Raw genomic sequence first — 288,358 nt, forward strand, 5'->3', positions numbered from 1 at the left:
TGAAACTTTTTAAAAACGGACATGAAACCTCATCCTGCCAGTGTTATTGTACAAGATAGGAGCTCATGGTATTGGCATGGATTGAAGATTGGTTAACACACAGAAGACAGAGAGTTGGGGTTAATGGGTCTTTTTCAGGTTGGAAAGATGTAACTGGTGGAGTGCCACAAGGATCAGTCCTAGGGCCTCAATTATTTACTATCTATATTAATGACTTGGAGGAAGGGGCAGAGTGTAATAGATGTGATAGACAGATTTTTAATTAGTAGCGGGTTGAAAGGTTATGGGGAGAGGGCGGGAAATTGGAGTTGAGGCCAAAATGAGATCAGTCATGATCGTATTGAATGGCGGGGCAGGCTCGAGGGGCTGAATTGCCTCCTCCTGCTCCTAGTTCTTATGTTCTTATGTAATGTATCCAAATTTGCTGATGATATAAAAATAGGTGGGAGGGCATGTTGTGATGAGGACATAAGGAATCTGCAAGGGGATATATATACAGGTTGAGTGAGTGGACAAAAACTTGGCAGATGGAGTTTAATGTAGGAAAGTGTGAGGTCATGCACTTTGGTGGGAAGAATCAAAAGGCAGACTATTATTTAAATGGAGAGAGATTCCAAAAAAGTGTAGCCCAGAGGGATCTGGGTGTTCTTGTGCATGAAACACAAAAACGTTAGCATGCAGGTGCAGCAAGTACTTAAGAAGGCAAATGGAATTTTGGCCTGTATTGCTAGGGGGTTGGAGTTTAAAAATAGGGAAGTCTTGTTACACCTGTACAGGGTGTTGATGAGGCTGCACCTGGAGTACTGTGTACAGTTTTGGCCCCCGTATTTAAGAAAGGGTATACTGGCATTGGAGGCAGTTCAAAAGAGATTCACTAGGCTGATTCCTGAGATGAAGGGGTTGGTTTATCAAGAACAGCTAAACAGCTTAGGCCTTTATTCATTAGAGTTTAGAAGAATGAGGGATGATCTTATTGAAACGTACAAGATTCTGAGGGGGGCTTGACAGGGTAGATGTTGAGAAGGTGTTTCCACTAGTGGGGAATTTCGAACTAGAGACATAGTTACAGAATAAGGGGACACTTATTTAAAACTGAGATGCGAAGGAATTTCTTCTCTCAGAGGGTAGTGAATGTTTGGAATTCTCTACCCCAGAGCGTTTTGGAGGCTAGATTCACTGAAAATGTTTAAAGAGGAGGTATATAGATTTTTGAAATATTGGGAAGTTGAAGGCTATGAGGAGCTGACACGAAAGAGGAGTTGAGGCCTGGGGCAGATCAGCCATGATCTTATTGAATGGCAGGGCAGGCTTGAGGAGCCGAATGGCCTACTCCCCCTCCTATTTCTTATGTTCTTATGGTGGTGGAGAGAGTGAATGTTTAAGGTGGTGGGTAGGGTGCCGATCAATTGGGCTGCTTTGACTTGGATGGTGTCGAGCTCCTTGAGTTTTGTTGGAACTGCGCTCATCCAGGCATGTGGAGAGTATTGCTTCACACTTATGACTTGTGCCTTGTAGATAGTGGAACAACTTTGGGAAGTTACTCATCACAGATTTACCAGCCTCTGATCTGCTCTTGTAGCCCAGTATTTATATGGCTGGCTCAATTCAGGTTCTGGTTAATGGTAACCGCCAAGATGTTGATGGGTAGGGTGAGTTTTACTCTAAATTCTATCCCTGGTTTTAGAGTGTTCAATGTGGACCCAGAATAAAACCACTCACACCCCCTTAATTCAATGAATGCAAACATTTACCTTTTTTCAATCCTAAACATAAAATTAATAAATGGGCCGTGTAGCCTCTGCAAATGTGTTTGATAAATATCTATAGATCACTCATGACTTGTGCCTCCAAGTTATCTTGTCAATCTTACATGTACTGCACACAGTGACATATATTACTGGGGCAGTCTGTTCCTAATGAACTGTTTCTGTCATGGTATTAAGAAGTTAATAAATTGAGAAGTTAAGATGTGAAGCTAATAATTGCCTCTTTGATCATAGAGACCTTGTGGATAGATGACAGTTTGACAACCCAGTTGGCAGGATCTGTTGACACAATAATCTATTACTGTTCAATGCTAGGAAAATTATAAGTAGAAGCACAGTGAGGGAGACAGCTGGCCATCATGGGTTTACACACATTGTTTATCTTGAATTCATTGTCAGCCTATTTCCGTAGACTTGTTAGAAGTCAGCTGACAGACATGATGAAAAATACCATTTCTGTCTCTCTGCCAGCATCACAGTCAAATGTCACTGTACTTTTCCCCTGGTCAGTACAATCTCGTTGGCATATTTTAATGTGAAACATTCATGTAGTAAATGTCAAGTTGCCTTGAGAAATACAGGACCAGACCTGTCGCGGGTACACACACACACAATGATTCCAGTTACACAGCAAAGGATCAGCGCTTTTAAATTGGATGATAATGTACCTGAGTCCCTCTGGTAAGAAATCTTCCTTTCCTCACGTAAATGCTTCCTATCATTGATTTGAGTCATTGTGGGAGTGGGTTTGGATACTCACTCAGAGGGTGACAGTAGTAAGGAGAAGGTTCAGGTATAATGTGTTGCATTAATAAAATGACCCCTAATACATTGTGTCATACTACACTGCAGACATTTTTCAACAGTAACTTAACGATAACTACTATATATAAATTAACTTGTATATAGCACACAGTTCCATCTTTACATGCTTTTAAAAGTGTGGCCTATATGTGATGTAATACTTTATGGTCTATTCTGTGTCATGCTATAAAATCTGAGACCAGTAGTGGCTGTTCATTTAGGCTGTAAACATTTGAATCTTCAACTCTAGTACTTGAGAATGTAGCCATTGCAGTGAAGACATTGCCAACAAGTCTATGGCAGCATTTAAAGGTTGAAGACACATTAGCTCAGATTTCTGGATGTTTCTCTTCATAGATTCCTGGAGAGTGATCCAAATAATCAATGTCTATTCCAGTAATAGGTGTTTACAGCTTACCTTGGTAACCTGAAATCATTCCATGTGCTCAAAAGATTGCATTATCCAATAACTTGAATTAAACAACATAAACAATGCAGCAAAATGAAAAGTTAATGCCAAAATTCAAATTAAAAGACTTTGAATTGAAAGTAGACTATATAAAAATCAAATCTCAAATATCTCAAAAACGTTCACAGATCTGTCTAAAATCCTGGGCATGCCACTGTTTGAAAGTCATGAACACATTACCCTCATTCATCACTGTACTGAAGAAATCCTACAGACAAAAAAATCTGTATCCAATACAATTTGTTGTTAGTACTTTTTTTTAAAGCAAAAGTTCTCTTTTCATATATATGTTATATTCAGAAACTAAATTCAATATCACTTCCTATATTATCCCTCGTGACTGCAGTATGTCCTATATGCAGGGCACACTACAGCAACTCAACAAACTTACCGTGAAAGAACTTCCCAGCCCTGAGGACTCTATCACTGACAAAGAAAAAAGCAGCAATATTGTGGCAACACAACTTTCTCCCCAATTCACACACCAACCTGACCTCAACATAGGTAATTTCTTCATTATTACTGGGTCAAGATCATGGAATTCCCTACCTAACACTAGAAATAAAGTGGTTCCAGAAGAAGGGTTCCCACCACCTTCTTAGGGTAACTAGGTCTTTCTGGGCACTGATCGACCTTAGCAGTCACCTATGTACCCACCGGAACCCTACTAAACACACAGATGATGACCATTTTCACCTTGAAGGATAAACAATAGGGTAACCAGGACTGGACAAAGGATGGACACCTGCTGAAGTTACCCGCATCCAAAGAAAAAACAAACAGGAGGCCTTTATATTATCCACAGTATGATTTATTCAGGGAAATACATTTCCGCAATCCTGCATGTAGCTTTAGAGAGCTCCTGACACTAAGACTCAAAGGAGATAATCAAGATCTATAAATCGATAATGCCTGATGGCAAACTTGTCAGCAATTGAATAAATGAGCATTTTAGCCTTGAAAGTAGGAACTTGAGATGGGCTTCATAGAGGGATATGGAGTAGTAAATGTAACAAAAAGATAAATGCAGAACATAATTCAAATTAAGAGCATGGTAGCTGGACAATGGTTCACAGATCCAAACTAGTGAAAGGCAAATTTAAGGCTAATTTAGGATTCCTTCACATAAAGTGTGATCAAAATATACAATAGATTTGTGGTTAGGTTATTAGGACAACAACTTGGAATAATTTGAGAAAAAATTGTTTTTTCTCTCTCTCTGGTATTTAAGGTAGCTGGTCTTGCACATCTATATCTATCTTGCACTAAAATCATTTTCAGAAGATAGATTTGCAACCCATGTTTAACTCATAAAGGAATTTAAGTACATCACTAGTTGAATCCTGCTTCTCCCTGCTACTTAGGGAATCTGTTCTCTCATTTCATCTTCGACAAGACTTGGGAGCTGGGGGCTTACTGCATCTGCAGACCAATTGACTCAACTCAGACTGCAGATAGGTATTGCTTTATCCACTTTCCTTTGCACTTTAATTATTCTTTCATTTTCTGCCCCCACCCCTGCTCCCGCAGTTTTAGATGCACCCCAGGGTTCTCCTGCCTGCTCTGCTTCACTGCCTGGCCACAAAAATAAAGTAGATTCATACATGCACAGAGTTTTGCTCCACAGCATCCAAATTCTTGCTACATTTTTTAATGTCAGAAGTGGCGTAACTTGTAAAAATGAATGATTGCATTTTAAAAATTCCCCAAGATCTACTTGCTATTATAAGCTACAGCTGATGTGGAGCCAAACGCATGTGAGGTTATCTCTCCCAGATGATCTTGCACTGCTTGACAAGAATCAATTTTGATTATCTTAAACACGTTATACCATACATTCTGGGATAATCTTGAGTTTGTGTTGCTGGCAGGAAGCATTTTGCGCTCATGTAAATCAATGAACAGAAAACATAACTGCATTGTTGCAAAGTTAACTTTTCCACTGATGTAGAAATTCATTTTCAAGGGATAATTCGATGGGCAGCCGCTCAGTTGCAAGTCCTCCTTACCATCAGCATGCACTCAGAAAATTACCTCTTCTCTCTTGATCCAAAGCCAAAACACTTCACATTGATGAAAATATGTGGTATAACTTGTCTCCTTTACATGTGAAATTGCTGTGTTCTCGCACGTTATGCTGCATATTAATCTCCGTCAGACCATGACCAGTGATTATTGGAATTGCAGTGTCTTAACCATTATCAGTGTGTAGAGACCCTTATTTGGGCTGTGTAATCTACTTCCCTTGATCTAGTCACTATGTGTTACAATAATATCTAACACTTATATAGCATCTCCATAAAATGTCCCAATGTGTTTTATAGGAGTGTAATTAGACAAATATCCACATTGAGTCAAAGGAGGAGACATTAGAATGGGTAACTAAAAGCTTGGGCAAATGTATAGGTTTTAAAAGAGTGTCTTGAAAAAGGAAGTTCAGGTAAGGTATTCCAAAGCTTTTAGGGCCTAGACAGCTGAAGGAACAGTTGCCAACTGGACAAAATGTACGCAGGGTGCACAAAAGTAGGGGAGTGGGATTAATTGGATAGCTCTGCCGAAGAGCCAACACTGTGCCAAACGGTGTCCTTTTGTGCTATAACATTCTATGATTCTAAGAAGCTAAAGCTTAAGAAATGACAGATTCTGGAGGTTTACATAAAAACATAAGAATTAGGAGTTAGAGGGCCATATGGCCCTAGCGCTTTCTCCACTATTCAACAAGATATCGGCAGATCTTCTATCCCAGCTCCACCTTCGCACCAATTCCTAAATCCCTTAATATTCAAAACATCTATTGATCTGTCATGAATATACTCAACAACTGATCATCCACAGTTCCCTGGGAAGGAGAATCCCAAAGATTCACAACCATTTGAGCGAAGAAGCCATTTAACATATGTTGTGTCAAACCCTTATTTTGAGAGTGTGACCCCATGGTCTAGATTTCCCAGCCGGGGACATTTTTTCAGTATCTACCCTGCAAGTCTCTTTAGAATTTTATATGTTTCAACTGGATCATCTATCATTTTTTCTAAACTCCAGGAATAAATGCCTAGTCTACTCAACCTCTCCTCAGAGGACAATCCCCTCAATTTAGGAACCAACCATTGAGCCTTCATTGCACTCCCTTTAGGCAAGTATATCCTTCCTCGGGTAAGGAGATCAAAACTGTGCACAGTGTGACCTCACTAATATCCATGTATAATTTTAGTAAGCCTTTACTCTTATACTCCGACCCCTTTGTAACCGAAGCTAACATACCAGGATTGTAGGACTTGAGATTACAGAAATAGCAAGGGATGAGGTTATGGGGGAATCTGAACACAGGGATCAGAATTTTAAAATAATAAAGCACTAAATTTCTAGAATACTTGCATACCTTAATTCCAATAATTTGGATAATTTTCTTTAAGTGGAAAAATTGAATGGATTATCAGGAGTGGCTTCTATATCAGGCTCATGAATATGAACATTCCTGGCCTTGTTTCCCAACTCATCCCACTAGGCTAAACAAATCATTTGCTATCATGTCCCAATTTTAATAAACAAATCTTTCAGAATGAACAATTGATTAACAGATGTATTGTACTGGTATAAACGATGCCTCAAAATAAACGAGATCTTGAAACAGTTGTTGAATTAAAAGGAATATGTATTTACATATGTCTTGTGTAAATTCCACATGAATGCCATTTTCACATCATTTTTTGAATTTACTATTTGTAGTTTGGAACAAGACATGCCATTTAACATACTTTGTGTCAGCTCCTAATTACAAAAGTTGAATAATTTAGACAAATCATTTTGTGCCTAAAGTGTAATTTTTCATAGTAATGCTATGCAACAAATCTGGGCAACTGGTAATTACATTTTACCAATGTTAATAAATTAATAGTTGACGATATTAACAACATATGGTTGGAGAGTGGAGTGACAACCTGATACATTCAAAATGACACAGTTGAAACTAGTTAGTAACATCTTTAATTTTCAACAATTTGATACTATATTCTTCTTATCTTACATTACATAATACACTTGAAGGCACATACACTAGAATCTAGTGCCTGATAATGCATCTCTAAAATATTCGGCCTCTTAGGAAAAGTAACTTCACCAAAGTCACATAGTGGCCAAGTGGTTAGGGACTTGCCCGTCCTTTCATGAGATGCTCTACACCCCTGGAATCTCGGCCACTCGCCCAGAGAACTGCATTGCTCGACATGAGCTGCTTTGACCCCAGGATTTCCAACGGATGATACAGCCTTCTGAAATTAAAAAAAACCCTGAAGCAGATCCTCTTTTAAAATTGCATTTGTCTCCTTTCAAAAGTCTGAGATAAGTTTGTCCTTGCACTTTAAGAGAATCTTCAAACATCAGTTTAGTCCTGCTACCCTTGGAAATGTCGGAGAATTAAGACGAGATTTACAAACTCCAGTGCCTGGTCCCAATATATCCGGGAGTGTCTACTTATATGAATAAAAGGTGAAACTTCTGTTGGGAGGACGAGGGCATTCAAGCCCGGGGTGATCCAATGCTGAATGATTCCCACTCTCTGTCTCTTGCACACCCACCTCCTCCCTTCCCCTCCCAACCTCCCAAAGTTCAGTCCAAACGAGCCTCACGCCGATGAGTTAATGTTTCCTGAGGACATCAGGGTCTCGGGGGTGCCGCACTCGTCCTTGTGCTGATGGGATGAGTTGTCTGACTTGCTGCGGCTGAACTCGTGGGTGGCCATGAGCGGCGGCTTGTGCTGCCGGAGCCTGTGGGCCGGCCCCCGGCGGCATAGGCAGCAGAGCAGGCGGAAGAAGGCCCGCCTCATCTCCCGGCTGGTCAGCGTGTAGATGACGGGGTTCATGGCCGAGTTGAGGACGGCCAAGGCCAGGAACCACTGGGCCTTGTAGAGGACGGGGCAGCCCCGCACCTGGCAGGCCACGTCGAGCAGCAGCAGGATGAAGAGCGGCGACCAGCAGGCGATGAAGGCGCTCAGCACGATCATCACCGTCTTGAGCAGCGCCAGCGACTTCTCGCAGCTCTTGCTGGAGCGGACCGAGTACTTGCGGAAGGTGAGGCGGCGGCTGCGGGAGCGGACCAGCACGTAGATGCGGGCGTAGAGCAGCACGATGGCCAGCAGGATGAAGCTGAAGGCGGTGGTGCAGAAGAGGATGTAGTGCTTGTGGTAGAGGGGCAGCACGGTGGAGCAGTGTGGGAAGCGCCGCAGGCAGTTCCAGCCCATGATGGGCAGGCCGCCCAGCAGCACGGACAGCAGCCAGCAGCCGCTGATGAGCAGGAAGACGCGGGAGCTGCCGCCCGAGCTGTGGGGTTTCATCTTCAGCATGGTCAGGTAGCGCTCGATGGCGATGGCCAGCAGGCTGAGCACCGAGGCGGCGAGCGCCACGAACATGCTGCCCTCCCGCAGGAACCACTGCGCCGGGGTCAGGCTGTAGGTGTTGGAGCCCGACAGCAGGATGTTGGCGGTGTAGGCGGCGCCGGCCAGCAGGTCGGACAGCGCCAGGTTGCCAATGAAGTAGTACATGGCGCGGTGGAACTTCTTGGTCTGCCAGATGGCCAGCAGCACCATCAGGTTCTCCAGGATGATGCAGCAGCAGACCACGATGAAGATGATGGAGGCCACGGTCAGGTCGGTGCCCGGGCCGCCGGCGCTGACCTTCAGCTTCCCGGTGTAGTTGTAATGCTGCCAGATGATCTCCGAGCCGCTGTCGGGCACGTGCGGCCGTCCTCCCGCCTCCATCGCTCGCTACACTTTTCCCGCGCCTTTTCTCTGTTATTTTTTCCTCTCTCCTCCTCCTCTTCCTCCTTTCCCCGGCAGAGGGCGCAGCGATCCCGGGGGCGGTGTCGAGTCAATGAGCAGCCGCGAGGACACAGCCAGACAGGGTCATCCTGCAAAGACAAGCCAACAACAACTTCAGCAAACACACAAACCAATACCCCTGCCCTTCAAAAAGCTGCCTTATCAACTGAACTGCCCATTTAAGATTTTTAAAAGAATAAACTGACGCATTTTCTTCTCCTTTTGGAAATAAATGATTTATTTTTGGTTATCTGAAAAAAATGACTTAATTGGCTGTGGTCGAGAAGGACGCTATATAAATGTACGTCCTTCTACTTTTGACTAAATTAATTTAACGTTCAAAACAACACGGGCAAAATTAAGAGATTCCCAAAACGGAATGTGAAATCCGATTTTGCTTAAAGACGTTTCAAACTTCTAGAAATTAAACTGAGACTGAATGAAAGTCGAGAATAAAACTAACACATTGCAACTTATTTTGTTAATAGTTTTAAACGTTTTTGTCGGTGGAATATTACCTTTATTTGTTGAAAACGCAACCAAACAGCTAAACCGTGAGAACCAGGATACTCTCCTCGGTTAGAAACAATGGGAAGCGGCGGTCTCTGCACAATACTGTACAATATGGGGAAAGGGACGCACTTCTGTCCCAGACTGATGTCTGTCGCCAACCCAGCAACATCAAAATAAACTGAATCGTGAGACTGGGTGGCAATAAATAGAAGATGCACACAGCTGATAAAAGTGCAAAACAGGAAAAAGGTTGACGCAAAGGATCCAGGCCAGGAGTAGCCAGACAACAGAAGTTCACACTGAACAGTTAGAACCGCCCCACCACATACTTAACACAAAGAGTGTCTGCAATTTCTGATTTCCTTTTTTTCTTGCAAAAAAAGGGACTGTCAAATTGCTGTCCTGAGTTTCAGGTTTTGCATTTAAGGTTCTAATAAATAAAACACCCGACAGCAGCTCAGACTCAGGACATTATATAATTCAGGAATGAATAAGTGACATCTATAAAAGATTGATTTAAAAAAAAACAAAAAGTTGTCATTTTTAAGTATTAGATATACAATATTTGTCCATAGAAGGCATTGATTTTCCTCGTTTCCAACAGTTTGAATAAGACAGTGAGCTGAAATGTATTTGCAGTCCTTACCCAGTGCAGGCTATCGGATGTTTGCTGTGCAGTTTTAAGCGTGTTGCCAGGCTAAGCTCTAAGTTGTCACTGAAACACTGAAGAATCGAACGGGCTTTTTCACCGCTAGTTGACAGAGGCGGCCCCCTTTTTCCTATTTGCTTCAGCGGTCTGCACTAAGCCAGAGAGAGGTGGATTCACTTGGCAGCGACAGTGTTTTGTTACTGCAAGTCACCGAGAACAGCGGGACACACAAAGTTATTTCTAGTGCATACTTGAAACGCATTCAATTCATTCCGCTTTTTTCAATAAAGCGAATGGACATAAAGTGAATTGAAACACGGGATTTAAAACATGCCATAAATTTCCAGGGCATCTAGACATTGCAGGCACTTTATAAACACAGACATGCCACAGACAGGTCTTTTCAAGCCCTGTACTCTTTGAGTTTTCAGGAGTTAATAATCTTAGACACGGGGCTGTTTTCTGTACTGCTAGTTGTATGTTATTTATGTTAAAAAAAAACTTTATGCAAATTGCCTGCCACTCCCTTTACAAACCAAACTGCATAGCTTTTGAGTGCGGTGCAAATGTTTTGCATGTAGCATTGCTTATATCGTTGCATGGGTATAACAACACGGCAAGTCTATATCTAAAACCTCAAGGACTGTCTCGTGTATTTGCAACTGATATAAAGACACGGGAGAACCAGCAAGAGAGAGAGAAATAAAAACATCCTCCTGATTTACAGCACTGAATGCCACAGTCAGGGGCGCTATTGAAAGGCAGTGAATCAGTCTCCCCCTGTGTATTTAGCTGCTGGCTGCAATTCCGACCAGTCGATTTGCAGTTACAAGTGTCTTTCAGTGGAATGCTCTTGGGGGGGTGGAACGGCGACGAATGACCTCCAACTGTCTGGTGAGAGCCTGATCCTCACTCACTCACTGCCCAGAGCAGCTTTGTTCTCAGTGGAACTTGGTGTGTGAGGGAACTGCGGCTTTGCCCCTTCACTATGGTCTGGACAGTCCGCTGTGGTGCAGGAAGTGGCTGCCGGAATCATTTGTGGTGAATGTAAGGCCAAGCGGGAGGGGTGCGAGAGAGGGGGGGAGGGGGGAGGGGGAGGGGGTGTGAGGAGAGATGGTGGGGGAGGGGGAGAGTTGGGGAGGGGGGCAGATTCCGACTTGCAGCATGTTAAAGGCGGTGGTTAATAGCGCTGGGATCTCGCAGGGAGCACCAGCTGGCTGTTTCAGCTTCCCTGGCGCTTCTCAGCTCATTCCCGGCCTCTCTCCACCTAAAAAACGGACTAACTCACGTTATTAGGGGAAGAGCTAATTAAAGCCGTTTGGTGCTTGTTTTAAAGGCCAACCATGGGAAACTGGTGCACACTCGCCTGCCATTGGAGACACCTGGAGAGCAGAATATTTAACCCAAGGTCAGAGCTGGCGCCCAGCAGGCTCAGGAGGAGAATACTCTCAAGGATCAGTAAAGCAGCCAGTGGAGTGCATTGTAAAGAGAACTTTGCAGGCCCACAGCATGGGTGCAGCAGCCATTGCTGGGTTCCTCCTTGCAGAGGAGGAGGAGGAGGAGGAAGAGGAGCAGCAACAGCAGCAGAGGCGGGCAGCCCAGGAACGCAGAGGGCACAGACGGATAACCACACGCCGAACAAACTACCCCAGGCACAGGGTGTTTCGGAACAGGGTCAGTTACTTAGGCTTGACAGAAGAGCAGTGCCTAAAGAGGCTCCGGCTCAGCAGGGAGGCTGTGACTGAGGTCTGCCGCTTGGTCCAAGGTGACCTGCATGGAGAATCGATCATTCGTACTGCGCTACCTGTGGCGGTGAAGGTCACTGCTGCCCTTAACTTCTATGCCACGGGGACTTTCCAAGCACCCACAGCAAACATCACCGGGATCAGCCAGTTTGCTGTGTACCGTTCCATAAAGGAGGTCACTGATGCACTGGTTCGACATGCACCCACCTACCTAAACTTCAGGAGTGATGAAGAACAGCAGCGACAACAGTACTTTTTCGCCATTGCTGGCTTCCCCAAGGTGCAGGGCATCATTGATTGTATGCAAGTAGCCATTTGTGCACCTAATAACAATCCTATGGCCTACCTAAATGCAGAAGGCTATTATTCCCTCAATGTCCAAATTATATGTGATCATCGCCAGAAAATAATGAATGTCAATGCATGCTTCCCAGGGGGCATGCATGATTTCTACATTCTGAAGCAATCTGAGGTTCCCTTGATCTTTGAAGGGGAGGGAAAGCTAAGTGGATGGCTCCTTGGAGATCTAGGCTATGTGCTGCAACCATGGCTGATGACACCACTGCGTAACCCTTTCACTGCAGCAGAGAACAGATACAATGTTGTACACGCACAAACCAGAGTAATCATAAAACAGACATTTGGACTGCTGAAGAAACGCTTCAGGTGTTTGGATCGATCAGGGGGAGCCCTGCGATACGCCCCAGAAAAAGTCAGCAAGATTGTAACGGTATGCTGCATGCTACACAATATTGCCATGGACAGTGGCCTTTCCCTGGATTTAGATGAGCTCCAACCCATTGAAGATGAGGAGGATCATGGTCCACAACAGCCACCAGCACTGGATCAGCCACTACAGGGAGCAAGACAGATGCGTGAGGAAATCATCGCTCAGTTCTTCAGCAGTTGAGGACTAATGCTGTTCTTCGGGCAGACTTATAATCGGACTTGGCTCTTGCTTTACTTTTGCATTTTTGACGTACAACAGTTTTTGATATCTTTGCTACTTTTGTCACTTCTGTTCTGCACAATAAAACAATGGAACTATCATAAAAGTGTGCACTTTATTAAATAAATGTGTTTTTATTGTGAGTTAGTGGACTTACCCCTCCCTGACCTATGAATCTTAGTATGCTGCCGTTCCAAAGGTCTCCACCTCTACACACTCCCTGGATAGGGAAAATAACAATAAAGGATGGCTGAGCCCAAAAATGACAGTAACTGCTCTTGAGAAAGCGATGGTAAGCTGCCTTCTTGAACTGCCACAGTCCATGTGGTCCAGCTACACCTATTTTGCTAATAGGGAAGGAGTTTCAGGATTTTGATACAGCAACAGTGAAAGAACAGTATATGGTTCCAAGTCGGGATGGTCTATGACTTGGAAAACTTGGAGGTAGTAGCGTTCCCAAGCCTGTGCTGTCCTTGTTTTTCTAGGTGGTAGAGGTCATGGGTTTGGAAGGTGCTGTCGAAGGAGGCTTGGCAAGTTCCTGCAGTACATCTTGTGGAAGGTATACACTGCTGCCAGTGTGCCCCAGTAGTGGAGAGTGAATGTTTAAGGTGATGGATGGGGTGCCAATCAAGCTTTGTTCTGGATGGTGTTGAGCTTCTTGAGTGTTGCTGGAGCTGCATTCATCCAGGCAAGTGGAAAGTATTTCATCACACTCCTGACTTGTGCCTTGTAGCTGGTGGACAGGCTTTGGAAAGTCAGGGGGTGAGGTACTACCACAGAATTCCCAGCCTCTGACCAGTTCTTGTAGCCACGGTATTTGTATGGCTGGTCCAGTTAAGTTTCTGGTCAATAATAGTAATGTCATTGAATGTCAAGGAGAGATGGTTAGATTCTCTCATTGCAGATGATCAATATCTGGTACTTGTGTGGCATGGATGTTACTTGCTCCTTATCAACCTAAGCCTGAATTACCAAGGTCTTGCTTCTTGTGAGTACAGACTGCTTCATTATTTGAGGAGTTGCAAATGGTACTGAACATTGTGCAATCATCAGTGAACATCCTTCTGACCTTCTGATGGAGGGAAGGTCATTGATGAAGCAGCTGAAGATGGTATGGCCAAAGGCACTAGCCTGAGGAATTGCTGCAGCAATATCCTGTTGATTGACCTCCAAAAACCACAATCATCTTCCTTTGTGCTAGGTATGACTCCAATCACTGAAGAGATTGATTCTCAATTTTGATAAGGCTCCTTGATGCCACACTTGGTCAAATTCTGCCTTGTTATTAATGGCAATCACTCTCACCTCACTACTGGAATTCAACAACTACTTATACTTCTAGAGCACTTTTAACGTAATGAAACGTCCGTTCATAGGAGTATTATAAAACAAAGTATGACACTGAGCCGCATAAGGAGATTTTAGGTCTGATGGCCAAAAGCTTGGTTAAAGCAATAAGTTTTAAGAAGTGTTCTAAATGAGGTAGAGGGAGCAAATTCCAGAGGTTGAGGCCTAAGCAACTTAAGGTACAGCCACCCATGGTGGAGCAATTATAATTGGGAATGCATGAGAGGCAAGAATTAGATGAGGGCAGATATCTTGGAGGGTATGGGGTTGGGGAAGATTACAGAGATAGGAGAAAGGCCAGGAAGAGATTTGAAAACAAGAATGAGAATTTGAAAAATAAGATGTTGCTTGACCTGGAGCCAGTGCAGTTCACCAAGGATAGGGGTGATAGGGGAACAGGACATGCTGTAAGTTAAGACATGGGCAGCAGAGCTTTGGATGACCTCAAGTTTGCAAAGGGTAGAATGTGGGAGACCAGCCTGGAGTTTATTGGAATTTGATTCTAGAGGTAATGAAGGCACGAGTGAAGGTTTCAGAGCTAAGAGAGGGGTGAAGTTGAGTGTTGTTATGAAGGTGGAAATAGTGCATCCTAAAGATGGCATAATTGAGGTCAGAAGCTGGCCTCGGGATCAAATGTGACATCAAGGCTGGGAACAGACTGGCTTAACCTCAGACAGTTGCCAGGGAGAAGGATGGAGTCAGTTGTTAGGGAATGGAGTTCGGCGCAGAGAGCAAAAGCAATGGTTTCAGAACTCCCAGTGTTTAATTGGAGGAAATTTTTGCTCATCCAAGTCAGATAAACAGTTTGATATTTAGCAACAGTGGAAGAGTCAATTAGCTCATTTGTTCATGTTTGGACAAAGGCTGCAATGAGGTCTGGAGCCAAGTGGTCCTGGTGGAACCCAAACTGAACACCAATGAGCTGGTTATTGGTGACTAAGTGTCAGTTGATACACTTTTTGACACTTTCCATCACTTTTTGGATGTTTGATAGTAGACGGATGGGCCAGTTATTGGCCAGATTAGATTTATCCTGCTTTTTGTGGACTGGACATTATGGGCAATTTTACATTTTGTTGGGTACATGCCAGTGATATTGCTGTACTGGAGCAGCTTGGCTAGAGATACAGTAAGTTCTGGAACACAAGTCTTCATCACCATAGCCAAATGTTGTCAGGATCTCGTGCCTTAAGTCAATTCTTGATATCAGGTGGATTGAATAGAATTGGTTGAAGGCTAGCAGACGTGAAGCTGGGGACCTCAGGCGAAGGTCAAAATGGATCATCCACTGACCACTTTGGGCTGAAGACGGTTACAGATGCTTCAGCCTTGTCTTTTGCGCTGACGTGCTGGGCTCTGCCATCGGTGAAGACGGAGATATTGTGGAGTTTCGTCCTCCATTAGTTGTTTAATTGTCCACTAATATTCGCGACCAGATTTTTACAAATTCATTTATGGAATGTGGGTGTCGCTGGCAATCCCTAATTGCCCTTGAGAAGGTGGTGGTGAGCTGCCTTTTTGAAACGCTGCAGCCCATGTGGTGTAGATACAACCACAGTGCTGTTAGGGAGCCAGTTCCGGGATTTTTACCCAGCGACAGTGAAGGAACGGTGATATATTTCCAAGTCAGGATGGTGAGTGACTTGAAGGGAAACTTCCAGGTGATGTTGTTTCCATGTGTCTGCTGCCCATGTCTTTCTTGATGGTAGCGATCATGGGTTTGGAAGGTTCTGTCTAGGAAGCCTTGGTGAATTCCTGCAGTGCATCTTGTAGATGGTACACACTGCTGCCACTGTGCATCAGTGGTGGAGGGAGTGAATGTTTGTGGATGTGGTGCCAATCAAGCGGCCTGCTTTGTCCTGGATGGTGTCAAGCTTTGAATGTTGTTAGAGCTGCACTCATCCAGGCAAGTGGAGAGTATTCCAACACACTCCTGATTTGTGCCTTGTGGTCAGGCTTTGGGGAGTCAGCAGGTGAGTTACCACAGGATTCCTAGCCTCTGACCTGCTCTTGTAGCCAGTGTATTTATATGGCTAGTTTAGTTCAGTTTCTGGACAATAATAACATCCAGGATATTGATAGTGGGGGATTTAGCAATGGTGATGCCATTGAATGTCAAGCAGCGATGTTAGATTCTCTCTTGTTGGAGATGGTCATTGCCTGGCACTTGTGTGGCGCGACTGTTACTTGCCAATTGTCAGTCCAAGCCTGGATATTGTCCAGGTCTTGCTGCATTTGGACATGGACTGCTTCAGTATCTGAGGAGTCACGAATGGAGTTGAACACTGTGCAATCATCAGCGAACATCCCCACTTCTGACCTTATGATGGAAGGAAGGTCATTGATGAAGCAGCTGAAGATGGTTGGGTCTAGGACACTACCCTGAGGAACTCCTGCAGTGATGTCCTGGAGCTGAGATGACTGACCTCCAACAATCACAACCATCTTCCTTTGTGCTATGTATGACTCCAACCAGCAGAGAGCTATTCCCCTAATTCCCACTGACTCCAGTTTTGCTAGGGCTCCTTGTTGCCACACTCGGTCAAATGCTGCCTTGCTGTCATGGGCAGTCACTCTCACCTCACTTCAGGAGCTCAGCTCTTTTGTCCACGTTTAACCAAGACTGTAATGAGGTCAGGAGCTGAGTGGCCCTGGTGGAACCCAAAGACCGTGCCAGTAAACAGGTTATTGCTAAGTAAGTGTCACTTGATAGCACTGTTGATGACCCCTTCCATTACTTTACTGATGATGGAGAGCAGACTGATGGGGCAGTAATTGGCTAGGATGGATTTGTCCTGCTTTTTGTCTACAAGACATACCTGGGCAATTTTTCACATTTCTGAGTAGATGCCTGTGTTAAAGTTGTACTGGAGCAGCTTGGCTAAGGGTGGAGCACAACTTTTCAAGTGACTCGCAGCAAACTCTCTTTAGCGTTAAATTAGAAATATAGTTTATACACAATCACATCCAGAGAATGGTCAAAACCTCATACACACATACAAGCACATAATAAGAAAATAGGAAAGAGGAGTTTTTGCAACTATGAATAACTTAAAAGAAAAAGCACCACAGATATGGATATCAGTTCATGCGATTGCCCGAGTGTGGAAAGTCAGAATCCAGTGAGGGTTCCTTCATGGAGGAACTACAGTTCAGCTGGCTGAAGTAGGGTTTTTGCAGAATTCTTTTAAAGTTGATGGTGGCGTAGTGAGACGAGGTTGGTATAGAGAGACTTGATCTGCTTGGCAGGTGACAGCAGGAATCCTCCAGAGAAACAGGCTCCAAAGAGGCTCAGACTTGACACACATCTCACACCATCTCAGGCTTGTGGTCAGCCTAGAGTTCTGCTTTGATGTTTGCAGGCTGGAGTTTAAACAGCAGACTGAGCTGTGAGTCTGGAAAGGTAATGTTAAAACTTTACAAAGGCCAGATGCTTAGGTCATGTGATGTTGCCCATTAATGAGTTAGTTGTACGCTAACAAGCAATTTCTATGCCTCTGGTCAAAATCCATCGTTCACCTTAGAAGATAATACCATAATAAGCCATAAAACCATAGGATATAGGAGCAGAAGTAGGTCATTCAGCCCATTGAGTCTGCTCTGCCACTCAGTGAGATCATGGTTGATCTGATAGTCCTCAACTCCACTTTCCTGACTTTTCCCCATAACCCTTGATTCCATTACTGATAAAAAAAAATCTATCTATAAATGGTGGCTTTTAGCACCTCTGCAGGTATAACAAGTTCCAATGGCTTCCCCTTTGTTTTAGGACCGGGCTGTGGAGATGGATTGTCTGTTGGTCCCTGGTTTCATTGTTTGTAACGTGTTCTCACAGTGAGAGGTGTGACATTCCACAAGGATGCGGGTTGAGCTTTTGTCCTGTTCTTGTTATTGAAAATTTCCAGAAACTGTAGCCAACTTGCGAATCATGTGATGTGTAGTAGCCATCTTTTGGTTCAGCGAAGTCCACTTCTTAAATAAGCAAAAAGGTAAGGTTTGATTTAAAACAAAAACATAATTACCTGGAAAAACTCAGCAGGTCTGGCAGCATCGGTGGAGAAGAAGAAGAAAAGAGTTGACGTTTCGAGTCCTCATGACCCTTCAACAGAACAGAACATCTCTGTTTTTATCTAAGGTTTGATTTAAACTGTTTATGATCTCTTCATTGTCTTAGAGGCATGACAGAGTGCTGCTTCTGCTGTTTAGCATGCACAGAGCTTGTAGCTTCACCTGGTTGGAGCCTCAGTTTTAGGTAAGCCAGGTGCTGCTCCTGGCATGCTCTTCTGCACTCTTCATTAAATCAGGGTTGGTCCCCTGGCTTCGTGGTAATGGTAGAATGAAAGATATCCTGGACAATGTGGTTACAGATTTGCAGGCGGGTGGTGGGGTGGTGGTGGTCAGTTAGCTCAGTTGGCTAGTGTGATGCAGAATGAAGCCAACAGCATGGATTCAATCCCCACGCCAGCTGTGGTAGCTCACGGAGGCCTGCCTCCTCACCTTGCCCCCTGCTCGCGGAATGGTGCCTCTCAAGCTATACATAACCAATTGTCTCTTCTAATGGGGAGAGATACATATAGTCCTTTGTGGGCTATGGCTAATTACAAGGTTACAGATTGTAGTTAAATAAATTCTGCTGTTGTTGATGGCCCACAGCATCACATGGATGCCCAGTTTTGAGCTGCTAGATCTGTTCTGAATCTATCCTATTTAGTATGGTGGTAATGCCACACAGCACTGTCCTCAGTGTAAAAATGTGACGTCATCTACACAAGGACTGTATTGGTCACTCCTACCAATACTGTCATCGACAGTGTATCTGTGACAGCTATATTGGTGAGGGTGAGGTCCAAAAGATTTTTCATACGAACATACATATGAATTAGGAGCAAATGATTCCCTCACCATTTGCCACAGGCCCAGTCTGATAGATGCATCCTTCAGAACTCAACCAGCTCAGTCAGGAGTGGTGCTTCCCAGCCACTCTTGGTGATGGATATTGAAGTCTCCCACCCAGAGTACATTCTGCACCCTTGCTACCCTCAGTGCTTCTTACAAGTGGTGTTCAATATGGAGGAGCACTGATTGATCAACTGAGGGAGGACAGTAGGTGTAATCACCAGAAGGTTTCCTTGCCCATGTTTGATCTGATGTTATGAGACTTCATAGGGCCTGGAGTCAATGTTGAGGACTCCCGGTGCCACTTGCCTCTGATTGTATACCACAATGCCACCATCTCTGCTGGGTCTTTCCTGCCTGTGAGGCAGACATACCCAAGGATGGTGATGGGGAGGAGTTTGGAACATTAGCTATAAGGTATGATTGGGTGAGTATGACTATGCCAGACTGTGTCTTGACTCATCTGTGGGTAGCTGTCTCAGTTTTGACATGAGTCCCCAGTTAGTGAGAAGAGCTTGTCAAAAGGGAAGGGTGTGTCTTTGTTGTTTCCTGTGTTTAGGCCAATGCGGGGTGGTTAATTCAGCTTTATTCTTATTACATTTTTCTGTAGCAGTATGATTCTACTGAGTGGTTTGCTAGGCCATTTTGGAGGGCAGTTAAAAGACAACCACATTGCTGTGGGTCTGGAGTCACATGTAGGCCAGACTGGGTAAGGACATTAGTTTTGTGAGCTAGATAAGTTTTTACAACAATCTGGTAGTTTCATGATCATTGTAACTGATACTAGCTTTCTGTTCTAGATTTTTAATTAATTAATTGAATTTAAATTTCCCACTTGCCATGGTTTGATTTGAACTCATGTCTCCAGGCCATTGGCTCAGACCTCTGGATCACTAGTCCACTAACATTACCGCCATCCTGTCAAGCATAGCTGACCCAAGGACCTAGGCATCATCTATGGCTCAGTGGGTAACATTGTCAGAAGTTTGTGTGCTCAAGTCCCACACCAAAAACTTGAGCATTTAAGCCATGAGGTGCCATTTTCAGATGCCCTCGAAAATGGATGTAAAAGATCCCATGTCACTATTTGAACAAGAGCTGGAAGTTCTCCTGGCATATTGACCAATATTTATTTTCCAGCCAACATCACAATCAGGTTTTCTGGTCGTTAATTGTTGTACTTGGGATCTATCTGTGTGCAAATTGGCTACCATATTTCCTATTATAACAGTGACTACACCTCTACTTAATTGACTGCAAAATATTTTGGGATAACCTGTGGCCATGAAAGGCACTATATAAATGTTTTTCTAATACTACTTCCTGTGACGGGCCTTGGTGCATCAACATTTATATCAGGCCTGTGCTTCTGTGTTTATAGAATATTTGCTTGTGCAGCTGAGGGCATAGAGCTGCTCTTGCTGACATTAGGGCTCTCCAGCTAATGTTGGATTGCGTCACTTCTGGATCACCCAATGAACACCAGGAAGAATAAGAATTTGTATTTACATAGCATCTTTCACATCCTCAGGATACCCCAAAGTGCTTCACTGCCAATTAACTACTTTTGATGTGCAGTCACTGTGAGTGGAGATAATATGGCAGTCAATTTATACACAGCAAGATCCCACAAACAGCAAAGAAATGGGCAGTCAATCTATAATTTGGAATGGTCTTGATTGAAGGATAAATATGCCCAGGACACTGGGACAATTAACTTTCCTGCTAATCTTTTAAAAGATCTTATATGTTGAGCTGAAAAGAGAAAAAAGCCTCTGTCTAGCGTTGCTTCCAAAAGACAGATTTATGTGCAAGCAGGTGGGCTTAAAAGAAGTTCCTAAATTCCTCCTTAATGATTGCCTGCGTAATGGACTGGAACTGTTATCACTTCTTAGATGTTATAAAGCCTCCATTGCAACAGTGAAAGAATTAACATGCAATGTTCAAGTCGTATCAAGGTCTGAAAAAGAGTCAGATGGACTCGAAACGTTAACTCTGTTTCCCTCTCCACAGATGCTGCCAGACTGGCTGAGTTTTCCCCGCCATTTTCTGTTTTTATTTCAGATTTCCAGCATCTGCAAGCCATATCTACGGTTTGTATAACTGTGATCCCCATGACAGACTGGCATTGCAAACAAATAGTCATCCATTACATCACTTGTGTGGGAGATAACACCCTTGATCCAGCTGCTGGATTTGCAATGACTTAGCGTCAATTGTCCTACTTCACTGCTTAATACAATCTGTCGTACCAGCTTAATCTTCAAGCCAGAGTCATTGAGGTGATTGTGCCAGATTTGGGCTCTATAATGTGTCCTGTTATAAAGTATATCTATATTGTTAGCTTCCTCTATCTTAAATTCTGACTAGATCAAGTATGTCAGTTTTTAATGTGGTTTTGTTAATCGCACTCTGGAGGTGTTTCTTTTTTCTTTAAATTGATGTGGGAGGAGTAAAGAAAATTCTACTTTTTGCCCCAGTAGGTTTTGAACGATAGATATCAACATATTGTATCACTTGAAGCTGAAAAAGCCAGCCTGTTGCTCCAGGACCACACAGGGCCACTGATCTCTGGCACCTGGCCCTCAACACTCAGAGAACTCAGCCCGATTTGATTTTATGTTTATTTACTCATCTGCCCAATTAGAGTTTTGAGTGGCAGAAGGCTGCCTTTAACCTCTTGTTATCAGAACTTCAAGATCAGCTGCAATTAGCAACTTGAGATATACGGTTTACAAAGAAAAATCTTGCACACCTTTGCCATGAATAACAATGGTGACTTCCTTTGTAGATTCTGTCAGACAAATGTGAGTTTACATATGTAGTCATCGCAAATGAACGAAGTTTGACCAAAGCAAAATACTGCGGATGCTGGAAATCTGAAACAAAAACTAAAATAGCTGGAAAAACTCAGCAGGTCTGACAGCATCTGCGGGGAGGAACACAGCTGACGTTTCAAGTCCGTACGACTCTTCATCAGAACTAAGGAAATAGAGAAATGAGGTGAAATATAAGCTGGTTGAGGGGGTGGGACAGGTAGAGCTGGATAGAGGGCCAATGATAGGTGGAGGCAAAGAAGAGATTGCCAAAGATGTCAAAGACAAAAGGACAAAGGGGTGTTGACGGTGGTGATTTTATCTAAGGAATGTGCTAATGGTGACATTAAGGGTAGCAAGCAGGAAAGCAAGTGGCAGATGGCCCTAGTGGGGTGGGGTGGGAGGAAGGGATCAAAATGGGCTAAAAGGTGGAGATAAAACAATAGATGGAAATAAATTTAAAAATAGGTGGGAAAAGAAAAATATATATTTTTTAAATTATAAATTATTGGAAAAAGGGGGATCGGAAAGGGGGTGGGGATGGGGGAGAGAGTTCATGATCTGAAGTTGTTGAACTCAATATTCAGTCCAGAAGGCTGTAAAGTGCCTAGTCGGAAGATGAGGTGCTGTTCCTCCAGTTTGCATTGAGCTTCACTGGAACGTTGCAGCACACCAAGGACAGACATGTGGGCATGAGAGCAGGGTGGAGTGTTGAAATGGCAAGCGACAGGGAAGTCTGGGTCATGCTTACGGACAGACCGAAGGTGTTCCGCAAAGCGGTCACCCAGTCTGCGTTTGGTCTCTCCAATGTAGAAGAAACCGCATTGGGAGCAGCGAATGCAGTAGACTAAATTGAGGGAAGTGCAAGTGAAGCGCTGCTTTACTTGGAAGGAGTGTTTGGGCCCTTGGACGGTGAGGAGGGGGGAAGTAAAGGGGCAGGTGTTGCACCTTCTGCGGTTGCATGGGAAGGTGCCGTGGGAGGGGGTTGAGGTGTAGGGGGTGAAGGAGGAATGGACCAGGGTGTCACGGAGGGAACCATCCCTGTGGAAAGCTGCCGGGGGGGGATGATGGGAAGATGTGTTTGGTGGTGGCATCATGCTGGAGTTGGCGGAAATGGCGGAGGATGATCCTTTGAATGCGGAGGCTGGTGGGGTGATAAGTGAGGACAAGGGGGACTCTATCATGGTTCTGGGAGGGAGAGGAAGATGTGAGGGCGGATGCGCGGGAGATGGGCCGGACACGGTTGAGGGCCCTGTCAACCATCGTGGGTAGAAAACCTCGGTTAAGGAAGAAGGAAGACATGTCAGAAGAACTGTTTTGGAAAGTTGCATCATCAGAACAGATGTGACGGAGCCAAAGGAACTGAGAGAGTGGGATGGAGTCCTTACAGGAAGCAGGGTGTGAGGAGCTGTAGTCAAGGTAGCTGTGGGAGTCGATAGGCTTGTAATGAATATTGGTGGACAGTCTATCACCAGAAATTGAGACAGAAAGGTCAAGGAAAGGAAGGGAAGTGTGAGTGATGGACCACGTGAAAATGATGGAGGGGTGGAAATTGGAAGCAAAATTAAGAAATTTTTCCAGATCCAGATGAGAGCATGAAGTGGCACCAAAGCAATCATCGATGTACCGGAGAAAGAGTTGTGGGAGGGGGCCTGAGTAGGACTGGAACAAGGAATGTTCCACATACCCCATAAAGAGACAGGCATAGCTGGGGCCCATGCAGGTACCCATAGCCACACCTTTTATTTGGAAGAAGTGAGACGAGTTTAAGGAGAAATTGTTCAGTGAGAGAACAGGTTCAGCCAGACGGAGGAGAGTAGTGGTGGATGGGGATTGTTGGGGCCTCTGTTCAAGGAAGAAGCGGAGAGCCCTCAGACCATCCCGGTGGGGGATGGAGGTGTAGAGGTATTGGATGTCCATGGTGAAGAGGAGGCAGTTGGGGCCAGGGAACTGGAAATTGTTGATATGATGTAGGGCGTGAGAGGTATCGCGAACGTAGGTGGGAAGAGACTGGACAAGGGGAGAAAGAATGGAGTTAAGATAGCAAGAAATGAGTTCCGTGGGGCAGGAACAGGCTGACATGATCGGTCTACCGGGACAGTCCTGTTTGTTGATTTTGGGTAGGAGGTAGAAGCGGGCCGTCCGAAGTTGGGAGACTATGAGGTTGGAAGCTATGGAGGGAAGATCTCCAGAGGAGATGAGGTCAGTGACAGTCCTGGAAACAATGGCTTGATCTTTTCATTGAGAACTGTTGGCGTGACATCAGTCATCTCAATTTCTCTGCTCCTCTCACCCACTCTAACCTGTCTCTTTCTGAACTTGCTGCACTCCGTTCTCTCAGGTCCAACCCTGACTTTGTCATCAAACCTGCTGACAGGGGTGGTGCTGTTGTTGCCTGGCACACTGATCTCTACCTCGCAGAGGCTGAGCGTCAACTCGCAGACACTTCCTCCTACCTCCCCCTTGACCATGACCCCACCACTGAACATCAAGCCATTGATTCCAGGACTGTCACTGACCTCATCTCCTCTGGCTTCCAACCTCATAGTCTCCCAGCCTCGGACGGCCCGCTTCTACCTCCCTCCCAAAATCCACAAACAGGACTATCCCAGCAGACTGATCGTGTCAGCCTGTTCCTGCCCCACGGAACTCATTTCTCGCTATCTTGACTCCATTCGCTCTCCCCTTGTCCAGTTTCTTCCCACCTCCATCCGTGATTCCTCTCATGCCCTACATCATATCAACAATTTCCAGTTCCCTGGCCCCAACCGTCTCCTCTTCACCATGGACGTCCAATCCCTCTACACCTCCATCTACACCAGGATGGTCTAAGGGCTTTCCGCTTCTTCCTCAAACAGAGGCTTGAACAATCCCCATCCACCACTACTCTCCTCCGTCTGGCTGAACTTGTTCTCTCACTGAACAATTTCTCCTTAAATTCGTCTCACTTCCTCCAAATAAAAGGTGTGGCTATGGGTACCCGCATGGGCCCCAGTTATGTCTGTCTCTTTATGGGGTATGTGGAACATTCCTTGTTCCAGTCCTACACCGGCCCCCTCCCACAACTCTTTCTTCGGTACATCGTTGATTACTTTGGTGCTGCTTCATGCTCTCATCTGGATCTGGAAAAATTTATTAATTTTGCTTCCAATTTCCACCCTTCCATCATTTTCACTTGGTCTATCACTGACACTTCCCTTCCCTTCCTTGACTTCTCTGGTGATAGACTGTCCACCAATATTCATTACAAGCCTACTGACTCCCCACAGCTACCTCGACTACAGCTCCTCACACCCCGCTTCCTGTAAGGACTCCATCCCATTCTCTCAGTTCCTTCGCCTCCGTCGCATCTGTTCTGATGATGCTACCTTCAAAAACAGTTCCTTTGACATGTCCTCCTTCTTCCTTAACCGAGGTTTTCCACCCACGGTGCTTGACAGGGCCCTCAACCGTGTCCGGCCCATCTCCCGCGCATCCACCCTCACTCTTTCCTCTCCCTCCCAGAACCATGATAGGGTCCCCCTTGTTCTCACTTATCACCCCACCAGCCTCCGCATTCAAAGGATCATTTTCCGCCAACTCCAGCACGATGCCACCACGAAACACATCTTCCCTTCAATCCCCCTGGCAGCTTTCCACAGGGATCGTTCCCTCCGGGACACCCTGGTCCACTCCTCCATCACCCTCTACACCTCAACCCCCCCACCATGGCACCTTCCCATGCAGCCACAGAAGGTGTTACACCTGCCCCTTTACTTCCCCCCTCCTCACTGTCCATGGGCCCAAACACTCCTTTCAAGTGAAGCAGCACTTCACTTGCACTTCCCTCAATTTAGTTACTGCATTCGCTGCTCCCAATGCGGTCTCCTCTACACTGGAGACACCAAACACAGACTGGGTGACCGATTTGTGGAACACCTTCGGTCTGTCCACAAGCATGACCCAGACCTCCCTGTCGCTTGCCATTTCAACACACCACCCTGATCTCATGCCCACATGTCCGTCCTTGGCCTGCTGCAATGTTCCAGTGAAGCTCAACGCAAACTGGAGGAACAGCACCTCATCTTCTGACTAGGCACTTTACAGCCTTCCGGACTGAATATTGAGTTCAACAACTTCAGATCATGAACTCTCTCCTCCATCCCCACCCCCTTTTTCCAATAATTTATAATTTTAAAAAAATATATTTTTCTTTTTCCTCCTATTTTTAAATTTATTTCCATCTATTGTTTTATCTCCACCTTTTAGCCCATTTCGATCCCTTCCCCCCCACCCCACCCCCACTAGGGCCATCTGCCACTTGCTTGTCCTGCTTGCTACTCTTAATGTCACCATTAGCACATTCCTTAGATAATATCACCACCGTCTGCACCCCTTTGTCCTTTTGTCTATGATATCTTTGGCAATCTCTTCTTTGCCTCCACCTATCATTGGCCCTCTATCCAGCTCTACCTGTTCCCCCCCCCCCCTCACTCAACCTGGTTATATTTCACCTCATTTCTCCAATTCCTTACTTCTGATGAAGAGTCATACGGACTCGAAACGTCAACTGTGTTCCTCTCCGCAGATGCTTTCAGACCTGCTGAGTTTCTCCAGCTATTTTTGTTTTTATTTAAGTTTGACAGAAACTGGCTGGGTTAATTGTCAATAGTGTTAGCAACTCGGGATGTCTGTGCTCATTAACGTGGAACATGAACATTTCTCAATATTACTTTTTGACCTGAGATGTAAGAAATTGCCTGGATCAGGTATATTTTTGCCGTATCCGTAGTCCATATTTGAATATATTTCCACATCACTGCAATGAGACAGTCTTTTTCAAGCGAAAATATGACCTCCAATTAGAATTACTAAGCCAGCATTTAAAGATTTTGAAAAGGACTCTTTGAAAACATATCAAATATCTTTGTTATTTTGGTTCCAGAAAATGTTCAAGTATCGCTGAAAGCTATGTAGAATCTAATGATTGATTTTGCTTCTGCATAGATCTATACCTTGGAATAAATATAATTTGTAGTTTAGCCTGCTACTTGGTCTGTTGGTGTATTACATTTCTGCTCAGTAGGTAACAATTGAGATACAGTGGAGCATTCTGCACATCTTTCTGTTGTGTGATTTAAGAAAAGAGCAATTTTTTATTAAATCACTCCAAACCATTTAAAAGAAAGAGTTTTTGGGTTATGGGCATCATTGGTAAGGCCAGCATTTATTGTCCACTCCCCAGGTCTCTTTGAGAAGATGGTGATGAGTTGTAGCTCATGTGGTGAAGATATTCTGACAGTTCTGTTAGGGAGGGAGTTCCAGGAAGTTTCACCCATGATGATGAAGGGATGGCAATATACTGTACATTCAAGTCAGGATGATGTGTGACTGGAGGAGAATCTGAAGGTGATGGTGTTTCCCATGCACCCTCTGGTCTCATTCTTCTAAGTGGTGGAGGTCACAGATGTGGGAGGTGCTTGGTGGTTGGGCTGCTGATCAAGCAAACTGCTTTGTCCTGGGTAGTCGAACCTCAGACTCAGGGAGAACAATGCGGACTCCACCCTGGCCACAGAACAGTGGACCAGCTCTTTGCCCTCTCACGGATATTTGAGGGTTCATGGGAGTTTGTTAATTCGGCCTACCTCTGTTTTGTAGACCTGGAGAAGACATACGACTGCATTCTTCGGGATATCTTGTGGGAGGTGCTGCAGGAATATGAGGTGCCGGTGCCACTTCTGCATGCTTTCAAAACTTTTTCGCGGACAGAGAGTTGTGTCCGCATTCTCGGCATTAAGTCACATTCGTTCGAAGTGGGCTTTGCACTGCGCCAAGGATGTGACTTGTTTCCACTTCTGTTCATGATTTTCATGGACAGGATATCAAGGCATAGCCAAGGTATGGGGAGTAAGGATGTCTTGCTGCAATTATACAGGGCCTTGGTGAGACCACACCTGGAATATCGTGTGCAGCTTTTGTCTCCTAATCTGAGGAAGGATGTTCTTGCTATAGAGGGAGTGCAGCGAAGGTTTACCAGACTGATTCCTGGGATGGCGAGACTGACATATGAGGAGAGATTGAGTCGGTTAGGATTATATTCGCTGGAGTTCAGAAGAATGAGGGGGCATCTCATAGAAACCTATAAAATTCTAACAGGACTAGACAGGGTAGATACAGGAAGGATGTTCCCGATGGTGGGGGAGTCCAGAACCAGGGGTCACAGTCTGAGGATATGGGGTAGACCATTTAGGACTGAGATGAGGAGAAATTTCTTCACCCAGAGAGTGGTGAGCCTGTGGAATTCACTACCACAGAAAGTAGTTGAGGCCAAAACATTGTATGTTTTCAAGAAGGAGTTAGATAGCTCTTGGGGTGAAAGGGATCAAAGGATATGGGGAGAAAGCAGGAGCAGGCTATTGAGTTGGATGATCAGCCATGATCATAATGAATGGCAGAGCAGGCTCAAAGGGCCGAATGGCCTACTCCTGCTCCTATTTTCTATGAGTATCCAGTTTGGGGGCTTGAGGGTGGCATCTCTGCTGTTTGCAGATAATGTTGTGTTTCTTGCCACATCTGGCTGTGATCTCCAGCACGCATTCAAACGTTTCGCCGTCCAATGTGACATGGCTGTGATGCGGACCAGCATCTCCAAACCTGAGGTCATGGTTCTCTCCCGGAAAAGAGTGGGTTGCTCTCTTCAGGTGAGGGGGGAACAGCTTCCCTTGCTGGAGGAGTTCAAGTATCTCGGGATCTTGTTCGCGAATGATGGCGGGGGAAACGTGAGATTGATCGCAGTTCTGCGAGCACTCTTCTACCGGTCCGTGGTGGTGAAGCGGGAGCTGAGATTTAGGATGAATCTCTCTGTTTACCGGTCGATCTATGTCCCCATCCTCACCTATGGTTATGAACTGTGGGTAAAGGAAAAGATTGCGGGTACAAGTGGTGGAAATGAGGTTTCTGCACAGGGTTGCTGGGCATACTCTCTGGGACAGGGGGCAGAGTTCAGAAATCCGGAAGAGTCTTGGAGTAGAGTCACTGCTCCTCTGGACCGAGAGGTGCCAGCTGAGGCGGTTTGGAATTCTGATAAGGATGCCCCCTGGTAGGCTCCTACTGGAGCTGTACCAGGCATGGCCCATTGGGTGGAGACTTCGAGGCTGACCCAGAACACACTGGAGGGATTACATCTCTCGGCTGGCCTGGGAACTCCTGGGAATCCCCCAGGAGGAGCTGGAATCTGTGGCTGAGGAAAGGGAAGCCTGGTCGGCCCAGCTCACCTTACTGCCACTGTAACCCTCACCAGGAGAAGCGGTGTGAAAATGGATGGATGGATTGTGGGGTTCTATTTCCACTTCAACCAGCTCCCATCCCACCAATCACCACTCTCACATCCATTTCACACTCCACAGCACAACATTCCCTTGCCCAACAGTCAGCAATAAAAGCCACCAATAAATACCTTCACAAAACGTTTTTAAGCAAAAACACAGATAACAATACAAACAATAAACTTCCCTTCGTGTCTGTTTCGGGATGCCTTTGTCTGGCCTCGTGCTCCCATGCAGTGCCACCTCAGAGGCTGCAGCAAGGCTGGCAGAAGACTGCTGACTTTCACCGCAGGCGACATCAAATGGCCTTGCAGGACGACCTTGAGCAGCTCTGAGCCAAAAAGGCCCTACTTTGATCTGCGTCACTTTGGTATGGGTAGTAGCAGTCTGGGCTGGCTGGCTGAGAGGCACCAGCAAGGACACTGGCAGTAGTGGGAGAAAGGACAGCAGATTTGTGCTCCATGGAGCCGCCGGCATTCCTCGGGATGACACCTCTGCAATCCTAGTAATCTGCAGAAGGACAGATTCCTGGACTGCTATGAGAGCCTACATGACCTGTCAAGCACTGATATCCGCACCCATGATAGCAACAGTCTGAACCTCCATGGCAGTAGCCAAGGATCTCATGACATCTGTCTGAGTTTTCACGACAGCATTTGAGAGGTTGGACGGCATCTGCCTGTGTTGCAGTGGAAGTTGAGACAGCAGCCATCAGGTGCTCCATCATGGGTCGGTCCAGCAATACCTCATGGGGCTGGCCAGCACTTTTGCAATGGAAGGAATGGATTGCGTAGGCTGTGCAGTAAGTTCTGCCATGTTGGAGTCAGTCTCCTCCATGGTCCTAGAACATAATTGGAGGTTACCTGGGAGGCCTGCCAATGCACCAAGTGCCTCGGTGTGCTCTCTCATCACCGTTCCCCGATCAAAGTCCTCATCTGAGTTTGCAGTGGCAGAATTTGTCTATAATCTTGTGCTCCAGGATGCTGACGAATGAACGACTCTCCCCCTGGCCTTGCTACAGCCCACTCATGCTTGGTGACTCACCAAATGCTATTTGTGACTCTATACTACCCTCGAAATACCAGTATCAAAGTGCCAGTATCTGAGCTGATGACTGCTAAGATCAAGTGATGTTGCCTCCTCATCACTTTCGTAGGGTAGCGCTCTCTTCACCTCTCTCTCTCTCTCCCCCTCCTACATCTGCTGAGGCTGACCAGATAGCAGTTCTTCTCTATCTGAAAGCAGAAGGGGAAAGTTGGGGCGAGGGAAGGGGATGGGAAGGAAAGCAGATTTCTTTGGTCACACAAGCTGAAGTTTCCATTTGATGCCACATCTGAGGATGAGAATGAGGAGGGAGTTGAAAGATGATAAGGTTGTTGTTTACCGTTTACCTGGGCAGTCTCTCCTGCATCAGATGTCATGGGCTGTCTTGCCTCCATCCCCATGATACAAAACAACATTTCCTCTAGGGAGCTCAGGAGATGGAGCTGCGGAGTACCCCCCTACCCCCACCCAGCCTCTACTGCTTCCTGGTGTTATGGGCAACCTTTGCCTGAAAGAGTGTAGAGTGTCAGTGATTGTGTGGTACTGTACTTAGGTGATGCGCCTGCCGTAGCTGACTAGTTAGAGGTGTGCGGGGGCAGGGAGAGGTGGGTGTGATGTTAGCAGTGTTTGTAGATGTGTGTGGGTGAGTTGGAGTTTGTGAATGTTAGGCACGAGTCCTGAGTGCCAGGGAATGCAGCTGGGTGAGTAATGGGGTGTGATGCAAAGTGAGAGGTTGTTGATGTGGTGGGCATGAGATGTACTGTGAGGATGCATTCACTCATCTATGCCACCCATGTGAAGTCATTGTCCTTTTTGCTGCATTGCTTCCACATTCATGGTGCAAGACTCCTGGGAATTCGTCCCCCGAGCGACAGGCTTCTTGTTTTTTTGATGACTTCTTTTCCTGGAGTACACTTCGGTGACCAGAGATTTTAGTATGGTGTCGCTAAAGTGGGGAGCCCTCTCCTTTGCCAACTGAGGCATCCTTATAATCTTGTGAAATGATTTTTCATCACTTGTGATTTCAGGTGTGTAGTCTCCTTTAATTGGCAATGAGCCTTTAAAAGGAGCAGGCAGTCTGGAGCACATGGTTGCCAAACATTGCTGCTGGGCCCCCCCCTACTCAGTGCAGAGGCTGCAGGCAGCATGGAGAGCAACAAAGCAGCATGGGAGCCACTCGGCCCAACGCTACTATCAGTCAAATGAGGTGGGTAGATGAAAATTGATCTGATGTAGGCAGGTCGCAAATCATGAGTCCTGCGTCCAAAAATCAGGGCAACACAATTTTTTGCTGCACATACCTTCCAAAATCCCTGCAAAGATTCAGTGATTTCCTCCGTGTATATTAGCAGAACTTTTGGGGTTTGAGATTCACCAGTTGTTGCTCCTTGTACATTAAACTTTTCAAATGTAAGAAAAGGGGAAATTGAAGTGGGCAGGCGATTGACCTCATCTTGAGAAATTCCTACAAAATATTTCTCCCTCCTGTCATAACTCTTATACTCTGATGTGTTTGATGTTTTAAATTACACCATGTTTGCCACATTCTGATGAACATCTATCCATTAACAATGCACTTTTGCGTTTTTATTAACAATGTAACATTTATCCTGTTCTAAATTACAGGAATATTCATGCATTGCCTTGATGGTTTTTCCCAGGAACCCCTTACTTGATTCGCTCGAGTCAGGTTCTTGCCCAAGACTGAAACGGCTTTTATCAAAGTCATGAATGACTTCCTATGTAACTTTGACAAAGGTAAACTATTCCTCCTCATCTTTTTTGAACACTGATGATACTCAGCTCTATGTCACCACCGCCTCTCTCAACTCCTTCACCGTCTCTAAATTATCAGCATGTTTACCTGATATCCAGTACTGTGTGAGCAGACATTTCCTCCAGCTAAATATTGGGAAGACCAAAACCACTCTCTTTGGTCTCTGCTACAAATTCCATTCTCTAGCTACTGGCTTCATCCTTCACCCTGGAAACTGGCTGAAGTTGAACCAGAATGTTCACAATCCTGGTGACATATTTGACCCCAAGGTGAGCTTCTGACCACATACTGGCGCAATCTCTAAGAATGCTTATTTCCAACTTCTGCAACATTACTCGACTCTGGTCTGCTGCTGAAACCCTCATCCATGCCTTTGTTACCTCTACACTTGATTATCCCAATACGTTCTTGGCTGGCTTCCCACATTCTACTCTCGGTAAACTTGAGGTCATCCAAAACTCTGCTGCTGTGTCCTTATTTGTATCAAGTCCTGTTCACCCATTACCCTCATGCTCACTGTCCTACACTGGCTCCCGGTTAAGCAATGCTTCGATTTTAAAATTCTCACCCTTGGTTTCGAATCCCTCCATGGCCTTGCCCCTCCCTATCTCTGTAATCTATGCCAGCCCCACAGCCTTCCAAGATATCTGCAATCCTCTAATCCTGGCCTCCTGAGCATTCCCGATTTTAATTGCTGCACCATTGGTGGCGATGCCTTCAGCTACCTAGGCCCTAAGCTCTTCCCTCCCTAAACCTCTCCAACTCCATCTCTCTTCCTATAAGGTGCTCCTTAAAATCTACCTCTTTGACCAAACTTCCTTAATATCTCCTTATGTGGCTTGCTGTCAAATTTTGCTTTATAGTGCTCCTGTGAAGTGCCTTGGGACATTTTATATTAAAAGTGCTATATAAATACAAGTTGTGGTTGGTCTTTGCAGCGTGTACAGTCATTCCCTTCATTTCCTGCCAAATCCTTTGCATTCTTGGAATTGTAATCATCCTTGCAGAAGGGTGACCCCTTGTAAACTGCTTCCTGTAGTACATTTCATTCTGACTTCTATACTTTTATGTTTCTATACACGCCTCATTCTCTGCCTCGCATAGTCTTACATATGCCTCATTCTCTGGTTATTTGGAGCTTTTATGAATATAAAAGCTATCTTCTGATACTCCATTACAGCAATGACGAGAACTATACAGCCATTATCTCCTCTGATTGTAGATTCACTCCACAGCTGCATTAGTGAATGTGGAGAGATTTATGCTAGTTAAGTGACTCACTGGTTGCCTGTAAAATGTCAATGGGTCATTACTGTAGGTGGGTCCTGATTGTTCAGACAATACTGCCAGCATATATGTGCATTTCCAAAACAATTATACATGCATTCCACTATTCCATTGTGTATTCATTAGTATTTTGTACTTAAGCATAAAAAGAGGTCTCCTCCATTTAATGCTAAGTAAGTTTCAGCCCTTGGTTGTTCTGCACAGGGTGAGGCTACAGGCTTCTCAGCATCAACATCAATTTATATTTATATAGTACCTTTAATATAATGAAATGTTCCAAGGAGCATTATAAAATAAAATGTGATCCTGAGCCATAAAAGGAAATATTAGGTCAGATGAAGTAAAGTGGTGGAGAGTCTTAAGGGAGTGTATTCCAAGAGTTTAGGGTTTAGGCAACTGAATGTGTGGCCACTGATGGTGGAACTGTTAAAATTGAGGATGTTCGCAGGAGGCCAGAATTAGAGCAGCATAGATATCTTGGAGGGTTGCGGGCTGAAGGATATTACAGAGACAGGGAGGGGGAAAAGTTTCAGATGGATTTAAGAATAAGGTTGAGAATTTTAAAATTGAGGTGTTGCTTGACTGGAAGCAGATGTAGGTAGATGTGAGCACAGGGGTGACAGGAGAATTTGACCTGATGCAATTTAAGACAGGGGCAGCGGAGTTTAGGATGACTTCAAGTTTATCAAGGGTAGAATATGGGAGACCAGCAGTGATAAAAGGTACCTTCTCTGCCTTTATAGAAGGCTAAATATTAAAGTTAACTGCAACACATGGTTGCAACTAAGAATAATGACTAACCATTAAATTAAAAAAAGCTTTGAATGTGGGCAATGATTTACAAATTTGATGAGGAAAAGAGAGTGGGAGAGATCCTGCCAAGTACCACAGGGCCAGCCCAGCCTCATGGGATGCATTGTTCTTCCCTTTTCTTATATATAAAGTAATATAAAAAATGAGGCAGTCCAGAAATAACCTAAAGATAACCTTTTCAGTTCAATGTAGAAAACCCCAGAGGAGTTGCAAATGAGGAGCTCAGTAGCACCACTGAGCACTCATTAGAAGGCTGCCAACTGCACTAAGCCAATCACGTGGTGCTGACTGTCAAATGCACTGTATGATGTGTATAGGACCAACTATGCCAATTGTTTTACTGCAATAACAATTTTTTATTGCATTTTTAATAAACATCCTCACGCTTTTCACAGTGGAGAAACAGATAATGATTTAACGAGTAGAAGGTGAATGAAAGCATAGTTTAAATAATAGGTTTCCAAAGGCAGAGAGGTTTAGGTGGGTCAATTAACCTCTGTCACCATTAGTGGAATAAGAAGCACTGGAGGCCAGAGGCTAAAAGCCATAAGTAAAGATGTAGGATTGGAGAGATAGGATGGGGTCCACCCATGCAAGAAATGGGCCAGCAGGATTTGGTGCAACGGTGGAGTTTTGAACACATTGGTGTTTGAGTAGAGGAAAGTTTAGGTGGCTGCTGAGGAGGGCATTGGGGATATCAAATTTGGGAGTGACAAAAGCCTGGATGAGTTTCAGGAGTGGTAAATAAGAACATAAGAAATAGGAACAGGGATAGACCATTTGGCCCCTCGAGCCTGCTCCGCCATTCAACGAGATCATGGATGATCATGTGCTTCAATTTCCACATTCCCATCTAACCCTAATAACCTTCGATTCCCTTGCCTAACAAGAATCTATCCACCTCTGCCTTAAAAATATTCTATGACCCCACCTCCACCACCTTCTGAGGCAGAGAATTCCAAAGTCACACAACCCTCAGAGAAAAAATTTCTCCACGTCTGTCCTAAAAGGGCGACCCCTAATTTTAAAACAGTGCCCCCTAGTTCTGGACTCACCCACAAGAGGAAACATCCTTTCCACGTCCACCTTGTCAAGGCCATTCAGGATCTTGTATACTTCAATCAAATCACCCCTCACTCTTCTAAACTCCAGTGGAAACAAGCCCAGTCTGTGCAACCTTTCCTCATAAGACAACCCACTCATTCCAAGTATCAATCTAATAAACCTCCTTTGAACCGCCTCCAATGCATTTACATCCTTCCTTAAATAAGGAGACCAAAGCTGCTCACAGTATTTGAGGTGCGGCCTCACCAATGCCCTGTATAACTGAAGCGTAACATCCTTACTTTTATGTTCAAACCCTCTCGTAATAAAGGATAGCATTCCATTACTTCCTGTAACTTTTTGTGACTCATGCACTAGAACACCTGGATCCCTCTGCACCTCAGAATTATTCAGCTGTTCTCCATTTAAGTAATACCCTGCTTTTTGTTCTTCCTGCCAAAGTGAACAACTTCACATTTTCCCACATTAAACTCCATTTGCCAGATCTTTGCCCACTCAACCTATGTTCATCTGCAACCTCCTCAGAACATACTTTCCTACCTTTGTGTCATCTGCAAATTTAGCTACCATGTCTTCACTCCGCTCATCAAAATCATTGACGTAAATCGTAAAAAGTTGAGGCCCCAGTACAGACCCCTGTGGGACTCCACTTGTCACATCCTGTCAATCAGAAAAAGACCCATTTATACGTACTCTCTGTTTTCTGCCAGCCAGCCAATCTTCTATCCATGCTACCCCCTACACCATGCACTTTTACTTTCCGTAATAATCTTATAAGGTAATGGAAGAGGCTTAATGATGTTATAAAGACATATGACAGATAGGATATGGGATTTAAAACTCAGCTCAGGATTGAACAGAATATTGAGGTCATGGGCTTGACGAGCAAGCAGCTGGGGTGTGATGAAGTCAGAGACTCGGGTACAGAATTTTGACTAGGAGCTAAATAAGATGGCTTCAGTTTACACAATCTACAATTGGAGAAAGTTCCGATTCTTCCATAACGATGGACTAAATATGCTATTTCATCTGTGCCAGCAACAATGTAGCAACAACATAACTGAATGCTTTGGCTCTATTGGGATAAAAATGCAGCCCTTGCAATTATATTATATAGAACAGGCACCAAGTTCAGTAGACTAAGCATGCAACATTGCAAAGGCCAGCTACAATGTAGAACCAACTAAGCTAAGTGCATCACGAGAGCAAATTTTCAGGGCTGGTAATGCCAGTCATTTCAAAGTTTTGCAAGTGTCTGATCAGCTGACTATTAACATAGTTCCAAAGCCCCAGTGTCCTAAGTTTCAAATAATAGTATGGCTACACAAATTAAGCCTTAATAAGTATCAGCTAATACCACATAAACACTTATATGGCATCAGCTAATACCACACAAGCAGTAATATAGTACTGTACCAGCTAATAATACAAAAATATTAGATAATACTGTGAAGCACTAATATCAGCTAATATCGCGCAGGCACTAACACATCAGCCCCTTGTTGGACAATTATATAATCGTGGCAAATTAATTCATCCAATGAAACAGAAGCTTAAACTTTGGAACTGAATTGGTCTCATATGTTTTAAAAATATACCTTAAATCAGCTAATACTTAATACTGGAATTAGGGAGGGAGATTCAAAACTGGGCCTTCCCCTTGCTTCATGCCTATTTACTTATTTTTTCACTGCCAATTTGCTCTTTTTCTGTCCTCCCCTTGGATTCATTATCTCGTTAGGCACCTTGCAGTACCTTGTTCAATGAGTCCACAGAGTGAGTGCTGGCAAGCACCACAGCTGAAACCAACCTTGTTCTTACTTGCCATCTAAACATGAGCCTTTCCAGCAGGATATGTTGGATTCTAATCAGAAACGGAAACCCTGGTCAACTTTCCTCTCCCTAATTTGGGGGTCTTGAGGCCAATTACAGGAGCTTTACTACCTCTAGCTGAGATCAGTTAACTCAACACTGATAGGTGATTGAACCTCAAACTATCCTGATCCATACAGCTCCAAATATTGGGGAATCTAGTAAAACAACTGATTTGATTCAGCTCTAATACTTTTTGCGATAATTCTTATGCTGCATATCAACACAAATTAACAAATAGATAACTAGTGCTCATTTCACCACAGTAAGTTTATTAAGTAATTCCCACCGTTCTTCTTAAACCCAGCTCTCGGCTAGCAACATCACATATATAAACCGAGTTAAATGTACCCTTTAGGGAGGTCTTCAGTCAGCACCAAAGCATCAAATTTGTTGTCTGGTGTCAGAGATTTCCTTCTAATAATTCTCAGACTTACTGAACTGTAATGATGAGAAGCCACTTGCCAATTTTGCCAATTGCACCTGCTGTGCCAGCTTCCTGTGAACATGTTATTGAACAACACGTCACCTATTAGTACCTGAAAGAGGAAGTTCTGGAGGGACCAATAACTGAAGTTTCTCAGTTTCCATATCAATTACAGAATGCAAAAATGTTTCATGCTTAAATTAGTGCCTCACAAAATGCTTCAATACATTCTGTGAGAGGAAGACAGAAGTCATGCCTTATATTTCTGCATATGTTGCTATTAGTGAAGCCTGACTTTCTACAATGGTGTATCACCATTCATTGAAGGGTCTCCCCCTTTAAAATCCTTTCCTTCAAATTTTGTTTTATAATTGAATCAATGCATTTAAATGACCATGTGATGAACTACAGTTGAAGGGAATTCAAGGGAGGCTACAGTCAGAATTGCAGAGGATGCTCACAGGCACAAAGAACTAGAGGTGGTTGCAAAGGGGGCGAATTCAAATTGGAGAGACTTATGAACAAGAACAAGGATTTTGAATTCAATCAATTGTGGGATGGGGAGCCAGTGGGTGTTAGTAAGGATGAGGTGATAGGGAAATGAAACTTAGTGAGGAGGAGGAGGATGCGAATTTTGGACAAGTTGTAGTTTGTGTAAAATAAAATTTAGGAAGCCAGCCAAAAGATTGAAAAGTCAATCCTAGATGGATGAAAGTTCTCAAATTGGACAGGGAAACCAGTGGATAGTGTATGGGATACTGTGGCAGTCCTGCTGGATTCCGTTTTATGGGCAATCCCACAACATTCTTCTGTGGGTTATTTCCTTTGTAATGATGTAAGTAATAGGTCCAAGTAAAAGGCGCTGGAGGGTGCATTGTTATTCTGAAGAAAACAAGTGAGAATTCATTGAAATTTGGATTTGGATTTGGATTCATTTCTTAAAAAATTCTCGTTTCTGTCTCTTGAACTTGCGCAGTTTGTTTTTTTTGAGATAATGGCAAAGGTGCCATTCCTGCATGTGTCCTATCAAGTGTTAAAAATAGCAATTTGGTGATGTATTGGAAGAAAGACACAATGTAACTTTAATAAAGGTCTGCAGTTACAAGATGAGATAGAAGCATTAATTTTATTCCCATTAAATATTTTCATGTCAGTCGCAGTACCTTTATCAAGCACCTCAAATCAAGAATAGCAAGAGTTCGAAGCACAGTAAAGCTCCTTATTCTATACCCAACAATGCAATTTAACCTGAAATTCGGAAGTGCACCTCTGCCAAAAAATTGTGTTGTACCAACAAATTTTCACTTCCTGTATCAAACGCTGGATCCTGGCATTAGAAGGGGTAAATTTTCTAATACCCACCCACTTACAATTATCATAGTGATCCCTGAAATACACAGTTGTGTGTATGGAATTCAAGTTTAGGTGAGCGCAGATAAACACAGCGTTTGCAGTGAGCAATATTCAAACACACCTGGAAGAGTAGAGCTGATTTTCAGACCGCTAGCTGTGGATTCTTCAGTTTCAGGTATTGAAACTGCATGTTACACATTCAGCACCGCTTTACTTTCTAACACATTTATATTTACCACAGTTACAAATGCAGTCCATTCATCTACAGTCCAAAGATCAGGGAAAAATAATCACTTATAGGGAGTTTGATTAGTGATTCTACACAAAATGTGAGACCATCAATTTGAGATTACAGACGAGCTACAGTGGATGTATGAGGATGGCGCAAGATAGATGAACGTGACATACCATAACAGCAGACCTCCTGGTAGGAGTAACTACAAGCAGCAGCAATTTCAGGTGCTGACTGACCAGCTACGCAGTTGCAGTGTTTTTTAGTTTTTATCCCTAATTCTCGAATCTTTATGTAACTCATTCTAGTGCTATGTAAAAATGGTGATTAACTCTGCAAAGAAAGTGTGGGAAGCAATGTTTGAGCATTCAGTAATCAGCAGGACACCATTTTCAGGGTCATGAGCCTGTAACTCTGTTAAACAGCTTTGCTGATTAGCATTATTTGACTGCTGCTATTTCGATGGGTAGGTGCTTGGCACTGACTTGTCACCTTCCCTGGATGCGTCAACTGAGAGCAGGATTCCAGCATAAAGGTCGTGTGGGCATCGGCCCCACAATCTATCATGATCTGGCACTGTGTGTTGATTCTGTCATAGGAGAGGCAGCTAGCAAAGAAATAAAAAGAATCTCACGTTATTTACTGTAAGAATAGCATTCTTTGAATCCAGGTGTCGAGGCTATTTGTCATTGCAGGATACAGATGTCATTTAGACCTATGCTTTGCTGTTGTATTTTAGTATCACATGAAATTAAGGCTGTCAAATTTCTAAAATTCAAACCTAACGAAAGTCTGGTTTTTAAAACAGAAGTCTATTTTTTTCCCCATTTATTTAGTGATGTGATCTCATGGTGTGGATGCACTAGTAAGATTTCTAATGAATTTCAATAGCAAGAGAAGTCATCAAAATGCAAGCTAAACTCCCAGCCCTATTCTATTCCTCAGTATGTTTTGGACTTTGGGAAAGGTGACTATCTGAATTGCTCAATGGCTTTGTCATCATGCCAAGGTGTTCATTAAAAATTTGGTATAAACCATTTTTAATAGATGCAACTATTCTACAATTTGATTAAATACACAAACATTTTAATTAAATATAGACACTTGCAATTCAAGTAATCAGTCCAGGATATTGTTACAGGCACACAGGTTTTTTTTTACATGATTTGCTGGTTACATTAAATACTAATCAGGAGTTAATCTCAGGCTTATCTCAGAACCATGCCCCAGAAATTCCTATGAAAAAATTACAAATAATAACAAATTTGGGTTTGTTACACTTAAACATTCTGTGCCCTGTTGCATAATTCAGCTCAGAACGCCAGGTTAACCATAAGTTTAAAATGATCATGCGTCTCTTATTTCACTTTTAATTCCTCGATGGCCAATCTACACATTGGGATAAATGCAGCAATTATTCTTTGCTTGTATCTGTAAATGGCAGCATGGGTTTTGCATTAGTAGCTAAAAATAAGATGAAAAGAAATGGAAAATATAAACAAATCAGCCACTGATATTGCACTGAGTGCCTGAAATAGAATAATTTTCAATTCTCAATGCTAAAAAGTAAAATAAAAGATGTGGATTAATTAAGATTCAAGGTTAAATTAGAATTTGCTTGACATTAGGATGCAACTATTCTACAATTTGAGGGCACAAACTTGACTCACATAAGGCTTTCCTGGAGTGCTCCTTTAATGGAAAAGATAAAATTAAACAACTGGGGCATTGAACTGCAACAAAGAAAATAAAAATCCTCAATAAATGTGTCAATTTTGTTATACAACACATTGTAGGCATAGACAAAAACCGTCTCAACACATTTAGTGGACAATAGTTGGTTCTGATTGGAATTCCTGTTCCTTCCATAAAGGGTAATTCAGCGTAATCAGCTTTTTGGTATTCTTCAGTGAGTTCAGAAATATCATGTCTTCTTTGCTGAGTGAAAAATCAAAGACCTGTAAAACAAATCACAGTCATCTGTCCCAGTGTATCACGAAAATACAGTCGCCACCCTGGAGGTTCGAAAAATAGCATTGTGTGGGGCAGATGCAATTATTCTTACAAAGGCAACTGTTATAATTTAGCCAAGATTATTGCACTGTTCAGCTTTCTCATGTAATGCAAGGAAAGACAATTAAACTTAAAACTCATAAAATTATAGCTCGACATTTATACTATAGATTTTTGTAGATCCACAAAATCAGAGCATTAAAAAAATAGAAAACCATTCACTTCACACAAGCTTTGGGTCAGTTGTCCTTTAAACACTACTCTCTATGCATGTCACCCTCTGCTGACGATTTTTTCCATATTACCCTCTGAATATTATTCCCTGCAGATGTCTCTCTACATCCCAGGGTACTAAAGGAGGTGGCTGTGGAAATAATGGATATGTTGGTTGTCATCTTCCAAAATTTGGTAGACTCTGGAACAGTCCTGGCACATTGGAGGGAGGCAAATGTAACTCCACTATTTAAAAAAGGAGGGAGGGAGAAAACAGCGAATTACAGACCCGTTAGCCTAACCTCAGTAGTAGGGAAAATGTTAGAGTATTATAAAGGATGTGATAACATGACATTTAGAAAATATCAATGGAATTCAAAGTCAACATGGATTTATGAAAGGGAAATCATGTTTGACAAACCTACAAGCATTCTTTGAGGACGTAACTAGCGGAATAGATAAGGGAGAACCATGGATGTGGTGTATTTGGATTTTCAGAAAGTTTTTGATAAAGTCCCACATAAGAGATTAGTGTGTAAAATTAAAGCACATGGGATTGGGGGTAATATATTGGGGAGAAGTCGCCGCAGACACCGCGACTCAGGAGGGAATCGAGGAGGACCCACTGTCAAAGAACGGAATAGCCCCAAACATTACATTGCTGTAGTGTTTCCTTCCATTCCTCCTCCTCAAACCTAAAAGAGAGGAAGAGGCAATGCTTTCAGGAGTGCACCAGACCTGTGAGGGGTACTCTTCTGAAAGTGGATTTTAAAGAAAAAGCAGCTGATTGGTGAGTAAATCCTGGGAGCAGACTCGGAGGGAGGAGCACCGGAGCGGTGAGTATAAATCTAGCTTACTTCGGGGATTTGCGGCCTTGTCTCCATGGAGCAGACTCGGAGAGAGGAGCACCGGAGTGGTGACCTAGGGGCGCAGAGTAACTGAAGCCAAAACCGAAAAAGTGATATCACAGGAAAGCTGTGACCTGACTGGTTGGTAGGAAACCTGCACCAAATTTGAAAAAAAAAACACTGCAAGCTAATTAATAAATTAACTAACTAAGTAGAGATGGCTGGGCAGGCAATGTGCTGTAGCTGTATGATGTGGGAGCTGGCAGATCCCATTGCAAGCCGCAGTGACCACATCTGCAGCAAGTGTAGGTTGCTGGAGGAACTCCAGCTCAGAATTGATGAACTGGAATCCGAGCTCCGGACGCTGCGGCACATCCGGGAGGGGGAGAGTTACCTGGACGCTTTGTTTCAGGAGGCGGTCACACCTGGTGGATTAAGTACCTCAAATTCGGTCAGTGGTCAGGGTCAACAGGGTATGACTGCAAGTGAGGCAGGTAGAGGGATCCTGTGTTCAGGAACAGAGGAGCCTCAGCTCTTGACCTTGTCCAACAGGTACGAGGTACTTGCTCCCTTTGCGGATGAGGAACAGGGCTGTAGGGAGGATGAGCCAGCTGACCACGGCACCGTGGCACAGGAGGCCATTCAAGAGGGGGGAGCAAAAAGACAAGTGGTAGTTGTAGGGGATTCTATAATTAGGGGAATTGATAGCATCCTTTGTAAGCAGGATCGAGAGTCCCGCATGGTATGCTGCCTGCCCGATGCTAGGGTGAGGGACATCTCTGACCGGCTTGAAAGGATATTGGAGAGGGAAGGGGAGGATCCAGTTCTTGTGGTCCATGTCGGGACAAATAACATAGGTAATACTAGGAAAGAGGACCTGTTTGGGGATTATCAGGAACTAGGAACTAAATTAAAGAACAGGTCCTCAAGGGTTATAATCTCCGGATTACTACCTGAGCCACGTGCAAATTAGCATAGGGACGCGAGAATAAGGGAAGTGAGAATAAGGGAAGTAAACACATGGCTAAAGGAGTGGTGCGGGAAAGAGGGGTTCCATTTCGTGGGGCACTGGCATCAGTATTGGAACAGGAGGGATCTGTACCGTTGGGATGGTCTCCACCTGAACCGATCTGGGACCAATGTTCTAGCGAAAAGGGTAAATAGGGTGGTCAACAGGACTTTAAACTAGAAAGTGGGGGGGAAGGGAAGGGTAAATCTCCAAGAAGTATGACTAATGGGAAACAAAGCAGCAGGTTAGCGTGTGGGGGGGTGGATTCAACTTCATGGAAAATTATGAAAAAACTGAAAATAAAGGAGAGCCCAGGAGAGGCTATTAAAGTCTCCAGAACACAAAATAGGACAGAGTGTTTGGAAAGGGCTCGGAATCTAACTTCAAGCACATCAGATAAAGGGACGACAATGAGAAAGGAGACGGGAAATACAGGACTGAAGGTGTTGTATCTGAATGCACGCAGTATACAAAATAAGGTAAATGAGCTTGTGGCGCAGATTGAAATTAGCAGGTATGATGTGGTGGGCATCACGGAGACATGGCTGCAAGGGGATCAGGACTGGGAGCTAAATATCCAAGGATATACATCCTATCGAAAAGATAGGCAGGTTGGCAGAGGGGGTGGGGTTGCTTTGTTAGTAAGAAATGAAATTAAATCGATAGCAAGAAATGATGTAGGGTCAGATGATGTAGAATTTGCGTGGGTAGAGTTGAGGAATCGCAAAGGTTAAAAAAACCATAATGAGAGTTATGTTCAGACCTCCGAACAGTAGTCAGGATGTGGGGCATAAGATACACCAGGAGATAGAAAAGGCATGTAAGAAAGGCAAGGTTACAGTGATCATGGGGGATTTCAATATGCAGGTAGACTGGGAAAATAAGGTTGGTAGTGGATCACAAGAAAAGGAATTTGTGGAATGTCTACGAGATGGCTTTTTGGAGCAGCTTGTGGTGGAACCCACTAGGGAACAGGCAATTCTAGATTTAGTGATATGTAATGAGGCAGATTTGATAAGGGAGCTTAAGGTGAAGGAACCCTTAGGTGGAAGTGACCATAATATGATAGAATTTACCCTGCAATTTGAGAGGAAAAAGCTGGAATCAGATGTAACAGTATTACAGTTGAATAAAGGCAACTACAGAGGCATGAGGGAGGAGCTGGTCAGAATTGACTGGGAGATGACCCTAGCAGGAAAGACAGTGGAACAACAATGCCAGGAGTTTCTGGGAGTAATTTGGGAGACACAGCAAAAGTTCATCCCTAGAGAGAAGAAGCATACTAAAGGGAGGACGAGGCAACCATGGCTGACAAGAGAAGTCAGGGACAGCATAAAAGCTAAAGAGAAAGCATACAATGTGGCGAAGAGCAGTGGGAAACCAGGGGATTGGGAAGCCTACAAAGACCAACAAAGGACAACTAAAAAAGAAATAAGAAGGGAGAAGGTTAAATATGAGGGTAAACTAGCCAGTAATATAAAAGAAGATTGCAAGAGTTTTTTTTAGATATATAAAGGGTAAGAGAGAGGCAAAGTGGACATTGGGCCGCTGGAAAATGACACTGGAGAAGTAGTAGTGGGGAACAAAGAAATGGCGGAGGAACTGAATAGGTACTTTGCGTCAGTCTTCACGGTGGAAGACACGAGTAACATCCCCAAAGTTCAAGAGAATCGGGGCGTAGAAGTGAGTATGGTGGCCATTACCAAGGAGAAGGTGCTAGGAAAACTGAAAGGTCTGAAGGTGGATAAATCACCTGGACCAGATGGATTACACCCCAGAGTTCTGAAGGAGATAACTGAAGAGATAGTGGAGGCGTTAGTGGTGATCTTTCAGGAATCACTGGAGTCAGGGAAGGTCCCAGAGGACTGGAAAATCGCTAATGTAACCCCCCTGTTTAAGAAGGGAGTGAGGCAAAAGACAGGAAATTACAGGCCGATTAGCCTGACCTCGGTTGTTGGTAAGATTTTAGAGTCCATTATTAAGGATGAGATTTCAGAATATTTGGAAGTCCATTGTAAAATAGGGCAAAGTCAGCATGGTTTCATCAAGAGGAGGTCATGCCTGACAAATCTGTTAGAATTCTTTGAGGAGGTAACGAGTAGGTTAGATAAAGAAGAGCCAATGGACGTTATCTACTTGGACTTCCAGAAGGCTTTTGACAAGGTGCCGCACAGGAAACTGCTCAGTAAGCTAAGAGTCCATGGTGTTAGAGGCAAGGTACGAGCATGGATAGAAGATTGGCTGTCTGGCAGGAGGCAGAGAGTGGGGATAAGGGGGTCCTTCTCAGGATGGCGGCCGGTGACTAGTGGAGTTCCGCAGGGGTCAGTGTTGGGACCACAACTTTTCACTTTATACATTAATGATCTAGATGAAGGAACCAAGGGCATTCTGGCTAAGTTTGCAGATGATACAAAGATAGGTGGAGGGACAGGTATTATTGAGGAGGCTGGGAGGCTGCATAAGGATTTGGACAGGTTAGGAGAATGGGCAAAGAAGTGGCAGATGGAATACAACGTGGGGAAGTGTGAGGTCATGCACTTTGGTAGGAAAAATAGAGGCATAGACTATTTTCTAAATGGGGAGAGAATTCAGAAATCTGGAGTGCAAAGGGACTTAAGAGAATCCTGGACTAGGACTCCCAAGGTTAACTTGCAGGTTGAGTCGGTAGTTAGGAAGGCAAATGCAATGTTGGCATTTATTTCGAGAAGATTAGAATATGGATGTGCTGCTGAGGCTTTATAAGGCTCTGGTCAGACCACATTTAGAATATTGTGAGCAATTTTGGGCCCCATATCTCAGGAAGGATGTGCTGGCCCTGGAGAGGGTCTAGAGGAGGTTCACAAGAACGATCCCAGGAATGAAAGGCTTAACAAAAGAGGAACGTTTGAGGACTCTGGGTCTATACTTGATAGAGTTTAGAAGGATGAGGGGGGATCTGATTGAAACTTACAGAATACTGAAAGGCCTGGATAGAGTGGACGTGGGGAAGATGTTTCCATTAGTAGGAGAGACTAGGACCCGAGGGCACAGCCTCAGAGTAAAGGGAAGACCTTTTAGAACAGAGATGAGAAGAAACTTCTTTAGCCAGAGAGTGGTGAATCTATGGAATTCATTGCCACAGAGGGCTGTGGAGGCCAGGTCATTGAGTGTATTTAAGACCGAGATAGATAGGTTCTCGATTGGTAAGGGGATCAAAGGTTACGGGGAGAAGGCGGGAGAATGGGGTTGAGAAACTTATCAGCCTTGATTGAATGGCGGAGCAGACTCGATGGGCCGAATGGCCTAATTTCTGCTTCTATGTCTTATGGTCTTATCGGCATGGATTGAGAATTGGTTAGCAGACAGGAAACAGACAGTAGGAATAAATGGGTCTTTTTCAGAGTGGCAGGTGGTAGGTTACTGTAGGGTACCGCAGGGATCAGTGCTTGGGCCCTCGCTATTCACAATATATATCAATAATTTGGATGAGGGAACCAAATGTAATATTTCCAAGTTTGCTGACGACATGAAAATTGGTGGGAATGTGAGCGATGAAGAGGGTGTTAAGAGGCTTCAAGGCGACTTAGACAGGTAAAGTGAATGGACAAATACATGGCAGACACAGTGTAACATGGATAAGTGTTTGGCATGAAAAACAGAATGGCAGAGTATTATTTAAATAGTGATAGATTGGGAAATGTTGATGTACAAAGGGACCTGGGTGTCTTTGTACACCAATCACTGAAAGCAAGCATGCAGGTGCAGCTTAAGAAGGCAAAAGGTGTGTTGGCCTTCATTGCAAGAGGACTTGAGTACAGGAGCAAGGATGTCGTACTGCAGCTGTACAGGGCCTTGGTGAGACCACACCTGGAGTAGTGTGTGCAGTTTTGGTCTCCTTACCTAAGAAAGGATATACTTGCCACAGAGGGAGTGCAGGGAAGGTTCACCAGATTAATTCTTGGGATGGCAGGATTGCTGTATGAGGAGAGATTGGGCCGACTAGGCCTGTATTCACTGGAGTTTAGAAGAATGAGAGGAGATCTCATTGAAACATATAAAATTCTGACAGGGCTGGACAGACTGGATGCAGGGATGATATTTCCTCTGGCTAGGGGGTCTAGAACAAGGGCTCACAGTATCCAAATACGGGGTAGACCATTTAGGACTAAGATGCAGAGAAACGTCTTCACTCAGAGGGTGGTGAGCCTATGGAATTCTTTACCACAGAAGGCTGTGGAGGCCAAGTCACTGAATGTATTTAAGGAGGTAACAGATAGATTTCTGGACTCTAAAGGCATCAAGGGATATGGGGAGAGTGCAAGAGTACGGCGTTGAAATAGAGGATCAATCACAATCATATTGAATGGAGGAGCAGACTCGAAGGGCCGAATGACCTACTCCTGCTTCTATTTTCTATGTTTCTATAAAAACGATTCCATGAAGATTGGTTGAAATGGTTAAATTAATTCTGCAGTATCTGTAGTGGCTCTTCAGATCATCATTGTTTTTTCAGTGTCATTTGCTGCAAATATGGTCTGCATGAGGAATCCTTAGCTTCACAGAAGTTACTGGTGGAAGAAAGAGTTTAGACCAACTTTAAAGTCACACAGGACATCAGCAATCAGATCTGGCATAGTTCAATCTAGATTAGGAAGAATGGAACTGTAATTGTAGCTAAAGTTGAATTAGCCCAAGTAATAAAAACAGGGCAACTGAATAAACCACGAGTAAATGCAGTATCTGTGGAGTCTGATGTGCAGACAGCATACTCAAGTTATAAAACAAAAATAAAAATATTTGGAAAAACTCAGCAGGTCTGGCAGCATCTGCAGAGAGGAACACATTTTACTCAAATTACAACTCCAGCTGCTCCAAGTCCTCCTGTCTCAACTTAGATTTACACATTAAGAATTAAGACCCTGGTCCACTCCTCCATCACCCCCTACTCCTCAACCCCCACCTATGGCACCTCCCCATGCCCACGCAGAAGATGCAACACCTGCCCCTTCACTTCCTCTCTCCTCACCGTCCAAGGGCCCAAACACTCCTTTCAAGTGAAGCAGCATTTCACTTGCATTTCCCCTAACTTAGTCTACTGCATTCGTTGCTCCCAATGCGGTCTCCTCTACATGGGAGAGACCAAACGCAAACTGGGCGACCGCTTTGCAGAACACCTGCGGTCTGTCCGCAAGAAAGACCCAAACCTCCCTGTCGCTTGCCATTTTAACACTCCACCCTGCTCTCTTGCCCACATGTCTGTTCTTGGCTTGCTGCATTGTTCCAGTGAAGCCCAACGCAAACTGGAGGAACAGCACCTCATCTTCCGACTAGGCACTTTACAGCCTTCCGGACTGAATATTGAATTCAACAACTTTAGATCTTAAACTCCCTCCCTCCATCCCCACCCCGTTTCTTCCCCCTCCCTTTTGTTTTTTTCAATAATTTATATAGATTTTTCTTTTCCCACCTATTTCCATTATTTTTAAATCTACAACTGTAATACCTTGTCAGCTTTTCCACCCCACCTCCACTAGAGCTGTACCTTGAGTGTCCTGCCATCCATTCTTAATTAGCACATTTTCTTAGATAATATCACCACCTTCAACACCCCTTTGTTCCTTTTGTCTGTGACATCTTTTGATTATCTGCTCCTATCACTGCTTGCTTGTCCCTATAACCAAACCCCCACCCCCCCCCAACTTCTCTCCCCCCCACCGCCCCTCCACCTTAAACCAGCTTATATGTCACCCCTCTCCTAACTATACTCAGTTCTGCTGAAGGGTCATGAGGACTCGAAACGTCAACTCTTTTCTTCTCCGCCGATGCTGCCAGACCTGCTGAGATTTTCCAGGTAATTCTGTTTTTGTTTTGGATTTCCAGCATCCGCAGTAGTTTTTTGTTTTTATAAGAATTGTCACTTGGGTGATGTCTTTGAAATGGTAGGAGAGTTGAGAGAAAATTGCAAGCTTAACCTGGAGGTTGAGAACCAAGTGCTTAATTGTTTAAGTTACCACAATATCTTCATTTATTGTTTAAAACGTATTAATGCATAGCTTTTTGAGCAATCATCAATATATTTTATGTAGGTATAGTATTCCTTTTCCATGCAGTCTTTCCTTGTTAACTTCAGATTATCTTTGTACGGTGTCAATAACCAGTGATCTCAATTTTCTTACGCTAAACAAGATCAGTAAATATAACAATGGCAGATTGTATTTAAGATTCGCATGAGTATTGCCATTTGGCTATCCACAGGGTACAATAAATATATTAAACAATAAATGAATATATTGTGGTAACTTAAACAATTAAGCACTTGGTTCTCAACCTCCAGGTTAAGCTTGCAATTTTCTCTCAACTCTCCTACCATTTCAAAAACATCACCCAAGTGACAATTCTTAATGTGCAAATCTAGGCTGAGACAGACCAAGATCTCTGGTTATTGAATTTATGTGGGGAATCATGGAGTTAACAAATAGACTGTTTTGGTAAAGGGATCCTGCAGTTTTATTTAGCAATTTATTCACTGTAGTTTTACAATACCTTCTTTACTGCAGTCAGATTTTTAAATTGTAATTTAACAACCTGGATATGGATGATTGCTGTACTTTTGCTATGTATTTTTTTATTCACTCATGGGATGTTGGCGTTGCTAGCTGGTCCAGCATTTATTGCCCATCACTAATTGCCCTTGAGAACTGAATGGCTGGCTAGGCCATTTAAGGGGGCATTTAAGAGTCAACCACATTGCTGTGGGTCTGGAGTCACATGTAGGCCAAACCAGGTAAGGACAGCAAATTTCGTCCTTAAACGACACAAGTGAACCAGATGGGTTTTTACAACAATCGACAATGGTTTCATGGTCATCATTAGGCTTTTAATTCCAAATTTTTTTAATTGAATTCAATGGTGGGATTGATAGATTTTTTTTATTTTTAAAGATTAGCTGATAGTTAAATCCTTTGGTTTAGTTAATTTTCATTAAACAAAAGTGTTGATGATGGTTTAAAATAAAACTGTTATAGAGTTTAAATGTTCCTGCTTTAATCTGTTCATAAAATGAAGTACCGTAGGTAAATTAATGTAATGCAAATCGATGACGTGTCTAATTTGAAAGAAGTATCTGGAAAGGGACTGGTATTATGTGAAAGATGTACTTTGGGCAATTGTCTATGTCAGAGTAAGAGGAATTAATACATTGTTTTCAAAATAAGTTGAATTTATTTCTTGAGTGGTGTTTACTAATATAAGTCTGAAGCTTAAATTTGTCTGAAAACACATCAAATATGCCTGCCTGAAATGAGAAAAGGTAGATTAATATTTCAGGTTGAGAATTTTCATCAGAATATCAGAGTGTCAATTTTAAACACAGACAGTCAATGATGCAAAAAGTCTATTCACAAAGACAATCTGTTCAAGGTCAACCCACTAATACACTAATGCTTCCATCTTTGCATTTAGCCGCATTTTGGGTATTCTCAATGCTTTTGGGCGGAATTTTACAGCAGCGGGATTTTATGTTCCCACCAAAGTCAATGGAGTTTAGAGTGGCTCGCCACATTTTACAGCCCCGGCCCCGCCCCAACGGGGCTGTAAACCTCCGGCCCTTGTCTCTACTACGTTGTTATCACAGGAGATGGATGTGCGTGTAAATAATTTACATCTTCTCAGGTCAAAAAGAAATGTAGCTTTGCCAACACCACACATATCCTGACAACCAAATCTAATATAAATCAAATATGAATTACTCTTGAGAAAATAAATTCTTGATTCAATCCATTTTAAATTTACTGTTCACCAACTTCAATCTTTTGTCCTACTTTCTTGGCTTACTTGGAAATCATGGATATAAAGGGAGTTCTCCTGGTGTCCTGGTCAGCATTTATCCCTCAATCAAAGTCACCTTAGGCTGAATTTTCCCCCCATCGGGTGGTGGGGGCGAAGTTGATGGGCGGGTGCGTGCAGGCGCGCTTCCGATCGGCGCCCCCAATCAGAGGCACGGCGCCATTTTATGTGGGCGGGATAATTAAGGCCCACGCAGCATGACATCCACAGAGAAGCGCTATGCGCTCGCTGTGCGGGCGGGGGGGAATGCCTATATCGAGAGTGCGTTCTTTCGCGCATGCGCACGAAAGAGCACATTCATCTCCCTGAGGCTAAGTGCTGGCTCAGGGAGATCAGCTCTACTTTCAACAATATTAAAAATAGAAAAAAAAATTCCCTTACATGTCCCCTCAGGTGACAATGTCACATGAGCTGGGACATGTTCATAATTTCCATAACAACTTCATTAAAATTTTTAATACCCTACATGAAACCTCATCCCACCGGTGGATGAGGTTTCATGTTTTTTCTAGTTGCCGCCGGAGCTCCTGGCCTGCCCTAATTGCTTAATTGATCCTGTCAATGGCTTCAATTGGCCATTGACAGGTCGGCGGGCGCACAGCTGATTTTGCTGTGCCCCCACCTACCTGAAAATTTAAATGGGGCACGGTGACATCGAGAGTTCGGCCCGACGTCATCCCGTGTCATTTTACGCGTCGGTGAGCGGACCCCGCCCCCACTCGCTGACGGTTAAATCCTGCCCCTTAAATAAATTTTCTGCTCATTTACTTCGTCACTGCTTGTGGTATCTTGCTGTGTGAAAATTTACTACTCTATTTCTCTACAATACGACAACAATTATACTTCAAAAGTAATTAAACGGTTCTGAAGTGTTTTGGGATCTGCTGAGGTTGTTAGATGTACTACATAAATGCAAATTCTTTATTTGCATTCTGCAATTGTATCAGACTTTAGTGAGATCACACCTGGAATCTTGTGTACAGTTTTGGTCTCTTAACCTAAAGAAGGATATAGTTGCCTTAGAGGGCGTGCAATGAAGATTCACGAGACTGACTTCTGGGATAAGCGGGCTGTCCTATGAGGAGCAATTGAGTGGACTAGGCCTATACTAGGCCGACATTCTCTGGAGTGTAGAAGAAATGAAAGGTGTTTTCATTGAAACATACATCATTCTTAGCAGATGTAACAGGGTAAATGCTGAAAGGTTGTTTCCCCTGGCTGGAGAGTCTAGAACTAGGGGCCGAAGCCTCAGAGTAAGGGGTTGGCCATTTAGCATGGAGATGAGGAGAAATTTCTTCACTTTGGGGTTGTGAATCTTTGGAATTCTCTGCACCAGATGCTGTGCATGTTCTGTCAATGAATATATTCAAGACTGAGATGGATAGGCGCTTGTGCACCAAGAGAATGAAAGGATAAAGGTGTAAGACAGGTAAGTGGAGTTGATGAAAAAGTACATGATCTTACTGAATTGTGGGGCAGGCACAATAGGTCGTATGGTCTACTCCTATTTCTTATGTTCTTATGCAAGAAATGTGCTATGGTGTCCTCCTGGACTGGTTAATTTGTTAGGCAGATGTAAATGGGAATAGATTCCCTCCTAACATTATGAAGTGCCTAGGATGGGGCTAATGACCAGTACAAACGGCATAGGGTGGAATTTTCCAGATGGCCCCTCTCCCACGGCGGCAGGTTTAATGGTGGATGGGGGGGGGAACAATTCAATGGGAGCTGAAAAAATCTATTTCCCGCTGACGTTAAATGATGGCGGGAATGTTTGCTTCTGCCCGTCATGGCAGGTCGCCATTCTTGCCAGAGGCTGGCATCAAACCATTTTGCATCCTGTTAATGGGGTGCCGATGAAGACCTGACTGGATTTCCCCCACCCCGCCCAATCATCTGTGCTGCCAGTAGGATTTCACGCCAGTCCAGAACATGTCTGGACCAACGTGGCATCCGCACTTTGGGATTTACCAGGAAGGAGGCCTGGGAGAATGGAAGATGAAGGTCTCCAGCAACCGCAGACCCTGCAACACCAGGTGCAGCAGTGGGTGGGTGGAGCATCAACCACGTGGATCTTCTAGCTCAGCAGCTTCCACAAGGTGGATCACTGACTACAGCAGCTTCCAGGAGCTGATCTTCTAGCTGCATGAGGTACTGTTGGGTAGTGATGGTCTGTGCTGGGGGTGGGAGGTATTCGACAGGGACGAGAGGAATGAAGAGGTGGGGTGGGGGAGGTTGGGGGTGGTAGGGGAAAAGAGAGATGCTTGAGGGGGTTGTAGAATGGGTGAGGTGGAATGGAGCAGCAGGGTGGGAAGGGCTGTGGTGGAGTGTCAAGATGAGGGGGCGTGCAGGTGTGAACGGGTATGGGTGGGGAAGAGTAGCAGGGTTCAGAGAAAGGGGTCTGTGGTGTCAACTGATAAGTCCTAGGGGGAATTGGGGAAGGTATGGTGAGGGTTAAAGGGCGCAGTGGGAGCCGGTAGGGTGGGAGGGTGAGGGTTCGGCTACGATGGGTGAAGGGACGCTGACGGCTGGTGAAGGGGATACGGAAGGAGAAGCAGATTCTGAGGTTCAGCAGAATGGGGCGGGGGGCAGGTCTACTGTCACGGAGGTGGGCTCCTCAGGAACGTAGGCGATGTGAACATTCACCTGCACGATGTGGAGGGTGACGGGGGCAGGTTGAAGGGTAACCATGGGAAGGCCAAATATTATACCTGGTTGGGGGGGGGTCAATGGTTATGGGGGGGAGAGAGCGAGGGTCACGGTGAGGAGGGGTAAAGGTATTGGACTGGACATCGAAGGTTATACACACGATGGCCGATTCCAACTATCCAGAGCCTCGTGATCGAGATCTCAAGATGCCACATGGGAGTTAGGTCATCAGGGGTGGGCAGAGCAGCACGTCATCCCAACTGGAGAACTGAAGGGGAACCCCAGCATGTAGTACTTACAATGCTAGGGCATTGGAACAGATGTCTGATGGGCAAAGGCTCAGCGTGCGCAGGAGGCTTCTTGCACATGACTCGCAAGGGCCCTGGCAAATACTTCTGCCTCCCTGCACATGCATGATTCCAGGGGACATAGGTCCAACCTGGGATGTCCCCCAAAGATGGTGTGGGGTTGGGGGGGGGGGGGGGAAGGGGGCTTAAGGACTACGAATCACAAATAAACCACATTAGACTTCATTAAAGTGCACGTGTACTCTAATTACAGAAGTGTCATAACATTAACAATCATAGTCCCCTGTGCAACCACATGTGAAATCGAAACTTCTAATCTTGTGTTCCCTACCACTTCTTCTAGGTGCTCCACCGACACACGCAGCAGGGGTGGAGGCAGCCTGCTGACCAGTTGGCCCTGTTTCCTTGGATGGCCTTGACAGCCATCCTCTGGAGGCCTGGAGGGCCCCGGCTTACTTCGGCCGTCTTGCTGTGGGCAGCTGCTCCCTCTGTGGTCACAGAGGACGAGGCTGAAGGGGTCACAGGCAAATGGAATTCTGAAGGGCCGGACATCCTCAGAAAGTCCTGGAGTGGAGGTTCCAGGGGTGTCCAACAACCGCTCCTCCTCCCTTTGGGTGCCCGAGGGCCTCTGCCTGTACCCTTGAGGGGCCGGGACACCTGGAAGGAGGTCAAGGTGCCCACCCACCTCTCACATAACCATTACAAAAGATCACCCATGGCTATAGTGATGGAGTGCAGGTCTGCGCACATCTCTGGCAGAAACTGGACGTTCTGCTGGACCAGGTTCTCCATGGCGTCTGCCACCCTCCCCATGGAGACCTTGATGTGCACACGTCAGCACCACTTCATCAGAAAGCAGGTGGATGGACTCTTCCACCTCATGTGCCACTCTGTTGAGGGCCTCTTCCTGATGTTCTCCCGCCTCTTACAGCATCCCTAACATCTCATGCAGGACTGATCCCAGAAGCTCGTCATCCAACTTGGATGTCACTGGTGCCTCTTCCCCAGCAGTTCTCTGAGTGCCGGTGAGCTTGGCTGACCCTGCCTCCTCCTGCTGTGGACACGTGTCTGGGCGGTGACCACCAGAATGTCAGACACTGCCTGAATTACATCTAGCACCCAAGTGAGGTGCGTGTCTTTGTGCTGGAGGGTGCAGGTGACTGCTGTGATGCTTCTACTGGTGGGCTTCCTTCCTCCACCCCAATGTCCTCTGTGAGCTGGAGGAACTGCTGGACAGGGCTTCCTCTTCTTCCCTCGCCCTCTTCCTGCTGGCACCTATAAGTGAGAGAGGAGAGAGTGAATGACTGCATGAGCGGCCTCCAACATGGAGGAACGCATGGCCCTTAGGTTTCTTTGTGACATGTAGAGGATGGGGTTGAGAGCAGTTGGGTTTCGGAGACACCCATACAAATGACCCATAGGATTGTGTGCCACCTGATTGATGTACTGCAGGTTGTCCAGAAGGGTTCTTGGCCAATACCCTCCAGAGCGGTGAGTCCATGCAAATAGAAGGATAAGGCTCATAGAGGCATTTCATTAGCACGGCTTGCTGGTGCCCTCAATGCTTAACTCCCTTCCCCCCCACAACTCCCAGGCAGCATCTGAGCTCTCTGTGTGGAAGGGTCAGGGACCTGCAGTGGCCTCTCCACCTGCAAACTACATGGTCTGCAGTGAGGCTATTAGGCATCATGTTATCATGCTGAGTAGCTCTTTTATGCATGGGCCACACAGATGGTGCCCTTGCCACCAAGGTCCACGTCCCCATTACCATTCAGTGAGATGAGTGTGAGCAGGTGAGGGTTCACTTACCCTGGTGGAGCACTGCAGGGCAGTCCCTCTGGTGGAGGCCCTAGGCACTGAGCACTCTGGAGACTCCCTCCCATGCAGGGTTGGTCACATGGCTCGGCCTCCTCCTTCCATCCTCTGGGTACAGGACACCCGCTCCTGGCTTCCACTGCATTGAACAGAACTTCCGAGGAAGCATCACTGAATCTGGGAACTGGAGGTCCCTGTGGTCGGCGGGCTATTTCCTCCTTCAACGGTGGGTAAGTTGATGTCCTGCCTTTTAAATATAGCACCAGGATATGACAGCGGGTCCTGCCCCGCCGCGTGAAATGTCGTGAAACTCCTGACTGCGTAATTAATTTGGCCATCATTGAGCAGTTTGGTGTGAATTCCCAACGGCCTCCGTGGCTGGAATCACTTCTGTTGCCCGCCCTCACTACGGGACTTAGTCCTGGAATGGAATATTCCGCCCATAGAATGACAGCATACAAACACAAAAGGCATAGTAATGCCAACATGAGGGGCCATCAAATGGTAGCAAACAAAGTATTGCAGAATGGCACTACACCAATCTAAAGGGGAGAAAATGACAACTCACAAAAATAAGTGGTATAATGTGGCTTTACCCCAATAGAGGGGGCAAAAGGTATCAGCACAGAATCATAGGAAGGACAGAGAGAACAAACCAATACACTTACACCAAGTGGCTGCACAGTACAGAACGCGGCACGATAATCTCACCAACTGTACAAAGATACAGTGGCACAGAGCAGAAAGCACACCAGTACACTGTGGTGCAGAGTGGCATTTCACTAATATTCAAAGTGAAAACTGACCATAGCATCTTTATCATTCAGGATTAAACTTCACTGATTCCAACCTTAAACTCCAGATGTGGCTCTGATACAAATGAAATTTGGTATTTCTTTGCAACATATTTTGGTACAAAAAATACAAAAGGCCTGATAGAGACCTCAATTCCTGTGGTGAAACTATTATTTACTTTGCAGCAAACATTAAAGTACTATTCCAGTTATGCCCCATACTGGGAGGTACACATATTTTCAAAATAGGTCTCTCTCTTATTTGTACATTTACTTAATCCACTTTCTTCTTTTTCAATGCCACAAGTCACCACAGGCAAAATAGCAGTGACACGATCAGCTCTCAACTCTCACTGGAGCTGGTCTGAATCTGTCCCTGGGAAGTGTGGATCCCCATCGACTTTCCATGTGAGATTATGTCTAGCCTCTGGACATGAGCCCCTGTGACGGTTTGGCTGAGGAGACCGGGCATCCACTTATGTGGTGCGATGGATAATGGATTCACATCCTAATGCTCTACTAGAGAGCAATGAGCAATGGTGCTGATGCCGTGCTGCTATACCATGAGTCTTCTACTCTGCACTGATGTAATATGCACAATTAGAAGCAATACATCCCATTTTCTAAAACAAAAACAGAATTACCTGGAAAAACCCAGGTCTGGCAGCATCGGCGGAGAAGAAAAGAGTTGACGTTTCGAGTCCTCGTGACCCTTCAGCAGAACTGAGTAAAGTTAGGAGAGGGGTGAAATATAAGCTAGTTTAAGGTGGGGGGAGAGAAGTTGGGGCGGGGGGGGGGGGGGGGGTGGTAGTAGGGACAAGCAAGCAGTGATAGGAGCAGATAATCAAAAGATGTCACAGGCAAAGGAACAAAGACGTGTTAAAGGTGGTGATATTATCTAAGAGAATGTGTTAATTAAGAATGGATGGCAGGACACTCAAGGTACAGCTCTAGTGGGGGTGGGGTGGAAAGACTGACAGGGCATTACACGTATAGATTTAAAAATAATGGAAATAGGTGGGAAAAGAAAAATCTATATAAATTATTGGAAAAAACAAAAGGGAGGGGGAAGAAATGGAAAGGGGGTGGGGATGGGGGAGGGAGTTCAAGATCTAAAGTTGTTGAATTCAATGTTCAGTCCGGAAGGCTGTAAAATGCCTAGTCGGAAGATGAGGTGCTGTTCCTCCAGTTTGCGTTGGGCTTCACTGGAACAATGCAGCAAGCCAAGGACAGACATGTGGGCAAGACAGCAGGGTGGAGTGTTAAAATGGCAAGCAACAGGAAGGTTTGGGTCTTTCTTGCGGACAGACCGCAGGTGTTCTGCAAAGCGGTCGCCCAGTTTACGTTTGGTCTCTCCAATGTAGAGGAGACCGCATTGGGAGCAACGAATGCAGTAGACTAAGTTAGGGGAAATGCAAGTGAAATGCTGCTTCACTTGAAAGGAGTGTTTGGGCCCTTGGATGGTGAGGAGAGAGGAAGTGAAGGGGCAGGTGTTGCATCTTCTGCGTGGGCATGGGGAGGTGCCATAGGTGGGGGTTGAGGAGTAGGGGGTGATGGAGGAGTGGACCAGGGTGTCCCGGAGGGAACGATCCCTACGGAATGCTGCCAGGGGGGTGAAGGGAAGATGTGTTTGGTGGTGGCATCATGCTGGAGTTGGCGGAAATGGCGGAGGATTATCCTTCGAATGCGGAGGCTGGTGGGGTGATAAGTGAGGACAAGGGGGACCCTATCATGTTTCTGGGAGGGAGGAGAAGGCGTGAGAGCGGATGCGCGGGAGATGGGCCGGACACGGTTGAGGGCCCTGTCAACAACCGTGGGTGGAAAACCTCGGTTAAGGAAGAAGGAGGACATGTCAGAGGAAGTGTTTTTGAAGGTAGCATCATCAGAACAGATGCGACGGAGGCGAAGGAACTGAGAGAATGGGATGGAGTCCTTACAGGAAGCGGGGTGTGAGGAGCTGTAGTCGAGATAGCTGTGGGAGTCGGTAGGCTTGTAATGGATATTGGTGGACAGTCTATCACCAGAAATTGAGACAGAGAGGTCAAGGAAGGGAAGGGAAGCGTCAGAGATGGACCATGTGAAAATGATGGAGGGGTGGAGATTGGAAGCAAAATTAATAAATTTTTCCAGGTCCCGACGAAAGCATGAAGCAGCACCGAAGTAATCATCGATGTACCGGAGAAAGAGTTGTGGGAGGGGGCCGGAATAGGACTGGAACAAGGAATGTTCCACATACCCCATAAAGAGACAGGCATAGCTGGGGCCCATGCGGGTACCCATAGCCACACCTTTTATTTGGAGGAAGTGAGAGGAGTTAAAGGAGAAATTGTTCAGTGTGAGAACAAGTTCAGCCAGACGGAGGAGAGTAGTGGTGGATGGGGATTGTTCGGGCCTCTGTTCAAGGATGAAGCTAAGGGCCCTCAGACCATCCTGGTGGGGGATGGAGGTGTAGAGGGATTGGACATCCATGGTGAAGAGGAAGCGGTTGGGGCCAGGGAACTGGAAATTGTTGATGTGACGTAAGGTGTCAGAGAAATCACGGATGTAGGTGGGAAGGGACTGGACAAGGGGAGAGAGAAGGGAGTCAAGATAACGAGAAATGAGTTCCGTGGGGCAGGAACAGGCTGACATGATCGGTCTGCTGGGACAGTTCTGTTTGTGGATTTTGGGTAGGAGGTAGAAGCGGGCCGTCCGAGGTTAGGCGACTATCAGGTTGGAAGCTGTGGGAGGAAGATCTCCAGAGGAGATGAGGTCAGTGACAGTCCTGGAAACAATGCCTTTTATGTTTTTATCTCTTTGTTTTTTTGTTTTTTTTGTTTTTATCTCTGTTTTGTTTTTGTTTTTACATCCCATTTTCTCCTCCCTGCACTGCAAAACTTCTGTGGGAGAAGTTGTCTGTCTCTGCTGCAATTGTTTTGGTGGCCTATGCTTCAGGAGGTGTGTGAACTTTGTTTTCTTTTGTTACACTCTAGGTGTGGCTTCTTTCGCTATTGTCTTGGTCATGACACAGGATACCAGTAGTCATCCGAGCATTTGCATATTTTATTCTGCACAATGGAATAAACAGTGAATCAAGACAAGACATACTTGAAAAACAGTTATATCTTTAGGGGTGTGATTTACATGTGCATTTTGCTTCACTGTTATCCTAACAAAGGTACGATAAAGAGCATAACAAGCCAGTGTCAGTTTCTATAGATTTGAAAAGTTATTACATGCAGATTACTGAATAAGGAAGTAGCATCTATAGATGCATGAATAAAATATGCAATTTATATGAAAAGAGCAGTGGCTTAAATGTGAAGCCCACTTCAGAGATCCTATATATCTAGAGAGCTTTTGGAGAAGGACTCACATAAAAAGCAACAGAGATGATTTCCATGTTTAATTTCTTAATAATATTCAAAATTAGAAAAAAATCTTTAAGTTATATCATCTTCAAATAGTTTCAGGGTGTTTCTGGTATAGACCGTTGACTGTTTGAAAGATATTACTGCGTGTTTGAAAGATATTACTGTGTGTTTGAAAGATATTACTATGCTTTCAGTCTCACTCAGCTGCAATCTTTTTTTACCATCTGCTATTTGATTATATGATTAATCAGCAGAAGCAAGTAAAAGTCAGTTGGAAATCTGACTGAAGAAAAATGATAATCCCAAGTAATTCCTAGGGTATCACACAAGGAAAAGGGTGTAATGAAAGAAATTTGTAAATCACAGAGTAGGAAGATCTGAGAAGTTCCAGAACATCAGTAAGCAAAGCTGACTCTTCTGAGAAAAATAAGGGACTTGGTCTGTTTTAAAGTGATGTGCCTGTACGAGTGTAAAATTCCCCCAGTTGTGCTCTTTCTTCCTGCACAGTTCTCACTGGGATATGCACTTTCTGCTGCTGAGAAGACAAATGGAGGGATTTGCCCAGGGCATTTGGTAATACTGATCTTCAGCTGACTGCTTGGAATATTGCAATAGCCCCATCAATGAGCTTCCCTTTGATATTCTTGCTCTCACTGCATCTGGTAAGCTAAAACAGAATGTTCCTCCATCAAGCTAATCTGAATACGTTCCCAGTCTAGCACAGCTTCATATCAAAGAATCATAGAGGTCTACATCACAGATGTCATTTTGGCTATTTGCTAGAGCAACTCAAAACAAACCTATTGACCTTGTCTTTCTCCTTGGCTCTGTATCTCCTTCTGCTTTAAATGTTTATTCCCTTTCCTCTTAAAAGATATAATGATCTCTGCCTCAATCATTCCCTTGTGGCAAAGCATCCCATGCTACAACTGTCCCTTGTGTAAAGAAATGTCTCCTAACCTCTCTTCTCACTGAGTGACCATTTTAAATTTATGAATTTAAAATTTTAATTTTAATCTGCCGTCTTTACCCATCTTGCCTATATATGACAGCAATGTGGTTACTCTAACTTCCCTCCAAAATGGCCTAGCAAGCCACCTAGCTGCACCAAACTGCTACCGGAAAGTCGAATAAGAATAAAACCAAACGAATCATCTGGCATCAACCATGGCACAGGAAGTGACATAGGCCCCCCCCTCCTCACTAGCATCTGGGGGGGCTTGTGTCAAAACTGGGAGAGCTTCCCCACAGATTAGTCAAGGAACAGCCATATCACCAGATCATACCTGATAGCCATAGTCCCAAACTCCTCCATCACCATTGCTGGGCATGTCCTATCCCACTGGCAGGACAGACCCACTAGAGGTGGTAACAGAGTGGTACAACTGGGTGGCTTGCCAGGCCATTTCAGAGAAAGTTAGAGTCAACCACATTGCTGTCACATGAAGGCCAGACCAGGTAAAGATGGCAAATTTCCTTCCCTAAAGAACATTAGATGGGTTTTTACGACAATCTGCTGGTTTCATAATCACCATTACTGAGACTAACTTTTTAAGTTGTGATTTATTAATTAATTGAATTGAAATTTCCCCCATCTGCTGTGGTGGGATTTGAACTCATGTCTCTAGGGCGTTCATCCAGGCCTCTGGATTACTAGGCCAATAACATTACCACTATGCTACCATCCCTGTTGAAAATTCTCTCAACTTTCCTTTCGTGTTGGTCAAAGGTGATGATGCCATCACATCCTTTCCTCCTTGTCCTTTCCTTGGTCTTTCTTCTTTGTGGCCCAGGTGAAGTCAGGGTCTCAATGGTACATTTATCATGGTATATTCCATTTTCTGGCACTGTTTCATGCCAGAGATAGAAACCTAGTTGTGAGGAAAGACTTGAGACTGGGAACTATTTCCACTAAAGCAGAGAAGGCTAAGAAGAGATTTAATAAAAGTTTTTTAAAGTTAACAAATGATTTAAAAGACTGAATAGAGCAAGTCTATTTTCACAGTCAGGAGGGACTGGCTCTATCAGCCCTCAACATTGAGTCTGGGTCCCATGAAGTCTCTTGACATCAGATCAGACATGGACAAGGAAACCCCCTGCTGATTACCAACTCCCACCCTCCCTCTCAGCACCACAAACATCCCCAACCTCAATGATTCCAATGCAAAAGACAAGGCTGAAGAATTTACAACCATCTTTAGCCAGAATTGCCAAGCAAATAACTCATCTCGGCTTCCATCCAAAGACCCCAGCATTGCAGATGCAAGTCTTCAGTCAATTCAATTCACTCCAAGTTATATCAATAAACAGCTGCAGGCCCTGGTTACGGCACAGGGTATAGGCCCTGACAGCAGCCTGGCTGTAGTGCTGATGAATTGTGCTCTAGGATGAGCTGTGCTCTAGCCAAGCTGTTCAGTGCACCTATAACACTGGCGTCTACCCAACATTATGGAAAATTACCCAGTTATATCCTGTCCATAAAAATTGGACAGATCTAATCTGGCCAATCACTGGCCCATTAGTCTACTCTCAATCGGTAAAGTGATGGAAGGTATCATTGACAGTGCTATCAAGTGGCACCTAGTTAGCCATAACCTGCTCACCAATGCACAGTTTGGATTCCAGACCTCATTACAGTCTTGGTCCTAACAAGGACGAAAGAGCTGAATTCCAAAGGTGAAGTGAGAGTCACTGCCCTTGACATCAAGGCAGCATTTAACTGAGTGTGGCATTAAGGAGCCCTATCAAGACTGTAGTCAATGGAAATCAGGGAAAACTCTCCACTGGGTGGAGTTTTACCTAGCACAAAGGAAAACGTTGTGGTTGTTGGAGGTCAATCATCTCAGTTCCAGGACATCACTGCAGGTGTCCCACAGGGTGGTGTCTTAGACCCAACCAGGTTCAGCGGCTTCATCAATGACGCTCCCTCCAACTTAAGGTCAGAAATAGGAATGTTTACTGATTGCAGTGTCCAATACCATTTGCAATTCCTCAGATTCTGAACCAGTCTGTGTCTGCATGCTGCAAGGCCTGGGCAAATTTCAGGTTTGGGCCAATAAATGGCAAGTAAGGTTTATGCCACATAATGCTAGGCAATGACCATCACCATCGCCAAACCCACCACTTTCAACATCAGTGAGTTACCATTGACCAGAAACTTAACTGGACTAGCCATATAAATACTGTAGCTACAAGGCAGGTCAGAGTTTTGGAATTCTCCTGACTCTCCAAAGACCATCTACAAGGCACAGTCAGGGGTGTGATGCAAATACTTGCCTGGAAGAGTGCAGCTCCAGCAACACTCGTGAAGCTTGCCACCGTCCAGAACAAAGCAGCCTGCTTGATCAGCATCCTATTTACCACCTTAAACATTCACTCTCTCCACCACTGGCTAAGATCTATTTAAATATGCCACAGTACCACAAGAAATCAAAAGTCCTCACTTATGATGACTAGTCCCAAAATTTGCATTTGACGTTTCTGAGGTGTTACTTCCTGATGTTATATTTGCAGAAAGTTGCTCAATGCATTTTCACAAAATCAACCGTTATAAACTTAACTATAAAAAGTTTAACACACATTTCAATAATGAATACACTCTTCTAATTTATAAACAAATGAGTGTGAATAAAATTTTGACATACATCATTCGATATTTGTAGGATCCCAGGACACATGCAGGCCATTATGCATTCCATTCAGAACTGCAACATCATCCTCCGTAAGAGAAAATTGCAAGACCTATGAGGTGTATATGGTGTAGTGAAATTAGTAGACTTTCATTACTCCTTAAAGTTAGCAACTCAGTGGGGAAAAAAACTATACGAAAACATCTGTTTATTTTATTAAAAATATTAATCTTTAATTGAGTTCAATAATTTTCATATAAGGTTATTAATGGATGTATTGATGTGGCTTATACTAAACACAGCCTCAAAATTATTTTGTTGCCATCAATTGGCAGACTTTCAAATGCAATTCGGATGATGTAGTAGTGCACTCTGTTGGAGGTCCACCACACTCAGGGGCAGGACCTGGCTTTGTGTCTGCTATTCCCAACACCAGTTCCTGATCTCGTGAGCCAGCCAACAGATGGAGGGAGATTCCAACATCAGTTCCTCACAGATAATTGCTAGCTCATCCTAGCCTGCTCTCCTATTGCTAATCATGACTGAATCAAGAACAGATGCCAAGAGCAAGTCATGTGTCTCTCTGTGTAATGAAGAAATATGAAGTTATCGGTGTGACTTAAATAGATATACAGAAAAAAATCCTTTGGTTGTGCAGTAACATAGCTTTTGTGGTACTGAATCCTGATGCCCTTTTTGGTACTATAACGGTATGTCAGTGATTCTGATTTGCTGTTGCTAACACTTTGCACCAGTAATTCTGTTACTGTACTGCACCAACATTCTGTGCCAATGATTCTGTTAGTCATTCACACTAAAATTCTGCGGCAGTAAATCTGTTGTTTGCTGGTACTAACACTTTGTGCTAGTGAATAGATAGGAACAGGAATAAGTTATTCAGACTCTTGAGTCTGATCTACCATTCAGTTAGATCATGGATGACTGTGCCTAAACTCCATTTACCCACTTTTGATTCATATCCCTTGATCCCCTCACCTGATGAAAATACATTAACAAACAGCCTTAAAAATTTAAATTAAACCAGCATCCACAGTCTTCTGGAGCAATGAGTTCCAGATGCTCACTACCTTTATAAGGAAAATATGTTTCCTAATTTCACTCCCAAATGGCCTAACTATCCTAACTGTTCTAGACTCCCCCGCCACTTTGCTACATCTACCCTATTGAATTTTATTATCATTTTAATCACCTCAATGAATTAATTCCCAAACCTTCTAAACTGGAGGGAATACAAGCCAGGTATATGCAACTTGTTCTTATAATTTGACCACTTAGGCCTCAGTACATTTCTGGTGAATCACTCTCTGTAGTCCCATCAAGGCCAATACATCCTTCCAGTGGTACGGTGCCCAAAACTGAACTCAATATTCCAGGTGGGGCCTGACCAAGGCACTAAACAACTGAAGCATAATGTACTCACTTTTGAATTCCAATTCATCAGGATAAAAGCCAAAATTCTATTTGCCTTTTTGATTACTCTTTATACCTGTACACTAACTTTTATTGATTTGTGTGATAGAATTAGAGTAGGCAATAGTAAGTCATTAGATGCGGTCAGAATCAGAGGACAAGTTAAAAAAGCCTAAATCAGGGTTAGTGTGCATGTATGTGAATGCAGGGAGTATGGTTAATAAGATTGGTGAACTACAGGCACAGGTTGTCAAATGGAATTATGATATTATTGCTGTAACGGAAGGGCAGGACTGGGTGTTAAATATTCCAGGGAACAAGGTGTTTAGTGGAGACAGAAAAAGAAGAAAAGATGGGGGGTGGGTAGTGGCAGCATTGATTAAAGATGGCATTACAGTACTGGAGAGAGAGGATGTTTCAGAGGGGTCAAGGACAGAATCTCCCTGGCTAGAGATAAGGAATGAAAAAAGGTGCCATAACATTGATTTGTGTAGTATATAGACCACCAACTATTGGAAGAGATGTAGAGAAACAAATTTGCAAAGAAATTACAGAGAGGTACAAGAATTATAGAGTAATTATAATGGGGGACTTAAATTATCCAAATATAGACTGGAATAGGAATAGTGCAAAGGGACAACAGAGACGAGGAGTTCCTGGAATGGTTTCAACATAATTTTCTGCAGCAGTATTTTTCCTGTCCAACGAGAGGGCAGGCACTGTTGGACCTGGTTCTGGGGAATGAGTTGGCCCAAGTGGATCAAATATCAGTGGGAGAGCATTTAGGGGACAGTGGCCATTGTATCATAAGGTTTAGGTTGGCCATCGAGAAGGACAAGGAAGAATCCAGAGCAGGGATAATTAACTGGAGGAAAGCCAACTTCGATGGAAATGAGAATGCATCTGGGTCAAATGAGTTGGAATCAAATGTTGGCAAAAAAGATGGTGGCTGAACAATGGGCCACCTTCAAAGAAGTTAGTTAAACATTGCAGACAATGTAAGGAATATTCCCTTGAAGGGGAAGGGTGGGACAAAGAAATCCAGAGCGCCCTTAAGGACGAGAGAGATAGAGGTGAAGGTGTAAAGGAAGAAGCGCACTTAAAACCGATGCCATGTAGAAAATACATTGGAGAATTAAGCTGAATACAGAAGGGCTAGAGGGGAAGTGAAGAAACTAATAAGAGAAACAAGGAGAGAGCATGAAAAGAGACTGGCAGCTAACATAAAAGGGAATCCCAAGGTCTTCTATAAGCATATAAATAATAAAAGGGTGGTAAAAGAAAGATAAAAAAGGGGACTTGCACGTGGAAGCAGGAGAAATAGCGGAGGTGTAAACGAGTACTTTGCATCTGTCTTTACAAAGGAAGAAGATGCTACCCAGGCTGAGGCGAGACAGGAGTTAACTGGTAGACTAGAAGAATTTACAATTGAAAAGGAGGAGGTGTTAGAAAGGCTATGTTTACTTAAGATAGGTAAGGTAGCAGGACTGGATGAAACGCATCCAGAGTACAGAGGGAAGTGAGAGTGGAAATTGCAGTGATAATCTTCCAATCTTTCTTAGACACAAGGGTGGTGCCAGAAGACTGGAGAATTGTGAATGTCACATCCTCGTTCAAAAAGAGGTGCAAGGATAAAGCCGGCAACTGCAGATCAGTCAGTTGGACTTCAGTGATAGGGAAACTTGTGGAAACTATAGTTCTGGACAAAATCAATAGTCACTTCAACAAGTGCAGGATAATTGAGGAAAGCCAGCATGGATTCATTAAGGGAAAATCATGTTTAACTAACTTGCTGGAGTTTTTTGAGGAGGTAACAGAGGTTGATAAGGGCAATGCTGTTGATGAGGTGTATATGGATTTTCAAAAGGCATTTGGTACAGTGCCCCACAACAGACTGGTGAGCAAAATTCTAGCTCATGGAATAAAATGGAAAGTAGGCACTTGGATAAGAAATTGGCTGAGTGACAGGAAACAGAGAGTCGTGATAAATGGTTGTTTTTCAGATTGGAGGAAGGTTTGTACTGGAGTTCCCCAGAAGTCAGTGTTGGAACCCTTGCTCTTCCTGATATATATTAATGACCTAGTCTGTGATGTTCAGGGCATGATTTCAAAGTGCGCAGATGATACGGAGATTGGAAACGTTGTCAACTGTGATGAGGATAGTCGTGAACTTCAAAAGGACATGGACATGTCAGTGGATTGGGCAGAAAAGTGGCAGTTGAAGTTCCAATCAGAGAAGTGTGAGGTGATTCATTTTGGCAGGAAGAATATGGTGAGACAGTATAAAATCAAGGGAGAAACTCAAAATGAGGTGCAGGAACGGAGGGGCGTCTGTATATTTGCTATTGAAAATGGCAGGCCATGTTGATAGAGCAGTTAATAAAGCATATAGTATCTTAAGCTTTATTAATAGGGGCAGTTAGGGATGGGCAATGAATGCTGGACTTGCCAGTAACACCCACATCCATGAAAGAATAAAGAAAAATAAGTTGAGTACAAGAGAAAGGAGCTCATGTTCAATTTGTATAAGGCACAAGTTAGGCCTCATCTGGAGTACTGCGTCCAGTTCTGGGCGCCATACTTGAGGAAGGATATGAAGGCATTGGAGAGAGTACAAAGGAAATTCACAAGAATGATTCCTGGGATAAAGAACTGTAGTTATGAGGATAGATTGGAGAGGTTGGGATTGTTTTCCTTGGAGAAAAGAAGGCTGAGAGGAGACTTGATGGAGGTATTCAAGATCCTGAGGGGTATGGACAGGGTAAAAAGTGAGAAACTGTTCCCAATCAAGAGAGCATCGAGAACTAGAGGGCAGTGATTCAAAATAATTGGCAAAAGGTGTAACAGTGACGTGAGGAAAGTTTTTTTTTAACCCAGAGGGTGGTTGGAGTCTGGAACAAACTTCCTGAAAGGGTGGTGGAGACAGGTTCGATCAAGGTATTCAAAAGGGAATTTGATTGCTATCTGAAAAGAGAGACTGTGCAAGGTTTCGGGGATAAGGCAGGGGAGTGGGACTAGGTAGAATGCTTTTTCAGAGAGCAAGTGTAGACTTGATGGACCACATGGTCTCCTTCTGCACTGTAAAGTTTCTGTGATTGTGTGTGCCTGGACACTCAAATTCCATCCCTCCTCCAAGGGCCCAATCTCCCCCCATAAGAAAATTCTATTGCTCACTGAGCACTAACATACTGGGTCAATGATTCAGTGACTAGCAGGTACTAATCTCCTGTGACAATGATTCAGATTTGTTGGTGCTGTATCTTGTAACAGTAATTATCTGCTTTTCATTGTTTCTATGATACAGTTCTAAAGCTATCTGCTAATAATTCTGTCACTCTTTGACATGAACACTCTGTGCTAGTGACTGCTAATCATCAAAATTAATGCTCTTTCCCATTGATTACGTAACTTGTTGCTGTAATAATACTCTTTGCCAGTGATTCTATGATAACCACTACTGTGCAAGTAATTCTGTGGCTCATTGCTACTAATGCTAAGTCACTGAGTCCTATGTGCCATTGTTTTCATTCATAGCAAGGGTTCAGCAGGAGATACTGACTGTTAATGAGGCACTTTTTCTACAAGGATTGAGGAAAGTTAGACTTTAGTTTGGGAATGGTGCAGAAGGACCTATTAAAAACAATCATGTAAAGTGATAATATTAAAAATATTAAATTTTATGAAAAAACACCTTACCTGACAGTTTTCCCGAATCCTTTCTTTCTTTGTAGACTTTGGAATGGTGACAACTCCATTCTTGGTTTAAAAAAAAAGACAGTTAATCACCAAAGATCCAAAATAATATTTTATCCTGAGTGAAGAGTAATGAAAGAAATAATTTTTCTTCTCAGTCTCCTTACTTTGGTATCATTTAAAGGATAGTCTTTTCTTCAGCTAGTAGAAAGGAAAAGGCCTACTGATAGTGAACACTGATAGAATATTGTACATAAATGGCCATGATTTTTTGAGAGGTTAAAATTATAGAAAATAAAAGTTCTCAATATTTTTGTGAAAGAGCAAAGATGTAGGGTGCTCTTTCTGTTTAATTCTCAGGTTATTACACTGCATACAGCAGGCTTAGTACATTATAAACATTATTTACATATAGCATGTTAATACATGATAAACATTAGTTACATACAGCAGGGTCAGGAGATTATATTCAGTAGTTATACTGGGGGAGACTCAGTAGGCAGAAAACGACGCTTGGCGTGCGGGCATGTCCCTGACATGCCCGAGCGTGAAATAAAGTGCATTGATGTCGGGCAAGCGTGCCGACATCAAAATGCACTCTCGCAATAGTTAGGTCGGTGGGTGCGCGCTGGAGCCAAAAGCGCGCCTGCCAACAATTAAAAGGCCTATTAAGGCCATTAAGTAAATAATTATCCTGAATTTTTCACTGCCCGTTCAATCTAACAGTTGACGGGCAGGCGAAAAGGCCAAGCGGCCTTTGCATTTTTTAGGAAACCTCATCCATGGGCGGGATGAAGTTTCCTAAAGCAAATAAAAATTTAACGCTTGAATTAAAAACATGCCCCTGCTCATTGACAGAGTCACATGAGGGGGCATGTTTTATGACATTTTTATTTTCTTTATATTTTTTAAACAGTGCTTCATCTCCCTGAGGCAGCTCCATGACTCAGTGAGATTGAAGCACTCTTGTGCGCGCATGCGCAAAGTTGGCACTACGCCCGCTCGCCCTCACCCTCCCCGCCCGCACAGCTCACTTCCACACTGTCCGGGCCTTAATTGGCCCACCCGCGTAAAATTGCGGTGTGGTGCCAATCGTGGGCGGCAGTTGGCTTCCCGACCGCCCCCAACCACCTCCACCAAGCACCCCCGCCAAGGGCAAAATTCTGCCCAGTAATGGTGACATGAAACTATCATTGATTGTTGTAAAAACCCATCTGGTTCGCTAATACGTTTTAAGGAAGGAAATCTGCCATTCTTTTCTGTTCCAACCGACATGTGACTTCAGATCCACAGCAATGTGATTGACTCTTAATTGCCCTTGAAAATGGTCTAGCAAGCCACTCAGTTCAAGGGCAATTAGGGATGGGCAACAAATACTGACCTTGGCTGCAGTGCCCACATCCCATGAAAGAATTTAAAAAAGCAAGATTAATATATTATATACATGAGTTACCTAAGGCAGAGTTAGTATATTATGTACAATAGTTATATACAGCAGGGTTAGTGCATTATAAACATTAGTTACATGCAGCAGAGTTGGTACATTATATTCAATAGTTACATGCAGCAAAGTTGGTACATTATATATGGTTATACACAGCAGGGTTGTTACATTATATACAGCAGGATTGTTGGAAAGTATGAAACAAATAGTGGAAATGCTGTAAGATGAGTCTGATCCAGTCATTTACCATTAAGTAATAGCATCTGGAGTTTAGGCTTTCATCTTCAAATAAAGATCTGGATTTGACAGTGTAATTTACTGAGATATTTTTATGTTTCCTGACAAATTGTACACAGAGAGGAAGTATATTTTTTGCTGTATAAACCTGATGACATTACATTTAAAAAATGAACAACCAATATTTCTGATGAGGTAATTTGCAATTCTGAGTTACTTTACCAAGTAGAGCGTTTGATTTTCTCCCACATTCCTAAATACTGAAAAACTCTGTTGAAAGTATCCCAAATTCATGCAGGATACCTATGCCAAATACTGAGAAAAGTCACAGTGTCAGGTAACGTATCATTTCCTGCATAGGTCAATGGTCGCACAACAGAACAATGGGATTTTGCACTGGTCAACATCTGTCTACCGACCACTGAATATCAGCTCCATTACAACAGAATATCACTACACACACAAGAATGTGTAACTCATTATTTTTAAAAATGTCAGATTCAGAGGATGAACAACACAAGTAATACTCGTCTCTATTATTAAGTGACTGTGGATTAAAGAACACTACCAGAAAGTGGAAACTGGTAGACATTCCAATGTACTTTCCCCATTAGTTACGGAGATTTTCTTTACAAGCTTCTGGTTGAATGATTTTAAAAAAAAATCTGTTCTTATACTTATCAAAGTGACTGATGTTAGTGCTGTGGAATTGAAGATTTTAAAATCGGAACATCCAGGGTTAGTTGCCCTATCGCAAATATAGCACAGTTGAATCCAGCTAAAACCTCCATTTATCCTGCCCCAATTGCAAAACAACATTCTCTAATACACAAATGTAACATTTACCATTTGAATGCTAGTCCTTCTAAGTAAGATTGCTAATTTAATGCTAATTTATAGACAGATTTACGCTATTGGCTCTTATCCAAATTGGGGTGAGGCATCCCAAACTAATTTCAAGTTGGATCGTTAAAGCCAGCATACATATGGGACTAATTTGCCATATGGATTTGCATCCAAGTCCCACAGCTGAAAATATAACTCTCCGAGATATCTGAACTCATCTAATTCTGGCCTTCTGTGCTTCCCCAGTTTTAATTGCTCCACCATTTGTGGCTGTGCCTTCAGCTGCCAACTGGAAGATCTGGAATTCTCTCCTGAAATGTCTCCGCCTCTCTTTCCTCCTTTAAGATGCTCCATAAAGCCTTTATGACCAAGCTTTTGGTCATATGTCCTAATATATCCTTAATATCTTGTTACCTATAGACTTGATTATTCCAATGCACTCCTGGCTGGGCTACCACATTCTACCCTCCAGAATCTTAAATTGTCCAGAACTCTGTCATCCTGTATCCTTATTTACACTAAGTCCTGTTTCCCTATTACGCCTGTGCTTGCCAAGCTACATTGATTCCTGTTAAGCAACACCTCAATTTCAAAACTCTCGTCCTTGTTTTCAAATCCCTTCATGGTCTCACCACTCCCTATCTCTGTAATCTCCTACAGCCCCACAACCCTCTGAGATATATGCGCTCATCTAATTCTGGCCACTCACGCATCCCCAAATTTAACTGCTCCATCATTGGCAGGCGTGCCTTAAGCTGCATAGACGCTTAGCACTGGAATTCCCTCTCTAAACCTCTCCATCTCTCTTTCCTCCTTTAAGGCGCCCCTTGAAACCTACCACTTTGACCAGCTTTCTAGTATTTCATGTGGCACAGTGTCAAATTTTGTGTTATAACGCTCTTCTGAAGCACCTTGGGGTGTTTTAAGTTGAAGGTGTTATGAAAATACAGGTTGCTATTGTTCTAATCGACTGTATCATCTAGGCTCCAATGTTTTAAAACACAAATTCACTGTACCATCCAGGCTCCAATTTTTTAAACACTAACACACACACACTCTCCCAACTCCAACATTTTGAATGTGAAAGGCAGTCAGCCACCCAGGTCATGTCTGTGATATGAAGCCAGCTTTAGCAGGATTAATCATAATTGCTGGCAGTGGATATTTCCAACCTTGCAGCAGCACCCGATATTCTTTAAATAATTACTTATTTTGAGGAATATTCAAAATATTGTTAACATTAGATACAATTGGAACATTAAAAAAAACGTTTTTAGTATCACTAATATTCTTGTTAAAACAACCAATGAGTTTTAGGTTAAAAACAGAAAATACTGGAAAAACTCAACAGATCTGGCAGCATCTGTGGAGAGAGAACCAGAGTTAACGTTTCGAGTCAGTATGACTCTTCCTCAGAGTCATAGGAACTTGAAATGTTAACTTTGTTTCTCTCTCCACAGATGCTGCCAGATCTGTTGAGTTTTTCCAGCATTTTCTGTTTTTATTTCAGATTTCCAGCATCCACAGTATTTTGCTTTTATTATAATGAGTTTGGGGCTGTGATTAAACTCTGGATATGGTTCTATCAATCTGACAAAAAGTTAACTGATGATAAATCACGACAATGTATATCAAAGTAGAGTTCTGACTTACTTGTATGCTCCAACGTATACAGATTTGAGAGGGCGAGCGGTTATATTTCTCTGCCATTTTGATAATGTCAGGATGTGACAAAGCCTGTCCTTTAGCTAGTGGGCAATACCCTTCAAAGACTATTCCATGGCTTCTGCAGTAGTTCACTAGTTCCTGGGGCCTCTGGAAAGGATGATATTCAGCCTGTGTAACATACAACAGTTGTACAGAATGATAATGTATAGCAGGATGCATTGTCACATAGCCAGAGTTCAGGTCTACAAGTTAAACCCATAACCTTTGCAGAAAGTTGTGCTAAATTTAAATTTTTGTGATAGAAGTACAGGCTCCAATTTAAGTGCAGTATATGAAAATAACTTCAAAATCCAATACAAGGTTGGTATTTTAAAAATTGTTTGCACAGTATTTTATTCAGGTTTGTTTCTTTGTTGCACTTCATTAGGTGCCTCCTTGCCACACACCATGTGCAGGTAAATAGAGATTAACGGCCTAGTCGTCAATCCTTCAATCCTGGAACAGTTTTTCTGTAACTGATTGATAGGGTGTATTCAAGTGTGGACGCAAGCAACTCCTATTCTCTCCACGCAGAAGCACCTCACTACTGCTCAGCTGAGATGAGTAACTTGCAATGAAAAACATCACCAGCCTGAATTTGAATTCAACATCACGTGGAAGGACCGGCTCAGCCACTGTTACATTTTGCTGTACTTTTAATCATGACTAAATCCACTAAAGTATCAACCAAAAAAGTCATGAGGTTTACAAACTACAACAATCCAATATTTATCTAAATACACAAGGCAGATCTCTCATGCTCACAGCAAATCGGGGCATATAGTCTCTTACTTGTCCGTGTCATTCTCAGGTTGCTTCTCTGCCTCCCTAACTCTTCTGCTTTTTTCTCTCTCTTTTCTCCTCCTGCTCCACCTTTCATGTTTCTTATCTGCTTTCATCGCTATGATCTTCTTTTCATTAATTATATCAGATGGGTGGGATGGTGTGGGAGGGAGCTGCTCAGGGTGCAAGCCACATTTTCCAATGGCAGGCGTGAGTGCAGTTGCAAGGACCATGTGATTTGCAGGCCTCATCACCTCCCCCTTTCCATCCTTGTCCACACGCCACTCATGTCGCACCAATCTTTTACTTTTTAAGTATTCATGACAGTCTCCTCTACATGACTCTGCACTGCACTCTCACCCTTATGCACCAGTCACACCTCTGTCATGATGTACTATTTTCTTGGTGTTCACTTGTCCATTTTTTCACTCTCCTCCCCCATTAGCCCACATTGCCTCCGCTTCAGCCACATCCCCCAACTTCCCCCTATGTTCCAGCCACTCTTGATTCCCCTGCCTTCCTACTCCTCTTCCCCTCAGTTCCTCATTGCATATTCTCCCACTCCACTCACCCCCAATCCATCCCTTTCTCTGCCACTTGCTCTTTCCCCATCCTCTCCCTTCCATCACATGCCATCACTCTCCATCTTATCCATTCCACCTTTCAATCTTGACCTTGTATTCTTTTTTTCCCTAGCACCTCTTTGGCCCTCTGACTAATGCAAACTCACAGCACAAAACAGGAAATTGGCAAGTTACTTTTTAGAACACTAACATTGCTTTAATCCAAGTTTAGTTTTGGAAAGTGGTAAAAAGAGAGCAAACAGTGGTGTCGGCTGGTCCAGACATGCGAGCAATTCCTCCTACAGTCCATGATATTGCCCCAACACAACATTCCCAACATCCATTATATTCCTTGTGTACTTCCTCCCCTCCACTCCCAGGCAAAGTCCTGGTGAGGAATACCAATGTAGATCTGCTAGTTTAGAAGCATATTTTAAAATTCAGGGTATACTGCAAAGTATCAAAACTCTGAATGCACATAAAATGCCACCACTTCATTTGTCATGTTAGAAAGCATCTTACAGAGGATTTTAAATCAGAAGCATTTCTACCAATAACAAGCACAATACAAGAAGAGAAATGCGGGTAGATGCTTTCACACTATCTGCTGCAGTTAAAGCCAGACTAAGAGAACGTAGTTTCTGTTGTTTATATAGCATTCGTTTATTTATTTAAATGGAAGGAAACCATTATAAACCGTTTTAACAGTGATTACTCATTTTGGTTTCCCATACTCAAGAAGGTACACTTTTAACAGTTTGTACTTGTGATACGTGCCCTAGTTAGACACAACACTACTCAGCTACTACCCAGTAAAATGTATTTGTGACTGGAACAGCTAAATGACACATGCCGTAGGAAATGTAACAATTTTTTGCCACATCACAGAAGTGGAGTGCTTGGCCAGAGAAACATCCTGTTTCACATCTACAAAATATACTGTTCATCCTGACTACAATAATCTGGTCAACATTCAGTTTTCACTTACTACAAATAAAGATCTTAACAGCCAAAGGCAGGCAAGAAACAGGAGCTCAAAAAATATGTGCGGAAAAATAATTACTAGCAGGAAAAGAGTTCACAAAGCAGGCAAATCCAGGACAGTAACCTTCCCGTTATTATGACTGGATTTCAGTGCAATATCAGAACTGAAGCTTTGGGAATCGGAAAAATGCTTGCTGGTGTTAGACATAGATTTCCTCCCTTCTCACCATCTTCAGATTTATTCTCTTTCAAACTACATTCTCCAAGAAAGACACTGAAAACCGCCCAGGAGATTACATAGCTTCCAAATTGGATGGGGAGTTTGGGCATTGTGGTGCACAAGACAATCATAATTAAATGGGACAGGCTGGATAGACCAGTCACTCTTTTTATCTGTCATTTTTCATATATTTGTCTCCCCAATACAGAAGATTGACTACAGAAATATACTTGGTGAAACAGGTAGCCTGTTTCACTAGGCTCCTCCAATGAATAAACTAATCTCAAATCTTGAAGAGCTGCAGGCTGTGTACGCAACCCAAAGCAAGAGTGGCCATACCAATGAGCCATATGAAGACGCACCAACCCCCGAAGCTTCCCCTCCCTTCCAAAGAAACATCAAATGAAACTGTGTATGATAAAATAATAAGTGAATACGGCCGGGATTTTCTGTGCCCGCCAGCGTCGGGAGTGAGCGGACAATTTGGGGCGATCGATTTCACAATGGCGTGAAACCTGTTCGCGATCGTCCGCTCGGCCTGCATCAGCATTTCACTATTAGGCCTGCCCACCAGAATCGTCACCCCCCCTCCCCCAACCGCTGGAATCGTCTCCACCCCGCTGGATCGTCCACCCACATTGGCAGGAAAACACGCCAGTGCAGAACATGTCTCGACAACTGTCACATACAGAAGTCGGGACTCACCCGCCAGGGCTTTGCTCACATCGTGGACATCCGAGGAGCAGACGATGCTGGAGCCTGACATCAACACATCATCTGCTCTGAAGATGTTCCAACTGGAGGAACATCCATGGCATGCTGGGTGGATTCTCACGGACATGGCTCTGATCTGAAACAGCTCACGGAATTTGGATGGTCACTGTTGATGCTCACAAAGGGTGATGGTCGAGGGGGTGGGAGAGGAAGGGCTAGGATCGGCTGGGAGGGGAAGAGGTGTCGGGAGGGGGTGAGGTTGGGAGGGGCAGACTGAAGGTGTCAGGATGGGGTGAGGTTGGAAGGGGGAGGGAGAATGGGGGGAGGGTGTAACATGGGAGAACACGGCAACTGGGGAGGTAGGTGTAAGGAGTGGTGAAAGGTGCAAGGGAAAGAGTGCAGAGAGGCGAGGGTGTCCAGGGAGAGGGGAGGGAGTAAGGGTGCAGGAAGAAATAAGAGTGGAGGAAGGAGTCAGGAAAAGGGTAGGAGTAAGGCTGGAGGAAGAAGTTGGAGGGGGAGGGACTAAGGGTGGCGGACGAGATAAGGGTGGAGGAAGGAGTCAGGAAGAGGGAGGGAGTAAGCGGGGGTGGGTGGGTGGCGGGGAGTCCGAGGGGGTTGGGGGACAAGGGGTGTGGAAAGGGGAGTGTGTCCGGGGCGGTGGTGGGGGGTTTGGGGAGGGGGGGGAAAGGGGTGTGAAGAGGGGATGTGCAGGTGAATATGCATGGGAGGGGTCAGATAGGTCTATGTCTGCCTCATGGGGAGCAAACTGAGAGTGAGTGTGGTATGAAGGAAGGATGAGAATGACCAAGGGCAGTGAGAGGCAGTAGGGTGGGAGGGTGAGGGTTCAACAGTAGTGATAAAAGGGATGGTGAGGGTGGTTCGTGGGGGCCCGGAGGCAGACACGGACCCTGGGGTGGGAAGGAAGAGGTCGGGGAGGTGAATGTGGATGAGGGTGGGATTTTCGGGAAGGAAGTATATTAGGCAAAATGGGTAGAGCTCCGGTATAGGAAGGGTGCAGTCACAATGTTGGGGGTTTACTATAGGCCTCCCAATTGCCGGCAGGAGATTGAGGAACAGTTATGTAGGCAGATTTTGGAAAGATGCAAAAGCAATAGGGTTGTTGTGGTGGGTGATTTTAACTTTCCCTATATTGACTGGGAATCACTTAGTGCTAGGGGTTTGGATGGTGCAGAATTTGTAAGGTGCATCCAGGAGGGCTTCCTGAGACAATATGTCGATAGTCCAACTAGGGAAGGGACAATACTGGACCTGGTATTAGGGAATGAACCCGGCCAGGTGGTTGAAGTTTCAGTAGGGGAGCATTTCGGGAAAAGTGACCATAATTCAGTAAGTTTCAAGGTACTAGTGGATAAGGATAACAGGAGTCTTCGGGTTAAGGTGCTTAATTGGGGGAAGGCTAATTATAACAATATTAGGCAGGAACTGAGGAATCTAGACTGGAGGTGGATGTTTGAGGGCAAATCAACAACTGACATGTGGGGGGCTTTCAAACGTCAGTTGATAAGAATTCAGGACCGGCATGTTCTTGCTAGGATGAAGGATAAGTATGGCAAGTTTCAGGAACCTTGGATAATGAAGGATATTATGAGATTAGTCAAAAAGAAAAGGGAAGCATTCGTAAGGGCTAGAAGGTTGGAAACAGATGAAGCCCGTGGAGAATATAAAGAAAGTAGGAAGAAGCTTAAGCAAGGAGTCAGGAGGGCTAAAAGGGGTCATGAAAAGTCATTGGCAACCAGGATTAAGGAAAATCCCAAGGCCTTTTACACATATGTAAAAAGCAAGAGGGTAGCCAGGGAAAGGGTAGGCCCACTCAGGGACAGAGGTGGGAATCTGTGTGTGGAGCCAAAAGAAATGGGAGAGATACTAAATGAGTACTTCTCATCAGTATTCACCAAAGAGAAGGATTTGCGGTCAATTTGTCTAGGGAAGAGTGTGTAGATAGCCTGGATCATGTTGGGACCAAAAAAGAGGTGTCTTGATTAAGGTGGATAAGTCCCCAGGGCCAGATGGGATCTACCCCAGAGTACTGAGGGAGGCAAGGGAGGAGATTGCTGGGGCCTTGACAGAAATCTTTGTATCCTCACTGGCTACGGGTGAGGTCCCAGAGGACTGGAGAATGGCCAATGTTGTTCCATTGTTTAAGAAGGGTAGCAGGGATAATCCAGGAAATTACAGGCCGGTGAGCCTTACTTCAGTGGTAGGGAAATTATTGGAGAAGATTCTTTGTGACAGGATTTACTACCATTGGAAGCAAATGGGCGTATTAGTGAGAGGCAGCATGGTTTTGTGAAGGGGAGGTTGTGTCTCACTAACTTGATCGAGTTTTTCGAGGAAGTGACAAAGATGATTGATGATGGAAGGGCAGTGGATGTTATCTACATGGATTTCAGTAAGGCCTTTGATAAGGTCCCTCATGGCAGACTGGTACAGAAGGTAAAGTCACACGGGATCAGAAGTGAGCTGGCAAGATGAATACAGAATTGGCTTGGTCATAGAAGACAGAGGGTAGCAGTGGAAGGGTGCTTTTCTGAATGGAGAGCTGGACTTGTGGAGTTCCGCAGGGATCAGTGCTGGGACCTTTGCTGTTTGTAGTATACGTAAATGATTTGGAGGAAAATGTAACTGGGCTAATTAGTAAGTTTGCAGACAACACTAAGGTTGGAGGAGTTTCAGATAGTGAAGAGGATTGTCAAAGGATACAACGGGATATAGATCGGTTGGAGACTTGGGCGGAGAAATGGCAGATGGAGTTTAATCCAGACAAATGTGAGGTAATGCTTTTTGGAAGGTCTAAAACAGGTAGGAATTATACAGTAAATGGCAGAACCCTTAAGTGCATCGACGGGCAGAGGGATCTGGGTGTACAGGTCACTGAAAGTGGCAACGCAGGTGGATAAGGTAGTCAGGAAGGCATATGGCATGCTTGCCTTCATCAGCAGGGGTATTGAGAATAAAAGCTGGGAAGTCATGCTGCAGCTGTATAGAACCTTGGTTAGGCCACACTTGGAATATTGTGTGCAATTCTGGTCGCCACATTACCAGAAGGATATGGAGGCGTTGGAGAGGGTGCAGAGGAGGTTTACCAGGATGCTGCCTGGTCTGGAGGTTATTAGCTATGAGGAGAGGTTGGAGAAACTCGGATTGTTCTCACTAGAGTGAGGGAGATTGAGGGGCGACTTGATAGAAGTTTACAAAATGATGAGTGGCATGGACAGAGTAGATAGTCAGAAGCTTTTTCCCAGGGTGGAAGAGTCAATGACTAGGGGACATAGATTTAAGGTGAGAGGAGAAAACTTTAGAGGAGATGTGCGGGGCAAGTTTTTTACGCAGAGAGTAGTGAGTGTCTGCAATTCGCTGCCAGAGGAGGTGGTGGAAGCAGGTACGATAGTGGTGTTTAAGAAGCAGCTTGACAAATACATGAATAGGATAGGAATAGAGGAATACGGACCCCTGAAGGGCAAAATGTTTTCCTTTGACAGGCAATATGATCGGCGCAGGCTTGGAAGGCCGAAGGGCCTGTTCCTGTGCTGTACTTTTCTTTCTTTGAAGGCAATGTACACGTTCACCTGGACATCTCCGAAGGAAAAAGGTTGGGGCTGGTAGTTAACAAAGGGGAGGTGGAATGTGAAGCTGGGGGGTCAACTGTGATGGGGAAAGAAAGTGGGTGATTGGGGAGGATAAAGGGACAGGGGAACAAAAATAAAACTGAATTAGCAACATGCTGTCCAAATCGAAAGTGAAACGAGAGTTATAGTGGGCAAGATTATGTGCTGCATGGGAATGTGATCAGTGGGTGGGCGGAGATGCAGGTCAGATCAGATGGACAACTGAAAGAGAATCCCAGCAGGCAGCATTCAAAATGCTCAGGACATTGAGATGAGTGTGAAACGTGAAGGATCCGCGTGCGTGGGAGAGTGCTTGCACGAGGCTCCGAAAGGCCCTGTCACACACACGCTTTTCCCTCCAGAATCACTTGTGTACTGCTGCTCCCTCTGTGGTGATGGGTGTTCCAGGTTGCTTATTTCTACCTCTTCACTGCAGGAGGAGTCCTCTTGGCTGCAGATGAGGATGTGGATGGAGCTGAGGGGCTGGCTGGCTGATGGTGTTGGTCCCCTGGCAGAGCTCTCTATGAACCAAAGTAGAGATAAGTAGTGAATGGCAGCAGAGTCAAAAGCAGGTGAGAGAGCACCCACAGTTGCGTTGAGGGAGGGATGATGTGGTCCAGGATCCTCAGGTGGGTGTTCGCCGCCGACCTCACTGTCACCTCAGGCACAGTCCACGTCCTCACCAGTCAGCACGTTAGCACGCTCCTCAAAGTGAGTGAGAGGCCTAACATGGGCCAGTCCACCCCTGGTCTGGGACCTCTCCATGCTGATGTGAGCAGGCTTCTCCTTCATGAAAACAGATGGAGAGAGTGTGAGCAGGATGCAAGGCACTCTGTAGAATGTTTGTGTGGTGGCGGAGCCGTGGACAGGATGAGGATGCGAGCTCAAGAGGATATGAGCCTGATGGAGATGTGAGGGTGTGTGTGAGAGTTAGCGGTGTTGTCCCTTGAGGTGTGAGATCCCTGTGGGTGTGTGATGGATTTGTGAGTGTGTGAGTTGAGAGTGATGAGAAGAATGAGTTACCCTGATGTAACTGATGAGACCATTCATCCTCTTCCTGCACTGGGTGGCTGTCCTCTTTTGCAGGGCATTGGCGCTGACCACCACTGCCACCGCCTCCCAAGCTTGGTTGGTAACGCCGCTCCCCATCCCGTGGCCAGAGCCTGGGTAGAGGACATTGCGACGGGCCTCCATGGTATCCAAAAGGCGTTCCGGTGACACGTCGCTAAACCTGGGGGCTGCAGTTTCTTGCCTTTCCTGGACATCTTCCCTGCAGTGGCCATGTTGTGGCCTGGAAGCTCTGAGATATGTGCCCGCGGCTGGACTTTAAATATGGCACCCGGCGTGATGAAGCAGCAAGGTGACGGTGGGCGGGTTCGCCCGCCCACCATTGAAACGGCATGTTTCCTGGGCATGCATAAATAACGTGGTGGATTTGGAACAATACGGCGTGAAAACCCGCCATCGCGGCCAGCAGGTAAAATGTCGTTCTACCCAGCCGCTATCACACTTAGTGCAAATCTGGGACGATTCTGCCCTACATTAACAAATAATCTTAGAATCAAAAAACCGTCCCTATTTCAGAAACAAAGAAACATAGAATTGGAATAGAAAATGTGGGAAATACACAGCAAGTTTGTCTACACCTGTAATGAGAAAAGACAAGTTAACATTTTGGGTATGGACCCTTCATCTATACCCAAAATATCAATCTGTCTCCTCTCTTTGGCTGGTTGACTGGCAATTTATTTTCACTATTTTCAGCTCTTATTTTTGCTGCAGTTATAACGTTTATACAGAGGCTAAGCATTTTTGCCAACCTGGTGGTTAAATTATTTTCCTTTATTTTGGGAGGATTTGAAGGTCTGAATTGCTAACTTCAAGATTCTCACAGCATTTAGTACATTAATACACTTATTCTAAGCTTAACATCAATGACAAGCTCATGTGGTACAATTAACAAACAGTATACACAAAGTATTTTTTGTTACTGTATAGTCAGATCGGTATTGATTTGATGCAATTGGATATATCTACAGAAGAAATACTGGGGGAGAAATTTGTTTGCACAGTGCCACTTATAGCAGTGTTGCACAGACTTATTTCACCTCTCTTCTATTTTTACTTAGTTCTGTTGAAGAGTCATACGGACTTGAAAAGTTAACTGTGTCCCTCTCTGCAGATGCTGCCAGACCTGCTGAGTTTTTCCAGGTATTTTTATTTTTTATTTTTGTTTTTGTTTTGGATTTCCAGCATCTGCAGTTTTTTGCTTTTATCTTTGCACAGACTTAGGTTGATTCCCCTGGAGCAGGCTGTCTAGCACTGCTCCAAGTAGTGTATGCAAACAAATTTCTCCCCACTATCTTTTATCTGTTAAATTCACCAGGTTTCAATTGCTATTGTAGAGGCTAGTAAAGCAGTGCCTCTAACTCAAAACACATTCTCAGAATGCTGCAGGTTATAATTCTGATGCTTTTCATATTTGTCTAAAGTAAAACTTTTCAAAGGAGATGGTTCAGATACAGTACTTCATCAATACATTGTGTTAATTAGAACCTTTGAATGTTTAACTTGCATAAAGCAGATAATATCTGCAGGTATCCTTTGGCAACACATCAGTGTGAAGCACCCCTCCCTTTCCTTTTCCTCTCAGTGACTCACTCCAACTGACACTTTGGAGCACAATCAAATTAACATTTTCTAAACTGAACAATCATCAGAAAGGACCAGAGAAAAGAAATTTCCCCTCCCCACCAATATTACTGGCATAATAAAAGCTGTCCTGAACTTGGTTCATTAACAGCTGCTTATCAGGTTACTGAAAAATAAACCATTATTTTGTATTATTTTTGTATAGTATGGTGTTGCACATACAGATTCCGAAACAAGTGGAGTCATCTCCACGGTGGACCAGGGTGCACGGATGTAATTTAGTCCCTATTTTAAAGTTATACATTTTGTTCTTGTTTTCATTCTTCTATTATAAATTCTATTATAAATTTATAATGACACTATTCATGCAAATTTGGCTGTTGTTATACCCTCCTGCTAACAATGGCATTAATCAACAACAACAACTTGCATTCATATGTCACATTATAACAGTCAAACCTCCCCAGGACTCTTTACACAAAACCTGACACCAAGCCACAAAAGGAAATATTAGGGCAGATGACAAAAAAGCTTGGCCAAACGGGTAGGTTATAAGGAGCACCATAAAGCACCAGAGAGAAGTAATGAGGCAGAGATGTTTATCGATGGAATTCAAGAACTTAGGGCCTAGGCAACTGAAGGTATGGCATCCAATGATGGAGTGATCGAAATCAAGGATGCACAAGGCCAGAAATGGAGGAGCATAGAATTCACTGTTGGTTGCAGGGCTGGAGGATGTTACATAGATATAGGGAGGAGCAAAGACGAGAATTTTAAAATTGAGGCATTGCCGGACCAGGGGCAATTTTGGTCTGTGAGCACAGGGCTGTTGCTGAATGGGTCTTGATGCGAGCTAGCATAAGCAATAGAGGAATCAGGTGTTACACCCCTGCTTCAGGATCTTGCAATCAGATAGAGCAGAAACTGGTTGCAGCATGTGCCGTGTCTCACTCTGTGTTACAAGTGTTCTCAGGCTTACCTTCCAGTCCTTAAAGTATCTGCTTGAGGCAGCTGAAGAAGAGATAAGTTTAAATTTTTTTTTACTGAACTCATGTGCAACCAGTAGGAGCTGGAGTTCTCCACAGCAAAATTACTAAAACCCACCCCTATTTTCAATTTCCTCTTGCCCACCCCAGTATTTACAAGCAGACTGGCACAGTTAACTGCCTAAATTTGAGAAGTCCCTGACTGGTCAGCTGCCTCAGAACATCCAATTAGTTCACTGGTTTAAGGAAATGAAACCTGAGACCCAGTTTGGAAGCAGCCTTGAGCCTCAGTATATTTACTGTGAGACGGTATTGTCACTGACTAGTATTAAAGCTCTGGGAACCCGGGTTCAAATCCCACCACAGCAGATGGTGAAATTTGAATTCAATAAAAATCTGGAATTAAAAGTCTTATGATGACCATGAAACCATTAACGAACCAGGAAGGAAATCTGCCATCCTTACCTGGTCTGGCCTACATGTGACTCCAGATCCACAGCAATGTGGTTGACTCTTAAATGTCTTCTGAAATGGCCTAGCAAGCCATTCAGTTGGGCCTAGCCAGCAACACCCACATCCCATAAACGAATATTAAAAAAAAATCAGACACGTGTTCCAGACTCAGCACTGGCTTTGCACAATTGCTGGTGTAAAATTAATTTCTCAATCTACACGTCTCTCAATTAGGATTAGTTAAGGTAATTAGAGGGTGATTGTTTCAAAATTTAAATCCTCTTTTTGGAAAATGAACCAAAAAAGAGGCGGGTTCAGAGGTGAGAGAACGTCTCGAAAATTAACATTAGGTTGGGATCCCGATGTGATCCTGCCCGCTGCAGATTTTTCTGGGGTGGAATTAAAGGAGAGCAGGAAACCCGCTTGGATCTGTCAGCTAAATAATTAAGAAATGTTTGAGATTGTTAAGAATGCAATTATTAGCTATTATGTGATATCATTAAATCTAATCTTAATCCGACTTCTAATGTCCTTCAGTCCTACAACCTGCATACTGTATCACAAAATAGTACAAAATGTTTTTATTTTTACATAGAAGGTTGTTAGGGTATGGAATGCTTGAGTAAAAATAGAGATACAACCTAAATCCATAATAGGTTTTTATAAGGGAGCTCAACAAACATTTGGTAAAATAATATTTTAAATGACTATGGGAAAAGGGCAGGAAATAGGGCTAAGTGGTTAGATATTTCACACTGGGTTGAATAACCTTCTTGAGTGCTATGAAATTCTATAAAATAAGGATGAGAGAATGGATCAAATAAAGACAAAGCATGGAACAAAATAAAATCCGTCAGATGTATTGCCCCCATAGACCATGTATAGTCTATCATTGGCCCTATCAAACTCAATTAACCAGCTGAGGAAAAGTTCAGCAAAAGTTCTCTGAGGCAAGGCAAGCCTTGAACATCATCTGCATACAATATCTCTAAAGTTAGAAAAAGAATCCTTTGGCCTCAATATTATGGTGTATAAGGTTAGCATACAAATAATTAACATGTTTTTATGTGCATTAATCAGTTTATTACAGATAGGATGAACACCTAACATTTCAAAATGCCACCTCAATATGCCCTGAGCAATTGTCCTTTATAAAGAAATTAAACTGGATTAGGAATAAAAGGCAGTTATTTAATACTAAAAACAAAATTCAAGCTTCTGAGAATTTGCAAACCACCCTGACCAACAATTCATCTCCAGCTGACTAAATCTCCTTTCAACAATTGTACTTTATGGCCTTAAGGATACTGGTCCACTTATAGACAAATGAAATGTATCTTGCGTAACATGATTTAACAATTCTTGTCATTGTAAAAGAGTGTATTACCTGATTTAGTGCAAGCAAAATCACTGAGGAGCTGCTAGTGTTATAAGGAATACTGATAAATCTAAATAATTGAATGCACTTTAGGAGCACAGTTCTGTGAAACATCATGAAGTGCTATGTCTGTATAACCACTGGACTATGGTTGAAATTTATTTAAAAAGTACAATGTAAACAGTGACGGAAAATAGTATAGCAGATTTAATTTGTTTACGGAACTTTTGACTTACACCTCCTCAGGACACTTCACTAACTGCCTTAGCCCTACTAAAAGCTGACATAACTTATATGTGAGGTTTCACTTACAAACCCGGTGTCTCCAGTCTTTTTTGATAGGCTCAGAGGAACTGGGAGAAAGCTGTCACATATATCCTCAAAAATGGCAGCTCTTGGATGCCAATAGATTGGGACCCTTGCTCCTCAGAAACTGCAGTCTTTCACCTGGTCTCAGGACAAAGCCAAGTTGCGGGAGCCTTGCTGGCAGGACTCCCTGATGTAACAATCAAGCTGCTTTAGCTCTGTCTCTGCCAGCCAGGTTAACAATATTAAATAGACTTGGCAAATAACCCTGACTAAGATTCCCATCTAGACAGTTGTGACCATCTGCCTTGAAGTGACATTTTATACACCGTACCAGATAACAATGTGTACCCTCTCCAACATAGAAAAATACAAGCCAGCAAGGCGATACAGAGAGCTGAGATTTTCTCTCAGCCTTCAGTAACCAAATTTAAAATGACTAACTAGGCATCCTAAAAATGGGATATTAAAAATAGATACTTTTTTAGTTGAAACCTAACTAAACTACCTATCCATCACAAGCCCATTCTACATAACCAATGGTGTTTTTTCTGCTTCAGCTGATGTATAGTGACCTTTTGGGTAATTTCAACTGAATGGCACAAATCCTAAAAGTTAGAAAGTGAGATATTCTTATTGGTATAATATCTCTTTCCCAATGGGGTAGGAAAGTGATCAGAATTCTCCAAAACGTACGCTAATACTGATATTCACAGAAATTTGTAACTCCGTTAAATCTACGTGCAGGGAACATTTCCTAGTGACTATAAACATTGGTTGGCCTGGAGATCTGCCATACAGAACAAGTGCAGAAATGTTTTGAGGAGACCTTTAATGATATTACTCTTTTAAAATGTATATGTGACATCATTTTCAGGTGTAGTCTATCGAGGACAATGGGTCAGGGCTGAATAATGGAGATTTAGGAAGAGATAAATATTCTGAAGTTTTGATTGAGGATCTGGGAGTAGCTTCCTCCAGATATTAAATTGGCTGTATAATAGGATAGAATTTATATATTTGTGAGAGAAGGAAACTTGACATTGCGAGTAGCTTTCTCTCATTCCATTCTTGCTTATTGTTCGGTGTTATATATATTTAAAATGTTGCAGCCTCTCACCTGATTGACATGTGGGATGATGTCACAATCTTCCTTCAGCTGCTCTAAATGAGAAATGAGGAAATTGCTCACTCCAATGGATCGACATATCCCTATGAAAACCAATATGCCAGAGAATTAGTTACATGTCAGAGGATATCCTGAATGTAAAGTACTTTTCAGGATGACAAAGATGCAGCTGGAGCAGTGTCCGGATAATAGGAGTTTTTCAGAGAAGAGCAGGAACTCCATTAGTGAAAGCCCGAGTATACATCATATCTTAAACCACTGCTCCATCAAAACCACATCAGGAAATGGTTTTCTAATACAAACATACTGCAGCTCCCTGATGAATAAAAGCCTCATGTTGAGTGCTGGGAAAATCTAATGAGGCATCAGCAAAAAAAACAATCAGAAATGCGTCAGCATCAAAAGAAGGAAACTGTTTTGTGCAGCTTGCCAAACTTATACGCAACTGTAAGAATGAGGAACAAATGAGAGGGTCACAAACAAGGACAAAGAGTTCCTAACAATCACAATCCAATTGGCTGTGTGACAGTACTGATAGTGCTGGAGTATTGTATAATGTACAGCACAATCTAAATAACACTAGCAATGACAACCAAGTATTAAGGCTGAAAGTTTAAATATAAACAAAAAGACCAGAGAATTATAAAGGTAAGGCTTTTACTTTTACATCTTTTACACCTAATTAGTAATAATAAAGCCAAAATTACTTTTTTTTCCAAAAAATGGCCAAAATACATTTTTTGGTGGTATTAATGAACAATATAGGGGAGATGGTAGCACAGTCGTAATATCACTGGACTAGTAATCCTGAGGCCCAGGCTAATGCCCAGGGGAATGGGTTCAAATCACACCACAGCAACTGGTGGAGTTTAAATTCAATTAATAAAAAATCTGTAATATAAAGCAACTGGTTCACTAATGTCCTTTAGGGGAGGAAATTTGCCGTCCTAACCTGATCTGGCCTACATGTGACTCCAGACCCACAGCAATGTGGTTGACTCTTAAATGCCCTCTGAACAAGGGCAATTAGGGATGGGTTTGTCAGCCGGGCTCTCAGTGTGGTGCATTTGTGTGTACTGGAAGCTACATATATTAAAACACAGGGTCCTGTCCTTTGGAGACAGAAAGAACATGTACATGCATTGCGCCTGTTTCAGCTAAACAAAATAAGTGATTGCCATTCGCTGGTTTAGTCCTCAGGGCAATGCCTTGACCAATCAGAGTCAAGTTGGTTTAAATTTCAAACAATGCTTGACAGTTAACTGTCAGTCACCATTAACTGTTGCATTCGCCATGGCAATGCCTCTACCAATCAGAATCCACTTGCCAACCAATCAGCACTCTCTTCTCATAAAGTTGTTTCTTCCCCTGACATTGGTATTCTTGCGATTGTCCTGAAGAGTGTAAGATGAAAAACTTTGACAAAATGCCTTTTTTTGCAGCAAGGTTCAAATTGGCCATTTCCATTGGCTGTGAGGGGCTTCTTCCATTAACAGTTCCCAAGGTTTCTGCTTGGCCATTTTATATGCCAGAAAAAAGTTCATTCTCAGCCTGTGAAATGACCTCCTCTATCTGCTCACAGTTGATTTTGTCTTCCAGCTCTTAAACATCATGCTCCAATTTTATCAAGTTAAACCTTTCATTGATGATCTGCTCAGTATTCTTCCTACAGGCTGCATCCTGAAGGATGGATTGCAGGATAGTAAGAATTCTCGAGTATAAAATTCTCAACATTTGTTCTCATACCCAACACAGTAATAGATGTTGATTTCTACATTTTGCACATAATTTATTTTGCAACAAAAATGAAAAAACTTTTTTGTGCTTTACATAGCTAGTGATGACATATTTATAGTCCAAAGGAAAAATTATTTGCAAAGTTCCTAGAGCTTGAATTCTTACTCAAACCATGAACTTGTTTTTGTCTTCAGGTGCCTACAGCTTTCTAGTTTAAACTAAGATATTTAGATATCACTGCAAATCTTATTATTGCACAATATTCACATGTTTTTCTTTCTGGATTAATATTGGTATCCAATTGTTGTGCATTGCACTGAGATAAACTCACCATGTAGATTCACAACAGGCAGCCATTATTGAACTAACTTTATTTACACCTGCGGGCATTTATTACAATATACTACATTTCCTTCCCATTTAAAAAACAACTTATACATTAAAATGTAACATGGGACATGTACATAAGTTTTAAGAATACAATATCATGAAACCAATATCATCAATATCTGAAAATTTAACATGTTGGGTTGGATATTTATTTTTAAACAGATATGACCAGAGTATCCCAGAGTAATTTACATTTGAAGAAGTATTTTCTTAAAAGCAGTATGTCTTTAATAAAATATCATCAATTGACAAGAAAGAATAAAAAGAACAATTTATTTCTTCTTCCTTCCTACGTACTTTCAATTAACCTATTTGGCTTCTTTCTCTTTCTGTCTGGATATTTCCTTCATTTCCATTAGCATGACTCTGCTCTCTCGACATCTCTGTGTCAAACTTGAACTTTGACTTTGACTAACAACTCCACTTAATGGTTGGGAATGTGATGTTCCTAATCAAAGATCCTGACTCACTTTGCTCCACCACTGGATTCTGCAATACCAGCAAATAAGTTTCTTTTTGATTTTCATTTTCTTTCTGACTTTCATTTTGGGCTGCAGGGAGAATTTGAACGATAGGAGGTTTCTCACGCTTTCCCTTTGTCAGATTTCCTCTTTCAAGTAACTGATCTACATGACACTGACAGAGTCTCTCTCTCCAACTTCACTAGATATGTGAATACACCTAGTCTCTTTACAACAACTCCAAACAAATAGTTCTTGGTGGTTTTTCACCATGACCTTCTGACCTGCACTGAACTTTCTAAGTTTCATGCCTGATGTATCGTGTGTCATCTTCACTTTGTATTGCTTTTCTTTTACTTTGCTATTGATATCAGGTTTAAACAAACCAAACCTTGTCCTAGTCCTAGGTGCACGTTTAAACTTGTCAGATGAGCAATCTGTTGTAGATTGTGGGGTTATTGTGTAAGAGAAGAGAAAATTGTCTAGCCAAGTCAAATAGAAACATGGAAATTTACTGCCTAGCTTGTCACCTAGCAAATACTTCTGCAAAGAGCTCTTCACAATCTGGACACTTCTTTCTGCAGCACCATTCAATGCTGGATGATATGGCAGTATGAGAGTATGTCTGACCCCATTCTTACTTAGAAGTATTTCCAACCCTTCTGACGTAAACTGTGGATCATTATCTGACACCAACACCTCTGGCAACTCGTATACTACAAACTAACTTCTCAAAACCTCAACAGTTTTGCCACTTCTCATATTGGCCATAGACTCAACATTTATTCACCTGCTGTAGCTATCAACCAATACAAAATACTCTTTCCCTTTCACTTCAAAGAAATCAACATTACTTGTTCCTGCGGTTTTCTTGTGTTTGACCATGGAATGAAAGGAACATTGGTTGGATCATTTCTCATTCTGAGACACACTTGACAACGTTTCACCAACTCTTCAATATCTCTATCTACCTTTGGATATCAAAACAGCTTCTTGCTACTGCTTTCATACAGAATGCACTCTCACTGAAGTTCCTTTAAAAACCTCTCTTTAAACCTTGGTGGAACAATGACTCTTAAACTTAACAGGAGACTACCTTGATCTACACTCAATTCATTTCTACATGTGAAATACTCCTGCAATTTCTCATCATCACACTTTTTGGGCCAGCCAACATGATATAATTGAGCACTTTACTAAGCGCCATTCCTTGCAAGTTACTTCACTATTTTTTCTGGAAGCCACTGGAATGTCATTTGTGTAGAGAAACTAATTCACAGGTAACTCAGTGGCTAGACATGAATCAGTTTTCACGAGAAATCTCGAAAGAATATCCACATTAGCTGATCTACTGACTTGCAATATTTAATATTGGTCTAATGTCTCATTTTATTATTTGGTCCTCCTTGTTCAAAGACCATTTTGTGCTCTCTTAGCACTTCCTCAATGATAGATGTACTCTTACTGATCCCTACTGTAAATAAGTCATTCCTGTTTAACCATATCTTCTTAATTCCTTCCCTTCAGGTAGACTTTGTTTCCTTCCTCCTACAACTACCAATGGCAAGTAACAGGCTGAGTATGATGATACATCCTAACCCTAACTTGGAATACACTGGATACTGTTATTGCAATAACTAGTCAATTTCATACCAGTTTTACGTAAGGGAATGTGACTTACAGGCTTCTTGTGCTCTCCTTCCATGCTAACAGACATGGCTGCAGCTGTATCAGTGATGAAAAAAAATTGTGAATCTCTGACTTTCATTTTTACAGTATGCGCAGGAATTTTATCTTCAGCCCTATTACCCTCACCTTTCATCTGCTGTTTTTCTTTCTCTCTGTCTGAATACAACTTTAGACTCTAGTCTAGAGTCTAGACTAGACTCTAGTCTAGACAGACTATTCTGTCTGAATGTAACTCAGGAATACAAACTTCCTGCTTGATAACATCAAGTTCTGTTTCCATATTTATCGTATGCGCATTCAAGAATTTCCAGACCCCTGAACTAGCTTTAGATCTACCATGACCTTGACCTGGTGCATACCTGTGGCCTGGAATTTTACCATGACCTGGAGCATTACTGTTTCCTCTACTGCTTGCCATCTGAAAATGACTGACTTTCCCACAGCCATAGCACTTTGACTGGAAATGGGGGCATTTAAATGGCTGGTGGCTCCCAAGGCAGTGATAGCGTCTATATTTCTTAATCTGAGATTGTGAACTTGGCTGCTGTGGTCTGGATCTCACTGAAATCCTGTGGACCTCTCCTGCCAGCTCAGGAAAAGAACTCCCTTGCAATTTGTAACTATTTCCTTCTGCCATTTCTATGGCTGTGGCTTTATCACAGGCTTCTTTCCACATCAGTTTATTGCTGTTGCTCAAAAGTTTGACCTGGATTTTATTGTTCTTTAGGTCTCCTACGAATGTGTCTCTAAGGTTGACTTCTAAGTTTGCACCATACCAACAGTGACGAGAGAATTTATTTAATTCAATATTGTAATTTGCAACAATCTCAATTGGGACTGCTTTCTTGCAAATCTCAGTGCAATCTCATTCTTAGTAGTGCCTTAATATGAGTCCAGAATCTCATTAATTTCAGAATTGTTCCTATTACTGGGGTCTTAAACACCACCTCAAAAGCATCTGACCCCATCATGGTCAGGAAAGCATTTACTTTATCCTCACCACCTACTTCATTCACTTTTAGCCAAATGTGTAACCTTTATTCGTAATCACACCAGTCCTCTTTGTTAGGGTTGAATTCCCCCATTGTCCCCAAATATGCCTTCAGTGCCATTTTTTCAATTATGTACCATGTCGGCTCACTATGTACCTGAATATGATGCACAGACAGCAATCTTTAAAATCGCTCAAACTTCCTGAAACCCAACTTCGGAAGTTCCAAAAAGTATGTCACAATGTTCTTCAGTCCTTAATTCATTAAATGAAAAATGTAACAGAAAATTTAATCTAAGCCTTGTGGCCATCTTTCTGTTGTGTATTGCACCGAGATAAACCTGAATTTTCAGCTCAGCGGGCGGGCGCGATTGGTGGGCCCGGGAGCGGCCGGGAAATGGCCAGCCAGCATGAAGCATATGCTGAAAAGCTCAGTGCCGCCAGGGTGGAGGCGGGAGGAGGGCGGGCAATGACGTCAATGCAGGCGCAGGCAAGCGCTGACAGAAAGCTCCCTGAAGGCACAGCGCTGCCTCAGGGAACTGGAGACCCAAGGCCCAGGAAATAAAGGGCAGAATTTAGTCTTTGGCTGGCGGGTGGGCCCCACTGGCTCGGCGGCGGGCGGGCAGCCGAACCCCGCCACCGAAATGGGGCCTGCCGCCATTTTGAGTGGGCGGGCCAATTAAGGTCCGTCCAGCGGCCTGCCCAACAGGAAGCGCTATGCGTTTCCTGTTCTGGGGTGGGGGGGGAGGAAACCCCCAGCTGTCAAAGTGCGCTCTTTTGCCCATGTGCGTGAAAGAGCACACTGCTCCCTGAGGCAAAGTCCTGTCTCAGGGAGTTTAGTGAAAGGTAAGTAAAGTCAAAAAATAGAGACATTTTAAAATTATTAACATGTCCCCCTCATGTGACAATGTCACACGAGATGGGACACGTTGATAACAAACTCATAAAATTTATTAAATTTTTACAAAACGGTAATGAAACTTCATCCCGCCAGTGGATGAAGTTTCATTAATAATCTACAGGCCGCTGGGGCTCTTGGCCTGCCCGCCAGCCTTAAGGTTGGCCGGGCAGGGCATTTAACTATCTTAATGAGCCTGTCAATGGCCTTAATTGGCCATTGACAGGTCGGCAGGTGGACAGCTGATTTCGCTGTCTGCCCGCCTTCCTTAAGATTTAAATGGCCCGGGATGACGTTAGGGATTCCTCCCGATGTCATCCCGCGTCATTTTCCCCTCGGCGAGCGGGCCCCACCCCCAAATCACCGAGGGGAAAATCCTGGCCAAAGTCTTTTAAAATCAGGAAAAAAAAAGTCCAAGCATCGCAATCAGGCACCTGAACATATAGATTATAAAAATGATTTCTATTTTTATTTTATTTAATAACTGAAACCTCACCCCGTCCTTGGATCAGGTTTGATGAAAAATGTAAAGGCCGCCTGGCCAATTCGCCCGTCCGCCAACTGTAAGGTTGGATGGGCTACGTAAAATGACAGGCAATTGTGCCGTTAATGGGCTTAATTGTCCTCTTAATTGTCGGTGGGCGCACTTCCGACTTTTGCGCGCACCCACTGACCAAAATATCACGCAAGCATGGGATGACATCGGGACACTTGCCCGATGTCATCTCGCAGGATTTCACACCCAATCGGGTGCCGCCCAATCAGCGTAAAATTCAGCCCACTATGTGGATTCACAGCGGGCAGCCATTATGAACTAACTTTATTTACACCTCCCTGACAGGACAGAGAGGACAGTTCTTACAATGTACCACACCAAATTCTTTGCATTTTTGATACATTCTGGACAGATGTGGGCCTCATTTTATTAAAGAAGTCTGACAGCCTCTTGGTGCTTTCTGTTGCTTCAGGTATCAGTAAAATCTTTACCAAAAACACAATTTCTGGGGCTCCTCAGTGACTCGGCAAGAAGTGTGCCATGTTGTGTGGTACTGAGATAGACAAAGTTAGGAAGAGTCAACCCTGAACAGCATTGCAGCGGCTGATCTCAACCAGCACAGATGAGTAGATGCTATATCAGACCTCGGTGTTCCTCAGAAAGAGAAAAACATACTGCTCGGTCTCCCACTCCTAATAGCCATCCAGTGACCAATGCTGGAAAACTTGTGTGAGATGGTTGGATTTGGATGTGAAGCTTTCCATGGTTGACTAGCACATCTTGGCTTTGGAAAAAGAATGATCAGCTGAGATGCCAAACGGATGCGGGTTCCCATGAAATCATGCCTCAGTGGGAATCAGGACTTTCCAGTGAGGCAGAGAGAGTATTACATTCAATTTTCTTGGGCTGTTCTGGTTTGGCATTCATCTTTTCTGCTCCCCAGATGTTCAGCCGATGATCAATGCACACTCTTGGAAACTCTAAGGGTTTTTGATATGTTAATCTCCGTTTCCACTTATTTTGACAAGCCGGTTTGATATCTTTGTGTGACTTGTGAAATGTGGCAGTCATGCCATTGATTAAATGTCAAGTGCCATGTTCGTCAGTTAGGAAGACTGCGCTAACGAAAAACTACATTACAGGTACATCATGACATTATCATAATTTGGAAATTAAATCACAGCAATACTTCCCATTGAAGTTTCAGACAGCAACCCACATGTAGCCAATTGAACAAAGTAAGGGGGAAAATCTGTACCTTGTTCATTTTGTTAATGAAATATTTTGAATACTACTGATTGTATGGGTGATCCAATTAGACTTAATCATGCAGTCTTTCAAGGAATCCAGCCTTTCAAGTAATTCATCAGACAAGATAGTATAACAATATTTATATTTTGTCAAGAGTGTATAAACCTGCATAGTGTTACACATCATATAGCCGCAGTATACTTCAGTCAGTACTCAAAACTATCAGCAGGTCATGATAGCACCTGGGGTCCTTGCACTGGAGCTAGAAGAACTACATGAGAATTAGGTTTCTATGTGTTGTTATGCTGCTTTTAATATGAACGGTATATATTCATAGGTTCTGATATCTAGGGAGTATGAATCAAAATTTTTTTTAAATTAGGATCTGGATTTTGTCAGAGGTTCATCGAACAAGGGTTCATAGGTTCTCTCTCTGGAGACTGAAGCCTCAGAGAGAAATTCCATGAGTGAAGACTGCTTTGAAGGGGTCCCTGCAAAACAGCCAAATCACTGGCAATGAATGTGCAATGAATTCTGAGATTCTCAAGACAATTTTAACCCAATCTGACTGGCAGGAACAGCCACCACTGCAACTGCGGTAGCCTCCAAACATTTTCTATCCTGTTCCATTTCCACTTGCTACCATCTTAATTTTCAAATGGACATGATACTGCTTGAACAAAAATAAAAATACCTGCAAAAACTCAGCAGGTCTGGCAGCATCTGCGGAGAGGAACACAGTTAACGTTTCGAGTCTGTATGACTCTTCAACAGAACTAAGTAAAAATAGAAAAGAGGTGAAATATAAGCTGGTTTAAGAGTGGGGGGTAGAGCTGAATAGAGGGCCAGTGATAGGTGGAGATAACCAAAAGATGTCATAGACAAAAGGACAAAGAGGTGTTGAAGGTGGTGATATTATCTAAGGAATGTGCTAATTAAGGGTAGAAAGCAGGACAAGCAAGGTACAGATAGCCCTAGTGGGGGTGGGGTGGGGTGAAGGGAAGGGATCGAAATAGGCTAAAAGGTAGAGATAAAACAATGGATGGAAATACATTTAAAAATAATGGAAATAGGTGGGAAAAGAAAAAAAAAATCTATATAAATTATTGGAAAAAAAAGGGAGGGATTGAAAAGGGGGTGGGGATGGAGGAGAGAGTTCATGATCTAAAATTGTTGAACTCAATATTCGGTCCGGAAGGCTGTAAAGTGCCTAGTCGGAAGATGAGGTGCTGTTTCTCCAGTTTGCGTTGAGCTTCACTGGAACAATGCAGCAGGCCAAGGACGGACATGTGGGCATGAGAGCAGGGTGGAGTGTTGAAATGGCAAGCGACAGGGAAGTCTGGGTCATGCTTACGTGCAGACCGAAGGTGTTCTGCAAAGCGGTCACCCAGTCTGCGTTTGGTCTCTCCAATGTAGAGGAAACCGCATTGGGAGCAACGAATGCAGTAGACTAAATTGAGGGAAGTGCAAGTGAAATGCTGCTTCACTTGAAAGGAGTGTTTGGGCCCTTGGACGGTGAGGAGAGGGGAAGTAAAGGGGCAGGTGTTGCACCTTCTGCGGTTGCATGGGAAGGTGCTGTGGGAGGGGGGTAAGGTGTAGGGGGTGATGGAGGAGTGGACCAGAGTGTCCCGGAGTGAACGATCCCACCTACATCCGTGATTCCCCTGACACCCTACATCATATCAACAACTTTCAGTTCCCTGGCCCTAACCGCCTCCTCTTCACCATGGACATCCAATCCCTCTATACCTCCATCCCCCACCGGGATGGTCTGAAGGCTCTCCGCTTCTTCCTCGAACAGAGGCCCGAACAATCCCCATCCACCACTACTCTCCTCTGTCTGGCTGAACTTGTTCTCACGCTGAACAATTCTCCAAATAAAAGGTGTGGCTATAGATACCCGCATGGACCCCAGTTATGCCTGTTTCTTTATGGGGTATGTGGAATATCCCTTTTTCCAGTCCTACTCTGGCCCCCTCCCACAACTCTTTCTCCAGTACATCGATGATTGCTTTGGTGCTGCTTCATGCTCTCATCTGGATCTGGAAAAATGTATTCATTTTGCTTCCAATTTCCACCCCTCCATCATTTTCACTTGGTCCATCTCTGACACTTCCCTTCCCTTCCTTGACCTCTCTGTCTCAATTTCTGGTGATAGACTGTCCACCAATATCCATTACAAGCCTACCGACTCCCACAGCTACCTCGACTACAGCTCCTCACACCCTGCTTCCTGTAAGGACTCCATCCCATTCTCTCAGTTTCTTCGCCTCTGTCGCATCTGTTCTGATGATGCCACTTTCAAAAACAGTTCCTCTGACATGTCTTCCTTCTTCCTTAACCAAGGTTTTCCACCCACGGTGGTTGACAGGGCCCTCAACCGTGTCCGGCCCATCTCCCGCGCATCCGCCCTTACACCTTCCTCTCCCTCCCAGAACCATGATAGGATCTCCCTTGTCCTCACTTATCACCCCACCAGCCTCCGCATTCAAAGGATCATCCTCCGCCATTTCTGCCAACTCCAGCATGATGCCACCACTAAACACACCTTCCCTTCACCCACCCTGGCGGCATTCCGCAGGGATCGTTCCCTCCGGGACACCCTGGTCCAGTCCTCCATCACCCTCTACACCTCAACCCCTTCCCACAGCACCTTCCCATGCAACCGCAGAAGGTGAAACACCTGCCCCTTTACTTCCCCTCTCCTCACCGTCCAAACACTCCTTTCAAGTGAAGCAGCATTTCACTTGCACTTCCCTCAATTTAGTCTACTGCATTCGTTGCTCCCAATGCGGTTTCCTCTATATTGGAGAGACCAAACGCAGACTGGGTGACTGCTTTGCAGAACACCTTCGGTCTGTCCGTAAGCATGACCCAGACCTCCCTGTCGCTTGCCATTTCAACACACCACCCTGCTCTCATGCCCACATGTCCGTCCTTGGCCTGCTGCATTGTTCCAGTGAAGCTCAACGCAAACTGGTGGAACAGCACCTCATCTTCCGACTAGGCACTTTACAGCCTTCCGGACTGAATATTGACTTCAACAATTTTAGATCATGAACTCTCTCCTCCATCCCCACCCCCTTTCCGATCCCCCCCTTTTTTTCCCAATAATTTATGTAGATTTTTCTTTTCCCACCTATTTCCATTATTTTTAAATGTATTTCCATCCATTGTTTTATCTCTACCTTTTAGCCTATTTCGATCCCTTCCCTTCACCCCACCCCCACTAGGGCTATCTGTACCTTGCTTGTCCTGCTTTCTACCCTTAATTAGCACATTCCTTAGATAATATCACCACCTTCAACACCTCTTTGTCCTTTTGTCTATGACATCTTTTGGCTATCTCCACCTATCACTGGCCCTCTATCCAGCTCTACCCCTTCCCCCCCTTAAACCAGCTTATATTTCACCTCTTTTCTATTTTTACCTAGTTCTGTTGAAGAGTCATACAGACTCGAAACGTTAACTGTGTTCCTCTCCGCAGATGCTGCCAGACCTGCTGAGTTTTTCCAGGTATTTTTATTTTTGTTTTGGATTTGCAGCATCCGCAATTTATTGCTTTTATGATACTGCTGGACTCAGCTGAGTTAATACTGGCAGCACGAGGTCCTATGGTGTTAGGACTTACGATATTTAACCTCCGACACAGCTGCCCTGCTGAGTGAATAAGTTTCTTTAGTGGGGCCTAAGAAGAGTAGGATGCTCCTTTGGCCTCAGTAAGGAAGTCTGGACCTCTGCTGGCACAGCATTCCCTGCCCAACCCCTAGAGAGCCTGCTGAGAGCCTGGACTGCAAAAGCTCTGGTGAGTGAACCATCCACCATAACCAAATACAACTCTCAACTTATAAAGGCAACATGAACTGTGCCCATTGGATGTATTTATCCTTAAGGTATGTGGGTAATAGGTCCCTTGTTGAGGTTAAATCTCCCTGATTAGGTTGTAACGCACAAGTGAACACTTGAACACTGAATAATAACTGGTTTACACTGATACCGTGGCTGTAAAATTGGTTTCACGCTGAAAACCAATATTCTGGCCATAATCTGAACGGCATCTTGATTCAGCTCACTTGCTGAAACCCTCTCAAAGTCACCCAGTTTGGACACACAGCCAGCACACAGATTGGTCCTGGTGGGAGAGCGAATGAAAGGGTTGACCATGGGCCAGCTGCAACCCACATCATTGCTTTGGAGACAGAAGGATCACTCTTGCCCCCCATTAAAGTCAGTAAAATAACAAAGACTTACTTATCCTTCAGTGGCTTCCATCCGTGCTTTGACAGCCACTAGTCAGACTGCCATAGATCCAGAAATTCTAAATAAGCGTTTGCAGGGGTTTTTTGCCCAATTTGGCATTGAGGTCCTGAAGTAGGAGTTAGCCATCTGATTAGCATATTCAAGGGGCCTAAATACCTGATTTAGCTGCGTGGCCCAGGCACAAGGGATCACACCCAGAAATTGGTACTCAACTCATTTTTCACCAAAATATAGGGCATAACAGAGACCAATTTCTCCTCCTTTGGCTTCCCAGGCTAAGTCTTCAAATCGTTACTTCTCTCCCTGCCTTTAGAAGGCTCCTGAAAACCTCTCTCACCTACCAAACCTATCCTCGGCTCGACTCTCCTGCAGACTTGATGTCCATCCCTCCTTTTGGCTGTAAAACACCTTGGAATGTCTTTTTTTACATTAGAGGCCTGGATAAGTGTAACTTATTAATACTTTTGCCTTTGTACACTTGCCATGGCAATCTGATCAGTAAAGCCAGACACTGCAAACTTTATCTGTTCTTTTAGGTATACAAACTGCTTTGACCAGGTGTTGGTCAAAAGGGAAAACTTGGTGATTAGCATTCTCTGTGATCAAATGAAAAACCTGAAACACAGCATAAATTAAATAAAAAACCTAAAGATTTTCAACAAACACTAACAGATTGTAAAATCAATGTAATGTGCTGCACTGTTTTCTTCAGTAATACAGCAGACATGTCTCAACCATGTTTTAACTAGAAGAAAAATATAATCTCAAACAGGAGAGCCTCGTAGAGCTATTATGAAGTGCAGGAGGCATAAGCTTCAAATACTGCACTGCAAAAGTATCCCTGGGATTTTTCCTGGTTACCTAGGGGAGCAATCATGGCGTGTGAAATATATTTAATAGAGAAGTTTTGCTCCTTTGGACATGGTATGCCTGTTTCAACTATAAGCATTACTTTATCTTAGTTTGATGTGCTTTGAACAAAGTAATAAATTTGCCAGATGCAAAGTACTTTCCCACCCTCAAAGTTTTTATTTTAAACATCATACATGAGTTCTTATCCACTTTGACTGTTTGAAAGGTTTAGCTAACCATACAGCTTTGCTCCAAATCATACACTTTGTTTCAGAATATTCCATTCTAAGAATTGTATACTTTGGCAGCCTTCTGTTTGGTTAATGGAGAGACTGGGGATTCCCTCTTCGCTTCATAGAAATTTAACCTTGGGCTTCATAAATTCAATCTCTCAATGCTATCACCTAAGCTTCAGAAAAATCACTGCTGACCAAAATGAAGTTGGAGACCGTTCATCAGAATCAAAATTATTCACACAAATTTTGGGTAACAAGAAAGACACATTTATATAGTGTCAAAGTCCAGAACACTTTACAGCCAGTTAAGTACTTATTGAAGTGTCATCACTGTTGCAATGTAGGAAACAATTTGAACAAAACAAGGTCACACAAACTGCAATGAATAATGACCACATAATCTACATTTAGTGATATTGATTGAGAGATAAATATTGGCAAAGATCAGCTTGCTTGCAGTCCTGAGTGTTTTTCTTTCCCAGAGGAGGGCAGGAATAACCTGTCTGTAATCTCTTTGCTGCCTCTGTGTCCTCCTCACAGCTTACATTCTCACCTGGCTTTGTATTGTCAGCAAACTTAGATACATTGCTCTCTGTCTCTTCATCTAAGTCATTAATATAGATTGTAAAGAGCTGAAGCCTCAGCACTGATCCTTGTTGTACTTCACCAGTCACAGTCTGCCAACTTGAAAATGCCTTGTTTATCCCTAGCCTTTGTTTCCTGTCCATTAATCAATCCTCTTTCCATAATACATTACCCCCAACTCCATGAGCCCTTATCTGGCATATTAACCCTTTGTTGGCCCCTTATCGAATGCCTTTTGGAAATCCAAGTATGCTACATCCACTGATTCCTCTTTATCTACCCTGCATCCTCAAAACACTACTAAATTTGTCAAACACAATTCCCTGTTGTAGAACCATGTTGACTTTGTCTGATCTTACTATGATTTTCTAGGTATGTTGTTAAGACTTCCTTAATAGATTCCAGCAATTTCCCACTGATAGATGTCAGGCTAACTGATCTGTAGTTCCCCATTTTCTCTCTCCCTCCTTTTTTGAACAGCACTGTTACATTTGCTAACTTTTAATCTGCTGGGACTCTTCTGCGGTCTAGGGAATTTTGGAAAATCAGAACCAGTGCATCCACTGTCTCTGCAGCTACCTCTTTTAGAACCCGATGATGCAGGCCTCAGTGCCTAGGGATTAACTGGATTCCAGCCCTAAAGTTTCTCTTATACTTTTTTTTCTGCTGATATTAATTACCTTAAATTGGTCACTCTTATTAGCCTAGGTTACCCTCTATTTCTGATATGTAATTTGTGTCTTCCATTATGAAGACAGAAAGAAAATACTAGGTCAATGTCTCTGCCATTTCCTCATTCCCCATGACAATTTCTCCTGTCTGCCTTTAAGAGACCAACATTTACTTTAGCTCCTTTTCTCTCTTTTATTTACTTGTAAAAGCTCTTATAATCTGTTTTTATATTTCTGGCTAGTTTACACTCATTCTATTTTTTCCTTTTTTATCAACTTTTTGGCGTCTCTTTGCTGGTTTCTAAAACACTCCCAATCCTCAGTCTTACTACTATTCTTTGCAACATTACTAGCCACTTCTTTTAATCCAATGGTATGTCTAACTCCCTTTGTAACCCACGGATGGATCTTTCATGATAAATTTTTATTTTTTAATGGAATGTATTTTTGTTGAACATTTTGAATTATTCCTTCAAATATTTCCCAATATTTATTTATCGCCATAACTTTTAGTCTATTTACTCAATCAACCTTAGCCAACTCTCCCCTCTTACCTGTGTAATTGGCTTTGTTTAAATTTAAGATTATTGTTTGGGATTGGAGTAAGTCGTTTTCAAACCTAATATGGAATTCAATTGTATTATGATTGTTTTTTCCCAGCTGATCTTTCACTATGAGATTACTAATTAACCCTTCCTCATCACACAATCCAAAATAGTTTTATCTCTAGTTGGTTCCAAAATGCATTCCAAGAAACTGTCATGAAAGCATCGTACAAACTCATCTCCTAGGCCACCTTTGCCAATTTTATTGGTCCGGTCGATGGGAAAATTAAAATCCCCCACAATTATTACATTGTCTTTGTTACAAGCTTCAATTATTTCTTGCATTATTCTCTGTCCAACAGTATAACTACTATTAGGAGGCCTATAAACTACTCCCACCAGTATTTTCTGATCCTTGTTATTCCTAATGTCTGCACACATTGATTATACTTCCTGATCTTCTGAGCCAAGATCCTTTCTCAACACTGTCTGCATATCATCTTTTACCATCATGGCAACTCCTCCTTTCCAATTCTGCCTGCCTTTTCGAAATGTTGTGTAGCCTGGAATATTTATTTTGCAATCCTGTAACCATGTCTCTCTAATGGTGACTAGATCTAAGCCATTTATCCCTACTTGTGCCACTAGTTCACCTGTCTTATTTGCAAATGTTTCATGTATTCAGATAAAGAGCCTTTAGTTTTTTTTACCATTATTAGCATGGACCTTATTCACTGATGCACTATTATTGTTAAACTCTTCCTGTTTTTCCTGAAATCCTACACTGTTCTATTGTCTCGACTATTATCTTTAGATTTCTAAATCTCTCTTCACCTGAACGCTGGCCCCGCTTTTTAATTTAAAGCCCTATCCACAACCCTGATTCCATCCCAAGATGATCCCATCCCAGTTAAAGTGTAGCACAACTGAACAGTTCCCTCTTTCTCCGAATACTGGTGCCATTGTCCCATGAATTGAAACCTTTTCTTCTCAAACCACTCTGAGCCATGCATTTAATTTGCTAATCTGCTTCACCTTATGCCAGTTGGCGCATGGCTCAGGTAACAATCCAGAGATTATGATGTTTGAGGTTCTGCATTTTAATTTGGATCCTAACTCCTCAAACACTCTCAGCTGATCATCATTCCTGGTTGTATCTACGTCTTTGGTTCCTACATGGAACCATAACAACTGTATTCTCCCCCTTCCATTCCAAGTTTATTACTAGACAAGAGGAGATGTCCTTAATCCTGGCACTGGGCAAGCAACAAAACCTTTGGAACTCTCAACAGAAGTTTCTATCCCCCTGACTATACTGTGCCCTGTCACCATCACTTCCTCCACTTGAATGGCATCCTGCACCATAATGCCATGGTTAATTTGCTCATCCACCCTGCAGTCCTTATTTTCATACACATAGGTAGCAAGTACATCGTACCTGTTGGGCAAAGACAAGGGCTGAGGCTCCTCCATCTCTACATGCTGGATCCCCATACCTGCCTGTCTTGCAGTCACACATAGAAACACAGAAAATAGGAGGAGTAGGCCATTCGGCCCTTCGAGCCTGCTCCGCCATTCGTTATGATCACGGCTGATCATCCAACTGAATAGCCTGCTCCCGCTTTCTCCCCATATTCCTTGTATAAATTTTGAGATGCGTGCCTTGAATTCAGTAGAAATAAGACCAGCAAGTCTTGTAGGTTTTTACAAAACTAGATTAAACATTTATTAACAGAAAAAATGACTTTAAATACATACTCAGATCTACAAATTACTACTGTGATAATTTCTAAATCCCCTAACTAATCTAACTCCCAGTTACACTTTCACTAAGGCAACAGTAAGACACACAGATTTTAAAAGACCCAGGCAAAGAAACATGCCACCCTGAACAAGTCGACTTCCAAGTGAGTTTTCTTAACTTTAGTTCTTTAAAGACAGCAGCTTGAGGCATAGATGCTGAAGGCTTTTCACACACTTGTAAGATCTTAAAAATGCCTTCCCTTACACACTCCTTTTGCTCCTTCTTTGTACATATCTTTCTCTTTGAATACAAATCCCCATTAGTTCACTATGTCTTTGGACTTTATCTCCCTGACAAAAAAAAACCCTCTCATAGCACTAAGTTTTACCAGTAATCTTTGGAAAAAATAAACACACCATTTCTAAACTTCACCTGGCTAGGTGACACATTTCACCCCTCCTTTGAAAACAATCTACTCCGGTTTATTTCAAAATGCAGATGTTCCCTTGACACCCATGTTTATCTAATTAACATTTCAAACCTAACATCTTTTCTTAGATCAAAGCACCCAGACTAGCTGCCTCTAATTCAATTAAATCTCACTCATACACAGACACATATAGACACAAACACATCCCACTATTACTCTATTTTACAATAAATCCCAATAACATTGAGAATTATTATACCTTCTTGACAAAAGTAATAGCAAGTTACAGTCTCCCAGCTTGGAGACAAAAGGAGAACACTCACCAACTACTGGACGGAAAACAAAAAGAATAAAAAGCAGCACCTCCTTCTCCATCTGCATCAAATTCCTGACTTGGCATTTGGTTCACAAGGCAGCCCTCTGTTCCCAAATCATTTTGTGCTCCCCAGTCTATAAGCTACCTCACCTGAGCAGTTTAGGAGACCCCTTCCTTATCATTGGTGGCTGTGGCTTCAGCCTCCTAGGTTCGAACTTTTGGTCATCTCACCTAACCTTCTTTGAACTGGTGTCCAATTTGCCTTGCACCTCTATGAAGCACTTTGGGATATTGGTCTACATTAAAGATGCTATATAAATGCATGTTGTTACTGTAGAATGTATTCTTGTTATGTTTGCAACTGTACCCAACCCAGATCAAGACTTCACTTTTGCATTAAAAGTTATTCCCCCACCCCTACCCTTGTGATCAAAAATGCATCAAATCTCTGTCTACTGTCATCCTTGACTTCACATGCTCTTAGCTTTTAAAAAATATATTACACAGGTTGAATGATAGAATGCATCCAATGTTAACTCTCGTGAGAACAGATGTACTGACAGAAGTTAATGGGAACGCGAGAAGACTTGGGAGCTCTTGCACTTGGGCAGCAACAGGCAAGTCACAGATAGTGCAAAATATTCTCCAGCAACCCTAGTTCCACCAGTGGTGGTTAACTGGAAATATAGGCCTGGATTTTCACAACTATAGAGAGCTTCTGTGTCATTGCGAAAATGGCAGAGGAGGCTGAAATTCAAAATTCCCCCCCGCCCCCCCAAACATGGCACCTAACATTTTCGCGGGGGTGGGAATGGGGCCGGGTCGGGATTTGTGCATGCGAGTCTTGTTGAGCCAGTTGCCTGTATAAAACAGCAGCTGCCTTCAGTCATGTCTGATTTTCATTAGCCAGGAGTGGGAAACACAACATGTGCAGATTAGACCTGGTAGGAGCAGATCTAAACTTTGTGGAGTCCTTTGGAGAGGTCAGGTTCCCCTTCGGATGTGGTCCCAGTACACCTTTGGGAAGGTCAAGTGCCTTTTTGTAGAGGTAAGGTACCCTTTGGGATTGTTAAAAATAGGCATGAATGTGCGTAAGAAGTGCATAACTCATTGGAACTCTCAAAAGTGTCAAAAGGAACTGTAAAAAGGAATTCCCAAATGCAACTGTCATGCTGTCAAGGCACTTAAAACTCCTGCTCTCTAAATCTTTGAAAAATCCACTTGGAGTGTTTAGAAAAATTATTACCTGCTATTTCACTCTGTTGATATAAGCCTGGGGGTATCATTATTGGATTAGTGCTGTATGACTGATTTCAAAACCTTCCATTATCACAGTGGGGTGTCTTCCAATTCACAGTTCTATCCACAGCTACAAGTGGTCATAGACTCTCTCAACTGAGACTATGAATTTCAATGTTTGTTTTGGTAATGGATTAAGTATTTGAATGAAATGTGTGTTTTTATAAAGGATTAAGCACTTAAATGAAATGTTTGTTTTTATTAGGGATTATATAGCTGAAGGAATGTAAATGTAGTGAATGGGTTTGTATGGATGAAAGTGTTTTAAAAAAAATAAAGCAATAGACACCCACACTTTCTTTTATTTAATCTCAGCATTGGACCTCCATATGTCCATGGTGGATGCTGTGAGAGTTGGCATGGGAGGTGTAAAGGCAAAGCATAGGAGATGGGGACATGAGTTGGCACAAAGTTGGCATAGGAGCTATAAAAGACCATGGGGGGTGGGTACAGGGGCATAGTTGGCATGGAGGTATGAGGAACCATGGGGGATAGAGGGGCGTGGGTTGGCATGGACAGTATGAGGGGCCACAGGGTGTGTGTAGAGCACATGAGGTGTCATGGAATTGGATGGTAAGTGTGTTGGGGATAGAGAGGATGTCGGGGGTGAGGGCTGAAGAGCTGTTTTTTATTTTATTGCTTTTTAAAAAGATTTCTTGGACAAATTGCTGGAGCACCAAGGCAGGCCTTCCGCCCAGCCTGCCTCCGCACCTGGCAGTCCCTGCACTGTTTCCGGAGTCTCCCACCACAGCTCCCATTTTCACAACACCCCCACCCACCCCTCCCAACCCCAGGCCAGGGTACTTTCTCACAGGTGGGGTTTGCGGAGCTGGGAATTTTCCCAACTTTCCGTTCCCGATCCGGAAGCGAAAATTCAAGCCATGGAGTGCCTGGTGATGGCAATGTCAGTGAGTGAGTTTCTGAAGTAGTGTGTGAACATTTTCCAGAAGAGTGAAATCCCAGGGGAGCTGCCTTCAAATTTGGGTTAAGCAGAGCTCCACAATAGCCAAGGAGGCCCAATCTGCCACATGAATGCATCTATGTAATCTGATATGTCTGAAAATGCATATTTTTCTGAATCAAATGCAGAGTAAAAAACACGGTATAAGTGTGAAAAAAACCTTTATTCTATTTGTTCACAATTTACACAGCGTTGGCCTTGAAAAAGGTAAGGATTTCGCACTGGAAAACTCTCTAAACTTTTTTTGCGTAGCATGCTGTTTTCAGGCGTGTGATACAGTTCGCCGTGTTGTCAATGGAGTCAAACATGTTTTTGGTGTTTTTGTGCTGAAATCTGGTGCATCGCTATCGTCCTCACAACATTGGCCAGGGAAAGTGGCGAGTTAGCAGGTGGGCATTCATCTTCAGGGTCATTGGCTTCCTTGGCCTCCTCAACTGAAGAACATATGATGGCATCATCTGTTAGTTCCATCATGAATTCTGTGGCATCATCCACATCTGAGTAACTTTCCACTACTGTCTCTGCCGCAATCTCTATACCGGCCTCCCACTTGCGAATGAAAAGTGCCTATTCATCAAGTTGATTGGCATCACCCTGCTCTTCCTCACTCTGGTCACCTTGTGCAACCACAACCTGTTTGAGCCCAGCATGGTTGAAGCAGTTTGCGATTGTAGTTTCCTTCACCATCTTCCACATCTTTTTCCACATCAGCATGACCTCTAGTGGGATTGTACTCCTGCTTCTTCTTGATTGCCTCTATAATCCGAGAGATCAGCTGCCATTGGTAGAGTTTTCAAGTTCCTAATCATGCCACAATCCATTGGCTGGAGCTTAGCTATGGTCTTGAGAGGCAATCATGAGGCCAGCGATGTCAGGGTGCGTGGGACAGTTGTCCACGATGATGGCAACCTTCCTTTTCTTTCATTGATGCATTTTGTTCACTTTCCTGATCCATGCCTCAAAAATGCTGGTGGTCATCCAAGCAGTTTTAATTGCCTCGCACTGCGCAGGTAGTGTCTTGACTTTGGCCAAGCACAGTGGCTTCTTGGACTTCCCTGTCATGAGAAGTGGCAGCTTTTCAGTGCCATCCATGTTAGTGCAGATCAAAGCAGTGACACACTCCTTGCTCTGCTTTCCACCATGACGTGTCCCCCTTTAACATCAAAGAGCAATCTGGCAAAAGATGGCAAAACAATCCGGTTTCATCCGTGTTACAAATGTCTCTTTGTGCATACCCATTCAAGATGTAGATGGGACCATCTTGGAGCCAATCATCTGTCATGCTGTTTTAATGGCAGGACTCTCAACCCTTACGGAGAAGAACACAATGTCGTGCCTTGTCTTGAATTGGTCCAGCCATCCACTGCGGCAGGTCTACTGCATGTGTCCCAGCTTCTTCGCCATGGCGACTCCCTTTCCTGCCGGAACTGGGCACGTACTCTGCTCGGGCTGCCTTGACCCACATTACCAGAGCTTCTTCAACCTTGGGATAGGCAGCCGTTCTCATCCTCTTCCTTGCTGGAGAGAATGCCTGCTTGTCGAACTGTTCCAAGATGTTCTGCTTGGCTTTCAGAATGGTGGACAAACTTGATGGTGGAATGTTCCACTCTTTTGCGATATCCACTTTCTGCTTCATGCCACAGTTTTCCGCTTGCTCTATCAGCTTCAGCTTTCCTCTGATCGACAACACTTTTAACTTTCTCAAATGTTTTGCCATACTTGCACGCTTTGCCAGTCACTTCACAGAGAAATTTGAGCACACTTAGGTCCAACCACTCTACTCTGATTGATCAGCATGGTTACATGACCCCTGATTTCGGCATTAGTTCTCTTGCTGAAGTTTGGCTAACTGGGATTGACCACTGCAGAATTTCAGCTAATCATGGAAATTTTTCTATAGCTTTTGTTATTCTGCCAGTGATAATGGCCGGTACCTTTGCCAGAAGCAGGATTTTGTGCATCTGATTTCACTGTATATATTTGTTTAAAATTCTGTCAGTTCTGACCATGAACAAGTTCACTGAATTACAGTGAATCTCCAAACATTTACTTCCTTTGTTATTTATTTAGATTTTGCTAAAATGACTGAATTTTACTGGACTGTATCATTTTAAAGAAAAGTCACAAAATAGTGCGGGAGATGAGTCGGACACGGTTGAGGGCCCTGTCAACCACAGTGGGTGGGAAGCCTCGGTTAAGGAAGACGTGTCAGAAAGTGGAAAGAGGCATCATCAGAACAGATGCGATGGATGCAAAGGAACTGAGAGAATGGGCTGGAATCCTTACAGGGAGCAGGGTGTGAGGAGCTGTAGTTGAGGTAGCTGTGGGAGTCGGTGGGCTTGTAATGAATATTGGTAGACAGTCTACATCGATGACTGTTTCAGTCCTGCTTCATGCTCTCATCTGGACATGGTAAAATTTATCAATTTTGCTTCCAATTTCCACCCTCCATCACCTTCACATGGTCCATCTCCGACACTTCCTTTCCCTTCCTTGACCTCTCTGCCTCAATTTCTGGTGATAGACGGTCCACCAATATTCATTACAAGCCCACTGATTCCCACAACCACCTCAACTATAGCTCCTCACACCCTGCTCTTGTAAGAACTCCATCCCATTCTCTCAGTTCCTTCGCCTCCGTTGCATCTGTTCCAATGATGCCACTTTCCAAACCTATGCTTCTGACATGTCTTCCTTCTTCCTTAACCGAGATTTCCCACCCACTGTGGTTGACAGGGCCCTCAACCGTGTCTGACCCATCTCTTGCACCTCTGACCTCACACCTTCTTCTCCCTCCCAGGGCCATGATAGGGTCCACCTTGTCCTCACTTTTCACCCCACCAGCCTCTGAATTCAAAGGATCATCCTCCGCCATTTCCACCAACTCCAGCATGATGCCACCACCAAACACATCTTGCCCTCACCCCCCTCATTGGCATTCCATATGGACCATTCCCTCCAGGACACCCTGGTCCACTCCTCCATCAACCCCAACACCTCAACCCCCTCCCACAGCACCTTCCCATGCAATCGCAGAAGGTGCAGCACCTGCCCCTTTACCTCCACCCTCCTCACCATCCAAGAGCCCAAGCACTCCTTTCAGGTGAAGCAACACTTCACTTGCACCACCTTCAATTTGGTCTACTGCATCCATTGCTCCCAATGCAGTCTCCTCTGCATCGGCGAGACCAAATGCAGACTGAGTGACCGCTTTGAGGAGCACCTTCAGTCTGCCCAGAAGCATGACCCAGACCTTCCTGTCGCTTGCCATTTTAACACATGCCCACATGTCCGTCCTTGGCCTGCTGCAATGTTCCAGTGAAACCCAACGCAAACTGGAGGAACAGCACCTCATCTTCCGACTAGGCACTTTACAGCCTTCCGGACTTAATATTAAGTTCAACAATTTCAGACCATGAACTCTCCCCTCTATCCTCACCCCTTTTTTATCCCTTTTTTCAATATTCCTTTTTTTTATTATTTCTTATTTTTTATTATCTACTTTTTATCCACTTATTTTTATTTTTATTTATTTATTTTCATTTTTATTCATTGTTTCATCCCCACCTTTTATCCTATTTTCGGTCTTTTTTCCCACCACCGTACCCTCCCCCTACCCCACCCCCGCAAGGGCCATCTGTCACTTATTCATGTTGTTCTTTTCAGAGTACTTACCCTTGTTCTGCTATTATCACATTCTGCTTTCTTACCTTAATGCCACCATCAGCACCTCCTTTAGCCAGTACCACTACCATTAACACCCCCTTTGTCCTTTTGTTTATGGCATCTCTGTCAATCTCTGCTTTGCCCCCATCTATCGCTGGCCTTCTATCCAGCTTCACCTGCTCCACCCCCCTCAAACAGTGTACATTTCATCACATTTTTACTTCTCTTTAGCTGAGGAAGAGTCATACGGACTCTAAACGTTAACTTTGTTTTTCTCTCCACAGATGCTGTTAGACCTGCTGAGTTTTTCCAGCATTTTCTGTTTTTGTTTCAGATTTCCAGCATCCACACTATTTTGCTTTTATCTTAGTACTTATATTTATATAGTGCCTTTAAAATAATAAAAGTCCCAAGATGCTTCACAGGAGTATTATAAGACAAAATATGACACTGAGCCTCATAACGAGATATTACGTTAGATGACCAAAGGTTTGGTCAAAGTGGTACGTTTTAAGGATCATCCTAAAGGAGGAAAGTGAGGTAGAGAGGGATAGAGGTATAGGACAGGAGTTCCTGATCTTATGGCTTAGGCAATTGAAGGCATGGCCACCCATGGTGGGCCAATTAAAATTGGGGATGCTCAATTGGCTAGAATTAGATGAGTGCAGCTATCCCGGAGGGTTGTAAGGCTTGAGGAGATTAGAGAGATAGGGAAGGGTGAGACCATGGAGGGATCTGAAAATGAGGATGAGCATTTCAAATTTGAGTTGTTGCTTGACTGCCAATGTAGGTCAGCGAAATATAGGGGTGATAGGTGAACGGGGCTTGGTGTGAGTTAGGACACAGGCAGCAGAGTTTTGAATGACCTCAAGTTTATGGAGGGTAAAATGCAGGATTGCATTTGAATAGCCAAGGCTAGAGGTAACAAAGGCATGAATGAGGGTTTCAGCAACAGATGAGCTGAAGCAGGGGCAAAATTGGGCAATATTACGGAGGTGGAAATAGCCAGGCTTAGTGATGACATGAATATAGTGGAAGGAAAGGCGGCTGGCTGTAAAACCACCTGCCAAATCCAAAAAATATTATGGTTAATGTGAATAATGATCCCATGTGGCGACCCCATGTAACATGGGAAAAGCTGAAAGAGAAAGAAGGGAAAGAAAGAAAGCGATGGTGTGAATATGTTGATGGAAGTTCATCTTGGGGTTAAGGTTGTGAACAGTCTGGTTTAGTCTCAGACAGTTGCCAGGAAGAGGGATGGAGTCAGTAGCAAGACAACTGAGTTTGGAGTGGGGACCAAAAACAATGAATTCAGTCTTCAAAATATTTATTTGGAGGAAATTTCTGCTCACCCAGTGCTGAATGTTGGATAAATAGTCTGATAATTTAGCGACTGTGGAGTCGTCGAGAGAGGTGGTGGTGAGGTGGGGCTGGGTATCGTCAACGTACATGTGAAAATTAACATTGTGCTTTTAGATGATGTCACCAAGGGGCAGGGTGTAGGCGAGAAATAGGTTAGGCCAAGGTTATATCCTCCAACAATGATCGCTCTCTGCAGTGGCAAATCATCAGGCCATTTACAGAGGATTTTCCTCATGAACAAAATGCTAAATTTAAGAAGGTAGATTTAATTAATTTTGGCTGTCTCCTCATCCCTCAACATATTGGACTTCAAAGATCCTCAGCCTTATCTACAAATTTCTCCACAGCCTCAGCTTCTTCCTGTGCGTAATTTCCTCCAACTCCAGCCTATTGTGTGTTCCCTTCTCCCTACGTTCAATTACTGGTGGCAAGGCCTTCAGCTATCTCTGGAATTCTGCTAAGCTATTCTGCCATACGGCATCATTTCCCATCTTCAAAAACATTCTTCAACTGCACTTCACCATTCCCTCCTATACCCCTACTACTGCTGCTGTTGCTGGATCCAACCCGGAACTGTGCAGCACCTCAGGATGTAAGATGAAGGAGTTATAGAAATACAAGTTATTGTTGTTTGTGTAATTTTCCTAGGATAAACTAGATCTAATTTCTGTTTGCTCTTTCAGCTGAGTAGGATTAGTTCGAATTTTGTTTTAGTGAATGGGCTTAGTATGCATTATGTAGTTTCACATTTCAGAGTCAGTATAAGTGCTATTCATTTGTTTCCTGTGTCTCTTTCCTGTCTCCTTATTAACTCCCTCTGCTTTCCAAATAATTCCCCACTGTTTATTTAATTGTAAAAAAGACTAAACATTCCTGTTAATGCGCACAGCAGGTTTTCTTTCTTGCTAGTATTAATGCCAAGAAGGTCCCTAAGGACAGTGGTTCCCAAAGTGTTGGTCATGACCCCCAATGGGGTTGCAGAAATAACATCTGGGGTTTCAAGCTCCCTCTCCTCCAAGGCAGCAATGAAGACTGTGGAGAGAAGGCTCTGGTACAGCCCTGGATTCACTGAATCGATGCCGCCAATGAGCAAAGGGTTGTAAGGTGAGCCTAAAGCATCCTTTAACCTTAAGTAGCACTACTAGCGGCAAGTGCTGTGCAGGCCTGGGATGTTTGTACACTGATTTGGCACAGGCCAAGGCCAGCAAGCATAACTCAGTCACTCAGGGAGGTCATGTGGCTGAGCCAGGAAGGTGAGTGGCACCTCCAAATTCAATTGTTTCTGCTCCTGTCTGTCTGTTGTACAGGCTCCTTACCCTTCACAGGCACCAGCAACAAACACAAAAGGAGGCAGATGGTTGGGGGAGAGAAGAGGAGCCAATTATAGTGTGTGGGGAAGTGGAACTGATCAGTGTGTGTGTGGAGGCGGGGAAGGGGAGAGAGGCTATTACAGTGTAGGGGGTGGGAGGAGAGGGCTTTTACTATCTTTTGTCACTGGGCAAATGGAGAAATTGGTTGAAATCTACATGAGTACCTACAGTATTTTTACAAAGTACTTTAAAAACATAGATTTTCATATTTATATGATGTATTAAATGTTGGTCAATAATACACAAACTTTAATGATTATAAATTAATGTTACTGTGCTGTTTTATTGCTGTTTTGTTTTTGCTGATGTCTGGCATCACATTATTTCTCAAGTGTTAAAAGAAATGGGATCACACTGGAAAATAGATTGGGAAGCACTGATTTAGAAACCAAGTGCTATCTGTACCACGGTATTACCAGTTAGCTCACTCAGCAAAAATCTAGTTATTCTTCAGTATGACTACTGAGATTGTCCCCTAATAAACCTTAATATTTCCACACTTCACCTAAAACTCAAGCACAGGATTTAATATCAATGGTAAAGTGTGTCTACAGCACCAGAGTGAGTTTGCATTTTACCACCTGAACAAATGTTGTCATTTGACACTGTATTAAAATTAAGAATGGTCTTAATGTGAAAGTACCATCCTGTGCACATGACAATTGTTAATTAACAATTTTATGGAGTTTTGAAGCAAAATATATTCAGTATAAAACAAAACCAGCAGGGAAATAACAGTGTAAAGTACTAACGTACAAAGCATCAAAGAAAATCAATGAGTAAAAGTACAAAAATAGTTTAGGCATTAGCCAGCTCCACTGGGACCTGGTTCAAATCCAGCCCAGACTGACTGAAGTCTCCTGTCCCTGGGTGTCCTCTAACACAGACTTCTTCACCTTCAGGAGCATGAAAGTTCAAAAAGAGTGCATTACACTGCATAAAGTGAACTGAAAGTGATTCACTCTCGAGTTTGCTATCGTTTGCAGAGCTGACTTCAAGTGCTTACTCAATTTAAACAGCTACCCCACCACCCTCCACTCCATTCCTCTGGTCCCCAGCTGGGCAGAAAAAGGTCAGGTAAGGGGTTAAAAGTTTGAAAATTGCATTCCCTTCTCCAACCCACCATGTTCCCAGCAGTCGGAGGCCTACTAAACAAGCAAAAGTCATGGCCCAATGACATCATAATGAAATATTAACGTCAAGCCTGGGGAGTCCCACACTGTCTGCTGCCCAGATGCAGAATCGCAGCAGGAGCAGCTAACTGGCCAGAAAAGGCCAAGGGTGGTGTTGGAAAAGTTCCTTCAGTTTGAACTCCTTATGGACCAGGGTCAGTAGGAGTCCTTGGTTTTCTCAAGCTGGCCAGTCCCAGATCTCAAGGTACTCCCTCCCTTCTCTTCTGCTTGGGTGGATGTAAAAGATCCCATGACATTACAGATATCCCCCATTTAAAGCATGTTCTAATAGTCATTTTTGTTTTAGCGCTATTTGTAAGTTAGGGAGCTTACCAGAATAGCGCTGTCAGTCTTGACCTCCATTTTCGTTTTAGCGGTTACTGTGCCTGCACCAAAAATTGCATTGTAATTGCTCATGCTCGGTCTGTTTTTTCCCTCAATGCTTCGCTTGCTGCCCCTCTTCCAAGCTCCTCACTCGCTTCTGCTTGCTGCTTCTCCTGACTCCCTCACTCCCTCCTGTTCGCCCCTTCCCTCTCAAACCTCCTCACTCCCTCCCTCTTACCGTATCCCTTTCCTGAATGCTTCACTGTGAGCAAGGGCTTGGGAGACGGGCAGCGAGAAGGCAGGAGCAAAGGGGTCAGGAAAGGCAAATGAGGTGGCAAGAGAGGCAGCAAGCAAAAAGCAACGAGGGAAACATTGAGCACGAGGGAGTGTGCAGGTTGGGAGAGGTGACAAGCAGGAGGGAGTGAGCAGATCAGGAGAGGGATGGTGAGCAGGAGAGCATGGGTCAGAAAATGGGCAGTGAGCAGGAGGAAGTGAGGGACAGCAAGCGAGGCAGAGAAAGGGGCAGCAAGTGGGAGGGAGTGATGGAGTTGGGAGAGGGAGGTGGTCAGCGGCATGAAATGAGGGAGCAGCAGGGAGGTAAGCAGAAAAAGTAGGAAGAGTAGTAATAAGTAGGAAGAGTAGCAAGTAAAAAGGTGATTTTTGGGTCAGTTAGTTTCAAGGCAGCCAATACGCTTTTGATGTAAAAATCACAGGCCAGCAATGTAACTCACCCTTATTACATACTTTCTTATGGGAAAGTGTTTTTCGTTTAGTGCACTGTTTTGTCAGAACACATGGGGAGTGCTAAACAAGAGACAGCTGTATTTCAAAGAAAAGCAGCCTGGTTTCTGGCCAACAATGATCCCTTAATTAACATCACATACAAAGAAAACAGATTATTTGGTCATTATCACATTGCTGTTTGTGGGAGTTTGCTGAGTGCAAATTAGATGTCATGTTGCCCACATTACAATAGCGACTACGCTCAAAAAGCACTTAATTAGCTGTAAAGCACTCTCAGACTTCATGAAAAGTGCTATACAAATGTAAGTCTTTCTTTTTCATATTGTAAAAAGGATATAAAGGCACTGGAAGGTGCAAAAATAAATATTACAATTATAGAACTGAAAGTTTATGCCTACCAGGAAAGATTGGACAGGCTGGGGCTCTTTTCTCTAGAAAAGAGAAGACTGAGTTGTGACCTGATAGAGGTTTTTAAGATTATAAAAGGGTTTGATGGGGCAGATGTTTAACAAAGAAATGTTTCCATTTGCAGAGGAGACCAGAATGAAAGGCCATAAATATAAGATGGTCATTAATAAATCCAATTGAAAGTTCATGAGAAACGTCTTTACCTAGAGAATGACACAGCATTACCTGCTTCTGTGCTGTATATTCCACGAGTGGTTAGAATTTGGAATTCTGTACCATAAGGAGAGAAGCGATTAACATTGGTGCATTTAAAGTGAAGTTTGATAAACATGAGGGAGAAGAAATAGAAAGCTAAGGCATGGTGGTTAGGTGACATAGGTTGAAATCGTCCCAGAAATCGGCAGAGTCCAATATTGGGCAGGGAAAGCGCCATTTGACCCACCGGTGGCAATGACGGCTTTCTCCGTCATATCATGCGGCACTTTGTTTAAAAAATGGGGAGGCATGGGTTTCACGTCAGACCGCTGGCGGGGTAGCCTCTGATTCGCCTACTCCGCCATGACCTCAGGCCTTCAGTGATCCAAGCGCCATATTTAAAAGGCGCCCCTACACAGAGCTAGCACTCACTAAGGGATTGAAACCTACTGGAAATTCATGGCTGCCAAGGGGAGTAAACATGCTTTCCCCAAATTTAGCGATGTTTCTCTTGAGCACCGATGGGACGCAGCAAAGTCCTCTACCCCCACTCTGGGCTAAGAGGACAGACAGCAAGCAAAGTTACCCATCAAGTATGGGAGGTGGTGGTCAGCGCCAATACCCTGTATAGGAGGACAGTCACCCAGTGCCGTAAGAGATAAATGATCTCCTCTGTTCTAGGCTAAGTCACTCTTCTCATCACTCTCAACTCACACATCTCGGGGGGACCTAGTTCTAGAGTAGCCTTGGGGTAACAATCTGGTGAACACATTGCACTGTTTGATCCACAGGAGGCAGAGGCAGAAGTCTGTTCAGTCTGAGTCAGTTGAGTAGTTTCTGGACTTGGTCATACCTCAGTTGCTGGAGCTGCAAAGGCAAGCTTGGGAACATCAGGAAGGGATGTCCACTGCACTCCTCAGATTGCAAGGCGCAATGGAGGAGTCCTCTGCCTTCAGTCTGAGGTGATAGCGCTGGTATGCCAATGCACCGAGGTCAACACTGGTAGGATGGCTGCCGCCATTGGTCCAGAACATCAGTCCTGCACTGCTGCAGGAGCAGCACTCCATCGCTGAAGCACTTCAAGCATCCATCAGCGTCAACTCAAGAGGGGTGGGGCATCTCAAACTCACTGCAGCTGCCCCTTCCTCTCAAGCCAGGGGTCCTCGGGCACTCCTAGGGAGGAGGATCATCAGGTGCACACCCTGGGACCATCCACCCAGCTGACTCCAGGAGTATTTGGCCCATTCAAATCTCCTCTTCCTATGAACCCAGCAGTTCCAGTTGTGCAGGCCAAGGAGGATGCCACTGCCTCACAGCAGGACCCCAAAAGCAGGCCAGGGCCCTCCAGAGGACGCCTGCTATAGTCATCACAGACAACAGGACGTAGCAGTCAGCAGGCCACATCCACCTCTGCTGTGGATGTCATGACAGCGCCAAGAAGTAGCGGCAGGGTTGGAAAGGTCAAGATTTAGTTGCACAACGTGGGCATGGGTGTCAATCACTTGTACTTAATGTTGACCATTGTAAATACACTCCCAAGAATGTCTCCTTGTCTATGGCTCCTTGTTACGTTGAGCAGTGTTCATGTCAAATCAGATGTGAAACCTTGATTCCTGCACAAAACGAAGGTTGCTGTGGCAGTCCAGGGCCTCTCCTCTGTGTAGAGTGTAACCTTCTGAGGACAGTGATTGTCCAGCTTCAAAGTCACTGTCCAGATTAATGATGCATGCACCTGCATGTGGCTTGTGTTAGCTGCAAGAATCTCGTACCCAAGCATCACTGGGTTCGTGTCCTGGATTTACGTTCTCCGTGTGCTCTCAGCACCTTAGAGGCAGGGCCGTCCCCCCATCTCATCGTCTTTCCTGACCGGCGGTGTGATGCTGAAGGAAACAGGTGATTAAGACAACTTGATCCTTTGGCAGGCTTCAAGTCCATGTGGCCACTGCATCTCTGCAGCGTCTCCATGATATGAGCCTCATCACATCGTCTATGTGTGCTGTCCTCAGCCAGACAGCTATCAGATGTTCCCCGATGCAATGTGAAGATCGCAAGAATGTCCTCACCGCATCTTGTCATCATCCTCCTGGAATCTTGCGGCAATGAGGGCCTCACAGCTATGCCTGCCTCATCTGGCCAGCGCAACAGCCTCATCGCCTGCAATCTTGCCTTCCAGGACCCCATCACCCTCATCCCTTTCAATTTCCTCATCATCAGACGTGCAGCTCTTGCAACTCCTCATCATCCAGGTCCTCCCCACTTTGCATCGCCAGGTTGTGTAGCATGCAGCAAGCCACCATGATGCGTGACACCCTCTGGGGCGTGTACTGCAGTGCTCCACCAGGTCTGTCCAGGCACTGGAACCTCATTTTCAGGATGCTTATATGCGCTAAACCAAAACTTCAGGTTGTGGCATGAGCCTCGTTGTACCTTTTCTCACCAGGAGTCTGAGGCCATCACACGGGGGTCATCAGCCATGTCCTTTGCGGGTAGCCTTTATCCCTGAGGAGCCAACCCTGCATCCAGTGTGGTCCCTGGAAGATGTTAGGGATCTGAGATCTGTTAATGATGTACGAGTCTTGGTAGCTTCCGGGGTATCTTGCACACACCTGCATGATCCGTTTGTTATGGTCACAGACCAGCTGAACACAGAATGTGGAAGCCTTTGCGACTCATACTGGACTGCTTGTTGCCAGGGAGATTTAACAGTTACGTGGGTGCAGTCGGGAATCCGGATATATGAATAAATCCCAGCTCTTGCTTCCTGGCTTGCCTGATCCCTGTCAAAATTGACAAAGGTGTGTGCCTTGGCAAAAAGGGTGTCCGTGACCTCCAGGATACATGTGTGTGTTGAGATTTGCGAAATCCCGCAAAGGTCCCCAGTGGAGCTCTGGAAGGAGCCACGGCCATAGAAATTGAGGGCGGCAGTAACTTTAACTGTCAATGGCAGTAGATGCCCTCTGAGTCCCTGTGGTGCCAAATCCTACAAAAGGTGGCATATGTGCATGACTTGTTCCCTTGACATACATTGGCGACACAGGTTCTCGCTAATCTGTAGGAAGCACATGCACTGTCTGTAGACCCTGGGTCTAGCGATGCGCCAGGAAAGATGGCTCTGTGGGGTTTATCCTCTGCATGTGGAGGAGGCCATGCTACCCCTTGGTCTTCAGGTTCTGCTCCTCCCTTTGGCGAGCCTCCCCTTTCTCTCCTGCCTATAAGCAATCAGGCAGACAGCGAGATCACCAGATTCCATGTTCCTGATGGTCTTCTCACTGCAATGTGAAAGAGAGAGACGCAAGAGTCAGCAATTGTCTCCTAAAGACCACTCTTGGTCAAGTCATCGCCTGCGGCTGCCTCTCAAGGCCACTTAACGTTTGCCGGAGTCCAGGCCACCGCATGAATGTCCAGTGTTTAATGAGCATGATGGCTCACCATGTCCATACCCAGCACCGCCTCACATCACACAACTGACTCAGCCACTCGACTGCATCCTGAACTCTCATTTAAGGCGCAGGCTTTTTCCTAACCAGGACTCCAAGGCTTCGCGGTTTGTTTGTACCATGAGGGTGACTTTTCAATGTCAACTGAAACATATGCAAGGGACTAGGAGCGCACCTCTCCGTCAGTGTTTGATGATCACCTTTCCCAACAGGATCCTCAGGTTTACCCAGTCATGCAATTTGAGTTTGAAGTGTACGTGTGAGGGGTTAACAGTAGAGGAGCAATCATTGGCACTGTGAGGAATTAGTGCTGCTTGAGTGGGCAAAATTGCTTGACTAAGCTGACTCCAAGCATGTCAATTGAGTTCAAGCTAAACGTTCTCGGCTGCAGTGAAGTGCTCACCTTGGACATGTTTTGCCATTAGCCCGGCCGTTTTCTTCCACCCCTGCCCACTGCATGTGTTTGTGCTCAAACTTCAGTTGGTGATGCCATGACCAGCCCTTGCACTGTTGCCCTTGCACCGAGGTTGCCTTCTTCCCCCTTCCCCTTTTGCACTGTCGGCCTTGCCCCAGCATCACAAGCCAGCCATAAAGAAGCTGCTGCGGAGATTTGCCTATGCCTTCCCCGAATCCGCGGAGCTGCTGGGATCATCAGGAGTGCTTGCAAAGTTGTGTGCACTCAACTCCGCGTTCCCCTCGAAGTCGAGGTTGCCAGGTTCATGTATTTTTAAGGGCAGTTATAAATCATGCTGGCGGGAAATCACTCTGGTGTGGGGTTTAATGTGGGGATGATTCCGGCGTGCGGCCACAATAAGTTATTACAATTAGTTTCCTGACATTCAACTGCCGAAAATGCAGCCCACCACTGGTTGGCGGGTGGGGAAAGAGGGGACAATTATGTCCTGGATTTATGTCGTCAGGAAACACGACTAGGGCTGTCTCACAACATTCGCCGATCGCACCACCAAACACGCCCGCCGCAAAAGGGGGTAGAAAATCTCAGCCATAGGGTGGGAGGAGGTTCATATGGATCATAAAAACTGCTTGGACCTGTTGGCCTGAATGGCCTGTTCCTGTGCTGTAAATGTCATGAAATACTATGGAAATTTGCAAAATAAACCATAGTGTTTGGTGAGAGGTGCTCAGCCATAAATTTACAATGCTGGAGGAAACTGGATCTGGTTGAAACTCTGTTACGCTATGAGGAGGGGTGTGTCCTTTGATGGTGGTTGGGGGTGGGTGGCATTTACAGTTTTACTGTTACTGAAGTTGGTGTGCAGATGTAGCAAAAAAATAAAAAATAGCATTACTTTTTCAGGAGTTGAAACATGAAATATTCTGCGATGATATATTATCACTGTAAACGGCCAATTTATTTTCAAGTTTTTTTATTCTGATACACTCAGTTCACACCATACCAACAGAGATCTCAACAAACACAGCATATTAAAATTGACCAAGTATTACAAAAGATTCATTGTCAGATTTTCAGTCATTCTCACGCAGGTAATTTAAAGACACCTCCCTCTATTTTTCATTATCGTTTTCCCTGTTTACTCCCAAATTACTTTTTAAATTAATTTATAGGATATGGGCAAAGCTGGTATTTGTTATTCAGCCCTATTTATACTAAGATGGACTGTGGGCAATATTCTTGAACCAGTGGTTTGATACAATCAAGTGGTTTGTTATGCCATTTCATAGAATTATCACAAGTAAACCACATTGATGTGGATCAGCAGTCTCATATGGGCCAGACCAGGTGAGAATTGCAAGTTTCCTTTGTCAAATGGGCATTCATGAATAAGTTGTGTTTTTATCACAATGTGATGACTTCATGGTCACTTTTACTGATTCCAGCTCTTTATTTTCAGATTATTGAAACCGAATTTGAATTCTCAAACTACCATGGTGGGATTTTTTTTTTATTCCTTCATGGGATGTGGCCATTACTGGCTAGGGCCGCATTTATTGCTCATCAACTGAGTGGCTTGCTAGGCTATTTCTGAAGGCATTTAAGAGTCAACCACATTGCTGTGGGTCTGGAGTTACATGCAGGCCAGACCAGGTAAAGATGGCAGGTTTCCTTCCCTAAATGACATTAATGAACCGGATGGGTTTTTTATGGTCATCATTAGACTTTTAAATCCAGATTTTTATTGAATTCAAATTCCACCATCTGCATTGCCCAGTGACAATACCTCTACACCATCACTTCCCCTTTTCACTCACTCACTGCTATATATAACTGGTCTCACTGACCCGTGCAGTGGGTTTGGATGGGAAGGTGAAATTAGCTCTTGATTCGCTGCTGGAACATACTACATTACTGGATCTGAATCATTTAGTAGCTGCAGTTGAGAGATTGGGAAGGTGCCTTGTTCTCAGTCTTTCATAATTCTCCTCCGAATTGGCTGCTTAGAGAAGCAAAAATGCAGGTCAGGGGCAGCTGCACATCTGAATCCTCGCTCTCCCAGGATTTTCCTAAGGACTGCCTTTTTGATCACTCTTGAAGGAATTTATTCACTACTCCACCCATCCATTTTCACACCGCTTCTCCTGGTGAGGGTTACAGTGGCAATAAGGTGAGCAGGGCCGACCAGACTTCCCTTTCCTCAGCCACAGATTCCAGCTCCTCCTGGGGGATTACCAGGATTAACCAGGCCAGCCAAGAGATGTAATGCCTCCAGCCAGTCCTGGATCGGCCTCGAGGTCTCCACCCAATGGGCCATGCCCAGTAAAGCAGCAACGGGAGCCTATCAGGGGGTATCCTTATCAGATGCCCGAACCAACTCAACTGACCCTTCTTGATCTGGAGGGGCAGTGACTCTACTCCGAGGCTCTCCCAGATTGCCAAATTCCTCACCCTGTCCCAGAGAGTACGCCCAGCAACTTTGTGGAGAAACATCATTTTTGCTGCTTGTACCAGCAATCTTATCCTTTCGGTCATTACCCACAGTTCATGACCAAAGGTGAGGATGGGGACATAGATCGACCAGTAAACAGAGAGTTTCGTCCTAAAGCTCAGCCCCCCGCTTCACCACCACGGACTGGTAGAGTGCCCGCAGAACTGCAGCCACCACACCAATCCACTGATCAATCTCACGCTCCCCACACCATCACTCGCGAACAACATCCCGAGATACTTGAACTCCTCCACTAAGGGAAGCCGTTCCCTGCTCACCTGGAGAGAGCAACCCACTCTTTTCCAGGAGAGAACCATGACCTCAGATTTGGAGGTGCTGATCCGCATCCCAGCCATGTCACATTCGACAGCAAAACGTTTGAGTGCGCGCTGGAGATCTCAATCGGATGAGGCAAGGAGCACAATATCGTCTGCAACAGCAGAGATGCCACCCTCAAGCCCCCAAGCTGGATACTCTCCATACATCAGCTGCACCTTGATATCCTGTCCATGAAAATCACGAACAGAAGCGGAGACAAGGTGCACCCTTGGTGGAGTCCAACGCCCACCTTGAGCGAATTCGACTTAACGGCGAGAATGCAGACACAATTTTCACTCCGCAAATAGAGGAACTTGTTGGCACAGAGGCGGCACCTCTTATTCCTGTAGCACCTCCCACAAAATATCCCGAGGAATACAGTCGTATGTCAGGGGGCAAAGAGTTGGTCCACTGTTCCAAGGCCAGGGCGGAATCCGCATTGTCCCTCCTGAATCTGAGGTTCGACTAACGGACGAAGTCTCCTCTCCAGCATTCTGGCATAGGCTTTCCCGGGGAGTCTGAGGAGTGTGATCCCTCTATAATTGGGGCACACCCTCTGGTTTCCTTTCTTAAAGATGGGGACAACCACCCCAGTTTGCCAATCCAGTGGTACTGTCCCCGCCTTCCACACAACATTGAAGAGGCACGTTAACTACGACACCCCAACATTGTCCAGTGCCTTCAACATCTCCAGACAAATCTCATCCACCCCTGCTGCCTCACCGCTATGATACTTACCTTCTCCTGGCATGTCAAGGACCTTTAAACTTCAATGGGCCTTTAACTTAACTGGTTTATGGCAGCTGGTGCTGTAAAAAAGGGTGTGTGGCCTCCTTCTGTTCTACTCAGCTGCACTTCGACGCTAGGCCCCAGGGACACGCTGCCCCGCCTGGATCTCGCCTGGCCTCAGTTGGAAGGTTGGGCAACATAGGATCGAAAAAAAATTAAGGTAAGAAATTGGGAATGGAGTGGCAACCCAACACTGAATGCCACTCCAAAGAAGTTCAGGCCCAATATGTTACATTTCCTCAAAATAGTGCATCAAGAAAGCATACAGAGTGCTCAGCTACCTTTTCCTTCTATTGACTTGCTTCAGATTGTGTTGCATCTGAAAATGAATTGGGTCATTCTGAGAAACAGATAGCTCTTCTAATTAGTGATGTCACCAATGTAGGTCAAGTGGGAAGGGCAGTACATACCAAGTAGATTCAAAAGAGCAAGAAATATGACTTATTTTTAAAAAACAGAAGGATAACAAATATCTTTATAACAATGTTTACGCGGATATAGGAAACATACAGTGACCTAGACTTTCCTTAACAAGCAATTGTGCTTGTTGCAAGTGATAAATTTAACAACAATGTGAGAATGGAATAATGCACAAGTAGAGATAATTACCATCTTATTATGTCACATTAGGACATGATATATTGGAGCAGATTTATAGTATGTTTCAACTTTACAATAAGCATTTCTACTTATTTTAGTTGAAGAAAATTAAATATGGTAATGTCATTTTGTTGATACACCAATGAGATTATGAATTCCACTGGCACTCATTTCTCTGCATAAGAATAATTTCAAAGAGCTCCACTACACTACATAACCAAATACAGGAGCAGAGGAGAGATATCAACATCATGGATCTATCCATAAGGTCTGCAATAAACCTCACACAACACTCCTCCTCTGTGCAGGAGTCCTGTCCCGAGGAAGATTTGTATCTCAAGACATCACTTCCATCTATAAAAATGGAAATTCTTGCTTATGAAACTGGGGTCATTGGAACATGCAGAAGAATACAGAAAGGCATTTGCTGAGCCCAGGCATCCCAATACAATTTAGCCAAGGCTTTCTGTCCTCTCAGGAACACCAAGACCCATTTCATGAAACTTCCAAGCTTATTACACTTGACTCCAGTTACAGCAGGTTATGTCACGTAATCAATCTCTCTGAAAATGAATTGGAAATTAGATATATTTGAAAACCTTTATACATTACTCTAACAAGTGGTACAGCACCAAAGTAAAGTGCACGTTAGATTCTGTTTCCTTCTTAAACTATCTGTTCAGTTACTTTACCCTGTTGGAATGTATCGAAAGTAAATAAAGTAAAATTTCTGTTCTCCGGCATTCTGCCAACCAGAATTCTCTATTAACTGGAATTCTGGGGTCGGATCTGTCTTTTGGCTGGAGATGTCAAACTCACTGGTAGTTGTTATCGATGGCCTGTCCTTGCTCTGGTCTCAGCCTCCCACTGTTCTGCAGCACCATCTCCCCTCGGTGCCGCTCACTCGATTTGTGCGCCCCTGCACTTCTCGAGACCTCAACACCTGCGTGATCACCCTGGAGCTTTCTGATTGGATGAAAATGCGGAACTCACCTTGCATCTTAGTTAACCAGCATATTTGATTAACCAGCACCTCCCGTTCCCAGAGCATGCTGGATAACAGAGATTTTCCTGTAACTGTGAAGTGTTTAGAATTTACTCAACAAATGTTATTGAACTGTTGAATACCCTACATTAATTTCAAAATGCAGAATTCAGATTTATTCCATCACAGAATTTCTACAGGTTTTTTTAAAAACATAAACTCCTGATATAGAATGTAATACAAGAGCGTACTGAACTACAGACCATTTCCAAAATCTCAGGATTGTGTGGGAAAAAAAACACTTCTCTCATTTATTCTTTCCCCTCTTTTAAGTTTCCCTTGTACTCCAAAACATCCCCAACCAAATGTACATGCAGAAAACACTGCTCTAGGCCTCTGCAACTGATGTTCTGCAACTATCTTATTACTTCTTCAGGAAATTCAGAAGCATCTAGCCCAATTATTAGCCTCCTCAGATGACCTGTTGTAGGTCAGAAATGTATTATGTTCAGAACTGTGATAATGAACATCAACGGGGAAGATCAATCTGCCTGTGCCCCTTAGTATTGGGATGAACATACAAAAATGGACAGGCAAAGACTAACTTGTTCACCGAGCCTGTCCTATACTGCCATAGTGTAACTTCTTCATAGCATCACCTGTATCTGCTTCCCCCGACCACCCTGCCCCCAAGTCATGAAATCCCCCAGAATAGACAGAGTGTGAAAAAAAAAACTCAATTTAGGAAAATACTCTGGAAAATTATATACAGATTAGTAGTTCAAGTCTACTATCACTAATTAAAGAATTAAAATAGTTTCAAGACACAAGAAAATAACAGCACAATATATGTTGCGAGTCTGCTCATAGTCTAGTTAATAACCACCGCTCACCTTCATCATACAGTTCTTCCATTATTTGCCAAGTTTCAGCTCGGAGTTCTCTATTTGTTTTTCCCAGGGCATTTCCATCAGGCCAGTGCATGAGATAAAGATCTGAAACAGGAACATATGTACCTTTATTTATTCACTGAAGGAAATATGAATCAAAACCAATGTTTAGAGAAATATATCAGCAGCACATGCATGAGTTGCTGATGTGAACAGCAACTCCCTGACTGAGCTCGGCAAATATTTAGTGCAGTCAGATTCCTATACCCACGCAGATCAGAAAAGCATGTCCCGATGAGCGAGCAATTCAGATGAAAATCTGGTATTGATTCCAGTGCTGTAAACCAGCATGGAAACTGATTTGCTATAACATTAAATCATTATTCCTGCAGAGATGTTGAGTCGGTTAGGCAGGCTGGTTAATCAATCAACTTGCCTAGATTGTCTTCAAATAAATAGAAATTCCATTATATTGCAAGACCATTGGAGTTTTTTTTGGAACAATAATTGTTACTGGAAATAACTGAGTTTACAGGTCTGAATATTTTCCTGTTGTAAACAAACAGAAAATAAGAACAACTATTTTAATCTTTATGCCAGAAAAGCAAGGCTGCTGACATTTTCTGAACAGTTTTGCCAATATGAATACTTGCCATTTTTAATATATATGAAAATACAGTAAAGGTTAAGGAATATAAATTACAAAAGAAATAGTATATTCTCACGTTACTGCAACATTTGTTTGAAAATACATGAAGTTTAGCTACTCTGTTTAAATAAATTTGACCACCAGCTGATTTCAAACTGACACTGATGACAAGCGCAGAGTGGCCTTTGAATTGCTACAGCTATCTTCCCAGGGAGAACAGGATGCATGATATTAAGTAGTGTACAAAAAAAGGAGAAATTGGACAAACAAATGCAGATAGGGCTTCCTCTTCCTGTCTTCAATAAATTGAGAACTTTCAGTTCAATGAAATGAAGGTATAGTAAATCACACAATCTTGAAAAATATATTTGGTTTCCACACATTGTTTGGTGAGTCATTTAAAGTCACATTGAAATTATGCAGACGCAGTAGCTCAACTTAATGCCCAAGATCTGATTGGTCTTCTTATTTAATCACTCTTAACTGTTCTTAAGGCCGGGCAAAATTCTACTAATTTTTCACTTTCCGTGTCAATATTCTGCCTCCAGCGCAGCTCCTTCAAATATTTTGATCCTAATTTTTTGCCAAGTCTAGTAATTGCCTTAAGCAAAGAAAACTGCATGTTAGAAATCTGAAATTAAAATTGGAAATGTTGGAAATACACAGCAGATTTTTCAGCATCTGTAAAGACAGAAAAGGGACATGGTGGCATAGTGGTAATGTAACTGGACTAGTAATCCAGAGGCCCAGGCTAATAATCTGGGGACATGGGTTCAAATCCTGCCACAGCAGCTGGTGGAATTTAACTTCAATTAACAGATCTGGAATTGAAAACTAGTTTCAGTAATGGTACCTGTGGAATCATCATCAATTGTCGTAAAAATCCATCTTCCCCTTTAGGGGAAGGAGAAGGAAATCTGCCATCCTTACCTGGTCTGGTCTACATTTCCAGACCCACTCTTAACTGCCCTCTGAAATGGCCTAGTAAGCCACTCAATTGTGGCGATTAGGGGTGGGCAACGAAACGCTGGCTTTGCCAGCAATGCCGACATCCCATGAAAAAATTTTAAAAATGAAAACCCTCATTGCAACTTCATATAATGAACCAACCCCATATAATATCCAAAGTCACCAGCTATACATAATAAAACCTCTAAAGAAAATGCTGGAAATACTCAGCAGGACAGGCAGTATCTGAGGAGAAAGAAACAGAGTCAATGCAAGGTCATCTACCTGAACATTAACTCTTGTTTCTCTCAGATACTGCCTGACCTGCTGAGTATTTCCAGCATTTTCTGTTTTTATTTCAGATTTCCAGCATCCACAGTATTTTGCCTTTAGAATAAAATCTCTGCCAGTCTCAAACTTTCAAGATGTGAAGAAGTTCAGAATTTGTTGGACAGCGTCCTATAATTCAGAGCAAAGTGAAAAGGCAAACTGAGCAGCTGAAGGAATGCTAGTGCTTAATCCACAGGAATACAACACCTTGCCAGTTCTGCAGTATGTTGGGAGTTGTCCAATATCTGAGAAGTACTACTGCATTCGCAAAGCAAATTCTGGGCACATAATGTCTAGGGAGCACTGTAATGTCTGGAAGTACAGTGACAATTCTAATTCAAAAGATGTTACTAAAGTAAAACATGAATTGTTTCTATTTGAGATGAATGAATACTATTATAAATATTAATAAAAGCAATAGGGCTACTGCATTTTTTTGTACACATTTCTCATATAATGCCTGCACAAGCACCCGTGAATGAAAAGATAGTTCTTTGGTGACATATATCATGAAAATTATACACAATGGAAAGTGTACAGAATTTATTTCTTGATCAGAAATTGGAGATAACTACACAGGATTATTGGTAATTGTTTATATAGACTCAAGACAGAGTTAAAAAGAAAATTATCATAAAGGCTTATTTTGTATGAATAGTCAGACTTGGGTAGCAGGACTATACGACAACAGGAGTTTTGTAGTGTGCTCAGGCTTATTTTTGGCACATGAACCCAGCCCCCAAGTTGGTCTCTTTTGGCCACATTTTAGTATGGTCAAGTGAGCATGTAAACTCCCAAATCTCTGTCAAAAACACTCAGAATGCTGCAGGAACTACAAGAGTGACCCGAGGACATCACTTCCTCATGGGGAAGCACCTGGCCTGTGCTCAGTATCTCCTTGCAGCAGCATGGGGAATTGAGTTGCATTCACAGAACCATCTCTTTCCATGGCAATACGACAACCGTACTTTTTATGGCTGACTAGTGATTAAGGTTTTGTTTTGGCGCGTTGTTTAAGGACAGGACAGTGTATCGGGCACACAGGCAAGTCGCAGCACCCTGTACCTCACATCATTCCACAAAGTGAGGGGCTAATTTAAACTTTGCAAAAGAAAAGATCCACTTTTAAAAGCAAAACATCGGCACGAGAAGCTTGATTCTATTATTGAAACTTCTGTGATCGACAGATGGACACGCTCTCCTTAATATGAGAACAATATGTGGTTATTTTCAGCACACAGCTTATGTAGAAGGTAACTATTTTATCTCACCCCCACAGCTGCTTGGTCACTTTCCCTGCCAACTCCAAAACTGGTCCTATATACTTTCAGAATGATGCCAAAACACACTTGAAGTGTTTACAGGCTAAAATGAAAGATTACCTTATGGAAAATAATGACATTCCTGGAACTTACTGTGTGAAACTTTTTCAGTAACTCCTTATCAGTAACATTGGTGGTATAATTGCCAGCTTTCTCCCTGGTGAGGCTCTTACAAATTAAAAAAACAATACCATATTCTACATATAGCAACTATAGCTTGCAAAAGATGGAAATAAGCAGGCACACATTCAACAATGCAAATGGTGCATTTTGAAAGCTTGCCCTTTAAAATGATTACAACCAAATTCCATCAGTATTGTTTGTTCAGCTGCTCATTGCCAATAGTACAATACCAGCTTCCTAATTAAAACCCTTTTCCTGACATCACATCCTGTCTTTTAAACCAAACAAAAAGCAAGAGGGCGAGCATCAACTTTTAGGGTGTGTCACTTGCAATAATCATGTTACTATATTTATGGAATCAGCAATAAATTTGGAAAAAAAGTACATTTACTTAAACTTCTGTAATCACAACTAAAAAGGGCAATATAATACAAAATGATTTCCTTCCTCTATGATACTAAGCTTGAAAGAGATGCTCAAAAGGGGATTAACAAATGCAACAACAGTAAAAATACAAACCAAATCAATCAACATTTGGAAAAAATAAAAATGTTAATATTGTGGGTGGGTCTCTTCATCAAGAGCATCTAATGAGGAGCATCAACTGAAATGCTGATCTATCTTTCTCTTTCAGGTGCTACTGTTTTCCCTTTTCACTGTAGGTAGGTAGAGTTATTTTGGAAAATAACATTGTGGAGGAAATTATAATGCAATCATAATTTGGAGTTATAATGTTGTATAACTGGATAAAAAAGAAATAAAGCATTTATATGACACCTTTTACAATCTCAGGACATCCTAAAATTCCTTACAGATAATGAAGCACTAGGAACCATGGCACCCAATTTATACACATCAAAGTCCCACAAACAGCAATGACCAGATAATCAGAAAAGCTAAATACTGCAGATGCTGTAAATCTGAAATAAAGCAGAAAATGCCGGAAAAACTCAGGTCTGGTGGCATCTTTGGCGAGAGAAACAGGGTTAATGGCCAGGATTTTCCATGCCCGCCAGCGTTGGACATGTTTGGTGGCGTGAGCAGACAGTATGTCACAATCAGTTTCATGACGATCTGAAACCAGTTGTGGGGGGAGGGCAAAGGCAGCCCTGCCGTTGAGGAGACTTGTGGGGGGGGTGCGGTTAGGGGTCAAGGGCAGCCCGGCCTTTGAATATAATGCTCAAGCATTTGGGGTGGGGGGGTAGCGTGGGTGAGGGAAGTGGCCATGCATTAGGGAAGCCTGTATAAAGTGACCATTCCTCTGCAGACAGTTCAGGCGCAGCCACACTGATATGATTGGCGTTGGGCTTCTAGCTTATCTGTCCACTGAAGCAACGCAGAGGCATCAAATTGCCACTAACTGCTCCAGAGCTTTTCACCCCCCGGCACAGACTGCAAAATCATGAGGATTTTAGTGAACTGCAGAACAGCTGAATGACTGCACACGTTGTACAATCTCCTTGCTAAAGCTGGCAATGGAGCAGTCACTGCTGGAGGTGCTCACAGCCCCTTGCCATGTCAGAAATCCTGTTTGGACTGTCTTCCTGATGGTTCCAGCTAACAGCGCAGGTTAGGAGAATGCCTGCGCCTGAGCTGAGAGCACAACATGCAGTTCAATGGGCAAAACTGCCGCCAATTGATTAGGTGGAGTGGGGCGGAGGTGGGTGGGGTTTCGGGCAGCCATGCAGCGCACTAATTTCTGGCCATCCAAGTGGTGGTCAGCACTCTCCAGGAAGTGTTAAGGGGCCTTCCCACTTAACCAGGACAGGTTCTCAGTACACCCATGCTAACCACGTGTCTCTCTCTTTCATCCTGCAGGAGGAGTACATCAGGATCATGGAGCCTGGTGAACTAGCTGTATGCCTGATGGCCTACAGAGAGTGAAGATGACGGAGGAGAAAGCGACTGAGGCTCCTGGCTGCACAGAGGCACGAGCAACAACCTCAGGAAGAAGGGGCAGCTGGGGCTCCCATACACCGCACAAGAGCCACACCGAGCCATCGCTGGTCAGCGCCTAGCGACACCCAGGGTCTATAGGCGCTGCCTTTCATTCCTGCAGATGACTGCGCATGTCTAGAGAACCAGTTGGTCACATCTGCCAGCAATCGCAGGATTTGGCAGCACGGAGACATGGAGGGCATCCATTGCCAGTGGCCATGAAAGTGACCGCAGGGCTCAATTTCTACGCCAGTGCCTCCTTCCAGGGCTCCACAGGGGACCTCAGTGCAATCTCACAAGCCTCCACCCACAAATGCATCCATGAGGTCATGGATGCCATCTTTGCGCGGGCATACAACTTTGTGCATTTCGCCTGGGACCAGGACAGCCAGGATGTAAGGGCGAAGATAAAAGCAAAAAAACTGCGGATGCTGGAAATCCAAAACAAAAATACCTGGAAAAACTCAGCAGGTCTGGCAGCATCGGCGGAGAGGAACACAGTTAATGTTTCGAGTCCGTATGACTCTTCAACAGAACTAAGTGAAAATAGAAAAGAGGTGAAATATAAGCTGGTTTAAGGTGGGGGTGGGGGTGGGGGGGGGGGGGGGGTGGGGGGGACAGGTAGAGCTGGATAGACAGCCAGTGATAGTTGGAGATAACCAAAAGATGTCATAGACAAAAGGCCAAAGAGGTGTTGAAGGTGGTGATATTATCTAAGGAATGTGCTAATTAAGGGTAGAAAGCAGGACAAGCAAGGTACAGATAGCCCTAGTGGGGGTGGGGTGGGGTGAAGGGAAGGGATCGAAATAGGCTAAAAGGTAGAGATAAAACAATGGATGGAAATACATTTAAAAATAATGGAAATAGGTGGAAAAAGAAAAATCTATATAAATTATTGGAAAAAAAGGGGGATCGGAAAGGGGGTGGGGATGGAGGAGAGAGTTCATGATCTAAAATTGTTGAACTCAATATTCAGTCCGGAAGGCTGTAAAGTGCCTAGTTGGAAGATGAGGTGCTGTTCCTCCAGTTTGCGTTGAGCTTCACTGGAACAATGCAGCAGGCCAAGGACAGACATGTGGGCATGAGAGCAGCGTGGAGTGTTGAAATGGCAAGCAACAGGGAGGTCTGGGTCATTGGAGAGACCAAACGCAGACTGGGTGACCGCTTTGCAGAACACCTTTGGTCTGTCCGCAAGCATGACCCAGACCTCCCTGTCGCTTGCCATTTCAATACTCCACCCTGCTCTCATGCCCACATGTCCGTCCTTGGCCTGCTGCATTGTTCCAGTGAAACTTAACGCAAACCGGAGAAAAGCACCTCATCTTCCGACTAGGCACTTTACAGCCTTCCGGACTGAATATTGAGTTCAACAATTTTAGATCATGAACTCTCCCCTCCATCCCCACCCCCTTTCTGATCCCCTTTTTTTTCCAATAATTTATATAGATTTTTCTTTTCCCACCTATTTCCATTATTTTTAAATGTATTTCCATCCATTGTTTTATCTCTACCTTTTAGCCTATTTCGATCCCTTCCCTTCACCCCACCCCACCCCCACTAGGGCTATCTGTACCTTGCTTGTCCTGCTTTCTACCCTTAATTAGCACATTCCTTAGATAATATCACCACCTTCAACACCTTTGTCCTTTTGTCTATGACATCTTTTGGCTATCTCCACCTATCACTGGCCCTCTATCCAGCTCTACCTGTCCCACCCCCCCACCTTAAACCAGCTTATATTTCACCTCTTTTCTATTTTTACTTAGTTCTGTTGATGAGTCATACGGACTTGAAACGTTAAGTGCGTTCCTCTCCGCAGATGCTGCCAGACCTGCTGAGTTTTTCCAGGATGTAAGAGCGATTGTACTTGCCCAGATTTTGGGTTTCTCACAGGTGCATGGTGCGGTTGACTGGACTCACGTGGCACTCAGATCTCCATCGCAGCACACGGTGGACTAGATGACTTGCTGAATGTGCAGTTGGGGTGCGACCAGCAGAAATGCATCCTGCAGGTGTGCGCACAGTTCCCAGGGAGTGTGCACAACTCCTACATCCTCAATTGGTCACAGATCCCTGAAGTCTTCCAGGGTCCACAGAAGCTGCAGGGATGCCTCCTTGGGGACCAGAGCTACCCGCAGAGACTGTGGCTGATGATACTGTGCAGCGGCCTCAGACTGCAGCAGAGTAACGGTATAATGAGGCTTATGCTGTAACCCGCAACTTGGCGGAGTAAATCATCGAGATGCTGAAGATGAGGTTCGGGTGCCTGGACTGGCCTGGTGGGATCCAGCAATAGAGTCCGCAGAGGGTGTCACACATCGTCGTTGTCAGCTGCGCCCTTTGCAACCTGGCGCTGCAACAGGGAGATGAGCTGGCTGAGGAGGAGATGGAGGAGTACGCCGATGGGGATGAGGATGAGGAAGTCCTCGAAGGTGACGATGACAGGAATGAGACCCTCGCACTGGCTAGACGAGGCAGGCACGCTCAGGAGGCCCTCATAGCTGCTAGATTTGTGATGACGACATGCAGTGAGGTGACCCCATAGATCCTCACATTGCACCTGTGACTATTTGACTCCAGTCTGGCTTACAGCAGATCAAATGCCCCTGTCATGAAAACACAGTGGAGGCCCTAATAGTCGCTTAATTGCAGGAGGATGATGACAACATGAAGAGGACACTCCATAGATCTTCACGTAGCCTCTGAGAATGTCTGACTCCTGTCTGGCTGAGGGCAGCTCACTTGAGCTCTGTGATCAGGGTCATATCATTGATACACAGCCATGAAACTTTAGAAGCATCTGATCCTTTGTCCGCCTTCAGCATCTGAGCCCTTCAGGAGCACAGCGTCACTGGTCACAGATGCTGAAGAGATGGGGGCCAGCCCCACCTTAAAGGTGCTGAGAGCACCCAGAGTGAACGAGGGAACTCTGTGGCACCTGCCTACTGCATTCTGGCAGCAATGACAAGCACTGTCGAGGTGCAGGCATCAATAATGTGTCCAGGGAGTAAGAGGCCAGATCATCACTTTGACTTTAAGGCTGCACAGAGCACAGGGAAGAGGCCCTGAACTGAGACACCTGTCTTAATCTTGTGCAGAAAGGTTTCACATCTGAGTGACAAAAATACTGCACATCAGAACAAGGAGCCATAGGCAGGGAGACGTTCTTGGGAGTTTATTGACAATAGTGAACAGTGTCTACAAGTGACACCCGTGCCCAGGATGTGCAACTAATTCTTCTTAACTTTCCTAACCTTGCCACTACGTCTTGGTGCTCCCCGGACATCCACAGCAGAGGTGGAGGCAGCCTGCTGACTGCAACACCTTGTCTGTGATGACCTTGGCGGGCATCCTCTGAAGGGCCGAGACTTGAAGGGCCCCAGCCTGCTTTCGGGGTCCTGCTGCGTGGCAGTGGCACCCTCCTCAGCCTGTGGAGCTGAAGCTTACTGATATTATGACACAGTCTTTGGTAAAGGCTGAGTTGCTGAAATCTCAGAGGGAAACGAAACAACTGTCATAACCCATTTTTGCAATTTGTATGTTTCAAGTTGCAGGCTTTGAATTCAGTAATAATAAGACCACTGAGTCTCAAGAGGCTGTTTTATAAAACTAAACATTTATTAATACAAGAAAAATTGTAAGCACATACATATGTCTACAAAATTACTACTACAATAACTACAAAAATCCACTAATTAATCTGACTCTCAGCTATACCCCGTTAAGGCAACAGTAAAACTCAGCGTTTTAAAGAAACACCTGGCACAGCACACCCTGGACAGTGGCATTCAAAATTAGTTTCTTTCAGCCCTGGATTCTTGCAGACAGACTTGAGGTTTACAGGCCGGAGCTTCTCACACTTGATAGATCTTAAAATGCCTCTACCTTACACACAATCTCTTTTCCCTCTTTATACCTAGCTTCCACTTTGAATGCAAATTTTCCGTGGTATCACTAGGTTTTTAACTTCACATCTTCTGACAATAACATTTTCACCTCACTAATTTTATTAGTAATATAAACACATTGCTTGGCATCTTCCAGCTAGGTGCAAGATTTTACTCCCGCTCTCGAATGCTTTATTCAACAAATGCAAATGTACACTTTACCTTTTAACTTCCTTACTGTTTGCCCAATTAACATCTCAAACTACTATACATCAAAGCATCCAGACTTGCTGGTTTTAATCCAATTAAGACACACACAGTCAAACACATAGTCACAGACCCCACTACAACTCCATTTTAAAAATAATTTCCAATAACATTATAGACATTAATATCTCTTCATGACAGCTGAGGTCACAGAAAGAGGGGATTTGGATCGGCTGGACACTCCCGGAGTCACCTGGATTAGTGGACCACAGGAGTGCATCTGCTGATCCTCCTCCCCCTGGGTGCCCGAGGGCCCCAGGCTGACTCCTTGAGGAAGAAGGGGTAGCTAGAGTGAGATTGAGCTGCCCAGCATCCCTCTCGCATACACATTGTTGGAGGACAACTATGTATCAGCAATGGAGTTGAGTCCACGTGGCAGTGCAGGAGCGACATGCAGGACCAAGGTTTCATGGCAGCCGGCATTGTACCAGTGTTGACCTTGGTGTGTTGGCATGCTGAGGCTATCACCTCAGAGTGAAGGCAGATGAACTCCTCCATCGTGCCTTGCAATCTGAGGAGTGCAGTAGATATCCTTTCCTGATGTTCCAGAGCTTTCCTTTTCAGCTCCAACAACTGGGACATGACCGAGTCCAAAGGCTCATCATCTGACTCGGACTCAGCAAATTTCTGGCCTCCAGCAGTGCTCAGAGTGCCAGACACAATGGAAGTCCCTGCCACCACCTGCTGTGGATCAGACAGTGCGATGTACTCACCAGATTGTGATCCCGAGGCTATTACGAAGCCTGGTCCCACTGAGGTGTGTGTCTCTGTGCTGATGGAGTGTGTGGGTGAGCGCTATGACGTGACTTCAAGGAGGTTGCCTCCAGATTCCTCTTCAGGTTGCGAAAGCAAGGAGAGATTAATTAGGGCATGGCAGTGACCTGTGAAACAGGACACACCACTCACAGCATGGTTGTCTGATGGATGTTGCACTGCACCGTCACCGTTAGCACAGGACTGATCCAGTTCATCGCCGGCCAGCTGGATGGCTCTGTTTTCAAAGTCTGTGAGGACCTTGATTTCAGGCATTCCTCCACCGGTCTGCGACCTCTCCCTATTGTTGTGTGCCAGCTTGTCCTGCATGGATATAGATGGGGAAAGTGTAAGCAGGACATCTACCAGGCCAGATGATAAGTATGCCTTGCATGTATGGGTGGTGAGTGGTCCCATGGATCGGATGAGGACAATGACGGTGAGTGTGAGAGAGTGAACGGTGATGTCCCTTGAACTGGCAGTGAGTGAGATCCCTGTGGATGTGTGATGGGTTTTCAGTGTGAGAGATGAGTGATGAGAAGAGTGACTTACCTGGACGGAACGATGGAGATCATTTAACCTCTTGTGGCACTGGGCGGCTGTTTCATTTTGAAGGTTGTTGGCGCTGACCATCGCTGCCACCGCCTCCCAAGCCTGGTTGGTCATACTGCTGCCCATCCTGCGGCCAGGGCGGGGGTAGAGGACAACCTGGTGGGGAACCATGGCATCCAAACACGTTCCAGTGATGCGTCGCTAAACTGGGGGCTGCAGACTTTTTGCCTTTTGTGGACATCTTCCCTACCATAGTCGTGGGCAGGAAGCACTGAGATGTGTGCACGCGGCTGGACTATAAATATGGTGCTTGGTGTGACGAAGTGACGAGGTGATGGCGGGCAGGTGAATTAGAGCCCGCCCACCATCGAAATGGTGGTTTCCCAGGAATGCATAAATAACGTGGCAGGTTTGGGACGATACAGTGTCAAAGCATTGTTTTACCCACCCACTACCACACTTAGTGCAAATGTGGGATGATTCCGCCCTACGTTTCGAGTCCAAAGAGTCATACGGACTCGAAACGTTAATTCTGTTTCTCTCTCCACAGATGCTGCCAGACCTGCTGAGTTTTCCAGCATTTTCTGTTTTTAGACCTGTTAATTATGTTTGGTGATGCTGATTGAGGCATAAATATAGGCCAGGACACTGAGACAGTCTCCCAGCTCTTTTTTGAATAATGCCTTGGGATCTTTTAGTTCCCAGGGAGGGCAGAGTGGGTTTTGGTTTACCATCTTTCTTGGGGAGTGGGAGCGACTGGATTGCTTTGTGGCGAGCTGGCACAGTCTTGATGGGCCGAATGGCCTCCCCCGTGCCGTAAATGACTCTCTGACTCTGTAAAAATGACACTCCTTCAGCACGGCTTCAGTAATGCACTGAGATGTCAGCCTAGGTTACACACTGAAGTGTCTGAAATGGACCCAGACCCATAATCCTCTGAATCCAAGGTGAGCATGCTACCACTGAGCCATGACAGACAGAGGTGAATATCTCAGGATAGATCTGTTAGAATCTTCTGTGGAACATCATGGTCTCTAGGCTGGTTGAAGTAAATTAACACCATCCCAAATAAGACTGCTGAAATTAGAAGAACAGTGTGGGATGTGCATTGGAGTGGATATACTGGAGTTTTGCACAATTTATTTTTGTGGAGGAAGTGAGGACAGTCACTCTTGTGCGAGACGTAATGGGTACGGTACACAAAAGAGTGGATTGTATACAGCCTGAGGGTCTAGCAGCTTGTTCTCATTCCATGTGTTTCGGATATTCTCTTGCAAGTGGTCTTCCTTGTGGGAGGCCTAGCGGTTGCATTAATTCGAATGAGTGATTCCAAAAACATAACAAGCCAGGAGGGGAAAGTGTGAACAACAGTTTATGAACATCAGCAACCAGACTGAATTACTGATTTTAAACCAATTGTCGTATTATTTTTCAAAATATCACATTTTTAGCTGATTATTTAGGAGCCAAATTCAGTAAAGTAGATCGTGCATACTATGATAGCAGAGGATCAGAAGTTAAATGGGATGACAAAACTGGCTGGGAGAGACAGTGAAAAAGCATAAAAGTTTCATTGTTAACTGAACATTACCAGCATTTCAGTAACACTTGCTTATGGTGGTTAAGGTTATTTAGTGTTTTAGATATTTATCTCTGGCTCACGTCATTTAAAAAGTACCCGGATGAGCACTTGGCACGTCATGACATTCAAGGCTATGGGCCAAGTGCTGGTAAATGGGATTAGGTAGGTAGGTCAGGTGTTTCTCACATGTCGGTGCAGACTCGATGGGCCGAAGGGCCTCTTCTGCACTGTGAGATTCTAATTCATTAACTATACTTAACAAGAGTTTTAATTAGACTGCAAGATAAATTGGATTTGGATCAATTGAACTTGAAATTCCATCGCATCATCAAAGTGAAGAATATTAAAGGAGCTGAATGGCTTCATTTGACATTGTTTGAGATAAAGTTACAAATGTTACAATTCTGTCACCAAAAGTGGTCATGATTTTCTGGTCAGCTAGCTTGTAAATGGGTGGCCTGAGAAGGAAGCAGCTGAAGGTTTCTGCATATCTGTACTCAGAACTTGATAGGTTCGCTGTTATAAATGTCACTGCAGCTGACCTGCATGCTGAATGACAAGCACAAGGGGAGAAAGTGAAGGCTAGCTGGTCAGAAGGAAGATAGGGCCACTAAATTTCCTCTAACCGAAAAACCTAATTAAAAAATTAGTATCTTGTTGAAAAATAAAAGTGCATCAAGTTCACATTTTAAAAAATACAAACAGCTCCAAAACTTAAATCATCATTTAACAGAATCATATCTCTTAAACTTGTTTGGGCATTTGTTCATACCGATGTAATCCAGACCGAGTCTTTTGCAGGAATCCAAACATGCTGCTTTAGTGGTTTCACAGCCATAGTCCCCAGGCCAGAGTTTTGTAGTTATCCACAGGCTCTCCCGATTCACGCCACACTCTCTGATTGCTTTCTTTAGATGTGATTCACAGCCATATCTTTTTGCAGTGTCAATGTGACGAATGCCACATTCTTTTAAGGCATACAAAACTGAAGAATGGGAATAGCCACCGTGATGTGATGTGCCTGAAAAAGAAAACAAAACAAACCATAAAAAACCACTTGGGTTGGTTTGCAGCAACTAAGATTTATAGAATGTTCAAAGTTTAACCAATTAGTTTCAAGAGATTTAACCACAATGGCAGACCCAAATCTTTTTGTCAGGTACCCTGGTTAAATGGAGCTACTTAAAAGATTGTTCCGTTTTTAGTCAACCAACATCAATAAAACAGGTTATCTGGTCATTATCTCATTGCTGTTTGTGGGAGTTTGCTGCGTACAATTTGGCTGCTGAGCTTCCTACATGACAACAGTGACTAAATCTCAAAAGTACTTCATTGGCTGTATCGTGCTTTGGAATGTCCTGAGGTCGTGAAATGCACTACATAGTTTTTCCTTTTATTTAGGTGTGAGCGCCCTGAACTGTGAGACACTTCTTTCAGGACTTTACACTTTTATTTTGTTGAAATTAATATCCCTCTAAATAAGGCCTGCAATTTAGCAAATTAGTATGGAGATTATTCACCTTTCAGTTATTGGTGTGACAATGTTCATGAGCATTCACTGAAGATGGAAAGCATACTAACTATATGGCAAGTTGCCTGACGCAGCCATTTGCTAACCATCTTCCAAACTATGCAGTGTGGCACTTGGAAACTTTAACTGTGAAGGAAACAGAAGATATGAATCCTGACAGTGAAACTTCAAAATAGGTAAAAATCAAACCTATAATATCAACATAATTTGAAAGCATGATTGAGGGTGTTATGTCAGGGCTCAGGTGACCAAATAAATAATTTCAACTTTGCTTAATTGGTTAAGTTGTAACTCAAGGACCTCGAATAACACATTTGCAGTAATTGTTTATTCTCTATTTGGCCTCTTTGTGAAAAGGATTCATGTAAGTTTTTCTGAGACAGTGTGTAAAGATAAAAACTCTGTTTGTAAATTCTTGACTATTTGTACTTGCATAATACCTTGTAATCTCACATCATCATATAATGGTTATCGGACAAGTGTCAGAATGTTGTTTTAAAAGCTGAGAATGTTGCTTCACTCATGAAATTACAATCAACAGGGTTCTCACCCACAGCAAAATTATTTGATCTCAGTTTGCTGAGTGAACACATTGCCTTCTAAGGGGATGTTTTAAGATAATTGCACTTTGTTTCAGCGTCTCAGAAATATCAGCACAGGAAATGTTTGCATACGCATGATGATCAGTAATCACCTCAAAAACATCAACACTGAAAGGTTCTTCACACCATGGAGACCAGGGAGAACCTCAGAGTTTTAGGGAATGAAGCTGGACAGGTGGAAGGGGCATCAGTGACAGAGGATTTTGGTGGTAGTAATTATAATTAATTGGATCTTGCACAGTTATGGAAAAAAAAGATAAACCAGGATTTAAAGTTCTCAATTGGGATAAAACCTATTTTATGACAGGATGGAATTTAGCAAAGGTGGACTGGAAATAAAAGCAAAAAACTGCAGATGCTGGAGATTGGAAATAAAAACAGAAAATGCTGGGAAAACTCAGCAAATCTGGCAGCATCTGTGGACAGAGAAACAGAGTTAACGTTTTGAGTCCGTACGACTCTTCTTCAGTGGACTGGAAATAGTTACATGAAGGTAAATAAGTGTTAAGAGTAGTGGGAGACATTCCAGGAGAGACAGAGGGATCCAAACTAATGTTCCCATAAAGAAAAAAGCATAGGATGCACAAATCTTAAGTCCTTTGGGAGCATACTGTGTAGAATAAGGCAAAAAAGAGACGCTTACGTCAGATGCTGTAAGCTCAATCAACAGAAAGCCAGAGGGATATAGAAAATGCAGGGGTGAAATAAACAAAAAAAACAGGAAAACAAAAAGAGGGCATGAAAATACATTGGCAAGTAAAATCAAGGAAAACTCTTTTATAAACACAAAGAGCAAGAGAATAACTAAGGAAAGAGTAGGCCCTATTACAGACCAAAATGGTAATCTGTGTGCCTAGGCAGAAGATGTGGACGTGGTTCTTAATATATACTTTATTTCAAAAAAGAGGAGGGTGATGCAGACATTGTAGTTAAGGAGGAGGAGTGTGAAATATTAGATGATATAAACATAATAAGGAGGAAATATTAAGGGATTTGGCATCTTTGAAAGCAGATAAGTTGCCAAACCCAGACTGCTGGGAAAATTGAGAGGGGAAATAATGGAGGCTCTGACTATCAGTTTCCAAATCTCTCTGGCTACAGACATGGTGCCAGAGAATTATACAACTGTATAGTCAGCCTAACCTTGGTAATGGGTAAATTATTTTTTAAAAATCCTGAGGGACAGTATTAATCATCATTTAGAAAGGCACTGATTAATTAAGGACAGTCTGCAAGGGTTTGTTAAGTGAAGGTCATGTATGACTAACGTGATTGTGTTTTTTGAGGAAGTAAAAAGGAGGATTGATAAGGGCAGCATTTTTGATGTAGTCAATATGAATTTAACAAGGTTTTTGACAAGATTGCACTTGTCAGAAAAGTAAAAGCCCACAGGATCTAAGCAAAAGTCACAAGCTAGATCCAAAATTGACTCAGTGACAGGAAGCAAAGGATAATGGTCAGCAGGTATATGTGTCATAGGAAGGCTGGACATGCACTCCAAGGTGTCTGCTCATCGACACTTCTCAGTATCCTGACATTTATTGTTTACTCCTTGTCTTGTTTCCCTCTCAAGTACCTTACACTTCTCTGGAATGAATTCCAATTGTTATTTTTTTGTGGGGTTCTGTGGGGTTCAATAATGGGTCTCTTTCTTTTCATGGTATGTATCAATGATTCAGGCTCAGATGTAGTGGATAAAAACAAAAAGCTAAAAGCTACTGCAGATGCTGGAAATCCAAAACAAAAACAGAATTACCTGGAAAAACTCAGCAGGTCTGGCAGCATCGGCGGAGAAGAAATCAGTCAACGTTTCGAGCCTTCATGGCCCTTCGGCAGAACTGAAACATAGTTAGAAGAAGGGAGATATATAAACTGGTTTAAGGTGGGTTGGGGGGGGGGTGGGGGAGAGAGACATTGAGGGTGTGGTGATTGTGGAGATGAGCAGATAATCAAAAGATGTCTGTGACCTGCTGAGTTTTTCCAGGTAATTCTGTTTTCAGATGTAGTGGATGTGATCAAGAAATTTGCAGATGACAAAAAAAATGACCATATGGTTGATAGTGAGGAAAAAAACTTGAGACTGCAAGCAGATATCAATGGACTGGTCAAGTGGGCAAAAAAAGTGGCAAATGGAATTCAATCCGGAGAAGTGTGAAGTAATAAATTTGTGGAATGTTGGGATGCTGTTGGTTATAGTCTTCTGTATGTTAACAGCAAGTTTTTATTAATTACTTGTAACTACATATAAATATACAGTAAAAGGTACAGGCATGGAGCTATCTCCGTCCTAGATCTTAATGTGTCTCTGACCAACACCACACTGACCCTAGGTCTAGGTCATGTGCTTTCTTACATCACTGTGTGGGCAGTACTGAACTCAGTCCCACATTAAGCCTGTATATTCCAGACTCTTCTACTCCATCCCCGGCTCCAAATCTTTATCCCATGGATTTAGAGTTACTTTAGTTTAATTAAAGTCTTACATTGTTATAAGTCTTATGCACTTACCTTATTGTTACACCTTAATGCTGTTCTAACATGATTGCTATTACAGTATTAGTATTAACAACATTCTCAAAACCCCATCTCCCCCCTTCCAGTCCTTGAAGTTAGAGGTTCAGGCGGTCTAAAGGCCTTATAACCCTTCCATGTCTCGTTCGCCATTTCGTCAGGAGATTGGTAGGTTCTGTTGGATCTGGTTCTTGTAGTTGGCATGGAGGTTGGACTGGCGTTTGGGAATGTTTTCAGGTTTTTCTTCTATTGCTTTATGCTGACTCATGCCTGGTTAGTTCAGCTGTTGTATCGATGCATGGCTGCTAATACTCTCTATCGTTTCTGGCAAGGTGGACAAAGATGGTATTCGTCTCGTTGGTCCTGCTTTTTCTTCTTCTTTTTCCACGTGGGCTGTCTGAAAGCCCTCTGAGGCTGAAGGAGAGCATTTCTGTGGCGAGAAGGTGGTTTAGTGGTATGCTCACCTCTGCTTTTTGTTGTTGAAGGTGATAAATTGCTACACAGTTACAGCATCCCATGTGGTTGTGGCACGCTGGCTGGAAGTTGCAGTGATTAATGTGTTGATCAGCTGTACCATCATCATGTACAGGGTTAATAGTTGGAGGTAGAGGCTTCTCAGACTGCTGATAATTCTCTGGTTCTACTTCTACCGGAGGTGCCATGGTAATCTTGTAGGTGATAGGCTGGTCTGACCATTGGGGACTTTTCGTGACCTGGAATGATAATGAACAAACCTGCTCCGCAAACAGAGAAGAGAAAATGAAGATGAAATTGAGTCTGAATGTTCTTTAGTGTTTGAGCACTTGGTACCATGTTGTACTGGCTGGCTAACGACAGTGGTAGTCTTTACATCCTACACCGCCTGGATGAGATCCAGGGCTACACTGGCACCCCTGCTCAGGAGACAGAAAGGCTGGATACGGATGACATACATCAGCTCAAAGATTTGTTTGCTGCCATACCTCAGTGGTTCCAGGGTCATGCTGATGACCGTGGATCGAACTCCCCCTGCTCTATAAAGTGGAGCATCTGTTGCTCAAAGCCATGGTACCTTGTCTGACAGGACTGTCATGCTGGCACCCGAATCTAATTTAAAATTTGTTAGATGAGCATTTACCAGATGTCAGCATTCCAAAATGAAGAACCACAAGCTTTGATCTCACCCAAGAAGCATGGCTGTGTGTCTTCTGGTTTTCGGTCTCGACCTCGTGGATTACCTTTGGGCTATCTGCGCAGTGCTGGAGTTTGGACTTGAACAGTTTGCCAAAGTGTCCGTGTCTGTTGCAGTGGAAGCATTGGACAGTGCTCGCAGGACACTGATCTCTCCTATGAGGGCGCTTTGCACCGCAGCATTGGCAAGGTCACTCTGCTGGGTGGTTCAGGAATTGCTTTCGCTGTCTCGGATTGTCCGTGTCTTTGTGACCCAATAAGCTGCGCTGAGGGTTGGCTTCTGCCTCATGTTGTATTCTCTCCCCTTAGGATTGTACTGTGTTGTGCACGTAGCTCAGACATTCTAACTAGCTGGGTTGCCTTGTCTAGGGTAAGGTCATCTTTACCTTGTAAGGAGGTCAGAGAGTGAATGGTCTGCAAAACCCACCACAATTCTGTCTCAGGTGAGCTCAGACTTTAAATCCCCATATCCCTATATTCACACCCCTCTGCTATCATGTAGAGATCATTCATGAAGGAATCAACAGGTTCCCCCACGGCAGTTAGACTCTCTTATTGAATTCAGTTCTTTCCATTAATTTGTTGGATCTCAAGTTGAAATAAATGTCAAAGGATTTTAAAACCTCAAATTTGGCGGATGACTCATCAATATCCTGTCGTGGAATGATGTCGTCTGCAATTGGCCCTGCTAAGTAGTAGTGTGTTTACTTGTTCTGTTATAATTTTTTATTTAAACCTGAAGCAATGTTGAATCTTAAAAATCTTCTCCCAAAAAAACTCCAATTTTGTGACTGTCCTGGGCCTTGGGTGAGTCCCAGTGGAGTTGGAAGTCTGGAATTCATGTTGAAGATTTTAATGGTGTGGGTACAGCTTTAAGGGCTTATAGGCTTCCAAGATGGCATCGCCTTTCCATGCAGAACAATGGATTTCCCGCACTTGCCAGTTTTGATGGGCTTCGCAAAATGGTGCCAGCGTACTTCAGGAAGAAGCTTCAACAATGGCTGCATGGGTCGGCGGTGTGCCGGCTTGATTGAATCAGCAAGTTAGCATTGCGAGTGGCGAGGCTTTTGAATGAACTGCAGGCTTGCTGTTTACGGATTCGGGTGGTGGTGAGGTTCCCATGAGTTGAGTAAATTAATTATTAATTTGTTTTTTTCTGTTCAACTTGGGAGGCCACATATTGAGACCGAGAGAGAGGGAATCCCAGGATTAGCGATGGGTTTCGTTCAAACTGAACTTCTGACTGAATTAGTAAAAGGGCTTCTCAGGACTGACTGCAGCCTGGAAGTGAATAGGATTTAGCTCATCCTTGCAGACTATGAGCTCTGCCTGTTGAAGCTGGACTTCCAAGGGAGATTGTGTGGAGTTTTTTGCTGGAGCTCTTTCTGGTGAATTTTCTCAGCATGTGTAGCTTCATTAGGGAGATTCTTTCAGTTCAGAATCCATTGACAAAGTCCTTTTTCTTAGTCTTTCAGCATTTCTGTGAGGATGGGGCTTTTAATCCAGAGCTGCCACCACGTTGGGCTGGTTTGGCTGCAGAACGTGCCTGTTCAAGTCTTCACAATCTTCTGCATGTTAACAGCAAGTCTTTATTAACTACTTGTAACTATATACAACTATACAGTAAAGGGTACAGGCATGGAGCTATCTCCATCCTAGGTATTTATCTCTGGCCAACACCACACTGAGCCTAGGTCTAGGTTATCTGCCTTCTTACATCACTTTGCGGGCGGTACTGCACTCAGTCCCACATTAACACTGTATATACCAGATACTTCTACTACAGGAAGGACAAACAAGGCAAGAAATACACAATAAATGGTAGGATACTGAAAAGTGTAGATGAGCAGAGAGACCTTGGAGTGAATGTCCACAGATCCCTGAAGACAGCAGGACAGGTAGATGAGATGCTTAAGAAGGCATACAAGATACTTTCCTTTATTAGCTGAAACAAAGAGTATGAGAATAGGGCACTTATTCCAGAACTGTATGAAACACTAGTGAGGCCACAGGTACAATACTGCGTACAGGTCTGGTCACCACATTACAGGAAAGATGTGATCACAGTTGAAAGGGTACAGAAAAGATTGACCGGGATGTGGCCAGGATATGAAGACTTTAGCTACGAGGAAAGATTGAATAGGCTGGGATTGTTTTCTATGGAACAGTGAAGCCAAGGTGAGATTTAATTGAGGTGTATAAAATTATGAAGGGCCTAGGTGAAGATAGGAAAGACTCATTTCCCTTAGCAGAGGTCAATAGCCAGGGGCCTAGATTTAAAGTAATCGGTAGAAGGATTAGAGGGGAGCTGAAGAGAACTTTTCATCCAGAGAATGGTGGCGGGCGGGGGATTCTGGAACTCACTGCTGTGAAGGGTGGTAGAGGCAGAAACCCTCATTGCATTTAAATGGCACTTGGATTTGCACCTGAAGTGCCTTAAGGCTACAGAACAAGAGCTGAGAAGTGAGATTAGGCTGGATGGCGCTTTTTCAGCTGGTACAGACAAGATGGGTGACTGGCTACCTTCTGTGCTGTAAATTTCTATGATTCTATGAAATCCAGTTTTAACTGGTTGGAATTCACACGGCATCTCTTTGCTCATCAGCTTTTAGCTAACAATGTTGCTTAAGTGCACTGGTGTATTTACAAAGAGATACACTAAATAAATGCAACAACAGTTGCCGGTGTCACAGTCTCAAGAACGTCACGTGATCAAACTGGCAAGAATGTCTGCAAACACAGTTGGCAACTCTACTCCAATTAAAAAATCCATCAGCATTTTGAATACTGTATCCTTGACGTATTTGGCTCCATAACTGCCTGAAAACTGTTCTTCATGTATTGCTTTAAATTTACCTTTCATTTATTTTAACCCCTTACTTTTACTCTTTTGGCTTACTTTAAAATAATACTCTGGGTCTAACTTGTCCGTACCAAATAATATTTTAAATTCCTAATTAGCTTGCCCTAAATACAGAAACCAACATGGAAGCACAGATGACAAAGAAATCATTTTTAATACTTGCTTCAACTCGTGGAAGTACCTGGATTTTCCAATGCAAGAGAAAATGCTATCTGCCTTTTCCAGCGCAGCTAAATACCAGCTAAACAAAAACAAAAATTGCTGGAAAAACTCAGCAGGTCTGGCAGCATCTATTGAGAGAAAGACAGAGTTAACATTTCGAGTCCGTATGACTCTGCTTCAGAACTAAAGAGAAGTAGAAATGTGGTTAAATATATACTGTTTAAGTGGGGATGGGACAGATGAAGCTGGATAGAAGGCCAGTGATAGGTGGAGGCAAAGGAGAGATTGCAAAAGGTGTCATGAACAAAAGGTTGAAGGGGTGTTGATGGTGGTGATACCAGCTAAAGAAGATGCTAATGGTGACATTAAGAGTAGAAAGCAGAATGAACAAGTGACAGATGGCCCTAGTGGGGGTGGGGGGGAGGGGACAGTGTGGGTAAAAAGATCGAAATAGGCTAAAAGATGGGGATAAAACAATGAATGGAAATTAATTTTAAAAATAATAATAAAATTAGGTGGGAAAAAAAATATACATAAAAATTTAAAAATAAATATTTGAAAAAAGGGGATCAAAAAGGGATGAGGATGGAGGAGAAAGTTCATGATCTGAAGTTGTTGAACTCAATGTTAAGTCTGGAAGGCTGTAAAGTGCCTAGTCGGAAGATGAGGTGCTGTTCCTCTAGTTTGCGTTGAATTCGCTGGAACAATGCAGCAGGCCAAGGACGGACATGTGGGCATGAGAGCAGGGTGGAGTGTTGAAATGGCAAGCGACAAGAAGGTCTGGGTCATGCTTGCGGACAGACCGCAAAGCGGTCACCCAGTCTGCATTTGATCTCTCCACGGTAGAAGAGACCACATTGGGAGCAGCGAATGCAGTAGACCAACTTGAGAAAAGTGCAAGTGAAGGGCTGCTTCACTTGAAAGGAGTGTTTGGGCCCTTGGACGGTGAGGTGGGGGGAGGTATAGGGGCAGGTGTTGCACTTTCTGCAATTGCATGGGATGATGCCGTGGGAGGGGGTTGAGGTGCAGGGGGTGATGGAGGAATGGACCAGGGCGTCCTGGAGGGATCGGTCCTAGTTCTTGCTGATATCTCACCATTGTAATTCATCTGACAAATACTATACTCAACACTGCTAGATTTAAAATTGTTCTTCACAATGATCCAAATTAATCTCAAACTGCAGTATACATGTGCCTACAATTACAGGCTGCTGCATGCATTGTAATTAGGTTTTAGAATTCATATAATTTTAAAAACCCGAGCTGCCCAACATGTATTTTGATGCATTTTCCTTCTAAAAGCAATGCTAAATAACAAGCATGGTGCAACTAAATCAACATAATCCTAAAATAAAGGATTTTCCTGCCACTGTTTTTGTTCCAGTGATCGTCACAGCCCTGGAGGTATACCACTTTATAAGGTCAGGAAGGTTATGCTAAGTGATACACAGTGTGTTTGTTTTCTGAAAGGTGCAGCCATTTCTCTCTAACACCAAAAATTATGATTCTTACATTAACATAGGCTCAGGTCATTCAGAGTTTAATTGTAGTTTGGTCAGGAAATTTAGCAAATTGGAATGTTCTCATCAGTCACAGGCTCCAACTCAGAAGTGCACCATTTTGTTGGACCGTTTCACATCTACAATCTGAAGAGGGGTATCTGCATTTGCAGATGTGTCATTTTCATTAAAGATAGACAATATATGCATCATTTTCATTATGTGCATGTGCTTTGGTGGTTTCATCGCCTCAATTAGTGACACAGATCCAAAGCATAACAATGCTTGTTGCCACGACCACCATAGCCTCCCTACCCTTAAACATGCCTTAAATTACCCCCCAACTCAACTGAAATTAATGCTTTCCTTGCTGATCTCCCATTTTTCACGCCCCAAAAACTCCCAACTTGTGCAAAATCTGCTGGAAGCCTCAAAATAACCCTGCGTGCCCATCACCCCTGCTTTAACTGACCTCCACTGGATCCTTGTTCCCCAATAGATTTAATTAAAAATTCTCATCATCTATAAATCTGTCTCTGTACATAGCCAAGCCCACCTGGTCTCTGCAATCTCCTTTTGTTCTATATCCTGACCTGAAAGCTCTGTTCTTCTGACACTGTCTTTTTGTGCATCTTTTCTTCCCTTTACTTCAGCAGTGACAGCAGAGCTCCCAAGGTCTCTCCATCTCTTTCTCTATCCTCACTTTTATAAAAATTCTCAAAACCCAGCTCTAAACATGTTTTTGTCCACTCCTCCTAATGTTTCTGACTCAACATCTATTTTCACTACACCTATTTGTGAAGCACCTTCAATTTTTTTTTTTAAACATTAAAACACTATATAAATGCAAGTTCAAAGTGGTTTCATTCTAGGTCCATAAAATGGCCAACAATAACTGGAAGATTCAGTTCTCATGACTCCTTTCGTACAATATAAAGAGGTTTAAGTTAGCATGATATAGGAGGATGTAACATTTTTCAACTCTGGTTACACAACTGGACTGCATGACTGGAATGCCTTTGCAGACAACAGTGATGTGTTTGTTGGGACAATTAATGAATGCGCTTTTAATGCAGTCAAATTTATAAAAGGCATTGTGGAACACACACAGGCAAAAGCCTTTGTGAATGTGCTGCCAGCTCACGAATCATTCCTTTTCAGCTGATTCTTTCCCACCGTTGTCTAGAACATTTCCCATTACCAAACAAATTGTTTTCAGATGCTGTGTTCCACACAGCTTCCTTAGAAACCATTTTTTTTATATAAGGAATTGTGGCTTTCCTCAATAGAAAACTCCAGCTGTGAAAATGCTGCATTTCTGGCATATATTATACCCCATTAATAGGGTTCAACAAACCCTTTCTCTTTGGAATAATGTCTTGTGACCGAATCCTAGCTGTTATGGGATGCAAATGTGGTGCAAAGTACTTTTACAAAGTTCTGTCAACATTTTTATTATTGCAAATGTTAAACAATATCTACTGTCACATTAAACCCATCAAAATAAGAGGAATGGCAGAGCAGATTTTATGTTTGATGAGTGTTATTGTTGAACACCACCATTGTACAATCTGTTACATCATGTAAATAGCTGAACATTTCCAACAGGCCAATGTGAATAATTAATTTTGCGTTAATAATCCAGCAGGTGCTTATGGAAGATGCAGAGCTCAAGGATTACTGTGTTATTAAGTTCCACAACATATTTTCAGCATAGCTTCACGGAGTGAAGTCTGATGAAATGCAAAATAAACAAATTCATCTCTAGAACTGCTGAATTCATGATAAGCATTTTAATAAGTCAATTTTTTAAAAAAACATTAAAGTATCTTGCATCACAGAGGGGGTTTGAAGATAATCACCCAATCAGTTAAATACTATATACAACACTAAGCTCAGGTAGTCTCAAAAAAAGCTGCTCAAGTGTGTCCTAAAGTACAGTACAGTAATATTTGTAGGTCACAAAAATAGTTTGATCCACAAGTTTGTCTTTATTTCAGAAGCTGCTTTGTTTAAGGATTACTCAAAGTATCACACAGGAGGAGTATTGAACAAAAGCCTATCCAACTCACAGATAGAAACCAGAGGTCAGTATGGCTGTGACCAATTCAAAATGGAACGAAAAGAATGCAAAGCTTTTCAAAGTGCTTCACAATATTCACTTCAAGAACAAAAGGGCTTTCACGTTGGCTGTGAGCCTACTTCTGTTGCTATTTTTTTCCACAAAATGAAGTCTCTAAAAACAGCAGGATAGATAGCCCCTAACAGACACGATTGAAGTATTCAGTGGAATATTCTTAACAAAGCAACAAAAAACTTTCTCCAAGAGAACTGGAAACTATAGAAATTATGCCCAGGATGCAGACAGTTGTTGAAGGAAGGCTGCATTTAATGAGTTTACGAACTACCCTGTCCTGAGGAAGAACTGAGATGCAGCAGGAGAAACAACTTAAACATGCAAGGGAAATCGTTAAATGTTCTATTTCATTCCAAGCAATGAAGGATGGCTTTCATAATTGATTTCCCCATATCATTTAACTAATAATCGTTTCCTGAAGCTTATGAGGAAATGAAACAATGAATGGGAGTTTCCAAAGGCAAGTGATAAAATTGCTATTGTTCATTTTCACCATTTGCATGAAAATAAAACTTAATATGACAACATCTGCTATATGGACTTTATACAATAGGGCCTTTTTCTTCATCACAGCAGAAGAATATTAGCCAGTCAATCTGTTCCTGTGGCAGTATTTTCTCCCTTTTCTAGTTTTTTCTCATCCTAATTGGAAGGCACTGTCACATGCTGGGGTACAATTCCATGGGCACCAGCAGTCCTCTCATACTTCACCCAAGCGTCCATTGTTTGCGCATGGGCTTTAACAGTGAGTGTAAGTAAGTTTTCCAACTGGGGGTTTATTACAGGCAAGCCTGGTTATTTGTTAAGTCATGTTCAGGCACCTGTTTCAAGCAGGTGGTTACAGGACAGAAATCGGAAGCAGGAGCTCTGTCTGATTGTTTCTCCCCTCCATAAGTTGGGATGGTGAATTGCAGCACCCATACTGTCACCCTGGCTGGAGCCAACTAACTGCACAGACTAGTGATTGCACGTGGGATCTTCTAAACTGGCTGACCAGTACCAGGAAGACCATCACAGAAACTGTGTTCTCAGCCTTTTAAAACAACTTTGTAAATCTTTCACGATGCCAGGAGGTGGACATAATGAAAAATATATTGCTGATTTCTCATCAACACTCAAGTGCAAGTTGGAGTATCACTGGTGCAAAACCCTATTATTTAGTGGAGAAATTTGGATATGAAAAAAGAGAAAAAAAAAATCAAATTTAATAATTTTATTATTATTGAGAAACCTAGGCAAAAGACACCACCGAGGTTCAAAACAGCAAAAGAGGTGTTAGGTGCTGACTAAACTTATAAGAGGAATGAAAAAATAATGTATTTGAAGAAGTACCAGCTGTGCATTTAAGTGCAGAGAGAGAGAGCACAAGTTGTTGTAAGTCATGTTTTGCCTCATGATATCAAATTATTTTAAACAAAAAACAAATTGAATTTTGAAAGCTTCTCAGCTAAATGCAAAGGCTTTAATTACCATCACCTGTGATTAACAGCCATACTAACAATGCGTAAGGAGCAGTAAATAAGGCAAAATTGTTCTGTTTCCCCATTTCCTAGTGTCTATTACTCAAGCTCAAGCCCAGTGCTCTGCTCCCACCTAATCACTTCCCAAGTGGACACTGCCCATCTTTCACACTGATAACTGTCCATCACCGAATACCTTCTCAGCTACTCCTACCATCGCCAAATGTTAATTGCTAACAGCCTAAATCCTCCACCATTCAATATGCCTTGATCTCAAGTACTCACTTTATTAACAACTCCCAAATGCTCACTACTACTACAACAACTCTACCTCAACTATGCACCACCCCTCCACTACCCTAGGTACTCCCCAACCAGTCATCATTCTCCTAAACCTACTCACTCCTTCCCTAACAATTACTCCCTTCTCCTGCTCTCATCTGTTAGGTAACTCAGGTAGTTTGTCAATATAAGATTTCTTACATAATAAACACAAAAAAGTCTCCACATTCTTAAATTTACTGACAATTTTTTTTTTACTATTTAAGGTCATTAATTAAGTTTTTGTTTGGAGGTCCTTTTAAATACAAGAAAGTAGAGGCTGTAACACTTCTGTAACTGTTCATTTTGGGATTCACCATTTGTCTTATAATACTCTTCTTATGACATTTGAACATTCTTTAATATTTTTCATCCCACTAATTTGTTCTGGACATCCGTCTATGTCCAGTGCACATGTGAGTACTGACCTCAACTCCCAACCATCATAATATTTAATTTGACAGATTCTTTTAAAAGTTGCATATTTGCGATTTTGGTCCCAATCACAATCTTTAATGTATCTAAAATATATTTTTTTTCTCTCCATGGATTTTGACCTGTTTCTCCTCAAATGCACATGCAGACCCCCTGCTTACACTGATCATGTGATATTTTTACTTCTTCAAAGGACAATGATTCATAAACACAATTTTTTTTAACTTTATATATTAAAGAGCTAATTTTAACAAGCACTGACTCCTTTCACAGATGGTACATGCACACTTCAATGGCACTGTATAGATAATAAAAGGAGTTTAATATGGTAGAGGTATTTTCCAAAGTTCTCAGAATATTTTCTGATGGTACCTGATCATTACACACCATACACATGGAGCAAATAATCATCGCTATCGCCACTGGTGACTGGGCTTGTATAATCTGCCTTGTGCATTGCGGACACATTTTATGTTTGTTTTGGATCAGTTCTATTAAAAAAAAAGACTTCTGTGGATTGGGACAAGCCAGGTCAATAGACAGATAAGTACTAGATGGCATTCAATGTGGAGAAGTGCACAGTCATAAGTTTAGGTAGAAGATTGTAGAATTACTGAAGGGAATCCAGAGGAATACAATGTAGTTGCTTCTAAAACTTACAGCAAGGGTCAAATTTTGAGTTAAAATTGCCCCGGAAGGGAGTTTACTTCCTGCAGAAACAAGGGAGGAAGAAGGCAAATTTTATCTCCCATAGCATCCAGTATTCAACTTTTCACAGATTGCTAGAGCAATTGTCACAAGTAGCAGAAGATGCACTCTTCATTCCTAGTGATCTTCAATAGGACCTACGATTAGCAACACCTTGTTTTCAGTTCCCACCATAAAACATGCTTTCTTATTGCGGATTTCATCTCCCTCCTCAGCCACGTCTCAGGCCGATCTAGGCCATTTGTAACCTTGGCATACTATTCGACCATCGGCTGGCATTTTTATTGCCCATCCTTAGTTGCCTTCGAGAAGATGGTGGTGAGCCAATTTCTTGAACCGCTGCAGTCCATGTGGTGTAGCTATACCCACAGTGCTGTAAGGAAGGGAGTTCCAGGATTTTGACCCAGCGACACTGAAGGAACGGTGATATATTTCCAAGTCAGGATAGCGTGTGGCTTGGAGGGGAACTTGCAGGTAGTGGTGTCTCCATACATCTGCTGCCCTTGTCCTTCTACGTGGTAGAGGTCACAGGTTTGGAAGGTGCTGTCGAAGGAGCCTTGGTAAGTTGCTGCAGTGCATCTTGTAGATGGTACGCACTTCTGCTACTGTGTGTGGGTGGTTGGAGCTGATGGTTGCGGCGCCAGTCAAGCAGGCTACTTTGTCCTGGATGGTGTCAAACTTCTTGAGTGACAATGGAACTGCACTCATCCAGGCAAGCGGAAAGTATTCCATCACACTCCTGACTTGTGCCTTGTAGATGGTGGACAGGAGCAGAGTTACTAGTCACAAAATTCCCGGCCTCTGACCTGCTGTTGCAGCCACAGTATTTATATGGCTGGTCCAGTTCAGTTCCTGGCAAATGGTAACCCCCAGAGTGTTGATAGTGGGGATTAGTGAGATGAGACAAGAGTGACTGCTCTTGACATCAAGGCAGCATTCAACATAGTGTGGCATCAAGGAGCCCTATCAAAACTGGAGTCAATGGGAATCGGGATTTGGAGTCATACCTAGCACAAAGGAAGGTGGTTGTTTGAGGTCAAGCATCTCAGTTCCAGGGCTTCACCGCAGGAATTCCTCAGGGTAGTGTCCTAGGTCCAACCATCTTCAGCTGCTTCATCAGTGACCTTCCCTCCATCATAAGGTCAGAAGTAGGGATGTTCACTGATGATTGCACAATGTTCAGCCCCATTCATGACAACCCAGGCTTGGCTGACGGCAAGTAACATTCGCGCCACACAAGCGCCAGGCAACAACTATCACCAAAAAGACAGAATCTAACCATCACTCCTTGACATTCAAAGGAATTACCATCAGTGAATCCCCCACTATCAACATACTGGGGGCTACCATTGACCAGAAACTTAACTGGACTAGCCATATAAATACTGTGGCTACAAGAGCAGGTCAGAGGCTAGGAATCCTGCAGTGAGTAACTCACCTCCTGACTTCCCAAAGCCTGTCCATCGTCGACAAGGCACAAATTGGGAGTGTGATGGAAGACTCTGTTTGCCTGGATGAGTGCAACTCCAACAACACTCAAGAAGCTTGATACCATCCAGGACAAAGCAGCCCTCTTGATTGGCTCCCCTTTCGCAAACATTCACTCCCTCCACCACCAACACACAGTAGCAGCAGTGTGTACCATCTACAAGGTGCACTGCAGAAAATCACCAGGACTCCATAAGCAGCACCTTCCATACCCACGACCACTACCACCTAGAAGGACAAGGGCAGCAGACATATGGGAACACCACCACCTGGAAGTTCCCCTCCAAGCCACTCAGCATCCTGACCTGGAAATATATCGCCGTTCCTTCACTGTCGCTGGGTCAAAATCCTGCAACTCCCTCCCTAACAGCACTGTGGGTATATCTACACCACAGGGACTGCAGTGGTTCAAGAAGGCAGCTCACCACCACCTTCTTAAGGGCAATTAGGGATGGGCAATAAATGCTGGCCCAGTCAGTGATGCCCACATCCCATGAAAACAAATACGTCAGATATACCTAAAAAATAAAACGAAGTGTCAACCTGCAGAAGCTACAACTCAGGGCTACCTTGTATGCCAAACACTGTAAGCAGCAAGTGATAGACAGAGCTACGTGATTCCACAACCAATGGATCAGATCTACCACATCTGGGCGAGACCTGGGCAATATCCAGGCTTGGGCTGACGAGTGGCAGGGAACATTTATGCCACACAAGCACCAGGCAGTGAAGATCTCCAACAAGAAAGAATCTAACCATTGCCTCTTGACATTCAATGGCATTACCATTGCTGAATCCCCCATTATCAACATCCTGGGGGGGTTACCATTGACCAGAAACTGAACTAGACTAGCCATACAAATACTGTGGCTACAAGAGCAGGTCAGAGGCTCAGAATTCTGTGGCAAGTAATTCACCTCCTGACTCCCCAAAGCCTGTCCACCATCTACAAGGCACAAGTCAGGAGTGTGAGGGAAAACCCTCCATTTGCCTGGATGAGTGCAGCTCCAACAACACTCAAGAAGCTTGACACCATCCAAGACAAAGCAGTCCATTTGATTGGCACCCTCTCTATAAACATTCACTCCTTCCACCACCAATGCACAGTGGCATCAGTGTGCACCATCTACAAGTTGCACTGCAGGAACTCACCAAGTCTCCTTAGGCAGTACCTTCCAAACCAACAACCGCTACCATCTAGAAAGACAAGGGCAGCAGATACGTGGGAACACCACCACCTGGAAGTTCCCCTCCGAGTCACTCACCATCCTGACTTGGAAATAATTCGCTGTTCCTTCATTGTCGCTGGGTCAAAATCCTAGTTCTCCCTCCCTAATAGCACTGTGGGTGTACCTACACCACATGGACTGCAGCAGTTCTAGAAGGCAGCTCATCACCACCTTCTCAAGGGCAATAAATATTGGCCAAGCCAGTGATGGCTACATCTCATGAATGGATTAAAAAAAATAGTAGCCTAGAGCTGGAATATCATGTAAAATCCCCTCCACGTGGATTGATTGAGTGCTCATGGGCTACAAACTACTTTCACTATGACATTTGAGACAAAATTTTATGCCAAATGCTCACTTCCAACCAGTCTGTGTCAAACAGCTTGAAAATATAAAGCACAAAAGAGGGTGAAAGCAGGCTATTGCCTGAAGGATTATGTAGCATTTATGTAACAATAAATTTCTCTAAGAGTAGTTTAAGAGTTAAACAACAACCAAAAGAGGCTGTATAAAGCAGGATATTTAGATAATATTGTTGTAATAAAAAATAAACTTTATCTTGAAAAATCTATGCTGTTTTAGGTTTTGGATTAAATAACTCAAATGTGTTAGTTACAAGTAGACAAATTTGCTAATGGAATCAAAGCTAAGAATGAGGTCTGGTCCAGTTTGTTCAGAACACCAAAACATGCAACAAACTGTGCCACAACAAAAACAACATTTGTTTGTGAAAGACACAATTAGGTCGCAAGATTAATAGCAGCTTCAAATCTCACAGTTCCCATCCTATCCCAGCAGCAGCTCAGTGGCACCTTTCAGTATGAATTGCAGCTGTATTCTTCCACAGTACAAATCATAGCTGTATTCTTCCACAAACCAATCACCTCCCCACAACCCACACCCCCACCTCCCCCCCCCAATAAGTAATCCATTGATGTAAACATATTGTCATTTTGACTTGTCCATTATTCAGTGCATTTACAAGTATATTCCCACTATGCTAATTTTGAAATGTTGAGAGACATTCACTTAAAGGTACAAGGTCATCAGGGTGAATGGATCAGGAATGTGAATGTAGTGCAGGGCAAACATCCATATTCATGTCACACATTTAAAGAGCTTGGAAGCTTCTGTTTGTGAACTGCAAACTCTGAATAGAGGGCTGTTGAAAATATCATGCTACATGCAGACCTTTCCACCATTCATAACCGTAATATATTTGCATCTGACAGAGTGTTTGATCTGTCCAAAGCAATCAAAATATTGGCTGCCTTATAGTAAATGTGAAATTTAATCCAATTAAAAAACACAAAGGACAAAAATTGTACAGTGCTGATTTAAGGGGATGAGGATCTCAGCACAATTACCCCAGGCCTGATCACAGCAATGCAGCAATGCTGCCTGGTCATCACTATGATTGCAGCCTAACTCTAATCACACTGCTGAAGGTTTGAGTCACAGATTACCCAAAAAGGGGGTCAAGCTCATAAGTGATTTTACAGTAGTTTATTAAGAGGCAACAGTTTAACTATGATGCATAAGCTAAATAAGCAGGAAAAGCACTTGACCCATGACAGGTTTTTACAATTTACCAGTCCCAGGGGGCCCAGATGAAGCAGATTACTGCAGTTGGGGACAGCGGTCACTTGTCTGTTCTGTTCACAGCTTTCTCAAACTAACCAAGGTGTTGGGAAGCTCTCTCTCCCAGTCTTCACCATCTGAAGAAGAGAAAAACTCTTTCCTGTCTGAAGCGATTTTATTTTTCTTGACAGCCTGTTTTTAACCTTTTCCTCAGAGTTGATTTATGTATGGGTCATGAGATGCAATCCTATCAGGAATGTCTGTGCCACAGACTTGTCCTTGGCAGAGATTATAGACCCAACTTGTGTTTTTCAGCCAGTAAGCTGCCATGAAAGCTTTCTTCATAAGATTCCTATAATATTCAATAAGTTTCAGATTTTATAAGGTCATTATATCCGATAAATTTCAGATTAACTTCTCACAATTGATTTCTCGCTAACCTAGTATTTTCTAACTACAAGTTCATTTCCTTAATTTCTTGATTACATACTGTAGATAACATACTAAAACGACCAGAATTATCAATCGCTATTGACTTGGATTGGCACTCCCCACCTGCAGATCACTTCACTCAATGATATTCCTCATCCTTTTGCAGGAGTGTTGCTAACTCTAAATCATTAGCTTATAAATTTAAGCAACAGGTCAAGCACGACTTAAAGATTCTCCAGCTTTGCACTCACCTGCATTCATCTTGTGGATAATTCTTATTAAGTATTATTCCTCCCTGGGCTTCAATTGTCCCAACCTAAATCTCTTTTTCTTTAATTTTACTCCCTCTGACCATTACTATCTTGATTGTCTTAAAGTCAGTTTCTCCATTGAGTATGTGCCAATGCCTTGATGATGTAAAAATGCTTCTCATTCTACTGGCCACATTAACCATTTCACATTGTTCTGTTGTCAGGTAGCTAAGCATGACTGGGACCTGTTCTTCAGTGCAGCTTCACTATGCACTTCACAGAATCACAGAATCTTACAGTGCAGAAGAGGCCCTTCGGCCCATCGAGTCTGCACCAACACGTGAGAAACACCTGACCTACCTACCTAATCCCATTTACCAGCACTTGGCCCATAGCCTTGAATGTTATGACGTGCCAAGTGCTCATCCAGGTACTTTTTAAAGGATGCTAGGCAACCTACCTCCACCACCCTCCCAAGCAGTGCATTCCAGACTGTCACCACCCTCTGGGTAAAAAAAGTTTTCCTCACATCCCCCCTAAACCTCATGCCCCTCACCTTGAACTTATGCTCCCTCATGACTGACCCTTTAACTAAGGCTCCCTATCCACCCTGTCCATGCCCCTCATAATCTTGTACACCTCAATCAGGTCGCCCCTCAGTCTTCTCTGCTCCAACGAAAACAACCCAAGTCTATCCAACCTCTCTCCATAACTTAAATGTTTCAAGGCAACATCCTGGTGAATCTCCTCTGCACCCCCTCCAGTGCAATCACATCCTTCCTATAATGTGGCGACCAGAACTGCACACAGTATTCCAGCTGTGGCCTCACCAAGGTTCTATACAAATCCAACACAGGTGAAGAATTCTCTCTCACTAATCATGGTACACATTGTGTTCAGGTCAGTTGCTGCTGATTGTTTCTGCACATTACACATTAGAGTCTAGCTTACTCTTACACCTCAGGACAAGACGAAGGTTTTGGACTTTGCAGTTTGATTAAAGTTAGCTTAGGGCCTATCCAACAGGTTACAGATTGAGGAATCAAGTAATCTCTTCCAATTCAAACCTCCTATCTGACTAACATCGTCAGGTGCTTTTGGGGTTAGTGGGTTTGATTGACAACTGTGCCTGCGGTGAACACACAGTCTGGCTCTGTGAAAGGGGCAAAGCTAATAATTCTTTGAATGCAGGTAGTCAAATATAAACCTAGAATCCAGGCACTGTGCCATAAAACTGAGACTACAGTTTACCAATCTGAAATCAGCAGACACAGTTAATTAGGCAGAGGCTCTGTGATGACATTTGTCATGCAAATATAGTAAAATAACAGTAATTACAAAGGAATGAGAGCACAGTTGGCTGGAATGGACTGGGAAAGGAGTTTAGCAGAAAAGATGATTGATGAACAATGGCAGACGTTTAAGAAAATAGTTCATGACTTACAACATAGATGTATCCCAGTGAGGAAGAAGGATTGTAGGAAGGGGATAAACCACCCATGGTTAACCAAGGAAGTTAAGGATATTATCAAAGTGAAAGAAAAAACATACAATGTGGCGAAGCTTAGTGGTAAGCCAAAGGATTGGGAACATTTTAAAAAGCAACAGAAGATGACCAATAAATAAATAAAAAGGGAGAAAATAAACTTTGAGGGTAAACTAGCTGATAATATAAAAATGGACTGTAAGAGCTTCTTTATATATATATATATATATATATATATATAAAAAAAAGAAGAGAGAGGCCAAAGTCAGTATAGGCCCCTGAGAGAATGAGGTTGGGGAAATAATAATGGGGAGCTGCCAGGAAATGGCAGAGTATCTGTTGAATAAATTGCATCAGAGAAGCAAAGACCAGGTCAGGAATTAGCAATGGAATGGAGACTGATTGAGGAGCCGGAATATTAGGTCCCGAAATGCCACTGGTCTTTTAAGAGCTTTATCTATCTGCACTACTAATTCTTGTTTTTCCTCAAAAATATAACATTGCACTTCTTTTAACAATTAAAAGGCATTTGCCGCCTGTTTGTGGATTTCACTAACGTACGTCTTTTTGAAGTCTTTGTGGTCCTAATTACTATTTGTCAAACCTTCTACTTTTGTGTCACCAGCAAATTTCAATCTCGTGCTCCCTATGCCCAAGTCCATATCATCTATAAACTGAGAGCAACATTCCACCCAGCACCATACCCTGGGATACGCCACTTCCAACCCTCATTCTAAGCAACGCACATTTACCCTATCCCTTTCTTTCTTCAGTCAAATAATATTCCATCCGTGCTGCTACATTTCTCTTATACTGTATGATTGAAACTTGGTGCCAAATTCCCTAAGACATTTACCAAACAACATGTGAAAAATCCAGATCCATCCCGTATAATTTCTTTACCAATTCAATCGGTCACTTCTTTCAAAAACAATTACGTTTGTGAAACTTGACTTGCCCCATATAAATCCATGCTCACAGTCCTTGATTAATCCATGCATTTCTAAAATTTCAATGTTTTTATTTCAGATTTGGATTCACAAGTTTGTCCGTGATCAAGTTGATCTATAGTTATGTGGTTTATGTGCATATTTGGTTAACAACGACTTCTTAATTTCTCTGATCGCTTAGTGGTTATCCAATCACAGGTAAACTCAAATGGACCAGGAGGGGCCCCAAATTTGATCCCCAGTCTGTGCTGAGCCTGTTAATCTCAGTTGCACCCCAGGACCAGAGCAAAGAAAATTGCCCAAAATTTATGGTTGCAATGCAGTGACCCCCGCTAGAAATATCTTACCAGTGGGAACTATTAATGGTACAGTTATGATGTGACTCTCTCTTGACTAGTCCATCAATAATCAACAACAAAGCATATATAAGGGGAAAATACTTTGGGAAAATAATGCAGTGCGCTGACTTTGGGAAAATAATGCAGTGCGCTGGGTGTCCAGGGAATCACATCCTCTTAGGGAAAGATGAGGGGGTGATAATTGATGGAGAAAATATGTGTAGAGAAAAAAAAATTGTCTGACAAAATCAAATCCAGAATAGAACTCCTGAAATAAATTGCATGTTATACCAAATAACCATAAAATATATAGTGTTGGCTTCATTCCTACTGTAACATACTGTATAAATTACACAGGAATGTAAGCCATCACATCCATGTATATACAGGAAACCACATGATGCACAAAGGTCCCAGAAGTGGCTTTCCGAATATTTGCTATGAAGTTAAAATGAGAAAGTAATGCAAGATTAATAGAATTTTTCTGGCTTAGTAGACAGCAAATCAAATCTGACCATCTAATGTGCAATCAAATTTCACATATCCAAAATATACCATTACCACTTCAACAAAAAACTATTTTAAAGGCCGAGTCTTTTTTTTACTCAATTAAGTTTACGCTCATGCTGAGAAATGTTAATGCTGGAGAGTAAAATGCTCCATTTCAGGAACCCTGGAGTTGAGCACTGAGCAAAACTCCATTTTCTCAACCCCAACATGAAGTTCCAACCTTAGAAGAACACTTCATACTGTGCTAGTGTCACAAACAATGTTCCATTTCATACTCCGGGCATCCAATGGTTTGATCCACAGTTTTTTGGGCAACATGTTTGGGATAATGTGGCCACAAAGCAAACAATCTATGGGTGTACACCATGTATTATTCAGCATTCCTATCAAGTGATCCAGGTCTCAGGCTACAAACTTCTAAATGCATTAATTAAAAAGTGCCATTATACATAAGTACAAATAAATCAGCAAGTTAAAAAAAAAACATTACAGTCCCCAATTTTCATAGTAACTTTTTTCAAAACCGAAATTAACAAAAATCTTTTGAAATGCTTTCATACAAGTGCACATCATTGTTCACAGAGTCCTACCTCAGTGAAATAATTTTATATGCAATTGAACATGTCTAGCTGAAAAAAGACCCAAGGAAGCTTGTTGTAATTATTCCCAGAAGTCAGAACAAAGTCATAAAGGCAGGTAATAGCTTGCGCATCATGTTGATTAGCAGCAACATCCTACATCTACTTGAAATAGGAATGTTGATTCCAGCAGAGTGTGTTTTCAAATGTTCGTCAAGTGCTTATTCTTGATGGTTCAACCATTCGCAATAATAATAGCAGTCTCCTCAGCCAGTGACAGCCTTACCTATATTAACAGAACGCCAGCCTAAGATGTTCAGCCACTAATCTGGATCTGAGAAGGAACTGCTGACAAAGATATCGGCAAAAGGCAAAACAGGCTCCATTATATTTGAATAAATGACTGTTTCAGTGCGGCTTCATGCTCTCATCTGGACCTGGAAAAATTTATTAATTTTGATTCGAATTTCCACCCCTCCATCACTTTCACATGATCCATCACTGACACTTCCCTTTCCTTCCCTGACCTCTCTGTCTCCATTTCTGGTGATAGACGGCCCATCAACTCCCACAGTTACCTCGATTACAACTCTTCCACATCCTGCTTCCTGTAAGGACTCCATTCCATTCTCTCAGTTCCTTCGCCTCTGTCGCATCTGTTCTGTTGATGCCATTTTCCAAAACAGTGCTTCTGACATGTTTTCCTTCTTTATTAACCGAGATTTTCCACCCACAGTGGTTGATAGGGCCCTCAACCGTGTCTGGCCCATCTCCCACGCCTCTGCCCTCGCACCTTCCTCTCCCTCCCAGAACCATGATAGGGTCCCCCTTGTCCTCACTTTTCACCCCACCAGCCTCCACATTTAAAGGATCATCCTCCGCCATTTCCGCCAACTCCAACAATGATACCACCACCAAACACATCTTCCCTTCACCCCCCCGTCAGCATTCCGTAGGGACCATTCCCTCCGGGACACCCTGGTCCACTCCTCCATCACCCCTAACACCTCAACTCCTTCCCTCGGTACCTTCCCATACAATCGCAGAAGGTGCAACACCTGCCTCTTTACTTTCCCTCTCCTTACCGTCCAAGGGCCCAAACACTCCTTTCAAGTGAAGCAGCGCTTCACTTGCACTTTTCTCAATTTAGTCTACTGCATTCGCTGCTCCCAATGCAGTCTCCTCTACGTTGGAGAGGCCAAACGCAGACTGGGTGACCGCTTTGTGGAACACCTTTGGTCTGTCCACAAGCATGACCCAGACCTTCTTGTCGCTTGCCATTTCAACACACCAACCTGCTCTCATGCCCACATGTCAGTCCTTGGCCTGCTGCAATGTTCCAGTGAAGCTCAACGCAAACTGGAGGAACAGCACCTTATCTTCCGATTAGGCACTTTACAGCCTTCCAGACTTAATATTGAGTTCAACAACTTCAAATCATGAACTCTCTCCTCCATCCTCACCCCTTTTTGATCCCTTTTCAAATATTTATTTTTTAATTTATATTTATTTTTTTTCCTACCTATTTTTATTATTTTTAAAATTTATTTCCATTCATTGTTTTATCCCCAACTTTTAGCCTATTTCGATCTTTTTACCCACACCGTCCCCTCCCCCACCCCTACTAGGGCCATCTGTCACTTGTTCATTCTGCTTTCTACTCTTAATGTCACCATTAGCATCTTCTTTAGCCAGTATCACCACCATCAACACCCCTTCGACCTTTTGTTCATGACACCTTTTGCAATCTCTCTTTTGCCTCCACCTATCACTGGCCTTCTATCCAGCTTCACCTGTCCCTCCCCATTTAAACAGTATATATTTCACCACATTTTTACTTCTCTTTAGTTCTGAAGAAGAGTCGTACGGACTCGAAATGTTAACTCTGTCTTTCTCTCCACAGATGCTGTCAGACCTGCTGAGTTTTTCCAGTAATTTTTGTTTCCATCATATTTGAAAATGGCCACAGAAACAAACTTAATTTTAGCATAGTTGGTAAAGCCACAGATAGCAACAACATACATATATCACAGTATTATAAAGCAGATATTAGGTAAAGTGACAAAAACCTGGTCAAAGAGGTAGGTTTTAAGGAGTGCCTTGAAGGAGAAAAGTGAGGTCGAGACACAGAGAAGTGTAGAGAGGATATTATAGAGTTTGGGGTCTAGGCAACTGAAGGCATAACCATTAATGGTGGAGCAATTAAAATCAGGGATGCTCAAGAAGCCAGAATTACAGGAGCACAGATATCTCAGAGGGTTGTAGGACTAGAGGCGATTACAGAGGTGGGGAGTGGTGAGGCCATGGAGGGATTTGAAAACAAGGGTGAGAACTTTAAAATCAGTACATTGCTTGATCAGGAGCCAATGTGGGTCAGCAAGCACAGGGAAGATAGATGAATGGGATTTGGTGCATGTTAAGACACAAACAGCAGAGTTTTAGATGACCTTAACTTTATGGGGGGTGGAATGTGGGAGACCAGCTAGGAGTGCATTGGGATAGTCAAGTTTAGAGGTAACAAAGGCATGAATGGGGGTTTCAACAGCACCAGTTGAGGCAGGGAAGAAGATAGGTAATGTTACAGAGGTGGAAATAGGTAGCCTTAATGATGGGGCAAATATGAGGTTGGAAGCTCATCTCTGGGTCACGTATGACACCAAAGTTGTGAACAGACTAGTTAAGTCTCAGTCTGTTGTAAAGAAGAGGGATGGAGTCCGTAGCTAGGCAACAGAGTTTGGTGCAGGGATGGAAAACAATGGCTGCATTCTTTCCAGTACTTAATTGGAGAAATTTCTGCTCACCCAGTACTGGTTGTTGGATAACAGGTCTGATAATTGAACAACTGTGAAGGAGTTGAGAGAGGCTGTGGTGGCGGTGTAAAGCTGGATGTTGTCAGCGTACATGTGAAAACTAATGCTGTGCTTTCAGACGATGTTACCAAGGGACAACATGCAGATGAAAAAGAGGAGGGGCACCAAGGATAGGTCCTTAAGGTCACCAGGCATAACAGTGCAGAAGCAGGGAGAGAAGCCATTGCAAGTGATACTCTGGCTATGATTAGATAGATAAGAATGGAAGCAGGTGAGAGCAGTCCCAGCCAGCTGGTTAACAGTGGAAAGGTGTTGGACAAGAATGGTGTGCACAACTATGTCAAAGGCTGCGCACAGGTCAAGAAGGATGAGGGGGGATAGTTCGCCTTTGTCACAGTCAAGGTGTCATTTTTAGTTAAGAGCCATTTCAATATTTTAATACAATATAAAACAAACCTGTCAATGGAAGCAAAGTCCCTACAGCCAGAATTACAGAGTTTCTATCCCTTAATAACCATCATTCATAAACATAAAAGCAAAATACTGCAGATGCTGGAAATCTGAAAAAAGGTCATCGACCTGAAATGTTAACTTTGTTTCTCCACACTTGCTGCCTGACCTGCTGAGTATTTCCAGCAATTGTGTTTTTATTTCAATTTCCACCCTCTCTGGTGTTTTGCTTTTGTACAGTAAGTCTCCATTTAACGTTGCCCCATTTAATGTTGTTTTGCTTTAACGTCTGTAAGTTAATGGGGCCTTAATCTTGTTCAGCATTGCGAGATTTGTTTTAACATAGTTCCCCAGGTGACCCAATTAGTGCCATTTTGGAGCAGCCACACCTGTTCTCTAGCTCCTCTAGCTCTCCGATTTGTGGCCTCTCCTCATGCCCAACCTCAGACGCAGCCTCTCTCCGTGCCTGACCCACCCTCTCAACAAACCTCCCGCTCCCTGACTCATCCTTGAACCACTTCCCTGTCCAAGATCCAGATCCGATTCAATGCCGGAAGTCCAGGGTTGCAAAAGTGCCGGTCCTGCTGGTGCAAAAGTGCCGAGCTGGGGCTGTTATAATCCACGTTATGACTGGTGAAGCTACTCTTCCTGCCTCACTGCTCATCTCCAGCACCCTCGTTCACAACAAGGGTTCAGGAGAGGAAGCAGCAAGTGGGAGAATATTAAAAAAAAATTCACGGATTAGAACAGCCCCAGCTCAGCACTCCTATACCATCGGGACCTGCACTTCCACAACTCTGGACCTCCAGTTTCAGATCGGATCTGGATCTTAAACAGGAAAATGGGCTCAGGAGAGGGAAGTGGTGAGAGGGTGAGTCAGGGAGCAAGAGGTTTGGCAAGTCGGTGGGTCGGGGACATGGAGGGGGCCCAAGTCGGAAGGTCAGGGAGGGGGAAGAGGCCACAAGTCGGAGGGTTTGGCGGGAGGGAATCTGCAGTAACCAGGAGGATCAGGGAGGGAGAGGTTCAGAAAGCAGGATCGGCAGGGAGCAGGAGGTAAGTAGAAAGTTAAATTTAAAAATATAAAAGTAAAATGTATTTTATTTTAGAAGTTATTTCATTTACCAGTGTAGGAATTTAGCAACATAAAGTATTTCAACACCATTAACATTCCTTTTGTTTTTGACATCTTTGTCAATCCCTCCTTTGTCCCCACCTATCGCTGGCCTTCTATCCAGCTCCATCAGCCCCCCTGCTTAAATAGTATAAGTTTCATCACATTTCCACTTCTCTTCAGCTCTGAAGAAGGGTCATATGGACTCAAAACGTTAACTTTGTTTTTTTCTCTCTCCACAGCTGCTGTCAGACCTGCTGAGTTTTTCCAACATTTTGTGTTTTTGTTTCAGATTTCCAGCATCCGCAGTATTTTGCTTTTATTTTATTATAATGTTTAATGTTTTTTTCTGGTAAGGCGGGTCCTACAGAACCTAACTACAGTTTTATTATTGATTCCTAAGGGAACCCCTATGTTTCACTTATAATCGTTTCACTTAAATTCATGATTTTCAGGAACACAACTACAACTTTAAGTGAGGATTTACTTTATTAGTAAAAACTCAGCAAGTCTGGCAGCATCGGCGGAGAAGAAATCAGTCAACGTTTCGAGCCTCCATGGCCCTTCGGCAGAACTGCAGCATAGTTTCAACAAGGGAGAAATATAAATTGGTTTAAGGTGGGTGGGGGGCGGGGGGGAAGAGACACATTGAGGGTGTGGTGTGAGCAGATAATCAAAAGATGTCAGAGACAAAAGGGTCAAAGAGGTGTTGAAGGTGGTGGTCTTTGTCTGAGAAAAGTGCTAATTAAGAATGGAATACAGGATATTCAAAGTACAGCTCTAGTGGGGGTGGGGTGGAAAGACTAAAGGTTTTAGTTTTAGATTTAAAAATAATGGAAATAGGTGGGGAAAGAAGAATCTATATAAATTATTGAAAAAAAAAAGCGGGTGGGGGGGGAAAAAAAACGGGGTGGGGATGGGGGGAGGGGGAGTTTAAGATCTAAAGTTGTTGAATTCAATATTCAGCCCAGAGGGCTGTAAAGTGCCTAGTCGGAAGATGAGGTGCTGTTCCTCCAGTTTGCGTTGGGCTTCACTGGAACAATGCAGCAAGCCAAGGACAGACATGTTGGCAAGAGAACAGGGTGGAGTGTTAAAATGGCAAGCGACAGGGAGGTTTGGGTCTTTCTTGCGGACAGACCGCAGGTGTTCCGCAAAACGGTCGCCCAGTTTGCGTTTGGTCTCTCCAATGCAGAGGAGACCGCATTGGGAGCAACGAATGCAGTAGACTAAGTTAGGGGAAATGCAAGTGAAATGCTGCTTCACTTGAAAGGAGTGTTTGGGCCCTTGGACGGTGAGGAGAGAGGAAGTGAAGGGGCAGGTGTTGCATCTTCTGCGTGGGCATGGGGAGGTGCCATAAGTGGGGGTTGAGGAGTAGGGGGTGATGGAGGAGTGGACCAGGGTGTCCCGGAGGGAACGATCCCTACGGAATGCCGTCAAGGGGGGTGAAGGGAAGATGTGTTTGGTGGTGGCATCATGCTGGAGTTGGCGGAAATGGCGGAGGATGATCCTTTGAATGCGGAGGCTGGTGGGGTGATAAGTGAGGACAAGGGGGACCCTATCATGTTTCTGGGAAGGAGGAGAAAGCGTGAGGGAGGATGCGCGGGATATGGGCCGGACACGGTTGAGGGCCCTGTCAACAATTAGCACTTTTCTCAGACAAAGACCACCACCTTCAACACCTCTTTGACCCTTTTGTCTCTGACATCTTTTGATTATCTGCTCACACCACACCCTCAATGTGTCTCTTCCCCCCTGCCCCCCACCCACCTTAAACCAATTTATATTTCTCCCTTGTTGAAACTATGCTGCAGTTCTGCCGAAGGGCCATGGAGGCTTGAAACGTTGACTGATTTCTTCTCCGCCGATGCTGCCAGACTTGCTGAGTTTTTCCAGGTAATTCTGTTTTTGTTTTGTTTTGGATTTCCAGCATCCGCAGTAGCTTTTAGCTTTTTGTTTTTACTTTATTAGTGTTTAATTCAGCGCCACTTCTCTTCTAGGAATGCCAACTTTGAAGAGGTTCTGCTCTTCTCTCCAACAGGATTTCAGTTTGTCCCTTCTACCTTGTTCACCTTTTTTGCTTTTTATTTCCCTTCTAGTGCTAAGAAGTTCTGATGAAAAGTCATCAATCTGAAATGTTAACTCGGTTTCTCTATCTAGAGATGCTGCCTGACCTGCTGAGTGTTTCCATCATTCATAAATAAATGTTCACCTAAACTGGATTGTTTTGTCTATAATCAGACACACCCACACAGAATCAGTGTATTTTCTTCCTAGTAACAGACACACACGTGTCCTTCCGATAACTAGCATCTGCATAATCCTTCACTCTCTTCAAAGTACTCAATTAACACACAGTCCCTACTGCACCAGACCATGCAAGAACAAAGACTTCCAAACAAGACCAAAATTCTATTCAGTATAAGGAAGTTGCTTTGCAGAAGTCCGACACATCCGTTGTATAATTAGGATATACTGAATGCAAAATTGTTTTGCTGTTTTATTCTAGCGTGGACACTTCTGTAATTAAAGATATTATGGGCTGTATTTTATGGGACGCTGCAGTTTCCACCTGTTTCCCCACACCGCCAACCCCCACAATGGGAGCAGTGTTAATTGTTGTAAGGTGAGACCTCTGCCCTTTCTCAGCAGGAAGTTCTGCCTTAGAAGGCTGCCAGCCAATCAGATGACCAGCAGTTCTGCAGTCCCAGTAGTGCCAGTCAGAAGCAGTGCATTCTGCCGGGACTACAGGCAGTCCCACCACACCAAAGAGTCCGAGGTCAGGAGTCTCAGTGAGGGGAGTTGGGGGCCGGGTTCAAGAGGCCAGGGTGTAGGGTTTAAGAGACGATAGCCTTTGGGGGTCGCAGTGCCTCTGATGGGCCCAAGGGGCCCACAAAGGAGGTCACTCCCCTTGCCTGACACCAGCCTGCACAGCTAAAGCTTCCAGGCTTCCTGCATGGTGTGGATCTCATCCCACCACTTAAGGGCCTCAATTGGCCCAAGCCGCCTGGTGAGCTGACTGACACTTTAACACGTTCCCTGTAAAATTTCAGGCAAGTTGGAGTGGGCAGGTCACCTGCTGGATTTTACATGTCCTCCATCTTCAAACCTGCCACAAGGGAATGTAAAATCCAGCCCTATATCTGTTTTCCTTTATTTGTACAGTAATACAGTTATCAACAACTTCAATTGCGGTAACCACCATTGTTACGATAAGGTGGGGGTGGGGGTGTGTGTCAAATGGCTCCCCTATTTTCCTTCTCCTCCTTTGACAGCTACAGTTTTTTGTGAAAAGGATATACTTGCCAATTCAGTGAGTGTTTAACTGTTTATGCACTGTGATCATAAAAGAATCAATCGGATTTGTTTTCTCGAGTTTAACAAAGAAATATGCTAGCTTTATTAACATAAACCTATCTAAGTAAAATAATAAAATACACTCTGACTTTCACACACACACAACATAGATTACAAAGTGGGAGAAATAAATTAATCAAATTAGAGTCTAGAGAAGTAAAAGGAGTAGATACTAGTTTGGGGATTTGGCTGAATTTGGTGGTCTTGCAACTTTCCTTCAGTGGTCCCAATGCTTCTGATTTAAAGATGAAGGTGACTGCTTTGGCAGCTGTGCGGGGTTGATTTCCTTCAAGGCATCTATCTGCAGCAGGGGCATCCCTGGGTGTTCACAGTCAGCAACCAGTGTTCACTTGCAAGGTAGGTTGGGGAGAGGCATGAACGAGGGACCCGACTCAGGTCTTCTCTCATCAGCATCTTAGCTGCTGGTCCTCTTACCGCAGAGAAAGCTGAGGTTTAAACACACAAAGGCGGGGTGGGGGGGGGGTGTCACATGACCATCACCCAGTGATTCCCGCCTTGTAACTTAATCAGTTCATGTCTGGGAATCCTCTCTCTCAGCCAGTATTCAAGTGATTGGGTTTAGCGTATTCCCATTGTAGCTTAATGAGTTCATGCCTGTTGAATATCCCATGTGATTGCCTTGATGCTTTGCTAATGGGGACAGGATATGTGGCTCAATCATATGCTCCCGAGGACATTGTCCTTGATGGCTTTTTGCAGATGCGGTATTTCCATCTCAGTGGGTTGCAATGTGGAGAGTACAGCGATACCAATTGGGTAGCCATCTTTGTTACAAGCTCAAATCACACTTTTAGTCCATGTTTTAAAAAGTCTCTGTTTTTAAAGGTTCAGTTCTGTTTTCCAGCCATTGGATTAAAAGTCATTATTTGGTATAAAGCATGTTTTTGTGACACCATTAATTGAGCAGCAGTTATCAAAATTGCTTAGCATCAACATACCAAGCAGGGAACCAAGAGGCCACTCAAAACTAAAGTTTCCTGTACAATGGTGGTCTCACAGCAATTTTAAAGGGGCCACGCAATGCAACAAGCAGACTGCACAGAAAGAGAAATTTGAATGAACACTGCTTAGTACACCCTATCAGCAGCATATAGGATTAGAATACAGCATTAAACACTTCCCAATTTCCCACACTGCAACATTTATGCTATCTGAAACACTAAATCAGCAAGTTCAGGTAGCCCTGTTTCACTCAAAACTCTAGGGAAAGTGATGGATATCAAGATTATCAGCCAGATTAGCAATGTTTTAAATCAAACAAACTTTAAAATATAAAAACAAAATACTGCGGATGCTGGAAATGTGAAATAAAAACAGAAAATGCAGGAAAAACTCAGCAGGTCTGACAGCATCTCTGAAGAGAGAAACAGAGTTAACGTTTCGAGTACACATGACTCTTCTTCATTAAGAGAGAAAACACCACTAGATCGAGTGAAGGAAAATTAACTGGAGGAGATAAGAGGAGCATGCATCAAAGAGCACTGAAGAAGAGTCATACGGACTCAAAACATTAACTCTGTTTTTCTCCCCACAGATGCTGTTAGACCTGCTGAGTTTTTCTAGCATTTTCTGTTTTTGTCCAGAAGAAACATGTTCCATTTGACAATAAGGATTAACTAGCCAAGAATGGGGTGCTATGGAATAATCACATGGGATAATGGAGAGGATAAAACTGAGTCTAAAAACAGACATATGCAAAGTACATAACCAATAAAGGAAAGGATGATAAAAGACAATATGATGATGAGCTCAGGAAAGTAGCTAAAGACAAATGGATAGGAAAATTGGAAAAGTGAAATAACTATATCAAAAATAAAACAAAACTGTCTTCTATAAGCACATAAATAATAAAATAAGAAATAAGATATGGATAGAGCCACTATGTTTTTTTTATTCATTAACAGGATGTGGGTGTCATTGGCAAGGCTAATATTTGTTGCCCATCCCTAATTGCCCTTTAAACTGATTAGCTTGCTGGGCTAACACAGAGGGTAAAGAATTAACCGCATTGCTGTTGGTCTGGAGTCACGTGTAGGCCAGGCTGGGTAAGGATGGCCGATTTCCTTCCCTAAAGGGCATTGGAGAGGCAGATGGATTTTTATGACAATTGATGGTAATTTCATGGTCACGATTACTGAGACTAACTTTATAGTCCAGATTTATTAATTTAATTTAAATTCCACCAGCTGCCATGGTAGGAGTTGAGCCCGTGTCCCTTGAGCATTAGCCTGAGCCTCTGGATTACCAGTCCAGAGACACTAACACTATGCCTTCAACTCCCCAACTCACAGGAGATGTACGGAAGTGGCAAGGATACCAAATTGATCCTTTTCCTCAGTTTTCACTGAAAAGTTTAACAAATAGAAAATGACAATAGCAAAAGTCAAGAAGTTCAGCAGTTCAGATCGAAACAGATACTAGTCAAACTAAAAGGTGCCAAGTTCAAATGGATTGCGTTCTCAGATATCCAAAGAAATTGAGGAGGTAGCAGATGCACTCATATCCATACACAAAAATCCAATAGAAAAAGAAATAGAGTTAAAGGACTGACAAACAGCAAATGCAATTCCTATCTTCAAAAAGGGAGATAGTACTAATCTTAGAAATTGTAGACTTGTTAGCTTATCAGTGGTAAGAAAGATACAAGAAACTTTTTTTTAAAAAAGAGATAACAAAACATCTGGAGACAGGGCACTTAATAAAAATAAAGCAGTCAGCATGGACTTCTGCAAGGAAGATCATGTTTCACTCAGAATCATACAACATAGAAAGAGGCCATTTGGCCCATTGCATCTGTCTTAGTTCTTTGGAAGAGTTATCCAACTAGTGCCACTCACCTGCTCTTTCCCCTTAACCCTGCATCCTTACCTTACTGAATTGTTTGAAGAAATAACAGGAAGTAGCCAAGGACAATATGGTGGCTGTGGTATATATAGATTTTCAAGAGGCCGCAAGGGGCTCAAGACAAAGGTCAGAGTGGAGTCAGAGGCCAGGCAGCAGGATGAATTTAAAGATACCTATCAAATAGCAAACAGAGAGAAGTTTGAGGAACTTTCTAAGATTAGTGGAAAGTAAGGCTCTGCAGGAATCTATGCTGGGACTCCTGTTGTTCACTGAATACATGAATGATTTGGACTCTAACTGGAATATTATGTTGAGATTTGATGATGATGTCAAATTGTGGGAGTATAGCTAATACATGGAGGGCAGCACCAAAATACAGGAAAACACAAAAGGGCTTGCAAAGTGGGCTGATGAAACTAAACACAGTGAATTGTGATGTGATATATTTTAGTCGGAGGAATAAAAGGGTCACTTAATCCTTGAAAGGCAAGAAATGAACTGGGGTAGAAGAGCAAAGATCTAGGGATACAGTTACATAACTCATAAAAGTAACATCACAAGTTTACAAAGCCATGAGTGCCAACAAAGTATTGAGCATCATTTCTAAAGAAATAAATACACAAAGGTAATGTAATGTTTATGAAGGATCTTGATAAGACTATACTTTGGGTACAGTGTGCAGTTCTGCTACTAAGAATGATATTGATGCACTGGAGAAAATGCAGAAAAGATTTACAAAAATGAAGAGGGTGCAACTATCAGGAAAGATTTAGCAGGCTAGGCTCTGTTCTATAGAAAAGAGGAGACCTGTTTGAGGTCTTTAAAATTTTGAAGGGGTTCAATAGAGTGTGTGTGGAAAAACTGTTTGCATTTGTGGACAAGTCCAGAACAGGGGGTTTAAATACAAGTGGCCACAAATAGGTTAAGTAAAGAATTTCGGAGAAATTTATTTGCACACAGAGTGAGAACTCTCTGCCACACAGAGTAGTTGAAGCAAGTAGCACTGACACATTTAAGGAAATGGAGACGGGAATATGGAGGCAAAGTGGAAAGAGGTAATTTGAGCAGGAGGAGGTTTGTCTAGAAAATATTACTGGAATAGGCCAGTTGGACCGACAGGCTGGTTTCCTAGCTGTAGATTTTATATAATTCTACATAAATCAATTTCAACAACATAGGAAACAAAAACAAAGCCTGACGTTAAATGGGCAGTCCCAAAATTATTCCCGCCACAGAACCTTCAAAACTATTACAGTAACATAAAGATATAATTTAAAATATTATTTTTCACCTGCAAAGCTTCCAGGGCAGATTGCTCCTCACACTGGAGATACTAACATTCCCTTCAGAAACATAACACTAGAGGCTTCAGCTTGTACAAGAGCAAGATGGGAAGAGTCACACCGAGTGACTACCTATTCCCAGAACAATTGTGACTGATGATTGGGGTTCAGTAGCACTGTTATGGGTAGCTGCAATAGTTCAGTATTTATTGAACTGCAAGACTTCAGTGCACTAGAGATTTCAAAGCAAAACATTACTTTTTTTTTGACGTAAGTAAAAGTAAAAAAATTCTATAGCTTTTTGACAACTGGTTCTCAATATTTTTGTATAATATACAACCTTCCATCTCTTATAATCCAAGCAGATTTTCACATTGTGAGTTGGGCCATGACATGTAGCTACTCGTAGATGTGATAAAGTATTCAGGGTCTTTTTATATACCTTAGCCAACTGCTCCATGTTCTGTGCAGTGTTCATGACACAACAGCAAGAACAGTTAACAGTCACAAGCTTTACCCACCTTATTTATGAGTAGGCAGGGGTCTTATGCCTACAAAAAGTCTGGTGCTGTAGGAATTGCTCTAAGGTTTCGACAGGAATAGGAGATAGTAAAGTTGAAAAATTAAGTTCGGAAGATAGAGGCCCTTCAGTACACCTAAATTTTTCATCCACAGCAACTCATGATTATACCCCCACCCGCCCCCGCCCCCCTTAAACCAGCTTATATTTCACCCCTCTCCTAACTTGACTCAGTTCTGCTGAAGGGTCATGAGGACTCGAAACGTCAACTCTTTTCTTCTCCGCTGATGCTGCCAGACCTGCTGAGTTTTTCCAGGTAATTCTGTTTTTGTTTTGGATTTCCAGCATCCGCAGTAGTTTTTTGTTTTTAACTCATGATTATACCCGACACAGCAACTAAGAGCATTGTGAATGATTAAAAATTTACCTCCGCTGCCCTCTGAGAAACATTCCAGATATCAAAACCCCTTATTACTCTCACATCAATCCTGAGCTACATTTACTTCTTGGTACCGTTGTATTCAGGGTTTAACTTGAAACATTGGCTGAGACCATGGGCAGAATTTAATGCCCTCTCCCATGGCGAGTTTGATGGCAGGGGTATTTAGTTGACTCCCACCCCATGATCCCCTCCCACCACTCACCTGTAGCCTGGGTGGGTCTCTTGGTAATCCTGGGCCTCGGGTGGATGCATGACCGGCAGCAGCCACCGCTCTCCCAGTGGAGCTGCCAAGCAATGAAAAACTACAGGCCTCTGATTGGCCAATAGCTCTTAACGGGCAAAACATCTGCCCTCTGGGGTCCTTGATCCTGGAGAAAGCCCACCACTGCCCTGATTGGCACTTAATACAGCAGGCCTTCCGAATAGAGGCAACGTGGAGCTCTCACTGGCTCTCCTCCAGTTGGCGGCAAGATTCCCATCACCTAGATTAAATTCTGCCCGAACAATTTCCATTACAATTTCCATGAACCTGTCTAAGTTCCCCTGTTTTCTGCCTCTGTTCAAGGTTGAAAAGTCTGAACTTTTTGAGGCTTTCCTCAATAATCAGTCCTCTGGCATTAGAAATCAACTTTGTGATCCTTTACCCTACCATTTCTAGAGTTTGGAAGTATCCCTTTGGCCTCAATGACTAAATTTTGAAGGCAGAACTCAGATCCTGAACAGAGTACTATATAGCTTGAGGAAGAGGGCCTCAAGACTTATCCTCCACTGGGTTTTGCAATGTCACCTAAATATTCTTCTGGTGTCTTGATTGCTACTCCATAATGAGTGAATATCTTAACTGTTGAGTTTACTTTCCTGGCCTGTCAACTTAATTATCTCCTTCCACCACCGCCCCCCCGCCATTCGTATTATCTCGGAATCTGGCAATCTTTCATTGTGTTTCAGAATCCAAGTTGTTACATAAATGGATGCACACATCTTCCCAAACTGATGTCCTTCCCCCCCTGGCAGAACCCACAGCCTGCTCTCCTTCAGCCAACCCCTAACCACCCCCAAGTTTGACCGTAAGCTATTTTTCATGTGAAACTTACTACACACCTGATTGCATTACATCAAATTGTAAGGCTTTCCAACATCCGCTTGAAATATTAGTCCTTTAAAAAGGTAGGTCACTTAAAACAAGCCCTAATTGCTGATATAATCACCTGAGTTAATATTATGAACCTACACAAAGGCTGAGTGAAGCTAAAGCATTTACACTGCTGACACCTTTATTTCCTGTTTGCACATGTGGTGACATTACCCACGTCAAGACATGCAGGTGTTCTTCATATTAACAGCACTTCACAGAATGGCACATGTTCATTAAGTTCACAATTTCAATTGAAAACCCGATATAGGCAGAGGATTAACCTGTTCTAACCACCAATTTGTTGCAAAAGGCATTAGGATGCACAAAAAATATCAATATCACCAGCTTGGACGGCCATTTTTATTCATCTTAGATAAGGAGAATACCCACATCTTTTCCATAATAGTCTCATGTAGCAGGGTTCAGTGACTTTTTTTTACAAAACAAAGTATTTCAACCAAACAAGCAACATCACACTGGAATGTCTGCCAAAAGAAAAGTGGTTAGCACTTTTCAATTAAGACAGTGCCTCCCATTTAAAACCTTGTGTAAAGCACCTGACTGCACATATCGTGGGGTATTACAGAAAATGTCGGAGATGCACAATGTTTCAATCAGCATCTGAAATGATGCAGCCCATGGGGGTAGTTACTGGCTGCCTGTCTTGCTACTATGCGTAGGAGTGCAAAGTGTCAACTGGTGGTACACTTGAGGTCTCCCTTGATCAGTGTGCATTGCAGGCACTGGTGTGTATAGTCGACAGAGATTAATATTAGTTCATTTTACACGTCTTCTTTGTTTTGTGACTTATTCCTTATTAATTGTGTTCCTCTAAAAGGCACATTTTTGTTTGTTTCATGTCCGATGCCAACGGGGCATGGGTTTATTAGAAAAGTGTGAAACAGGTGATCTTTTATCTGTACTTCTGAAAAATTAATTTTCATTTCCCTTTCAGACTAACAAACTGTACCTTACCAGCAATTATGATGTCTGTTTTTGAACTTGCACAAACTGAATTATGTAGGAAATGATTTTTTTCACACTATAATCAGGCCCTAGTTAGGGTATATAAAGAGCATCACCCAACTTCCAGGACTCTCAATGTTGGGGGAAATATTGTATTAATGGAACAGTATCATAGTGGTTATGTTATTGGACTAGTAATCAAGAGACCTGGACTTGTGCTTCAGAGACAAGAGTTTAAATCCTACTACAGCAACTGTGGAATTTAAATGCAATTAATTAAATAAAATTCTGAAATACAAAACTAGGCTCAGTAATGGAGATCATTAAGCTACTGGATTGTCATAAAGACACATCTGGTTCATTAATGTTTTCTTAGGGAAGGAAATCTGCTGTCCTTAGCCAGTCTGGCCTACATGTGACTCTTAACTACCCTCTGAAACGCCCACAGTATTTTGCCTTTAATTCGCAAAATAAAAATAAAACTGGAAAGACCACCTAGCATTGACCTAAGCATGGGACATGACAAAGGTAAATCCAGCCCATCAACCCAGCAAAGTTCTCCTCATGAACATCTGGGGAATTTAAGGCACAGAGCTGTCCCACAAACTAGTCAAGCAATAGTCCGACATAGTCATACTCTCAGAATCATACATTTCCACCAAAGTCCCAAACCCTCCATTACCATCCCTGTGTGTGTCCTATCCCATTGGCAAGGCAAACCCACTAGAGGTGGTGGCACAGTGGTATACAGTTGAGAGGGAGTGCTCTGGGAGTCGTTAACATTGACCTCAAACCCTTTGACGTCTCAAGGTCAAACATGGGGATGGAAAGTTCCTACTGATTACTACCTAACACCCTACCTCAGCTGATGAATCTGTGCTCCTCCATGTTGGACATTACTTGGAAGAAACACTGAGGGCACCATAGGCACTGACACTGGGTGGGGGACTTGAATGTCTATCACCAAGTGAGGCTTGGCACTGCCATTACTAAGCTGGCCAAGTTCTGAAGGACACAGCTACCAGACTGGGCCTGAGAAAACCAACAGTACTGACAAGCATTAATTGCTGGCCTTACCAATGTCACCCATAGATATATATCCCATGAATGAATAGAAAATAATGTTTGCTATCAGGTGCTATGCAACATACTCACCAAGACCGAGTATTGGGATTTTCAAACCATTCGCCAGCTCCACGGACCGAATCCCAGGCCCTTGTACTGTGTCCATTCCCGGATTTCCGCGTGTTAATAAATATTTCACCCTTTGCCCATCAGACTCATAAATCCCATCCCCCCTCTCTCCCTCTCTCCCTCATTAGTCACAAGGTCGCAAAGACGTCGCCAAGTGCTGGCGGGTGCATTACAGCACTGCCGTAATCCGTGGTGTCGCTATGGTGATGGCGCTCGGCGAGCGTGGCTGCAAGGCTGAAGCGATTCTCACCAGACATTTACTGTTCAGGTCGCGTGGCCCCGCAGCACATAGACCGGAGAATGTTGTATTTGATCGGCCTGGGGCTGGGGGATGCCCGGGACATCACAGTGAAAGGACTGGAGATCGTGAGGAGATGCAGCCGGGTCTACCTAGAGGCCTATACCTCCCTCCTGACCGTCGGCAAGGAAGTGCTGGTATGTGTGCCCAATACAGCCAGCACGTCCTTTTCAGGAGAACAACATTATTTCTAATGCAATGTTCCCAGTGAGCACAATGATAGTGTGCCTATATTATACGCTTGTGAGGGTTCTCAGTAATCCCCAGTGTACATTACCGATATACCATTACACACATTTCCATGAAGCAGCAACAAAGATGGGAATTGTACTCTGCACTCTCAGCACCTCTCCATTTATCATACAGGTGGCACAAGGGGTGGGGTGGGGGGGGGGGGGGGGGGGAAATATCAATTGTTACCAAACATTACCTTCGCAAAGCAGAATTTTTTTAAAAAATCCAAATTAAGAAATTTCACACAAGTGCAACAATTTTGTTTTTTTTTTACTGATTGCTGCTTATCTATTCGTCAGGAACAGAAAATGACAAAAAGGAAGTGCTTCCCAAATCTCCAGTTTGTAGGTAATTAAGGGTTCAAGGCAGAAATCTGATCTTTAGGTTTGGAAAACTGGTTTAAAAAGTTAATGGAGTTATCACATGGAGTTATAAATGAATTAGACATAATGTAACCCCTCAGTTTGATTAATTTTGCAATTACTTCCTGATATTCCTCGTAACAGTACTCAGTTAAATAACAGTTTTGGAATGAAGATATTTTAATACTTTTGATCCAGTTCCATACTATCCACCACATGTGTTATTTACATTGCGAGAGTGATCACAATGCTACCTGACTAGTTCTAAAACAAACATAGGCACTCAAGATGAATATAGCCTATTTCTTAGTTTAAAATTGCTTAATTTGAATTATGTTAATTAAAACATAATTGGAGCAAAAACTGCTTTTTGTGCTGTTTTATTTAAATTAATTCAAATGACTGCACAATTCAATTTTTTTTCAACCAAAAATGGCTGAATTAAAGAAGTAGACTGTATTGTGGTCATTTTCTTGAAATACCAGTTACCCTAGAGAGGATAGGCTGGACTTTATCATAGTGTGACTAGAAAACTCTTAAATAAAAGCAAAATACTGCGGATACTGGAAATCCGAAACAAAAACAACAACAAAAATTGCTGGAAAAACTCAGCAGGTCTGACAGCATCCGTCGAGAGGAAGAGCTAACGCCTCCAGTCCAGATGACTTTTTGAGGCATTAGCTGTCTTCACAGATGCTGTCAGACCTGCTGAGTTTTTCCAGCAATTTTTGTCGCCGTTTTTGTTTAGAAAACTCTTAAGCTATGTTTACTCCTTTCTTCAGGTGCTAAATTGTGACCAAACTGTATCAAAAGAATTCTGCAGATTTCCTAATTGTTTAAATTGGTAAAATGCATCGAGCAGCACCATACTGAAGTATGCAGACCATGCACGTTCACATTCTGTTCCTGCTTTCTGCTGTTTTAGCTGTTCTCAGTGGAAAGGGCATGTCAAACAGCTTTGGTGTTTCTGGGCTAGGGAATATTCAGCCCGAGTTCCTGCTCCTGATTACTATTTAGTGAGCCATTTTGGAAAGTGAAAGGTGAAGTCTGTACTGGTCTTTTTTCTGATACTCTTCCTGTTTTAATATTCTGCCAATTACTATCCTGTATATGATTTTTTAAACTGTTCCAAAATTACTGTATGATGTTTGACCTCCCAATCGGAGCAAACTTCTCTTATTATTACTGAGGGTGGACTTCTTACGGTAGTGTCAGCCTCTGCTCTTAGGTTGGCAGGGTGCTGGGAATGCTGGAATCTCAGCTCATTCTGAGAAACACCACATAAATTACCACTTCACATGGTAAGAAAAGAAACAACTTAAAAGTAATATTTTAATTTTTTCTTGAAGCTGATGGTTAAGCCAGTGAGTACTGCAACGTAAGACCAGAAAAGTCCTAGTTGGCGTTCCCTATTCTGTACTGAGTAAGTTGATATCATCCCATGTGGTTGTAAGAGCACAAATTGCTTGTTCTCCCTGGTCTAAGGAAGGTAAAACTCAACGGCATTCACAGCCCTGATTTCAGCTGGAGGTGATTCGACAACATTGATATATTCACTTAGTCTACTGCATTCGTTGCTCCCAATGCGGTCTCCTCTACATTGGAGAGACCAAACGCAAACTGGGCGACCGTTTTGCGGAACACCTGCGGTCTGTCCGCAAGAAAGACCCAAACCTCCCTGTCGCTTGCCATTTTAACACTCCACCCTGTTCTCTTGCCAACATGTCTGTCCTTGGCTTGCTGCATTGTTCCAGTGAAGCCCAACGCAAACTGGAGGAACAGCACCTCATCTTCTGAATAGGCACTTTACAGCCCTCTGGGCTGAATATTGAATTCAACAACTTTAGATCTTAAACTCCCCCTCCCCCCATCCCCACCCCGTTTCTCCCCCCCCCCCCCCCGCTTTTTTTTTCAATAATTTATATAGATTCTTCTTTTCCCACCTATTTCCATTATTTTTAAATCTAAAACTAAAACCTTTAGTCTTTCCACCCCACCCCCACTAGAGCTGTACTTTGAATATCCTGTATTCCATTCTTAATTAGCACTTTTCTCAGACAAAGACCACCACCTTCAACACCTCTTTGACCCTTTTGTCTGTGACATCTTTTGATTATCTGCTCATCTCCACAATCACCACACCCTCAATGTGTCTCTGCTCCCCCCCCCACCCCCGCCCCCCCCCCCCCCCCCCCCCCCCCACAACCACCACCCCCCCCCCCCCCCCCCCCCACCACCCACCTTAAACCAATTTATATTTCTCCCTTCTTCTAACTATGCTCCAGTTCTGCCGAAGGGCCATGAAGGCTCGAAACGTTAACTGATTTCTTCTCCGCCGATGCTGCCAGACCTGCTGAGTTTTTCCAGGTAATTCTGTTTTTGTTTTGGATTTCCAGCATCCGCAGTAGCTTTTAGCTTTTTGTTTTTATCTTTGATTATATTCACGCTGCTCAAAGAGCAAGCACGTTCCAAATGTTGCTACATTAGACAGGCAAGTTAGGTTGACTGAGTTTTCAAACAGCATCATTGCCTGTTACATCCACAAAGCATTGGTGAAACTATGACCAATGACTCTTTATTGAAACGCGATGCATGTCAGGCCAGAATTTTGATGACTTGTTTCATCACCAGATTATAGGAGCCAACCTATTTCATAATGAACATTTAAAAAAATGATCTCAGGTTATGGTGAACTTATTAACATAACTGGACACATTTTGAGGCATCAGAACATCAATATAAGCACATCGATAACCAAAATGGAAACTATATGTTTCTTTTTAATTAGCAGGGCCTTATACTCAACTATCTAAAGGGATAAATTATATAGCTAATAGGAATTGAATTCTCTTTCATCAACAGGAGGAATTTTATGGCCGTGAACTCATCATTGCAGAAAGAGAGATGGTTGAACAAGAAGCTGATGAAATTTTAAAGGATGCTGTTGATAATGATGTTGCCTTTCTTGTAGTAGGAGATCCTTTTGGGTAAGCATTAGCTATTGAAGTTTTTCTGGAGATGTCTGCAATTTATCTCTAGTATGGAGCAGGTTCAATGGAGAGCAATGAGACTGGTTTCTGGGTCAGAAAAGAAAGCTGTATTGGGAACAAATTGAACATTTTGTGTAGGAAGATAAGTTACACATTTCATTATTGATATAAAAAAGCAATTTGACAGCTACTCTTTGTTTCCAGTAGATTCCTTATCTGTGTATTTTGTGCACTAATTCGCTGAAATAAATGGTGCTGTATTGCTAGTAAGTGAAACAAAAAAGGGCAATTTAAAGTAGAGACTAGTCCAGGTTTAGGAAATGGTTTGGTCTGTTGGACAGATGTATTCCCTTTATGAAATAGATGCAGGTAACAATGGCCTTTCAACCTACTTTATCTCAATGCCAGAATATCTTTCTGACTGTCTTCTTATTACTGCATTTAGCTTTTTTAATTAGTATGGTATCAAACACAGTTCCTGGCAATCTTATAGATATTTGTCAACCTGTGTAGATAAATACTTTCTGATGTCTGTCCTTTATAAGCCTAAGCCTCTGTTTCCCAATCCTTATATCCCTGCACAGCTGAAAGTATTGATTTGGGCGGTTTACGCCCTCTACCCTGTTAAGTATTTTATATACCTCGAAATGGCACCCTTCTGAAACATCAATTTCCGAGGCAGTAGAGCCATAGGATATCAATTCATGCGATTAACTCTTAATTTGGCTTTTAAAGATTGATTTTTAACTGTTTTTCTAATGCTATAATGTTCTGGGCGGGGCTAAGATTATTATAGTCCCTACCAATAAAATTACACAAAAATACTCAACTATTCTGAGTTACTAATAAGTTAAAGATGTATTTCAGCATTGAAAGAGAATTTTCACTAAAACTACACAAAATGTTCAAATTTTTCCCCCTACAGTTCTCATTTCTGACCCAGAAATCATCCTCATTGAACCTACTCCAAACTATGGATGTCCCCACAGGAACCATTTATACCTGGAGTTGATTGTATAGCCGAAACTATTCCAGACTTCATGATCACAGAGCTATCTGGAAAGGAAAGTTTTTTGTTGTATTATCCCAATACTGAAATACAACTTTAATAGACTGAGAGTAGCTGTCTATTTTTGTGTAACTGATATCTGCCAGGATTTTAATATACTTAACAGTATCCAGAACATTATGGCTGCATGGGAATACCAGTTACAAGCCAAGCTTTAAATACTAAGTTAACAAGTGCTTTTGTGAATTGCTAAAAAAGAGACATGCTGTTAAGGTTTTGCGTCTTGCACTCATCAGGACAGACACAAGAATGCAAAATTTCAAAAGGAGCGATAATTCATGCTACATGAAAAAAAGGGTGCTGATTGATTGGCAAGTCGACTCTGGTTGAGGCGTTGCCACGGAAAATGCACCAGGGAACTGTTGTCCCCCAGACTTTTGTTTAATTCCAAAAAAGGCCAAATGCCTGGACATTTCCCTTTTTCCTGCAGAGCACAGGTCCCTGGACTGGTCTCTTTTTCATGCTGTATAAATAGTTGCTTCCTTTGAAATTTGGCATTCTTGCATCTGTCCTGTTGAATGCAAGACTGAAAGCTTTGACAGCATGTCTCTTTTTTCAGTAATTCTCAAGTTCTGCACTACCAAGCAACTTAAGTATTATTAAGTGTGATTATTTAAGTATTTTTCTATGTAAGTAGATATGACTTATATGTGGAGGTCACTTGTTACTGGAAAACTATGTGATCAGTAAATCTGACATGAAATTATGCACTAGATGATGCAATTGATTATGTAAAAAGAAAATTGCTAAACCGTGTAATTTATTTTTGGTCAATGAAATGCTGCTAGTACTGACACTAATGAATGGGATGACTGTAAGTACACTTACTCATTTATATGAATGAAGTGCAATTATCTATGTGCATCTGTCCAGGATGTGTCTGGTATACCCCAATTACTGAAATGAAATTACAGTGTCTGAAACTGATAGTTTCACAAATTATGACTGTCAGGTGCACAGTAGTAGAAGATAGGCTTTAATTTTTTTTGAAAAACATACATGTTTTAGCATTCACCATTAGTTCTGACATCAGCATTGGAAGGGGCTGAGTAAAAAATCTTTGTGTGAAAGTAGACATTATGCCCTTTTAACAAATTATAAAACCAAATTCAGCACTGAAGCCATCCATGTAAGTTTTTTTCATAAGACATCTAACCCTTACTTATTGATTTACCTCACCTTATCCCTTAACCATTTCTGAAAGGTGTCCTGCGTTATAGTCCTTGGGTTTTTCTTTTAAAAATATAAGAAATAATGGAATGAGAAATGACCATTTCCCTACATGTGCAATCATGAATTCTATCCCAACCAATTAATCTTCTGCAGAAAGTTCTGCTCAATACTTCTCAATTTCCAAAGATAATTCAAGCAAAACTGTAGAATATATGTAATATTCAAACCTAATCCAGAACACCAAAATCCTGCACAATTAAATGCTCACTTGAATTCCTAATCTCATCTGTAAGGGGACACTGAGCATGGTCCAAGGAGTTCGCCAGAGGGAGGTGGAAGATTCTGCTCTCCTACTGATTTTGAAAGAGCATTGGGAGAGGAATTGGGAACAGATTGCTTGCCTGTACACAGTGTGTAACAGAGGAAGACCGTCAGAAAGGAAAGGAGGCAATAATGTAGTAGTTGAAAAACCTTCAAAAGTAGAGGAGCACTGACCCCACTTGTATGAAACCCTGTAGTAGGTTATTAGCATAGGATGGATTAGATCAGGAACAAAGTGAAATCTTTTATAAATTTAATTGTGTCTCTATTACACTATTTAATTTTCAACATTCTCAATGTTCTCCTGCAGGGCAACAACACATAGTGATCTAGTTCTGCGAGCTGTTAAAGCAGGAATTCAGTACCACGTTGTACATAATGCTTCCATATTAAATGCAATTGGATGCTGTGGCCTACAGGTAAAGCATTCTTAACTCTGCTTTCTCAGTTTAAAAAGTACTCTATGTATTGACTTTCTGAATTGCTTGTATCACAGGTCAACATCCTTGTTAACATAGAAACATTGAAAATTTATGGCACAGAAAGAGGTCATTCAGCCCACTGTGCCTGTTGTAGGTATCTATTTTTGTAGCTAAGTATTACAAGTCGAGATGATAGAGAAGATATTCTAGTTTTACTAAATAACGTTGTGTTAAAAGCTGGGTTTTTTAATACAAGTTAATCTTCTTCTTTACCCACCCCATCAAAAAAGAACTATGTATTCTTTTTCACCTGCTCTTTGTTGATGACGTAAGTAACTGATAAAATTCTTTGTTGTATTACATCTGAATGTGAGGTTTCCGAGTATCAGACTCACTTCAAAGCTGGTTACGTGTTTGTGTCTTGCCTATAGATGCTAACTTAAAACCTGTTTCGGTTATCAGAGCTTCCAATCTGTAAGATTTTTTTTCATCAAACATTGAATTTATTTCACAAACTGGCATGCTGTGGCCGTTGGGTTTTTGTCTCCTCTAATGTTGATCTGTCATTTCAATAATCTAAACTTTTTCTTATGATAAGTTAACCTGATTAGTTATTTTTCTTAGCTTAATATTGCTTTAGTAAAAAATAATTTTTAATTAGACAAATAATTAAGATGGTCAGCCATCATCTTGGGTATGATTTTCAGGGCTTCATTCCAGAAACAGAGTGTGAATATGTGGGGAAATGATACCTGTAGGAGGGTAAAAATCAGAAAAGTGATCAAACGGTAATTTGAGTAGGGGTGTGAACAGTATCAGGCAAGAGATTGCTTGGAACAAGTTCTCTGCATCCAACATTGGATAGAGAAGGACAATGAAACATTCCTATTATCCCTGCTGCATACCTTGGAAAAGCAAGGGAACCCACTCAATTTTTCTTTTATTCTTTGATGGGACGTGGCCAGCATTTGTTGCCCATTCCTAATTGCCCTTGAAGTGAGTGTCTTGCTAGGCCATTTCAGAGGACAGTTAAGAGTCAATCACCTTGCTGTGGGTCTGGAGTCACATGTAAGCCAGACCAGGTAAGGATGGCAGATTTCCTTCCATAAAGGACATTAGTAAACCAGATGGATTTTCACAACAATCGATGATAGTTTCATGGTCACCATTACTGAGACTAGCTTTCAATTCCAGATTTATTCATTGAATTTAAATTCTACCAGCTGCCATGGTGGGATTTGAACCCATGTCCCCAGAGCATTAGCCTGGGCCTGGGCCTCTGGATTACTAGTCTAGATTACCACTACACTACCATCTTCCCAAATGAGGACCGTGACTGAGAGGAAAGTGTAAAATTACATTGGGCAAAGGTTTCTCCAAATCCTTTGACTTCTAAAGACCACACAACACTGTTGGAAAGTTTCTCAGTATCCCAGGCGAACATCAGACTAGATTTCTGTATTTTAAAAAAAGCAACCAATTATTCTGAGAAGATGCCCTGCATTATTATGAGTTCCCCCCTTAAGATAAACCTTATCTGATCAGGATGGATCAGCTTGTGAATCACTGCGCTGGAATGAGTGGCCAGTATCCTGATGTAAATATTACAATCTCAGTGGCATATAATTCAAAGGGTTCTTGCCTCTTCAAATGTCAGGTTCAAACCACTTTCAGTAACTTTCACCAATGAAACACACTTAGTAGAAACTGGGACCACTTTGGGAAGGAAGTCAGTTAGGTAGCCACTGGAGCCAGGAGACTTGCCATATTTTATCGGCCTAACAGCCAAGAAGGTGATGGGAGAATCCATCAAAGTGGAGTCATCCTTATTCCAACCAAGAAAGAGGCAATAGCAGTAAATTGAGGTACAACCTGAAATCTATAGAGTTCAGGATAGAAATAATGAAACTGCGAGTTAATGCAAGCATTATGTGAATGTGAATTCCAAATCTTCCTTGCACCCCTTGGAAAACCCAATCACTCTACTGCTTATGCAAGGTAGGTGAGAAAATAACCTGATGCCTCGTAATGGTACTCATAAAGATGGTATTGGTCAGCAAAGCTGGAAGTTCACTTTAGATCCAAGAGAGCAATACCACAATGCACCTAACATCTGATGCTGCTTTTCTACGTTCAAAATCTTGTTCCTTCCACTTTCCTAGCCTGACCCTCCATCATGCTCCCACCCAAAAGATTATTCAATTTTGTTTCCCAAAAGTAGTAACTAACCAAAAACACAAAGTTGTGAATTGAGCAGGGGCCACAGCTTCAAAGAGATAATTTATTAGGGCGACTGAGTCACATTACTGATTATCACCCTAAAATCTCTGTGAATTTGAATTTTTAGTGGTGCATTTGTGCTTAAAAGTACAGCTTTTTAGTGACAAGATTTTGAATGGTAACAATACAGAAAAAGGTATTTTCCTTTTTTTTAAAATGAAGTTTTATTGTTTTACCAGTACTGTAGAGAATCTGTACAGTACTATAGAGAACGGTATATATAAAAAGATAATATATATATAAACATACATATAATGGTATATATAACTATATATTCAGTTTTGTATTTCAACAAAGTTAGATGTTGTGGCTGATATGAGGATTTCTGAACAGGAGGGTTTTTGTGATTTTACTAATCATAGCTTGTTTTTGTTGGATATTTGGGTGTATCATTTATTGTATGTAATGGGGGAAAATATGCTGTTTCCTTTTGATGTACAAAGTTAATTTGAGTTTTAAATCTGGTCTTGTCTGTTGACTTTGAGATTAAATGTCTGTCCCTAAAGAGCATACTTGTTATCCTTACCATATCAGAATTCAAATCTACTCAAAATCTTTGACCATTTTCCACAGGTTTCCCTTCGTTGGTAGTTTCGGGTTTTCCCCAGATTCTGGCAATAGATCTTCTTGTGGTTATTAATGCTTCTTGCAATTTTTCACACCAATATATAATAATTTTTGATCAGAATTCCAAGACTATTGCACATGATGCCGCAAGAATTTTTTTTATTGGACAGTTATTGATGCCTGGCTCAATTTCTGAACCATTTCCAAAATATACACAAAGAACCCTAGAGGCAGGGTTCCTCTGTGCAATAGATGTAGCAAAATCGTAAGCAAGTTTTTAATTTCGCTAGAACATAAAGGCAGTCCCTTTGCAGTATCTTATTACTTAATTTTTCTAGTTGGTGTAGAAATATGTCGTTCTGGATAATTTGGGTTTCAGGGAACCAGAGAAGATAATGGTATGCCACGGTCCATTTCTCCCATCCATTAGAAATTTATCTTTGAAGTGCTGTGACTAATGCTTTTTGTATTTTAAATTGCGCTTTTTAATAATTCCATTAATTATGTCATAAAATTGGAGATAGTGGAGAACATTTTTCTCTGTTTTGTTTTGTGACAAAATCTCTCAGATTATTAAACAGCTTTTGTTACCTTTTACTTACAGTGGCTTTTTGGCTGAGATTAGCAAGCGGGGGAAAACACAGTCCATTTTAAGAGTTTGTTTACTTTATCTTAAATAAAAATGTCAAGGATTATAGATACCTGTAATGGTCTGTCTTTGATAGGTCAAAGGACGCAGCTTTTGGTTTGGCAGCACAGTTTTTCTGTCCGTGTCTGGAATAAGTCATTTCACCATGAAGGGAAATCCAGAGATGTAAATTACATCACTTTTCATCACTTTACTTTTACAATAAATCAGTTTGTTAATTTAGTTTCAGTTCTTTATAACAAGTCTAAGGTATGTAATATATTTCTAAACTGAATACTTCTCCTTCTGCTTGTAATGTTTGTAAACATTTAGCACCTCCAGATTTAGCAAAGTATTGATTTTAGTAAATCAAAAGCTAGAAAAAAGGATGGAGATGGGTAACATCTGTGTAAAATCAAGGATTGAGATAGGTACTACTTGAATAAGATAACATTCATCCTGGTAGTGTTTCCTCTCAGGAAACAGCTCTTAATGACTTATTTTAAGGTCACTGTTAAGACAAAAGTTCGATCCACAGTTTAGAGATAGTTACTTGTTTGTGGATTAGACAAATAATTGTGTTATTGAAAGTATCAATGAAGATCCAAAACTTCAATATAAAGTTATATCATTTGGTTAATGTAGCTGTTCAATAATGTTTGCTGCACAAATGAACCCTATAAGAAAGACAATTAGACCTTGGTGAAGCATCAGATTCCTATAATAGTTGATATTGCTTTTTCTGTTATCTTAGAAGTCGTAAGTTCTTAATATGCATCCAGAAACTCAGGTAGAGCTAAATTATACAGTAAGGTTATATTGTCATCCAATTAGTAGGCGGGTGGGGGTGGGGGGGTTCATAGTGATTCTGATTCTGAACAATTTAGCAAATGTCCTTGCTGGAATTTTAACTTTTCTTCTTTCTGTATTTCTTCCCTTCTTGATTCATTTTTATTTAAAAGCATCTCCAAATATTCCAAGTGACCATTTTATATATGTGAACCCAAACAACGAGAGGTGTCAAGCTATTTGACTGCAGTGCCCATCACTGCTGAACCCAATCCTGTCATTGTCCAGCAGCCACCTTCTGATAGCGATTAGAATCAGGAACTTTAGTTGATTATCCCTTCTCTTAATCTGAGACGTGCTCAAAGATATTGCTCCAAAAGAAGTTCATGATATTCGTGAACTTGGGGTAAATGGTGGTGTCAGGGTGAGCCTGCTTCATTGTGTTAAAGATGTAGATCAAGTAACTTTTCTTCCTCAAATAGTTCTTAAGGTTAACTGAAGCGTCCTGTCACAGTCAGATTCAGATCATCTAAGTCAAGACAGACCAAGGATCAAACTGGAATGTATCTGGCCTTTATAGTGCACGTATTTCCAGTCCGAACCAGATGTTGTATTTTTTGAGCTCTTAGGGTCTAACCGTTCTAATTTTAAGGAGACATGATTACAGATTACATGCCATGTTGCCTCAATTGGTAGACAGGTTGCCTAATTGTCTCTATCTTTGTAGCATTTATGTTTTTTGTGACCAGCCGTTAAGTACACTGATGCACAGAATCTCCTGGGAGATTTTCCTCTGAGCTATTAAGTTCATTCTATCTTTGCAGGAGTGATGGCCTCTGATTTGATCATTTTTGTGCCTTTTTTTTGTTTGTTTCTGTTAAAGCTCTGATTTGTCCATTGAAATCACACTTTGATGCACCGCAATGAACCTCTCCTCCATTTAGAAACTTCTTCAAACACCTGTTCAACCAAGCTTTTTGTTGTCCCACCCCAATTTCTCCCTTTCTGATGTAGTGACCCTGAAAAGCCTCTAGGAACAATTGTTACAGTTCAAGGTAATATGTAAAGGTAAGTTGTTATTCCCTGGGACTGAGTCGCTTCTGCAGTGCTCATGATGTGTTACTATTCTGTGAAATCTAGAAGCTGCACTCAGGTAACCAGCAAAGCGATTGCGACATTGTGTTGCTAGTTCTGCTAACTGGAGCATGATGCAGAGACACATCCTATCACACTGCAGGCCACAATAAAAGAAAAATGTAACAGATCTACATGAGAATGTAAGTGCATAGGCGAGGAGGTCATGATAAAAGCTTTTATATTTGTGCAGAGTGAAATTGAAAGAGAGTTAAAGGCTTTAATGGACTCAGTACTTCATGGTTGGGGTGTTTTGTTTCTGTGTTCATTACTTTTGGTGTCTCAAACCTGTTCCCAATGCTTTTACAGAACAGAAAAAATGCAGGCTGGCAAGCACTTAAAACTACAGCCTACATATCCAGCCACTGTAGAGTAAGAATAAACTGATCAAGAAGAACGCTGACTCTGTTCGATCAATAAGGTATAAAGCTAGAGCATGGCAAATGGAAACTATGGTGTTGTGGTCAGACCACACCCAAGAGTGTATGTCTGGTTTAGTGTCTGAGACACAAGAGACATGTTCAAGCCTCAGATTTTGTGCAGAAAAGAGCAATAAGGCTTGACCCTTGTTGCCATGGGTTCAAATTATGAAAAAGGTCAGCAAAAATCGAACTTTTCATCCATGAAAAGAAGTATCTGAGAGTGGTTGTACTAAAAGATTAATCTGGCATACCAGCTCAAGGTAAATATGAGTGACAGGAGAAGTATTTTCAAACTGATGTCAGGAAGTTCAATATTTTGAATGGACATTTTGGTAGGATAGTGGAGGCAAAAATCTTAAGTCATTGAAGAGACATTTTGGAAACTGTGATCAGGAGTTTAGGCGTACAACTGAAAGGTACAAGTTGCCTTATTCCTTTATATCCTGAATCAGTGGTTCTCAAACTGGGGTCCGTATAGATATTTTCAGAGGTCCACGAAATGATATATAAGTGCTTACCAAGCAGGCAGAGCCTTATACATGCACAGCCACTCAGAACATCGTGGTTAGGGCTTGGATCTCATCTTGCCACTGCATAGCTACTCCAGATTGCTTGCCATTCCTTAAAGTGCTGAGCTTTTTGGTTAAAAGCCTTTTGTAGAGTGATATGGAAAATGTTAACAGAATTTGCAGCATCTTGCATTGATGCACTGTCAAATCAAAGCACAAAGCTGTCAAACTAGTAGTCTTAGATGATCGTTCAGCTGGGGTATTCGTGTTCTGTAGGGTACTGCTTTACTAGATTGAGTAAAGGGAGGCTCAGTTATTAATTATATGGAATTTTTATGGCTGTTTTGGGGGACCATATTCTGCAGTTCCATCCATTTTTCCTGAAAAAACAAGAAACATTGGCTTTTATATAGAATGCTTTACGAGAGTCATTGCCAAACATCACACTAGGATGGGCAAACTGCAGTGAGACGCAGGCAGATTAATTTCACTGATACCTGTAAATAAATGCCTGTTTTCTTATGAGCATTATTTAAACACTCTTTACATGCAACACTTACATATTATGAGTATGATATAGTATGATTTAAATTGGGGTTCATAATTACCTATACATCTGAAAAGAAGTCCTTCAGACAAAAGAAGTTTAAGAAGCACTGTCCTAAATCACAACAAATTGGAGTTATTTGGCCTAATAACAGTGACAATTTTTGACCTGATGTTGGATTTTGGTCTATATTGGAGCTTGAAGTACAATTAAAATTATTGCTGAAAAGAAATACATGTTGCTGAAGCTTTTTGTCTTGCACTCATCAGGACAAACGCAAAAATGCAATTTCAACAACCACAACAAGAAAAGGGTGCTGATTGGTTGGCAAGTCGACTCTGATTAGCAGAGGCATTGCTATGGAGAAAGCAACAGAAACTATAGGCTCCCCAAGCTCCTGGATAATTCCAAAACGGTGCAAAGCTTGAACATATTCCTTTTGTTTACAGAGAATGGGTCATTGTGTATGACTATGTCGCTTTTAGCAAACATAAATGAACCATGTTACAAGCTCAACTGATTATCTTAAGTTGGTTGTTAGTGTAGCTATTAGTGCACTCGGATTGTTCAGCAAATGCCACGCAGAGCTAGGCTCACTCCCAACTTAAATTGGTGGGGGCCAGTGGGTAGGCGATCTTGCCCACCCCCCACCCCCCCGCCCCCCAATAAAATGTTAGGGATCTGAGTTATAAGGAAGGGAGGAAGTAACTTATGCTTATGGAAAGGAGGCATTTGAGAGGCAACCTTATAGAGGTACGTTGTTATTATGACACAGCCTATGGTAAAGGCTGAGTTGTTCAAATCCCAAAGGGAAACTTGAAATAACTGTCATAACCCATTTTTGCAATTTGTATGTTTCGAGATGCAGACTTTGAAATCAGTAGTAATAAGACCACTCAGCCTCAAGAGGTTTTTTATAAAACTAAATTAAACATTTATTAATACAAGAAAAACTGTAAGCACATACATATGTCTACAAAATTACTACTATAATAACTACAAAAATCCCCTAATTAAACTGACTCTCAATTACACCCCTGTTAAGGCAGCACTAAAACTTTAAAAAGGCCCATTTGACTGTACAAATTCAAAATGAGGTTCCTTGCAGACACAGTTGGAGGCATACAGGCTGGTTAGATCTTAAATGAGTCTGCCTTACACACACGAACTCCTTTCTGTTTATACCTAGCTTTCCCTTTGAATGTAAATTTTCCATTGTATCACTAGGCTTTAAACATTACATCTTCTAACAGTAATATCCTTTCATTCCACCAATTTCATTACACATTACTTGGTGTCTTCTAGCTAGGTGCAAGATTTCACCCAATCTTTTAAATGCTTTATTTAAAAATGCATATTGCCCCCTTAATGCCTATGTTTCTAATCTTCCCCATGTTTATCTAATTACCATTTCAAACCTACTTCTTTCTATACATCAAAGCCTCTAGACCAGCTGGCTTTAATCCAATTAAGACACACACAGACACAGACCCCACTAGAACTCTATTTTAAAAAAATAATTTCCAATAACATTATAGACATTAATCTCTTCATGACATCGTATAGACAGGGTTAACAGATAACTATTTAAATTAAGTTGTGGGAATATGATGGGATGTGGCAGGGGAGGGACTGTTGAAGTTGGTAAAAAGAAACTTTAGAATTGTTATCAGGAAGTTTTTCTTCCTGCAAAGAGTAATTGGCACTTGAAATGGACCTGCAGAGAGTGATGGAGGCAAAAGCCCATCTAATAAACCATTAGTTGGAGAAGTGAGGAGAATCCAGGAATGTAAGTTCTCAAACAAATCATCTCATAACATATGAGGAATGAGAATGACATCAGAGTTTGTTCAACCTCCCTGCAGTGCATATTTTATAATTTAGCAACTCTGGACACAGCTGTAGCCAGACAAAGAAAGAAAAGCTTGGCCCTGTTCTGTGATTGCCTGGCTCTGTTCTGTGACTAAGCTCATCGGCTGCAATGCCTCATACAAAATAAAAACAGAACAGGAGGAGGCCATTCAACTCCTCAAGCTTGTTAAGCCACCCAGACCATGGCTGATCTGTATCTTAACTCCATTTACCGACCTTGGTTCCATATCTCTTAATACCCTTGCCCAACAAAAATCTATCAGTCTTAGATTTGAAATTTTCAATTAACCCAGCTTCAACAGCTTTTTAAGGGAGAAAGTTCCAGATTTTCATTACCCTTTACATGAATCAGTGTTTCTGACTTCACCCTTAAACAGTGAACATTTGATCATTTAATTAACCTTATTACTTAATTTTTTTAACTTCTCTTTCATTTTATTCGTAGTTCCTCTAGTTCTCAAATCCAGAGGCTTCGATTCAGAACAGGGTTAACTTGAAGTGTAATTTTGTAATATACTGCATTTATATAGTACTTATCCTATTAAAACATCCAAGGCACTTTATGCAAACTAATTATGCTTGAAGTGTAGTGACTTCCACTGTGTAGGAAAACATGGTAGTTATTCTTCACTAGCACTAGTAACTGTTTTTGCTGATATGAGGTGAGGATGGCTTGTCGGCCAGGAAATCATAACTCCTTGGCCTGGTTGACAGTTCAGAAAAGTTATACTAATGTAAAAACTAAACACCATTCTAACACACATTTGAACTTCTCAGCAGTAGTTTGTGAAGTTGTGTTCATGTTTCATCATAGGAATGGACTCTCTCATCTATCACTTCCATGCTACGCTTGAGTGACATTATCCACCAACTTGGTTTCAGCTTTTGCATTTCTATTAATGACACCAGCCTGTATTGCTGTTACTGTGATAGTCACAGAGTTTAATGTCTTAAATTCAAAATAATATTTCAATGGGGGTGCTGTACAACAAACAATGTGTAAATTAATTGTAACCACTGTAACTCGATGAGTATTATTTGGTTCACAGTAACTTTATGTACTTGGGGTTGGTACATCTCCACCCCTTCACTTTATACGCATGCTTAGGTGCAACTCCACCTTCCCCTTCCCCATACTTGCTTTGGTTATTTTGGTAAAATTTAAAATGGTAAGCTTTGGTAAGTTGCTTTAAAAAAGAAAGACATATGTTTATAGAACTTTCATGATCTTAGGACATTACAAAGAGCTTCACAGCCAACAAAGTACTTTTGAGGTGTAGCCACTGTTGTAATGTAGGAAACATGACAGCCAATTTGCAAACAGCAAGGTCCCACAAAACAGTAATGTGATAATGGCCAGATAATCTGTTTGTTGATTGAGGGATAAATATTGGTCTTGATGCTAGGAAGAAGTCCCCTGTTTGAATGGTGCCATAAGACCTTATTTTATTTCCTCAGTTCTGTACTGGAGCATCAGACCAGATTTTGTGCTGAGGTCCCTGGCAAGGGACTTGAACCCACAACCTTCAGGCTCAGAGGTGAGAGTGCCACCACTGAGCCACGACTAACACTTAAAACTGTGATGCTGTTTATTTTCTGTATTTTAAGCATTGGTTGTGATCTGGCCTCCTCCCACAACTGGTTTGATACCACTTCCCACAGTTGGACCAATAATTTAGGATCTTCAAAAGGAAAGTTTGACGACTATTATGCTGAGCACAGGGTCTCACTGGAAATAGCCAACACAGAATAATTTGCTTTGTTACAATAAAATGCAACAATACCACAGTTCACACATCTACAATATAGAAAAAGCTATTTTATCACCAAATGTGTTGTGGTTCACACTGACCAATAACCCACTACCCCATTACTTTTTTTGGTAACACAGCAGTAACCACACAAGGAAAGAAAAGTCTGTTCCACTTTCATGGTTAATATTATGGGCTCTGTTGTCAGTGTCAAGTTCCTGTTCTTTAATTTTACCTTAGCAGTGTTTGTAAAACACATCTGTTTCACTTCACTGCATTATAAACAGCTGTAGTCTCTTTGTGGTAACCAGTACTATTATTTATATAGTTTGACATGATGAACTACGTACATAGTATCATGGTGTTTACAGCCATTACAACAACATTCTACCATAGCCTGCCTTTGCCCTGTTTAATCTCTTTCTTGATGAGAGTTAAAATTCTTTTAGGATGTATTGAGATACTTTGCATTTCTCTGTTGAAGCCTTTACAAGTATTTGTAAAATAAAGGTTCAGTTCCCTCCTATAAAGCTTTGTGGAGCCTTAAATTCCAATATTCCAAATTCTAATAAAGGGTTTTGTACAAATAAACATTGTTTAACTGGATACTGGGTTTTTTTACCAAAAGAAAATTAAAATAAAAACCTTGTAGAAATTATTTAGCACAACTGATGTAATAGCCTGTTTTTGGTTCTATTAATTTCATGTTCACACTTCAAATGGCCCTTGACTAATGTGCATATATTAATTTTTCTCCGGGTGATATTTACTAAGAACATAGCTAACATTTGCAAATAGGAAAAAACAGTTTATCAGAGGGATAAAAGCAAAATACTGCAGATGCTGGAGATCTGAAATAAAAACAGAAAGTGCTGAAAAAACTCAGCAGGTCGGGCAGCATCTGTAGAGAGAGAAACAGAGTTAACGTTTCGAGCCTGATATGACTCTGGAAGTTCCACTTGCAACGAAGAGTCATATCAGACTCCGTTTCTCTCCCCACAGGTTTATCAGAAGGCACTATTCCAACCTCTCTGAGAAAAGGACTTTTATTTTTATATCTCTACAATTCAGATATGTTTTATAATGGGTGGGCAAAACCACAATTTTTGGTGCATGATCTTTATGAAAGACGAGCTTTATAACTTTAGGTGAAATCCTCAAAATAATTTACAACTATATAACAATTTAATTACATTTCATCAAACCTCAGATCACTCAACTTTTAATCTTTTCAAAGTGCAAAGGTTGAAACCTTACCATGTAGCTTGGAAAATATATAAATTTTCAAACATGCAGGGCCAGAAATTGATTAATGCTGCATATGCTTTAGAGGGATGGGAAACAATAGGTGGTTAAGTGTCCAATATGGCAGGTGGCTTGCTCACAAACATTCCGTGCTGGAAATGAGCAATCGCCATATTGGTTAAAAAAAAAGTATAAGATGCTCCCATGGCTGTACCTAAAACAGCTCCTTTGCAAAAACAAATAAGGTGCCTAAAGCCTATTCAAGGCTGCCTTTGCAAAATTTATTTCCCTTGAATGTAGCCCAAAGCCAGTTCAGCAGAAGGTTGCTTGGAGCATCCAACATGCAACTGCAACTTGCTGGTCTCATCCAAATGAAACTTGACGCAAGCTTTCAGTATTCTGTCTCACTGACCTGGCTGACCTCAAATGAACTTCCTTATCGCCTTCATTTCTGCCTCCAAAAAGCTTAGATTCCTAACACTACTTTTTCCCCACTAACACTTAACTCTGTCAAGTATTTTTGCATCATCACACTATTTGTTGAATTCTAGAACTTACTTGTCAGGTTTCTCTGACCTCTTTCCAAAGCATCAATGTTTTCTTTGAAGTCTGGGTGTCCAAGACTCCAAATGTAGCTGTGTCAGTTATCTGTGCGGGGTTCAAAAATGGGTTTTCGTTTGTAATTAAATGCGGCTCAAGATATTACGTAGGATTTGATTGGTTTTATTGGTGGCATTGCTCATTGGCTGGAACTTTTCAATGAATTGTGAATAATGACCGTAAAATCCTTTTCCAGTTCACGGTTATGCTAACAGAAACACATAACATGCTGGAGTTTTCTCTGGTCACGTTCGCTGAACGAGTATGGAATCAAAATGGAACTTTGCCTAGGTTTGAACATGGATAACTGGAATACAAATTAAACGTTAAAGCAAAGTCACGAATTACATGTAAATATAGGGTTGGAGTCCTGCCCCACCCAAAACATGATTTTAAATATGCTCTAATCCACCTCTCCTATCTCCACATTCCAACTGCAAGCACAATCCATTTCTGTTTCTTCTGTAATCCATCCTCCTGCACAGTCCATCTCTGACATCTCCATCGTACTGAAGTACAATCCATTTTGGCTGTATTTTGTTCATTTATGGGGTGTGGGCATCACTGGCAATGCCAGCATTTATTGCCCACATGGTGTTGGAACACCTACAGGGCTGTTATCTCTAATTCAGAGTGCACAGAGTGACATGCATTGCAGTGTGTACAAGATTGACATATGTCCTAGACACACTGTTTGCTGTTGAGAAAATGTCTTTACTTGACTGTTACTTCTGTTACCAGTTAAAACTATTGGAAGATAGAGGAGTATTGTGTAATTCAGTTTTGTTTGCTAAATAATATAAATGTATAAAACACAATCAGAGCTTAAAGATGAGGAAACGAATTTCTAAATACTGAAAAGTTTAATTTTTTTCTTCAACCATAACAGGAAACATCTTTGCTATCTTTTCTTGAAATTGATATTCTGTCTGAGCAGGTTACGCACTAGATGATACAAGTTGCGATATCAGAGACGATGCTTGATTATATCTGTCAGAACTAGAATTTTAAATTTGGGAAAATTTCTTCCTAATTGTTGTGACAGCTTGTGCTTATGATTTAGTTTTAAATCACAACTGTGTGTATCCTTATTTTCCATTTTCATAATTAGTAATCTGTTAATGTATAATACTTACTGTTCAACTGTTTTGAGGATTAGAGTAATATCTCTCCGCTGAAACAAATTGTAACTTTTGTTTCAAGAATATACTCAGATTATAGTGGAGAATACAGGGCAGTTTGCTGTGAGCATCTGGAGAAGCTCAGTACCGACTGAAAATGACCTATAGTTCCTGTTGGCAATGAACGAAGACTAAAAGAACTTGCAATTGTACAGTGGCCTTTTGCACTCTCACAGTTCTAAAATGTTTTACAGCCAATGAATTGCTTTGACAATGTCATCACTGCTATTTTGTAGACAAACATAGCAGCCATTTTATGTACAGCAATATCCCACAAACAGCAATGAGATATGGGCAGTTATCCTGTTTCAATGGTGTTGGTTGAGGGGTAAATGTACACTGGAATACTCCTGCTTCTCTTCAAATTGTACCATGGGGTCTTTTGCATTTATCTGAACAGGAAGAACAAACCTTGGTTTAATGTCTCATCTGAAAGGCAGTATTTACAACAATGCAGCATTGCACTGATATGGCAACCTAGATATGTGCTCAAATCCTTGGACTGGGGTTTAAATCCTTGACCCTTCCACCCCTTCTAACTCAGGTGAGGGTGTTACCATACCACTGACAGACGATAAGAAACAATTATTATTTACATTTTTAGCAACAGTAAGTATATGGGTGTGGTGAATCCTATCAGCATATAAAGCAAAGTCAGGGGGAGTATCATCCAGTAGTGAGATGTGAACCACAGTAAATCGCTTAATTTCAAAATACAGTTGCTATGAAGGTGCAAGGCTCTTATCCTTGTCTCTTCCAATAGCAGTCATTTCTACAAGGAAAGAAAAGTGTAAAATAAATAGTATATTAAGAACTAATTTATCTTTCTCTCATTATTGAGCCAGATTGTTCCCTGATTACGGGTGCTCTTCGTTTAGTTGCCAAATGCAAAACTACTTTAGCTGGAAAAAGCCATATATGGACTCATTACAAAAATAAGGCAGTGCATTCATTGTCTATTGGGAAATACAGTTTTATATATTTCTCATATTTTTAATGGTATGTTTTCAAAATATCCTCATGAAATGTCCCATGCAAACTATAGATTCATTTCTTAGATTTTAAGGCTTTATACTCACTGAAGTTTGTTGTCTAGTTTCCTCACACTTTAATGCCAGTTGCAGTTAGTTACTCGCCATCTGATTTTTTAAAGTGAGAAATTTCAGGGCTTTGTTGCTTCTCCCACTCTGTTCTTTTTCCATATCAGTGCACTACTCTAAATACCTTTTAGTCCTTTGTATATTTTTGATGATGATACACATTAATCAGCTTTCTTTAGATTGCACACCATGTTCATTCCCCAGTTATTGAATCACTACATCTTGAACTCCAGGTCCTTAAGGAAATGGAAATCTTGTTTCTTTCAATTCCTAAGACACTTTTTTCATATATCTCTCAATTCCAATTAGATATTTACATTTCGCTTCACCATTAATCTTTCTTCTATTAATAATCTTTGCTTTATTATCTCCTCTACTCTCAATGACTCTTCCCTTTCCTTATTGCTAAAGCTGTTCGAAGAAGCATATTTTTCTCTTTAACTTCTTTTCTCTTTACTAACTCTGAGCCTGAGACTGGGATACTGTTAGCAGGACCTCTCTCACATGGCCTGGATAGGATACAAGAAGAACATTCTTACCTGTCTGGCAACCTTACTTTTGCTTCTAGCCTCAGGCCCTTTCTGCATCACAATGATTTTTGACTCTATTGATATAACCAATGGTTGCTGCTTCTCTGAACTTTCTTTTGCTCCACTGAGCTCACAAACTGCCAAGTATTATTGAAAGTTATCCAAGCTGAGGAAAAATGAAATGCTTTTCAAAATATAATAAATAAACAAGAAAAGCATGTACCCAAGAAAAATAAGGATAAGCTAAACAGTTAGTCCATAAAATGTATGAATAAGGCTATTAACACCACTCTGGGAGGACCATCACCACAAGGATTGCAATGGTCAAGGTTAGCGCTTCAGGTTAATGAAGATGGGCATGAAATGCAGCCTTGCTAGTGTCTTACACATCCTGAGGACAAATTAAAATGGAAATAAGGCCACCTGTACAAAACCTACAGGGAAATATAATGGACGAAACTTTGGGAATAGAGAGAAAGCTAGAATTCTATAGGGTAAGAATTATGAAGAATTGTCAACAATGAGTAAAAATAATTAATATTTCTAAAAGCATTTGTTAAAGAGGGATAATGCTAACTTGCCATCCAGTAATGGTTGCACACTAAATTTCATAGAATATTTTGAAATCTGTGAAGCAGAGATACTTGATAAAGGTATTGATAAAGATTATGGTGACAGAAGACTAATAATTCTAGGACAGAAGGACTATATCAGCACCCCATTTATTCCTGTTATAATAATCTTCAGGGTGCTGAAAGAGACGTAGGGAAAATCTGTAGTGGACTGACTAACATCATGAAAGAATCATTTACATTGAGAATACTCCATTGAACTGGAGCAAGCAAACAGACCTGACCAGGAATGAAAGATTAGTAAACCTCACAACAATAAGTAGTAAAATAATGGAAAAACATTATTTAATATTTCAAAAGTGAATTGAGTTCATACTTAAAGAGGAAAAAATTTCAGGGCCTAGGGAAAGAGTAAAGGAGGGACTAATTGGAAAGCTCTTTCAAGGAACAGGCACAAATACAATGGGCCAAATGGCCTCCTAGTATGTGTTAGATTCTCTTACTCTACATTCTAAGAAGTAGACTGGAGAAGTACCTGCACAACAATATTCTAATGACAAATAGCAAGCATGATTTAGAAGGAGAGAATTCTGCCTAAACAGCAACAATTTACATTTATATAGTACTTTTAACCTAATAAAACATCCCAAAATGCTTTACAGGAGCATTATAAAACAAAGTATGAACTGAACCTCATAAGATGATGTTAGGTCAGTTAACTGTTGATCAAAGAGGTAGCTTCTAAAATGTAACTCAACGGAGGAAAGCGAGATAGAGGTGTAGGGAGGGTATTCCAGAGCCTAGGGCCTAGGCTACTTAAGGTGCAGCCACCAACGGTGAAGCAATTAAAATCAGGAATACTCAAGATGCCAAAATTAGAGCAGCGCAGAGACCATGAAGGCTGTGGGGCTAGAGGAGACTGCAGAGTTAGGGAGGAGCAAGGCCATGGAAAGATTTGAAAACCAGGATGAGAATTTTTAAATCAAAATGTTGCTTTATCAGGAGCCAATGTAGATTAATGAGCACAGGGATGATGGGGGAACAGGACTTGGTGTGAGTTAAGACATGGGCAACAGAGTTTTGGATGACCTCAAGTTTATGGAGGGTACATTGTGGGAGACCAGCTAGGAGTGTGTTGGCAGGAAGGGTGCTTTGGTTAAGGATTGGAGTATGGATCAAGAACTGAAAACAAATGCTTCAGTCTTTCCAATATTTAATTAGAAGGAATTTCTCCTCATCCAATACTGGATGTCAGATAAGCAGTCTAATAATTTAGCAACAACAGAGGAGTCGAGAGAGATGGTGGTGAGGTAGAGCTGGAAGTCAGTGCAATTTGAAAACTAACGCTATGCTTTCGTATGATGTCATCGAGGGGCAGCATGTAGATGAGAACTGGGAGGGGCCAAGGATAGACCCTTGGGGGACAACAGAGGCAATGGTGAAGGAGCTGAAAGGGAAGCCATTACAAGTGATTCTGCAGTTACAGTTAGATAGTTCCAATTCTGGTTCCATTATTTTCTAACTGTGAGGACATTACAAGTAAATTAACTAGTAGATAAAATAGGCCTGACAGCATCTGTGGAGAGAAAGACAGAATTAACGTTTTGAGTCCGTATGACTCTTCTTGAAGAAGAGTCATATGGACTTGAAAAGTTAACACTGTCTTTCTCTCTTTCTCTCCACAGATGCTGTCAGACCTGCTGAGTTTTTCCAGCAATTTTTGTTGTTGTTTCAGATTTCCAGCATCCACAGTATTTTGCTTTTATTATAGTAGATAAAATAGCTTGTTTGGACTTTCAGAGAAGTCTTAACAGTTTTTATATGAAATATTTCTCATTAATCTAAGACTTGGGAATTCTGAATAGAACATAATGCTGAAGACATAATTAGTTAAAAGGAGCAGACAGAAATTACATGAGAGGAGTAGTATAAGATTGTAGGGGAGGTGCTGAGTGTAGTAAAGCTGTCTGTAGTTTTTCTAATCTACATATGCTGAAGACAATGGTAAATTTGTCAATTTTGTAGGCAAGGCAAAAATAGGAAGAACATTAAGAACAGAAGTTGCAGTTAGTGGTTTTCAAGGAATTGTGCAAGTGGACAAGCAATAACAAATCAAATGTGGATATTTGACAAATATAAAACATTGTTCATTGGGTGCATTAATCTGCAATAAAAGCATTGTCACAGTGAGTCTTTGAAACGAATTTAGGAGTAACATGGCAAAGCTATTAGTAAAGTTAATACAATATTGGAATATATAAGCAGACATTAAAATAGAATTAAGGAGGTTGGTACTGGTCTCAACATATCTGAATGACAATATTCACTTGTAGTCATCACTACAAAAAGTACTAAGGTACAATGGAGAAGTGGGCAGGGAAGAGCAACAGGGAATTGTGTGTCAAAGGGATGATTTAGGATAAAGGTTGGAGATGGTCTTAAGTGCTAGGATTTAGAGATAAGGAGGTTAATAGCTGATTCTGTCCCCCTCTGTTGGATGGATGCTGGAGAAAATATGCCCAGAGTGGCACACTTTTACACATCTGATCTTGAGCTTGATTTTTTTGTTTTTGGCAAGCATCCATGATTAACATTGATTCCCCTGAGATCCACTCCCTTGTCTGTTAGGCCTGTCACTGAGGGTGCAGGATCCACTTGAGGTACAAGATTACACTGGTAGTGGCATGCAGATTGAAGACCTTTGCAACAAATTCCTTCTCACAAACGTTAGAACATAGCCTTGAAGAAGGAAATGGAGTAATGCCAATGAAAACATATTACCACCACTGGTCTCCAGTTGTACAGAAAAAAATGACTGAACCCATTAACATCCCTGAAAGGGATTGAATAGGCCTGTTTCCCCCATGCAGCTATGCTGCCCCACTTGCGTTTGCTTCGATCTTTGCAAGTGTGCACAATTAGGCTGTCAATAAATTCTCTTCTAAATCCCATGTTGAGAATATAAATGTTTTTTATCAGAACCATTCAATATTTACTGGTTTGTCAATTTCAGCTAGTGATAGGTTTATTTGTAATGTTTAGTTTATTAAATTAAAATGGTGTATATTATATGTTAAAAGCGATCAAAATGGTATTTTTGAACAATTACTTTAAAGTAAGTCAAGATATGAGAAGAGAACTTTAAGTTTACACTTAACTAATTTAAATTTTAATATTGATATATTTATATCTTTGGCAGATGATAAATGCTTGCAATCATTTGTCAGACATAATAGAGGTCAGGATATTAGGGGAATTGTACTGCAGAGATGAGCTTAAATGGGAAAAGTGGCATTTTCTTATCCTTGAGTGGTCTTATATGGTATCCTACATGCTGTTCCTTCTCTCTGTTGAAATCCCACTGTTCTCCTACCCCTAACTTCGTCTTTAACAAGCCCTCAAAAGTGTCTGCTCTTGTAATCCACAGGCTTTTAAAATCTAAGATTAGTATCAAATAATCATTACTTCCTGATTTAACTAGACCCATTTCCTACTCTTTTCACCCTCACCCTTGTTGGTATACCTGGATTTATCTTTCCACCCAGGTTCTTCCACATGAACACGAGAAATAGGAGCAGGAGTAGACAATATGGCCTGTCGAGCCTGCCCGTCATTCAGTACGATCATGGCTGATCTTGGGCTTATTCTCCATTTTCCTGCCTGCTCCCCGTATCTCTTAATTCCCTGAGACACCAAAAATCTATCTATCCCAGCTTTAAATGTATTCAACGATGGAGCATCTAGAACCCTGTGGAGTAAAGAATTCCAGAGTTTCACAACTCTTTGAGCGAAGTAATCTCTCTCCTCTTAGTCCTAAATGATTGAGACTGTGTCCCCGTGTTTTAGATTCGCCAACTTTCTGTATATTAAAGCAATGAATGAGTATTTCTGGGAGGCAGCTAGAACGCATGTAAAGTGTAATGTTACAATCAAGCAGGTTTGTGTGGACTGAGTGCGACCCTTCCCCTGATACTGATATGCAAAGCCTCACTTCCAGTTTCACTTCTGTAATAGTGTTCTTATTTAATTAATCATTTGAGAGATAACAGTGCCCAGCTGAGGCTGGCAGCTTTGAATGACGGAAAGTTTTGAGTTGTCAAGCTATGGTCTTCTATTGGGAAGGTCGCTGTTGTATTATAATGCAACCTGAATTAATGCTGTGAAACACATAGGGCAGAATTTTACAACAGCGGGATTTTACGTTCCCGCTGTCGTCAATGGGATTTATACGGGCTCGCCACATTTACAGCCCTGTCCCCGCCGAAACAGGGCCGCAAAATTCTGCCCATAAAATGAAACTTCCCTTGAAAGAGTCGTTAGAGCTATTGGAAGTGGCTTCAGTAATCAAAGCTAATATTTGTATTCAGTAGCTGACTTTTAATGTTAACATTTAGAAATATTGGGCCATAATTTGCTGTCAAAATAATGGTAAAGCTAATGGTGTTATTCCCATTATTCACTTGCAAATGCTACAGAAACTTGTGGCAAGGGTAGATGCGAGGTTGATCGTGGAAAACCAAAGTTGCTGTTTAGCTGTTGCTAAAGTGGGGCTATGTGTAATTTGATATTACCATAAAGTCTAATTAATATATCAGCTGAGGTCAATTATAAATTAAGTGCTGATAAACAGACACTCAGTTCCTTATTGGAGTTTAGAAGAATGAGAGGTGATCTTATTGAAACTTATAAGACTCTGGGGGGGCTTGGCAAGGTAGATGCTGAGAGGATGTTTCCTCTCATGGGGGAATCTAGAACTAGGGAGCCCAGTTTAAAATATGGGGTCTCCCATTAAGACAGAGATGAAGAGGAATCTTGAACCGTAGAAATGCTATGGCTCAGAAAGAGGCCATTCAGCCCAATGTGTCTGCATGAATTTCTTCTCTCAGAGGCTCATTTGTGCTTGATATTCTCTTCCCCAGCAAACAGTAGAGGCAGAATCATTGTCCATCTGAGCCTTGAATATATTCAGAGTTTTGATTGACAAAGGAGTCGAGGAAAGTGGAGTTAAGGCCACAGTCAGATCAGCCATGATGGTATGGAAGGGTGGAGCAGGCTTTCTGCTGCTCCTATCTCTAATGTTTATATGTTCTTAATTCATGGTTACACTGGCAATTTTAAGCTGATAAAAGCTAATTGACCTGAAACTTTAACTCTGTTTCCCTCTACAGATACTGGCTGACCGGCTGAGTAGTTCCAGCATTCCCTCTTTTTATTTGACATTTTTAAATATAGTTTGGATCCTGAAATTAATTGAAGGCCTTTTTTTTGCTATTGGGGTACTTTATAGTCCAAAAATGAATTATTTTTAAAATTATGCTTAAAAGTGAATTATTTTGACATAAATTTGCCTGTGTGATAATTACGCATAACAGAAACATCTCAAAACTTGTACAGAAGCATATATTTTACTTTGATTACAGAAATTGTATAACATATTCTGTACAGCTGAGGGCTCCAATGGCTTAACATAATACAGAATGCTTTAGTTAGGGTATTACAAAGCAATGCCTTGTGGAGGAAGAGCTGGCGGGTGTTGCATCATGATGTGTTCAGAAAAGCATTTGGATTTTGCTTTTTTTATTCCTTTCCACTTCTGAAGAAGAATTGACTTTATGAAATTAATGTACTTGGGTGCTGACACCTGTGGCTGTTTCACCCAATTGACCATTATTCATTTGTGAATCTAGATTGTAGGCAGCATTACAGCCTAACAGGATTTGGTCTTCTCCCAATATCCATCCAGGAATGTTCTGCAGTAGATGCTGACTAAAAGAAAGAGCCATTGCTAATTTCCTCCGGTCCCATAATACATTAGCTGAGATTAGGCACCTCAACGAAGATTCAGAATCAAATGTGGGACCTTTCGACCTGCACAGTTTAATACCACATTATACTAAATTTTTTTAATAGGATGTTTATGATAACTTAAGAGTGTCTTTGCTGGTGTAATAAAATTAGTGAAGCCTCTGCTGCTGAAATTGAGAGTGAAAATGTAAGAATTAAAGGTATAGATTAAATTCTCATTGTACTTTAAGATCTACGGGGAAAACATTCAGCAAAACACAAATTAAACAATGTTTTAGTCGTAATTCTCACTGGGTAGTTTTGCTTTTCTTTAGTTATAGTTTTTAATTTTCAAAAATGTAACCAGCTTTCACCCTAATCTGTGGCTGACGCGTGTTCTAAAATTGAAGTTAGTTTTTTGTTAGTGACTGAGTGTTCCCTAAGAGAATTAGTAATTAATTTGCTTTGCCTAATCTGTTTTATTTCCAGTATGGCAATTATGTTTTTTGTGGAGGTACAAATTCAGCAGGGTTTCTTGGTGTGTTGCAGCTATTCTAAGTGGATATGGCATATATCTTGAGGTTAATCTTTTGGCGTTGAGTCCTTCCTACACATATTACAGTCATTGACAATATTTGGATCATATTGTAATAGTTACTAAAAATAAATAAACAGTCCTGAGATTTGGGACATCTGGATATGGTGTGAGCAATAAATCAAGTTGTTAATGTAGGAAAGCTGTGTCCTTTTCAAGTGGAGATCTTGGAATGCCCTGCTCATAAAGTTGTTCCAGATTTGTCTCCTTTATTTTCCTTTTTTGCAAACATTTGCACCGGAGAAAGCAAATGGTAAAATTGTGCACATTTCATGCTTTGGATTGGACATCATTTTTAAATTGAAAACTTTATTTTGTCTATTGAATCCAAAGTTGTGTTCTGGGTTAGTGTTTCTGAGAATTTTGTGAACTTTGTATAAAGCGCTCACATTACTGATCAGATTTTAATTTGGATTTAAGGGTTTTCATATCCTTTTTTCCCATTATTTTAAAACAGAAATCTGAAATAAAAACAGGAACTGCGGAGATACTCAGCAGGTCAGACAACTGTGGAGAGAAACAGCGGTAATGTTTCAGGTCATGAAGGGTCATCAGAACCTGGAATATTAATTCCGTTTCCCTCCACAGATGCTGTCTAGCCTGCTGAATATTTCCAGCATTTTCTGTGTTTATTTCAGATTGCCAGCAACTGCAGTATTTTGCTTTTGTATTGGGGAAAATATTTTTAGAGATGTAAAATGTATCCAAAGGAAAAATAGCAAAGCCCATGAAAAAGAACAAGAGAGTGAAAGTAATTCAATAACTCTTTCAAATGGGCTGAATTGCACCCTGTGATGTTTGATTTAAACCACTAAAAACATTAGCTTTGTGGTATGTAATTTCTGCAACTATAGGCCACTGGTGAACTTGATGTACTTTGCATCTGTCAACAACAACAATTTGCTTTTATGTAGCACTTTAACATAGTTAAACATCCCAAGGTGTTTCACAGGAGCATAAGACATAGGAGCAGAAGTAGGCCGTTTGGCCCATCAAGTCTGCTCCGCCATTCAGTGAAATCATGGCTGATCTGATAACCCTCAACTCCACTTTCTTGCCTTTTCCCCATAACCCCTGATTCCCTTACTGATTAAAAATCTGTATGTCTCAGCCTTGAATATATTTAATGACCCAGCCTCTACAGCCCCCCCGAGGTAAAGAATTCCACAGATTCACTACCCTCTGAGGGAAGAAATTCGTCCTCATCTCTGTCATAAATGGGTGACACCTTAATCTTAGATTATACCCTCTGGTCCTAGACTCTCCCACAAGGGGAAACAATCACTCAGCATCTACCCTGTCAAGCCTCCTAAGAATCTTATATGTTTCAATAATGTCGCCTCTCATTCTTCTAAAATCCAATGAGTACAGGCCCAACCTACTCAACCTCTCCTCATAAGAAAATCCCCCTATACCTGGCATCAACCTAGTGAACCTCCTTTGGACTGTCACCAATGCTAGTATATCTTCCCTTAAATAAGGGGACCAAAACTGTTCACAGTATGCTAGGTGTGGTCTAACTAGTGGCCTTTATAATTTTAGCAAGACTTCCCTATTTTTAACTCCATTCCCTTTGAAATAAAGGCCAACATTCCATTTGCCTTCCCTATTACCTGCTGAACCTGTATGTTAGCTTTTTGGGATTCATGCACGAGGACTCCCAAATCCCTCTGTGCTGTCGCTTTCTGCAGTCTTTCTCCATTTAAATAATATTCAGCTCCTCTATTCTTTCTGCCAAAATGCATAACCTCAAATTTTCGCACATTATATTCCATCTGCCAAGTTTTTGCCCACTCACTTAACCTGTCTGTAACCCTCTGTAGACTCTGTGTCATCCTCACCACTTGCCTTCCCACCTATTTTTGTGTCATCCACAAACTTGGCGATAGTACATTCACTTCCCTCATCTAAGTCATTAATATATATTGTAAATAATTGTGACCCCAACACTGATCCCCGTGGCACTCCATTAGTTACACGTTACCATCCTGAAAATGTCCCCCTTATCCCAACTCTCTGCCTTCTATTAGTTAGCCAATCCTCTATCCATGCTAATATACTACCCCCAACACAGTAGGCTCTTATTTTGTTAAGTAGCCTCATGTGTGATACCTTATCGAACGCCTTTTGGAAATCCAAATATATTACATCTACTGGTTCCCCTTTATCTATCCTGCTTGTTACCTCCTCAAAGAATTCTAATGAATTTGTCAGGCATGATTTTCCCTTCATGAAGCCATTATCAAACAAAATTTGACATTGAGCCATATGGCAAGATATTGCAATAACAAAAGGTTGGTTTTAAAGAAGAGTGAGAGGCAGAGAGATTTAGCGGAGTAACACCAGAGCATACGACTTAGGCAGCTGAAGGTACAGTGGCCACTGGTGGAGTAATTAAAATTGGAAATGCACAAGGGTCCAGAATTGGGGAAGTGCAAAGATGTTAGAGGGTCGTAGGGCTGGACTAAGTTACAGCGATGTGAGGTGAGGGGGTGGGGGGGGCGGCAAGGCCATGGAAGGATTTAAAACCAGGGTTAGAATTTTAAAATCAGGCATTGCCGGACAGGGAGCTAATGTAGGTTGATGACCATGGATGAATGGGACTTGGTGCAAGTTAGGTTACAAGCAGCAGAGACTTGGATGAGCTCAAGTTTATGGAGGGTTGACCAGGGGATCAGTGGAATACTCCAGTCTTGAGGTATTAAAGGTATGGCTGAGGATTTCAGCAATAAATGAGCTGATGTAAAGTTGAAGATGGGTAATGTCCCACAGATGGAAGTAAGGCAGCTTTGTTGATGGAGCAGATGCATGGTTGGAACCTCAACTTCAGACCAATACGACGCCAAGGCTGCAAGTGGACAAATTCAGCCTCAGACAGTAGCCAGGGAGAGGAATGGCTAGGAAGCAGAGTTTATGGCAGAGGCCAAAGGCAACAACTTTGGTCTTCCCAATATTTAGTATGAGGAAATTTCTGCTTATCCAGTATTACACATTGGGTAAACAGCTTGACATATCAGAGACAGTAAAGGGATTGAGATAGGTGGTAGAAGGGTGTTGCTACTGTAACATGTGGAACTTGATGTTTTGTTTTTAGCATGATGTCACCAAGGAATAGTATGTAGTTGAGAAATAGGAGGGGTTCAAGGATATAACCTTGACTTTTCAGCTCTGCCTTGACCATTGACACCTGGTATCCTGTTCTGAGGGGTGACACTTGCCCCGCCTCCTCCAACTCCAGCAAGTATATGCCTTCATAATGAGTCTGTAGGCTATTTGATCATGGGGGCTTTACAGCCTGGTTATATCCCGTTCTTGTCCAATATCTGCGTTCTTGCACTTGCGACAGAGTATATATTCTAAATGTGACCACCTTATCTCGATCATTGGTGAAGTCATAGCAATAATAATACCCAGTTTTTGTCTGTCCAGACTGTTTGGTCAGTTTAAGGGACACATCTGTTGGTGGGTTTATTTGGTGGGTAGTGCCTGGCGCATGCTGTCTTGTAGGACAGGCAAAGGACTGGGTACATGTGACACAATGGCCCTGCCAATGGATGGTGGGATTGAGATGGCATTGGTGGAGAACAAAAACAGCAGAAGATAACAACACCCAAGTCACTCTGGCAGGAGAGATTGTTTCCAGGATGGCTGGGATGGGATTGCTGGAATTGATGAGAGGAATGGGGATAGCAAGAGTGAGTTGGGGAATAGCATTAGAGAGATGGCATGAGAAGGATGGAAAGTTATGTGATGGGGATGGCATGGGAGGGAGGTGATGGCAAAGGAAAGGTGGCATCGGAGGAGTTCATGAGATGATGAATTGGTTAAAATTGACAAAATTATAGGGACACTTATTTGATGCAACTTATTATTTGAAAGCTATTCTTTGTGCTAAGTATGAAGATTCACTAGATTTGAATGAATGAGTTTTAGAAAAGCTGTCTGGTGAATTCAAAGAATACATCAGCCTTGATTCTGTAGACAAAGATGATGATAATGGTCTACACCCTTCAGAGTTTCTATACAGTCTAACTCCAATGGGCAGACCGCTGCACAAACTTAGGCTCAAGGAAGGAGCACTTATAATGTTGCTACGAAACTTGAACCCTAAACAAGAACATTGTCATGGAAGATTGATTGTTAGGAAATTGTTTTCTTCGATGATGCTGAAATTTAACAGGCAGATTTCAAGAAAATAAAGACCCAGATCTTCCAGTCTCCAAAGACCAGGCGTACCCCAGTAGATGCACTAGGGGACCTGTGAGAAGTCCCTACACAAACACTCCATGGGAATTGCCTGGGAGGTTTGAACTTTCAATGGGCAATTCCTCTGTTCCCCAGGACCCTTCGAAAAAGTCTCCAACTCTAAGCTAGAGTCTGAGACTTCGGACAGTTCCGACTTACTTACCCGCATAGTTACCCAGGAAATGTTAGACTGAAAAAATCTAGTCTGACTCCTGGGTTACTATGCAACTGAACCACCATCCCCACCCAATCACTCACACTGACCACCCCCGCCTCCCCTCGATGCCCCATCTCTCTCCCAACCCGACCTGACTAGCCCTCCACCCAAGCTGACTATCTCCTGACCCAACCTGACTATCCCCTAACCTGACCTGACTGTGCCCTAAGCCCAACTCCCCACCTGACCCTCTCGCAGCTTGATAATCCCTGACCCACCTACCCAGCTCACTCAGCTGCCATGGTTATCCTACCCACCTGCCACCCTACCCACCTCCCATCCCACCCAGCTACCATCCTAACCACCTGCCACCCTACCCCCTTACCCACTTGCTTACTCACTGTAACGCCTCACCCACCCTATCCCCTTACCCACTAACCTCACGCACCCCACCCCTTTACCCGCTTACCCAACCTATCCCCTTACCCACTTACCTTACACACCCTGCCCCTTTACCCATTTAACCTACCCACCCTACTCCCTTACCCATTTAACTTCCCTCCGTAGCTTTGAGACATTTAAACTCTTACCAGAATATGGCAGCTAGTGCCATAGAAGGGGTGTGGCTTCTGCACGGCTTTTCCTGACTGCTCCCTCCAAGGTTTGCTGCACTGCGTAAGCTCTGCAAGATCCTCCATTGGAAGGTTGGCTAGAAAAATTGGAGGAAGGTAAGTGTGTTTTTTTTTGTCTGATCAGGGTATGAGATAGGGGTTCCGATCCTGACCGGAAGCTCTGGGCCAGAGTGTTTACTCCTCAAGTAATATTGAGCCCATCAGATGTAAACCTGCCTTTTCTACTCAGGAGAAATCTATTCCCAATTAGACTTTCATATTTTATGACTATAAACAAGTCCCAAGGCCAGACTCTTAACAAAATTTGTATTTATATTCCTAGGCCTGTTTTTACACATGGAAATTATGTAACTTTTTTTACAGTGAGAAGTTTTTATTCTGTTAATGTCTCGGATGAAAGAATAACTAGAAACCCTGTATTTAATGAAGTACTGTTGCAACGAAGATACTAATTTGACCACGTATATTTTGCAGGTCTTTGCTAGTTTAAAATACTGGGTGGTTTTCATGCCTTGCCTTCAGAAGGACATTGATATCTTCAATCGAATTCGTAAAAGAATGACAGAAATGATTCTGGGTCTGAAAACTAGGTTGTGTTGCCTAACTTTTTACTGTTGATAGGGAGGAGAAAATGAGCAGGGATATGACCTACATTTCTAAAGAGCTGAAGGGCATGGAAAGACCCTAAGCAGGAATTGGGAGTTCCTTCACCGAGAAGGGGAAAATGAGAGGGACCGTCCAAACTCCTGTATTCAGAACAATTGCATGGGTAATAGAGAAGCATTTACCTATTTCCTCAGTTGAGATTGATGTATCGTATGGAAATCCTAAATAGCAACAACTATTTGCACTTAGATAGCACCTTCAATGTAGCAGAATATCTCAAAGCACTTCACAGAGGCGCAAGGAAATAAACAGATGCTGAGTCATAAAAGATGATGGGAGGGGTGAACAAAAGCTGAGCCAAAGAAGTGGTTTTTGAGGAGGTCTTAAAAGAGGAAAGGGATATGGAAAGGCAGAGGGCTTTAGGACAGGAATTCTAGAGCATTGGGCCAAGCCAGCTTTAAGCACAGCTGCCAGTGGATTGGGTGTGATGGGTGGGGGTGTGCACTTGTCACATTGGAAAAGATAGGGAGGGGCATGATTATGGAGTGATTTTAAACTCCATTTTTATCACATAAAAACCAGGATTCATAAAAGAAATGAGTGACATGAATTACGTGAATGTTGTTTAATTAATTTAAATGAAGATTACAGAAGTAGCGTGCTTAAGTGCAAAATTAGAAGTTACAATGAGACTAGCAAAATTTTGTGTGGAAGAGACTTCTATCACAGCCAGTGAATGCAACATTTAAAGAAAAAAGAGCTGGAGAAGTACCTGGTTTAGAACAGGACTGAAGATTATTGGACATAAGTGTAGCTATAAATGATCAACTATTGCTCCTGTGCTACTGAGATCTTGTGAATATAATCTGTGGTATGCAGCTGATGAGGTTGATCATGTTGATTGTAATCTTAAACTGTTATCTGGAAGATTCTGTTACTATTTTCAGGAGTGATGGAGCTTTCTTGAGAGTGATTAAGACCCTGACTGTTGTCCCACATCTCGGTCAGAAATTGGAGGAGCATGTCCCAACCTGTGCTTTTGAATCAATGAGAATGGCATTGCAGGAAATTGTTGTATTGCTTTCTAAAAGCAAAATTTTCCCCCTCTTCACCTGCAAAACTAAAACGAAAAGTTGGAGTATCAACTAAGTAACTTGAGACATGAAAAACATATTAAATTTTACGGTATATGTGAAGCTGGTGTGTGACTGGGTTGTGATTGTTTATCCATTCACAAGAATGCATCCTTGTCAATTTCATCATTGATATTCTTTCCTAGTTGTATAATTTTGGAGAAACCGTATCCATCGTGTTCTGGACAGAGACATGGAAGCCTGAAAGCTTCTATGACAAGATCAAAAAGAATCGACAGACTGGAGTTCACACATTATGCTTACTTGGTGGGTGATATTTCTATCTTTTGCCCTCTGCCTGCATGCCCTTGTACATCCCAGAGGGAAAAGAATAAACGTAATTATTGGGGAAGTCAAACTAAGCTCTTGGATTTTCAAGTGTTGATTTACCAGAAATATTTTATTTCTCAACTAACTATAGCCTGAGAGTTGAAGCCTTCATATGTACTAGTTGTTTGCCAAAGCAAATGCCCACCTTTGTCTACAAATGCAGATGCTTGGGCACCGAAGATGGGTGCATCCTAACCTTCCCATTCCCCCTTCAATGGTCCTTATCTTCTTCCCAGTGCCTCACAAAGCAGATTCCAGTAGGAAATTCATTAATACGGTATTGTGACGATAGGGAAAAAAAGCATAAAGGCTCATGAAAACCAGGAACCAAAAAGCAAACAAAAAACTATCAACATTGGACCGAAAGTGACCCCATAACATACTTTATTCCTGGCATTTTAAATTGATCATATTTTGTTTTACAGTGCCTCTTACGCCGTTTTATTACTTTAGAGGTGCAATATAAGTATAAGTTGCTGTGGTTGTTATTACATGGGGCATTCAGTATCCCACAACCCTGGATACACAGTTATTGAAGATTATTTTCCATTGGCATAGACACAGGAAAAAGATGTGGGAACCATTAGAATAACATTCATAAATGTTATAATAAAACTCTGCATGTGGAATCTCCCTCTGTCCATTGGAAATGTGCATTATGCCCAAATGAATCTGAGACCTGCCACCCTTTTTTTCCTCAGTTCCCTCTTCTAGAGCTCTCAAAATTGCCAGATATGTGATACTGGAATAAGAAAAATATCTTTCATTTTTGTCATTTTGAGTTTAAATTTCGTTCTTCCATTGCTGACTTTTGCCAAATTCAAACAACTGCAGCCACTAAGTTTCCCCACATGGTTTCAATTTTTTGCACTTTTGCATGCATGTGCACATAGATGCGTGGGGTATATTGTGAAATAGCAATATTTACTTGACAGTATTTTTCTGACCAAATGTAAATTGCATTATGTTTCCCAAATATTGGGGGCCGAATCTTGTTGAGGCATCAGGGATCTCACCAGCTGGCTGGAGAGCCGGTGACAGACTACCTCTTTTCAGGAAGGCCCGCTGGATCATAAGCCGATCAAGCAGTGGTGAAGCCACTGGTGTGCCTTCCCCTGGAATCAAGATCCCGGGAGGGGAAGTCTTGCCTACCGAGAGCTGCCGGCCAATCAGAGGCCGGAAGCTCTTGTGCTCAGCAGCGCCACAGGGGAGGCAGTGACTGCTGCTGGAATGACAGGCTCCAGATATCCATGATTGCGGAGTTTCCCAGGCCTCAGGTAAGTAATTTGGGAGTGTGGGTGCTCGCGTGGTAGGGGCTTATTGAGAAAGGGGTGCATGAAGAGCTGGCAGCGAGGGCAGGGGGGATGACTCTTAGTGGAACCTCCTCCTTCCTGATGCCAAGTTCCTCAATCAGACACTTGAGTGCCTTTGAGCGAGGGAAACCCCACCCCACCCCCGAGGTGACATGCTGGTTGCACGGTTGGGTAGCTGCCATTCACACCACATGATGACTGGCCTACCTGCAGCTGGGTTAATACCAGCAGCAGTGGGATGAGGCCCTTAAGTGGTCATTATTTGGTCACTTACAGGCATTGAATGGTGGCAGGACGGGTAGGACAACCATGGACCTTCCCATAAGAACATAAGAAATAGGAGCAGGAGTAGACCACACAGCCCATCAAGCCTGCTCTGCCATTCAATATGATTATGGCTGATCTTGAGCTTCAATTCCACTTTCCCACGTGCCCCCCATATCCTTTAATTCCTGGGGAAACCAAAGATCTGTCTATCCCTTTTCAAGAAAGGAGGGAGAGAGAAAGCAGTGAACTACAGGCCAGTTAACCTAACATCAGTTAGGGAAAATGCTGGAATCTATTATTAAGGAAGTCCTAACAATGCACTTAAAAAAGCATAGTATGATTAGAACAAGTCAATGTTGTTTTACTAAAGGGAAATCCTTTTAGGCAAATTTATTAGAGTTTTTTGAGGATGTAACTAGTAGGGTAGATAAAGTGGAACCTGTAGATGTAGTATACCTGGATTTCCAAAGGGCATTCAGTAATGTATCGCACAAAAGGTTAATAGACAAAATAAGGGCTCATACTCCATCTTTGAATACATTTAACGCTGGGATAGACATCTGTTTTTATATTTCTGGCTAGTTTACTCTCAGATTTTTTTCCCTTTCTATTTACTTTTTGGTTGTCCTTTGCTGGCTTCTAAATCACTCCCAATCCTTAGAATTGCTACTGTTTTTTGCAACATTTTAAGTCTCCTCTTTTAATCTAATACTAACCTTAATTTCCTGAGTGAGCCACGGATGGGTCCTTCTTGCTGAGTTTTTGTTCTTCAGTGAATATATTTTTGTTGAACGTTTTGAATTGTTTCTTAAATGTTTCCCACTGTTCATTTACCTCCATACCTTTCAGTCTATTTACCCAATTAACCTTAGCCAGTTCTCACCTTATACCTATGTAATTGGTTTTGCTTAAGTTTAAGATTTTTGTCTGTGATTGGAATATGTCACTTTCAAACTTAACATGAAATTGAATGGTATTATGGTCACTATTTCCCAGTGGATCTTTCACTATGACACTAATTAACCCTGCTTCTTTGCAGAATACTAGATTTAAGATAGCTTTTTCTCTAGTCGGTTCCACTATGTATTGCTCCAAAAAGCTGTCACAAAAACATTCTACAAGCCCATCTTCTAGAGCATTCTTGTCAATTTGATTGTCCCAATCCATATGAAGGTTAAATTCCTCCACAAATTATCACATTTCCTTTGTTACAGGCTCCAATAATTTCTGGTTTAATGCTCTGCCCAACGGTGTAGCTACTGTTCAGGGCCCTATAAACTACTCCCACCAGTGTTTTCTGACTCTTGCTATTCCTAATTTCCACCCATGCTGACTCTACTTCATGATCTTCAGAGGCCAGATCCTTCCTCACTCATGTCCTTATGTCATCCTTTACTATAAGGGCTACCCCACCCCCTTTGTCATTCTAAATGTCTTTCCAAAATATTGCGTACCCTGGAATATTTATTTCCCAACCTTGATCCCTTTGCAACCATGTTTCAGCATTGGAGATTAGATCTAAATCATTTACCTCAATTTGTGTCACTAATTCATCTATCTTATTGCAGATGCTTCGTGCATTCAGATAAAGAACCTTTAATTTATTTTTTTTATTTCCGTTCACTGCAATGACCTTATTCACTGATGTACATTTTTTGTTCAACTCTCTGTCCCATCCTGTCCCATGCTGCTTGTCTTTACCCACATTGCATGCTGTTCCGATATCTCGACCTTTCCCTTTGAATTTCTAAGTATCCCTTCACCCGAATCTGCCCAGAACTTAATTCTGGCAGAGGCAAGAAGGCGGCAGGGTTCAGGTGCACCGCCACACTGCCTAATTAAATGCCTTTCCTGCCTCCAAGCTCGCCGCCAAAAATAGAAGATTCTGCAGATTATTTCTCATGTATGTATTCAATTTTAAAAATACATAACTGTTGTACCAGTGTGTACATGAATGGCACAGCCACAAAATAAACCTATAAGTGAAAACCCAAAGAGTCCAATTTTCCAGAAATTCCAAAGATTGCTGAAGTGATGTTTTAAGCACTTTGTAGATTATGTAGAATGTTATAAAATGGTTTGACATTTAGTTACTTTAACACACAATGTATTTCTGCTCATCTAATTTAGAATTGTGCTGAAGTATTGATCTGTATATTAGGCAGGATAGGTTGTTTTGCAAGATAGTATCTGAAATATAAAGCAGATAAGTTATAGAGGCCAGTCCATCAGTGCAAATTTCCATTAAAGGACCATTGTCCTAAGGGAAAATTGTATTAGCAAACTTCTTCAAGAGCAAAGTACTACACGTGCAGGAAATCTGAAATAAAGACGGAAAATGCTGAAAATATTCGGTAGGCCTGGCAGCATCTGTGGAGAGAGGTAACGTTTTGGATCGGTAACCCTTGGTTCTGACAATGAGTTAGCGACCCAAAACCTGTTTCTGCCTGCACAGATGCTGCCAGACCTGCTGGGTATTTCCAGCATTTTCTGTTTTCATTGGCAACCTTCTTATTGCCGGTTTGCAAATGCGTAATGAAATGTCATAAATTGCATCAACAGCTTTTTCATCATGTCACTGGCATGGTGTTGCCAAGAAAAAGGTTATCCAAGACATTTCCCTCTCCCAAACAAAAAAATCTTTCCATGCAATTCCTAATGAAGACAGTGTCTGATTAAGTGTTGGCTTAATTTCAATAATTGTGGATTTTTTAAAAGAAAATAAATTATTTAAGATTCTAATATTGGTATGTTAAAATACCATAACTTTAAACTTGCGACATTGGCAATTTTTCCCACAACACTGAAGATGACAGCCTCGCTTGATTTATGTATGTTGGCGATCCACCAAAAGATATAATCTCACAACAATGTGCTTCAGTAAATGCTCTGGGAGCAGAAATGCCAGAGGGGCCTTGGGTTAAATGTAATACAACTTTGACTTCAGCACTGAGCATAAGTATGAAATCTCATAAAGACAGTGTCTGGAATGCAACTCATATACAGAGGAAGGTCCCGGGTTTGATCTCTAGTCTGTGTGGAATTAGCTGATCGCACCCAGTGTGTACCATCTACAATATGCATTCCAGAAACTCACCAAGTCTTCTTCAACAGTATATCCCAATCCCGTGACCTCTATTCCTAAGAAGGACAAAGGATCTGCCTCATTGGAATGCCACCACCTCCAGCTTTCCATCCAGATTATCAGCTAGTAAGTACCACTGGTTAGCGCTGTTGATGACCCTTTCCCTGGTGGTTGAGAGTAGGCTGATGATGAGGTAATTGGCCGGATTTGTCCTGATTTTTGTCGACAGGATGTACTAGGGCAATTTTCCCCTTTGTTGGGTAGATGCCAACGTTGAAGCTGTACTGAACAACTTGGCTAGAGGCATTCCTGGTTATGGACCACCTGTCTTCAGTTCTACAATTGCGATGTAGTCAAACCCATGGTCTTTTCTATATCCTGTACACTCAACATTTCTTGATATCGCATGGAGTCTATCAAATTGGCTGAAGGCTGGCTTCTGTGATGGTGGGGACCTCAGAAAGAGCACGAGATGGATCACCCACTCAGCACTTCTGACTGAAGAACTGAAGATTTTTATGTTTGTAATTTTGGCATCGCTGGCTAGGCCACCGTTTGTTGCCCATCCCTAATTGTCCTTGAGCCACCTTCTTGAACCGCTGCAAGTAATGTGGTGTAGGTTTACTCAGTGCTGTTAGGAACAGAGTTCCAGGATTTTCACCCAGTGACAGTGAAGGACCGATAATATAATTCCAAGTCAGTATGGTGTGTTGCTTGAAGGGGAACTTGCAGTTGGCGTTGTTCCTATACATCTGTTGCCCTTGTACTTCTACGCGGTAGAGGTCGCAGGTTTGGAAGGTGCTGATGACGGAGCATGGATGAGTTGCTGCAGTGCATCTTGTATATGGTACACACTGCTGCCACTGTGCACCAGTAGTAGAGGGTGTGCATGTTGTCAATCAAGCGGGCTGCTTTGTCCTGGTTGGTGTTGAGCTTGAGTGTTTTTGCAGCTGCATTCATCCAGGCAAGTGGAGAGTATTCTATCATACCCCTAACTAGTGCCTTGAGATGGTGGCCATGCTTTGGGGAGTCAGGAGGTGAGTTACTTGCCAAAGAATTCCCAGCCTCTGACCAACTGTCGTAGCCTCTCTAGGGGGAATTCATCGATGGTAATGTCATTGAATATCAACTGGAAATTGTTAGATTCTCTCTTGTTGGAGATGGTCATTGCCTGGCACATGCGTGGCGCAAAAGTTACTCGCTACTTGTCAGCCCAAGCTTGAATGTTGTCCAGGTCTTGCTGGACACGTACTGCTTCAGTTTTTGAGGAGTCATGAAGGGTGCTGAACATTGTGCAATCATCAGCAAACATCCCCACTTCTGACCTTATGATGGAAGGAAGGTCATTGATGAAGCAGCTGAAGATATTTGGGTGTAGGGCACTACCCTATGGAACTCCTGGAGCAATGTCCTGGTATTGAGATGACTAAACTCCAAGAACCACAACCATCTTCCTTTGTGCTTGGTACGACTCCAACCAGTGGAGAGTTTCCTCCTTCTTTTCCCCTTTCATTGACTTAAGTTCTGCTAGGGCTCCTTGATGCCACACTCGGTCAAATGCTGCCTTGATGTCAATGGCAGTCACTCTCATCTCACCTCTTCAGTTCAGCTCTTTTGTTTGTTTGGACCAAGGCTGTAATGAGGTCAGGAACTGATTGGCCCCGGCAGAACCCAAACTAGAGTATCGGTGAACAGGTTATTGCTGTGTAAGTGCTACTTGATAGCGCACCTTCCATCACTTTGTTGATGATCGAGGATAGACTAATTCTACTGTAGTTGGCCAGATTGAATTTTTCCTGCTTTATGTGGTCAGGACATACCTGGGAAATTTTCCACATTGTTGGGTAGATGTCAGTGTTGTAGCTGTACTGGAAGAAGCTTAGTTAGGGTTGCGGCTAGTTCTAGAGCACAAATCTTCAGTACTACTGCCGGAATGTTGTCAGGGCCCATAGCTTTGAAGTATTCAGTGCCCTCAGGCATTTCTTGATATCACGTGGAGTGAATTGAATTGGTTGAAGACTGAATCTGTAATGCTGGGGACCTCCGGAGGAGGCCAAGCTGGATCATCCACTTGGCATTTCTGGCTGAAGATTGTTGCAAATGCTTCAACCTTGTCTTTTGCACTGATATGCTGGGCTCCCTCCTTATTGAGTATGGGGATATTTGTGGAGCCTCCTCCTCTGGTTAGTTGTTTAATTGTTCACCATCCACAACTGAATGTGGCAGGACTTGCAGGGCTTTGATCTGATCCATTGGTTGTGGGTTTGCATGGCTCTGTCTATCAGAAACACTTAAGCCTCATCTTTTGCACTGGTGCTGGTCTCCATCATCATTGAAAATGGAGGTGTCCATGAAGCTCCTCTTCCCATTAGTTATTTAATTGTCCATCACCATTTAAGACTGGATTTGGTAGGACTGGAGAGCTGGTTTATCTTACCTTATCCGCTGGTTTTGGTATCACTTAGCTCTGTCTATAGCATGCTGCTTCTGCTACCTGTCATACATGCATTTCTGTGTTGTAGCTTCACCAGATTGGTATTTAATTTTTATGTATGCCTGGCATTCTCTCCTACATTCTTCATTAAACCAGAGTTGGTTCCCTGGCTTGATGGTAATGGAAGATTAAGGAATATGCCAGGCCAAGAGTTTACAGATTGTGGTGGAATAAAATTCTGCTGCTGCTGGCCTGCAAAGCCTCATTGATGCCTAGCTTTGAGCCACTAGATATGTTTGAAATTTATCCCATTTATCATGGTGGCTGTGTCACACAACACAATGGAGGGTATTCTTGGTTCAAAGACAAAACTTTATCTTCACAAAGACTTTCACTCCTAACCAATACCGTCAGGTAGAGATTAAGCAGGTTTTCATCCACGTTGGTTCCCTCACTTCCTGTCGCAAACTTAATCTGGCAGCTATGGCATTGAGGACTTGGCCAGCCTGCCCAGTAATTGTGCTATCAAACCATTCTTGGTGATGGCTATTGAAGTCACTTTTACCAATAGATAGATGCACCTGCGATAGTTAGATTGATGTAGACAAGGTTAAATTGTTTTTACCCTCATGTCATTTCTCTCATCATCTGTTGCAAACCTAGTCTGACAGATATGACCTTCAGATTTGGCCAGCCAGGTCAATAGTGGTGCTACCAAGCCACTCATGGTGATGGAAGTTGAAGTCCCCAATCTGTAGCTTTGCTGCCCTCATTGCTTCTTTCAAGTGGTGTTTAACATGGAGGACTACAGATTCTTCAGCTGAGGACAGATAGTAGCTGGTAATCAGCAGGATGTTTCCTTACACATGTTTGACCTGATGTCATGGGACTTCATGGGGTCTGCAGTCAATGTTGAGGACTCCCAGAGCCACTCCCTCCCACCTATATACCACTGTGCCACTACCTCATGTGGGTCTGTCCTGCTGTTAGGACAAAACATACTCAGGTATGATGATGGAGGCACCTGGTGAGCTGAACGAAAGGTATAGTTCTGAGAATCAGACTGTTGGGATAACTTTCCCAATTTTGGCACAAGGTTTTAGTGAAGAGGACTTTGCAGGGCTGACTGGGCTGGGTGTGCCTTTGCCATGTACAAATTTGATGCCTAAGTCGATGCTGGGTGCTCTGTCCAATTTTTTTCTTATTATGCTTTGTTGTAACAGGTTAATGCAATTGAGTGGCTTGCCCTGCCATTTCGGAGTTGACGCTGTTTCAAAAACACTTAATAAATAAAATTACTGTGGGTTTGGAGTCACAGAATGGCAGATTGCCTTCCCCTTAAAGGGCATTAGTGAACCAGGTGGGGTTTTATGACAATTCAGTAGTTGCAAGGTCACCATTACTGATACTAGCTTTTTATTCCAGATTTATTTAATTAACTGAATTTAAATTCCCCAGCTGCCATGGTAGAATTTGAACTCATCCCTACATCATTAGTCCAAACAAAGGAACTTAGGAGCAGGAGTTGGCCCCATCATTCAATATGATCATGGCTGATCTGGTTGTGGTCTCAGTTCCACCTTCCTGTCTACCCATTGTAACTCTTGACTTCCTTGTCTGTCAAAAATTTGTCTAACTCAACGTTGAATAAGTTCAAAGACCCAGCCTCCACTACTTTCTGAGGAAGAAAATTCCACAGACCAATGACCCTCCGAGAGAAAAAAATCCTAACCTCTGCCTTAAAAGGTAGACCTCTTATTCTTAAACTATGTTCCTGAGCTTTAGTTTCCCCCACAAGAGGAGACATGCCCTGGGAATCCACCCTATCAAGTCCCCTCAAGATATTATATGTTTCAACAAGATCACCTCTCATTCTTCTAATTTCCAATCTGTTCAACCTTTCTTCATAGGATAAGCCCTTCATCCCAGGAATGAGTTGACAAATCTTCTCTAAACTGCTTCTAAAGCAATTATATCTTTTTTTCAAATAAGGAGACCAAAACTGTACACAGTACTCTAGGTGTGGTCTCACCAAGGCCTGGTACAGCTGTAGCAAAACATAGCTAACAATGCCAGCATTCCCACTTTTAATTATCTCTAATCCATACATGTAACATCATTTAGGTGCTTGTACCTGCTTCACTTTACACATCAAAACTCAAGAGTTCTAAAGGCAATAAAGTGTCATGGACAGGAGTATCAATTAGCTTTTTTCAAAGCAATTTGCCTGAAATTGGTCAAACCAGCACAAAAGATGAAGGAATTCCAAATGCAAGTTACACCCAGCACAAGTATAATTTTCATGATTTATCGCAGAAGTTGAAAAAGCATTACACTAGAAACTGGCCAAGCCCACAGATGTAATTAATCATCATTGTGAGTTTCCACTAATTACTTGGACTGTGAGCTTTCAAGGAGGCTCTGAAATTTGAGCTGTTTTCTCCAGGATCAAGGATACTGATAGGCATGTTTTAAGTTTAAATTGTTTTTTAAATGTTCCAAGAAACTGACAACTGTACACCAATGCAACTGGTAAAAAGTTCTGTGTAACTTTTAAATATTATTTTTAGTTATTTAAAATTGGTTACTCACAGTTGGTGGGCTGAATTGTGATTAAAAATTATTTTTTGTAATAAATCCATTTTCAGCTACCTTAATAAAACTGCACCAGATTAGCATTCTTAAAATTTTCAAGCAATATAGCATTACAAAATTTTTTTAAAAGAAGTAATGTCCTGAAACATTGCACAAATACATTCGTTCCTGGAAGATTTTACTTTCAGCGATATGCAAATAAATTTGAGCGGAAACTTGAGCAAAAAGACATTTCTGAAATCTAGCCCAGTTTTGAGCACAATTTGCATCCACAAGGGAAATTCTTAGTCCATTTATTTAATATGTAGCTATATTTGAAAGAACCAATGTATTTTCCCTTTATCACTGTTATTGCTCAAATACACTACTAATAAAACAGTTGCAGGTTTTAGTTGCGTTTTCTGTTAAGTAACAGTTTGCTAAGCAATTAGATAAAGATCCATTTTGCATAATGACTGTATTTACTACTGAACTGAAGTTCTTTTTTTGCAGTTTGTAAGTATTTTAATATCTGATATCACCTGCTCTTTGAGTGTTTAAGTGAGAGGAGGTCACAGAGTTTCTCTTTCTTTCAAAGGTAAATGAGTCTCCTTACAATCCTTTGACATGAACAATGAAAAGGAAATTCTCAAATACATGCATTAGGCTCCTGCTATGTTTTTGACAGCTGTTGAAATTCAGAGTATCTTAATGCTTTCCCATTTATTGGAGAGTAGACTGAATCTAAAGTGTAAATTATTTTTTACTAAATAATCTTTCCTTTTATATCTTCTATGCAGACATCAAAGTAAAGGAACAGTCTCTGGAAAATCTGATGAGGCAAGTTGCTCCTTTGTTTAAGAAGCAAATGATTATGATATTCTCATATCCACTCTGGAGATTCAGCATTTACTCAATCTCCATTTTAATGTTTGAATCACCTGTTTTGGTGCACATTAGACAGGAAGGGAGTAGGGACTGAGATTCAACAGCCGGATAATCCAGCACAGGTTTCCTGGAGGTGCTGTTGAATTGAGTGGCAGGACCCAGTTTAAATTTTTTGTATTGGTTTCTCAACCACAGCCAGACAGATTGAGAGATTAGCCGAATGTCAGGCAGGTAGGCCTGTGGCCCTTGGCTGTTGGGAGAAACTTGGACATTAGGACGGGGTCAGGTTGTGGGGTGGTTTGCAGGTGAGTTTGGAGGCCCCGCTTCGGTAGATAAGCTCTGGTTCCTTCATGCCTACAAGTCGTGCTGATAATGATAATGTTCAGCCTAACCGTTCTCACCTCCCTACAGCTGCCAGATTTCATGAGGACCAGGAAACTCGTCCAGCCAGCAATAAATTTAAAAAGGTGATAAAATGTGAGGCCTTATTTGAGATATTTAAATTTTGGGCCTGCTTCTGAAAAGCAGCTTAGTTCCCTACCCACCGCCATTAAAGCTGGATACAGAGCTGGGCTGGGATCAGCTTTCTCATTATTTATTTTTTGAACCCAATTCATCCGGTGGGTTAAATTGCCCCTGTCGCTTCCCTAGTATAATATACACACTAATACGGTTGGTTATCAGAAGCGAATGAGACAAAGTATTTTGTTAGACTTGATGCAGTTTTTCTTGTCAGAAAATGGCGTGGTCTTAAGTTAGTTTAGACATGTAATGACCAGCAGATTCACACCAAAGCTAAATTCAACTCTATGTTTTCAAATTCTTTTAAAAATCCCAGACAGACTAGGAACCATCAGCAGTTAAAATGTATATTTCAATTGTGTTTATTTTGGATGACAGTCTAGTTAGCTAGCATTTTGATTCAGATCTAGTCCTTTAGCAAAGAATGATTAATCGGTTTAAGCATTCGTTACAGATTTCAACTTTGATCTGTCACAAAATTATAAAATCTTCACTGGATGGAAGCAATTATTTTAAAAGTAATTAATAAAACTATTGTATTAGATTAGAAGTATTTTACCGTAGCTTTAAGTACCAATTAAGAGCAGCTGATAAATGTTTAGATTGTTTTGTAAATTACATTTTATTTTCCCCGCTTGGCTGTAAATCTTTCCCCTTTCTCCTCTTCTGAAGGGAGTAACTCACTATGGTTTTTATGGTTCCATGGACACTCGTAGCTCTCTGGTGCCTTACCTGAGTGGCCAGTTTTTTTTATGGGCAATGGTGGTGAGGTAATCACAGCTCAGCTCAATGCTGTGCTTCCTTTTGTTTCCCCCTTGTACTCTAACCAGGCTCTCTAGGTCCACTGTCACCCTAGCTAGGATTGCTTAACTCAAAGCAGATGACTAGGTCCTTTCCAACTTACATGGCTCAGAATCCCACATATTTGCCCAGTGAGCTACCAGGCCAGATATTGGTATCGAAAATTATAGCTTTACTGCTGAGGTTCGGAAGCAATGATGAGATGAGGTCATGGTGTTCATTATTTGACATTTGCAACTTAATTTGATTATTTGTCTAAAGAATTAATTCCATTTTTCATTGAACTGTAAAGTTCATGTTTCTTCTTCCTTATCGTAGCAGCATGCCCTATGTTTTTTTATTCATTTGTTTATGGGATGTGGGTGTCGCTGGCTAGGCCAGCATTTATTACCCATCTATCCTTAATTGCCCTTGTTCAGAAGGCATTTTAAGAGTCAACCACATTGCTGTGGTCTGGAGTCACATGTAGGCCAGACCAGGTAAGGATGGCAGATTTTTAGTGAACCAGATGCGTTTTTACAACAATCGACAATGGTTTCATGGTCATCATTAGATTTTTAATTCCAGACTTTTATTGAATTCAAATTTCACCATCTGCCATGGTGGGATTCAAACCCTGGTCCCCAGAGCATTACCCCGAGTCTCTGGAATACCAGGCCACCATCTTCCCACCTGTTGTGTAGCCAGATTATTTATGTCTCAAATCCAGTACGGTATCTTGTAATAATTCATACAAGCCTTTTTAAACCAAGGTGAATATTCAACTTTTGGAAAAAAAATCTGATTCTCTAAACAAATCTACATTTTGAAAGCAAAATCTTAAACCAACCAAAATCAATCCTCTTTGATTTCAAAGTAAGCAAGAGAAACTTCTACTGTCCTGCTGTGATAATTTTTCATAACTTTTTATTGACGAAGATGAGATGAATGAAGGGAGATAGTATTAATTAAGGGAAAGGGAGGGGAAATGTATTTTAATAGTGAATATTTATTTTCAGGGGGAAGAAGATCTTTGAGCCTCCCAGGTTCATGTCTGTAAATGAGGCTGCAGAACAGTTGCTGGAGATCATTGAAAACCGAAGAGATAAAGGAGAGGAGCTAGGTGAGTATAACTGTTTCTGTGTTCATAATTGAGATTATGCAGGAGCCCACCTTTGTTCAACAAAGTTAAAAAGATACTTGCTCTCTGCAGCTGGAAGATGGTCAAAGAAGAATTAAAAATTAATTCATGCATTATTTTCCCTTGTTCCTCCAGGAACATCAGCCAAAGCTACAGTTTGTATTGTGATCTTGTTGCATTGTGTATAATTAGCCTTTGAGATAACAAAGTTCCCTGCACCCTGTGGCAAGTTTGGGCTGTGAAAATCTGTCCATCTGATTTGGTTTATTTTAGATCTTGAATGTCACACTTAAACTGTGCTTGAAATTTACTTTCTGAATTTACTGTGTTTTACTTGGGCCTTTATATATTTGGGCAATATTCACCATTTGGATGCTGTAATAGTTGTCAACATATGCATGTCAGAATCTAGATCCAAATAGGGAAAAGAAAGGAACTTAAAGCATTGTCACTATCTTCCATAGAACCGTTGCGTCAAGACTTCTGGCAATGTAACTCTATTTCCATATCATCTATCTACCTCTTTTCTGCCCTTACCCCCTTAAGAAATAGCAATACCTTGCATTTATATAACACCTGTAATGTAACAAAATAGCCCAAGGTTCCTTACAGTTAGGGGAAATAGAAGGGAGCCCAGGGGAGGCAACCAAAGTGCTTTCAAAGAAGTACGTTTTTAAGGTGGATTTTGAAGGTGAGAGACATGTTTTAAGACAAAGAAATGTAAGGAGGGAATTCCAAAGTGTGAGAGTAAGCTGGCTGAGCACTTTGCCACTAGTAGTACTGGAGGTATTGTAACTGATCCCATGCTTCTGAATACTGTTGCTCAGGGCAATATATCATTATGGATTAGGAAGGAGTTAGCAATGAGCACTGGGGGTCACCAGAGAAGACTGAGTACAGGAAAAGACATCATTGCAGTAGCTTTTCTGGCAGTGCTGAGACAGTTAGGAATAAAATCATATAATGACAATCCCACAGAGGAAAAATGGATAAAAGATTGGTATGGTTAACTATGTCAAAGGCTGCAGGAAGTGGAGGAGGAATAACACATTGTGATCATAGTCACACAAAATGTTGGTGACTAGCCAGGTGGTGGGTGCATTGAAGCTGAATTTGAAGGGATTTAAATGGGGATTGGCAAGAGAGGTGGATATGGGATTGGGCAGGAGAGGGGAAAGAAAGTTTGGAAATGTTGCACAAGCTCCAGATGACAGAAAAACATTTCCACCCTGCCTCATTCCATATAATCGTAAAATATATTCCCATTTAACCTTTCCCGGTGACTAAGAAGGTTGTGTGTGCTGACTCAAAGTTCTTACAATCTAACCCACAAGCCATCAGATTTTAATGATTAAATTTCCCACGGTGGGATTTCAACTCGCAGCCCATTGATTGCTAATCCCAAACTACAACTACTGGGCTACTATTCCCCATCAGACTTTATGAACCAATTACACAGATTAATAATTCAAAAAGCAATTTGGGAGATAGACTACAAGTTAATTCTTCATATAACCTGCCTAATTAGATAATGAGCGAAGTTTCTGATTCATGCATTTAAATTGAAATTCTGTGTTCAAATGCCAGTCTCTTACTGTTCCCTCTAAACTGCGCTGATGCTTAGCAACCTGAAAGTTCCCGCGCAGGCTGCACACAAGCCAACCCCTCTAAGTTAATGTGTGTGCATGGCCATGCAAAAAAAATTAAAGGGCCCACGCACTTAAATGAACCAGCCATGCACTCAGAAAAGATAATTATAGAGGGTACATTGCCTGACTTTAACATGCATTTAAAAAATTCTGCAAATCTGTATGTACAAATCTGTTTTTATCTGTCAAATATATCTACTCAATCTAGCATCTCTTCAAACGGAGACTGAAGTAAATATTGCATAATTTACATTAACAATTCAACCATAACCACACAGCAGATTTTCCAGCTGAATATCTTTACACCTCATTAAGAAAATGTTAAATGCTCTAAATACACTTGGTTGCCTTCACTAAATTGCACGAGGGCTCATGTACAAACAGGCAAACTCAACAGATGTCGTCTGGCAAAGCAAACATTGTATCTGCAATTGCAATTCACAGAAAATCTGTTTGACCTTCCTGTTTCCTCCCTTCCTCAGTACACCCAAGCTCAGAATCTAGTGCTGTGTCTATTTAGGGTCAAAATAATATACTGGGTTTGGAATTCCACCCAGTTACTCTAAGCATTTTATATATTTTGTGTTCCGACCAACTTTGTCCTCTTGGAAATTTATACCTCCAAGTTTGGTAATTTTATTTATTCATTCATGGGATGTGGGCATTGCTGGCAAGGCCAGCATTTGTTGCCCATCCCTATTTACCCTTGAGATTGCCCTTGAATAACAGTCTGTTGTGATGATTATTTTGTGATTTGCCTGTGATGGAAGATTACAGCCTTTAACTCCTGGTGTGATGCTGATCTCAAATTAAATCAACTAATCTTGCATTGAAATACGCTTATTTAAAGAAGTATCCTTTTCGTCTAATACACTTAACAATAATGTTTCCTCCATAAGCAGATTTTGATTACAAAGCAAAAAGAGAAACAAGAACTTGTTGAGGTTTCTGGTGTGACAACCTTAGCTCAGTGGTAGCTCTCAACCCCGAGTCAGAGGTCATGGGACCCCAGAGTCAGAAGGTTATGGGTTCAAACTCCACTCCTGAGATATAGGACAGAATCGTAACTGCCAAGGAGGGTGGGAATGGGGAGTTAAATTCCCAAAAAATGCTGACATACCAGAAACATGGCCTGAGCCCACCCACTTCTGGGTGTCATTGGAGTGTGCTCCAGGTGAGGAGGAAAATCCCTCGGAGCTGTCAGGTCAGTCATTTAAATATTTAAATAATCAATTAATTGAGTCTTTAACCCAGAATTCTGGCTTTTAACAGCCAGCACATGGGTTGCCTGAGCTATGTGGAATTCACCAGGGCCAACAAGGCAAGAGCACAATGGGGAGTCATTAATCAATGAAATTGACAGGCTGGGAAAACCTTTAAACAATTAAACTATGTAAATGCTGCCGTGCCTATTGGAAAGGCTTGTTCTCACAGCACTTGTTCTGAGAATGTGATTCCTTTGTTTTAAAGGTGAAAGTCTTCATCTACCCTGGGCTTTATTCAGTTTAATCTGATCTTCCCTTCTGTGAGCCTTCACTGCAGCATGGGTGCAGTTTATGGAGCTCTATCATGAATCTGAGATGAGGAACAAGAGCAGCAGTACCAACACCAGTAGAACCTAGAGCAGCAGCAGCTCTAGCAGCAGGGCAACAACAGCTGCCTTCTCTGCAGCCACATGTCCTTCCACAGGACAAAGGGGATGGACACAGTTCCAGCTTGAAGGAGGCAATACCTCCAGAACAGGGTATACGTTCAAAGGATTAGCTTCCGTGACATGACTGAGCAACAGTGCCCCAAGAGGCTCAGGAGTTCATGGCAGGTCAATGCTGACATCTGTAGTCTTCTGGAATACTTCCAAGTTGGCCAAGTGGGCACACATTGCCAGTGGCCGACAAGATCGGCCAGCCCTAAATTTCTTTGCATCTGGCTCCTTCCAGGGATTTGCTGGTGACATCTGCAGGATTTCACAACCAGCATATTTCCCAGGTGACTGATGCCATGTTTGCCAAGACCGTCAACTTGGCACTGATGAGGCCAATGAGACAAAGTTTCTTTCTGCATTAGCCGGATTCCCACAAGTGCAGAGAGTCATAAACTTTACATGTAGCAATCACGGCAGCCACAGATAGGCTTTGAATATTTATCAATGGGAAGGGATTTCACTCCCTCAATGTTCAGCTCGTATGTGACTACCAGAAGGTTAGCATGTACATCTGTGCAAGATATCCTTGAAGCTACCATGCTTCTTTCATCCTGTGACAAGAGCTGTCTTCTCATGGAAATTGGAAGGAAATGTAAATGCAAGAAGGGTGGTAAATAAGGTTGATGAGCTGCAGGTGCAGATAGGCACATGGGAATATGAAGTTGTGGCGATAATGGAGACCTAGCTCATAAAAAGGCATGACTAGGCACTAAATATTCCGGAGTACAAGGTGTTCAGGAAAAATAAGGAAGGAAAGAAAGGAGGTGGGGTGGCAATATCGATTAAGGAGAATATTACAGTCCTTGAGAGAGAGGATGTTCTTCAGGGGTCAAGGACAGAACCTATCTGGTTAGAGTTAAGAAACAATACATAAGATCAGGTGCCTGGGCAGATCTGGGGGCACCCTTCAGTATGCACCAGCAAGGGTGTCAAGAATAGTACTGATTTGCTCTGCCTTGCACAACAAGACATTGTAAAGAGGAATGGAGCTGCAGGAGTAGGAAAGTGCGCTCTGCTTGACAACCTCAGCTGAGAAGGAGGAGCAAGAAGCAGAGTAGGAGGAGTTTGATGTGGCCAAGGTGCCTGCAGCCAATCACCTGGCTGCCAGAGAGGCCCTGACAGATTCATACAGGCACACTTTAGATAATATTAATGTATGAAGCCATGTGGCACTCCAGTGTTAAACCCTCTGCCCCCAATCCACCAATATTGTTTGAGAGAGAGAGAAACTGGAGAAACATGGCTGGCGGGAAAGCTGGGAAGGACCCGGGAAAGGTCAAGCCTAAAGCAATTTCCCGCTCTCCGAGAGCAGGGTTACAGTTTCCTGTTGGTCGTATTCATAGGCATTTGAAGACTGGTACCTCTAGCCATGGATGGGTGGGTGCTACAGCTGCAGTGTACAGTGCACCTATCCTTGATTATCTCACTGCTGAGGTGTTGGAGTTGGCAGGAAATGCATCTAAGGACCTGAAAGTAAAGTGCATCACGCCACGTCACTTGTAGTTGGCCATCAGAGGTGATGAAGAGCTGGATTCGCTGATCAAGGTAACCATTGCTGGTGGCGGTGTGATTCCTCATATCCACAAGTCTCTGACTGGGAAGAAGGGACAGCAAGAAACTACATAAAGCCCAGTTTTTAACTTACCCTCTTCCTCCCTACTGTCGTACTGTAATTCGGATAGAAGAAACCTGGGAATACTTGGCATATTTTTTTTGAAAGAGTAGTTAAAATGGGAAGAGTTTTAGGAGATGACTTTAGTGTTCAATATAATCTGAAAGAGCTGTTTGTCCTACAGTTTAGATTTAAAGCTGTATGAAAATATAACTAGAAAATACAGCAGTTTGTCAACAATTAGGTTAAGCAAGTGTGTTTTATACAATAAAACTACACAATTTGAAATACGTAATGACATTGACATAAACACTCAAGTGAATCCCCTTATGCCGCTAAGAAGTCTTCCTCTTCTGCTTTCAATTCTCCTACCCCTATGGTTTCAACAGAGCTGGAGCCCAGCTACTCATTCTTCTGCTCTGACAGTACTGCCTGTCAATTTTTGATTCCTATTTATCTGGGGACAGATTCATTTTCATCCCACCGACATTGACCCTGACATTTTTGCTCTAGATTGCTCCTTGTCCTTTTCCATAACCAGCCTAAACCTTAAGATACTATGACCATTGTTCCCCAAGTGATCCCCCTTCTGATACTAGATCCGCTGGACACTTTCCCAGAATCAGATCCAGCAATGCCTCCTTCCTCATTGATCTGGAAACATACTGATCAAGAAAATTCTCCTGAACACAGTTCAGAAACTCTTTCCCTTCTCTGCCCTTTACACTATTACTATTCTAGTCTATTTTAGGATAATTAAAAACCTGCACAATTACTACTCTAGTTTTGCAGCTCTGTAATTTCAGTCAATGTTAATCCTAACATCACTAAAACAAATTATCTGATCATGTAACGTACTGCTATTTGAGGAATTTGGACCTGCTGTGTGCAGATTATCTGCTGCATTTTCCAACATGATAATACTGCAAAAACACTTCATAGGTTGAGGTCATGAAAGGCACTGTGTAAATGCAGGATCTTTGTTTTCCTTCTGGAGTTTGCCTGTCTCACTAAAGGAGATGAACTTCCCTTCCAGTGGATTAAAAACAGGAGAGAATGAGAAAGGAGAGATTCTAACTGTTTGACAGGCTATTAGTCCATGACATTTTTACGTCTACCCACCACCCCTTCCCACCCCCAAGTAACTCAACATGAACTTGAACTATTTCCTCTTGGGGGCTGCTGTTGCTGAAGCAGACTTGCTGAGATAGGTCCCCATCCTGTTTGCTTATTTATAAATATTCATGCACCTCATCAGTGACCAACTTATTGCTGAATTGTGACCACACTGTGTGCCTGCCATCCACCTGAATTTCTGTAAAAACTGAAACAATGAGAATTATCCTTATGGGAATCAACCCTTTGGTCAATAGTTTGTCATCTCAATAATTTTAATATCATTTCATTAGGTTTTCAAACTCAAAGGTCAGTTTCCTCTCATTCTCTATGAAAATATGTATGGTTTAAGGGCTAAAGATATTACCTGACATACTGACCCAAGTAGGCTGGAAGGATCCCATTATCACCCACCAGCACACATAGTCGTAGCCATTAGTATCTCACTCTAATATTATACACCTCTAAGTAGTCTCCAGATATAACTAAAGTATGGAAGGTCATAATATCTATATTTTTACTGCTGATAGTTTTTCCACAGTTCAGATGGACATATGAAAAGTTTCACATGTCCACTTTTAGAATTTACTGGTACCTCTAGGCAATGATGTCCCTTCACATCCCAGGACCAATGAAATGAACATCACCTGTGGTTAAGGGCTCCATGTGAATTAGTTTAGATGGTCAGTTTCCAAACTGCCCCCAACTCAATGCAGTTGGTCATAAATAGTTTGGGAAGTGCTCATCAGAGATTAAATGAAGACCAGTTTTTGGGGCATTGCAAAGGGATTTTTGTTAAGCGTTTGCCCTGTGCCTTGCTAAACTCATAGATGTTTACAGCACAGAAGGAGGCCATTCGGCCCATCGCGTCTGCACCGGTCAACAACTAATCCCATTTTCCAGTGCTTGGCCCATAGCCCTGGAGGCTATGGCAACACAAGTGAATATCTAAATACTTAAATGTTACGAGAGTTTCTGACTCAACCACCCTTTCAGGCAGTGAGTTCCAGACTCCCACCACCCTCTGGGTGAAAAAATTTCTCCTCAACTCCCCTCTTAGCCTTCTACCTCTTACCTTAAATCTATACCCCCTGGTTATTGATCCTTCTACTAATGGAAAAAGTGTCTTCCCATCCACCCTATCTATGCCCCTCAATCTTATATACCTCTATCAGGTCCCCTTTCAACCCTCGTTGCTCCAAGGAAAACAACCCCAGCCTATCCAATCATTCCTCATAACTCAGACCCTCCAGGCCAGGCAGCATCCTGGTAAATCTCCTCTGTATCCTCTCCAGTGCAATCACATCCTTCCTATAATGTGGTGATCAGAACTGCACACACTACTCCAGTCATAGCCTAACCAGCGTTTTATACAGTTCCAGGATAACCTCCCTGCTCTTGTATTGTATTGTATATCTTGTATACAAGTGCCTCAGCTAATAAAGGCAAGTATCCCATATGTCTTCTTAACCACCTTATCTACCTGTCCTGCTACCTTCTAGGATCTGCGGATATGCACACCAAGGTCCCTCTGATCTTTAGTACTTTCCAGGGTCCTACCATTCATAGTATAATCCTTTGCCTTGTTAGCCCTCCCCAAGTACATTACCTCACACTTTTCCAGGCTGAATTCCATTTACCACTGCTCTGCCCATCTGACCAGCCCATTGATATCCTCCTGCAGTTTAGGCTACCCTCCTCACTAGTTACCACCCTACCAATTTTCATGTCATCTTCCAGCTTCTTGATCATACCCCCTACATTTAAGTACGCCATGAACAGCAAGGGCTGCAGCACCAAGCCCTGGGGAACCCCACTGAAAACAGACTTCCAGTTACAGAAACATCCTCCTATCCTCTGCTTCCTGCCTCTCAGCCAATTTTGGATCCGACGTGCCACTTTGCCTTGGGTCCCATGGGCTCTTACTTTCTTGATCAGTCTGCCATGAGGGACCTTCTCAAAAGCCTTGCTAATGTCCATGCAGACCACATCAAATGCATTACCCTCATCAACACTCCTGGTTAGCTCCTCAAAAAATTTGATCAAATTTGTCAAACACGACCTTCCCTTAACAAACCAATGCTGACTATCCATGATTAATCTGTGTCTCTCCAAGTGCAGATATATTCTATCCCTCAGAATTCTTTCTAGTAACTTCCCCACCACTGAGTTTAGACTGACTGGCCTGTAATTTCCTGGTCCATCCTTTCTTCCCTTTTTTAATAATGGGACAATTGATAATTAATAATTAACAATTAATAATTCCTACCTGATTTAGGAATGCTTAATGCTGACACTAAGAAACAAAAGGTGACAAGTCCAATATCCCAAAATCAGCAAATCTCACCTTGATTAAAAAGAATGAACTTACACTTATTGCAGGAGATCCCAAAGTGCTTCACAGCCTTTTAACCTGCAGCTGCTGATACTGTGACTAGCATAAAATTCAGCAAAAAAAGTCTCTGCACTACACTTAGGTACTCCAGAAGTTCCAAGTTAACTCTGTAAAGATATCTGAGAGTGCGGAGGTATCTTTCCCTTCTGTTTCAGCCCTTTCTCTCCTGAAAATGTTGACTTCTTGCTGAAATCTGAGTCCACAGGCACAAAGCTGGTGGAATTGGACTCTGCTATGATGGTTGTACCTGGGCTGTTCAGGGTTGTGGAGGGATATCTTTTGTTCCCCAAGCAGCCATCTTCTTACATTCTGGAAAGGTGGAGTAGTGGGGATGGTTGAATGTCGTGAGATCAAAGTGTTGTGCCAGCTGCCTGTGAAAGTGGCACTGACTTACCTGATCCTTCTGTAGAGATCACAGACCAGCTGGACATTAATGAAAGTCTTTCTTATTGACGAAAACCTTCTTGAGACAGGGAGATGAGTAATATGTCCCCTATAGCATCCTGGCAGAAATCCAACACAAAATGTTAAGGACAGTGGTGTCTTTGACATCCATTGGCAAAGCATGACAACCTGGCCCAACAGGCAGCAAGTCTCATGTCAGAAATCAGTGACTGTGTATCTCTGTCATGCACTGTCCCACAAGGTACTCAGAAAAGTGACACTTGATCTGTTAACCTTGTGCGCCTGCTAAGATCTTCTGCCCCCTCATCTGCTGTGTCCTAACAGGCTGCCTGCTGCTCTTCCTGGTTATTGAGGCTGCTGATGCTGCTGTGTGGCTCAGTTCATAGCACCCTCGCCTTTGAATCAGAGGGTTGTGGGTTCATGTCCCACTCCCGGAAACCAAGAACTGTGATTGTACTTGAAAGAGATGCAATCTGTGACTGTTGATAACTCGAAAGAGTTTCCTCCAACTATTCATTTATCTAATGAATCAATTAAGGTAGAATGGCACTGAGTGTTTATTTGGGTGAGTAAGGCAAACATAAGCAGAAAAAAAATCTCCAAGCTCAAGGATCCTTTGAACACAAGATAAGTAACTTCCTATGTATCTAGTGCCTGCATTTGACCTCATGTTTAGATACTGCTTCAGCCAGCTTCTGAAATTAATCCAGTGGGGTTTTACTCAGCAGATTGGGCAGGATGGTCCAATTTTTCCAGTTTTAAAAGCTTGTTAAAGTCCTAGTTACATTATAAGACCCTGAATTGCTTGTATTAATCTGCCTGCTTCTGGCTAGTGATTCTAAAAAAAAACTCAACAGTTAATTCAGCATTGAGCAGGAGCAGGCATTAGGTGCACTGAAACAATTTTAACAGCATGACTACCCCATTTACACTGGGCAGGTTGGGTTAAAATCATTGGCTAGAAGTTCAGTCTTGTTTAGTGGTGAATATGCTTAATGCCTTTGATATGTCCAAATGTGTGAAGCTGTTGTCTTTCTGTTATGTAGCACTGACTGAAGAGACCCTGTGTGTTGGGCTGGCCAGAGTGGGTGCCAATGATCAGAAAATTGCAGTTGCAACCCTACAGCAAATGGTGAAGGAGGATCTAGGAGGCCCTTTGCATTCCCTGATCATCACAGGCCACATGCATCCTATGGAAATCGAGATGCTTAAACTGTTTGCCGTGGACAATTCAAGTTTTAATAAACTTATAACACTTGATGGATCGACATATTATTCATAACAAAAAAATAAAGTGCAATTTTAAGTCTTAATTTTCAAGTTTTGTGCTTCCTTGGAAATGATGGAAAACTGGAGTGTCTGATAAGAGAAGTGAAAAAGGGCAATTCTGCTGAAGGATCAACTGGACTGTTGTCTCCACAGATGTTGACTGACCTGTTGAATATTTCAAGCATCTGCAGTTTCTGCTTATAAAAATGAATCCCTGAATACATTAGTTTTGAAAATTATAAGGAGTTATAGTGGCTTCAGTACATTTAACTAAAAGCAGTTAATCAATGTCCATTAGTATCATAGAATGATAGCATTGTTATAGCACAGAAGGAGGCCATTCAACCTGTCACATCTATGTGGCCCTTTGAAGGAGCAATTCACCTAGTGCCAGTCCTCTGCCTTTTTCCCATTGCCCTACAATTCTTTCATTTTCAGATAATGATCCAATTCTTTTTTGAAAGCCTCAATTGACCCTGCCTCCACTCTCAGGCAACGCACTCCAGATCCTAACCACTCGCTGCATGAAAATGTTTTTCTTTGTGTCACCATTGCTTCTTTTGCTAATTACCTTAAATCTGTGTCCTCGGTCCTCAATCCTTCCACCAATGGGAACAGGTTCTCTCTATCTACCCTGCCCAGATCCCTCATGATTTTGAACACTTCCATCAAATCTCCTCTCAACCTCCTCCAAGGAGAACAGTCCCAACTTCTCCAATCTTTCGACATAACTAAAGTTCCTCATCCCTGGAACGATAGTTTTAAAGATCTTTTCTGCACCCTCTCTAATGCCTTCACAACTTTCCTAAAATGTGGTGCCCATAACTGGATGCAGTACTCCAGTTGAGATTGAAGCAGTGTTTTATAAAAGTTTAACATAACTTCCTTGCTTTTGTATTCTATGCTGCCATTGATAAAGCCCAAGAGGCTGTCTGCTTTATTAATTACTCTCTTAATCTGTCCTGCCGCCATCAATGATGCACTTATATACCTAGGCCCCTCTGCTCTTGCACTCCCTTTAGAATTGTACCCTTTATTTTCTGTTTTCTTTCAGTGTTCTTCCTATCAAAATAAATCACTTCACCCTTCTCTGTGTTAAATTCATCTGTCACTTGTCACCTATTCTGCCAACTTGTCTATATGTCCTTTGGAAGTTCTACACTCTCCTCATGCTTCACAATACTTCCAAGTTTCATATCATCTACAAATTTTGAAACTGTGTTCTGTAAACTAAGGTCTAAGTACTGAGTAGGTAAAGACACTGGTTGGTGCAACACTAAGCCATACACACCAAAATCTCCCATCGTTTTGTGTGCTGAGTTGGCTTATCTCTTGAGACAGCAGATGTGATGATAGAGTTAACAGCAGCATCCTTTTAGGAGGGGTCAATCAGTGCTTGCACTCCTGATTACCATTTGGAAAGTCCTGCTGCATCAATGTATGGCTGAGTATACATTGAAAAAGAGAAGTTTACATGGCTATCAGGAAAAAGTAGAGTGGGCTACTTGGATAGCTCTTCAAAGACTGGAACAGACGTGATGATGTAAATTCCTCCTTCTGTGATTCTATGATATCAGTAAGCATAGGGTGAGCCAGCCTTCACTGTTCAGCTTCAGACATGAAGAACTAAGCAATATATTGGAGGTTTTCTGACAACCATTCAATTAGATCCCATAATTTATTGCCTTTGAGCGAAAGGGAGAAAATTGTTTGGAGGGAGAAGCAGCTAATCAAAGCAGTGAATACCACATGTATGGAAACCACTAGGACCAAAGCTTTACTGAAATTCAGAGAGCAGAGGACAGTGATAACAAAAATGGAGTTCAATCATAGTGATCAGACATAATGAACCAATAGTATGAGGTTGATTATTCAGATTCGAGATAATTATAGTCTTGTTCCAGTTCAAAGATATTGAAGGAATGTTACTAATATGCTGTTGAAACAGATTATCCTGAATTATTCTTCACTGGCTTCAACCTTGCATTGTCTATACATTGTGGTCTAAAATCACCAGCCTCTAATGCACTCCTCAGCTTCTTCCTGCTTTTAAGAAAATAAAATATGGAAGGAAAGGGTAAACCATTCAGTATCTTTTGGATAGTGTGGGCTCACACAATTTGCACAGTATGTACCTTACCCAACTTAATCTCCTGAGTAACTGCAAGTAAAACTTCTAATAAGAGAATTAAACTGAAAATGTCTCCCTGTCTGCCAATGGGAATAGAGCAAAAACCCTAGTCTATCTATTTAACGTTAGAATCTAGAGTATTCAACTTGAACTTATTACATTCCACTAATCATATACCCATGATCCCAATAGCACTAGAACTAATCTTATAATAGAACTAGAACTAATGGCTTTCTAATATTTGGTTCTTTGTCTATATTTATTCTCCAATCATCGCTGACATCTATGTAACACCTTTAATGTAGAAAAATAGCCCAAAGTGTTTCACAGGCTTAATAAAAATTGGTCACTGAGCTAAAAATAGAGATGTTGGAACAAATGATAAAAAGCTTGATCATAAATGGTTGGTTTTAAGGAGAGTCTTAATGGAGGCAAGAGGGGTGAACAGGTTTAAAGAAGTAATTCCAGAGCAAAGTCCCTTGGCAGCTGAAAGCATAGCTACTGATGGTGGGACAAAGGGAGGGTAGATACACAAGAAACCAGAGTCAGAAAGATGGAGTGTTTGGCGCAGGGAAGGGATTGTAGGGTTATACGAGGTGGCAGGGATGGAGATAGTTGAAGCCATGGAGGCATGTAAACACAAAAATGAGGATTTAAATTTGGAGCATTGGGGACAGGAACCAACATATGTCAATAAGGATAGGGATGACGGATGAATGGGCTGAGTGTAGGATAGGAGACAGACAGCTTGAATCCTATTCTTAACCATACCTTCATTTCGCTCCTGTTAAAATGTTTAGTAGAAAGCATTAACTTGTTTTTTTTTAAATCACATTTTCTGTAGGAAGAGGAGGTTAGAATAATCTAATCTAAATGCTTGGCACTACTTTATGTTCTGTCTAGTCTTTTGTAATCAGTTCAAATTATAGAATTCACTTTGTTTTCCAGCACTTTGAAGACTTTGACCACTGCTCAACACTTTCTGTAATTTGATTTTCAGTGCCGTGTGCCTCATAATTTAAAATATTGAATCCCAAAATCATCCTGTTACTCTTCTCTAAACCTTCAATGAATCATGAACTCTTGAAGTTAGCACACCCAAGTTATGACAATAATCCAAATATAGCCTTACCACTATTATATGTAGGATTCAAATACTCATTCAACTTATGATCAAGGACCCTTGTGAAGAAGGCCCAGAACCATATACTCAAGGCAACTACAGGCAGACAATAAATGCCAGCCTTGTCAATGATGCTCACCTCCCAAGAATGAAAGGAACCTAAACCCCATTACTCAGTTGGCTTAATTGATAGCAGCATATGCATTTAGTGAATGTTCAGTATTTATATCAAAGTATTTTCCTTAACCCTCAATAGGTACTTATGTTTCCTGTACCAGTGCAAGTAATTTACATTGATTCATCTTAAATTCAATGTGCTATTGCTTAAACCATCCATATAATTTTGCCAAATCCCTTTGAATACTATTAATCCATTTTCATTAATCAGCTGACATTGTAATTTAGGTGGTCATTGCTTCATGAATAAAGTGGCACTCCCTCAGGATTTATTATAAATTTCACAAGCTGTGTATTCAGAAAGGATAAACTTTCTGGGCATATACAGATCTATTTTTAAAAATACATATATATATATTTAAGATTAATATCAACTACTACGTCCTTTAATCAGTAAGTTTTTTTAATATATATATATAGCCTTAGCAAACAAAATACTGAGAAATTTAAACATTAAGTTAAGAACTTAGCCAAGCCTCTTGCTAAACCACTCAGCATTTAAAGCTAGTAATTTTAAAATAACCCTTCCCCCTTGACATTCAATGGCATTACCATCAGCATGGGTGGGCAGGCTAGGTGCCCAACCCCAATCATATCACTGTGGCTGCGTCTGATCTGTCTTAGTTGCTGAGGCATGGTCAGTTTATACAGATGCCCCTAATGCGTGGCCACTCCCCTCACTTACCCTGCCCCCCACCTCGATTGCCTGTGCATGGGATGCAGCGCCAGGACAGCACTTGACCCCCCCCACCCCCACCCCACCACTGACAACGGTCGCCTCTGATATTGGCCAGCACTTACCCCACCATACCCACAGCAGTCGCCTCTGGGGCCAGGCATCGGTTGCCCCCACTCTCTGGTGCCTCTAAGGCCTGTAAATGACAGGTGAGCTGTGGAGAACACTGCTACTCACTCACCTCAGTTCCCCCAAAGTGAAGGCCGCCAAGTGCATGTCACCTGCGTGCTGTTGTGAAACACGTTGGTGTGATTTCCTGTTGACATGGACGGACGATACGACAGGGTTCCAAGACCCTGGTGGGATGGCCTTTTAATTATATGCTGATGTATTACAATTAGCTCCCCGGCGACCGATGGCGGGAAACATGAAGCAGGTCGTGCCATATTTTCCACACATGCCACCTATCATGCCCACCACCAGCAGGCTCGGGAAATTCCGCCCATTGTTTATGGCTTTCCACAAATGCACACGAGGTTTACATTAGGGAAACTACGTTGCTGTTCCTTCATTGTAGTTGGGTCAAAATCCTGGAACTCCCTAACAGCACTGTGGGTGTACCTACGCCACATGGACTGCAGTGGTTCAAGAAGGCAGCTCACCACCACCTTCTCAAGGGCAATTAGGGATGGGCAACAAATGCTGGCCTAGCCAGTGACACCCACATCCCATGAAAGAATAGAAAAACTGAAGAACAGTCAAACTTGCCTGTTCTAGCAGTCTCCCTGAGCTTTTGTGCTTGGGAAAGAAACTTCTTCCATTTCAAATTCAGTTACTCTTCATTATTTAAAATTTCAGAAGCCAAAATCCCCATTTTCATCATGCAGATAAGGAAATGGTTGAAAAATATGAAATGAAGAGAGAGTTATGGTATCGGATTGAGAGGTGCTGAATGGGATATTTCTGAGATCACTGTTTGAATCCTATGGTTTATTATCTACATAAAATGCCTGGATCTAAAGCCAATTGTGAGCTTCTTAAATTTGCAGAAGACCTATAGAGGCTTGAGATTCATGATTTGAAGATTTTTTACGTGGTATTTAATTGGGCAAGTAAATTACAAGCGAAATATCAGATATTGTTTATTAGCTAAAATAATGAGGCATCCAAAAAAGAGACATATTAACAGGGACTTGATAAGACTGGTCAGTTTCAATGTCAAGTGGAAAATTTTTTTAAATGCATATAGACTCATGGATGGTTGAATATAAAACTACAGTGTTTATACTGACATCTTATAGCTCAATGTGCAAACAAGTTGCACTGCTGCAGGGTTCACAATAAACATGGGCAGTGGGTGAATTCATCCCTGAAATGCCAGCAGAAGCCTGCAAAAAAGTAAAGACAACAAATTCAAGAAAGGTCGACCCTGTTCCGTACCTAATGGTTCCTCCAGTCCAGATAGTTTGCGGTCACCAGCAGCAGGCTTCCATGGATTTAAACAAGAAGGATTGTTTATTTCACACACTCACCCCAGAAACGCTAATGCTACATCAATCAAACAACACATACCCAAGAAAGATACAATTAAAGAGAATAGTGCACTTCTATAAGTATTAAAACCAAATAGAGTTAGCAGTTCATGTGTCTTTGAGAGTCCAGCGAAGAAAGGAGATTTACCACTCTGGAATTGTAGTTCAGAGAAGTTCAGATGGTTGGAGTCAGATCAGGATTAACTGCAAGGTTCCTTCAAAGTAAAGACTGCTTAGCAGCTCATGTAGCCAGGCACTGGTGGCAGTTGTAACCAGAGGTCCAATTTCTTTACAGGTGAACTCAGAGCTTTTCGGAAACAGGTTGGAGGGGGCTTTTTTAAAAAGGCTTTTAAGCCTCACAGTCCTTGAGAAGCAAGATGGCACAGCCTTTCTCTGCAGCTGTGTATTGTTGATGTTAGTCTGCAGCCTGCACAGGTCTCTTCTTGGCTCTGGGACAAAAGGATTTTAGTGTCAGAACCAGTTTTGATCACATAATTAACAGCCATTGATACACAATAAGAGACAAATGGTGGTCCTTCGGAAAGAATTAGTTTCAGCTGCACGGTCAAAGGCCATTGATATTCAATGGATGGTAGGTAGCCATCTTCTCACTTCACTTGTGGATAACTGGTCTTGATAGCTTTCCTTTATTACATGGCAAACCTGAATTCACAGAGTCTAGGAGTCTATTGTCTTTGTGTTTTGGAGTAGGCTTAGCAATAGCAGGAGTGAAATTCTACAGAGGAGTGGAATTCCCACCCATTATAATCCAATTTAGAAATTTCCAGAAAGCTTGTTAGTTTGTTGAAGTTGCAAGTCACCTGATCCCTTGATAGCCATCTTAAAAATTCATCAGGGTCCATTTTAAAAGGAATACAGTTTTTAAAATCTGTACTGGCATGACAAGTTGCTCTTCCAATCACATATTCTGTCTCTCCCATGCTGTTACTTTAGCTCCTCCACTGATAGGCTCCCATCCTCCCACTCTTGCTGCTCTCCAGAGCCAGAATTGGAGAAGCAGCAAGAGCAGGAGTTAGAGAATCTGTCATTGGAGGAACTGGAGCAATTATTGCAGATGACAACCCGTTTGACTCGAACATTTCTCTTTCTCTGGCTCTGCAACAACCGGTTTGAGTCAAACTTTCGAAATCCTCCGGGACCGGGATAAGGAAAAATAAAACTGAAAAGAGAAAGGATGGAGGTGTCTGGAAAGGAGGCCAGATGCAGGCCCAGACCAGGGGCAGCAGCCAGTGGAGAGATCTGTCACATTTTAGTTTTGTGTGTAGTGGTGGTGGGTGGAGCTGGGGACTCGGGAGGCAATGAAAAATGAGAACAGAACTGTGCAGATTAATTTGGTCTTTTACTAACACACCTAAACTGCTAATGTCTGTCTGATTTCTGTTTTGTTGCATCAAATAGCTGATGAATTTTAGATGAACCTGATCTTAGTTTATTATTATAAATTGCACAAGCCATGTGATACCAAATATGGGTGTTACTTTGCAAAATAAGTTTTCAATCTCGCATTGACACATGGTTAATATACTATTTTGATTTGATTAACCCTGGGTTTAAAATTAGATGAGCTGCTATATATTATAGAGTCTTTCCGTTTGGTATTTGTATTGGCTTATCTATCTAAAGAGGGAAACCCTAAAAAAAAAAATCAACCCAAATACAGAAGGCAATGTCTCTACGTGACTGCATCACCTAATAAAGAAGTTAGTGAGAATGAAAAAGTAGCCCCCAAAAATCAAGAAGTGGCCCTCACGGAAATCTCAGAAGGAGCCCTCGACAAAAATCTATTTTGTTCCCTGGACAGTTGTATATAATCCTAACCACCATTTTTCAAATTGTAGAAGTTGAGAGTGGAACAACAGAAATTATTTCCAATGTGACTTGAGCTGTTCATTTGTAGAGGCTGTGTGGTGGCGTGCTTCAGTTCACTTAGGGAGTCCGAGTTGCTGTGGCACTTTTACATGCATGTTGGAGTCTGGAGCTATAGATAGTGATGGTAGAGGCTCCAACTTCCTTTCCATCAAATGGCTGACCAGCAATCTCTCCTGCGGTATGCCTGACACTAACGTGTGTTGAAAGGATTTACAGGTTGATCGTCACATTTGGCCACGTTATAAACACACCTTCCTTGGCCATCACGTCCTAGGGTGGGATTCCAACCAAGAACGCTGGTTTAGAGTCAGGGTTGCTACCCACTGCACCACAAGATCTCTTTAATACAGTGTATATAGTATTAAATAGTATATAGATAAGGTGAAGCCAGAACAACAGATATATATTTAAATTAGTGAAAAATAAATCCATTCCGAAAACCTATTTTACTCAAAGATTTATAAACACTTAAAAATTTCCTACAAGGTAACTCAGTAGAGCCAAAAGTGTTTGATACGTTCAAAACGCAGTTGTGTGCTGGCCTGAATGAATTTGAGCATCAGGGTTTGAGGTTTGATGCCGTGAATGATCTTTCGTTGTCCTTAATTTGTCTTATATTCGTATAGATATTGTGCTTGCAGTCCATTCCCAAGGGCATTCTTGGACCAAGTGCTTTGAAAATACATTTTGCTTTTATGCCTTGTGGGAATTATCTGACCTCACTACCTCCCAATGATATGATGCCGAGTGAAAAATCACAGACGTAATCATGGCCTTAATCATCCAACTTCTCAGATAGGAACTGTTAACATGATACAGGAGGCCAGACCAAAAAGAGAAAAATAAATTTAGAAATAAAAGAGTAAGAGGTGTAGGTGGTTTAACAGAGATCTTTGTCCTTGTTGTAGTGCTGAGCCATAGAGAGCAGAGGCCCCATGTTTAATCTGTTGATCTCAACTCACTGAATTAAAGAATCACACAACACAGAAGGAGGCCTTTCAGCCTATTGTGTATTTAGTGGCTCTGTGAAAACAACCTGGTAATACAGAACTTTAATATTGTTTCCCCAAATTGAGCAACACTATGTATGAATTTTGGTGCTGTGCAATGGCAGGTATGTAGGCCATACATTCCAAAGATTGGCTGATCCAATCTAACAGCATGTTCTTATGGTTGTTCGTAGTAGGCAGTCTGTAACCAGCCCTCACTTGCAAAACCCAAACAAAACATCCACTGTTAGATGTGATTCTGCAATTGGGCAGAACTTGCTGAACAATCCTGAGTGCAGTAATAACGTAACTAATAACCAATTTAAGATAATCCATCAAGGTCATAATGTGGCTCATTTACATTTGCTAGAAGCAACATACATTCATACACGGGGACCCGTTCACAGCAAACAAGAGGAATATGTTCAAGCCATGCATTAATTTTGAATGAGCTGGGAGCTTGTGTAGTTCCACATTGCTTTCTCCACGACAACGTCTCAACCAATAAGAATTGACTTTCCAACAAACCAGCACCCTTTTCTCCTGTAGTATAAATTGTTGTGATCGTTTGAAATTTGGCCTTCTTACATTTATTCTGATGGGTGCAAGACAAAAAGCTTTGGTAACATGTCTCTCTTTTCAGCAATATTCAAGCTCCCTGAAAGAGCTACTAACAATTAGTCCTCCTTCCCCAACTCTTTCTCTATAACCCTGAAAAGCTTCCCTTTTTTTAATATACAATTAGGGATGGGCAATAAATGCTAGCCTAGCCAACGGATGCCTAAATGTAGTGTGCGAATAATGTATTTTTAAAAATCCCTTTTGTAAGTTACTATTGAATCTGCTTGCATCACCCTTTCAAGACAATGTATGTTAGATCATAACAAACCTACGGCTTAAAAAGATCTCTTCATCTCTCCCTTTGTTGTTTCTGCAAATTATCTTAAATCTGTGCTCTCTGGTTATCAACCTTCCTACCAGTGATCTGCCTATCTACCCCATCAAAATCCCTCAAAACTTTGAACACCTCAATTAAATCCTTCCTTAACCTTCTTTGCACTAAGGAGAACAATCACAGTTTCTTTAGTCTTTCCGCACAAATGAATTCCTTAATTCCTGGTGCTATTCGAGTAAATCCCTTTTGCATCCTCTCCAAGGTTTTGACATCCTTTCTAATTGAGTTGGTGCCCAGAAATAAACACAATATTCTAGTTAAAGTCGGTGATTTTCAAGAATTAAGCATAACTTCTTTGATTTGCTATTCTATGCCTCTGCATATATCGCAGACCTTGAACTGATTGTTTTCAGGACAAAGCGAACATTTCTTTGTTAACACTTGTATTGCAAACAACATGTGATTCTGTCACGAAGAGAGTTTATGTGTTTATTATTGTCTGTGAACCAAGTTTTTTATATGTGTGAGGTTAGTGTGTGTTCTTACCATCAGAGTAGTTTGACCCAATTTTAATAATTTTCAGCAGCAAGCTTTTGTGAATTTAAAATTTAGTTTATCATGCTCTTGGCTTGGAGGTTTTAATGCAATGTCTCACATAAACTGGGCCAGAACTTCCCCAGAGTGGCAATCAGTGTTGTTTTTCCACTCCACTTCTACTTTCTTACCTTGAAATCTTTCCAATCCTTTCACTCTTGGCCTTTTGACTCAGGCCAGGCAAGGACTATGCAGGGGAGTGTGTTCCCAGGGCCTTCTGTCAAGGGTTTCAGAGCCAGACAAAAGGGGGCCATGTCCCCTTTTTTATGGCACTGGCTGCTGTAAATAGGTAGGTTTAAATGTCCTGCCATTTTCAAGCCAGGGAGAAGGTAGGTCTGTCAGGTAAGTGGTTAGAATTTGGGGGGATGGGGTTTGGGCAGTCGAGGGGGTCAGGTAGTCAGGGGGACTGGGCAGAACTAGGGGTTGGGCAGTCAGCGGGAGTTTGTGCAGTTGGCGGGTTTGTGCAGTCCAGAGGGTTTGGCAGGCAGTGGGGGCGGAGGGATTCCAGCATTTGCAGGACTCAGACAGTCAGGAAGGTTGGGCAGTCAAGAGGTGGTCAGGCAGTTGAAGGGGATGTCAAACCGTTGGGGGGGTGGTCAGGCAGTTTGGGGGGGTTGTTGGGCAGTCGGGATGGGTGGGAAGTTGGGAGGGACAAGCACTCGAGGGAGTCGGACAATTGGGGGGAGTGTCAGGCCATTGAGGGGGTTGGGCAGACGGTGGGGGCCAGGCAGTTGCGGGGGGGTGGGGGGGGGGGAGGTGGGGTGGGGGGGGTGGGTGGGGGATGGTGGGTCGGGGAGGTTGGGTAGTCGGGATGCGTTGGGCGGTCGGATATGTTGGGCAGTTGGGGAGTGTCAGGCCACTGGGGAGGTCAGGAAGTTGGGGGGTCAGGCAGTTGGGGGCCGGTGGGGAGGGTCAGGGGTTTGGACAGTCAGAAGAGGAGGGCTGTCAGCAAGGGGGTGGGTCATGTCAGGCCTAGGGTGTGGTCAGGGGTTGGGGGATTCCTGGAGGGCTGGGAGTCCCGTCGTGGGGTGGGGGGTATAGTCGGAGGGCTGGGGGAATTTCCCCTCAGGGTTTGGGGGTGTTCCCTTGTGGAGGGGGGGGCGGTGAATGTCCCATGGGAGTTTAGTAGGTGGTGGGTCATTCTGTGGGGGAGGGAGAGGGGGAGTCTTTGGGGGTGTTAGTCAAGGTTTGGGGGAGTCCTGTGGCTGGGGGGAGTCACAGGGTGGGGGGAGTCCCCTGGTGGGTTTGGGGCTTCACATGGGGGAGTCCCATGGGGGGTTGGTATGGGTCTGTACAATATTTACCCAGAAGCTGTAAGTGGTTTTAATTTTTACAACATTTCCTGGGTGACAATTGATGTAAGACAGTCGGAACTTTCCGAATTTTGTGATTTAAATCACATTTTCAGATGGGCCCCAGTGCAGGGCAATTGCCCGGGGGGAGATTGCACTTCCTTGCCGATTGCCATGCAAACCTTACCCGGGAACGTTCGGGGGGGGGGGTCCCCAGTGCATCTTTTGGGTGCCCCCACAGTTACGCTGTCCTGGAGCTCAAAAGTTACAACCCACAATCACGCACAGAAAGAATTGATGAGAAAAAAACAGTACAATTACAAGTTGAAATGACTTCAGTCTCTTTCATAGCAGACCTGTCGTTTCTTAGCTGAATTGCTGTAGCTGGAGAGGAGGTCAGGTAAATGCAGATGATTCTCAGTAAGCTGCAAGGTTTCTTGTGGTTGAATTGCTTGGAGGTCGGTTCTCAGATGTACTTGAAGATGGAACAGGCTGGAGGAGAATCCTTCCCCCACTTTCACGGTATGGCTGTTTCACCTTGGCTTGCAGCTGGTTTGATGGCTTTTCAGATGGTCTGTCAGATGGAATTGCTTGTGGGGTTTCTCTGGTCTGAACAGCTTCTGCTGTAACTTTTAAAAACAGGCATAAACATGGCTGCCTTAACCATGTGACCTATACAAGTCCCAAGATCTTTCCCAAATAACGTAGTAGGTTGGGCCAGTACACATCCTGTGTTGTGGCCTTTCACACTTTGTGTTTTGAGACAGCCAGGGTCTTTGTGCTTGAAATGAGGAACCATCAGAATACAACAAAAGTCATGGAGACTCATTTCATATTCGTCTAACACCCATTGAGTTTCGACATGGTGAGGCAGGAAGGTGAATCTGATATAGTCCTGGTTGTTTCCAGTTTATCCTTAACAAAATAACTTGTTTGTTTCACAAGTGGCTATGATTGTTCATATCTTAATTAGGTATTTGCTTGAATTTCAGGCCTTGTCTGGAGCTGATCTTGCCAACGTCACATGATGTGTGGTCAGCCATCTTAAAAACTATAGTGTCCATTTTAAAAATACAGCTTTGAAAATTTGTAATATCTTCATGCCTGTACTTGGAATGACAATTGCATGTGTATTTTACTCCTGAATGAGTATAAAAGGCCATGGATATTGTCTGGTCACTACATGGATATTTCAGCTCTACCACCTTTTGTAGTAAGCAAAATTTAAAGCAAATAGTTTCACTTCATAAATAAACATGAAAAGGTACAGATTTTCTAATGATGTGAAACACAGCAGATTTTTATGTCACTGAGAGTCATTCTGCTGGATACTGTGTGTGTGCGTGTGTGCACACCAGGTGACAACAGGATCAGCCTTGACTGTAATGCCCCCTCTGATTCAATAGCCTGTCAGTGTTCACAGTCTAAGCTTGAGCATGAAGGACACTTGTACGAGCTTTAAGAGGGCCATCTGAGCTTATGGAATTATACATTAGCAACTTCAACAGCTTCAGGAGAGGAGGAGAGATCATTGATAAATTGAAATATAGCTCATATACTGGCAATGTGGAGTGGGATTGGGGAAGGAAGCAAGTTGGCATTAATGGTGCAGACTCTTTGGCGGTATATTGTGCTGGCTGAGGAACCTGTGACCTTGGTATTGGCCTGATTTGATTTTACCAGCATTTTTGGTTTCAATTTCAGACCTAACTTGGTAGATTTTCCGCATTTTCTATTTCTCCAAATTTTCCCTGCTTCCTTGACTATTCAAGTATTTTTTATTTTCTTCAAAGCTTTCTTTCTGTGGTTTAATTAATATGATCTTTTATACCATTTCATCTCTTTTTCTTTTAAACAACCTATGGCTCATTCACCAATCCCCTCTGTAATTGGCATTTGTTTCACTGCATCTTTTTTCATGTTTTTACTCTTCAGGTGTACTCCATTGGCTGTAAAGCATTTGGGATGTCCTGAGGTTGTGGAAGGCACTTTATAAAGGCAATTTATTTTCTCTTATTTATTTTTTCACTGTTCAGTTTTGACACATTGTTCTATTATTTATTTGCAAAGCTGCTGACTGACCTATTTTATGTTTCCAGCATTTTATGGTTTTATTTCAGGCATATACAGACACTTTGTTTTATTACAGGCATAAACAATGCATCACTAAGAACTGGCAGACTGCACCCAGTTTACTTCCAGACAAGTTTGTTTTTAGATGCGAATAACCACTGATTTACTAAGTGCTTAGAAGAAGCTATAATAAACAATGGTTGATTCTGAACCAAGGATTGCACTTCCTTGCCGATTGCCATGCAAACCTTACCCGGGAACATTCGGGGAGGGTTCCCCAGTGCATCTTTTGGGTACCCCCCAGTTACGCTGTCCTGGAGCTCAAAAGTTACAACCCACAATCACGCACAGAAAGAATTGATGAGAAAAAACCAGTACAATTACAAGTTGAAATGACTTCAGTCTCTTTCATAGCAGACCTGTCGTTTCTTAGCTGAATTGCTGTAGCTGGAGAGGATCAAGGATCTCTGGTGTTTCAGTGCTGTAAAATTCTGTGCAGCCAGCCTCATATTTCTGGGTACTTGTTTATATTTTGGCGTTGTTTCATTTAGGTCAGGAATGTCCCTGCCAGTCAAAAGAGTTGACGATATCCAAGTCGAGTTTACATTTTGTGATGTTATTTTTTAATGAGATACTTGTTGACTCTATTGACTTTGTTGACTCCATAATGAGTTTCTCTTCTGATTGATGGTGTTATTCTACCGGAAATGACGTGACTATACACTCTTAGAAATCAGACTTACTAGATATTTACCAGTAAGAAAAGGCTGTGAACCACAAAGCCCAATCAGAATGTAGTTTACAGTTACTGTCCTTCACAATGTTTTGAATAGACTAACTGGCAGATGGCAGAACCATCCCCCCCCCACCGATCCCCCTATCCCTCTCTACCTCTTTCACTGGACCATGAATATCTCAATATTGCTCAAGAAACTTTTTCCATAACTTCTTCAAAAGTATCTTTGGAATAGTTTTATTTTCACATCTTGGAACAGTTATATTCTGGCAGGTCACACAAGAGTTTGAACTGTACTCATTCTCCGCCCAGCTCTGTTACAAAGTACTGCTTTTAATGTGAGATGTAAGAGAGCAATTATTTTAATTTTAGTATAATATTACTCTGGCAGGTGGTTCGGACAATAACAGATAAACTAATTGAAAGAACTTTGATTAACAAACAGAAATATGTATTACATTTATAGATCTGTTGTGATTCTGCAATATTGTCCAAGGCTGTTGTGATGTGTAATTTGCCAGTATCTTTAGCCAAGAGTTAAAGGCTACCAATTACTCAGGCTGGTTAATAAGGAAGGACAGGAATTCATGTTCAATGCTCTCACTAGCTCTACGCCAGGAAGTCACATTTGGAGGCTGGGGCCCTATGATTTCAATGGTAGCATGGTACAGTTTCCTTCCCTCTTGTTGAATCTATAAAGAGAAGTAGATACTTTTAGTGAGCTGACAAGTTATTGAAGGATCACAAGACCAGACTTATACCTAAAGTCTAAATATGTCTGGGTATATTCAATCAAGGATACTCTCCATGTAGGGTTGCCAATTGTGATTAAATGTATTCCTGGAGGTTTCATCACATGACTTGCCCCCATGCTCCAGCCATTGGTCAGACAATACATCCACCCTTGATGCACTGCTTTCCTATGCCAATTGGAAAGCAAAAATATTCATTACTCAATTGGATGACACTTGACCGTCAGCCAAACAGCCTTTTTTTCCTATTTTCAATATTTTTACATATGGTAAAGAGAAATGTTCAAAGAAAATGTAAACAAAACCTCTCTTTTTTAATGCCCCTGTGTCAGGGTGGTTGAGTTATAAACTCTCATAACATTTAAGAAGTATTTAGATATTCACTTGCGCTGCCATAGCCCCCAGGGCTATGGGCCAAGTGCTGGAAAATGGGTTTAGTGTAGTTAGATCTTTGTTGACCGACGCAGACACGATGGGCCAAATGGCCTCCTTCTGTTCTGTAAATGTCTATAAGTCTATCAATTTATGAGGCTATTTTTTCTCCAGGATTGCACACAGCAGTGTCCTGTAGGTTAATCTTCAATTCCTGCAGTCTCCAGGCTAATCTTGGAGTGTTGACAACCCTACCGCTGAGTCCACTTGCAGGCATACAATGGTTAATGGTCTGGACCCAAGCTCCTTTACTTATCCATTGGCTGAGACTTACCCCTGCTCTGCCTGCTCTTTATCTCCCCCGGTTCCTCTCTTTCTCTACCACAAATACACCAAGTCTCCCGCCCTTCTCATTTTCCGCCAGATGTCCAATTTGGTTATCCCATCCTACTTAAGGTTGTTCCCATACTGATGATCTGCTACTATCCTAGGCTTAATGAGCATGCAGTAATGCAGAATTTAAGTATCCTGCTTTATCCCAAGATCATGTCTTTTCCAAAAATGCTCTGTCACCAATGCAGCCTTATTCCATCTTTGCAACATTGGCCACCTCCACCCCTAGCTCTTCCCCACTGCTACCAAGAATCCAATCTGGCTCAATTTCTCCAATGTCGTCTTAATTGGTCTTTGCTTCCACCCTCTACAAACAAAAGCTCATTCATAAAGGAAGTGTCGGAAGAGGTGAGCACAGAGTTCAGTAACAGTGATCAGTGCAAGGACCTTAGACAAGAAAGAGAGGTTATAAGTGAGGAGTAAGTAGAGAGTACCAGGATACATGATTTGTTTGATCATCTACTGCCATAACCACCTTAATCAACATCAACTCCTTACAGCCACAGGATCATTCTGAAGAGTGAGGACCATTTCAAGCTCCTCTTTATTGCAAGCCATATCTCCTTCAAACCCCTCCCTTCTCCATCCTCATTCCTAATGCCAGTGGAAAGAGCTCATTGATACTAAAGCCTCAGGTCCAGAAAAAAAGCTATCCAGTCAGTTCACTATGTGTCTTCTGTTCGCCCCGTCAGCACCATCTACCCCTACGTCAGCCCTGCTCCTACAACATTCAATAACTTCTTCTCCGCCAGCTCTCATTTGACTTCTTTGCTTCATTAAATCCATTCAGTTCTCAACCACCTCAGTCCAATGTTCGCCATTGTAACCTGCTCACTATCCACATGCATTATTTTACCCTTTCTGCACTGCCAGTATCACCCCCTTAAAATTACCATCATTGATCTCTTTTGTCCTTATCTCACCTATTATCACTGACCCCATCAACCTCCACTGATTTCCTGTTATCCACACATTAATTTTTAAATTTTTTCCTCAATCAGAAATCCTCCATAGCCTCACTGCGCCCTACCTATACAACCTCCAGTCCTATGTCCTAACTCACTCTCTGCTTTTCTACACTGAATTACTATGCATCCCCTCCCTCTGAACCACCACTGATGACAGGTCAAGGTGCCATCATGTCTTTAGTCTATGGAATTCTCACCCTTAAACCCCTCCATATTGCTGCATTGCTCTTCTTTTTCAAAAATTGTCTAATTGACCACTTTTCAGCCACCCCTCTAAAATCCTTCTAATTCCTGCTTGCTATTAGTTCACCGTCACTTAACCCAGTGAAGCTGCTTGGTACATTTTTCTGTCTATGTCCTCTCTAGCTCCATCTGTCTATTCTCCACACATCCCAGGAGGCTATATAGAGATCCAACATTCCATAGAAGCTCAAGAGATCACTTCATCCTTAACCATCCCACTTCTGCGGAAGATAAATTACCATAAAACTTTAAATTGTACAAAGGCTATTCTGCTCCCAGAGACAGAGCACAGGATTATTATACATGCAGAATACATTTAGATAAATAAAACAATTCACAAGATTCTTGAAATAACTCATTATGTCCCCTGCAACATTCTGGACTCCACTGTGTCTCTATGTGTATGGAATTATTAAGAGGTTGCAAATAGATTAGATTGTTTCATTTCACATAACACATCGTCGCTGTCCAGTTTCTTAAATGTTTCCTAGATTGGCTCCAGGTATCCTGGTTTATTCGTTAATTTCACCAACTTCATTTACAACTTTCCTTTTGCAAGATAAAACTAAAGAAAAATGATTTCCTGGTTTTAAATCCTGTGCTGAAGTTTAACTGCTTTCAAATTAAACTGCAAACAGTTTTGTAATACTTCCTTTGACAATGATGCTGCTGACTGTTTATATATTCCCAGGGAAGTAGCAGCAGCAAATTCCATTTTTCATCAGCTGTTCCTGATTCACATGTCAGAGAATGGTTGCTGCTATTTATAATCACAGGGAAAGGCTTCTGATATTGGAACAGTGTTTAGTTTTGATGCTGGTATAACTCATAGGGTGGGTCCCACTGTTCAGAGATATCCGACTTATCAAAGCATCTCTCAACCGTTTTGAACTTGAGTTATTAAAATCACCCTGCATCATAAAGATTGCTGCATGTTCATTTTCTGTTCAGTTTTGCGCAGTTACATGAAACTAGAACACAAGGAACTACAGTTCAATTATCATGATGTTTAACATGAGAAAGTTACAAAGATAAATTTTTATGCTGTGCTGACACCCTGTCTTCTTTCCATGTTACCTTTATCTCTCCTCTTTAATTGACCCCTTCAGCTACAAAATACTTCATATTACCATATTTCCACCTCCTGTCATTGTCATTATCTTTAATTTAAAAAAAACTTTTTTCATGGGTCTTGAAAGAAAGATGTATAGAAAAAGGATAAGTAAGCAAAGGATCAAAGTGTTGCTATTTAGGATTGCTACTTGATTGTACTCGGTGAGGTTAGGGTCTTCTATGTCCACGATGAACTAACTACTTAAAATAAGATCATTCACATTATCCTGGTTGATTGGGCTTTGCCCAATTCTGCAATCATACTGGCCAACTTGAATTAGATGAAAGGGAAATTGTGTTTAACTAATTTATTAGAGTTTTTTTGAGGGAATAATAAGCAAGTTGGACAAAGGGGAACCTGTAGATGTGGTGTACTTGGATTTCCAAAAGGCATTCGATAAGGTGCCACAGGCTAAGAGCACATGGTGTAAGTGGTAACATATTAGCATGGATAAAAAGTTGGTTAGCTAACAGGAAGCAAAGACAGGAGATTAATGGGTCTTTTTTGGGTTGGCAAGCTGTAACTAGTGGAGTGCCACAGGGATCAGTGTTTGGGGTCTTTATTTACAATCTATATCAATATCCCTTGGATGAAGGGACCAAATGTGTGGTAACCAAAATTGCTGATGACACCAAGATAGGTAGGAAAGTTAGTTGTCAAGATAGGTAAAGAGTTTCAAAGGGATATAGATAGGTTAAATGAGTGGGCAAAAAATTGGCAGATGGAGTATAATGTGGGAAAATGTGAACTTGTCCACTTTGGCAGGAAGAATAAAAAAGCAATATACTAGTTAAATGGAGAGGGATTGAGGAACTCTGAAGTACAGAGGGATCTGGGTAATTGAATCCTGGTACATGAATCACAAAAAGTTAGTCTGCAGGTATAGCAAATGATTACGAAGGCAAATTGAATGTTTGCATTTATTGCAAGGAAAATGGAATATAAAAGCAGGGAAGTCTTTTTGCAACTGTACAGGGCCTTGGTGAGACCACATCTGGAACACTGTGTACAGTTTTGGTCTCCTTATTTGAAAAAGGATATAATTGTGTTAGAAATAATTCAGAGAAGGTTCACTTGACTCATTCCAGGGGTGAAGGGCTTACCTTATAAAGAAAGGTTGAACAAGTTGGGCCTATGCCCACTGGAGTTTAGAAGAATGAGAGGTGGTCTTATTGAAATATAAAAGATCCTGAGGGGACTTGGTAGGGTGAATACTGGGAGGATGTCACCTGTTGTGGAGGAGACTAGGGAACACAGTTTAAGAATAAGAGGTATCCCTTTTAAGATGGAGATTAAGAGAATTTTTTTCTCTCAGAGGGTCATTAGCATGTGGAATTTTCTTCCCTAGAAAGCAGTGGAAGCTGGGTCATTGAATTTATTCAAGGCTGAGTTAGGTAGATTTTTGATAGACAGGGGAGTCAAGAGTATTGGGGGGAAGACAGGAAAGTGGAGTTGAGGCCACAGCCAGATTGGCCATGATCTTATCAAATGATGGAGCAGACTAGAAGGACTGAATGGCCTACTCCTGCTTCTAAGTCCTTTGTTCCTATGCCTTTCATGTTACTTCCACTGTTCATTTGAAAATATTTTGGTATACCTCACCCTATCCCCATTTGTGCAATTTTTGTTGAATTCTAATAGCATTGGAATTTAGATAATCCTGCATTCCCAGTGATATACTTTAAATTTGGACTACTTTATTCTACGTTTTCCCCACATCTCTGTGAAAAGCCTTGGGACATTCTTCTACATTAAAGGTTATATAAGTGCAATTTGTTGTTGTAAAAGCTGACTGCCATATCTCAGCCCATCCATGATACTAGCCCATGTCCATCCCCATTTATACCCATCGTAAACAATCATTGAGATATTTTGAAATGTAATGCACCTCACATCAGACAGACAGGAAAGATCGCATGCCACGCCTCACAACACCACAAGCTTAACATCCTATAACTGGGTCAAAGAAACATCTCTGAAATTCAGTAAGGTTTTGGCCACTGACAAGGGAAGGTCTTTATTTAGAAGTCACTGTTGTTCAATTGTCATGCTGTTAATCAAAAAGTCCATCTCTGAGCAAGTCCTACCTGTTCGGGTAAAAGAATACAGACACAGCATATAGTCAAGATCATCCAGAGCTGATGGGACCAATAGAGAATGATCAAAATGAGTTTTATCTGGTCTTTGGTTGCTTTCTCTAGTACCAAGGTGATCATTTGAAAGGGAACTAACACATATAGAAACAAAGAGTCAGCAAACTAATAATGTATCAAATGGCCTTTTTCTGTGCTCTGAACTTCTAATAGTTCTATCTATCCTCAGGAAAGCAAGAGACCATTTCCATGTGAATGAGCCTTCTTTTTACGCAGCGAGTGGTTAGGATCTGAAATGAACTACTGCCTGCGAGTGTGTTGGAGTCTGATGCAATCATGGCCTTCAAAAGAGAATTGGATAAGCACCTGAAGAGAAAAAAACTGCAGGTCCACAGGGAAAGGGCAGGGAAGTGGAACCAGTTGAGTTGCTCTTCCAGAGAGCTGGCACAGATATGATGGGCTGAATGGCCTCCTTCTGCATTGTAACCATTTTATGATTCTATTTTAAACCAGAACTGGGACAGCTGCACCCCACCCGATGTACCAAGCTGCCCGAGATAGACATTTGGTTTTTTTTGCTGAGAGAGATGGTATATTTAGAGAGATTATTGGTGTAACCATCATTTGCCTTACAATTTCAGATATTAGTGCTCTAAAGGCCATCTGAAGACACTCTGAAAAATGTTGGGAACAACAGATTTTGTGCTCAGAACAAGCAATTGTGCCACATTTTAACACAGAGCTAGCTCCCACTGAGTCCACACACGATGAATCAGCTAGAGGTGAAACATATTACAGCGGGAAAAAAATAACAATGTAGCACTTCAAAATCTCTCCTAAAATCTATTTGAAAACTACAGGGCCTGGTCATGTAAGTTGAATAGCAGCAATGACGAAAACCTTCTCAAAACCAGTCCTTTATACAGGGAAATTCTGAATACATCAGGGCAAATAAACATGATTCTCCAGAACCAAATTAATTCTGGATAATTTCCTACAGGGTATAAAAAAAAGAATTATTAGAGTACTCAGAAAATATCAAAGGAGTCAGAATTCTACTTAGGGAAGGTATCTCTGTTTGAGATATAACTGAGACTCATGTACCTACTCTCTCTCTTTCCCAGACTGAGGTTTTATTTGTGGCAAGAACACAATATGCCGTCTGGCCTGGAAAGGAAAGCAGCCAGCTCAATCTGCACAGGCACCAATGGATGGGATTGCAGCCGTCACATAGAATGGAACCTGTTACATGGAATGACCAAGTAAGCAAACCTGCCTCTCCATGGGAATATGAGCATGGGAGGTGATGTGTTTGTTTTCTCCGCAAAAAAATGACCTGTGGGTAGGAGTTTGCAGGATTGGAATGTTGTTTGCAAAACTCTTGATACGACACTGTCGGAGGCCAAGAGGAACTGGAGCTGAGGTGGCCCTCAGCAAAGTACGTGGCCAGGATAGTTTGGGTGTCAGATTTTCCCTAGATGCTTTATGGAGAATCGTGCTCCATTTTACAGAACTGACATTCATCACAAAAATTGTTCAGGTAATATTAGTTACGACCGGGATGGGAGGAGTGCGCAGTTTATCTAGCCTCGCTACTCCACAGGTCGCACCGTTAGTTTAAAAGTTTAATTCATTCACCAAAATGGCCAATTGTTTACCTTCGCGACAGCTAGACCCAGAATAAAAGAGACTTTAACAAGGCTTCTTTCAATAAGCTTAGAATTATTGATTTATTATAAAACAAAACTTATTTTTTAAAACAAGTTGCAAGAACGGGTTAACGCATAATTTGTAATCAGGAAGCGTAACTATCTAACCCTCTTAAAACTCCCCCAGCACACACACACACACATGAACAAACAAAGGACAAACAGAGAGGGGGTGGAATTTTCTGTGCTCACTGGCGATCAGGCATGCTCAGGGGAATGTGTGGACAATATGGTGAGAAGGCCAGAAATTGGTTTCACGACGTTGCAAAACCAGCTCGCAATCGTCTGATCAGCCTGTGGATGGCGGCTACAATGCCTGCCATTGGACGTCGGGAATCTCATTGTAATACATCAGCATATCATTGTAAAGCCAGCCCGCCGGAGTCAGACCCCCCTCCAATGCTGGATCATCCACCCGTGTCGGCTGGATTGTACACCAGTGCAGACCACATCTTGACAAGTGTGACATGCAGAAGTTGGGACTTACCCGCCAGGGCCTTGCTCACATCGCCGACATTCGAGGAGCAGAAAATGCTGGAGCCCGGCAGCGATGGCACACTGGAGGAACGTCCATGGCCTGCTGGGTGGATTCACATGGACATGTCTCCACTGCGAAGCAGCCCACAGAAGTTGGAAAGTCACCGTTGAGGGTCTGCTCACAACGGATGATGGTCGAGGGGGTGGGAGAGGAAGGTCTAGGATTGACTGGGAGAGGAAGAGGTGTCGGAGGTTGGGAGGGGGATCATGAAGGTGTCAGGTTGGGGTCAGTTTGGGGGCGGGGGAATGAAGGTGTCAGGATGGGATGAGGTTGGGAGGGGGGAAGGAGTCCAGAGGGAGCAGGGGTAACGGGGAGAAGACGGCAACTCGTGGTATATGGGGGGGTGGAAAGTGTAACGGAAGGAGTCTGGAGGGGGAAAGGAATGTGGAGAGGGGAGGGAGTCTGGGGGAAGGAAGGATTGCAGAGAGGAGAGGGAGTAAGGCTGGAGGAAGAAGTAAGGATGTCTGAAGGAGGGAAGGAGTAAGCGGGGGAGGGTCTGGACGGGGGAGGGTCAAGGGGAGGGGGAGCCTGGGTTTGGGGGGGAAGGGACACAAAGGGAGGAAGGGGTTCTGAGGGGGTATGGGGCTCCAAGGGGGGCTGGAAGGCGTTCCAAGGGGGGAGGGAGTCTGGGGAAGGGGTGTCCAGGTGAACATACAAGGGAGGGGTTTGATGGGTCCATGACTGCCTGCTGGGGAGCGAACTGGTGGGCGTGGAACAAGGAAATGGTGAGAATGACCAAGGTCAGAGCGAGGTGGTAGGCTGGGAGGGTGAGGGCAAGTGGTAGAAGGGATGGTGAGGGTGGTTGGTAGGGACTCGGAGGCAGACACGGACCCTGGGAGTGGGAAGGAAGAAATCAGGGAGGTGAATGTGGATGGGAGTGGGATTTTTGGGAAGGAACTTGCATGTTCACCTGGACGTCCCCGAAGGAAAGGGGTTGTGGCTGGCAGGGCATGGAGGGAAGTGGAAGGTGATGCCTGGGGGTCAACTGTGATGGGGAAAGGAAATGAGTGACTTGGGGAGGGGAAAAGATGGGGAAGCGCATGAGAAATGGAATCCAGACCATGCTGTCCAAACCGAAAGTGAAATGACAGTTGTGGTGGGCGAGATCAGGTGCTGCATGGGAGTGTGGTCAGTGGGTGGGCAGAGATGCAGGTCAGAGTCAATGGACAACCAAAAGCAAACCCCAGCAGGCAGCATTGAAATTGCTCAGGACATTGAGGTGAGTGTTATATGTGAAGGATCCGCGTGTGTGGGAGTGGTGCTTGCACGAGGCTCCAAAAGGCCCTGCCACATACACACTTCTCCCTCCAGAATCACTCATTGGCCATCTGCTCCCTCTGTGGTGACAGAGGATGAGGTTCAGGGGGTCACAGGCAAAGGGAACTCGGAGGGAGAGGACAGCCTCTGAGATTCCTGAGTGGGTGACCCAGGGGTGTCCAGCTGCTGCTCCTCCTCCCTTTGGGTGCCCGGGGGCTTTGGCCTGACTCCTTGAGTGGAAGGAGCACCTGGAGGGACACCGAGGTTTCCTGTTTCCCACTCATGTTGTCACTGCAGGAACTTACCCATGGCTCCTGCGATGGCGTGCATGTCCGCATGCATCTCCATGTTCTGCTGGACTAGGGTATCCATGGCGTCCACCATCCTTGCCATGGAGACCTCCATATGCACAAATGTAGGGACCACCTCATCCGAGAACAGGCGGATGCACATCTCTGACTCACATGCCACTCTGCTGAGGGCTTCCATCAGCTCTGTGTGATGTTCTCACGCCTTCTGCTGACTCTCCAGGATGATTTGGAAGGCCAAATCCAGAGGCTCGTCATCTGCCTCTTCCCCAGCAGTTTTCCAAGTGCCGGGGAGCTCAGCCGAACCTGCCTCCTCCTGCTGCAGGCATGTATTGGTATGGTGACCGCCAGATTGTGAACCCGAGCCTGCTCTAGATCTAGGTCTCAACGAGGTGTGTGTCTCTGTGCTGGTGGAGGGTGTGGGTAAGCGCTGTAATGGGTCTTCCAGGCTGCTTATTTCCAGCTCTTCAATGGAGGAGGTGTCCTCTTGGCTGGAGGTGAGGACGTGGATGGAGCTGAGGGATTGGCTGGCTGAGGGTGTCGCTCATTTGGCAGAGCTCCCTGTGAACCAAAGTAGCGATAATTAGTGCATGGCAGCAGGGTCAAGAGCAGGAGAGAGAGTAGTTACATTTGCGTTGAGGGAGGGATGATGTGGTGCAGGATCCTCGTGAGGGTATTCGCCCCCGACCTCACCATCACCGCAGGCATGGCCCATGTCCTCATCAGTCAGCGCGTTGGCACACTCCTCAAAGTGAATGAGAGGCCTAATGTGGGCCACTCCACCCTCCCCCAACCCCAGTCTGGGACCACTTCATGCTGATGTGAGCAGGCTTCTCCTGCATGGGAACAGATGGAGACAGTGTGGGCAGGACACATGGCACTGCTTGGAATGTTGGGGTGGTGAGCGGAGCCATGGATGGGGTGAGGGTATGAGCTCCAGAGGATACGAGCCTGATGTAGAGGCGGGAGTGTGTGTGACAGTTAGTGGTGATGTCCCTTGAGTTGTGAGATCCCTGTGGATATATGATGGGTTTGTGAGTGTGTGAGCTGAAAGTGATGAGAAGAGTGAGTTACCCTGGCAGAACTGATGAGACCATTCATCCTGTAGTGGCACTGGATGGCTATATCCTCTTTTGCAGGGCATTGGTGCTGACCACTGCTGCAACCGCCTCCCATGTTGGATTGGCGATGCAGCTGCCCATCCTGTGGCCAGAGCGGGGGTAGAGGACATCATGGCGGGCGGGCCTCCATGGTGTTCAAAAGACGCTCAACACTGAAGTTGGGGGGGTGGGGCTGCAGTCTTTTTGCCTTTCCAGGCCATCCTGTCTTCCATGCGGCATTCCTGGGCTAGAAGCACTGAAAGATGTGTGCATGGTTGCACTTTGAATGTGGGTGCCCGGCGTGATGAAGCAGCGAGGTGGGCATGGTGGGCGAATGAAAGCCCGCCCGCCATGGAAACAGTGTGTTTCCTGGGAATGCATAATTAATACAGCGGGTTTGATGATATGGGGTAAGAAGCCACCATTGCGGCCAGTGGGTAAAATGTAATTTTACCCGCCTGCTACCACATTTAGTGCAAATCTGGGATGATTCTGCCCAGGGTCTCTGCAGAGATGGGCAGTTGAAGAAATTACTTTAGAAAACAAAGGATAAGGTTCACAGGGTTTCAATGCTGTTGATCTGGAACTCCCTCGTGTGAAGACAGGTTGCTAGTCCCAGTAGATGCCTAGAGGATCTCACCAGCAGAGCTTCAGATGGAAGAAAATAGAGTTGGATTAATCCTCCTTGTCTCAGCCTCTCGGGCTTCCAAAGACAGACAACTTCCACCGAGATGAGTATTGCTAGCTGGATATTGATAGCCGCTCTATTTCAGGCAAGGCAAAGAGAATGCGAGCTGGGTAGCTTCACTTTCTCAGTTCATTCCCAACTGAGTTTAAAACAAACAGTTCAAAACTAAAAGCTCCTCCATCAGGTGATTTCCAGCAAATCACCAGGCCTTTGCCTTTAAACTAGTACCTCCCCCTCCCCCCCCACCCCACCCCCCACCTGTCAATTACAGTGATTGCAGTTCAATAAGCAAACAGCTCTCCCCCCTCAAGTGCCATGCTAGTCAGGTGATTTCATGGAAAAGATATGCTTGTTCACATTCCAAGCTGAACTTATGACCGTTTAAAAAAAAATCCAGGTCAGCTTCCCCAAGTGTCCAGACAATGCAATATCCTTTCATATTTTAAAAGAAAACATTGTCCTGGGAGGTATAATTCTACGAGTATAAACAAAGCAAAATCCTCATAATCAGGCCACTGTTTTCCTTGGGCCGATATGAAATTAAATACCAAAGCAAAACACTGCAGGTGCTGAAAATCTAGTGCTGAATCCAGTAATGAAACAAATGCAATTTGATTGCAGAAGTTAGGACTGCTTTCCTTAGAGAAAAGAAAGCTGAGAAGAGATTTGATAGAGGCACTCAAAATCGTGAGGGGTCTGGATAGGGGAGAAACTGTTCCCACTCGTGAAAGGATCGAGAACGAGATGGCACGGATTTAAAGTAATTACTAAAAGAAGCAAAAGTGGTGTGAGGAAAATCTTTTTCATGCAGCAAGTGGTTAGGGTCTGAGATGCACTGATTGAGAGTGTGGTGGAGAGGCAGGTTCAGTTGAAGCGTTCAAAAGGGAATTAGGCTGTTACTTGAACAGGAAGAATGTGCAGGGTTACGGGGAGAAGGTGGGAAAATGGCAGGAGGTGTGTTGCTCATTTGGAGAGGCAGTGCCGACATGGTGAGCCACATAGCTTCCTCCTGCTCTGTAACAATTCTGTGATTTTGTGAGACTTTATTTCAAAACAGGGGGCCCTACACTATCTCCTCACAAACAGGATGAATAATATGCCAAACAGGAAGCCACTGAAAGTGAAACTACCCAGCTTGCACTCTCCTTGCCTGAACAGAAGCCAGAGGCAGTGACTAGTTATGTGTCTGGAATGGATTAGCAGCAGGTCAGATCTGGACAGGTCAAATAAAATATCTTGGAATGGAATGTGCCAATTGTCAGCTGCCTCTGTGCTAGTATTCTACTAACTGAACATACCTGAGGTCTTGAACTGACTTAACTACAAAATCAACATGAACTATTATCAGCAAAGGGGAAACAATATCTCATCTGTTCTGATGGCAATTCCATAAATAGAAACATGATGGTGATTTAATCACTCACGGACCTGCACTGAAGAGCTAACAGATTCTTGAAAATGAGAATCAAAAAGCAGGAGCAGGATGGGAAGGAGGGTGGGAGGAAGCAATTCATCATAAAGTTTGCAGCTTCTACGACATTCCGAATGGAGGATTCCCTTTCCAGCATCTGTTAGTGGAAAGCAATTGAAAAATTGTCCTGCCCTTTACCAGCTTGGGTGAATTTATATTTACAGTATATTTTTTTTGCTTAGCTAGTTTGTCTTGTATGGAAACTCATTACTATGCTTAACAACCTCTAATGCACTGAGAAATCTGGCCCTACCTATGGAGTTTCTATTTTCCCACAATGCAGTGTACCCTCTCTCCTACATTCCAGAAATATGGGCAAAGTTAAGTCTTTAGTGCACACATTGGTACTGCCGGATTTTTACCAGCTTAAACCACGTCGCTTACCAGAGCTGCCTCCCATTGCTTGTCCAACCATGACAATGCTGTCTTACAGGATAACCTGGAGCCAAGTTGGAAATGTTCTACCTCCAAATCAGGCTTTCAGGATTCTTTAATCAGTCAGTTGGCTGGTCAATCTTCAGTAGTATGCTGCTTGCCTGCCTGATTTAGGTATTGACTTACTGAATCTACTCCAGGGATTGACTTTGTTCCAAACTTCCATCAGTTGGCATATCATCTTGGAGACACAGGAGAGACTCTTCTCCCCAACGGTGATCAGTCAAATAACAAGCTTTGCAGGTGGATAACAGGCACCAGGAACTCTTTACAATCTGCAAGTAGTACCACTCTTTGTAAATGTGAGTTATAGGAAACTATTAAGTAACTGGTTGAAGTCACATAATCATAGAAGTGTAATTAATGAGAGTGTATTTAATTGGGGCCTTGTTACAGATGAAACTCTGCTGGTCTCAACTTGTAAGACTGGATCACTAATGGAAAAAAAAAATCAAAGGAACATTTAAATAATATCAATCTTCATTTTGTGGGTGATTAAAAATATGCAAAGGGGTAGTAATTCAAACTGATTTAAATGAATTGAGTGAATGAATGGACCAGTGTGTAACAGATGTAATTTAATGTGGACTGGTGCAGCGCCATGCGCTTGTGGTGAAGAACTCCAGGCATGTTTATAACATGGTGGGATAATCACTAAGGTAATAGATCATGAAAGACATATGGTGGTATAAGCTGACCACTCATTATTGGAAAAGCAATTAGGCTTGTAGGTTTTATAGATAGGGGGGCCAACGTACAAAGTGAAAGATGCTATTCTGAGGCTATATAAGGACCTAATATGGTCACACTTTGACAAGTTTTGGTCTTCGCAAACTGAACAATTTGAGATCCTTACAGTGACTAGGATGTCAAATCTTGGAGTTCTTAGTTACGAAGATTGGTTCCAAGATTTAGGGTTATTTACTTTGGAGAAACATAGGCATAGACAGGATAGAATTTACTTTTCTAAAATGTTGAGGTGACTGAATGCAGTCCAGTTAAGGAGATTATTGAACTGGAGAGACTCTAGGACTAGAGGTAATTCCTGGTTAGATTACAAGGTATTTCTTTGCACAGAGAATCACTCCCTTCAGAACAAGCTGTTCAGACATATGGTGAGTATGGATGGACTCGTTACAGTCCTTTGGCAGGAAACTGAGCTCCAGAGCAGTGTATTTGGGGGAGAGCGGGGGTGGGGGAGTACCCCAAAGATGAGCTGGGAAACCCCACTCCCTGAAGTTCCCAGGTAAGGATTGCATGCCAATTGTCTGAGAAGTGCAAGTTTTCCATGGGAAATTGTCCTGCACTGGGAATCATCTGAAAATTTAAATCTCAAACTTCAGAAGGTTCCAACTGTGTTACATCAATAGTTACCCAGCAAAAGTTAGAAGAAATAAAACCACTTCTAACTTCTGGGTAACTATTGTACACACCCACACTTAACCCCCATGGGACTCACTCCAGTCCCCTGAACCCTCAGGGAATTTCCCCACTTCTCCAACTACTCCCACCCATGGGATGCCCCTCCCAACCCCACGGGACTACCCCCACCTCCTGACTACAACCCCCACAGGGACTCCCTCTTCCCCACGGGATTCCCTCAGCCTCGCAGAACTCCCCAACCTACACACCCTCCACAATGGGGACTCTTCTTCCCCTCAGGGCCTGACTCCCATCTCTTACCCACGCTGCCCGGTCAGACCTGACTCCCAACTATCACCCTCATCCTGAGGCCCGTCCCGACCTGAGCCCTCCCCAAATCCTACCTTTGACGCTTACCTTTTCCCTGGCCTGTCAAATAACTGTAAACTTGGCTGGACTTTTAATTTACCTGGTTTATGACAGCTAGTGCTGCAAAAGAGAGGGTGTGGCTTCCTTATGTCCAACTCTGCAGCCCTTGACTCTAGGCCCCAGGAATGTGCTGCACTGCACAGGTCTCGCCCAGCCTGAGTCGGAAGGTTGGGCGAGGACAGGATCGAAAAATATTTCAGGTAAGTAAGTAGGAGCGGAGTGACAATCTGACTCTGATTGCCACCCCTACCCCCCCCGGAAGTTCGGTCCCGATAAGTTCCTGCGAAAGGACATTTCCAGTTAGAGGCAGGCTGCTAGTTTGTTACTGTGATAAGTTGTGGCAACCATGTCCTCCTGAGTTATTAGGAAAGAAATGGAAGCAATGTTTCCAGCTTTTATCCTGAATTATCTATGTTTTTTTTCCCATGTGTTGGGCTGGGTGAATGGAGTGTAAGGTTGCATCATTGACGGAATGGGGAGGCTTTATGTTATTTTCTCATCCTTTATCTCTCCAGGCTGGGAATGATTGCTCCTACTCCACTAACATAACTAGGCTGGAAGTGTGGCAGAAACTTTGTTTACTCTGCACTGCCGGTGAAGGTATAAAGAGCAGGAATAAATCTGGGGAAATTCCCTGGCCATGAGTTGCTGTTTCTTTTTTTCCCCCTTTCTGGCTCGCTATTGGCATTTCTAGTATTTGTGTTACTATTATTTATAAAGTCTTACATTATCTGTCTTGTAAGCAATTCATACCTACCTTTCAAATTTAACCTAATCTCCCTATTCATCTGTGGAACTCCAACCTTTAATACATTACCTTTTGTTTTTACTTAGAACATGCTAATGTTGAGTATTGTACTGCGTTAAACTAACATATGCTCAGCGGGGAGGAGGTGGTGGCATAGTGGTATTGTCACTGGACTAGTAATCCAGAGACCCAGGGTAATGATCTGGGGACCACCACGGCTGATGGTGGAATTTGAATTCAATAAATATCCGGAATTATAAGTCTAATGATGGCCGTGAAACCATTGTCGATTGTCATAAAAACCCATCTGGTTCACTAATGTCCTTTAGGGCAGGAAATCCAGTTTGGCCTACATGTGACTCCAGATCCACACCAATGTGACTGACTCTTCAATACCCTCTGAAATGACCTAGCAAGCCACTCAGTTGTATCAAACCGCTAGAAAACCTATAAGGAGTGAAACTGGATGGACCAACAGGCATCGACCTAGGCACCGAAAACAACAACGGCAAACTCAGCCCTGTCGACCCTGCAAAGTCCTCCTTACTAACATCTGGAGGCTCATGTTACAAACTCATCCAACAACAGCCTGACATAGTCACACTCACAGAGTCATACCCAGATACCATCATCATCATCCCTGAGTATGTCCTGTCCCACCAGCTGGACAGACCCAGCAGAGGTGGTGACACAGTGATATACAGTCAGGAGGGGGTTGCCCTGGGAGTCCTCAACATCGGCTCCAGGCCCCATGATCTCAGGACATCAGGCCAAAAATGGGCAAGGAAACCTCCTGCTGATTACCACGTACCACCCTCTCTCAGCTGATGAATCAGTGTTCCTCCATGTTGAACATCACTTGGAGGAAGCACTGAGGGTGGCACCAGTGCAGAATGTATTTTAGGTGGGGGACTTCAATGTCCATCACCAAGAGTGGCATGGTAGCACCACTACTGACTGAGCTGGCCGAGTCCTAAAGGACATAGCTGCTAGACTGGGTCTGCGGCAGGTGGTGAGGGAACCAACAAGAGGGAAAAACATACTTGACCTCATCCTCACCAGTCTGCTTGCCACAGATGCATCTGTCCATGACAGTATTGGTAGGAGTGACCACTGCACAGTCCTTGTGAAGACAGAGTTCCTTCTTCACATTGAGGATACCCTCCATCATGTTGTGTGGCACTACCATCGTGCTAAATGGGATAGATTTTGAACAGATCTAGCAACTCAAGACTGGGCAACCATGAGACACTGTGGGCCATCAGCAGCAGCAGAATTGTACTCAACCACAATCTGCAACCGCATGGCCTGGCATATCCCCCACTCTACCATTACCATCAAGCCAGGGGATCAACTGTGGTTCAATGAGGAGTGCAGAAGGGCATTATGGAGATGGTGGCATAGTGGTAATGTCACTGGACTAGTAATCCAGAGACGCAGGCTAATGGGGATATGGGTTCAGATCCTACCAAGACAGCTGGTGGAATTTGAATTCAGTTAATATATCTGGAATTGAAAGCTAGCCTAAGTAATGGTGACCATGAAACTGATTGTTGTAAAAACCTATCTGGTTCACTAATATCCTTTAGGGAAGGAAATCTGCTGTCCTTACCTGGTCTGGCCTACATGTGACTCCAGACCCACAGCAATGTGGTTGACTCTTAACTGCCCTCTGAAAAGGCCCAGCAAGGTACTCAGTTAAAGGGCAATTCGGGATGGGCAACAAATGCTGGCCTTGCTGGCGACGCCCACATCACATGAAAGAATAAAGAAAAATGCCAGGAGCAGCACCAGTCATACATAAAAATGAGATGTCAACCTGGTGAAGCTATAACACAGAACTACTTGCATGCCAAACAGCAAAAGCAGCATATGATAGACAGAGCAAAGGAACCCCACAAACAATGGATCAGATCTAAGCTCTGCAGTCCTGCCACATCCCACATCCAGTCAAGAATGGTGGTGGACAATTAAACAACTCACTGGAGGAGGAGGCTCCACAAATATCCCCATCCTCAATGATGGAGGAGTCCAGCACAGCAGTGCAAAAGCTAAGGCTGAAGCATTTGCAACAATCTTCAGCCAGATATGCCAAGATGGATGATCCATCTCAGCCTCCTCTGAAGGTCCCCAGCATCACAGATGCCAGTCTTCAGACAATTCGATTCACTCCACATGACATCAAGGAGTGGCTGAGGACATTGGATACTGCCAAGGATATGGGCCCTAACAATATTCCAGCAATAGTATTGAAGACTTGTGCTCCAGAACTTGTCGCTCCCCTAGCCAAGCTGTTCCAGTGCAGCTACAACACTGGCATCTACCTGGCAATGTGGAAAAGTGCCCAGGTATGTCCTGTACATAAAAAAGCAGGACAAATCCAACCCAGCCAATTACCACCCCATCAGTCTACTCTCCATCATTAGTAAAGTGATGGAAGGGGTCATCAACAGTGCTATCAAGTGGAACTTGCTCACTGCAAGCTTGCTCACAAGCAATAACCTGCTCACTGATGCTCAGTTAGGTTTCTGACCTCATTACAGCCTTTGTTCAAACATGTAAATACAGCTGAACTCCGGTGGTGAGGCGAGAGTGACTGCCCCTGACATCAAGGCAGCATTTGTCTGAGTGTGGCATCAAGGAGCCCTAGCAAAACTATAGTCAATGGGAATTGGGGGAAAACTCTCCACTGATTGGAACCATACCTAGCACAAAGGAAAATGATTGTGCTTGTTGGAGGTCAATCATCTCAGCTCCAGGACATCACTGCAAGAGTTCCTCAGGGTAGTGTCCTAGGCCAAACTATCTTCAGCTGCTTCATCAATGACCTTCCTTCCATCATAAGGTTAGAAGTGGGGATGTTCACTGATGATTGCACAATGTTCAGCATCATTCGCGACTCATCAGATACTGAAGCAGTCCATGTCCAAATGCAGCAAGACCTGGACAATATCCAGGCTTGGGCTGACAAGTGGCAAGCAACATTCGTGCCACACAAGTGCCAGGCAATGACCATCTCCATCAATAGAGAATCAAACCATCACCCCTTGACATTCAATGACATTACCATTGCTGAATCTGCCACTATCAACATCTTGGGGGTTACCATTGACCAGAAACTGAACTGGACTAGCCATATAAATACTGTGGCCACAAGAGCAGGTCAGAGGCTAGGAATCCTGCAACGAGTAACTCACCTCCTGACTCCCCAAAGCCTGTCCACCATCTACAAGGCACAAGTCAGGAGTTGATGGAATACTCTCCACTTGCCTGGATGAGTGCAGCTCCAACAACACTCAAGAAGCTGACACCACCCAGGACAAAACAGCCCACTTGACTGGCATCACATCCTCAAACATTCATTCCCTCCACCAATGACACACAGTGGCAGCAGTGTGTACCATCTACAAGATGCACTGCAGCAACTCACCATGGCTCCTTAGACAGCACCTTCCAAACCCATAATCACTACCATCTAGAAGAACAAGGGTAGCAGATGCAAGGGAACAAGGGAACGCCACCACCTGTAAGTTCCTCTCCAAGCCACTCACCATCTTGACTTGACCTGGAAATATATTGCCATTCCTTCACTGTCGCTGGGTCAAAATCCTGGAACTCCCTCCCGAACAGCACTGTGGGTGTACCTACACCACATATGCTGCAGTAGCTCAAGGCGCGGCTCACCACCACCATCTCAAGGGAAATTAGGGATGACAATAAATGCCGGCCCAGCCAGCACTGCCCACATCCCATGAATTAATATAGAAAGCTGCAGGCAGCCATTATTAAACTAACTCTGTTTGCACCTCTGCAAGAGGGAGGGCAGCAGCGGGGGAAATATAACAAAATGCTAAGATCTTGCACTATACTAAGCTCCCTTGTCACCTAATAAAATTTACACATGAAAATGTAAAATGGTACATGTACATAAGTTCCCAGAATACAGTATGACCAATGCAACATCAATTATACCTGAAATTTTAAGATTGGATTGCATACTTGTTTCTACTGTAATCATATCCAAAACATTTACGATCAATGCTTCCAGAGTAATTTACATGTAAAAGATGTTTTTCCTTAACACCAATATGTATTTCACAAAAATATCACTAACGAGAAATAATTAAAACAACTTTTTTTCTTCTTCCTTCCTGCATACTTTGAATTAACTTATTTGGCTTCTTTCTCTTTCTGCCTCCTTCCATTTCCATTAGCTTGACTCTGCTCTCTCAACATTGCTGACTGTGTCAAACCTGAACTTTGACTCTGACTATCAACTCCACTTAATGGTTTGGACTGTGACATTGATTGATTTGCCTTAATCAAAGAACCTGATCCACTGCTCTACCAGTGGATTCTGAGATACCAGCAAACTTTCAGTTTCTTTGTGATGTTTGCTTTAAGTTTTGGAGGAGGTTTCTCACACTCTCCCTTTATCAGATTTTCTCTTTCAAGCAAATAAACTGCATGACACTGATGGAGTCTGTTCCCCATCTTCACTGGATGTGTGAATGCACCTAATCTTTTTACAACATCTCCAATCACATACTTCTCAACATTACCTTGTTGGCTTTACCACAATGACATTTTGACCAGTGCTGAGCTAAGTTTCATGCCTGGTGCATTCTGACTCATCTTTACTTTGCTTTTCTTTTCTCTTACTTTGCTATGGATGTCAGGCTTAAGAAAACTAAACCTTGCTCTAGAAGCATGTTTAAACACTAACTTGTAAGGTCAGCAATTTGTTGTAGACTGTGGGGTTGTTCTGTAAGAGAACAGAAAATTGTCTAGCCTATGTCAAAGAGAAACATGGAAATTACTGCCTAGTTTGTGACCTAGCAAATACTTCTACAAATACCTCTTCACAATCTGTACACTTCTTTCTGCAGCGCCATTCGGAACTCTTCTGAGGACTATTTTCTGATACCAACACCTCTGGCAATCCATAAATTGCAAACCAACTTCTCAAAACCTCAATAGTTTTGGCACTTCTCATATTGGGCAGACTCAACATTTATCCATTTGCTATAGCTATTGACCAAAACAAAACACTCTTTCCCTTCCACTTCAAAGAAATCAACATGTGCTCATTCCCACAATTTCCTTGTGTTTGACCATTAAATCATTGGAATTTGGTTGGATCATTTCTCATTGAGATGCACTTCACAACTTTTCACCAACTCTTCAATATCTCTATCTACCTTTGAATACCAAAAATAGTTTCTTGCTACTGTTTTCATACAGACAATCCCTAACTAATCTCTTTAGGCCAGCCATCATAACATAATTGAGCACTTTATTAAGCATCACATCTTTGTGAGTTTCTTCACTAATTTCTCTGGCAGACACTGGCATGTCATTTGTGTGTGTAAATTAATTCACAGGTAATTCTGCAATTAAAATGAATCAGTCTTCACAGGAAATCTCAAAAGAACATCAGAACTTGCATGACTTGGTGACTTATGATATTTAATTTCATCAAAAATTTAATTTCCATAAAAATCAATTCCCATCTCTGAAATCATGCTGCCATTAGGGATAGTACTTCCTTCTTTGAACCAAATATCATCATAAGGGCTTGGTGGTCAGTTAACAAAGTGAACTTCCTACTGTTTGTGAATTTTTAAAAATTCATTCACGGGATGTGGGCTTCGCTGGCTGGGCCAGAATTTATTGTCCATCCCTATTTACCCTTAAGAAGGTGGCAGTGAGCTGCCTTCTTAAACCGCTGCAGTCCATGTGGTGTAGGTACACCCACAGTGCTGTTAGGAAGGGAGTTCCAGGATTTTGACCCAGTGACAGTGAAGGAACAGCGATATATTTCCAGGTCAGGATGGTGAGTGACTTGGAGGGGAACTTCCAGGTGGTGGTGCCCTATCTGCTGCCCTTGTGCTTCTAGATTGTAGTGGTCGTGGGATTGGAAGGTGCTGTCGAAGTAGCCATGGTGAATTCCTGCAGTGTATCTTGTAGATGGTACACTGCTATTACTGTGTGTCGGTGGTGGAGGGAGTGAATGCTTGTGGATGTGGTGCCAATCAAGCGGGCTGCTTTGTCCTGGACGGTGTCAAGCCTCTTCAGTGTTGTGGGATCTGCACTCTCCAGGCAAATGGAGTTTTTGAATTTAGAATTAGAATATTTGTGGAATTTAGTAACATCGCATATGACCACTAATGCTTCTTTATCAGCTTAAGTAATTTTGTTGTCTTCGTGAAGTACTTGACGCATATGCTACAGGCTTCTCCACATCATCTTCCATTATGTGAGATAACGTCACACTTAACTCCTGTGGTGAAGTATTGCACACTAAAACCAATTGTTTCTTGGTATCATGGTGGGCAAAACAGTATCACTAGTTATTCAAATGCTTTGATGCTCCACAGACTACTGAATCTGTTCCATGTTTGAATAATTGATACAGTGGAGTGAATATATTAGCTAAGTCTGGGATGAACTTGGAATAATACACAACAATCCCTCTGAATGTTCTAAGTTCTTTTTTCTCTGGCTCTTTGCTTTCAAAATCCCCTCACCCTTCTCCTACATTGGATGGATACCATCACCATCTATTTGGCGACCCAAGGATTTTATACTTGACACCATGAAGTAACACTTCCGCTATTTAGCTTTGACATCATACTCTTGAAGCCCATCTAGGATTTTGTTCAACCGTACAATATATTCTCTTCCTCTATCTTACTGCCATGTCATCCAAGCAGCAGCTCACTCCTTTCATCTCACTTAGTACCTGATCCATGATGATCTGAAATGCTGCCAGGACAGTAGACCCTGCACTCCCTGCAAAATGGTAATGTTTTGTACTCGTACAACTTTCTGTATGAATGGTAAGCAGTTCTGTGCTTGTCAGTTAATTCTAATTTCAAATATGTATTTTACAAATCTATCTTACTGAACATCTTTCCACTGGCTAAATTGGACAGCAAATCTGTACTGATAGGCAGTGGATAATTATCATTCTCAATCACCTTATTTACTGTTTGCTTATAATCTCCACAAAGAACAGACCCATTGGCTTTTTGAATTACCACTATGGGTGCAGCCCATTCAATGCTCTTCATCTTAATTGCCCCTGTTGTTTCTAACATATCCAACCTGGAGTTTTACCATGACCTCTAGCATTACTGTTTCCTCTACTCCTGCATGCTATCTGGATATGACAAACTTTCCCATAGCCATGGCACTTTGACTTGAAATAGGGGCATTTAAATGTTTGATCGTTACTATGGCAATGGTAGCATGTAGATTTCTGACTCTAAGACGGTGAACTTGGCTGCAGTGGTCTGAATCTTGCTGAGATCCCATGGACCTGGCTGAGAAGAATTCCCTTGTTAATTGCAACTATCTCTTTCTCCCATTTCCGTTATGGCATCATTGCAGGCTTCCTTCCATGTCGGCTTATTGCCTTTGCTCAAAAGCTTGGCCTAGATTTTATTGTATTTTAAGTCTCCTATAAACATGTCTCTGAGGTCGATTTCTGAGTTCACATCATATCCACAGTGACAAGAGTGTTTCTTTAATTCGAGAATGTAATTTACAACAGTCTCACCGCTTTCTTTTCTCGCGATATAATCTCAATTCTTAGTTGTGGTATAATACGAGTCCAGAATTTCATTAATTTCAGTATATTCCAAAGCACTGGGAGCTCTTGGACAACATTGGTGAGACACCAGCTCCAAAAGCATCTGGCCCCATCATGGTGAGGAAAACATTTGCTTTATCGTCATCAATTGTATTCACTTTCAGTCAAATGTGAAACCTTTGTTTGTAATTACACCAGTCCTCTGTTAGGGTAGAATTCCCCCATTGTCCACAAGTAGGTCTTTAATGGCATTTTTTTCAATTACGTATCATATTGACTCACTGTGTACCTGAACATGTGCACATTAAGCGAGCTTTCAAATTTCTCAAAATTAATTTTAGGAGTTCCAAAAACATGTCTCAATGCTCTTCAGACCTTAATTTCTCAAATAAAATGTAAAAGAAAATTTCAGCCCAGTCTCATCACCACCTCTCTGTTGTGCATTACACTGAGAAAGATTAACATGTGGACCACGACAGCTATTGTTGAACTAACTTCATTTACACCTCCCCAACAGAGAAAACATAACAAAATGCTCAGATCTTGCATTATATTACACTTAATTTGTGCCCTTTCCAACCTGCTGTTTAAATTTTACCCCATTTCTCATCAATGGCTATCTGTCAATTTGCTTTCTACTTAATTTGGGTAAAAATTAAAAAAAAATTCTCTGTAATTTGCTTTCAGCCTTGACTTTTCTAATTTTACACTGAACTTTATTATATTGTGCTCTTTGCTTCTTAAATTTTTCCTACTTTTAGCTCACTTATTTGCTCCATTTCATTAGCCAGAACCAGGTCAAGTCGTGCTTCCTTCATTGTTGGAGAGTTACCAACATCGTAAATTAAAAAGCACATCTGAGAAAATCTCCCCTTCCTCCACATAATTTCCCGATAATTAAAAGATGAAAGTTATAGCTGTTAATTCGCAATTCTCTAATTTATCAACAAATTATATCTTCAATTTATTTCTCATTGTTCATCTTTCCAGCGAGTGTTAACTGTCTCAGTGCAGGCACAGTGGTCAGTAGCAAGATGTTTGTCTTTTAAGCAAGCCATTTATTTTTAAGGCTGAGGTGGGACACTTTGTTTAACAGATCATGAAAAAAAGTGCATAGTTCTTTTTGGAAAGAGGTTGCATGTTTATGAAGAGATTTATGGAGCTTAGTTGCATTCTGTTGAAGCTCCTGAGTTTACCAACTGGTTACAAGTTAAGATTAGTGATCTCAGGATTTTAGAAAAAGTATACATGGCAAGAGAAAGTAATAGGGAGCAATGTTCCATACTTGGTATTAAATTCAAAGGAGCTTGTTAGTGCTAATTATTCCTGTGAGGGAGAGCAAAATGAACATTTTAAAAACTTGCACAAAATGCTGTAGTTGTCAAAATATTTATTACGCATATTTCTGTAAGTCAGGCAAGTTGTTTGATAAGACAATTTACTGTAGAGACTTTATTTCATAGTTGTGCGTACTTAAAATTGCTTTGGTGACATTTACAAGTCTGTTTCAAATTATTAAAAATACTGTACTGAATGTCTTTTCAGAAGGTCGAGAGATTAATCTAGAATGATTTTTAAAATCAACTAGAAAGACTACTGAACAGCTCAAGGCTTACAAGTGGGATTTCAGAAAGTCCTGTTCAAAGCTGCTAAACTGAACAAGATTTCTACAGTCTGACAACCATATTTTTTAAACAAAATAATACAACTCTCTTCTCTCCTTAAATGCCCAATTAATTTATGGGGAGAGGCAAAGGCTTGGTACAGAACAAAGAACCCCTTTGATTTAATGTTGAAAATGTTCCCAGAAGCAGCAACAATGCATTATACAGCCAACAGAGTGACTATTTTGTTTAAAGTGAACAGCAAAACTTCCCTACCAACGCAATATAAATACTTTTGCTTTGATGCATAAGTATTTACTTATTGAAGTTTATCAGATAAACTTGCCCTGTACATTAGTTACTCACACATTTTGGGAAGTGAACACGCACCGTAGCGTGTGGATTGAGAGATACAGACCTGGAATGACGTGAACTGAAGCAAACCACATAATTGTTTTACAGATAGCATCTGGGGAGGGGGAGGGAGAAGGGAATGTCTGTGCAGTACCATCATTTTATCCTGCACAGATACACGGGATTTGATTACAGCTTGCGTGTGTAAACATTTCAATCATACTAAGGTTTCCAAGCTGTAAACATTTGCTTTGGACAATGCAGTTTGGCAACCGTTGCAAGATACTGTATCATATTCCAAATTCATTTCCCTATGCAGCTGATTTAACCAAACAGCTTCATTGCTAGATGAATTCCAATAATTTACAAAAGTAGATTCTGCTCACTGCTGAAACAGCTAAAACAAAATAAAATCTTTATCTATTTTCTAAAATGCAACCAGATTGCAGTCTTTTGCTTTGCACACTATCCTATCATTGACACTAGTGGAATTCTGTCTTACTACAAGTCAATATTGCACAGGCAAAATAACTCTGGGCAATTTCTCCTGATGTGCCGCCACTGTGTACTGATTATTTGTTAGCCTTCTCATCATTACTCTGCAACTTAATGAACTCCGTGTTAAGTTCCATTAGAATCACAGTTTTCCTGCAGCCTCATTAATGTAACAATTTATCGTTAAAGAAATCAGGTTATCCAGTTTCTTGTTTGATAGCAAACTTGGTTGGTCAACAACACCTGTTTAAACTGGACCCGCACAAACAATAATGAGAAACCATTTGCTAAATGAATCAACTCACAACAAGCTCATCCTTCTAGCAAGCTACTGACATCATAAACATCCCTCTTTGAATCTTCTAAGGTCAGCTAAGCAATTTATAAACATAAACAAAAAAGGCTGAGAAGTTGAAGCAGACCAGGCAACAGCTTTTTCTGATGAAAGGTCTCCGTCTTAAAACACGAACACGATTTCTATCTCCACAGATGCTGCCTGGCCTACTGAGTATTTCCAGCATTTCCTGTTTATATTTTAGGTTTCCAGCATCGGCACTATTTCGCCTTTGTATAAGCAACTAATAAAGCTCGGTGTTTACACCTGTAGTTTTACTGAATTTCACCCAAGATCAGATCATTTGCAAACAACCAGGACCAAAGGAGGAGTCAGGACACTATAATTAAGAAAAAATACTGTTAACATTTTATGATAGAGTATTTGTTTTCTCAATATTTGTTTTGATGCGATCCACGTCTAGCTGTGCAACCTCTGCATGGATCCTCTGCTGTACTGTACGATTTCAACCCCAGCCCAATCCAGATGAACACACATAGTCACCTGTGTGCAAAATTGCCATGATGAAAGTGGAATTTCTTTATGTCCAGCAGCATATAATGGACAGCAAGACAAAGGGTAATGTTGAGAATAAGCTATTGATCTGTATCCCACTACTACTACAAAAAAAAGGATAGGTTCCTTAACATCCCACCTAAAAAAAAAAACTATTAAAATCCATTAGAACCACGCTGGTCACCATGATGTACACTGCTGGTCAATGATTATAAAATTTCTCCCAATGTGTCCAGTATCCACCTTCCATCCTTCAAATATTAATTCTTGTCCACTGTAAAAAGGCACTTCAGAAACTGAATATGGTTCATTTCATTCAACCTGCATAGCGTACAACCAATTAGAAAATAATTAGCACATAGCAGAATGATAGTCAGGACAACAATATTTACAAGAACAGGAATAGAATGAAACATGGGAATACATCTGCTAAATAGGATGTAGGATTATACAACCACAATGTTTGGCTCATCATACAACAAAACACCGACTCAGTTATAATTCCTTGGTGAAGTCATGATGAAATAAGACACTTTAGGCCTTGACATAAAGGTGGCTCCAGATCTAGCAGGTAGTGACTATGCGGATTAATTCACTATTCCTTGACTCCTTTGAAGAGAACCTTCCACGGATGCAAATAAATAGTGCTCTGTCCACATTCAAGTGCACTGTATAGTGGTGGTGTTTCAATCCAACGACCCAACAGCAGTTAATTCTATTCCCTGAGCCCAGCACCAGGGTTTTGGACCCATGTGTTTTTAGACAACTTTACAGAGCTGCAAAGTCAATCTGGACGTAAAGCTGCCTTACTCCTACCTGTGAATAGAGAGAAAAAAAGTTTGTTTATTCACCCATTAAAATGAAGCAACTATCCCCACCAACATTTCTAAGCATCAGTAAATAATTCAATTTTGTTTTCCTTAAAAAAATGTAATTTATAAAAATGTTTAACAACTTAAGTTTTGTGAATGTGGATTCTTGTGCTAAATATTACACTGCATCATGTTCTATTACATGAATGGCTTTGTACCAATTACTTTTGTAGCAACATGGTTCTGCGTACTTGCCTTGGCAAATGTTTTACTCAGTAAACACACAGTCACAGCTGTGCATCGGGAAGATACCAAGTGGAAGAAGACACCAAAGAAGCTCCTTATGCACTACCTACGAGCCAATAAAAGGGCAGCAGAGGAGGCGGCTAGAATTACCCACTCCATTAGAAAATAAAGCACGGGATTCATGAAAGAAGGAACGGAACAAAGTTAAACACCTCATACAAATCATTTCATCATGTTAAAATCTATCATGTTCTATATTCTTTGATTGTCGCTGATCAGATCATTAAGATTTAACTTTATCAGTCAAATCAATGCTATTGAAAATTTAATGCTAACGTCAGTTTGTAGGAAGGGCCCCACATTTACAAAAATGATAGCGAATTGGAGAAAGGTTGTGTGGTGAACTATTAGCTGGGGACAATTGCAGCACAGTTAAAAAGATTGAGTACTTTTAATATTATTTGTATGCCTAAAGAAGTCATGTATGTAAAGCAAGCTCTGAAGATAATGAGGTAAGTATAACACTAGCTAAGGAACAATGAAAAGAATGATACAGAGTGGGTATGATAGTGATCGCAAGGACTTTGTTAGTTAGGTTAGGAGTAAGCGAGACATTGAAGGATGTTGTGGGGCAGCTTTAGTGGAGCTGAAGATATAGTTTAACTTTTAAGTGGGTAGACTGCATTGGTCTTCACTACTTCTGTCTAATATGAATTATGAAGTAAGGCTATAACTGAATGCATAGGCTTGTATCCCGGATGACCCTAGCCAGAATTACAGTTCTTAAAGCAAATCAGGCTCTTGGCCCTCAGGGTATTTGCCCTAGGGCCCTAAAAGAAATGGGGTCTGTGCTGTGAGCCACTAGCATATATAATTTAACTCGCCGATATCTGTAATTGTTTGCATGGAGGGCAATAAATCAGAACCTGGAAATTATAGGTTCATTAGTTTAACTTCAATTATAGGCAAGTTTCTGGAAGATATTGTTAGAACCATTTGTGAGATAATTTAGAAAGAGCAAAAGTTAATGAGCAATACCAGCATAATTTCTGGAAAAGTACATCCTATCTCATGAATGTGATTGTAAACTCTTCAAAAAAAAAAAATCAAAGTTGGTGAATGATGAAAGCTTGGGAAGTACTGCGTCCATTGGTACAGTGCCACACAGAAGGCTCAAAAATAATGTTCCATCTTAAAAGAAATTGTTGTCAAGATTTTAGGTTTCAAAGCCCTGGAAAAAGGTTCAGAGGAGGGATAATCAATTGATCCTATTTAAAAGCAGTTAGTTATCAAGCTAGGGAAAAATGCAGGCTTAAAGTGTTATATCTTTGAGGTGTTTAAAATAATGAATACATTAGAATCTTCCCATAACCAGGAGAGTGAACCCGATGGCCTGCGTAGGTTGTGACACTGTGATGGAGCCAGTTGGACTTTTCCTATCCTTTATCATGTGTACATAACTAATCAAATGGCAAAAATAAAAAGCAGCCACTAACATTACTGATATGGATGCTTCCAAAAACTCCAATAGCAGCACACAGCTCTATTTCCGCTTGACTTAAGGAACAGAATGGTCCCAACTCCCAAACCACAGCATACCAAACAAGGGAAATTGGCAATTTTTTCTTTCCCTTTGCTGTGCACAGTGACTGAGAGACAGCCCTCAAGCTCATCAGGTGTTGACTACCCAGCCTCCTCACTAAAGACTCTGCAGTACCAGTATCATAGAAGATCAACTAGCATATTTTAACCATTTTTCTGCAAACCATAAACTACATTTTTTTTTTCCATTGCCAAGAAATATGCCAAGGGAATAAGAATGAAGTAATAGTGTTATTATTGGTTTATATAACTGACTTATTAAAGATGTGTCAAATCCAAACAGCAAATCCATTCTCCAATAAATAACCTCTCAACACAGAATGGTTGCTTCCTTTGAGTTTGTGAACACCTGATTATGTGAATTTATGTTAGTCTGCACTGCCAGAGACCCCGAGCAAAACTCTTTTCCGGTTTAGGAGAATGCGAGAGGAGGACCCTGGGACAGGCAGTCTGGCGGCACCTAGAATCTAGTCTATCTAGAGGATCTAGCATCCAGTCTTTACACAAGTAGGAGTAAGGATAAAATAAAAGCAAGGGCCCATATTCTATTTAGTTATGTCTGGGGAGGTCAGTCCATGATTTGCACATCCTGCACTATGTGGGAAATCCTAGACACTCCTGCTGGTCTGGATGACCATGTGTGCAGGAGGTGCCTCGAGCTTCAGGTTTTGGAGCTTGAGCGGCAGCTGGGGGCTCTATGGTGCATTCACGAGGCTGAGCAGTTTGTGGATTGAGAGATTGGGGAGTGCTAACAAGGCAAGGGATTACACTATGAATGGTAGGACCCTGGAAAGTACTGAAGATCAGAAGGATCTTGGTGTGCATGTGCATAGATCCCTGAAGGTAGCAGGGCAGATAGATAAGGTGGTTAAGGCGGCATATGGGATACTTGCTTTTATTAGCCAAGGCACAGAATACAAGAACAGGGAGGTTATGCTGGGACTGTATAAAACGCTGGTTAGGTCACAATTGGAGTACTGCGTGTAATTCTGGTCACCACATTATAGGAAGGATGTGATTGCACTGGAGAGGATGCAGAGGAGATTTACCAGGATGCTGCCTGGGCTGGAGGGTCTGAACTCTGAGGAAAGATTGGATAGGCTGGGGTTGTTTTCCTTGGAGCAACAAAGGTTGAGAAGGGACCTGATAGAAGTGTATAAGATTATGAGGGGCATAGATAGGGTGGACATGGAGGCGCTTTTTCCATTTGTAGAGGGGTCAATGCCAGGGGGCATAGATTTAAGGTAAGAGGTAAAAGGCTAAGAGGGGAGTTGAGGAGAAATGTTTTCACCCAGAGGGTGGTGGGAGTCTGGAACTCTCTGTTTGAAAGGGTGGTTGAGTCAGAAACTCTCGTAACATTTAAGAAGTATTTAGATATTCACTTGCATTGCCATAGCCTCCAGGGCTATAGGCCAAGCGCTGGAAAATGGGATTAGTGTAGTCAGATCTTTGTTTCCTGGTGCGGACACAATGGGCAGAATGGCTTCCTTCTGTGCTGAAGACACTATGAGTCTATTAATTGTGCATTTTCTTAGATACACAACTGACAGAATATTGCTCCTTGCTGACATTGTAAACATTTCCTAAAGACCAAAGAGTTTAAGTTTCTTGAGAGCCTTGAGTTTGGCATTATCATAGAAGTAATTCTTAAATGTCACAGGCAATTTTTGAACCTTGCAGATTAGCAAAGAGAAACATTCACGATAGTACAGCTTAAGCTTTCTCTTCACACACCTGAGTGAAAATGCTATGTGTTTGACTCAAAATCCATCGTGCATCTGCATCGGGCGCTACCAGAAGCTTTACCGTGCCAATGTAAACTTCACTACACAAGGTCCAGAAGTGGGGATCAATTATACTATAAACTCCTTGCAAGTGTTGAACCTGGAAGAACAAATGAGAAAGAGTTCTAGTTCAGTAAAATACTAACTGCACTCTAGGTGCTTTTTTTCAGTAATATTACATATGACGTTCATTCTACATACCCGCTGGTAGCACTGGGGCAGCATGTGATCCAAAGATGGAGGAGTGCGTTGCATTAAAATCCCAATGGATTGCTTTAAGAGTGGAATAACACTATCAAAGAAAAAGATCATAATCAGCAGAATGGTCTTCTTGTACAACACTGCTTAAAAATGCATTGTTACAATTTAATTTCCATGACAAATTGTTTTTACCAGTATAGTTCCAGTTCTAATTACTGCCCAACTTAATGATAAAGAGTATTAATGACAAGGGAAGACCATAGACTAACATGCTTGGAGTGAATTTTAACACTCAAATATTCTGTTCTAAGCACTGATTCATTTTTACTGTTTCAAATAAAACTAAGTGAATGATGTGAAGTGAAAGTACTTACAACAGTGCTTTTTCACTAGATGACACCGTCACTTTCCTGGCTACAATACACATGAAAACGCTCCATGGACTTTGTTTCAATTACAGATGTGTGTAAATTATAGATTTGTTTAATGTCATTAGCATCAATGTTAGGTCATGAACTGATGATAGGATACCACTTCTTCCTTTCTCATGATTAATTAAAGCTTTCAGGAATATATCATTAGCCTGACCATGAATGAAAGGATTCATGTGGAGGTCTACTTTCCTTCCGGTTTGTAAAACCATTCTACTGAGACTGGTGAAAGTTTCAAGCACTGCAGATTGGAAGAATACGTATGCACCAGCTTTTAACTTGGTGTGCTGTGGTTTTCCCCTAACTTTGTTTTCTTTTCAGGCAGTCCCCATGTAGCTTGAAAGCAGCTAGCAGGAAGCAAAGTTTAAGATGGTCGAGTGTCTTGAAAGATAAGCCATGTCTCGCTAACCTAACATGCCAGACACTGAAGTGGCAGGTAGAGGATTAATGGATGTCAAATACATAGATTTTGATTAAATGTTGCTAGATAAAATTGAGATGCAGGGGAATGGAGACAACCTTGTGGGGCAGCTAAGATACTGGTTGGGAGGTGGGAAGTAGAGATTTGGGGTAAAGAACATTCTTGAAGTGGTGGATATCAAGAATGGTGTCCCCATTGATTGGTGCTGGGAGACCGCCTTAGGAAGTGTCAAATAAAAACAAGCTAGAGGTAAAATACAGAAAAATAACTAGGATTTGGATAGAGGAGGTTTTGTCCAATTTTGCAGATCATATTGAGCTACGAAGTATGGTAAATTGAAAAATCAAAAGATGATAAAGCATTTCGGCAGAACAGCAAGATAATAAAGTGTTAAGTTGTACACTTTAGATGCAAGACTATAAAATATGTGGGGAGAAGAATAAAAAAAAGTTTTGGGGTCTAGCAATTTAAGACATTTAAACTAGTTCCCACATTCAAAAGTGGGATCGCAAGCCAATGGAAGAATGGGCTCAAAAGGAATAGAATATAAAAGCAAAGAAAAGCTATTGTAATTATAAGAGCCCTGGCCAGCTCTGATCTTTTTTAGTTTATTACCCATTCCTAGTTGTGCTGAGACAGTGATACCGCCTTCTCAAATACAATGGAGTAACCTGCTAGGTCACTTCAGGTGGTGTGAGGACTGGAGGTGTGGGAATGGAGCTGCACATTTGCACAGTTTACAACATAAGAGGCCAGATTTGTTCGATTGTAAGTATAAGCCCAGCATCCATTCCGCAAAGTAGAGGAAATCTAAATGGAAAATATCTGCTTTGAACTTTGTTTTATTTTGTGGATTAAGTTATTAGAAACTGCTTTGCATTTTCAATTAGGTATAATTCCTATTTTACACAAGATCCATTAGAATGAACACATACTTTCTCAACCATTACAAAATTTAAAATGTATAGAAAAGCAAACAAATTAATATGGATTTAAGCAACAAATACAGGCCATGTTGTCAAAGTAGATTTCTAGCAATATGTGGAAGTAAACCTTACCTCCTCAGTTCTATATTATTGAACTGTATTCTTCTTCCCCAATTAAAAAAAATAACTGTAATCCCCAAGTATCACATATTTAATACTCACTTTCTAAAAATGTGTTTTCACATTTGCTTCAACACAAATAAATCTTGCCTAACAATTTGGGCTACTGGAAGAATCTCACATTTAGTTTACTCTATTAGGCAAAGTATTTGTAATTCTTCTTTCATATGAAGCCATTAAGGTACTTGAGTATTTGCACATTCATATGTAATTATAGCCTTTCGCACACTTTCAGATTGGAGCAGTCAGTCTGACTACATTCTTTTCTTGTCGTAACAACAGAAGATAAAGAACTCAACTAGCTTTAATACAAAACGCCATGTGTTTTGAATGTCCCCATACCGCCTTCCTTGGTGGCCTTTCATAGATTGACACGGGTCCCATTTCTGCCTGGAGCTGGCATATTGGTGCTATAGTTGCCCCACATGTTTGACGATTAGATTTTCCATTATGGCAATTTGGATTGAACAAGTTGTGACAATGTACTTTTGAGCCTTTCTCTGCAGTATTACAGGATTGTGTGCCTGTGAAGATTTCCAATATCTTCTGTTCTTGGGAATTGGAAATTTCATCAAGGTGCAGGTAAAAATCTCTCAAAATGTCGTTTGGGCTTTAAATTGTTTCTACATAGAATAGCAGAGTTTTCTTCCCAGATCTCCAGCATCCACAGTATTCAGCTTGTATTATATAGCAGGGTTTTCCTCCCTGTTGTCATGACCAATATTTATCCCTCAAGCAATATCACTAAAACAGATTACGCAGCCATTATCACGTTGCTGTTTGTGAGATCTTGATGTATGCAAATCAGCTGCAGCATTTCCTACATTAAAACTGTGATTACACTTCAGAAGTATTGAATCGACTATAATGCACTTTGGGTTGTCCTTTCGGCTTTCAGATAGACACAAGAAACTTACTTGGGTCATTAACCAACTGTTGGCCTCATTGAGAAAGAAACTCAACATTCATGATGAAAAATAGTCAAAATAAAAAGGTCCTATATAAAAGTGAGTTCTGTTATTAAAAAAATCTGCTGATGGCACAGATGAAGACAGCTACAGATGTAGTCAAAATTAACAACTGAACAAAATTATGAGATTAGAATTGACAGACAGAAACAGGAGATTATGAAAATTTATCATTGCATGATTTTTTTTAAACGTCACTGAATGTAGACAGTTTGTCCTGGAAATGGGAAGCACAGTAATTGCAATAAGAGCATAGGAACAGCAATAGGTCATTTAGCCAGAGTCTGTTCCACCATTCAATGAAATCATAGCTGATCTCCAACCTAACTTCATATCCCCAGATTTACCGATAGCCCTTAATACCTCTACTTATCAAAAATTTATCAACCTTAGTTTTAAAATTAACAATTGATCTAGCATCAATAGCAGCTGTGGAAGAGTGATCCAAACTTCTACCGCCCTTTACATATAGAAGTGTTTCTTAATTTCAACCCTGAAAGGACTGGCTCTAATATTTAGATTATGCCCTCTAGTCTTAGACTCTACAACCAGAGGAAATAGTTTATTCCTATCACCCAATCAGTTCCTCTTTAATATTTTGAAAGCTTTGATCAATTCTGAATATAACCCTAGTTCATGTAATCTCTCCCTTAATTTAACCCTTAGCGGCCAGTGATAAATCTACACTACACTCCCTAATGTATTATTCCTAAGAAATGTATGTTGAAACATAAATTCTACTCCCTTGCATTCATATTTTATAAAATTGCAGAATAACTGGGGGGTGGGGGTTGTGGAAACAGAAGGGGGACTTATAAAAGACACTTTGGGTTTAGAATAATATCAATTATGAAGTTTTATCTCAAATTTAAAGACCCAAGCTCCTTTTCTCTGGTAGACTGAGATCTTCTGATCCCCTTACAATTACATACTGGACAAAAAAGACTATCAGCCAACCCACAAGGAGACATTATATCACAACCCCTTCATTATCATCAAACTGAAAAAACAAGCCAATTGTGGTTTCTCACACAGCATTCTACACACGCCATGAACCATGTAGCTCAGGAGCCCAAATGTTTCACATTCAATTAAAAAAGATACAACTATTTAAGTTATCCTTAGTTTAAATATACATTTAATATGACATATATTAGATGCTTAAAAACATGCCAATATAGGCATATAATGGTTATTTATATAATTATTAATTGCTCAATTACTTAAATTTTGCAATAGAATCTCATCTTGTAAAACAGGAACTTCATGAGGGCTCAGTCAGCAGAAAATATTTTTTTTATTTGTTGGATTTGAGCCAAAGGGGAGGTCCATTGCCACAGATGAAAAATATAAAGATTATAGACATATTGTTTATCGGAGTCATGGACAGAATGAAACTGAATTTCTATGCTCATTCAACTCCATTGTGAAACAAGGTCGTAGTTATATGCTGTCTCCAATGAGCTAAAAATATTAGGAATAAAAATATTCCACTCTTGGAAGTTGGTACTTCCATAACTATTGACAAATTAAAACCAATGCTCATAGTTACACAAACTTGAATCTCACGGTGATAAATGAGTACCATTGTATCAACACTTGTTCCAATCATATTCCAAAAATTTTCTAAACTAATGCTTTAAGAGTAAATGTTTGACACCATTTGATTGGGCAACTAATAGTCAGGCATTTAAGACCAAAAGGCGGTCTGCACCTTAAGGGTAGTCTTGCATAATCTGGTGAAGGTGAGTGTATTGCAATGGAAGGGCAGCTCTCTGGGTTGGAATCACTACTGGACCGACCAGTTGTATTTCATTTTAGTTCAAACCTGGAACTAATTTGTTGGTTCTATTAAAATGTAATCATTTCTATAATTTCTGACCAAAGTGTAAGATATATAGCACTGAAAGAAGTGTGGAATACAGGGATTGAGATGACAAACTTTCCAATGTTTTGCGTGCGAACCTTCTTGCGTCTACTTGGAATATGCTCCATCTTAAAAGTTGGATCTAGCATGCTTTCCTTCTAGTAGAACTCGATTGTTGTGGTCTCACATTTCTGATCTGCCTTTGATCCCAGCACAAAACTGAAGATCTCACTTCAATCTGATAAGGTTTGTTTAGGCCTTTGTATAGCTTTTACAAGCATGAAAGGCAGGGAGGTTGTATATAGGTTGTACACTGACTTGAACTCACTTGTTGCTCTTTCCCTAATGTAGTAGCAGATGCCTCATCTGAATCTCTTAAATCCAGGCATGTTTGTGCCATTTAAAAGCAGTTTATTCAGCCTTGGCTTGTTCTTTCTCAAAACTATTGGCAGAA

The 288,358-nt window shown here is 42.4% G+C and overlaps 4 protein-coding genes, 1 long non-coding RNA gene and 1 pseudogene across 8 annotated transcripts in view; 2 read left to right on the forward strand and 4 right to left on the reverse strand.

Annotated features, from left to right (window-relative positions):
* Positions 1-6,670: 6,670 nt before the first annotated feature.
* On the reverse strand, positions 6,671-9,539 carry s1pr1 (sphingosine-1-phosphate receptor 1). The gene is made up of 2 exons (XM_078561657.1): positions 9,370-9,539; positions 6,671-8,940 (listed from the first exon to the last, which is right to left on the reverse strand). Exon 2 carries the CDS (start codon positions 8,789-8,791, stop codon positions 7,661-7,663), a length of 1,131 nt encoding a protein of 376 aa, XP_078417783.1. The 5' UTR covers positions 8,792-8,940; positions 9,370-9,539; the 3' UTR covers positions 6,671-7,660.
* Positions 9,540-38,462: 28,923 nt separating this feature from the next.
* On the reverse strand, positions 38,463-178,378 carry LOC144692622 (putative oxidoreductase ZK1290.5). 2 transcript variants are annotated; one of them, XM_078561678.1, is made up of 8 exons: positions 178,210-178,378; positions 138,649-138,897; positions 125,529-125,630; positions 86,539-86,630; positions 72,700-72,882; positions 68,523-68,582; positions 63,411-63,507; positions 38,463-40,898 (listed from the first exon to the last, which is right to left on the reverse strand). In XM_078561678.1, the coding sequence occupies exons 1-7, from the start codon at positions 178,283-178,285 to the stop codon at positions 63,412-63,414; spliced, it is 858 nt and encodes a 285-aa protein (XP_078417804.1). In that variant the 5' UTR covers positions 178,286-178,378; the 3' UTR covers positions 38,463-40,898; position 63,411. The 2 variants fall into 2 exon arrangements, with proteins under 2 accessions (XP_078417804.1, XP_078417803.1); XM_078561677.1 differs by lacking the exon at positions 63,411-63,507 and having other exon boundaries at positions 39,964-40,898.
* Positions 178,379-178,427: 49 nt separating this feature from the next.
* Positions 178,428-237,522, forward strand: dph5 (diphthamide biosynthesis 5). The gene is made up of 7 exons (XM_078561658.1): positions 178,428-178,683; positions 182,005-182,129; positions 185,006-185,114; positions 214,143-214,263; positions 224,800-224,839; positions 227,209-227,312; positions 237,256-237,522. Exons 1-7 carry the CDS (start codon positions 178,549-178,551, stop codon positions 237,489-237,491), a joined length of 870 nt encoding a protein of 289 aa, XP_078417784.1. The 5' UTR covers positions 178,428-178,548; the 3' UTR covers positions 237,492-237,522.
* On the forward strand, positions 231,903-232,379 carry LOC144692786 (histone H2A.V pseudogene; annotated as a pseudogene).
* Positions 237,523-243,081: 5,559 nt separating the features above from the next.
* LOC144692615 (uncharacterized) lies at positions 243,082-249,312 on the reverse strand. Its single transcript, XR_013579355.1, has 2 exons — positions 249,134-249,312; positions 243,082-243,566 (listed from the first exon to the last, which is right to left on the reverse strand). It is a non-coding gene; the product is annotated as an uncharacterized LOC144692615 (long non-coding RNA).
* A 27,224-nt stretch (positions 249,313-276,536) lies between these two features.
* slc30a7 (solute carrier family 30 member 7) overlaps positions 276,537-288,358 on the reverse strand; it is a 66,023-nt gene continuing 54,201 nt past the window's right edge. For all 3 annotated transcript variants that reach the window (XM_078561665.1, XM_078561663.1, XM_078561667.1), the window contains 3 exons: positions 283,112-283,202; positions 282,861-283,010; positions 276,537-279,282 (listed from right to left, as the gene is read on the reverse strand). In XM_078561665.1, coding sequence (XP_078417791.1) covers positions 279,235-279,282; positions 282,861-283,010; positions 283,112-283,202 — 289 coding nt within the window. In that variant the 3' untranslated portion in view covers positions 276,537-279,234. The remainder of the gene's footprint in view (positions 279,283-282,860; positions 283,011-283,111; positions 283,203-288,358) is intronic.

This window comes from Cetorhinus maximus, chromosome 17, assembly GCF_964194155.1.
Source record: "Cetorhinus maximus chromosome 17, sCetMax3.hap1.1, whole genome shotgun sequence".
Lineage (NCBI taxonomy): Eukaryota > Metazoa > Chordata > Chondrichthyes > Lamniformes > Cetorhinidae > Cetorhinus > Cetorhinus maximus.

Bases quoted from the DNA above. Each gene is read 5' to 3' on its own strand.
- s1pr1 (XM_078561657.1), bottom strand. From the start codon at position 8,791: ATGGAGGCGGGAGGACGGCCGCACGTGCCCGACAGCGGCTCGGAGATC.
- LOC144692622 (XM_078561677.1), bottom strand. From the start codon at position 178,285: ATGGACACAGTACAAGGGCCTGGGATTCGGTCCGTGGAGCTGGCGAAT. The intron at 125,631-138,648 runs GTATGAACAAAT...TTCCTGTTTCAG, and splicing joins ACTCGGTCTGGATTACATCG to ATCTTTATCTCATGCACTGG. The intron at 40,899-68,522 runs GTAAGGTGTTTT...TTTGTTTTACAG, and splicing joins GGATTCGGGAAAACTGTCAG to GTCTTTGATTTTTCACTCAG.
- dph5 (XM_078561658.1), top strand. From the start codon at position 178,549: ATGTTGTATTTGATCGGCCTGGGGCTGGGGGATGCCCGGGACATCACA. The intron at 182,130-185,005 runs GTAAGCATTAGC...GTTCTCCTGCAG, and splicing joins GTAGTAGGAGATCCTTTTGG to GGCAACAACACATAGTGATC. The intron at 224,840-227,208 runs GCAAGTTGCTCC...ATTTATTTTCAG, and splicing joins TCTCTGGAAAATCTGATGAG to GGGGAAGAAGATCTTTGAGC.